This window comes from Pezoporus wallicus, unplaced genomic scaffold (assembly GCF_028554395.1).
Source record: "Pezoporus wallicus isolate ANWC-B61680 ecotype Strahan unplaced genomic scaffold, APGP_CSIRO_Pwel_v1 contig_16, whole genome shotgun sequence".
NCBI classification, from domain to species: Eukaryota; Metazoa; Chordata; class Aves; order Psittaciformes; family Psittacidae; genus Pezoporus; species Pezoporus wallicus.
In genome coordinates, this window is record NW_026641478.1 from 3,126,423 (window position 1) to 3,414,780 (window position 288,358).

Here is a 288,358-nt window from a genome sequence, read left to right on the forward strand (position 1 = left end):
TAGTCAATTCATGCTACTTAAAGATGTGTTCTGCTAAATATAAATGATAATTCAGAAAATTCTATTTTGTGTCAATGAAATGAACAATTTTTTAATGTCCTATTTTGTGCATAAACGGAAAGGAAATCAGAAGAATGGATGCTGAGACTCCCACATTCATCAGAACAAGCAAGATGGTCGAGCATCACCCATTTATTCTCTGCAGGAACTCTTTCTTCTTTGAGAAGAAAACTGCCTCTTTCATTTATGTAGGTAAGTTGATGCAGTTACTGTTAGATGTGACCAGGTTGCAACATCTAGCTTCAGGTGCAGCTCCTCCCACACACCCAGAAACATTTCTGTGACTAATTCAATCCTTTGCTTCTCATATGACCAGTCTGAATGGCTACAACTGCCTTTGAATTCCTCTAGAGTAATGCAGAAGTCAGTCAAAAAGGTCTCCTCACACCTGCTTTCCTTTAAGAAAACCCAAACCTCCTCACCAGTTTACCTCTTCATATTGTTTAGCAGCTTTCTCTTGTTTACAGTGGATAAGTAGCTGGTCAAGTATGTTCACTGGTGCTCTTAAAGCCACCAAAATAAAGTCCCTTGAGAAAGATACTAAATGCTTTTCAGCCTGCCAATTTGCTTCCAATTTCAGTCTAAAGCCCTGCTTGCTCCTCCCATGCATACAAACTCACTCCCAAGCACCATGTTGGCTCTCATGACCCAGTTGGTTTGCTAAAACATGAAACATGAAGCCAAGTATTATCTGCTGCAGAGCACCTTTACAATAAGGGAAAACAGTGCAACTGCATCAAATCAGATCCTTTCTCTCCTTGTACCTCCAACACTTACCCTCAAGTGCTGCCCTCCTCACTCAATCACTCCCTACCCTCCCTTCAGCCAGCTCCCAGGACACAATATGATCACTTCAGCACAATCCCATCATTTCAGTCCTATGGCTGCCAACTCCAACCTCATGTCTGAAGCACTCTGAACCATGCAAAGTGCCTACCTATCCTCAGAGGTCTTGTGACTGCTCTACAAGAGACCCAGATAAAACCCCAAGCAGATGCCAGGCAGTGTGGACACAGCCAGTATCTTCTGAGGGAGCCAGCAGGGCAAGCTCAAACACAAGATTCCCATCTGTCGGGTGCTGGAGTCAAGAACCACTTCAACAGAGCAGATGTCTTTACCAGGATGTATATCAATTCAAACGGGAAGCTCTTCAAGGACAAGATCATGCCTTCATTTATGCTTGCACAGCTCCCACTGCAATGCAGCACTAACTCTAGCTGTTCAGTTGTGCAAGAGAGATTGCAACTGTTAATGCTGTCAGCTTCACAGTAATTAGATTAAATTCACCACTCAAAACTGTACTTCACACGAAACACTACAACATCCACCAAGGCACATGTCATTATCCTTCAAGAATATTAGAGTTAGTGATGCCTTCAGATGCTCCTTAGTATCAGTATGTTAACACCTAGCGTTTCAGCAGTCTTGCTCTCCAAGAATGCCAGGACTCCACCATAACACACTGAGTTTAATGGGAGTGGGTTCATAACAGACCAAGCCCCTCTCTTATCTGAAAAACTGAAATGCTCTTTTGGTGAACATACACACCCTGTATCACTGACAGAAGTGTCATGTCAAAAAGGTAGTATTTTGTGAAACACAATGCACAGCCTGAATCTGAAACCCCAGCTACTATGAGTGAAGGTACAAGGCAGCTGCAATTTGGATACAAGAAGGTAGCAGCTGGATGCAGAACTGGGTACACTCTCTCTACTACAGTGGATTTTCCTAGCTTCAGCTTTTGTCTTCTGTGAGTAAAAGAATATCAAACCTAGCTTCCACCTCAGCCCAAAATATTTGGGGAATAAGGCCCAATGCCCAAAGCAATCCTCCTTTTCTTTATCTCTCCCATCTTCATAGACCTCTGAAGTACTAATTCCACAGCACTGAAGTCTCAGCTCTACCAGATACAGAAACTCATACTCTGCCCAAGCACCTAGTGACCTCCGTATTTAAGCAACTTGTAAATCTATGAAGATACATATGCTATAGTTTTTGCACTCCTCCAGCGCTTTCTCCTCACCTCCAGCCAAGATTTATCCAGTACAAAACCAACCAAAAATAAGGGATGTCCCAACAACACAGCTATTCTAGTTGCTTTCTTACTGAAGGATAAACTATTTTAGAATTGCTCTCCAAAGGGACCGTTACAGCAGACATTCCAAGTACAACTCACATGGCAAGCTGTTCTGAAGAGCCTAGCCTACCATCACTGTCCTAAACAGTTTTACTATCAAGGCAACACCGCAGAAGTCTCACAACAGCGTAAGTGCAAAAACAAAGGCAAACAGGGAAAAACAAGGAATAATAAACCTATGGCTAGAGCACAGATTTTGCATGGAGAAACAGGAGCTCCAACACAGCAGACACAAATCATCTCTGTGGCTTTAGGACAGGCACATTTTGTAGCTCCAGTCCCTCACTGGAGCAGTAACAGTTTAGACAAATCCCAAGCACAAGTGCACTAACATTTGTGGATTTGTTCTACACAAGAGTTTTTGAGATGCACAAAACCCAAAAATGAGGAAAAAACCAACTGTTTGTATTAAAAAAAAACCTACACAGATAAGGGGAAGGAGAGACATGCAACACTGACACATTATCAAAGAACTTTTGGGGGAGGAGCCAGGCAAGAGAAAGAAACAAGACATCATATAAGTCAGCTCTGGAGACATTCTAATAAACTATTAGAAAAACTTAAAGTAGGACAATTACATGATTACCTACTAAAACCAAGTAGTTATTTTGAGTCCTTTCATTACCTTTCACAGCTTTATAAAATCTGGTAAATTTGCTTAACTGGTCTTCTCACATTCTCAGAATATTATATGCCATTTATGTGCATTACTACACTTTGCTTAATTGGTCTTTTGAACTTCTAAGTGCTTCCAAACAATACGATATGAATTTACTTATACCTGAAGAAGTCTAAAAAATTTCCTCCTAGAGGTACTCCAAGTGTTCATTTGCTCAAAAAAATATTTTGCTGCTATTCCTACAGCCCTGTTTGACACATGTAGCTCATGTGCTACTAAACCTCATGAATAACTATGACCAAATCTCAATGCTTTCTAATAACCTGCCTATCAAGCTAGAACATCTCCTTTTAATTACCAGCAAAACAGTTGCTGTGATATACATTAATTTCTCTCTACTCCACAAAATCTAGCTCTTGTAAGCTTATATCGGTCCTTAAAGTTTTCTCAATGACTGTACACGATCTTGTATCAATAGGCTCTGGTCCCATTCTTTATTTCTTGACTTGGGACCCCTTTGCAATCTATGCAACAATAGGAGAGACACTATAGTATCCCAATTTAGGTATAACAGACCTGGAGAAACATTTAAGGCTAAGCTACTACACACTTGATCATTGTTTCACAGATACAGTGTATGTAAAACTCTAGCTTTGAAAAGATGATTAATATTTTTATTTGCTAGGTACCGGGTTTTTGGGCTAATTCTAACACTGCTAAGTAACAGATTGAGGGTGATCAAGGTCTTGCTATCTACAGCTTTGCGAAGGAAGACTTAAGAAAACTTAAAGCTGAAGATAAATAACTGGAAGTGGGAAGAAAGGAAATTTACACTGAAAAAATTATCTTTCTGGACTGATGTGACAAAAAGTCAGGTAAGAGAGATACCTCAGGTGTTACTTAGAATAATGTTTAACAAAAGTATCTTTTGTTCTATCCTGCTTTTCTAGAAAACTAACTTCAGATTTGGACACACAATTTAAAATACTGTGATTGCTGCATCGGTTTTGTGTTTCTTGAGGGGTGTACTTTTTTGCTGACAAAATCTAACAATGAACTTCTGCCTTCAATTGCACAATGTTTCCCTATAGCTGTAAGTTTTATTTGGAATTTCATCAGGGTTAACTGAGGGCAGAGTGCAGGTTGAATGCAGCTAATTCTGCTGATCTGTGAGGCAGAACAGGTCAAGGGGCCATCCCCTCTACACGGACAACTCAAATAGAAGCATGTGAATATGGCTGGTTAATGGCAAAACATACAAGGGCTTCGACCATGCTTGATGAACACAGTGGCTGATGAAGGTGTTAATTTTCTCAGCCACTGCCTCCCAAGGAAAAACCTATGCCAAAGTTTCCGTTATCTAATGAAAATGGTAATCAGCCTTTTCAAATATTCAGCAACTGTGAGCTGAAGCCCTGTCATGGTTTAAACCCAGTCAGCCATAAATCAGCCACACAGTCTCTTTCTCACTCCCCCCCTTTTCTTCCCCCTGCTCCCGGAGGGATGGGAAGGAGAATGGAAAGAATGTAACTCCCACAGGTTGAGATAAGAACAGTCCAGTAACTAAGGTATAACACAAATCACTGCTGCTACTACCAATAATAATAATGATAAGGAAAATAACAAGGGACGAGAGTATGATACCACCCACTGACTGAGCCCGACCAAGCAGTGAGTGCCCTTCTGGGTAACTCCCAGTTACATCCTGGGCATGATGTGCTGTGGTATGGAATACCTCTTTGGCTAGCTTGGGTCAGGTTTCCTGTCTCTGCTTCCTCCCGGCTTCCCCTCCTCCCTGGCAGAGCATGAGGCTCACAAAGTCTTTGGTCAGACTTGGTCCTTTGGGCAGTAACTAAAAACATCGGTGTTACCAGCGCTGTTCCCAGGCCGAAAGTCAAAACACAGCACTGCACCAGCTACTAAGAAGGAGAAAAAATGACTGCTATTGTTGAACCCAGGACAAGCCCTTAGTTAATTTAAACTACATTTTAATTATTTTGCTTTTGCACCCACTATCTGAGACCCTGTCTGGTATGATCTTTTCAACGTAGGGTGAGGTAAAGCACTGCTGTAGCTACAACACAACGAAAAGACTACAGGTCTGTTAAGATGATGTCCCAGCTCAGAAAAAATAAGCTTAGATTGAAGGTGCTTAACTATTTAGCATTTAAAAAATAAAAAAATCTAGGCATGAGACACATCCTACAGAAACACAAGAACAGGTGAAATAATGTAGTAAAATACAGCTAGCTATAAAACCACCCTCAAGGCTTATGGTTAAAGTTAGGGAATGTTAGCAGCTCCTGTGAAGAGAGGTCTCAATTTCCCTTAGTCCGTAGCTTTCTTTGTGGAGAGCCACAGCAAATCAGTCACTGGGTACCCAAACTCACATAGGAACAGCCCTTGAACTGCTTTTCCCTTCTGTAGCTGTTCCCGAGCTGTTTCTGGCAGTTCCTGGTGCCATTCACCCAGCTCTTTTGCAGCACATGCTGCTTCTCCCTACAGTTCAGTTTCCCCCTAAGAAACATCCAAGTTGGTTGGTTGTTTTTTTTTTTTAATAAAAGCACTATAAAAACTTAGTTTTCTCCTTTTTTCAAAGAAATATTTTCCTAGATTTCTTTTTCAAGGTAACTAGCACAATGCATGCTTCTGTAGCTTGCTCAGTTATGGCTATCAAGCCGCATTACAACACAACTAGCTAACAAAGCTGAGAGTTACTCTTTCAGCATTTTCTGATCTAATAGGAGAAAAGCTTTTCAAATCATGGAGACACAGTCAAAGGCACAGAAGGTGGAGAAGCTTTCAAACAGTCTTAATTTGCAATTCATAACACATGTAATAATCTTCAGATTCTTCAGCAAATATGCACATTATTTTTTGCTTTTTTTCCAACCACACTGCTTTAAAGCTTACTGTCAAAATTAATCCTGCCTGTAACTATGGCAAAATCTCTCCGATATACTAATTTTTCCAGGAAAGAACAGCACAATGCTATTGCTTAAAAGCATCATATGTCATCTTGTAGCTGCATTTCAGCTCTAACTTAAATTGCAACATAATTAAATATAGAAGCAGATGAGGTATAAATAACTTCAACTGAATCACTATAGCAGAAACATCTTCACCATTTCTCTCCATTTTATAGGATTTTGGTTTTAAAAATGTCAAGCTACCTTCCAATGTACCTAGCTGATCTGACATCTTCAGCCAGTTTGGGAATCTTTCTGACAGCCCTTGAACAAGTAAAATGAAAGTTAAGCAACTGAGAGAAATAGTCCAGAAACAAATCCAAAATATCTAGCAGAGGCTTTTGCTGAGATGCAAATATTTTATCTGTGCAATAAACATCGCTGTTAAACCACGTTTAGTTTCTGAAAAACCCTGGAGGAATCCCTCAATAACTGACATAGTTCACATTATTCCGAAGAAGAAGCAGCATACGGCTTGTGACAGCAGAAGATTTAAATATAGGTAAGGGTAGTAAGCTACACAGCACATGCTTTACATGGTTATCTCTTCTACCGATGGTGCTGGACAGGGAAAAAAGTCCCCAGAGCCTCTTCTAAGTACCTACTACCCTCATTTGTTTCTGCAAACTAGTTTTTGGTGTGTTATTTTACATATAAATAGTGAAGGAAAAGGTGGTCCTGGAAGTGCCTGAATTGTGTGCCCAGGTGGATGAAAAAAAAGTCACAAAAGCAATCAAAACTTTCTGGCATTTAAGGGAGGCTGCACATGAGTGGAAAAAGTCTTATTATTCTGAGCCAACACTAAAGCCTCTCTAATGTATGCTAAGGAGGAAGGTTACATTTTATCTCTTCCAAGAAACCTCAGGAGTGCAAATGACAATCTCCTACCCTCCTTTTGAGAGCTAGAAGCTTATTTGGACTGAGAGAGAACATGTAATAGCTAATCATAAAGCAGAGATGCTGACAGCTTGAGCAAACTCCAGAAATAAGCATACTCATGGCTCCTGTCCTGTGAGATGCTAGACACAGCCGAAGACAGATTCAGCAGAATCAAGTTGTCTCGCACCATGGTTTCCTCAATTATATGTGATCTTTTTCTTCTAGTTACAAACCATGTGAAATCGCTGAACTTTGACACTTCAAAAATTACTGAAAGTTATTTGGCAATCTTATGATCATGCTTCCCAGTCCTCTTTAGAGAAAACCCTTGATTATCGCTTCACTGGTATTCTTACTGCTCATCATCTCCTTTCTGGTTTATGTGCAACCTGGTGTAGTGGAAGGTGTCCCTGCCCATGGCACGGGGGTTGGAACTAAATGATCTTTAAGGTCCCTTCCAACCCAAACCATTCTGTTATTCTATGTGCTTTTATGATATTTTGTAACAAATGTAAACTTGGATCAGAAAGCGAAATTCATGGGAACCAAAAAATGCAAATTAATATTCCAGAATTAATAACAACGTTGTTTCTCAGCCTATACAATGCTGCAGATGTTAAAGAATGTCCGTTAGTCAGTGTTTCCTTAGATTTTGGGTTCTTTTCTCCGTAATAATCAGGTGTCTCAATCCACCCCTAAAAATACACTGTGTTTTTTTTTCTTAGTCCAATTTTTGCCTATTTAATTAACTGTAAGAAAAATGGTTTTGACATTTTCAGTCCAAGCAGCAATGTCATATTTTTTGACATACTACTGGTAGAATACACTATTCTGTATATGTAATTTTATGGTTTTTTTTAATTCTAGACCTTTAGTTCTACAGTGACTTACCTATGTCCATACTGAATTTTACTAAAGCCAAGCTTTAGCTTTAAATAAATACTTGATTTAAATAAACATAAAATATGCTAGATAAACTGAAAAATAAAAAAACCCAACCAAAACCAAAAAGTGCACAGTTCATACTTAAAAGCACTGACTTCAAAACCAGAAGCAGCAGTGTTTTTTAACAAATAGATCCGAGGCAAATTTATGCTTCCTTTAATAAATATTTGCAATATTAACTTAATATTTTTGAGATTAATCAATACTTTTATCAGCATGAATTTACCTGTGCTTATGACTAAAAGTGCAGCAATAGAAAAGTGAAAGAATACATTTACCTTTTTTATTTAATAATGAAGATAAAAATTCAAAGAAGAAAAGGTCGCTGTAACAATACAGTTCTTAAAAAAAAAAAAAATTATATTCCTGACTGCTCCATTGACCAATATTTGGCTAAAAACCCCAAGCTTTGATCTAATTTGGGAACTCTTAAAATTAGGAGTGATTATTAAATGCAGAGTGATTTTTACTTTATCAGCACAGGATGATGATTAACTTCTACATAGACGTTAATCTTTAATACATTAGAAATAGCTCTTGCACAACACAGTACATGTCCATGGTGCCTGGAGTTTACGTTCCACAAAGTATTTTGGTGTTTCTAATAAAGGCTTAAAGTACTGTATGCAATTAGGAACCCTAAAACAGAAGGTGGTAGGTACATGGTTGACCTCAAACCACTGTAAACTGAGAACATATGTAACTTCTTTTTTATATATCTATTGTAACACAGGAGTGATGGCCTAAGGAAATGCATGTCAGGAATTCTCATGTTGTGACTCAGTGCTCAGGGGACAAGACCAGTGCGTGGGGGACCAGCCTCAGCTCCAGCTAACCAGCAGATCCAGGATGCAGTTTGGATCTTTCCAGACTGGGAATCTGGGAGTGGCCAGCTGCCAAACATCTGCTTTCAAAGACAGGCAGAAGAAAAAATGTTCTGATGAGAAAGCAATTCCAATTTCTGAAGAAAAGGGATTTATTTTGGTATGGCTGGTTTCCAAAGACGTATCCTGACCCTGACAAACAGCTCTGACATGGCAGTGTTAACATTGCAAGGGGGGTTAGTTCCATGACACCCTTTGAGCAATGAGGTAGGTTTGGTCTTCAGACCGAGGAGAGTTCTGGGGTGCAGCACAGCTTTCCTCCTGCTCTGCAGTTATATGTCCAACCAAAAAAAAAAAAAAAAAAAAAAATGGATGTAAGAAGTGATGAGAGCCTGGACCTTGTGTCATAGGTAAAGAGTAAAGCAGAACCACGAACTGAAAAACTTTCCTGGTCTCTCCCGCATTGGAAATATCAACTAAGAATCTATTTTTTCTGACATTAAAAAAAAAATCCCTATGGATTTCTCCTTGTAAAATCAAGTCTGTCACTCACCTTTGATTTGAAGACTAGAATACCCCAATTTGTGCAGCTTATTTGTGCAAAACAGAGCAATTTTGCTCAATCTACATTAAAGCTACATAAAACTTGTACTGAGCAACTAAAATAGACTGATATTCTGCTGGGAACATGAGGCAATCTCAAATGACGTGCTGGTAAATAACTGTTGAACACTCAACTGTTCCTATCACACAGTCTGTTGCAAAGGTTTGCAAACCTCATCAGGTCACTATCAGTCTTAAATAATCACTGTGAGAGAGTCTTGATGAATGAAATGTCTCCTCTCTTTATATACCACACCAGGAGCTTGTACGTATATATAGGAATCCAGGAATGAGACTCATGACAATTTTTGTTCCAAATCAGTGGCAAGATTCTTGCTGAAAGAGTGAAGATATGGTACTCTGGATCCTAGTTGGATGCAGGAAAATTTGCTGAGCCATCTTGACATAACAGGACATGCTCCATGGCACAATTTCATCCTGAGGGACTGTCCTCCATCAATTCTGTATTTTGCTGTGCTGGTTTGGGTTTTTTTTAATACAGTGCTCACTCTTTGCGGCACTGTGTCAAAAAGAGTCAGACTCCATGATGCTCTCTCTGTGACAGAGTCACATGTCAGCTTATTTCTGAATTTAATATGTTTGCATCTAGGTAGGTTGGATATTTTAAACTCATTTTCAAGTGCAACTCAGCTGGTTACCTCTAAAGGTACATGATAAACTCCTCTTGAGAGAAAAGGCATGTTAACAACAGACATCAAATAAAATCAGCTGTTTCTGTAAAGCCTAATTCTAAAATAAAGTATAAATGGACAATATTGTGGACCATAAAGCGTTAATGTATTTTAACAGACTTCAATCTGTTAGGCGCATTTGCCTCAGCCCACAGTGCGCAAAGAATTTTGATCTTTGCATCTTAGCTCATACTTAAAAGTAAATCTGTGTATTTTAAATCTATTAAACAAGTTCATAATATTGAATGGATACAGGGCACCAAACTTGCTTCTGTCTCAAATTCAGCCTCTCCAAACTCATTGTTTCAAATTCAAAAATACCTGATAGCAATGAAAAATCATTAGTTTATCTACTCTATGTTGAGAATGAAAAGAGACCAAGCAGCCATTACCAATAAGCATAGTTGAAAACTTCAAAGGGAAACTGAAGTATGTACAGAAAGATTGCCCTGTCTTTACAGGTAATCCAGGTGTTAATGACCGCAAAGCTGAGAAAATCTGAAGACATGATAAAAAATTGTTTCAAAATATTCCACATCTGTCTCAAAGGAATATCAGAGAATTACAGATAAATGGAGATCTTTTCAGAGCTGCCAGACTTCTCCTCACAGAGAGTCATACCTGCCCTTAACATACGTTAACATGTTCTGCTGTATAAAGCAATTACTAAAAGTTAGGCTATAAAAAGCTGCCCTTTAAATTTAGTAAATGAGTAATCATTTTCCTCCTGAAACTCTATTTGATAAGCAGATGTATTTATTGGGAACCATCATCTCAAAACCGTTATCAGTTACTCTCAACTACACACAGACCAGTTTAACCATCCTGTCTGGAATGCAAGTGTTGCCAAGACCAGTTTTCACAGATGGCAATAAAAAGGGTAATGCACTCCTTACTACAGAGGCATAACTGAATTCATTTAAGCTGTGAAATTACTTGCAATGCTACTGGAAGGGCTTTCTCTTAAAAAAGAAATTACTTTCACTGAACTACATAGGGAATTCATTAACTCCAGCATTTCCTAGAATCTCTAATTTGCCAGTTTTGCTGGTTTGAAATATTATGTAAATAGATCAGATTTTCATCTACCTTTTCCATAACATCAGGGGAACATCGTCACGCTCCTGACTAGAGGTGCTTATTGCTAAGCCATGCAATTGCCTCTTAGGTCTACTCTGACCTGAAAAGCATCTCTCTAGAGCTATCTTGTTTCAGAAGTAGACTCAGCACTGGACCTCACATATACAGGTTTCACCAGCTCTCCCAGCTGCACACAATACATAACTCAAGTAGTATGTCTTTACTGTTTGCTCTTAAGGTACAAGGGATGACCACTGTGTCCACTGAGGTTCACTTCTTCATAACACTAATACTGCTGTGCCAAGAAAACGCTCTGTTCCTGTTCCCTGGCATCTGTTCAGAAATAAGGAGACAGCAGGCAAAAGATCAGCTAACTGCATCACCATCTTCTGTCCTTCCTGAAGATCATCTCAAACAGAAATCTCCATTTTTAGAGCCTCTCCTACCTGCAATGGCCAGGGTTCCTATCTAGTTCCTCTTACTGGTCTGCAAGTCCATCTGGAGGGAAACTACAGCGCTCTGGTGCTTAAAATGCATCAGAAAAAAAAAAAAAGTTCTTGTTGAAAATATGAATGAAAACACTTCTGAAGAGGTCAATTTCAGCAGAAGTAGAACTGTGCTGCTTGAAGAAAGCTGAATGTTTGAGAAGTCGGGCATTAATTCTCACCCAGCAAAACCAGCTGCAGCTGTTACGTGAGGAAGGGCCAACGGTCTGGTGAGCTCAAAGGAAAATGCCCTCTCTCCACTGCATTTAAGAATAACTTGTGTTTTGTATTTTAGGAATACAAAAGGCATCTGTGGATTTCAGTATTAAAAAAAAATAAACATCTTTTAAGTGAAGAAAAAAGAAAAAGCCAGTGTGGTAGATTTTTCTGCCTTTGTTTTCAAACACAGGGAGCAACCATACCGTATCTCATGCCATACCTAGCAACAGTCAACAGGGTGTGAGCATGTGCCTCTTTCCCACATCTAGGAAAATACACCTCATCTTTGCCTGGATTAGAGTGAACTGCCACTGTATTTCTCACTCAGAGAATCAGCATCAGAAAGCTGGGCACTGGTGAGATGCCAGAAAGGTAAACTATCCATCTTCTCATCTCTTCACCTCTTTCTGGAGGCCCACCTCACACTTAACATGTGTATTTTAGAATGAGCTGAAATTCTCACCCTATGTAACCTGTGTCCATGGGACAGACGTTCTCCTGTAGAGGACTCAAGCTTTCGATTGATTTTGATAAGCAGAATTTCAAATAGTGATTTGTCATTCTGCAATATAGATTTGTAAGCACCAGCCAGGGAAAGACATCCATTTACTAATGACTATTAGCACAAGTTTTGCATTAGAGATTAAATCTTTACCTAAAGTTCAAAGTAATAATAGGAACTAGTAGGGCTTTAATTTCTCCTAATCCCTTCAAAAATGTTTTCTTCAACTATAACAACGTCAAGTTAAATCCGAATGTGTTTTTAACATACATAATTGCTCATTTCCACATACCCATGCCTAAGACTAAATTAATTCATAACACATTCAACTTCATGCCTTCCCCATCCCCCACATTTCTGGTAAAATTCTCATCACTTCAGAGCTGGAAATGTCTTATGGAAAAAGACACCTCTCAACACCCCTAGCCCAGAAATCTGTATGGAAAAACTTGTTGACACATTTGACAATTCCAGTCATGCCCACTCCTCCATGGAAGAGCATCACCTTGGATTGTTTTCCCCCAATCAACAGCTATAGAATAAAAATGACATGTGTTTCCTGGAACAAAAGGCTGCTCATGTGAGCCAACAGTTAATGCCATAAGGCTCAGGTTTTAGATCACAATTCTGCCAGGCTTTTTGGACTGACATCTCCAAAATAGTTCAGTCACTGCTAAGAAACAAATACACTTCTCCTTGCATTTTGGCTCCTGTAAAAAACCAATATAATATATATATATATATATATATATATATATATATATATATAAATTTGCAATTCTTGTCTACAACAAATCTATCCAAATTATAAATTCCTGCAAAATACTGGTGAACATTCAGTAATAAATACGAGTGGTCATATCCACTGGATGCTAACTAGGCCCTGAAAGCACTTTTATCCAACATTCAGTAATTTATGCCTGTAAATACAGCTCATGGTAGATTTACAATATGCTAGAGTCCATAAATTCAGGAGTGGGAAGGAAAGACTGAGTTCAGATAACAAGCTAGGGAGGAGAAAGAAGGAAAGATGGGGACCAGAGAGGATTGACAGAAGGGAGGTAACTGCAGAGGGAGCTAAAAGAGTAACAGGGACTGCTGCCAAACACATGATATAAAGAAGGAGGTAAAAGCAAACGAGAGATTGATGAGGACCTGTATCAACCCAGGGACTGCCAATACAAAGACTGCTAAAACACACAGATCAGAGAAAGACCCAAGAAGTGAAAGTCTGAGTGAAAACGAGCACAGCAGCAGCAGCCTGCAAATGGGGAAAGAGCTGCAGCTGCAAATAAATGGCATTAGGCAAAGAGGAGCTGAGAACAGAACGCAGAATTTAGTCCCCACTATAATTCTCACTGCAGCATCCAAAATGTTTCTCTCAATAAATGTGTGAGAAAACACCTTTTGTTTCTTTTTTTCATTAGCACTGGAGGATGAGTCTTCTATTGTCATCAGTTGTCCAATTAGCTCAAAAGGGAAAGAGATTTGCAGTGGATACAGTGATGTCCTTGACAATTTCTGAGGTTAAAGACTGATGCTTTTTTCTTCACAAGACCCCACTCGTTCACATCAAAGAAGGACACGGTCTGACAACAAACCAGAGCTGCGGTGGAAGCCAGTCTGCCTGCTCCATTTATAAGAATGATTGTCATACACACCTGAAGAACAGAAACCCAAAAAGGAGGATGACTTTGCTTTTTCCAACTCACCCCAAAGTCAGAGGGCCACATAAAACTGCTAAATCTACTACAAAAAGTATTTGGAAGAAAGATCTAATACCAGGTTCCTGAGTACCTCAGTTTGAGGCAAAACAAGTAACAGCTTCTTTTTAGAATACTTTGCAGTTATTTGAAGTTGATACTTCATAGTAAAGTGAAACATGCCTGTTGGAAAGGGATAGGTGACATCCTAAATACCTTCCTAATAAAGCACATTCCAAACCAGCTACCAAATAAATAAATGAACATTTGTAAACATCTGGGTAAAAATGAGGATTTACAAAAAGCTTTCAAGTGGAAACAAGACCCAACTCTGGTGCTCTTCAGATTAACCATAGAGCCAAGAGGAAAAATACCACCAAAAGGAAAAAAGACAAGAGATTACACAGCTAGTGGGAAGTACTGGCATCCAAGAAGGTATTCAGACAGTTATTTACTCTGTAAAGTTGCAGTGCTGCATCTGTAAGCAAACTGGCAACTAACCATGTTTGGTGTAAGAAATACCATGATTCAACAAGTGGAAGGAACATATTTGTCAGAGTCACTGGTTAATTACTCAGGAGCCTGATTATCATTCAGGACACTAGAAGCTTCCCTTTACTCCAAGCTGCCACTAATCATTCCTCCAGCAGACCTCATGGAGAACATGAATTGCTTCCTCTTTTTCCCCTAGCTTTAACCTTCACTGCCAATCATCTCAGCTCTGAAATTTTGTTATATGCAGTTGCAAGTCCTCTAAACTTCCCAGCTTCTTTCAGCCCAGGGAAAGAATGAAGGGCCTGCTAAAAACCAGTACCTGCTCACCCTCTGCCACCGTGCACAGGGGCAGGGGCTTGTGAATTATTTGTGATGCCCAGTTTTGAGTCTGCTTGCTTGAAAAAAGGCACCTGGGAGCTGGGAAACAAAGGCATTATTAAGGAATGTAGAAGCCCTCTTTGTCTTAAAATTAAATTCCAAACAGTACCTTATATATATGAAAATATTTGATTGATGGTTACCAGAATGTCTATCATCAGGAGTTAAAACATACTTTAAAAATTAATTACCAGCAACTAACCTGTCAAAATAATCTTCTAATGGAGATGATGTTCCAAGACCCCAAACTGAATACACATTTTTGAAAGGATTAATTTTACATAGTTGCATAGAAAGCATACTCTGAGGCTCACGTTAAACACATTCAAACCTCATTATGTAGATAAAAAATAAGCATAGTGATCTACAACAGCAGCATTGTACTATATTAAGGTGCAGAAAAGTAACGGTCGGGAAACTTTCAAGGACAGATACTAAGTTTATCACTTGATACATGAACCATAACTGTATTAACAGTAAAAAAGAAAGTGTCCTCTGCTACTAATACTAGTACATTCATAAGGAAGACTAAATTAGAAATCGGTAATTATATCAATGTCATGAATATGTTTGCACATTTGAAAACTTCAGGTGCTAGAAAATGCTGCTGAACCAATTAAATGTTCCAGAGATTAAAGCGTGCTTATCTGGAGCATACCTTTTCTACCAGGCTCAAGTTTACTTTGCTCTTAACAGGCAACCTACCAGCTGTAGCACCAGCCATGCAATAACAAGCTTCCTTCAGCATCAATTTGTCTACACCAGCCACAAATGACTCACCTGTTCATGTCATGCTCCAGGAGTTACTTTGCTAAGCTTACAGCCTTCTACCGTACAGGGCAGTATCCATTCCCTCCATAGGAGGGGCCGGGTTTGAGGGGCGCTTTTGTTTGTTTAGGGCTTTTTATTACTCATACCTTCTTCCTGAAACATGATATGACTGCCTTGATCACCAAAGAAGTTAACTTTCACTTCTCACTGGCCATACACAGACATGACTGAAAAATAAGCATGTGCCAGGTTGTGTTTTAAAAAAGGACATGAAGGTCAATGCAAAGGAACTTTAAGCAAGTAAAAACATTAGAAAGCTCTTAACATTACATGGTCATCACGCATGTTCATTCTGACATAAAATTTCCTGTTTAAGTTTTTATTCAAGAAACTGCTGTTATCATAACATATATATATATATATACACATATACCTATATAAAAAGAAGAGATGGGAGCTAGCCTTGGTGGCATTTCTAAAATGTGAAACTTGGAACTAGCAATATAAACAGGCATAAAGTGAAAATGTTTATAATCCTGATAGCTATATCTGAAAAGATCAGTTCCTGGCAACATGCGATCAGAAGAATGAATGGCTTTTTTTCTTTCAAGTTTTAATTTGGGGCCAGTGAGCTTGCAGGAAGCAGTAGCAGTAAGAGGATTATTAGGTTTTTTTCCTTAGGTCAAAGTCATCATTCATCATGATTAATGGTACTGTATGCAGTATAGATTACTCTTGCAAAAGAAAAGATCATAACCCTGGATTGGGACAACTTCAAGGAGCTGAGAAAAACAGAAGAGCAAGAGATATGACATGAGAAAATAATAAGCAGCAGACTTGTACACACATACGGTAAAAAGATTGGAAAAGTCTCCTGCATATTTGAAAACCAATGCACCTGTTGACAAGCAGTAAGAGACCTTTTAGTTATCCGTGTTCCTTACTGCTCTGTGTAAAGATTTCTGTAGCAGATTCCCCACTGCCTTCATGTGGCAGCTCCTAACCCTAACTTCATCATGGTCATTCACAGGCATCAACTAAAGAACACACCCCTTTGAGCAATGTGCTCCCCTGGATGAACTCTCCCAGTGCGTTCAACAAATGAAACCACAAAATCTACGTGCCAAAAAAAAGAAATTGTGAGGTTTCCCTTGGTCTCTGCAGGGCACCAGATGACAGCAGCAGCAGGTACTGAATTCTGAATTAGAAACTTGTCACATCCTTATCGACCTGCTCACCAACAGAGCTGAAAGGTATTTTGACATTTTAATATGAACAGTAATAGTAGAAACAGGAAACTTAAAGATTATTATTTTTATGACACGGTAATAGCTAAAGACTGCTGTATTTGATAGGATGACACCTGAAGCAGTATAAAAACCAAAACGTGCAACAGACCAGTAAAGCAGTACAATCTTCGAACAACTATAGGAACGCACTGTGCAATCTGGGCCAAACAGCTTGTGTGACTTGGTTCCTTTGAAGAGCAGGGCTCTCTGGAGGGAGTCTGAAGTTGTTGATTGAATAGTCCCCTGAAACCGATCCAAAGCAATTAAGCTGGAATGAAAGCACAAAGCAGACCCTCCATAGTTTCATACAGGGCTCTTGTGGGTACATAAGAGCCACCCTTCCACGAGAAGTGATCCATTACAATTTATGTATGCTGCTCCCTGTAAAATGGCAGGGAGCCCACGTGGCAGCAGCATGCCCAAGTGAATTAACTGACCTCTGTAACAGGACACCATGAAGACAAACTGACCCAGTACAGGGTTGAAAGCATTTTCTATACGTTACATAGGTAACAGACTTAAATACTTCAAAGCTGATGGAAAGAAGAGTATCACACAGAAATAAAGCCTGAGCTTCCTATAAAGTGATCCTAAATTTAAACCTTATATGCTACCTGTCATTACTTGAAATTAATAATCCCACTCAAAAATATGGTGTAGATGCTAGCGTGCTTCAAGTCATTACGCAAAAGTCTCACATACATGGCAGAGTCGAGCTATTCACCAGCATGCTGTGTTTTACCTTAGTAGTTGTTAACCATTATGTACATGGCTGTGTAGGCACGTACGAGCTGGGTGCTGTGTTCTACAAGGATGGAACAATCTGTGAGACTCCACAGAGTATTTTGAGTTTCCCACAGAGCTACAGCAAGAATTTTCAAATCTGCAAAGTGACGGTCAAAGCCAGTGGAACTCTGCAGCAGTTTTTCAGGTGGTGGGATATTATGCATAGAAAATCTAATAGTACAATTGCAAAGCATAACAGCAGGAACTAGATAGCTAAAACCACTCCAATATTATAAGGTGGGTTGGCAAACACTGAATTAGCACTGTCGTGTTTCATTCTGATACTTGTCTTCAACTTCAGGTTCAGCATAACAGAAAAGCTCCTGATATTCCAACTTATGTTATTCTTGAAGATTTATTACTTGATAGATAATAAGCACCAGAGTATACAGACACATCCCTGGCTTGCCTGAGGCTGACACCTTCAGAAGTAACAGAATTCAGTTGAAGCACTACTCACTACTATTAATTGTCTTCTCAAGGTTTGACCTTTCCGTGGTAGTCATGTGAAAACTCATGGAAGTGTATCAAATAGGGTGTCAAATTTGAAAGATTTAGACTGAGATAAGAAATCAAATGGCACTACAACTAAGCTTCTGTTCAGCTTATCGTTGATACCGTTAAAAAGGATTGCTGAAGTTTTAACCTCTAATTTTCACTAAACTCAGAAAGTTCCCTTTCAAATTCCTATACAACAACTAGAAAGCATATGATATTAAGTAAAACAGATGAAGTGCAGCACAGTGAGTGAACATACAGAAACAAAATACTTAGGTTATATAAAGAAACATCAAGCCCATTAACCTAGCAGAGTCTGGGCTGGTCTCCACATTTCTCACAGTCCCAACTGTGATGCTGTACATTTTAAGGACATATCCATATTGAGCAGAAGGGGAGACCACAATAAACCTCAACATTCTGATGTGCTCTATATGATTTTTATACATTGCCGCCTTCTGTGATGATTTTGCAGACAGAAGGTCACTATGGAGGAAACATTCATTTTGTAAACTTCAGCCACCCCACTAAACTGCAGATATTATTTTTAGTTCTCCCTAGCACTAAGCAGACAGGGAATCCAAGGCGCAGTGCCAGCATGTAAACCCACTCCTTCTGAGCTGGCTTTAATCCTGTTGCCTTGCTCCCACTCTGCTCCCATGTCTAGGTCAGCAAATTTCCTCAAGGCTAAATCTGAATACATGCACACATATGCTGTGGATAATCCGGGTACGTTTCTTCATGAATAATTCAGATAACAGTGTAATGTGCTGCTCCTACTGAAAGGCCCCTTGATTTTCTCTTTTGGCAAGGTTTGCCCAAAAAAGTGCTGCTGAAAAGTAGCCAACATCTTGCCTCTATATATAATGTAGTTGGTGTACAAAGAAAAGTGGATCCTCTCTACAAACTCTTCTGTACTGCTCAAGCTTGCAGTCTTGCTGCACAGAAAATCAGGGGACTCTCATTGAGTACAACCACAAAGTCAGGCCAGAATTTTCTACAGAAGGGATGCTTGTTTAAAATCTTTCTCCATAAAAAACACAGTGGTGTATACAAGCCTAAAGTAAATGTTATGGGAAGAGCAGTATTTTCCATATAAAGCTCTCCTAACAGATGCTACGGGATTTGCACATTAAAGCAACATTTCAGCATCTTAAATTATGGTTCTGTTTTGTTTTAACGTGTAGTTAAAATAGCTTGTTTGGCAATTTGTATCCTAAACGGCTTAGACTGACACAAAAGTACCATGACACTGATGGCAGTTTGGTGTTCAGTATGGCAGCAGGTTGCACACATGACCTCTTCTCTTTTTAATCTGCACATTAGCAGGAATTCGTTTTTTTCACCGTAGACTCCCGAAGATGTAGTTTTGCACGCTGTGACAGAGCTGGGGCAGGCAGGAATCACAGAGCTCTGTGCGTGTACTGCAGCCTGCTGCGGACATCAACCTGAAGGTCATACACCAGCTTTTGGCACAGGGTTTAGCTGGAGTTTATGTGCTGCTTTGTTTCTGCCCTTCCAGCCAAGCAGTCCTAAAGAAAGCAACTGGTTCTCCTCTGGCAAATACGGCTCTGTTAAATATGTACTACTCCTATTTTTATTTAGAAATCCTAGTGGAACTTGAGATCAAGTTGTTAGGAATAAGCAAGCCAAAGCAAATACAAACTAACTATGAGAAGGCATATAAAAATACGTTTCAACGAGTTAGCATTGCACGTCCTAGTCCTTCACTGCTCTGTTACTGAATATTTACTCTAGTTCTGAAACACTCAAGAGCCCAGACCATTCCCAAAGTTCCTGGTACACTGGTCTTTTTCTCTCTATTATTTTCTTTTTTAATGAACATAACAGGAAACCCATATCGCCCTCAGAGAATGCATGAAATATATTTAGCATCAGCATTCTAAAAAAATAAATATTTATTAATGTTACTGGAAAAAAACAAAATTGTGAACAGTGTGGAAGGCAGTCACTGCTGTGCCCCAGAGGATAATATTCTGACTTTCCACAGTATGTTTTTTTTCAATGCATCATGGATCTCTGAACAGCACTGTGCAGATCTATACATTCTTGCCAAGAGTAAAGAAATAAAACATAACCCCAGTCATTTTAACAAAGAAAGTTGCTTGTTAAGGTTTATCAACATGCAAAAATGAATTTTACGACTGAAATACACCTCAAAGTTAGTTGTAATGGGAGGAAGAAAACCACAGAGCCAGGGATGGTTGAGTTAGGAAAAAGCCACATTTCTATGATACTGGGTTTATCTTATCTAATAGGTTCTACAAGTCTTGCATACAGGCTTTGAACAAGGATCTCTCTTGTGTTAGCATTTTAAATCAATTTAATCCTTCAGGAAAGTGCCACGTGTCCAATACTGTAGAATCCTACCCATCTTCACTGGTTCCAGAAATGCAGAACAAAAAAAAACCACCTTACCATTCTGCAATTCCAAATTTTCAGAAAAGATCATAAAAGCCTGTCTAACTCTGAAGAGATAAAACGATTAAGGACATTATGGATTCCATGACAAAGCAACCAAATTTAACTGAAGATGAAGACAACTCACTATTACAAGCAAGTTATAAATTGAGGAAACATGGTTTAGTAGATACAATTCCTCCTAAGCACTGAACAGAGTTTCTTAAGGGCAGTGCCTCAACCGAAATATTTTGCCTTTCTTACAAATAAACTAAACTGGAATACATCTAGGTAACTGCTTATTGGTTCATGACATCTTTCAGAGGCTCTGAACTGAAAAATTTTAAGATGCATTATACTACACATGAACTTACTATATGCCATATACTCCATCCAAACATTCTTCATGGCATGACAGACTCTGAAGAACATGCTGGAGGTTTTTGTTCAGTTGACTTAAGTAACTAAAACCACACGGAAAGACAGAAAAGCCACGTTTAAGCACTGTGGCTGAAGCCAACACTCAAAATTTCACCTTGGGATGGTGAAATGACACCTCAAGGCCCCGCTGCTGCCATGGTTTATCTTGCCCAGAGACTGCATGCTCAGGGAGCAGCAGAAATCCCAGCAGCATCATCCTCTCCAGAAGTGGACCAACTAAGGACCAACTAATTAACTTCTCATTGGAAGACCTAATTCCCTGCAGCAGGGATAGGGAGGACTAAGCAGGCAATTTCACTTAAGAGAGGGATGGATTTAATCAGGCTTCACTTCCAGCAGCAGGACATAAGGCTGTTCATTTCAAGTGGTATGGCAGAGGCAGAGTGGAGAGGCAAGAGGCAATAGAATACAGCTTCAGACTGTGGCAGGTTTTGTGCTGGTGAAGCACAACTCTGCTCAGAATGAAGACTAGCTGAATTTTTCATGATACACACTTAACTTGTATAAAAATGCAGAAATTAAGACTCTAATATGAGCTACAATGAGCCCTTTGGGGTGAATGCACATGTTTCTGTTTACTTGAGTGAGGGAAATGTTGTATCCTTTTCCCTGCAGTCCTAAATATATTACTAGAACTAATCCTCTACAGCACAAACAGGCTTACCCCTGACCAGTGCTGAGAGGAAGATTGAATTACCACAGTGCTTTCAGATCTACAAGACTGCCAAGAACATTTATTTTCCCACCTCACTGATCTACCAGTTGTCACCTAATTAATACACCTGAGGGAGACAAAAAACAACCCTTCAAGCAAACAAACAAAGAACAAAACCAACAAACTATGTCAATGGATGAAAACATGCATATCCAAAATGGATGCACGTTCTCTGGTACACAAAACAGATCACAAAAACGGAGGTCACTTAGTTACCCTAAAGTAAGCACTTCCAGGCATTGTGCTTTCACCCTGCCCTCTGACATCCAGTATTGTCTTTTTACACTTTGAAGACCTCTTCAGGGCAAATACAGCTGTTCATGACATGATCATACCCTATCTTTCATTAGTAATGTCCTGCTTTATCTTGGAACCCATGGTTTTGCATGGCCTTAGTGTACCTATTTGTGTCAGAACGTTAAGGTGGTAAGATATTATATTACGTTCTGTACAGACCAGAATAGCACAAATCCTGTATATGAATTAAGTCATTTCACTTTTTGCTTTGAGTTTGCTTTCCAGCTGCCCTCAAACACCACATTTAATACAAGACTTACAGTGGGTCTGACTTTTTACCCAGCCATCTCCTTGAGCACTCCAGAGGTGCCTCAGACATACAGAATGTGAAGTTAGATGATGCCACAGTTCACGTATGGGATAAATGATAAAAGCCACATGGAAATAAACTCTTCTTTTTTTCTTGTCTCTGAACTTGAAATAGTATCTGAAACCACAAAGGAAACTAAACCAGGTGGCAGAGGACAGCTGGTGCCATGAGAGGACCATGCCAACACTGCTGAGAATTCTGCATGACCTACAGCCTGGACAGCAAACTCCATGACCGGTCTGCGAAATTCATTGAAGCGTCTGGATTTTACCTTGGAGACTTCACCTTGGAGAAACTAAAGATGCTCAGGGAGTTCTAAGTAAATGGGGAAGATGGATGGAAGAGATGCAAGGAAGGCGAGCTGTGCACATCAAATGCTATACCAAACTCTAGCAAAAAGCAGAGACTGGTAGGAGTCAGCCACACTACTATTCTGCAGTGGCTACTTAGAAAATGAATCTTTTTTTTTAGCATTCATCTTAATAAACACTACCTTCAAGCATTTTGGTCCAACATTTTTACCATCTCTAATAATCAGACTCTCCCTGTTAACCAAGACATACATAAGCTAGCCAAACCTTTTGGAAGTCAGTTTTCTATCTAATTATTTTTAAAAAGAACTGCCTCTATATTTTAAAAACAGGACAAAACCACAGAAACACATAAGCAGAAGAGGAGCCCTGATTTGGTGTGCACAGATGCATACAAGCTCCTTTCTTTCAATAAAATAGTCTTATTATCTGGTCACTGTGTTACCTACAGCCACTCTCTGTGAGCTTATATCATTTCATATATTTATCATTCTATATTTTATTTTGCCTTTCTGCAAATACAGTCCTCTAGAAGAAGTCTCCTACACCCCAAATAATGGGGTGGTTTTCAGGAACTGCAAAAGGAAAAATGAATGAAGTCTTTCTACAAAAACAGCAGATAAGAGTATTTAAAACTATTCCTTTTCCTCTCCTAAACATTAACCAGGAACAAAGAGGCTCCATACCACCATCTACAAACACTTAACTTTAATATTTATACTATTTCTTCTGTTTGGGACACAAAAGAAAATTATTACAGACAAGATGTTCAAAACTGGAACTTAAGGATAGCTTTGCAAGCCTAAAACAAGATGCACTCTCATTTTCAGAAAGACGGGCTGAATCAATCACTAAGGAAAATGAAAATGAAACACAAAGCTCATTTTAGTTTCGTTTCCCAAACCTGTCAAAAATTGTTAAAGAGAAAAAGAGAATGCAAGACTTTTCATGTGAGGCCGTATAGCCCATGCCCACGTAGGCTGGAGATAATGAGGCTGCTCACCAAACAATTCTGCATTCATTGCAAGCCTTTAGCATCCACTCTTTGTTTTGAGTCATTGTTTCTCAGTCCATGAATGGATTTGACCCACACAAACAAATTTTCTTTTGGTCTCTCCAAGACTTGTTTTCTTGATAAATCTGGGGCAACCTGTCTTTCTCAGGGAAAACAGTGTTACCCCTTCCTTTGCAACCAGTGTGAGCTCAAGTCTATCCAGCAACCAAACTGTGAAACATTCCCACTTCCTGCAGAATCCTTCAAAACCCAGAGCCCATCTTTTTTATCACATATGTTGTATCTATTAAAAATGCAGCTTATCAGACAACTCAACCTGTGCAATATTTTAGCACAAATTGAAACGATGCTGTACATATATTTACTCACGCCAAAACTTTGCTGCTATTTAACTCATGCTCCTGACACATAAAAATGAAAGCACAGAAGAAATACGAATGTAAAGTTCATAAATATTCCTCTTCAAATGTTTCTAACTTACATTCTGCAATAAGAAGCCTTACAGAACGAGGTATTATTACAGTATAAAAGCCTCCTTTGAATAGCCAAAATGAAACATTTTGTACCGATGCCTTTTTTCTCAGAATAAACTTATGGCCTTGCTTTACTGAAATACATTATTTAACAGACAGTTATCACACTCTTGGAATAGACAAACGTTTTTGACTTTCAGCCCCTGCAGCAATGACAGAGCAGGGATCTGGGTTACAAACAGGCTGCCTCCAGGGCTCTTGTCTCTGAGATTCTCTGCTCCTCTAACTCTTATCACAGCTTTACATTGTCCGCAAAATACTCCTCTATTTGGTTGTGGTGGTCTAAACTTTCGGAAGGGGAAAGAGTTGACAAGGCATTTAGTTTTGCCATTAGATATAAGGAAGAAACTATTTACCGTGAGGGTGGTGAGACACTGGTACAGGTTGCCCAAAGAAGTTGTGGATTCACTGGGAGTATTCAAAGTCACGTTGGACAGGGCTTCAAGCAACCTGGTCTAGTGGAAGGTGTCCCTGCCTATGACAGGGGGCTGGAACTATATGATCTTTAAGGTCTCTTTCAACCCAAACCATTCTATGGTTCTATAATACGATTTTTGCTTTGCCTTGAAACAGCCTAGTCCTCTCAACACACGGCTGCAGCAGAATGCCACAGCTACAGATTATAAACACAAGAGCTAAACCCTACTCAGGTCTGAACACAAAACCACTTTTCTTTCACAGCCAGTTGGGCTTCGTTTTGAAACCACCTAACAATACACTTGGATCATTGCTTATCGGGTTTCTAAAAGAAATGCAAAACGCAGCAAGTAAGTTCTTGCTTAACTAGAGAAGACTTCACTAATACAAATCAATTACAGTATAATTAGATTTTGGATGCCAGTTCAGAACAAAAAACAAAAATAAATCCCCAAAACAGGTTTATTAATATTTCAATAAGAAAACTCACAATCTGAACTAGCATAATAATTAAACAAAAAGTGCAAAAAGAGAACAAACCATAACCCTCTCCCCCAGAGAGCAGGCAACCCAAGGCAATTGTCAAACAGCATTGATTTGTTTCACGCAATTAAAATCTGCTTACAGAATAAAAATCAGCATTTCATGGTAGAAAGGGCATTTCTTGGTGGCTGGGAGAAGGGTATGCCTGCTATGTTTATAAACTGTAACTTCTGGTTTAAATAAATAAATCTGTTCCTGGGGTTGTGAAGAAAATCTGCCAAAATAAGAAAACACAGTCATTTAATTTCTACAGACAGACTCCATGCATCCTACATGATTCTCCAGTGACAGCAATAAAAACTAACAAATCTCTGGCTGTTATTCAGAAGCTACTAGCCAGAACTAAACAGCAAACTACCCTTATCCACTTCAGCTGGCTGCTGCTATGAAAAGTTACAAGCAGCTGCAAACACAGTAATAACCGGGGAGCAGGGGGGAAAGTCAGAAACTTCTGTTCCTGTCCTCACCAGTCAGATGGCTCCAGATGTTTTCTCTCCTCTTGTAATTAAATGGCAAAAGAAAGAGACACCCCCCCCCCCAATAAAAGGAACTGAGCATCCACCCCCATACAGACAGCTGAGCTCTCTGAGACACCAAGCCGAAGTACTACTCCAGAACACAAGTCTAGCCACTGGCTCCTACTTTTCAGCTCTGCCTACAATTTGCAGGCTTTCAAATAAAGGTGTCTTGTACCCCCTCACATTCTCATTTTTTATTCAGTCACGACAAATAACTTTCAAAGATGTTATCTTCCCACCTGGCGTTAACAAAGCACATACTGCATGGGGTTTTACTGGTCATCTGCTAAAGAGATTTGCAGGGACTGTCAAAAAGTATTGTTTTTTTCTGCAAATAACAGCCCCTTTTGTGGTCACAGTGAATGCAAGTGTATTGCTGCTGGTGAACAAAGCAACGGGCCCAAAGCCAAAATTCTCATTCTCACCTACATTGTTTTTTGAACTACTGCACAAGCATTAATCTCTTGGAAGTCAATTATTACCCTTTCACTTTCATAGATTACATCCTCTATTAAAATCATGGCTAGCTGCCTTCCAACTTGACCAGAGGACATCTCACATACCCTTCCTTCATTCCAGAGTGACTCAGTGTGGCGCTGAGCTTAATATTGCCAAGAGGGGTAACACCATAACACCACAGCTTTGCAGTCATCTCTGGCTAGTCTGAAATCAGTATAACTTCTGGAATGGCTATCTGACCCTTCCCGTTCTTCACCACTCATTGCTGCCTTGTGCCTCCAACCTACCTGTCTTGATGTAACTGGTATTAGGGTTGCATAGCAAAGCGAACAAGGGAAGCAGATTGGGACTAATCCAGCAAAGGAGAGGGAAAAGCAAGTTTAACGCCAGTCAATTCCCTGATCCTGTTTGCTGTGTGGCTGCACAAACAGTTGTGCTGCCACGAGGACAAAGCTGAGAGGAAGGAACGAGCGAGAGGTTGAGGCTGGAAGAGAACAGGATCACTTCTCAGTAGTGGTGCCAACTGACATTGGCTGGAAATGGCTATGGCCTAAGATGGAAAATGAGGTTGTCTTAAAATAACAGCTGTGAAAAATACTTTCTATAATAATATGCACCACAAAGCTCACATAACCAATACAGAACAGAAGCACATATTTGAAGATCTTGAAAGTGTGTAACAACAGCAGCTATTTTATAATAAACAATGAAAAGATGCAGAAGACTGCCAGAGCTAGCAACCTGCAGCCCAATTTCAACCATTCAGGACTAGGCTTAAGCACAGATCAACAACTTCAGACCTGCACAGACCTAGCCAACAATTGATAACAAAACCCAGGAGAGGAATAAAAACATTCCACCTTCTTTTCTTTTTGATACCTTAAAACACCTGCCTGTTAGTCAGATATTTGTGAATCACATCTCTAGCTGTGCATCTACTACCCTTGTTGTAGTTTTCTTCCCTGGAAATCAAGTGTTGAGCAACCCTTGTGCAAGGGACTCACTCTTTATTAATGATAATGAGGTTAAAAAAAATCTTGACAGACAAAACTTAGACTATCTTGTCAGAACAAGATCAACGTTTATAACAGGGAACCTGTTCACACTGATCACTTTCATAATAAAGTTCTATCTACAGTATCAGCTTGGTTTAATTCCATGCACACAAGGACGTTTTCCTATACGAGGAAAGAAGGAATGACATGTGGATAAAAGGGTCAGCCACAAAAAGCCTCCCAAATGTAAACATATACAGAATTTTGCATATTCACAATAGGGACCCACTATCTTACAGCATGAGTTTGTCTCACAAACTCATGGTAACAGAGCAGACCTATCCCAGAAATAAATCTGATTCAGCAACTTCTGCCAACAGCAGGAGCTTTGGTTCACTTCAGTCCATATGGCCAAACTGAAAGGACATTCTGGCTCCTCCCTTGCCAGACACGATCCCCTCCATTTCATGCTCCTTCTGCATGCTCTTTCCTGGCAGAGCCCAATAGGGGTAGAAGCTGCCAACCAGTTAAGTGCCGTTACCTCCACTCAGGATACTGCCTACTCTATCTTTGATGATGGCTCAAGTCACAGCTATGTACACAATCTAAATCCTTCCTGTGTTATAATCTCTGGCAGTATGACGGCTCAAGTAAAAATTACTATACTGAGAACTTTTCAGTCACTTTCCTGATACTTCCTACCCTCTCCACTGAAGGAAAACAAACAACTGGAGTAGATCTAGTAAGTCAGCTAAGTTGTTTCAGCAAAATCCAGCACTTTTAACAAGATGCATTTTTCCTCCATACACGTCTGTGAAAACTGGGGAGAAGGTGTCTTAACTTACTCAACCAAATGGCTGTTACTGAAAGGTCTTTTTCTTGCTGTCACCGTGCTAAATCAATGATCAAACCTGCTCTTCAAACTGCCATAGCTCACATACTCTATACTGGGAGGAGAAAGGAGTCTGCTGCACATCTGATGCATGAGCCAAAGCCGGTTAGGCAGTCGGGAAAATACAGTCTTAGGTCTTTTTTTCCAGTTGGCACTTTATCAACAATGTCTCCACCCAAACCTAGGATTGTTTGTAGCACTACTAAGTGGGCCTGAGCAGGACCAGGTGTCCTTAGCATGACCTATGAGCAGGACACGGACCACTGGCCAAACCCGGCGGATTCCACACCACCAGGATCTGCGTGAAAGCACAAGCCTCCTCACCACTCTATTTCTTCCCAACACTTAACACCATCGTAAAGGCGGTTTACTATGAATTCTGCAGTCTGCTCACTGAGAAGACTGTGTGCTTGCTACCGAGCTGCTGCAAGATTTCAGACCTCCCCGCGGAACGACTAGGGATAAAGAGCGGGACTTCGTCTCCCAGTGCACCCGTGTTTCGCAGGGTCTGGTGTCCTAGGCCTGGCAGGGGTGGGCCCAACACCCCAAGGCAACTTGGGACCGTGTGCCCCCTCCTCCTTGCTCCAGCCCCCCGGCTGCCGTCCGAGCAGCCTGGCCCAACACAGTGCAGGTGCAACCTCGGTACAGCCACTCCGAGAGAGCCTCGCGGGCAGAGCTGGGCTGCAGCTGCCCGCAAGCGCTGCGCTGCCCTGCCGAGTCCGAACACTCCGACCCCTCCGCGGCTGCAGGCGAAAGGCAAGAGAAGGAAAGCGGGGGAACCCCGGTCAGCGCCCCCTCCCCGTGCCCCCGCCGCCACTCGCCTGGTTGGGGTCGGTGGCCCTGAAGACGTGGCAGGTCATGGGCGAGTCGGGGTTGTCCGGCTGCGCCTTGATCAGGTAGGCGAAGTAGGTGAGGTCGTGGCTGTTGTGAATGAAGCGGACGATGTGCTGCGCCTTGTGCTCGAAGATGAAGACGGCTGGAGCGGGGCTGGGGGGGCAGCCGGTGCCAGCGGGGCGGCCAGGGCTGGCGGGTCCGGCGGGCACGCAGCGCAGCGTAGGGGAACCCAGCAGCAGCAGCACCTCGCGGGCCGGCACGCCGCTGCCTAGCGCCCCGCTGGCCTCCTGCCGCTGCCCGCGGCGGCGGATCTCCGCCATCAGCCAGGGCAGCATGGGCTGCGTGGTCCGCCTGTCCAGGCAGGACGAGCCCACGTACCACAGCCTGAAGCGCTTCTCCCCTGGCGGCACAGGCTGCGGATCTGGATCGGGCTCCTGCTCCAGCGGGTGGGAGAGCGGCTCGCCCTCCCCTCGTTTCTGCATGGTGGGTTCCCGGGCTGGAGGATGCGCTGCTCTGCGGCCGCTTTCCCCAGGCGCCAGGTGCAGCCGGCGGGGCCTGCGCTCGGCCGGGGCCGCCGCTAGAAGTGCATCCCGCCCGGCGCGTCCCGACCGACCCCAAGGGCGGGGAAGGGCGGACGAATCACCCCCCTCCTCCTCCTCCTCAACGCCCCGGGGAGGAGCGGGCAGGCTACGCCCCCAGCGGGCTCCACGGCCCGGCTACCGCCAGCCGAGGGGTGGGATGGGACGGCACCGCTCCGGGCTCCAAAAATACAACGTGGCCTGCACTCCCCAGGCTGTTGCCGGTCCCGCCACTGCTGGCGGTTGGGGGGCTGGTCTCTCCTTGCGCCCCACGACGCTGACCGGAGGAGGAGGAGAAGGAAGGTCGCCGAGCGGCAGAGGGAAGGAGGTGGGGAAGCCACCGGAGCCGCCCCCCCGGCCCGTTTGTAACAGTTCCCCAGGGTTTTCTGAGTTGATTTTGATTTTGGTGAGGTGCCCGCCGCCTGGCTCTGATCCCGCCGCTACCTCTCCTCCCTTCGGCTTCTGCCCTGGGGGAGAACCAGCCGTGCCGCAGACGTGTGGAGGTACTGCTAGGGATGCAGTTGCAGCAGCGCCTTCCTGCCGAGTCACCGTCAAACCAGAGTTTAATTAAGCCTGATTTTTATTTTTTTTTTTTCCGGTTTCTTTTTCCTGCTTCAGTTTTCAGTTGCGGTTTGTGGTGGGTTTTTTTCCTCGCTATCGCGATAACATTTCTTGACAACGAAAAATCCGCCACCTACTGTAGATGCTAGTAACTAGTTTCCTCTACCTGAGAATACTTTCTGGGCAAGGCTTTTCCCGTTCGTACAACATCCGTAATCCATTTTGCAGTTGTCCGGTTTGGTGACTGTCCTTGTGTTTACATCTGTAGCAACAGCGGTGGTAATTCCCACTAATATGCTGTTATGTCAACCCTGATTTATCCTGGCATAGGGAAAGAAGAAAAAGGTCTGCAGTTTGAGCTGAGGAGCTATGCGGTGTAACAGGGCTACTTGCTAGATTTGGGCAGGGAGGGATCATATAGCACAGCAGCTATCAACCTTCAGTAGTCTGAACTGACATAAAACCTGTCATCAATATTTTAATAGTGTTACAAACAACTGTCCTCATTTCCTGAGCAAAGTGTTTTGCTCTTCTTTTTCCCAGTTCAATCATCTGGTCTGTGCATTTTGGTTACCAGTTGTAATCTTCAGTTTTTGTGTTCTGACTTGGAAAAGCCTCAAACACACCTCCTCCCACAGCATTCTATGATGATCCATTCTTAGAATGGGACAGCTAACACAGGATGTCTCACGTCAGCTTTAATATCTGCTACAACTGTACAAGTCAAAGTCAGAATGCAATTGCTTTCCCAAGCTGTTTTCAGCCACTTTTAACATCTGAACTGCATTGTTGTACAGTAGATTTTACAACTGGGGTAGTCAAAATAATAAAGGCCAGTTTGTTGGTTTTTTTTTTTTAATTACAAATCTAAAAGTTTCTCATTCCTCAGTCTGCACAGTGAGTATTAACCCTTTAGCTGGGAACGCTACTCGACATTTTGGGCCCTGGCACTGTAGCACTGGCACCAGTTTAATGCTGCAATGGACTGCTCGGTTTATGCCAGTTCAGTTCTGCGAGCTGCCTCTCATTGAACTGACAGCACTCATACAGATGCTGCTGCTGGCATGAAGGAAGAGGGTGAAGAGGGCAGTGAGACTGTTCACTGCTTTTGGGAACGGTTGGTTAGATGATTCATCCAGAGCATGAAGCTTAAATGCAGTCACTTGAGCACAAAGACTGATGTAAACTACCAGGGAAGTGAACTGAACACTGGGCTTGCACTAAAGCAGCAGTAAAACCACCTCAGACATTCTGTTGTGATGATTTTAGACGGGCTGATCATGAAATGGCTCTAACGAAGCAGCCTAAGGGGGAGGCTGCAATATCCTGAATTGCTTCAGCTACTTACAAATGCCCTCTCAGAGGCTATTAGATCATTTTGTATTATGTTTTATACCACCTACCAAAACCAGGTTGCAGACAACTACCTACGTTTTTAGGTGCTATGGCAATACAAATAATAAATAATAACTATGAAATGTGAAAGCATTCATGTGAACACATTTTTTAAAATACCAAAAAAGAGGCTGAAACTCATAGAATCATAAAGTGGTTTGGGTTGGAAGGGACCTTAAAGATCATATAGTTTCAACCCCCCTGCCATGGGCAGGAACACCTTCCACTAGACTAGGTTACTCAAAGCCCCATTAATTCTTTTAAGCAACCACAAACCCACTGATGTTCTCACATTGTTCAAATGGAAGCCTTCACTTGAAGATGCTACAGAGCTCTGTTTTCAGCTGCTAAGGATGCACTTCAACATTTGAAAATTATTTTGGTGGGTAGAACTGCAAGGAACAAAGTGTGTTAAATGAATCTGAAATTCTTACGTTGTCACTCTTGTGCCACTTACATAAAGCTGTTCAGTTTCTCCATCAGTTGGGTGATTTGTTTAATATGGTATGAGATCTGGTTATTTTGACCTCATTACTCTTTATACAAATTTCTTGTAAGACAAACTTAATCCATATGAACTCTACCACTAATATTTTAACCACCTTCAAAATCAAATTCTCAGATGTTAATCCAAAGTTACTCTTCTTGCTTCAGCTTTTTATGCCTCTCTGAACCAATTCTGCACAGTAATCCTTCTTAGCTGTTATCTTTATCCACTTACTTCATCATTTCTTTCTTATCCTTTAATCTGCCTACCACCTTTTATCCGCCGATCTCATTAATACTGCTTCATTAGAAACTCAGTCCTTCAGTTAGAGAACTTTTCTTCTTGATTGGTCCCCTTTTCTCACTTCTTTTCAGTTGCAAGATTTCATGCATCTTTAAGTTAAAACTTCCTAATTTCTCTCATATTGAGCACAGTATTCTTTTGCCTGTGACCTCTGACATGCTCCTCATGCTATTTCTCCCCTAATGTTGAAAACGATAATGGTAACAAAAATATCACCCTCTTAATTCTTTGCACAGTCTAGTTAGGAATTAGCCTGAATTATATAATCCTAACAGCTCAGTTAATGGGAAGCAGAAACTTTGGGATAGAGAAGGAAGCAACTTTCCATAGTCCTTATCCAGAAAGCTTTGACAATACATGTCTGTTCTTGATGAAAGAGTGGTTTCTCTCCAGGTCATCCCAAATAGAAGTATAAACGCAGAACCAATGCAGAGACATGACAGACAAAGCCTCTGATGAGAGGACACAATTATTTAAAAACATTTTTTTTTTTTTTTTTAATTCTAAGCCAAGCTTCTTAAAATAAATTGTAAAATTCAAAATGAAAACTATATTGGAAGATCTGAAGTACATAAAGTACTCTGCTCAATAATTACCACAGCATGTGCAGCAAATACATGCTCAGCTGATCAAATAAAACCGACAGCATTCCCAGTCAGGCTTTTTTGAGTTGTTGATAACCTTCCATTGATTTCTGTTGACTAAACAGCCATTAGATGCAAAATCTAATTGAAATAAGGTATATTATTGAAGTGACCAAGTGATAATTAGTTAGCTAAATATAAGTAAATGCCTCTGAACATTTTGGATTCGATATGTTTGTCAGTGGAGTACTACATGTAAAGATATTTTTTTCCCTCCTGTTTATTAAAGGAAGTATGTTTTGTTCATTAAGAGAATGCCTTAATGATGTATACTGATAATATATGCTGCACCATAGCAGCCATTTCATGTATCATATCTGGATCATCAGTTCATATTCAGTGTTAAAGGATTTAAACCTGCAATCCACAGTTCTCAGTAATTTCTTAAGGAGCAGAGAGACCTCAGCAACTCACAAGATCAGACTTTTAATGGCTAGTAATTATCCACCCCCTTAAGCTTTCTAACCACAATTTTAATTGCAGAAAAAAAATATTAAGTTATTAGAGGAGCTGTAGACTTGACTTTATGCATAACTTTAATTACCTTGGACTAGAGCACTTTATTTCAGTAATATGCCCTGTAGCTGGAATTGCTTCTCTTCCTATTGCTTTTCTAAGAATGCTGTCACTCAACTCTGGGATTTCAAGGTCCACTACTGTATTTGCATTAAATTTAACTAGTAAATTTTTATTTTACTCTCAGATTGTCTTTAGAAAACATTTTATAAAGCTATCCAGTCTTATTTGAAGACTAACAAATTAACTTTTGGAAATATAACTGAAGTATTAGAAAGGAAGCTCAGTAGACCGGGCATATTATCAAGGTTTTAAAGTTTAGCTGCTAGAGAATCTCTGGTGCCTCCTCTATTAAGTATGTTAAAACATCGCTAGAAAGAATGAAAACCATATCTTTTGCAGGATGTACAGAGGTCATTATAGTTTAAAATATAATTACAAAGGTTTGAGTAAGACATAAGCAGTCTTGTAGAGGCACACCAATAGCAGGAGACACTCACTGCAATTTGTCCACAATAAAAATGATGAAAAATTTGATGGGGGCTGGGTGGTTTGGGGCTTTTTTTCTTCCCAAATAGCACTAATCTTTTTTGATCATAATGACATTAGAATTTGTTCTGCCAAATAAGAACCACTCCAAAACGGATTTAGGTGAACTGGAGTAAGCAATCAAGAGAATAATCCCTAGCTAGAAATTTCATAAACATCTCTAGAATTTAAGGCAAACCACCACGTTTCACATCTCTGTTCAATGTACCATTATTCAATTTAATGTAGCACTGATTAAGATGCAAGAATTCAATGAATTTTCTGTTTCTCTTCAAAGCAGCACTTGATTGTGGAAAAATTCTTTTTTGCTCTTTTGACATTTAACAGTCATCCTTTCAAACTTTCTGGCACAGCAGACTTTTAATCCAGTAAAGAACAATGCTTTTTGTTTAAAAATAGGTTGTAATCTCCAGTCCTGTCAGTCCTGTTTTTTTAAGGTTTCTCCCCAAAAGAAGGACATCAGATCAGCTCACTAAAATACCTATTGCTGAGGTAATAGAGTCTGGTGGCTGTTAGCAGCTCAGGCCAGTTGCAAAGCTAGTTATTCCAGAAGATAAAAGAACTTCTTCCTCAAGAATTTCCACATTCCCAATTAGTTCTCCTTTTATATAAAGGAGACATTTACTTCCCTACTATTCCTTGACTACTGCAGTAACATACCAAAAAAAAGAAGAGTACCGCACCTGCTGGAGCCTACTTCTCTCTCTGACAGTGCCCACTATCTCCACCTCATTGTGGGGTTTGGAAAGGATTCTGGTCCCCTCCAACCCTCTAGCAGTGGAAATCATGACAGAAGTTTTGGTCATTGCCAAAGCTATATGGAACATCTTTATATTATTCCACAAATATATTATTACAAAGGATGAACCACAGGCTAGAAAGGTTAGCAGACAGTGTAGTGGAGTGCAGAAATAACATGGAAGAGAAATGCCTTGGAAAGCAAGAGTACTTCAAAGTAACAAACTGTATCTGTTCAAGAGGAATAGGAAAATAGAATCATGGAATAGTTAGGGTTGGAAAGGACCTTAAGATCATCTAGTTCCAACCCCCTGCCATGGGCAGGGACACCTCCCACTAAAATACTATTAGACTTCAACAGTGTATCACTATTAAAATGGTATTGCAACTTCACCACTCAGTACTGTACCTCTGGTAGGAGAAGGTACAGCTTACCATGAACAACAGGGCACTTGTCCCAACACAATACCAGGAATGGTGCCAGTGTAGCTGCCAGAAAAAAAAGAAAAAGAACAGATGGGAACCACATAATCCTCTGTCTCATTGTCCTTGACTCTTTTCTAGGTAAACCGACATCTGTTGTCTTGACTCTGTTGACTACTGAGCATCTCGTCTTTCAACATTGCCATCTGTAAGAAGCATCATACAGCACACCCGTGTTTTGTGCACCACACTCCTATTCTTCTACTCATTTTAAATGTATACTTTGGTGTCCTTCTCAAACTCCATGTCTGCTTGCAGCATCCAGTACTTGCCAGTTCAGAAACATCACTGGGAAAGAAGCTTGTCTTGCTTTCATTTGGCCACTCTCTCAGATGAGTATTTTCTTTTAAAACAACTGTAAATGGCCTAAGACACAGCAGTGATGACATTCTTGGGGAACAGAATAATTCTTTGCAACTTCAGTTGCAGAACACAGGAATATTATTTTTCAGATTCAGAGGTACTTCACAGGAGAATTAAGCTACTGGGCCACTTTCAGTGGCAGAGAAGTGTATTCTTAAGTGTGACATAACCACTGAAAACTAGGCTGCAAAACAAAATATGGAAGAAGGATTTTAGAGTGGTTAAATTGCATTAGAATCTTGGCTAGAGAAATTCAAATACTTGTTCTATGAACAAGATACAGCTCTAGAAAAACCTACTTGAGAGATACATAAATGGGAAAAAAAATGTAAATCAAGGATAGGCCCCAACAGAACTGTAACATGATACTATTTAAACAGCAAGTCATAATGCAGAAATGTTAGTATAATTAAGTAACTATTTTAAGATACAGTGAATATACAGTGTATGATACATATTGTTATCATTAAAGTGCTGAATGTTAAGAAATCTTTATGCTCTTTTTAATAATTAACATAGAAGTTAGAATCATAGAATAGTTAGGGTTGGAAAGGATCTACAGATCATCAAGTTCCAAACCCCCTGCCATGGGCAGGGACACCTCACACTAAACCATGCCCCCCAAGGCTCTGTCCAACCTGGCCTTGACCACCACCAGGGATGGAGCATTCACAGCTTCCCTGGGCAACCCATTCCAGTGCCTCACCACCCTAACAGTAAAGAACTTCTTCCTTGTATCTAAACTAAACTTCCCCTGTTTAAGTTTGAACCCATTACCCCTTGTCCTGTCACTACAGTCTCTAATGAAGAGTCCCTCCTCAGCATCCTTACAGGCCCCGTTCAGATATTGGAAGGCTGCTATGAGGTCTCCACACAGACTTCTCCAGGCTGAACAGCCCCAACTTCCTCAGCCTGTCTTCATACAGGAGGTGCTCCAGTCCCCTGATCATCCTCGTGGCCCTCCTCTGGACTTGTTCCCACAGTTCCATGTCCTTTTTATGTTGAGGACACCAGAACTGCACACAATACTCCAGGTGAGGTCTCAAGAATGCAGAGTAGAGTGGCAGGATCACTTCCTTCGACCTGCTGGTCACGCTCCTTTTGATGCAGCCCAGGATACGGTTGGCTTTCTGGGCTGCGGGCACACACTGAAGCCGGCTCATGTTTTCTCATCGACCAACACACCCAAGTCCTTCTCCACAGGGCTGCTCTGAATCTCTTCTCTGCCCAACCTGTAGCTGTGCCTGGGATTGCTCTGACCCAGGTGTAGGACCTTGCACTTGGCATGGTTAAACTTCATCATGGCATGGTTAAACCTCCTGAAGTTGGCATCAGCCCACCTCACAAGCATGTCAAGGTCCCTCTGGATGGCATTCCTTCCCTCCAGGGTATCAACCAAACCACACAGCTTGGTGTCATCAGCAAACTTGCTGAGGGTGCACTCAATCCCAGTGTCCATGTCACCGACAAAGATGTTGAAGCTCAAGACCAGTCCCAACACCAATCCCGGAGGGACACCACTCGTTACTGATCTCCAGCTGGACATTGAGTCATTGACCACAACTCTTTGCGTGCGGCCATCCAGCCAGTTCTTTATCCACCGAGTGGTCCACCTATCCAACTGATGTCTCTCCAATTTAGAGACAAGAATGTCACATGGGACAGTGTCGAACACTGGTCCAGGTAGATGACATCAACTGCTCTACCCTGTCCATCAGTTCCGTAGCCCCATCACAGAAGGCCACCAAATTGGTCAGGCAGGATTTCCCCTTAGTGAAGCCATGCTGGCTGTCACCAAGCACTTTGTTGATTTTCATGTGCCTTAGCATGCCTTCCAGGAGAATCTGCTCCAAGATTTTGCCAGGCACGGAGGTGAGACTGACTGGTCTGTAATTCCCTGGGTCATCCATTTTCCCCTTCTTGAAAATGGGGGCTATATTTCCCTTTTTCCAGTTGTCAGGAACTTCACCTGACTGCCATGATTTTTCAAGTTACAGTTTTTCTCTACAATGTAAGAACATGTAAGTTATGGCTACATGAATGTGTACAGTTCCAGATACAAGCCACCTGGGGTAGAAAACTGAAAGTCCTTATTCTATTGTCAGACACTCTCAGAGGATCACCCTTTATGAAGGCTGTATGAAGCACTGCCACCTGGTGACTGAAGCTATCAGAAATTCCTCTCCAAATGCTATACAGCACAGGAATTTAATATATGAAATTAAAAAACTACTTTCTTTTTTAATATGTATACTAAAACTTACTGTCCCAAAACTCAGTATGTGAAGATGATCAGAGGGCTGGAGCACCTCCCCTATGAAGACAAGGCTGGGAGACTTGGGCTTGGTCAGCCTCAAGAAGAGAAGGCTGAGGGGAGACCACAGAGCAGCCTTCCAGTGCCTAAAGGGACTGGCAAGAAAGCTGGAGATGGACTTTTTGCAAGGGCCTGTAGTGATAGGACAAGGGGGAATGACTTGAAACCGAAAGAGGTAAACTTAGATTAGATATTAAGAAGTTCTTCCATGTGAGGGTGGTGAGGCACTGGCACAGGTTGCCCACATAAGTTGTGGATGCCCCATGCCTGGCAGTGTTCAAGGCCAAGCTGGATGGGGCTTTGAGCAACCTGGTTTAGCAGAAGGCATCATGCCCATGGCAGGCAGTTTTAACTAGATGATTTTTAAGGCCCCTTCCAATTCAAATCATGAGTTTATAATTCTGATTCTGAAACCAACACTGAAATTCCCAGTTCACAAATCTAACAGTATTTGTAACGTAAACACTAACAGAGTATGGCACCTACACATACCGAACAGAAATGGTTCTGAAGCTAGGGAAGCTAGACTGTTCATTAGCCCTAAGAGGAAAATGTAGTAGAACGAACCCAGAGGGAACATTAAAATTAGCCTTCACAGAGAATATCAGGAATCTAAGCTTCCTTACTTTCTCAATGACACAATCTTATAAGTAATTAAAAGACATATCCCAGTAATTTCAGTTCAAATGGCAGGTGCTTTAACACCTTCCCTCAGAAAAGCCTTGGAAACAAGAGTTTGAAAGTCTTTCAATGCATCCAGGGCTAGGTATGGGGACCATCCCTTTAACATGCACGCTTCCTCATGCGACTCAAATACAAAAGTGTAACTAAATGAGCACATATGGACAGTGCTGTATGGTAGAAGCAAAATGTAAAGGAAAAGTTTGGCTAAAATTGCCCAGGGACAAGCAAAAGCAGTCATTTATCAGGTGACCAAGCCTTAGGAAGCATGTAGCAGCATACCATACAAGCTGAAACCACGTTGAGGCATTTGTTATGTCATGTACTGACCTGCACAGATTCAACTTGCTAGTTGAGTGAATGCCCAGTAAGCCAGCAGCCCAACCGATGCTTTACTAAAAATCTGTCTCAGAAACAAGCACTACCATGATCGACCACAGGGATAGGCCATAGGCTGCTGAATTTGAAGTCCCTCCCCCTGTTGCAAAGGTTTTTCAGAGCCAGGGCAGTTTTTGCTGCAGGTAGATTAAAAGACATTCGTACTTTGTGCATTGTTTTAGCACCCCCAAGGGCTAAGCAGAAGAACCCTGCATGCCTCCGCAATGGAGTTACAATTACCTTCTCATTACACCTACAGTTAAGATTGAGTGCAAAGGCTTGAAAAGAGGGTTAAAAAAAAAAAAAAAAAAAAAAAAGGCTTGCAGGTTATATGCCTTTTAAATGTTGCTAAAGAAAGACAGTACAATTTTGTGGAAGCAGGAACAGAAACATACTTTTACACTGTGGCCATGACTAGGCCAAAGCACGCAGAAGCTAAATATGTAAAACACTAGCACCCAGACATGACTACAGCCATTTTTTGCACTCTTCCTCTGGACTTTTATCCATTTTTCTACAAATCAGCTTTCTGCAAGTGGGCCAGTATGTTTGAAATGAATGCAAATAAGGCAGAATAGAAAAGGTCATGTGATGAAGATGACAGACTGCTGCTATCAGGAGGTTCCTTCATTATTCCCTCCCCTGGGTTTGTTTACTGTACAAGACCCCCCTCCACCTTCATTCCTCTTGCTCTGTTCCAGGTAAATGTTGAAAAGAAGTATTTTTTACTTATCTCCTAAAGACAGTGAAGGAAAGAAAAGCACTTGTATGCAGTTTCCTGCAAAATGTCATGAATTTCTTCTGTCCCGTCTTTTCCTGGTTCAGTACATTTTGTCACCTGTAATTGATATAAACACTCCTTGCAGCCTGCAGTTATTCTTTGGTACCCTAGCACAAAGAAAGACTGCAAATGTCTGAACTTCATCCTAATTTAGTGAGGAAAGAAGTTTAGTTATAGTTCAGTCCTGAACTTTACCCATTATAGTATTTATGAGACAAACTTTCATGCAGTCAGCTTAGAACAAAATACAGACCATCTTCACCTTTGTTACCTGTATGTTTAATGAGCTTACAAAAATATTAATGTTATACAACTTCATATCAATCAACAAGTAGAGTTCGAAACACACAAGGACTCCTGATTCTCTCTGAAGACGCCTGGTTTCTGCACATACAGAAAAACAATTTAGCAGTTTGTTTGAACATGTTAATATGGCTACCCTGAACACTTGTTAGGGTTTTAGTTTGGTTTTATTAATAAAGTACTTAATTCTTCCATTACTCAGTATGGCAATTTCAACTGATTGTGATCAGGACAAATCTCAGAAGTCTGAGTACATGTCCAACTTTTAATCACATCTCCTAGCTATCCATAAACGCCTCTGAAAATTCTCAGGCAGTAAACTGGTATAGCACACATGTCCAGGCATCTTCCAGCCACAGTTACAACATGCTGGAGTTCAGGGCCATTTCAAAAATATTCACTAATACATCTAGAACATTTGACTTGACAAAATATAAGATTCTTGAAAGGCTGCCAACTTTCTCCTCTTAGTGATGGATGAAGGTAAAATGGTAACTTGAAGTTTCCTCATTACCTTCTAGCATCTACTAAATTGCTGTAAGATACAATTAAATCTTCTCTTCCATCCAGTTCCTATGAAGGCACAAATAATTCCAGCTATATGAAGAACTTGAGTGCATTAGAACACATGCAAAGTATTTTTAAGGCTCCAGCTTTACTAAAAAAAAAAAAAGTATTCTTTTTCTGGAACTCTTGCATTAATGTAAACCAATTAATTCACTAAGCCAAAGCATGACAATGCTTTCCAGTTCTAGCAGCCTTGCACTCTGACTTCTGCAAATTAACAATAAAAAATAAATCAGCTGCTCACACTACTTTTCCATATACCTAGAGGCTTCTTTTAGCACTGTGTTCAGTCCTGAGCCCTTGAAGACAGGAAAGGAAAAACGCAAATGGGAAGCCTGTTCCCCAAGACCATTTTGTGACATTCCACTGAGAGGATTCCAGAAAAGAGCAACCTGTTCTCTCCAGCCACAAAGCAAACACCTCAGACTTCAGCAGCACAAAGAAAGTATCATCCAAACCAACAGCCACAGCCTTCACTATCTCCTGTTAAAGCCAACACTTTCTCACTGATTTGGGCTTTCAAGCAACTCAAAGTACTGTTTTTATGCACCATGCATAATGCCCAGACAGTGGTGGTGCATCTGTTGAAAAGACTGCAGTAACGCAGCATGCAGTGTGGTGCCATTTATTTTCATGACACAAAGACATGCATAACCTGTGCCAATGGGTTTCAGCCAGCTTCTAGAAAAAGTTAATAATAAAAGACAAAGAAAAAAAAAAGAAAGAAAGAAAAAAGTCTTTAGAAAGGTACATGTTCTCATTTAAGGGAGCCTGAAATCCCTTGAGGATCCGTCCTTGCAAAACTGGTTCTCAGTTTCTACCACTCTGCAGCATAAATTTCAGTCTGCTTATCAGTACGAATTGCCTCTCTTCATAGTTACCTGCTCTGCTCTACTACACCACACCACATCTCAAAATGTGAAAGAACTGTTTTTATGACATCCCACTATGTTTGCAATTTGTGTTTTGTATATGGGAAACAAGAGGAAAGAAAGGGGAAAAAAAAAAAAAAAAGGACTAGAACAACAATAACAAAAGAGCATTCAAACACATTGGATTTATCACTCCCCCTTTGGAAATGCCCCCGTTCTTCAGACTCAAAGTAAAAATGTTGTTGGTCAGGACATTCTCTGAGAACACCACAGCCCAATGGACTCCTGCCACACAACAGAAGAAGTCTTGCTGACTTTTAGCATGGTCCTTTCTCCAACATGCTTGGCTAACGCTCCAGCCTGAATTTTCATGTTTCCTCTTGACTTTTCCAGTTCAGAGCCTGAAGTGAGGCAACTATATCAATATTCTAACTTTATAATAAAGCAGACTGCTAATCAAAGCATCAAGCAGAGTGTCACAGATTAGAGCTGGATTAAATGCAAAGGCAAAAATATATTTAAATGCTTCTGAATTGAATTCACCTTTCTACCTTTATTTAAAATTAGCCTGTGAGCTTCATTTCAGAGAATAAATTTTGGGTCTCCAGAAAAGCTTACTGCATTAACTCAGTTTTTACAAGCACAGGTGATAGGAAATAAGTATTTGAAATAAATACGCTATTAAAGACAACTACTACAGTTATGAAAAAAAGACTGAAATCCAGATCTGCAAATACCTGCAACTATCTACTTGACATTGCTATTCTTCAACAGTAACTGTATGCTTGTTACATGTAACTTCATATACTCCTTATACTTAATATTACTGTTGAGTCAAAGCGCACCTCAATTTTATAGACAAGTGTTAACACTGCATTTACACTTCTCTCAGCATCTTCCCAGTCAACATTTTCTGGTGTCTTTCTGCATTCCAGAGTTCAATGTGTAGTTTCTTATTGTTGGATATTAGAAAGTCTACAGTGACGTTTCTCCATACACATCCTGATCTTTTGTCTACCAGAATGAACAAAGCTGAACACATTTTCACAAATACTGCAGAGTTGCTTCAAGTATTCAAAAGTGAAGAAATCTTCACAGCAATGCAAGGATGATGCTGAAAAATACCTGCTGAAGAGACAAGGATACATACCTTGCTGAACAATGGCACTTTATTCCCTGTGCAAAACGGAAAGTTTGCCTGATCTAAGTCTGTCCAAAATTTCAGTGCAAATAGAAGTTCTCTTCAAACTGTTTCAAGAACAGCTGCCATTTCCTTGAACTGTCTGAGGAAGTTCTAAAAAGCAAGAAGATAAATTTCAGTTGCTTGAAGAAAAGCACAAACTGTAGTTAAGACTAGCATGTTAGACAAAAATCACAATCCACATTTCTCACATTCCCTCTTTCCTCCAGTTAGAATTTGCAGCTTGAACTGGAAGTTTCTGCTTTACTTTTTGTGGGCTGGTTGGTGTTTTGATACATTTACTATTAAATCTACACAGGTGATGCCTCATTTGCATTGATTTGCCTATTAATAGGAAAATCGGCTAAGAAAAACAAAGTAGCTTGCTCACCACAAAAAAAAAACAACAAACCCAGAAAACCCAAAATAAACAACCAAACAAAACTGCACAAAAAAACAAGATGACCACCACCAAAAAACCTTTTCTTACAAATATTCCCTGCTGAAATAATCCAGGATTATCAAGTATAGAGTCCATTTCTTACAGCAGTTGAGCACCAAATTACTGAGTATTTTTCAACCAGAATTAGTATTTCACAACACCTAAGGATTCAGAATATCCTTCTCAAATTTCTGCCAGTCCAACTCCAAGGATTTGTTTGTAAACTTGTGCAAGATTCTAAGTTTTGTATTTGCCCTTTAAACAGGAATGACAAGTGCCATAATTATGCAAAAATCAAAGTTAGATAAGTTAATAGATGAAGGCATAGCAGTTAAAAGCCAGTGGTGACAAAGCAGACTGACCTCCATTCCTCATCATTAGCAAGTGTTAGACTTAACCCAAGTTTTAGATTGTGAGGTTGGGGAACAGTCCCCTAGATTTAAAATGTTCTATCCATTTTTCATAAGGTAGAGCGACAGCTGACAAGAAAGATCCAAGTGTCTATGTCTTCAGTTGTTAGCTTATTCATAAAAGAACAGATTAATTACTGCTAAATTAATATTTCTGAATAAGCGACATAAAACTAAATGCTATGAAATAAGTACTGAGCTTTAGTGTTTCAGATGGTTTAATGCTTCATCTTTGTAAGACAGTATTAGTAAATTATCAACACCACCATACACATGAAGATATATAGCTGCTCTTTCACAAGAACGTGACTGATTCAAACAACACTGATTACAGACCTTGAACTGGGGGATAGTCATTTCAAAAGTTTTGTCTGTTAGTTGTCCTGAAGGGTCTGCCACTGTTAGCGTCACTGTAACATAAGGATACTTCAGAGACCTGCATGTGTCAGAGCTCATTGCAACTCCCAGTTTCCATTTAATATCTACAAACTATAAAAAAAAAAATAAATGTAAAGAAAGATCTAACCTACCACTGCTATTCTGTCAGATGGATTTTTTCCAGACAATATAGAACATCTAGAGCTTAAATACAAATGGGAAACATACACATTCAGATATTACTGCAAATACAAAAAACATCCTTTTAATACTGACAAAAAAAGCAGTAAGTTCCTTCACTAAATCTATTTTCCTTATTCAAGTACTGTCAGTAGTCAAGTACATTCTAAATTCTAGTAAGAGGACCTTGAGCCATAGAGTTCACCTGGCTTGTATACCATGCATGTTTTTCTAGGTTTTTTTTCTTTGTTTTTTTTTGTCTGTTTGTTTTGTGGGGTTTTTTTCCTCTGTGTGGTTTGGTTTTTGTGGGGTTTTTTTTTTTTAGATGTTTCTAAATCAAGTGGCAACATGAGCAAAACCTCAGATAGTACACAAAAAATTTTATAACAGCACTAGTGGAGAAAAAAATTAAGGCATTTTGTAAGTTAATTTTAGATAAATCAAAGTACATTATAAAAACATTTCAGGCAGGTAAGTTACCATTTTTAACCTTTTATGATAGGCAGAACTTGCATAAAGTGAAGGGACCCTTCAGAAAAGCTTACTACTAAAATTCAGACAAAATATTTTTTTCCCTAATTCTGTACTCTTAACTGTTAGAAAAAAAGATTTTAAAGTGTAAATACACTCCAGTTTTTTCAAAAAGGGGGAAAAAAAGGAATGCTGTAATTTGATAGAAAGTTACCTTTAAAAAAAAATTAAACTTACTTAAGGAGACAAAGAATAAAACAATCAAATGCCGATGTTATCAACTCAAAAGAACAATTAAAATTAAAACAGATTTACACAAGCAGCCAAAACAATAGACTGCCATACTGACTGCCACTCACCTTCCCCAGTAGTACTATGAAAGCTAATTTTTAAAGAGGTATAAAAAGTAACTTTATTGTACAAGCAACAGTGTTAGAAAACTGGTCAGCATAGCCAACCTTTATTTTATAATAACCTCATTTATCTGGGTAGGCATTTAGCAACATATATGAACATAAATGTATATATGTGTATATATGTATGTATGAATGAAAGCTTTTAGCAGTCAAGATACTACCATGTCCTTGACAATACAATACACACAACAAAGCATTGACATATCTGTAAAGTTAATAGCTCAGCTGCACTGTGTCATTTAGTTACCTGCCCCACCGTGGCCATATTTCCTGCATCTTCTGACACACTAATGGATTTGCCATGCTCATTCCACACATGACGAATAACCTGAAGCGCATGTTTTGGCAGTGCACTGACTGCATTGCCCAAGGTGGTGACGAGTTCTTCTGCAGAGAGACTGTTTCTGGCTGCTGTGCTATAGGTATATCCAAAGAACACCACATCAATTTCACTCTCCACAAATTTAATAAAACATCTCACTTCATGCCAAATAGTCAATTTATTCCTGCCTTATGTGTCTATACATTTTACAATTATTAGATACCCTATCATATTTTTTTCCCCAGAATACTTTACTATTCTTACAGATACACATGCAAAAAAACATGAACTTAACATGCAGAAACCAAGCTTTGGAGGGCTTGCACAATATGCAACATTAAAACAAAAATGATCACAACCTCAAAGTGCTGCTGCAACTGAGAAAGGGAATGATTAGTGAAAACTGTGCACACAGAGCAGTTAAAAAATGTTATTACTTTAGAAACAAGGCACTTTCTAATTAAACATTTAGGAGAGGTAATTTAAGCATCAAAGGCAAGTAAGAACTTCTAGGTAATGGTATAATTGGTACTAATGGAAATCAAATGACACAATAAACCCTCAACTGAAAAGGTAGCACATCTAGAGGAAAACTGCCACTCAACTACCTCTACAGAAACAGGTTAAAAAAACATAAAAATCCCAGCCAAGATTTGATCACACAGATCCACTCCTCAAGAGGGATTAATAAAAGAGGAAAAGAGTTGGTCCTTCAAGTAGCATGGTCTAACATAATTTAAGGCTTTATATTTTATAGAAGGAAAAAAGTAGTATGTTGGATTTCTACTGGTATGGTTTCTTCAGTTATATTAACCTTACAAAGGCCTAGCTGACTTAGCTTACTCTTGTTTTGCCAGTAGTTCTAAAGCTTGCAAACGGGATCATAGAACAATTTTCTCTCTTTAACTTCTTTTTTTTTTAAAAAGTGAGACAATATATTAAGTAACTACATATTTTTAAGAATATAAGCTAAGGCCAGAAGTTCTTTCTTTGTGTACTGAGAATTACAAATGTTTGCCCTTTTCCCAAATCAGTTCTTTTATACCCATATTTGATGTCACTTCTTAATGCCACTATTAAGTTGGGGTGGAGGGGGAAAAAAAGAAAAAAAGAAAAGACATGAGGCAAAGTCAATTATTTTGTGCTTACCTAAACAGAAGTGAAACAATGTTAGCTATTTTTGCCAGGTCACCAACACCAACGTCAGTCCCAGATGTTTGAATTCTCTGGAAACAGAATGTTCAAACAATTACAATTAATAGTAAATTATACCTTAAGAGTTAATTATACCTTAATAAAAACCTCTTGTATATCCACACACACAAAAAAAAAAAAGACTTGGGGAATCTATCCTTTACAGCATATACAGCTAATATAATTGCTTGTAAGTGCTAGTATCCAAACTTACCTGACACAGTTCGGCTGTATTTACACCAGGGATCTTATGGTTCAGATGTTGAACTATTTGTTCACACTGCAAAGAAAGTTTGAAAACATTCTTAAATCATATTTTAATATACAAGACAAAGATAGCTTGAATACTTGGAGGCTACAAAATAAAAATAAAACTGGTTAATGCAAAGATCACAACAGAAGGTTGCTTTAAATGTGAACTCAAGAAAAAAAGTCGTTGAAATGACTGATATTAAAACTGTATCAGAAGTAAGAAAAGCAAATAAATTCAGTCAAGAATTCCAGTTACTGCCTCACTAACTATTCCTACTTAACACATCATTTGCATAGTAATTGAACAGGCATCCTGTACACCACAGTAAACAAGCTGAATGTTCTCTAAACAAACTAGCTTGATGTCTCATTTAGATGAAAGACAAAAATACATTTTTAAAAGTCTTTCATGATAAAAACATAAATGTAAAGCAATCCCATTGCTTTTAGCAGGACCGGTCCATTTCCTGAGTCACATAAATCTGAGCTAACACATACATAAGAACCCCTTTGTAACAGTCAAAAAAAACAGAAGAGGTTAAACAAAAGGTTTCTTTCCACATCCAATTTATTGCCCTACTTACCAGCTCTGCAAAAAAGTCTTGAGGTATTAAACTAATCTTATCTGCTGCACCACCACCATCTAAAAAACACAAGCAACAGCGATCAGAAACAAAAAGTGTTACAGCAATGAATCTAACCCCTCCCTGAAGAATTCCCGAGTCACGATGCATGCATTTACTTTTACAGCAAAGCTTTCTTTAAGGGAGTTTGTCATGAATTACGTTAACACAACCTGCTCAGCATCCCAAGTCAAGTCCAAGAAGAGAGACTCCTTAAGACTTCAGTCCTATGCAGTCGCACGGTTTGACAGCTCCGCCTAATTCCTCCGACCCCGTTGAGCAATACCTGCACCAACCCCATCAGTTTGCCCTCCGACACCCGCAGTGCAAGACCGCTGCTCTCCCTAAGGATACGCTGGTACGTCTACGCCACCTCCCGGCCGCCAGGCCCCGAGGCGGCCGGCGAGCAACCCAGGAAAGCCCTCCCCCGTCACTCAGAAGTTTTCGCCAGGACCTATTAGGAACGGGTGGCCCATGGCCCTGAGCGAGGCGGCTCCGCAGCTAAGCTTTCAAGAATAAAGGCTAGCAGTCCGGAACGCCCGCACACCCGCACACACGACGGGCCGCATTACCCTCCCCTCACACACCGCTTCAGCACCCCCGCCCACACACCAGGGCCCCCCTCACCCAGCGCTTCCAACGCCCGCACCACAGAGGAAACGGCAGCCATGACACCGCTCATTCACCAAAACCCAACCTCCGCCACACAACGCTGAGCACCCTGATTGGCTCCGGACACACCAGAGGTAGAGCCAGAGGCTTCGCCCTTATTGGCTGACGAGTAGGGAGCGTGCGCTTTCCTCCTCATATGCACCACCTCAGCGCTGGGTGGGTGTGAGTGCTGTCAGGTGGGGTGGCGTGGGTTTTGTCCTTCTCAACATTAACAAGTAAAACCAACGCTGACTTGTAAGAGATTACTGGGCCTGCAGCTGTGGGTTGTAAAACACTATCCGCGGGTGGTGACCCTGAGGGCCTCCCCTCAGGCAAGCTGTGCTCTATCGGTGCTTGGGAAGTGGTGCTAGTGGGAGAGTCCTCCGTGGGAGGCTTCTGGAAATGGCGGTTCAAATCACATCTGGTTTGTGCAACAAGTTATTTGCTGGGTTTCTGTTAACTGGTGCCAGGGTTTTCTTGGTGCCTGCTGTAGTCTTCTGTACATAGGCCACGTGCTGCTGTGCTGTGTGCACACTGCATGCTTGGTATATTGAACTTGTATGAATACATACAGGAACTGTACTTGGTACGGGTACATTATGGAACCAGCCTGTACACCTGCAAATAAACTCTGTGGTTCGTGGGTGATTTGTGTAGATCTTCACTTTTTTTATGGGAAAATAGTTTTTGCTTTTTTTTGTTTTGTTTTTTTTTTTTGTTTGGTTGGGGTTTTTTTGTTTGGGTTTTTTTTTTTTAGTAAAACCACAGCTAGAACCATGTTCAATAAGCTTTCTATACAGAACTTGGTTAAATTTAGTTTGGGGTGTTGCTACAGCCCTAAACCAGCGCTGATCCTTTCCTGTTTCACTTTCAAAAAAAAAGAGCAAATATTCTTATATTCTTAGATTTCTGTATTAATCAGTTTTACATTTGTTCTTTTTTCGGGTGTTTTTTTTTTTTTCTTGTTTTCTGGTTTTTTTTTTAAATGTTATAATCTCAGCACCTCCCATATGAAGAAAGGCTGAGAAAGTTGGGGCTGTTCAGCCTGGAGAAGAGAAGGCTGCGTGGAGACCTCATAGCAGCCTTCCAGTATCTGAAGGGGCCTACAGGGATGCTGGGGAGGGACTCTTCATTAGGGACAAGGGGTAATGGGTTCATACTTAAACAGGGGAAGCTTAGATTGGATATAAGGAAAAAGTTCTTTACTGAGAGGGTGGTGAGGTGCTGGAATGGGTTGCCCAAGGAAGTGGTAAATGTCCCATCCCTGGCAGTGCTCAGGGCCAGGTTGGACAGAGCCTTGGGGAACATGGTCTAGTGTGAGGTGTCCCTGCCCATGGCAGGGGGGTTGGAACTAGATGATCTTAAGGTCCTTTCCAACCCAAACCATTCTATGATGCTATGAGCTATTTTAAAACTGTGACTGAGAAGTAAAACAACTTTCCATGCAGTAGTGCTGGCTCATTCAAAATTGCGTATTTTCAATAAATGTTAATGAAAGAATTGTGAATGTGTTTCAAGAGAAAGGTAATATTATGCAACATGGTTCATGTTTATGAGCTTTATACATTTATGGCCTGTCTGATCTTGGCCTCTCCCTCTTAAAGTATCTAATTAAAGGTGCAAATGTTTTTGACTAGCATGTATTTTTATGACCTCATGGTTGTCAAAACACTAGCTAAGTACGTACTGGTAAGATCTGTCTCTGATAATAAAAACTTAAACTCTTTGTTCTTGGGTAACTATTACATATGTTGTTATCTAGAGAACTTTACATGTTATTTTGTATTACAGTTTCATCAAGTCTCCTAGAAGTGCCTTCAGCGCTATGACTAATATTTGTTATGTTACTTTTCATTCTTTCTCCAGGAAGTGAATTTGAATATCTTGGTGGTTTGGTAATTACAGAATTGTTTGCTCAAATTTGGAATTATTTTGGAATTATTTTCCTCAGCATGCAAACATGCTTTTAGTTCTTTTAATTTGGAACAGGAGGTGGCGAAGCACAGAATTTTGTCATGTCTGCCCACTCACAGAGGTAAATTGTGTATCTTTAGAAGATTCTGCCTTCTCTGTGTGTGCTCTGTGACAGGAGAAGGTAGATGCATACTGTGGTGGTGTTATGACAGTATAGGCTCATCTTTTAGCTAGTCAAGTACTGAAAACTTAAATTGAGGAGACACTTGGTATAGAAACTAGAAAACAAACCTCATGAGCTACAGGTGGACTGAATTGCTGAAGAGATACACACCAGTATTGTTGGTATGTCAATACTGAAGCTTCAGGCACAGGCATGTGACATGATCAGAGTCCTGCTAGGTGATACAAAGGGTAAAATACAGAGGGAATTTACTCCATTTCATAAACTCAGCAGTTACGGAATGGAGTGTAATTTGCATTGATACTCTGAAGAACTGCGCAGAGTTCTTCAAAAAGTTCTTCAGGCAGTGAGGAGAAAGTGTGTCTTGGTTAGCTGGGTTTTTCTGGTGCCTGGCCCTCAACTGTATGGTACCCTGACTCCCCGCCCTTCTGGCTGCCTGGCACCTTGGTGAACCCTTTTCTAAGTACCTAGAAACACTATTTCATAGAATCATAGAATGGTTAGAGTTGGAAGGGTCCTTAAAGGTCATTTAATATAAACCCCCTGCCATGGGCAGGCACACCTCCCACTAGACCAGTTTGCTCAAAGCCCCATCCAACCTGGCCTTGAACACTGCCAGGGATGGAATATTTACCACTTCTCTAGGCAACCTGTGCCAGTGCTTCACCACCCTCATAGCTAAGAACTTCTGTACCTAATCTAAATCTACCCTCTTCCGGTTGGTGGTAGGTTCCTTCATGTTCAGGTGTTCTGCATTAACTTGGAAGAAGGCATAACACAAAATCTACAATGTGTATATACATGTGTATTGCATTGTATGTGATACATATTACACATGGCTTGATCTTAGCCAGAAGGCCAAGAAATTGTATGTATATGCTCCTGAGGTGGGAAAACACAGAATCATAGTATCAGCTAGGTTGGAAAAGACCTTTACGATCATCAAGTCCAACCATTACCCAAGGACTGCCAAGACCACCACTAAACCATGTCACTGAGGACCTCATCTACATGTTTTTTGAACACTTCCAAGAACAGTGATTCCACCACTTCTCTGGGCAGCCTGTTCCAATGCCTGAGCACCCTGTCTGTGAAGAAAGTTTTCCTAATTTCCATTCTAAACCTCCCCTGGTGGCAGCATGAGGCCCTCACCTCTTGTCCTATCACTTGTTACTTGGGAGAAGAGACTGACCCCACCCCACTAGAACCTCCTTTCAGGTAGCTGTGGAGGGGTCCCTCTGAGCCTTCTCCAGACTAAACACCCCTAGTTCCCTCAGCCGTTCCTCATCATACTTGTGCTCCAGACCCTTCACCAGCTTTGCTACCCTTTGCAGCACCTTAATGTCTCTCTTGCAGTGAGGAGCCCAGAACTGAATATAGTATTCGAGGTGTGGCAGCACCAGTGCCCGCTTTAGAAGAGAAATGTTTTTTGTTTTTTTTTTTTTTATTATGAGATTCAACACGTTTCAGTAATTTTTTGGTAGATCGCACAAGGACCTCACCACCCGTGTCCTCGGCTGCTACACACACTCAAGTTTCCTCAGGCACCGTGGAGGCAGCTCACTGCCTCAGCTCTGGCCTGTCCCGTTCCCACGGGTATATCTTCCCGACACCGCCCGGGAACGTCTGTGATCCCGGTGCGCCGCTGAGGCCCGCTCCACATGTGCCCTGTGGGCCTGCCTCCCCTCCAGCCCCTATCCCCGCCGCAAATCCCTCGGCCGACAGCAGCGGCACTTGTGTTGGAGTGGCGGGGCGGTACGGTACGGTACAGCTCCCCCCCGTGGCTGTTCCGCGCCACGCAGACCCCGACGGTTGGGAGCAAGCGCATGGCGGGGCGGCCGAGGCACCACCCCGTGCCCCGTTGGGAGAGCCCATTGCTGGGGGGAGCCGGGAGGAGCGAGAAGGGAGAGTGGGAATCTTCCCGTTGTCGTTGCCTGGGACGGCGTTCGTCGCAGTGTGCGCCACCGCCAATCGCAGCTCCAGACTGGGGGGAGTTGTGCATTCTGGCGCTGGAGGGTGGGTTTCTTCTCTCTCCTATCCCCCCCTTTCCCGGCTTCGCGGTGGTGCGCTCACGGGTCAGGCCTGAGGCGTGGTGGCGTGAAGCGCTGTCAGAGCTGTGTTGCGAGGTTCAGCCTTGTGCCGGTACCGGGAGCTGCCACACCGCCATCGCCGCCGCCATGGAGCCCCATCGCTGGCTGCCCCTCGAGGCTAATCCCGACGTGAGTGCCCGGCTAGGGGGTGGTGAGGAGCTGCCGGGTGCGCGGGAGGGCGGGTTGCCTGCCTGTCTGCCTGCGTGCCGGCGGGAGGGAACGAGGATGGCGGAGGGGAGAGAGCTTGGGGCCGCTCCGCGCTCAGGGTCGTGGGGTGAGTGGTGGCTGGTGGGGGCAAGGAATGGGGAAAGTCTTAGCCAGCGGATGTCTTAACTCTCTTCTGTTTTCTGCTTGCTTTTCAGGTCACGAATCAGGTAAGCAGCTTTTATTTGAGGTAATCTTTAGTGTCTCCGCAGCTTTAGGCCCATCTCCTTTCGTTTTCATGTATTAAAGGCTCTTGCTTCTCCAACGAGAGTAACCCCTTCCTAGCGTGCTGGTATCTGCTATCAGTCTTCTAGTATTGGACCTCTGAATCCTCCAACTGCATAGTGTCATGTAACGATACTATATGAAAGAGAAAAACAGTAAAGAGAATAGATGTGGTCTGACTATTAATGTAATCTCTGATGTGTTTCAAAGTGGGTTTCAATTCATTAATGAATTATTAAAACGTTATTATATATTTATATATAGTGTATGCCAGCTCTGGACCTGTATGTGATGGCTTTGTACACTTGTATGGATCTACTTACATCACTGTACCATCACATCACAAACAATCTTGAGGGTTTTTCTTTTTTTTTTTGCCTAACAATAAAAAATAATGTAATTTTACTACATTTGTGCTTTGCCACCTCTTTACAACAATATCCACATGATTTGTTGTTACTGTTTTTTTTTAGCATAGTAGAATCCACACTAGAGAAAGGAAGCTTGTTCTAGTCCACAAGGTAGTGTAAGTACTGGATAAACTCTAGCTGAAAGGAAATCACACATCAACCCTGCCTCATGTTCTCAGTGGTAATCTTGAGTATCTTTAACAAGCATTAGAGGTCAGATGTTGGTCCCTGCAGGCCTGTTGAAAATGCTAAGAATGATGTTTAAGCCAAAAGACTCCAAAGCTTCCAGCAGTAAGATGACATTCTTAAAGTTATATTTTTGAAATATTTTGGAAATTAGGTATTTCTTTGTGTGCAGAATGTAACTTTTTTAATTGTTGTTGCTGTAATATACCAGTTGGGTCTGCAGTATGGTGAAGGGCCTTTTTGATGCTGGGTCATTTTGAACTTGGCTTTGTAGTTTCCTAGGACAAATAATATTATAGTTCTTGCAGTATTGCTGCTGTGGAGCAATCTGAGAAGTTTTTAATCCTGGTCCTGAATTAAAATTGACAGCCTTTACTGGGAGCTTTCCTAGAATGGGTGCTATGATTTCCTTAGGGTTTAGTTCTGTTTTGTTTTTTTTTTTTTTAATTCAGAGGCTAAATTCCAGTTTAGAAGAATAAAAATGTGAATAAACACTAGTAGAATTTCAAATTTTCCGACTTCTTATCACCTTCCAGATGTTGAGATGAGTTGATCATGGTACTAATGAAGTCCTGTCAGCTGCAAAGTAAAATTGAGGTGGAAAAACTAGTGACTTTTTTTAAATCTGAGTTATCTTGTATCCATACATGTTTATATTGTATGGAGAAAATCCTAGAATAATATTAAATGAACAATTCTGTGGTCAAAAATCTCTCTCTTTTGCCCACTGGCTTTGCACTGATAATGGATGATATATGTCAGTTACGGTTGATCATGGATAATAGGAACTTTTACTCCACAAGGATTTTTTTGTTAATATTTCTGTACAGAAAAGGCCACTTTAGACCAGTTGGACTTCCTCCTGCACTGTATTTTGCCAGTCTTAACAGGCAGTGGTTGTTGTTATTATTTAGATTGAGAGATGTATGTTTAAAAAGATGGGAGGGAGTGGTCAGTGTTGAATATGAATACACCTTGCATTATTTAGTCATTGTTTTTTTAATCTCATCAGTACAGTGGTAAACTGTGTAACAACAGGGCTGTTAGTCACTAGTTATTCATATCCTGGTTAAAACAACACTAATAGTAATTAAGATTCAGATGAAGTTGCAAAAGGGTTTTTAAAAAATCTTGTAGAATTAATTGCAAGGACAGACTTTTTTGTGGTGCTCTGTGCTGTGCTCTGTAAAATATGTAGAGTTCTTAAGGAGGAAAAAAACCCCAAACAATGTTGTGCCCCTAATATTTGCAATATATGTGTCTAGTAGTAGTTTAATACATGTATCTCTTTACACAGACATCTTGCTATGTTGGGTTTTTCCTATTCTTTAATTGTATTTTATTTGTCTAACTTGAGTATAGGGGCATACTACTTCTGTTAAATGCTAATGTTATTGGTAGGTGAGGTAGTGAACTCCTAAACCCCCAAAAACTCCATGCACCTATAAGATGGGTGGATTTTAAATATTAGATTCAAATGAGAGCTGTCATTGTGATTTAAAAAATTCTTAGCCTATTTTTTTTCTAATAATTTTATTCCATTATTTAATAGTAAGTAGAAAGTAAATGTACTAAATGCACGGTCTTTTGCTTTTCCTGTGTTCTTACCATACTGTGTACCCTCTAGTTTTGAAATGTATGTTGTAAATTTGAGACTCTTTCAACCTTTGTGGTAGAAATTCAGGTGATCCTGGAGAAGAACTGGTATTTTTCAGTTATACGATATGTGAATTTTTTACAAAATACCTTGAAAGTTTTTCTCTGTCTGAAAGTATTTATGTTCTAATACAGGTCTAGGAATTTCTAAATCCTAAGTGCATATTGGACCTTTCTTTATATGTATGTGTTAGAATTATTTAAAGGTTCAGAAACTAGCTGCTGAGGATAAACAGGAATGTTCTTTCTTAGCATGAAAGATTTCCAGTGGCACTGACTCACTCTGAATCCTGCAGCCAGGTGTCTGTAGTGATGTTTTTTAAGAGAGAAGTCAGCGTAGCTAAATGTGCTAATAGAGTGCTAATTTATCACAATACTTTCCTTTTTTTCTTCCCTTCACTTTCACAGTCTTACAGAATGAATTGTTAGTCCACTCCTGATACAGAAAGATTTGATGATTCATCATTTAAAAAGCTCTACTTTGTGTACAGTGAGGACAGAGAATGGTTTCTTCACTTTGACCTGGGTGGGGTTACATGACCAGTGCTACTCTTCTTCCTCAATCTCTTATGAGACTTTCCTTGCTCAGGGGAGAGAGAGGAAACAAGAAAATGGGTTTTGCCTGTCCCCTGGTGGTGTTTGGCTGTTTATCTTGTTCTCAGTTTCTTCTACCATGAAAAAAAGAAGTCAGATTGCATACAAATTTTTGGAGTTGAAAAATCAGACATAAACTGCTTGTTCTTCATCATGATGTCACTTTAGTCTAGCTTGCAACCCACAACTGATTCCCTAGCAAGCACAGATAAACAAAAAGGTGGTATTGGTGAATATCTTCCTTGTTCTTCCACCTTTCTTCATTCTTTCTCGCCTTTCTTCATGTCATGCTTTCCAGGAAATATCCTTAGTTCATAGCTCAGGTACAGTTTAACTCATGCCTTCGTAATATCCAGATAAAGGTAATTGACTGCTTTGGATTATGAAGCGTAAACACTGGCTTCAGGTAGTTCAGAGTTGAAGCATTGGGAGTAGGCTGTGGCTTGGGTTTCTGTTGCGAATACGGCTTACTTGTTGGTTCTTAGTTACCTCCCAGCATTCTCAGGCATGTGATCCTACTATTTTTATTTGTTTGTTTCAAGCCATTAAGGTACTGAGAGTCAGCTACAGAAAGAAATTAATTTTATTCCATGGATGCCACTGCCAGCTGTGACTTTAAAGTCACAGGAGCAGTAAAGATCACAAAACATAGAACAAACGGCAGAAACCAGATATGAATACAGTCAGTCTTTGCCCAGTTGGGAACACATTTTTTAATGCTGTCAGGCAGATACAGAGATTAATTATCCCAAGGAAACAAACTTTACTCTTCCTAAATAGTCTTTCCATTTTATGAACTCTGTAACACTATCACACAACTTTCCCAAAAAGAAAACCCTACTGATCAGAGTCATTGAAAAGGTAGTTCCCATAATTCCTGAAATCCTTTGGGTTGTAGCACTTCTAAATGAGCTACGGTATTGAAGTGAAAGGATGTTGAATATGAAGAAATGGAGATGGCCTTCTGAAAATGCTCATAAGCTTGCTTATTTTTTTTTTTAGTTGGGGGTGGGGGAGTGAAGCTTAACTGTTCTGTTGTAAGCAGAGTGAAAATAGCAGAGATAGTGTGTATGCTTGGAAAACAGCCCGTTGTTATGAGTGTAGCCTCAGAAAGTGGAAGACCAAGACTCTGTCTCTTTCTGTAAAGAGAGTACACCAGGAAGCCTTCCACAGAGCCAGCAAAGGGAAGTGTTGAGACTATGGCACAGCATAGCAAAGAAGCACAAGGACAAATATGATGGGATTTTAGACATCCCTTAAGAGATCACTTGTTGAATGGCTTCTTCTAGTTTAAAATATCTCAGTCTATCTTGACCTCTTACTGAGTTTGTGGAGGTAGATCTGTTGCAAAGAGAAAACTAATTTATTTTTGTGTTTAGAGCATTATTTATATAAATAGTTGAATGATTGACCTACATCCATCTTTGTATGGATCCTCAGTGATTGAAAGATAAGAGAATCATGTGTTTAATTACTCTGCTTGAGCTTGCCACTTCTGTCCTTTTATTATGCTCTTTTTTTTTTGCTCAGTTTCTTATTTCTGTTTCAGTGGCATAAAATAGAAATTGTAACAAGGAAACACTGTCTTAAAGGCTGCTTAAGTGAATAGGGTACTACTGTTTGGAAAACAAGTGTTAGTGGTTCATGTGATAGGTTATGTTGTTGCACTGAAGATGCTGTTTGCTGCTTGTGTTTTCCTTTAGCTTAAAGGACCAGCAAAATTGGTAGAATCCAGTTGGTTTAGTATACTGTAGAAATAATCTGCATGACAGAATGTTCCGGAGAATAGATTGATCTGGCTCATACCTATTATGAATGATTGTTTTAAGTCATAGAAACAGGTCTGTAAATGTTTTCCACAGCATAATGTGGTGTCCTGTTTTGAACCAGTGGCTCAGTAGCTGCGTGTCAGAACTCTTGTTTGGAGCATTCACAAGCATCATGCTCATTTGGAGCATTCTAAAGCTCTCTCTCACTGGGGCAATTTTTGAGTAAGCCTGGCTCAGATGATTCAATATACATGTGCCATGGCATACTAAGTATTAAGTTTTGAAACTGCTTGATGGATACGTTAAAGTATATACCTTTCATTGTGACGATAAGGAGCACTAACTGTAAGTTAGTGTTGCTCTTGTAGACATCATGAAGAAACTAATACAATTGGAAGGATAAGAGTTTTGTGAATGTAAGGTTTCTCACATTTTTTTTTAATGAAGTTGAAAGTCTTTTGTCCTTCATTGCAAATTAAAGAAAATTGTGATGCTAAATATGCTGCATTCCTTGAACTTTATTATGAGGTCCTGAAGTACAGTGCTTGAAAATATTAAAGAATTTGTAATAAATCTTGAATTTCCAAAGTAAGTTTATTATAATGAGCATCTTTTGTTTGAGCAAGACCATATTGCAGCCGCTTTTAAGTGAGGAGGAGTTGGTATAAGAAGAATAGTGCACCTTATGTAATTTACAGCCATATTACTTGCTTCTGGTATGCTTTTTGATCTGCTGTATAGAACAAAGTTTCTACAGCTACTGCTTCTTATCACATAAGTAATTTTGAGTTAATGGTATGAAAAATGCCTTCTCTAAAATATATTGAAAGACTAATCTCTTAATTTTAAATCTGTGAATGCAGTAATGAAAGAATTAAGAAATATTTCTGTATAATGCCCAAACAGTAAAGGAATTTAACTTCTGAAACAAGCAGGTTTTTGTAATATACCTCTAGAAATGATGTATTGTGCAGTTATATTTGTAATATAGATTAGTTTAATAAGAAGTGGATACTTAAAAGCATGAATACAACCATCTATTTGTGGATTTGTATACATTTGTATAAATGTTTTTCTGTTGTTTTTTTTCTTGGTGATAATTTCATTAGACATATTTTATGCAGTGTTTTACTACTTTCTAGTGAAAAAATGAGCTTCAGTTTAACAAAATGCCAGAAAATCTTATGCTTTAATGGAACACAAAATTTTGATCTTCTTAATCGGCTTATTTAGATGTAGTCTCTCTGGTTTTTAAACCCATAGGCGTATTTTGTTTTTGCAGAAGAGAGTCTTAACTGTGGTTTTGCTGTGATACAGTGATGCTCTAATCCACTGAGCCCAAGTACAATAAAATGTAGATTCTGTTGGTGTCTTGGTTTGCATTTAGAAGAGGATTGCAACACTTGGTTCTTCCCACAGAAGCTCTTTGACTTTTGCATCTGAGTGTCTGGAACTGTTTGTGCATTTTGCCAGTTTTATGTTTACATGGTCCCAACTGGTATACAAGTACCACAGTAAAATGTGGGAAACTTGACTATAATGCTTTAGTATTTAGACTGTGGCATTCTTGAAATACTTGTGTATGCCATCCAACTTTAATTGCAGTTAGATTTCAAAGGCCATTTTGTTTCAGTGTTTGTCCTCAATTTTTTACATGCAAGTGACAAGGAGGAAAAGATCATTGCTACTTTAGACAATATTTAAATTGTGCATGTAACTTCTACTTACAAATTACTTCAGAAGTTTTCTGTTAAAATAAAGCACATCTTACTTCTTCTTACCCTACTCACCCTTTCCACATCTCCCTCAACCCTGTAAATCATATATTCCTTCTGGCTGTGTAACAGTTGGCAGAAGTACTGTTTTGAACTGCTGAAGTCAAGTCCCCTGGGTCAAGATGTTGCTAGGCTGCCTGTGTGTTTCTATCCTACTTTTGAGGCTCATTTAAAAATAAGTAATTAGGCATGATTTTTTTTTTTAATTAAATAAATTTAATGAACCCTAAAGGTAGGTAGTATGTATCAGAATAGAATCATATTTTAATGATAACCACTCTCGGCTTTTTTCAGTGCCTAACAGTAGGTTAAAGTAGTCATACTGAACTTGAAAACAGCATGGGTTTTCATAGGTAGCATGCCTAAATGTGCTTATTGTAATGTTTTTCCTGTTAACTATCATTTAGACATACAGATTTGCAGTTTGCAGAGATTTAGAATAGACTCAGGTAGGCTGAAAGAGACCTCCGGAATTCTGTAGTCCAGCCATCTTCTGTTGGAAACAGGTTGCTCAGAAACTTGGCCAGTCCTGAATTCCTGAAAGGATGAAACTCCACAGCCTTCTGGGCAACTTGTGGTAGTGTTTAACCATGATCATTATTTTTTAAATTTATTTTTGAACACTTTCTTTATCAGGTTCCAATTTCCTATGTTCCAACCTCTGTCCATTGTTTCTCATTGTTCTATTGTTGTACTGTGTATTGCTGAGATGAGTTTGTTGCTATCTTCTCTGCACTCTTCCTTAACTAGCTGAAAAGAGTAATAATCAGGTTAGAAGGAAGGGCCTTCTGGAATACTGGGGAGGGGGAAGGAGAAGTTCATGACCAGTGCAGAGAAGGGGTGTGTGTGTAAGGTAATTTCAAAAAGTGACTTTGTGTGGGAAGAAAAAACACCAACAAAAACCTGGTGAAAAAAACTGAAGTATTTTTCAGAAAGGTATTTTCATAAAAGACACCAGAAAGTATTGCAGCAATCAGTAAAAACCAAGTTCTGAAAAAGTTAATAAGCTAGATACAGATGTGTGGTGGTGTTTGCTGCTACTGTTCTTCCTGTGGCCTTGTAAGACTCCTGTGATGTAGCCAAGCGTATTTTTTTTTTTTTTTTTTTGTTAAGGTAAGTGTTCAAAGTCATAAATTGAGAAAAGGCAGCAATGTGATGAGCAGCAGCTGAAAAGCTAACACTTGTTCAGATCCAGAGAAATACAAAGTGACTATTTTATGTTAACTGAGTATGTAGTATTAGTAAGCTAAGAGAAAGTAAACAGCTGAAAGCAAGTGAGCCGTCAAATACGGTATAAAGTACCCTAACTGCTCTGTCCAGCAGGTATATGTAGAACAAAATCAGTGGGTAATTGTAAATAACTGGAATGCCAAGCAGCAGAGGTCCCTCTCTGTGAATGACAGTATTTGAGAAGCATACAGAACTGCCTGCTGTCCTAAAACAGGAATGCTTTTGTCAGTGGGGAAGGGGTTGCTTCACCTCATGGTGCATAACTGGCTCCTTTTTGTACTGGCATCTTTCTCTGCCCTAGAAAAGAGCTAGAAAAAGACTGAGGGAGGAAAAAAAGGAGGTTTAATTTAGTTATTACAAAGATATTTGTGTAACTTGCAAAAATTAAAGTTGTTGTTTGTGACATCTCTTTTTCTGACCTTCTTGTATCTCATCTGATATGGATTTTTGTCCCCTTAAACGACTTTCCCTGGTTCCTAACAACTTGTTTTTATTCCCACAAAATTTCTTCTCCCTGACCTTGCTAAATACAGCCTTGCCTTGCTTTTATCCATGCAGAACACAGTTGGAAAAGATTACTTATCTTGCTGTGTCATTGATTGAGCTCTTTTTTTAATTGCGTGCCTCCACATTAAAAATAAATTCCAGATATTTGTTTCAAGGGTTGTTCCCATCCTGCCATCTATATTCATCTGCTGTCAGTCTCTTTTACACAGAGGCATATGCTGCCAGCTTCTATCATCTACTTACTAAATTTTCTGAAGGATGCATCTCATTTTTTCCCTAGGCCTGAATTAACCCCTTGTGATACACAGAGATTTCTTCTTTGCCTGTTTTGGGTCTCTCCTTAGTTGTTGGGTTTTGGTTTTGTTTTGTTGGTGTTTTTGTTTTTTGTTGTTTTTTTTGTTGTTGTTGTTGTTTTTAAATGATGATTCCATAATTATAATTAAAAAGTGCTAACAAACTACTAAGCCTACTATTGTTAGGCTTCCTGTGTATTAGAATCACTGTTAGTCAAACTAAGTCTGTGCTCTTGCTGTTCCATCACTTCTAGTCATCACTCTCATATACCAAAATCGATAATTTCTTAGATTGTGAAATTTCTAGAGGTATGGTACTGTGAGAAATGAAAGGCACCCTATATCTGTTGTTATGTTGAATATCTAATTGAGAAGTTTGAGTAGCTGTTCTTGGGTTTAGGGAGCATTTTGTTATATTGAGGTTTGTGGGTTTTATTTGTTTATTTTGCTTGGTTGGTTGGGTTTTTTTTCCCTAGTGGTGTGGAACAGGTCAGGAAAGCCAAAAACACTTATCTGTCTGGTAGCTGAATGTGATCCTTGTAGCATTTTCTCTTCTCGTTATGGGGTCTTTTTCTAGGTGCTTTTATTTTGTTGGGGTTTTGTGCCCTTATTTCATGTAATCTTGCAAAATAATGTTGTGTTTTTTTTTTTTTAGTTGCCATACTTTTCCCTCAGTTTAGAATAACAGCAATAAAAATGATTGAAAGATTAGTGATTGGCTTCATAAAAAAAAGTACTGGAAGTGTAATTTATATTTTAATTCACCCATACATGTATTCCCTCCCCCTTCAGATATTTTTTTGTTTCTCACAATGTAGTAATCCACAACCTAGAGAGTTAGTTAAAAATATACTGTCTTCTCTGTCATCAGCTTGTAAATACTTAAGAGTATTAAAAGTTTCCCTTTTTCCTCATTTTCATTAAAAGATAATAATTTGGCCTTTTTCACAATCTTGACAATACTTAAAGGTGGTACAGAACCAAAAGAGCTTGGGGTATTGCATAATGAATCTTCGGAATGTATTTTCTTACTGTACTTCAAAACTGTTACCTTTGTTTTTAAACTAGTCAAAAAGGGGAGGTTAAAATTTAAATCGCTTTTACTTGCTCTTAGTTTTGATTTCATGTCTTGCAGTATAAAATGGAAAGGGAATAATGGGTTGTGTAATCTTTGTGTCATGTCTGTCCCATCCTCTGTCCCCCATCCCCAACAGCGGCTGCAAACTGCAGCTACGTTCTTCTAATAAACTTAAGCGTATGTATATTTTCTGTGGTTTTGCCCCTTGTAGAAGATATTCCTAAGTGTTACTAGCAAAAATCTTCTTTGCTCTCTATAAAATACCTTTTTCCATGCATTTGGCTTCTATATAAACTCTCCTTTATATTTCTAAATAGTCATCCCCTTGCCTATGTCTCTTGAAAGACAACCACCTTGCCTTTTGCCCAGAACAAGTTAAAACTGGTATTTGAAGGGATCTCATGTTAGACCAAGACGCTTGTGTTTTTTTGCATGTTCGCCATGTTGTGTGTTAATAAAGTATTCCTATTGGATATTTCTGACAGGTATATCTATGTAGGTATGAATCTACCCAAACACGGCGTAACTGTTACTGAATTCTTGTGTGGATGTGTAAACCTGCTCTCTAGCTGGATTATGGAAAGAAGAGAGAGTCATCTATGCCTTTCATTTAGGCTTTTCTTACATAATTCTTAAGCATCTTTATTGCAAATGTATCAATAAATAGATTTCCTCAAATAGCATTTGGCAGGAAGTATGATGAAGCTTTTAAAGTAATCTTTCACCTGTAAGAAATATAATGGGCAAATTTCTCTGGTCTTCTACAGCATCATTATTGGGAACTGCAGAGTTAAGTTTTGTTAAGAGCTGGCTAAAGAAGTGCATTAGGAGTTCATTGGCTTTCCACTAGAGAGACTAGAAGAATATACTTGCTGTATGATTTTTTTTTTCAGACATTTAAATTTGTAGCTGTTTATCAACAGACTTTCTTTATTTTAAACTTGAGAGCCCCAGATGACTAAGATTTTCTTATAGATTTCCTGTGTTATTCCCAACAGAAATACAGAAAGTTGTGGGAGCACTGTGTATTGTCCAAAAAGTTAATGTTTCACATCTTTAAGTTTTACCAGTAGAAGTAGTGTTTCAAAATAGGATTTGTGTATGCCACAGTGGACAATTAGCATTTTCTCACAATTATGAGTAGTCAGTGTGTGTATAGTAGCACTAGTTTGTAAATTCAGTTAGGTGGCTCTTGACTCTGATAACACAAACATTTCAAATTATTTTAGATCACATATTGGTGTACCACAAAACAGTTGAAGAATTAATAAATCTTCTTGGAGTAAAAGAAGAATATCTAACTAAAAACTGAGCACCCAATTCTAGGCTAAGGTTGTCAAAGCTTATTATGTACTATGGTATGGGGGGGGGGGGGTTTGGTTGTTTTGTTGTTTTTGTTTTTTTTTTTCCCTTAAGTGGCTTAATGTTAGGTAAAACTGTAGAATCACAGAATGGTTTGGGTTGGAAAGGACCTTAAGATCATCTAGTTCCACTTCCCCTGCCGTGGGCAGGAATGCCTTACCCTAGACCAAAGGTCAACCAAGGCTCTGTCCAGCCCAGCTTTGAGTGCTGCAAGGGATGGAGCATTTACCACTTTTTTGCACAACCTGTTCCACTGCGTCACCACCCTCACAATAAAGAACTTCTTCCTTATATCAAACCTGAACTTCCCCTGCTTAAGCTAAAACCCATTACCCCTTGTTCTGTTGCTACAACCCCTGATGAAGAGTCCCTCTCAGGTATCTTTGTAGGCATAGCTATAGTATAGGAAACATAATCGGACAGCTTTTGTCTTAGACGCCATTCAGAAGTTCTAACAAGGCAAATGACAATTACTTGAAGATTCGAGATCATTGTATGGTACTTAACCTTTGTCTACTTCAAAATGTGTTGCTCTATCACAGTTTGAAAGGATTGTTGTTTTTTTTTTTTCTTTTTTGAAAGAACATCTTAAAAGGTGCACCTACTAAAATACATATCTTGTGTCTCTCTGCTCAAAAGGCCAGAGAAGATCATAATTTTTTTGAGTTGCTGAAAACTAGCATTTATAAATAAACCATGGGGATTTTGTGTGGCTTTTTTGCACTACAGTTTATTCAGTTGTGTTTATTAAAATTTGAACCTTGTTTATTCTCCTTAAATTTTTGAAAGTATGGGTTGTTGCAGTGTATTACATATTATAAATACTCTGTTATGCTTCTAAAAAGATAAGTATATGAGGCTACTCATTTAATATTATCCTATTTTTTTCTTTTGCAGTTTCTCAAACAGTTAGGTATACATCCTGACTGGCAATTTGTAGATGTTTATGGTATGGAACCAGAACTGCTTAGTATGGTGCCAAGACCTGTCTGTGCAGTGCTACTTCTCTTTCCAATAACAGAAAAGGTAAATGTTTGTTTACTAATCAGCTAATCACTTCTGTTGTAAATGAAATGGACATGAACAGTTCAAATCTTATACTTTTGGTATCATAATAGAATCAAGATGAGACTCAAACTTTATTCAAGAGACTTCTTAATTAAAAACAACAAAATGCTTCCTTTAGAACCTTCTTTTGATAATCTTGCATGTATGTTTCCAATTTCTTTTCAAGTTGGAGTGGGAAAAGCTGATATAGAAGCACAGAGAAATGTGTTTCAGGTTTCTATTACAGTCAGTTGAAGACTATTTTTTGCTAAATATGCACTGTGAAATGGCTCAGTTTGGCTACTTATAGCAGAAAGCTACAATAGCATAGGGAAAATAAGAGGGAGGATGTAACTAGCTATATCAAATGCAACTGTGTTTTGAGGTTTTGTACTGTTGCACTGACCAAACGTCAATTCACTTTCAGTTCAGTCATCATTACCAATATGGCTTTTGCTTCTTGGGCACATGGGGCATATTTCTAAGATGAAAGAGAATTCTCCCCTCCCTTTCTCCTCTATGTTAAATTTTGAAATACTTGATTTAGGTAGATCAAGTCTGTTTATTTTGTCTTCTCGTATGCTTCTGCAAAGAGAAGACATCCATCTTGCGTATCTTCTTCAAGTATTACATAGGTTGAAATACATGATTTATATTGAAATTCCAGTTTATAAAACTCTTAACATGATTGTAATAAGGTCTTCCAAAGAAGTGAAACTGCTCAAACTTCTTCCTTTGAATATATATCTCAGAAAGACTTTATGGCTTATAAGGACAAAGCAGTTAGCCATTAAAGCTTAACTTCTGTAACAGACCCCATTTAAATAGGGAGAAGAGTGACTCTTGCTCTTTACGTCCTGTGAGGTTTTGCATTCTCAGTTTCTCCAAAACAGCAGGCAGTCCCTTTCAGGCTTGATTTCAGCCACCTTGATAGTTTTAAATTTAAGCAAACTCTTAACTGTCCTCACCTGTGCTCAGGAAATTTAATTTCTGTCACCTTTAAGGTGGTGGTTTGTGTGCTGTGGTTTCTGTCTGGCTTCTTGAGGTACAGGTCTGAGGTCCTTCTGTGGCTGTCATTTTTCTCTTGCTTTGCTGCCTTGCAAACTTTCTTGGATCATACCATGGGATCATCATCCCACTGGAAAGAGCAACCATCCTCTTGTTCCAGAGGGTGTATCTGATTTCATCAAGAGGCGTATGTCAAAGAGAAACAGAAAACCAACATATGCTCTGTTGTGTTGGTCAGTCAAATTTGACCACCAGCCAAATTTTTGAGGTTTTCTCCAGCAAGAGAATCTAGCAGAGACATAAAGGACATGTGTCTCTATCAACTGTGCAGCCTGAGTGTGTGAAGGCCAGATCTTTAATGTGAAGTCCCAGTGTTCTGAAGCTTTTGTTGTTCAGTATGAATTCCACAAGACACTATCTAGGGCATTATTTTATTTATGGAGTATTTTTTCCCTCCTCAGTCTCTCTTTCAATATAACCAGTATATTCTGCTCTTATTTAATTATTATTTGTTTTTCTTGGCTGTATCTACTTTTATAAAAGTGTGTCTCAATTAATTTTGTTGCCCTTATGAATACTTTTCTATCATGTCTTTGTTGGTCTGTCTAGAAGTTCATTTTTTTCCATGATTCTTATAAATCAATTTGCTTAAACTTGCATTTAGGGCAAAATACTCTTCTTAGCATACGGATGGTCTTAGGGTTACTGTGTAGTTTAAAGGTCAATGACTTTCTTAGTCTATATTGTAGGTGAATGCTGTGAGTGTTGAGCATTTTGGGCGTTGTCCAATATATGCATGTATGATGGGATAGTTTGGGTTAGGAGGGACCTCTTGAGGTGATCTGCTCCAATCCTTGCTCAAAAATGTATTTTCAGTATTCTCAACATTTACATATTTATTTTTTGCTGTGGGGTTTATTTTTGTTGGTAGGGAGTAAATGGCAGCTATATTGTGTATATTGTTTACAGTCTCTAAACTTTGGTTTAATTTCATAGACATCAGAATTTTTTTTCTCAGTTAAGGCTGTTTAATTTGTAGTTAAGTGCTGTCAAATTAAAATGCTTTGTAAGTGCTCTTACTATTCCTTAGACCTTTCAGGCCAGCTGCAAGCATGGAATCATGACACTGGAAAAATTTCTTGCTTCTCTTTGTCACTGATGGTACACAAAGTCTGAGAAAAAAATTCTCATGGGTTTTCAGGGGGAGTTCCTTGATAACAATTCGAATTCATGGTTAGCTTTTGTCATGCTTCTGTAAAAATCATATCTGCTTCAATATTTTTATTGTCTCCAGAAGTACCTAGTAAAAGGTAAAGGAGGAAGAAAGAACAACCCTGGCTGGAATATTTGCAGTTTTCTTTTTTCTTTTTTTTTTTTTCCCCCTGTTTGAGATGAAAATCTTTTAAATAATAACAAAAAACGAGCAAGCAAAAAAAACCAAAACTGCCCCTCTCCCAAGAACCACAAATCAACAGAACCATAATCAACAAAAAACCCCACAAAACCAACACACTGTTGTACAGTAGAACAGATTTAAGTCAATTATGATCTTTACAAAACAAGTACTTTATATTGTTCAAAGTAAATTCTTTTACTAAGAACAGAAACATTCACTTTATGAATGTGGCTTTCAAGGGGCCTGTTTTGGGGCCTTGAGCTTTACATAAATTTTATTTTATATTCCTGGAAAAAATGAAATGTAAAAATGGAATTTGTAAGAGTGCTTCATGCTGATTAAACACCTGAAGTATTATGGTTTGCTAGTACTTTGAGACCTCTGTCCTTAAAAGCTTTTTGTTGGATTGAAGAGAGGCAGTGACAAGTGCTCAGATCAAAGAAATAGTTTGAACTTTTTTGAAATTATGCTAGAGAACAAGTGTTAAAAATGATATTTCAAGTGTGACTTGGTTTTGGCTAGTGACAAGGCACTGGTTTGAGAAACAGTATAGAGCTGTTCAGTTGAGTAAGTTTACATAAACTTGTTAACCTGTAACTTGAAACACTTAACATGTGGTCTGAGTTTTGGTTTTATTAGTTAGCTGGTGCTTTGTTTAATTTATTTTTGCTTGAATAATGTAGCCAGTATCTATTTGCACTATTTGTGAAATGTCTGTAACTCTCCTTCTAGTATGAAACCTTCAGAACAGAAGAAGAAGAGAGAATAAAAGCTAAGGGCCAAGATGTCAAATCATCAGTGTATTTCATGAAGCAGACCATTAACAACGCTTGTGGAACAATTGGGCTAATTCATGCTATTGCAAACAATAGAGATAAAATGAATTTTGGTAAGTTTGAGTTGGGGATTGTTAGTTGGTTGGGATTTTTTTTCTCGGCTGGCTTTTCCCTTTTTTTTTCTGTTACCTGTGGGGGGGCATGGAAGGAAGGATACATTTTGTACTGTTTTATCTGACTATAACCATTCAAAAAGGACAATCTCTGTTTAAGGAGCATTTCTCCCTATAATTATAAAACCAGTATTTCATGCTAATCCACAAACTAAAGCACTCAAAAAATTGCAAACTGCAGCTGGTAGCAATTCCTCATGCAGTCAGCCTTCAGGGTCTTAAAGATACAATGTAATTCTGTCTTGTCTTCTTTTGTTGGATATAAGCATTCTGTAAACTTTGAATGAAGTTGGAGTTAAAGCATGACTCATAATTATGTCCTTCTCTTTTTTTTTTTTTTTAAGAAACCAATTCTTCACTGAAAAAGTTCCTAGAAGATTCATTATCTATGACTCCTGAAGAGAGGGCCAAATATCTAGAAACTTACGAAGTTAGTATCATGTGTTTTTACTTTTATTTAAAATGGTGTAAGAACTACTTGCATTAGCAGATACTGTCCTTAGGACTTGATCCAGTGAAGCACTCTAACAATTCGTTTTTACATGTGAGCTTCTGATCAGTTGCTACAAAGCAAGCCCTGCTTTGGTAGTTTATAGTGTTCCTGCCTGCCCGTAGCTCAGTCAGCAGAATGGATTTTGTCAATGTTCCTCATCTATATTAATTCATTGGCTTAGTTTAAAATTACTTTGAAATGGATGAGAAATGTATGCATAACCTTTTGGAGGTTCAGGATGCAGTTTAATGGTCCTTCTGCTGCCTCCCTTCATTTGTACCTTCTAGTCATTTCCCTTTGGCTATAGCTATTTGGGGCACACAAAGAGCTGATGTGGCTGAAATACAATCTCTTTCCCCCACCACCCTAGTTAGATGATCTAGCTGGTAGTGTGGTTAGCCAGATCATTAGTGCTGTTTGAAAGGATGTGGCAGAAATATCTGGTCAGTAGTGGAAGGGGAGAATGCTGGTGTTGCTGCTGATGGTAATGATGATCCTCTCTCAAAATGAAAATCTTAATGATTTTCTAGTCTGAGTTCCATTTAAGCTTACTGTGAAGCGCTCAGGAATATGGATGTTACCATGTGGTTGAGTGAAGTAATAACAAAAAACAGAAACAACAGAGGTTTGGTGACATCTTCTGTAGAAATGTTGGGACACAAGATGTCTAATCAAAGCATCTGTCTCAAGTATTTTGTTTGCTCAAGAAGTAATACATACCAAAACCACTTGCCTATAATAATTTCTGTGTGTAAAAGTGCCATTACAAACTGTATTTGATTTGAATAGGCTGTAATGAAAATGAAATATTAGTCTTCTGAGATCCTTGGAAGTTGAGTTTCTTTGTTTATTAAATTATTATTTATTATAAGAACTGAAAAAAAATAGTTACATCTATGGTATTTGATCAAATGAAGGGTGTACGGTGATTCTTAAACCACTGAAAGTTTCTCATTTAAAGTCTGATTGAAATATATTTTAATTTTAGGCTATTCGTGTCACTCATGAATCCAGTGCCCATGAAGGTCAGACTGAGGTATTCATTTTTTAAAGAAATCTTTGTTAATAACCACTTTAAGTTCAATATAATTGAAATGAAAATAATCTTGTATTAAAGGTTTACACTGAAATGGAGCTCATTGCTTAGTTTGCAGTATTGTGTCATTAGTCAAAAAGGAGGGCACAAAATCAAATGGCATAGTTGGGGGAGAAACCAAACTTTAAGCTTGCTTATATGTTTTGTTTGTTTTTTTTGGTTTGGGGTTTGTGTGTTTTGGGATATTTCTTAAGATTTTACCTAACATGGATGAGCTTTTCAGCCTTCATTTCAAACAGCCAGTAATATTATTTTTAATGAAAGCTGAGGTTTTGGTATGGCAAATCTGTAGGTAGGACTAAGATCCATAGTAACCATACAAGGGGAACAAATATTTTCTGAGGGTCTGAAAAGTTTTTCTTAAGGAAAAGAGATAGTACAATACTTGGTGTGCCACTGTGTGTGTGCTGTTTGTATACAAATACTAATTCAGATAAATTCTCGCTAATACATATCTTTATAAGCTTTTATCCTCCAACAGACCTGGGGGATAAAAACCCCCAAGCCCCACAACACAACAAAAAAAAAAAATCCCAGAAACAATGAAAAAAAAAGTAGAATAAATATAAACTTTACAGTCAGTATTGTTCTGCTTCAGTCATGCTAAGGCAGGTTTCCATCTTTCTGGTTCAGATTTCAGTATTTGTTCCAAAAAAAGAAAACTTACTAGATTTTGTTTGCAGTGCTTTGTTTGACAAAGAGAGGAGCCCTCCTCTGTTTGCCTGAGACTCCAGTGGCTCATCTGCTTTCTTTTTTTTTTTTTGTGTAGTACAGTAAGTGAGATTTTCTTTTTTCATGTGTCTTGTGCAGCGTTTTCTAAACAATGCAGGAAAAAGCAAAGCAATCCTTTCTGTTCAGTCTTGCCGCACCATCATGAAATGAAAAATTGTTTTAACCATTTCTGTTACAAATACTCCACTTTGTGTGTGATGTTTTCTTTAAAAAAAAACACCACTCTTCTTAACTCTTTCTCCAAATTAATCAAAGGTTCTTCATTTCAAGAAGAAACTTCAGAAGAAATTCTTACTTCTCTTCCTTTTCTAAGGGAGAGACTCAAGAAGAAAATCTGGTCTGTTTTCTCTATAAATGAGTCCTTTTCTAGCTATTCTTAGCAAGCTCATTAAGAGGGAGGCAATGGAGATTATTCCCACAAGTTGCTGAAGACTGAATCTCTTCCTGAGATCTTTGTGAACAGGAAAAGCTTCTTTAGTTATTTTGATGTACTGTGACATTCATCCATGGAATGGTTTGTGTATGGGTTCCTTTGGCAGAAATTATGGAATGACTGGGAAGAGAAATGCAAGGACTTTGTAGTTCTTTAGAGTCTTCATAAAGATTCAGGAAGCATCTAAGTGGTGAAGGGACAGGTAACTTCTTGAACTTCCACAAATTAATTTGTTTCCTGATCAAGATAACCACAATGCAAAAGACTAATAATTGTGTGGAAAGGTGAAGACTTTTTTTTTTTTTTTCATGATAAAAATTTACAAGATTGTTTTAGCAACCATGTCTAAACACAAATATTGAATAGGTAGTTTTCCTGCCAGGCATTTATTATTCCATTTTGCATAGTTGAATCTGAAAGTAATTCAATATGGATATTCCTTAGACTGGTAAAATAACTTTTTCCTGTCTTTCTGTTTCCAAATTTCAAATAGTACAACCACTGAATACATGTCCTAGGAATAGTTCTGAGCGATGAAAACAAGGAGGGAAGAAACAAACAAGTTATCTCACTGGAATATCTAATTGCATGAAGATTCCGTCCTACCACACTGTGGTTAAATTGACATCGAGGCCTCCCCTTTCATCTGTATAGGAGGAATTGCTTTACTTTAGAGTTCTTCTTAAGCAAAACAATCTGAAATGTGAATATGCTGGGAAGTGTATTTGACTCCTAGTCTTGTTCTTTCTAATGGTGCACTTTAAATGTTGCTGTACACTTCGTCATGTAGTGGTAGAGGGATTGATGAACAGCATGCCCTTGAAGATGCTGAGGTCAGCACATGCAGGTCATGCAAAGATGTTAACTTGTCCTGCAGGGTAAGTTGATAATTTCTAGTACTTTTGGTGCGAGAGATAAGAGAATCCCATTCCTCCTGCATACTCATTCCTGCTAGGGTTACTTTCCTGAGAATTCTGATTTCCTGTCAGACCTGGAAAAGAAAGTGTTTGACCTTCTATGACTCTGTTGGGTTTTTGTCCTCTCCCTTCATCTGTGACTCCTCTCCCCCCAGAGCAGCAGGGCATTTTGCATAGAAATCTTTCCTTTTCTGTTTTTTTTTTTATGTAGTTGCTTAATGATAGTAAGTGCTGTATCTATGTGAGCAAAAAGTCCTCTTACAGAATTAAAGATTAAGAAAATGTTCAGCCTACTCTTTTAGGATGATTAACTTGGCTTGTGGGCTTCCTAAGGATAGCCTGCTGTGTGGATAGTTCTGTCCCTTGGGTAGGTATTGCATAGTCCTGTCCACTCGAAATCTTCTGAAAATGTTGCTTAAGCTCAACTGTTAGAGTAACTTCCAAAAGCGGAATGTATGGCAGTCAGCTTTGCTGATTTGGCTAAGAAACTTTAACTGCTTTCAAGAATTTATTTTTTCTTTCCAACATGCAAAACACGCCATCAGACCACCAAGGTAAAAGTAAAATCTTGTGGAATTTTGGGATGTAGAAGGTTTAGAAATAGCAAAGAATGCAGAGAGTTCTGATACCTTTTTTTCTTCTTGGCTGTCATTCTCAGATATCTGAGGGTTCAGCCTTCAGTGCTTCTAAGTAAAGCCCTTATTGGTTGATTGCTCCTGGCAGTCTCGCTAAGTCGTCTCTTTTTTTTTTTTTTTTTAATCATCTCAGGGATACTTGATTTGTGTAATATGGTAGTGGATTTTCTGCTTTTGTTCTGTTCCATGTGTGTGAGTATTTCAAACCTCAAAATAAAGCAGGTTTATCTAGAAATAAAAGGTTAGAGGTAATACAGTAAAGCAATGCTATCTTTCTGGTATCTCTGTATTTCATCTTTTCGTCTTGTCTGGTTTGTAGGATTTGTTTCTATTTTAGGATAATCTGTAATAAGTTTTTTAATTATGTTTTGAAAAAGAGTTATATTTAAAAATATTTAACAGGGTATTTATGTAACTTTAATATTTGTGGACTGCTAGATTCTACATTTCAGTTAGTGATTGCTGGAAGAGAAGAGCTACAGTGATCAGTTTGCTTCTGGGATTTATCGTTAATATACAGTCTATTTAGATGGAGCATTAAGATGAATTGCTAAGAAAAGGGGTTAAAGCAGAGAGCTGTAGAGTGTCCTGCCTTGATGGGTGCTTTAACAGCCTTCCTAAATTTTATAGCTGCAATTAACTTACCTAGTTTCAAAAAGCAAAACAGCTCACACCCCACAAAAAAATCCCAACCCAAATCCCCTTTTATGGGCCATCTACAGACTGGATTTAACTGAGTATTTTGGGGAGATTTTTTTTGTAGTAAATTATGTGAGGTTTTTAATGAAGTTTACTGAATTTTTATTAAATTACTTAAATATTTTCTTAAAAATAGAGAAAGTTTGGGTTTTTTTTCACCCAAAGAGACTGAATTTTAGGAACAGTTAAGCAGTTTTAATTTTGCTAATTCATTTCAGGTTTGCAAATTAAAAGGATTATAAATTTGGGCTTCTGCTACAGGCAGATTTTGGGCCAGGTTTGTTTAAGTTTGTATGTTAAGACTTACAGATTCTGTGGCTCCGTTTAAAATTAGTTTCATATCAAGCGATAAGATCTGGGAATAATTCCACTGAAGTGTGGTGTTAGTTTCAAGGGTGGGTTGATGCTGGTCCTATGCTTGATTATCATAATGAGGGCAATTAATCTAAGACTCTTGTAGCAGTCTTTCTGTTAAATTTCATGCTGCTAAAGCGTACGCTTTCTCAAGTGACAGGTATTTCATATCCAAAGTTGCCAAAAAAAGGGTCTAGATCTTTACAATAAAGCTTTGTGGATCCAGCTTGCTCTCCTTACCGTGTGATAGCTCATGAAAGGCAGCTATTGCTAAGACTAGAATAGTTGTCAGCTCCTCAAGGCCCTCTTTATTTCGTAGCACTGTTTCATGTAGGTTCATGTTTTTGGTGTTTGTTTGTTTTTTTTTGTTTTTTGTTTTTAATTTTTACTTTATTTTATTTCTATCTTAGGTTGCTTTCTATCAGAACAATCATAGTAACTGTTCTCAAGTAACAGATCAAAAAATCTGAGGGTTGAGTTTTCTGAAAACAGGAAAAATATCATTACATGAGAGACTTTTAGGCCTAGAGTTTTTTGCAAAGCAGGTAGCCCTTTTGAATTTGAAGTTGTGGAAGAAACTTATTTTGCATCCTGCCTACCAATTTTCATTAATTATAAAAAGTTACTGTATTTCTTGAAAGAGTTGGAAAGGAAGAAAATGCAAAGGCACAGTTGTTATAGAAATAAAGCAGAAATTGGTAGAAATTGTTTAACTCAGTTAAGCACTGATATGCTTTGATATCTTGAGGGAAGTTATTCCAGTTAGAAAATATTATCTGTACTGATTCTTGAAATAAATGACCTTTTTAGTATGTGACTATAATAATGTGAGTAGCAAGAGTTTTGCTCTGCTCTTGTATTACTGACATCTGTATTCACTGCTTTGCAACTATGCTTTATTATAGCTCAATTCTACAGTAAGGAAAATGGAGAGCTATACCGTATTAGTCTTTAAAAAAGTACTTTATTGGCCTTTAGTCAAGGAATTAGATCTAGAGAATAACCTGTATTCAATTTCTGCATTTCTAATGGCTTTGACATGCGTAAGTCTTGCTCAAGTACAATCCTGGTAATAGTATCTGAAGTTTTAGCCAGGTGTATGTGTGTGTCTGTGGTTGTTGAAATCATTCTGAATTGTCACACTATCTACACCACTATCTACACACTATCTACACTGCTTCTGTCTTCCATCAGCTTCCCAACCAGCTTCCTGAAACTGTTCATCTTGTATGCTTGTAGGAGCTATTGGTGGCGCAGAACTGTTAGGAGCACACTCCTGCAAAGAGAGGGGAAGGCTTAGCAGACTATAGTTAGATCAGCTTTTGCTTCTGTGCACAGCAAATACTCAAAATAGTTGTGGTGCTAAGTAATTGGCAGGCTGTTTGTACAACATCAAGATACTGCTAACTGCTGACAAATGGCTTTCTGTATCACTTTTTGTTATAAAGTTCAAATGATAGAGTGAACTTTTTATTATATCTTGTGGTACTTGCGGCATATGGAACCGCTTTTGTGTTAGTGGTTAAAATTTTTTTGGACGGGAGTTTTAGCATGGTTTATGCATTACTGCTTAGCAGAATATGATTTATGGTCTTTGGGAAGTTGATTTCTTTTAAATGTTACAACACAGCTCAAAATAATGTTTCAATCAAGCAAATAAATATAAATGAAATGGCCACTTGAAATACCTGTGTTAAATGTTGGTTAGAGGAATAATAAGAGTTTGATTGTGTTCATGGCCTAAATTTGCAGGAGAAAATTAGGAGTTCTCAAATTCCTGGTTTTCCTTTCTTGTCCTTAGAGGCTATTGAGACTGTGCAACTAAAGGAAGTTTAACCTACAGTATTTCAGTTACTGGTTACTATGGAAGAGAGAACTGCAATATAAAGTAAATCGACTATTTCAGGGAGCACAGAGAATACTGCCTTGGGTTCTGTAACTCCTGTTTGTTTTTTTTTTGTTTATTTGGTTTGGGTTGTTTGGGATCTTTTTTTAATACACTTCATACGTCTATTTACCAACTGACAGCTTTGACTACTAGAACTAAATGTTGAGCTAAATGAGGCTCAGAACTGAGCAGACTGAGGTGCTGCATCTGAGCTGCCACTTAAATTGAAATAACATTCTTGCACCTCATTAGACCTCTGTCAAAAATATTCATGGTGGAAAAATTAGCCTTTGAAAATCAAAATTGGTGTTTGACAGTATAAAAGTCACAAGAAAGAACTGGTCTCAGATGTTCACAAAAACGTGAAGTACTTGTGCGCATCAGTATGTTTACTTAGATAAACTTTTTGTTCACAAGTATTATCAGGAATATTATTAACATGGATTGAACTTGGCAGCCACTAAAAAAGCTACCACAGCTTGATTCCTTCCTTAACTCAAACCATAACTGCAAACTCTAGTCTGTAAACTTGTTTAGTGTGTCTTGAGAACTGTAATCTTCCTTGGAATGCACCAAGTTAGACTTTGATCACAGTAACAGTCGTTAACATTGGCAAGAACTTAGAGTCAGTGCACTCTGTTCTCAACTGCTATAAAACTTGAACTTTCAAAGATCTCTGCTTCCCTGGGGCATTACAATTTATTGTTAGAGAAGAAGCATAAAGGAGCTTCCTTTTCACTCCTGCCAAGAACATATGGTGGGATTTTTTTTTTTTCTAAAACATCCCATATTCATCAGTGTTTCTTCTGAATAACCCATAGTCTTGTAAAGAAACATTTGCATCTCGGAAGAATATCAAATCAGTTATATAACTGTTTCTGATTTTTGTTTAGCTTAGCATTACAGAACAAGAATGTAATCTGTCCTCTAAAGGCAATGAAGTTGCCTAAAAATGTTAGCTTTAGCTTTTTCTCTTTTACAGCCTACACATTAGAAGTATAAAAATGGACTTACTAGAATTATGTGAAGCGTTTTGGAAATGATACTAGATTAGTTTTTAACTCATTGCATTACTATGTTATTTAACGCATCAGGGTTTGATACATGCATCAATCTGATTTATAAGCAGTTTTACTGAGCAAATAACTAATAAGGTATTAATACAGTGTTTCTCTGAATTGTTATTCTGGGTCTTATGCTTTACTGTAAAATCTGTATGAAGTAACTCTGATTCCTAGGATGCAATGTAACTATAGAGGATATTCGCACCCATAAAGCAGCCCATGAATTTAAATAACAAGTATATAAGAAATAAAAAGTGAAAGGAACAAAACGTTTCTGCAGTTTTGCATCCAACATCTCTACCAACCAACTGCCATAAGTTTTGGGTTTGGTTTGTGGGGTTTTGGTTGTTTGTTTTTTTTTTTTGGTTGTTTTTTTTTTGTTGTTGTTTTTTTAGGTGTTTTTTGTTTTTGTTGTTTTGCATCTCTCCAGTCTGTAACACCTCTAGTGCTGTGTTTGCACTATTTGTGTAAGAGACTGCAGGCAGCAGGCTGTAACCATCTGTTTGCTGACAGGAATTTTAGCAGGCTGAGTGTGACAGGCGATGGTTGACTTCACACTCAACCCCCTTTCCTCAGGCAGAAGAGAATCTGATTTGGCTCTCTGTTTTATTCTTTAACCAACCACTAATTTGGGAGAATAAAAATTATAAGAACTTAGAATCCTTAGGACTGCCCCAACATTTTAGCACTATGGCTGGAGGTAGACAGTGGGCTAAAACTACTTGGAGCATTGATGTTCCATCAACAGACTTTGCTCAAGGAAGCATTCTAAAAATATACACTCAGAGTGATTTTGAGTTGGAAAGGACCTTAACATCATCTAGTTCCAACCCACTTGCCATGGACAGGGACGCCTCCCACTAAATTGGATATGCAACAGTGCTGTTCATTTATTCAAGGAAAACAAACCTTGCAGAGGGAAAACTGTTTAGAAAAAATCCAGTTAATTTAGGTTTTGGAGAGCTCCCTAACTTTTGGAACTTTTTTTTTTTTTTTTTTGTAATTTCACTAATCTTTGATCACAGAAGTCACCATTGTGATAATCTAGCTTGACTTTTGCCTAACATAGCCCATAGAACTGAAGTTTAGGTCTTCATAGAGAGAGAAGTTATCACGAATTTTGATAAGATTTCTTTTTTCCCCCCTTTTTTTTTTTTTTTGGGTACTCTGATCTCACCATTTTTCTCATCCTAAGCTCTGTCTTTACCCATTATGTCTAGCAAAGTAATAATCTTGGGATACTGTCCGTTCTTAATCATGGTTTAAACTGACATGGAGAATACTGTAAAGCTTTTCTTTTTACCAGCTGCTGAAACACTGATCAGACTTAATGGTGCAGCAGTTGAATGGCTAGCAGATGTAGCCCAGTTCAGTTTAAAAACTGTAGTCTCTGTTTCAATACATATTAATGCTGATAATTGTATTGTTGACAAAAGAAGTTGCTGTGTGAGGAGTGGAGTTTATGAACCTTAACTTCCTAAGAATGTGCATGTTGTGCAGACTTTTGTTGCATGTAAGGAAGTTCTGGGTAGGAACAAGGCTTTTCTTGCAGTTGAAATGTCTCATTGGTGTGAATTCTGGGGTGTTGGAGATGAGCTCCTGAAGCAGCTTCGGCCTCTGTGGAATACTTCCTTTATCTGGCTGCTTATCTTTGTAGAAGAGCTTGAAGGAACTTAGTGTGTCTCAAGATTTCACCACCACCACCACCACCAAAACAGGCTTCAAATGCTGTTAAAAGATTAAAACACTTGTGAAGGAAGGAGGGAATTTTCTCAGACCATTTGATGCGTAGATTTAAGTTGCCTGTGAAAAAAACTGCTAAGGGTAATGACTTCTAAGGAAGAAAAACACTGTTACACTTCGAACTGTAATACAGACCCTTTAAAACACTATTGAATTCAATAATGAGCAATTACTTCAGCACAACAAAAAAAGCCTCAAAAGGTGGCGGGGAAAAATGATACATATCAAGTACATTCTCTCTGATTATAATCTTAATAACTTACTGCTTATTTGTCTGGAAAAGTTGCACTTTTTATTGTCACTTCAATCCTCCCCCATCTCTGCTACAGGGCTTACTGTATGGGAAGTGTATAATGAGGCCACAAACACTTTGTTGGGAGGAGTTACTGCACACTCGTGGATGACTCAACTGACCAGCTGCAGAATATGTGGCAGGGCCTCTAGTCCCAGTACTGGGCATATGAAACAAAGGCATACCTAAAAGTATTGTATCTCCTTCCTGTTTCCCAAGTTTCCAGTGGTGTTGGTGTACAGTTAAAGCTCATTTGATCTCTGTCCCATTCCAACTGGCATTTCTTTCTACACAGTGACACAAGCTCAAAATGGAGAAAAGAAGAAAGCAGCAGTCCCAGCATAGTTTGTCAGCTGATAGACAGGAAAGCTTCCTTCGAAGAAAGAACATGGGCTTGAACTTTCCATTGAAAAAAGTTCTGAACTTGAGCTTCCAGATAGATGAATTTTTGTAACCACTAGCAAGTTAATCTAATGAATATTTCATCTTTGGAAAAAATGGCCATGCAGTACCAGACACCGCTTTGTCCTGTCAGGTGTTCAATGCATTAGACGTGGACTAAGGTACTTCGCTGTATTGGGTTCCCCAGACAAGATAAGCAGACAGATCACTGTTTTTAGAACCTGACGGGTTTTGGCATGAGCCAAATCATGAGCTACTCGGCACAATCAAACTTCTGCACTTTTAGATATGCTGAAAAGTACAGCTCTTGCTGCCTATCAAACTTTATAGGTGTTTCTTTTATATCTTAGACTTAAATGGCTCTAGGCCTTAATAATAGCTACATATAGGATTGAGTTTTAGATTGGGGCAGATAATAATTGCTTGAACATATTTTTGGACCTACTCCATGAATCTTTTAGCTTGTTTATAAAGTATTTTTTGCATTACAAACCATAAACGTAATGTGCTTGCTGGTTTATAGGACAATAATACTTGACTCTATTTCAGGGATTTTGTTTTACCACTTCAGATACTTGACCTGCTGCAATTTTCAGCACAGAAATAAGTTCCTCTGATCTTTTCTTCTTGTGAAGTTAGTCCAATTCTCTCTTCTCTGCAGTTTCTAGTTGTTAATAAGTCTTGCTTAAATAATTCTCAAGTCTCTCATGATTTGTCTTCCACATTTTTAACTAAATGTGAAATGTATGACTGTATCCTTTATTTGGAGATGTGTATTCAACATTAATTTCATATTAATATTGGCATGTAATTATGTTTTTTATTTAATATTCAGTTAAAAACTTCAATTGACACAGCTTAATTCATACTTATTATTAAAGCAATGCATGGAATTTTATGGCTATTGATTGCAACCTTGTTAATTAGACATTATCAAGTATTAACTCTGCTTTTCCAGAATTCCTATATACAGTCTGTTTAAATTTCACTCATACAAATATGTATGAGTGAGCAAAAGTGTATTTTCAGTGTGGAGGAAATTTATATTTGTCTTGAATTCACTAGGGGACTTACTAATACAGGAAATAAAAGATAAAGAATTTAATAAATTGAATTTAAAATGGGGACAAATACTGACCTAGAAATACTAAAATATTAGTTGCCTGAAACTGCATTTTAGATTATAAATTCAGTTTTGAGAACTTAAAGTATTTCTGGTCTCATTACATTCACACAGGAGGTGTTTTTAATATATTCTCATTATTTTAGCAATATTAGCCAGAAAACAAGTAAGTGCAATCATTAAGAATGGTAAAAGAATTGTGATAAAAATGGTAACAAAGGTAAAAAAGGCTTTACAAAAATATCTTCCAATATTCTGGTCATCCCTGTACCATCAAAGAAATATTAAATTTGATAATATTCAAAGTCTTATTAATGGCTTTGTAATAATTACATCAGGAAGGTTTTTAAAGACCAGAAGTATACAGTTTAACGGCTTCCAGTCAATGGAATGCATCAAAGCCAGAGTAAATTCCTAATCTCAACAAGTTTTTTAGTTTCAGTATTATAACTATTTCTAAGTAAACAGCTACTATATTGCAGATTCCAGGAAGACCAACAATCTGGTCTGTTCTGACAGCAGCAGCTTACAAAATCGTAAAATATAACGTAGTCTGTCCTGCCTTTTATTGTGAACTGTCTAGTTTGCAAAGCTCTTAAATTTCTGCCCCACAGCAAGTTCTGATTTTAAGCAGCAGTGTTTTACCAGTCATCTTTTGGAATTTTCTTAGGCAAGTTGAGAATAAATTGGTTTTAAAGCCATCTGATACATTATCTGAATGTAAAATGTCTCATTTTAAATTGGTTCTTCAAGTGCAGAATTCGAAAAAAAAAAATAAAAATCAGTAGTACAGAAACTGTAATAGCCATTAAACTCTTGAAGCATCTCTGACTCATAGACGTATTGTCATTGCTAAATTCCTCTTTCTTTTATATAGTTACATTTTGGGGTTGGAGGTTTTCTGATTTCGGCCTTTTTTTATGTGGAGCTGCTGAGATTTAGGGATGGATCAGAATGCTTGAAAGTCGGAAGCTAATTGGAAAAATAACAACTGTGGCAAACCTGTGGAAAACTCTATCCTCTGGACAGGTTATGAGACTTGGTAACTTTCCGTGCTTGTTTCTGACCTCTACAGTTTCTACTGTATTTGATGCTTGCTATTCATGAAGAATTTCCATCCCTGTCTTTGTCTTTAAGGTCAACAATATGGGAGCAGAAAGAACCAGTTTCCTACTGGGGGGGGGGGGGGGGAATGAATGAGAAAGAAGATAAATAATACAATGAAAGTAAATGCTTTTGACTGGTACTTATGCATTGATTAAAGATTGAAAATACTTTTTTCCAGAGAATCTATCTAATGCTCAATTTTTGCAGTCTACTAGAATCATTCCATTGAATGCATAATGTGGGGCATACCTTAAGGAACTGCAATTTCTGTTCTGCTTGCATAACTTTAATGGATTCACAAGCAGCTGGCAGATCTTAGTAAGTATGTTTGCTAGTGCAGTTCTGCAGGGATTACTTTGAAGAACTATACTGTTGAACAGCTTATATCAGTGACATGGAGGAAAACATAAAAAATGTACTCCCAAACCTACAGGCAGTGTAAAATGAGCAAGAGATAGTAAAGCACAAGACATGAACACCGGACAGCCTGGGTTCTGAGACCAGATAAAAGCAGTGTAATTAGCACAAAAGATAAAGTTTATTTCATGACACAAGGTGAGGGCTTCTCTGAAAAACTAAAGATTACATTGGGGGGTTTTATATGTGCGGACAGAGGAAATGAATGGTGGATGATAAGCTGAAGAAGAGCCCCTGGTTTGCCATCATGGCCAGATGAACTAATGTAATCCGTTGATCCATGTTCATATCATCATTAATCAGGACTAAAAAGGTTGCCTTTTCATTTAGCACTGATGTATTTAGTAAACTGTATGAATATGTTATTTACTGTCTCTGTAGCTATAGACAGGATTGATTTGAATTTTGGTTTATTTCAGTAGTAAAAAAAAAAAAAAAAAGTTTGAACGTTTGTTTTTTGTTCTGTGAGTACGTTCTGATCCAAACAAAACATCAACTTGATTGGTCCTGTGGCCTGTGTGGGACAGAAGATCAAAACTAAATCATCACAATGGTCCTTTCTGGTCTTAATATATTTACTGTAACTTTGTCAGCTGCAGCTGAGAGTCATTTTTAATACTTCTGTGGTCTTTCTTCTAATAGTAACAATTTGAATGGTTTAACATAGTCCTACTGCTTCCACGGATACTAAAGGGATCCTGAGTGTTAATGGCAATACTGCCACTGGCCTGCTATTTTAGAAGAATAGGTGAAAAACTTAGGAAGTTGCATACCTCACCACGGTAAGCTTCCCTTTTCCTTTGCTTTCCTTTTATGTTAGACATGGAACAGTAAAGAAAATCTGGGTTCTGTTACAGTAGTTGCTCGGTTCATTTTAAATCCCAGAGTAGCGCCACATGATTTTACTAAATTATCAAAGAACTGTTGCTCATGGTTTTTGTAGCTGTAGACAAAACTGATCACACGCTATTCTCAACTATTCCTTCCATGAGATGATACTTAAATCCCCTCCCTCCACACTTTCCAACAGTCTGTCTCTTGAATGAGTCAATTAATTCATGTTCATATTATAAAGTTCACTGGGTGTGAATAACCTCTAGCTTATCTGGTGATAAACTTCAGATTTGGACCATGTCTTTGGTTATTTTCATTGTTCTTTTATCTTCTCATTCAAACTCCACACATTCTTGATTATTATCTATGTGATTTAATCAGTTAAAGGACAGTACAATAAGCAGTGGATACCTTTGCAGTTGCCTTTTTAGATATGTTACTTCAAGTTTAAGTGGGCTAAGTATGTTCTTTTTTAATGTTTATGTAGTCGTCATCGTCCTCGCTGTCTTCACCACCATCCTCATCGCAGCCTCAGGTTAGCCACAGCAGAACGAAGGCTTCACCATTGTGTCACTCTGCATCCCTCTCCTGGGCCAAACGTAATCATGTAGGTCCTGCAAAGGCTACCAGTCCGTCAATCCGTCTTCGTCGTTGGCGGCCCTTGATACGCCTTCCATCTGTTGGGCTTCATTCTGTTGTAAGTGTAGTCCATCTTCAGTCTTTTCTTACTCTGACACGACTGGCCTTCAGCCATGTAACTTCAATCTTCAAGGCATCATTTTTTGTTGGGGTCTTTTCTCAACCATTCTTAGGCTTTCTTTCTTCCTTTTTCTTTTTTTCTTTATTTTTTTTTCCTTTCCCCCATGTCAGACAGCAAAAGTACATCACTCCATGCTTTGCTGTCCAGGTATTTTTTTATTCAGTACATGTGCCAAATCATTTTCAAAGCACAGATGAAATTTGCCTTTCATGAAGTGGCTTTTTTAATTTTTGCCATGGGCTCTACATCCAGCCTCTTCTTTTCACCTCATCTTCATGATCTTTCATTTGGATGTGCTAAACCAAGGAGCTTCTAATTCTTTGTCACATGATATTATTTCTTCTGTGTTTGAGACCTGGTTCATGTTCTCATATCCTAAACCTAGTCTCCTTTTCTTTCATTCTAAGTCTTGCTTAATGGTCCCTATATATTTCAGTAAAGATGAAATGTTTCATGTAAGTCCACAGGGCTGGCTTATTTTGTCACTTGGCGTCTGTTCCTTTATCCAGTTTGTAGGCATACATTCTAGTTGAAGATGAAGACGTCCTAATAAGAAAAGCTTGTCATCAAATAGCATACTTAGACTTTTTTCCTTCTTCACTCACAGGGCACAAATGTATCTTGAAAACATAGAAAAACATTATATGCACACAACAGCCAATATTTCTAAACTGTCCTATGACCACCATCAGAAACACTAAACTGAAAGAGTGGTTTAGTGTGAACTTCATCCTGCTTTTAAGGAGTGATCTCACTTCTAGTACACTCACAAAAAAAAAAATAAATCTTGATACATAGAAGTGGATAGTCTTAAATAAAGTTGGGACAGTGTTTTTCTTTTTATCATTCTTTGGCAATGACGATATTTTACTTGTGTTACTATAAATTCTTATTTGAGGTATGTGGATTTTTTACTGAGGTGAAATAACTATTCTGACTGTGGTCCAACTATTTTCCTTTTTCATACAGAGCTGTCTTTCCAGGTGTGGAAATCTTTCTTAATGTTTTACTGCTATTAAAAATTAGTCCAAATGCTTCCATTCCTTTATAGCTTTTATATTTTTATCCTTATAAGTATCTTAATATGAGACCTTTCCCGGACTCCTTTCTCTTTATGTGAATAATAATTGCTATTATTAAATATCTAGCTCTCTTGTAATCTTTAGAACTAAGGAATGTTCTAGATGTTACCATTTGGAGCTATTTAAATACACTGAGGAGGCATGGAGTTTAGCACTGAGTTAAGTTCTCCTGAACTCATGCTTCCTACCCCTCATTTAGTATTTATGCCATTAACATTGGCAAACTCTGACATTTTACAGTGGGGTTGTTTTTGTTTAGCAGAACTTGGAAAATTCTCTGTCACTTCTGTAATTTGACGCTGTGATCTTGTTTGAATTTGACCTATATAAGTTTGTTGTTAACAAAAGACTTACTGAGGAGGACTTAAGCTTGCATGTGCCTGCCTAGAACAAAAACATTAATTGACCACGAGTTTACTTCAGTGCTAAATAGATCATGACTTATCCAAGGACGGCCATTACAGCATAATCTGCTGTGAGTATACCAGAAAGCCACTGTTAGTAAGTTGAGGGTTTTATTCAGAAAATTTCTAGAATAACTCCTTGTCCATTAGCAGCAAGCATTTGCTTTGAAAATGTTCAAAAAATTAATTAAAAAATAAGTGGCCTTAGGTACAACTCTTACCTGGCAAAACTGAACCTTACTGCTAAAAATAGTTTTAAATATTACTTGTTAACTCCCCTGAGATCTTTAGTTTCTCCATCTGACAGATGAGATTATAATTCAAAGTCCTATATGCAAAGACTTATCACTTAGTCTGATACAATATAGTCTGATATTTATTGCTAACTAAAATGTTGGGGTTTTTTGTTGTTCACTTTTGTATAACATACCTTTCCAAGAACATTCAAGAACACACAAGCTATATGTAAATTAGTTTAATATGCAGAAAATCACACAGTATTTTTGGCATTAAAGCTCTCTCAGTTGGCTTGCTAATAAACGCTACCTTGTCTTTCAAGTTTTGTCCTGTCAATGCCTGTCAACAAGTATTATTAGTATACCACTGATCGTTCTGTGTACAAAAGATGTGCAAAGAGGCTGAAATAGTCTCGGCATTGTATGAAAATGTTCTAGTATCGCTTTTATTAAGAAATCTATGCACTTAAATTTAAAGGAGGTGGAGAAACATCCTGTATATTTTGTTTAAAATACAGTTGAATTTTCTTGCAATTCTAAATACATTTCTACTGCTTAAACATTGAGAAATAGAAAATAAATTGTTTCAAAACTAAAAGCAAAAGTTTTAGTTATGGGAGACAGTATTTATGCTCCTTAAGTAAACGTACTGTGCCCACTTGAAAACTTCCTTTGACCTTTGTTGGGGAGTTGAGTTTGTCTGGACACTAGATGCCCACCAAGCTGCTCTGTCACTCCTCTCCTCAGCAGGACAGTAAAGAGACTATAAGATGGAAAAAAAACTTGGGAGTCAAGATAAAGGTAGTTTAATACAGCAAAAGCAAAGGTCACATGTGGAAGCAAAGGAAAACAAAAGATTTATTCTTCACTTCCCATCAGCAGCTAATGTCCAGCCATTTCCTGGAAAGTAGGGCTTCAGTACACTTTGTGATTGTATTATGATAAAGACTGCCCCCTTCCTCTCCCTGCCTTCTGTTCGCTTTTATTGCTGAGCAGATATCATACACTATGGAATATCCCTTTGGTCAGTTTGGGTAAGCTGTCCTGCCTGTGTCTTTCCACCCCTCCCAAGATCTTTCCCAAGCCCAGGCTGCTGGGTGAGATGGGGGAATGTTGTAGATACAGCTTGATGCTGTGTGAGTACTGCTAAGTAGTAGTCAACAGTGGTGTGTTATCAACACCTTTCTTGCTACCCATTCAAAGCACAGAGAGAGCTCTTGTGGGGAAAAGCATCTTCATCTCAGCCAGACCCCATACAACTTTTTTATATAATGGGGAAGAAGAGAAAACAAAAAAAACCCAACAACAAAACAAACTGATAAATTGCAGTACAGTAGATGTAGCAAAATTTTAAACTACAGATAACAATGTGCTTGATTACTAATGTTGAATTTTCCTCAGTCCTTGTAATGATCTCTTATTCTTCCAGCTCTTCTCCTCTTTTAGTGTCTCTGCTTGCCTTTGGATCATTTTGCAGGCTTTTATATGTCAAGCTGTTCTCCCAATTCTTTTTCCTTTCCTGTGCTTCTCAAATTGGAAAACATGCTCTTTGTTTTCTCCCATTTACTTTCTCTCAGACTAAAGTTCCCACTCTTTAAAAAACAAAACAGGAATACCTATTTAGAGCAGCATACTCCTAAATAATCCCTTCTTGCTTATGGATCTAGATGGAGAGTTGTGTTTTTATAAACATTCTGTATGCTGATACTCTGGTCATCGATAGAGCCCATCTCTAAATTTCAGTTTCTTGCTTGACATCCTCTCACTCAAAATCAGATGCTACTATCCTGCATCTTGGAATTGTAATTCATATGACACTCACATATTTCTAGCTGTAGCTGGGGACACAGAGTTAGTATAACTTGAGACAGCTTGTCTACAATGACAGCACAATAGAAAAATACATAAGGCAATGTTTAGCAGAGGATCTTCTTGTCCGTTCTTGGGTCTGTACTCAAGACAGTCCCTCAGCATCTTTCCTATAGAAATTCTTTTTCATTATTCTGGACAAAGGATACCTTGGACTACATTAAGCTATGTTCAAGTGTGAAACGCTCTGCAGTATAGAACAGAGATGTTGCTGTTCTCTGAGAATGAGCCAGAAATCATCTTGCTGAAACCTGTGTTCATCATTCCAGTGGTCTTTGTTTTAATAGAAGTGTTTTAACCAGGATTCAAATGCTTTTACAGGCCTCCACAGTACATTTGTCCAAGCATGTTCTATGGTTCACAATGGAAATTAGAGATGCTTAATCTACCCAATAGCAGTTGCATAACTTTTTCCCCTTTGAAATTTACTAAATCTAAACCTAACATTCTGTTGTATAAACTTCATTTTTTGAATACGTTTTCCTTTGACTTCTTGCAACTCCTTGTGAGTGGAATTGTATAGTTAATCCCCTAAGTGGTTTTTTGGTTTTTTAGATTTCAGTTACTTTTCTCATGATCTTTCAGTTGGATGCATCTGAAACTTTTTATTCCTCAGGGTTCTGCAAAATTGTCTTTTCCCTATTGGTCATTACCGCTCTTCTTCCAGAACCCAACAGACTCTTGATGCCAATTTCTTGACTTAACATAGGTGGTGCTTTCTCCCTTCCAAGTCACTACGTGTAATGCAAAGCATTCTACTAAACTGGTTCTTGCTTCACTCCTTTCTCTCAAGAGCAAGTGTAAGGAAACAGTAAAAATACAAGATTTAGTTGCAAGAAGTAATCTGAAATCTGTCATATAACATTGAACCTGGTTTTATAATCCCATCTTCCAAAAACAAATTTCAAGCAGGATGCAGTGAGGACTTATTCAGTGTGTCCAAGAGAATAAGACAGTTCTTCTTTTCCAATTCTCTGTTTGTTTTGGAGAAAAGAAACCAGTAGCAAATCAGATTTGATGAACAGTTCTGTTCAAAGTTAGCAACATTTGAAAACCAAAAGATTTGAAATGGATGAAAATTTAATAGACTTTTAGATTGGGATAATGGTCTAAGTGCGTTAGCAAGATAAACTGTGTAGGTAATGGAATGTACTTTATTAGACCAGCTGATACGATTGAGCAAACAGTGGTATAGGAGGGTACCACTAAGTTTCTGCAGCTCAGTGCAACAACAGGAAAGAGTAGTGTTGTAGTTTGTGATGAGAGAGCAGCTTGCAGTGGTGAAGGGTAAAATTAAGGCATTTCTTAGTACAACAAGAGGAAGTAGGAAGGGTTATTTGTACAGTAAAAACTTTGGGAAGTGCCATTTTAAAAATTACTGATTGGAAATCTGGTAGTGAAGAATAAAGGAAGCAATGTAGAGGTGCTTTTGTGATAGCATGAACTAATGGGTATTGACCTGAGATAAGTCAACTGAAATTTACTTCTCACAGCAGTAAACAGTTATTTAATTTGAATGTCCAGATTGGTAGAGAAGGCAGTCAAATCCTGTGAAAAACTGGGGCTTGGTAATTTAGATGCTTTTATTGTGGTATCCAAAATTAGTGGACACAATAACCTTGGCTGTTAGTTTTGTATGTGAGACTGGGAATATGCTATATTATTACCATTGAGCATTATCTTAATACCTTGATACCACAAATTACAGCTGAGATGTTCTCAGAACCATCACGTGAGCACTAAACTTTTTGCATTTTTCCTCTTCAAATCAGTTTCAAGTGTACTGATCATTATTACTTTTTTTTTTTTCTACTAACCCTACTATTAAAATTTGTTTCTTATGCTAAGGTTGAAAGGATAACATAAATGTATGTAAGCTCCCAAAGATATCTGGTATTTGTCCTCATTCTGTCTTTTCTGGATGGGAAAGAAATAGAAATTTTCTTCACTGTGTGCCCCAGCTCTTCAGAATACTAGAAAATGAGTCTTGAATCCCATAGCTTAGTTCCAAATCCTGATTAGACAATTATTTAGACTCCTGTCTTTCTCTTCCCTTGTTTGGATGTGCGGTCATTTAAATATGCTATTTCCTTTTGCACATTGTGTGATCTTCTAAAAGAAAAAAAAATCTAAAGAACAGGTCATTCCAACACCTGACTGATGTTCATGTAACTGTGGCCTTTGACAAGAAGGACAATCAAGAGAAAATACTCTGTAATTGTTCTGAAAATACTACCTAGTGATGAACATGCAAGCAGACTTCTTAAAGCTAATTTTAAGCATGCACACAGACTGTTTATTAGGAGCTGAAAACTTAGCCAAAGGTGTAGCTTTTCAAGGAGGCCACAAAAGACATCTCTCCAAAGCTGCCATTCCCACTTTCTAGACTTTGAAATTTAAAGTCTTCTGTTTCAGGTGTTAGAATTTCTAGAGCTTCCCAGTGAAGTAGGAATTGGCCTGACTAGGCTTCTTTTCATGTGTGTGTTTGTGTGTGCATGTGCGTCCACACATGTGCAATGGATGTCCTTTTTTTGATTGTTTTTCCCCTAAGGAGTGGTGTGGGGATTTTGAATCAGATTCATCACAGGGAAAAAGTTTTTATTTGTAATACTATTTTTAACATTTTATAACAAAATTTTAGGTCATCTTGACTATTCAGACCCTATTGTTTCTCTGTGCTTATGGTTATGCAAATAATTGTCAAAAATTATTGAAATCCAAATTGTCAAGCAACATAATAGATCTGCTTTGTACATTGTATGAAAAGAAGTCACAAGGAAAAGAGACTGTCTGCATTACACCATGTGGTAGAAGCTTTAAAAGTGGCATGGCACTTTTGTTCTCTGAGGTTGGGGAATTAAAAACGTAAAACCACATTTCTCGCGGGTTGTGGCAATGGCACCATGAGAGCACGTTATTTAGATTAGGCATAAACAAAAGCTCAGCAGGATTCTATAGGAGTCTGTCTCCAAGTAAATTCTATGAAAAGTTAATCATGCTTTTTTTGATGGCTTCCCTATCCATCTTCTAGCTGTATGTAGGCTTGACATTCCAAGCATGCCAAGTATTCCTCCCTATAGAAAAGGTGTTTATTAGAAACTGGCAAAGAACACAATCCAGTCTTCAGAAATGTTCCAAAGGGCAACTGTATTTTATTATAAATATGATCAAAACCAAATCCTGAACGCAGAATTATAGAATCATAGAATGGTTAGGGTTGGAAAGGGCCTTAAGATTATCTAATTCCATCCCCCCTGCCATGGGCAGGAATGCCTCACCCTAGACCATGTTGTCCAAAGCTTTCCGACCTGGCCTTGAACTCTGCCAGGGATGGAGCATTTACCCCATCTTGAAATCTTCTGAAACAGTGGTATTTTGAGCTCTTCTAGTTAATGACAGTTTGAGCCCAGGTAGCATATGTTCAAAGCTTTTAGATGCTAAGCCATTTCCTTCCTAAAGTGAGACTAACTAGCAGTGGTCTGTCCCCTAACCCTGAAATTCCTTGAGCCCAGTTGTTATGTTTAATTGATAAGTGACCAGCCATGAGGTCATATTTACAAAGGGAATTAGGTGGCAATGTGGGATGTGGCAAGGACTCTCAGTTATGCTTGACTGCACACTTCTGTAGCACCACACTTTAGATGCCTTGTAAAAACTTGGTTGATTGATGGGAATAACAACAAGGTACCACTGATTGTCAGCTACTTTCATGTGATTTTCAGGAAGTTATGGAAAACTTTGGTCCTTGGAAGTTTACAGCTAGGGTAGGCAAACTCTTGAGGCTGCTTGATCTACTTGTTTGTTTTCTAAGCCCTGGTTCTATTTGGCCTTCTGCAATACAAAATTCTCAAAGGCAATTCACTTATGCCATAAGGCAAAGACTCCTTGGAGTTTTGGTGGAAAGGTCCTCTTATTCTGTTGATAGCTGCCTTCTCCACGGAGGCCAGAATGCACTTTCTCTGCTCTGGACCCTCTGAAACAAAGATAAACCAGGGTATTTACACTTGTCACGCTTTAACTGGTCATGGAGATGTATCTCAAATGAGGGTGATGGGAGGTTTTGTGGATTTTTTTGTTTCATTCTTCTTTCTCATTTTTGAGCTTGCTACATAGAATTTCAGTAAGATCGTGGCTTACTGTAATGCTCTGTTCTTTGGCGTTCTTCGTGTATTGAAGGGCTTATGGTGACTTTTTGTCTTTTGCTATATTGTGTTCTGGTTGTTTGCTATGTATCTTCAGTTTAGACCATCTTTTAAAGTCTTTTCTCATGACCATATGAACAAAGGAATCTTTTAATCCGGTCTTGAAAGCATGATATGACTGTAAGGTTCTACAACTCATTTTAATCTGTTTCTGGCAAATTCTTAGGTTTTGGGGTGCTTCAGGAAATTCACATAAGGCTAACAGTAATTACAAGATGGAAGAAAATTGCATGAAATATATTGTCACAGGAGTCAGATTCTTGATGATTTAAGAAAAACTGAGGTGCTTTTCCCATTCCCTCAAACATTATCTTCTTAAATTGTGGTTTGAGGCTCAGCTGCAGACTGGAAAGATTGATGAGGAAATAAACCATCAATTTCTGTTGAACACAGCAGTGGTGATGTGTTTCTTCTGAAGAAGCTTTTGCTTGCTGTAATTAGCAACACAATACTGGGCTGGATAGCTCTTTATCAAGTGTAACCATTCTTTGTCATGTCACTGCACTTGTGTCTGTTCTTGGTATGATGGCTGTAATGCCACTTTGAAATTTCAGTCTAGGAATCTCTAGTTATTTTCCTTCCTGTGCACCTAATATTAGCAAACTTCTTCTTTTGACTACCTGTGAAGAGGGAACAGTAACTGTACTGTATGTGGCTTACCACATGAGGAATAGTTTGACCAAGTAAATATTTTGGGGTTTAAAATACTACTGGTTCATAGTTCAGCCCTGCATCACTTTGTTATGGGAGATGATTTAATGAAGGAGATGCTATTTATATGAAAATCTATTTTTAATATTAATGTATTTGAGTTGATAATACTTCTAATTCAGTAATGAAAAATAAAGCTTTTATGTAGAGCTATAATTGGAAATACTTGCAGATACTTTAGCTGTGCATTGCAGAAAGCTTCTTTATATTCCAAAATGTTCTGCAGTGTGACTTCTGCCATTCTGTGTAGATCCAGAATGTGCTTCTCACTTGTTGTTTGTCTTGCCCAGGTGTTCTGCATATTGTGAAGATCACATTAATCTTATTATGATAACAGTTTTAGTGAAAGCAATTTATTTTTATTTTGTTTTGTCTTGCAGGCACCGAGTATAGATGAAAAAGTAGATCTTCATTTTATTGCATTAGTTAATGTAGGTGGTCATCTCTATGAATTGGGTAAGAACACTTTTTATCTGCTTTCTCCATTTGTTTGAAACAAATACAAGTAGTAATGTTAACTAGCAATGTTTGAGAGAGATTGCTTGATCTAAGGTAGAGCTTTGGTTCTTTTCAGGCACATCATAGGGTCTGGGCTGGGAGGGGAGGTTCTGTCAAACTGTTGCAGCCTTCCTCCCATTGCTTTTTCAGGTTCTCCTTCTCTCAACTCCCTGTTATTAAGATAAAATGGTACAGAATACTAGACTGCCTCTGAGTTTCCTTTATGATTTACAAGGACAAAGAGAGAATTGACAAACACTCAAAAGTTTCAAAGAGGAAAATCTTATTATATTTCTGTCCCCAGATTGCTTGTGGCATTAATAAATGAATTGTATGCCACTTCAGAAGCATTACCTATATAATTAAATAGCATGATGCTGTTTAAACTAAAAGGATGTAGTCATAGAATCATAGAATGGTTAAGATTGCAAAGGACATTAAGATCATCAAGTTCCAACCCCCCTGTCAACCCCCTCACACTAGACCGTGTTGCTCAAGGCTCCGTCCAACCTGGCCTTGAGCACTGCCAGGGATGGAGCATTTACCACTTCTTTGGGCAACCTGTGCCAGTGCCTTATCACCCTGGTGTCCTCAACATAAAAAGGACATGGAACTGTTAGAACAAGTCCAGAGGAGGGCCCTGAGGATGATCAGGGGTCTGGAGCACGTCCCGTATGAAGACAGGCTGAGAAAGTTGGGGCTGTTCAGCCTGGAGAAGAGAAGGCTGTGTGGAGACCTCATAGCAGCCTTCCAGTATCTGAAGGGGGCCTATAGGGATGCTGGAGAGGGACTCTTCATTAGGGACTAATTAATTATATAATAAATAATATTAATTATACGGTACTCCAAGTGGAGTCTCACGAGCAGAGTACTAGTCAGGATACTAGCAGATACAAATAACTCTGCAATTCATTTGTTGATTTTTCTTCAACCTTTTTGTGGTTACTAGACAAGTTAACTGTAAAACAGTAGTCTCTGTTTTCTGAATTCCAGCTATTTTTTACCCCTCTTGAGATTGTGTAGCGCCAAGTTCTGTCCAGATATTCTCTAATGACTCCAATCTTAAACATGTTGCTGGGCAACTAGGTTTTGCTGCAGGCTCTTCAAAAACTATCAAGTAGATCAGGATTTGAAAACTGCAAGTCATTGGTCTTTCCTAATGCAATTTTTCAGTGTTTTCTGCTGAGAACATTTTCATCTTTTGAAAATCAGAATTAATTAAGCAATGCCCTTATCAGGTGACAGCTATTCATAACCTGGGGTATAAGCTGTATGTAAGAAGTGTTTATGTTAGTATTAAGGTGATCTAAAGAGTACTATCAGTGGTAAATCATGAACAACAGGCACACATTTCTGTAGTTTTATGAGGCTGGCTGTCAGCAAATTAGATCAAATAAGGAGGAAACTACTGTAGGAAGCGATATAAATATTTTATTACTCTGAATTTCAAGGTGTGATGGATGGCTCAGTCTTCTTTTAGTTGTGTGCTTCTATTATGAGTCTTTGATTTCCACATTACTCTTCTATTGTGTGTTAATTTACTTAAAAAGCACAGTACAAACTATGAGTATCATGTTTAACTATTTTCCAGACAAATGATAAAACCCACTTTTTTTTCCTCTTATTAAATTAAAAGAAAAAAAAAAGAATCATTTAACTCCTCTGTAATGTAGTGGCATGACAATACTATAATTTCCTTTTGTTCTTAAAATAACTTCTGTATGTACCAGCAGAAGAAAGCAAAAAATACTTGAAAGTAGGAAAATGAGGGAAGGGTTTTAAATTGATTCAGCAGCTTCAGTCACTGTGGCCAACATGTGGGCTTTGGCAGGCAGAAAATGCTAAGAAAGCACATGGATGCAAAATGCTTATGTGTTTGCCATAGAAAACAAGTTATTTATAGTCACATGAAATTAAAATGCTGTTCTGCCAAAATACATGTTTAAAAAAAAAAAAAAAAGAAAACTTGTAATAGCAAAGGGGCATTCAGTTCTGTTTTCCTGGCATGTTCTGAGGGCTTTGCATGGTTGTAGCTTCAATCATGGCTGTTACAATAATGAACAGCCTCTTGTTCATGTAAATCCAAAAGTCTTCCAACATGGATCTATTCTTAGTTATGAAAAAAGTAATTTGGAAGTGCTGTCAACTTCGGTGGAATCTTTGGGCAGGGAAGAGTCTTTAGAGAGGAGGACAGAGCCAGAAGGGAATTTGGTCTAGCAAATACTTAGGGTATCCTGACAGATGTTCACAAAATGTTAGCTCTTCACAAGTAACCTGAAACATTTCTGTGAATTTTTAAAATGCTGAGAATAACATTGTTACATTGCAAATGGCAGAAAATATAAATCATTATGGTAACCATTTTTAAATTATGTGAAAGTCCTTAATACCTAAAGTTAATTGAGTTTGTTTGCTTATTTCTTTTAAATGAGAGTAACATTTCAGTTATGCCAGACTTGTCAAATTGATGGGTCTGGTATTCTGTTCTGTCATGGAGTGCCTGATCACAGCTGTCAGAGATCACAGATGTACAGCTGTCTGTCTGGGTATATCCATTAAGTGTAGCTGAAATGGTTCTTCTTTACTTGAAAGCAAAGTGCTAGGCCACCACTAAAACAATTGCAACTTACAGCCTTAGAGTTTTCAAATGAAATATTAAAAAGTTGGTTTGATTGGATTGTGTTTTTCTAATGTAGCAGACTGATGATACATAATAACACATGTTGAGGCAGTCAGCAGTGGAGGGAGAGATCAGGGAACAGCTAGCGGCATGTGCGATTCTCTTATGAAAAATGAGGTAGCATTTTTATAAGTGAAGAACAAAAAATCTGTCCAAATAGTTTTAACTGGAAGAATTCAGCTTTTCTAATTTTATAAATGTGTTGTTCAGTCTTGCTTTGTCTTTCAACAGATGGGCGCAAGCCATTTCCAATAAACCATGGGGAAACTAGCGACGATTCTTTTTTAGAGGTAGGAATAGAAAACCTTGAATGCTGTAATGCAGAATTCTTGTTAATTTCCACAAAAATTATTTTTAAAAATTATAAAAATATTTGTATGGCGTGGTTGTACATTATGGTTGAATGAGGAATACAGAGAGTGGGATGGTGAGACAAAATTAGGTTTACTCAGTTTTAAACCAGTTATTTCAGAACGCTGATGTTGTAACTGTGGATGACAGAGTATCATAACATGATAAGAAGAAATGTCAGAAGAGTTGACTATGACAGAAGACCAGACTGACTTTCCTTCTGTGCTGAGACTTTCATATACCCCGATCCTTTCAAACTGTATGTGAGATGAAGTCAGCGGAATGAAAATTTTGGATAATTTTTCATTCTCTTTAGTTATAGTTCAGTAGGTGCCGTGCTAGACAGAAGTTAATTTCCTTTGTGACACTTTCTAACAATCATTCTTCTCCAGTTTCATGACTTCTTTTGGATGATTCTTTGAGTCCGGAGTTACTGAGTTGAGAAGTTAATTGGAAAGGAATATACTGAATTGGGAGGATGAACTGTCATCCCCACAGAATGATGCAAAGTTTAAGCTGAGAGAAGGCAGCGCATAGATCTGACTTCTATGGTATCCAGACCGGATTAGCTTTACAAAAGGAAGAAACCAGAGAAACTAAAAACCAACTAAGCAAAACTTTTTATAGTTTAGTAGCATAGACCAATGTCTGTAAAGCTTGCATACAGTTTGTGCTTTTTGGGGCAGGGGGAGAAGCTGAATAAAGCCTTCCTTTTTACATATGTGGCTTTTTTCTGTTTCACTGATAACATGTGTTCTCCAGATTGCACCCTAAAGCTAGATGAAGGAATTACTTACAATCTTTCAGTTACCCCCCACAGCTTAGATTCATCTTGAGACAAAGGGAACGTTTCTGAATACAGCAGTACTAGTAAAGGCAAACTTCTGAGATGCATTTAGAAAGGCAGACAAGCAACACATCTGTGACACAAATATTCAGCCACAAAAAGTCATTGTTGCTAAGGTTCTGCATAAAATGTTTGCTCTTATGTTGCCCATGTGAGCGCTGTAAATAATCTTGAATAATAGTAACACGTCAGAAGTGCAGTTTATGTATATTTGCTACACTGTTTAGTAATCCTTTATGGAAAAGCCCATTTTGAGCATAGATTGTATGAAGCATATCTTTATAATTTAGTTGGGGGGGGGGGGGGGGGGGGGTTGATAAGTATGATTTATAGTGGTTTTTGTTTTGTTTTTTTCTGTTTTTTACTTTTTTCCTAGGATGCAATAGAAGTTTGCAAGAAATTCATGGAACGTGACCCAGAAGAATTAAGATTTAATGCAATTGCACTGTCTGCAGCTTAAAAGCCTTTCCCAGTGGGGCTAATGCAATGCATTGTAACAATAAAACCGTTGCCATATGTTAATAGTACAAATTTTGATACTTCCCTAACATGTTGATTAATTGTTGCATACATGGAATAAACTTTGCATTTGTCCTTGCTATTTCTTGCTGCTTGTTCCTAAAGCAACTTTGGGTATTTATATACACGCATGCATTTTGTGCAAGACTTCTGTGTGGTGGATTTTCCCCCCCTTCCACCCTCTTAAAAGTTTTGGGAATTACCGTCTGTTATATTTTATCATAGTAATGATGAGCTAGTTCAGAGCAGGATTATCTTTTGTATCATTCACAGATAACATTCTGAGTGGAGTATGTGGTATGTTAATGGGTAAAAACTTGAAATGTGAGGTTATCTCCATCTTCTAATTATAATGATGAAAGAATATTATAAATAACTTTTACAGGTTACTTAAAGGCATTTTTTCACTGCATTATTTATAAATAAATATGTGGAGGAAAAAAGGCAGAAAAAGGACTGTTTCTTCTTACTGTTGGTGAGCACTGACATAATTTTAAACTTACCTTAATCTGCATTTTGAATAAAACTTCATTTTGTTTCTCAAGTCTGATCATGTTAATAAACTGTCAAAAAGCTTTAGTTAAACCAGTGTTTGCTGTTTATATATATGGAAACTCAACATGGATCTTTTGCCCCAGAAAAGCCACACTAGTAATTAATGCTAATTCAAATGGTAGGACTGTGGAGGGCATACCCAGGTAAATACAGCAATATATTTACCTTACTTAATTGAAATAAATAAATGATAGAAAAATAATGATTGTTCTAGTTAAGTTTGGTGTAACAAGAACAGAAACAAGCTATAGATTTTAAGATAGCCATGATGGTCATATACCTTTTTTTCCCTTTAGGAATGTCTATAGTAAGTTTGTCAGGTGGCATTACTGAATGCTATGTGATACCCTTCCCCTGTGCCATCCCTCACACCCCACCTACTGGATCTTAAGGTACTGTTGACCAATTTCTACACTTGAATTAATAACAACTTGGTTCGGGTTTGGTTTTGGCTAAGCAATCTTATGCTATAGGATTCTTGTCAAGGTTGGTTTTGGCTAATGTGCATGTTTTTTACATTTAAAAAAAAAGAGAATTAAATCCTGATTTGTTGCTTTGAAATTAAATAATCCAGGTTTGCTTCCACTCAAGACTGCTGCCAAAGGAAACTGAACTCTCCGTGTCCCAGAGGGTGCTTTCATTCTCTACCAATTGTCATTGCAGGAAAAATGAATGGGGTTATGCCAGAACAATCTGGCAGAGTTTTCCTTCTTTATAGAAAGAGGCCTGGGAGTCTGTCTTATCACTTAAGAACATCTTTTGTACTCTAAAGAAAAAGTCGGAGTGTCTGTCTAAAGCATGTCACCTGGAGAGTCCACTAACAACAAGAGTCTGTTTCCTATATGTGAGTTGGTTGGAAAAGTGAGGGGGAAGAACACCACTAACAAGCTTCTTATTTTTGAGCACTTTTTCACCCCAATAAAATACAATATCTTTAAGATGTGCTTTATATTGCAATGCTCATTAGTAAAGCCCTGAATCTTGCTTCTAAATAAAAATCAAAGGCTTTAGTAACCAAAGCAGATGCATTGCTTTACTGCTAATATCAGAAAAATCAAATAAAAGTTGTCATAATTTAATTGGGATATTGCATATTTTATACTAAAGGTGACTCGGAAGACTACATTTAAAGTAAGCTATAGTTAATATAGATAAGGTGCTTTTAGGGGAGAGAGGTGAGTAAGGAAAGGGAGGAAGAAGAAATGCAGTTTTAAACTATTAAACTAGCTACAAGAGTTGTCTGCTTCAGCGAAATATTCAAACCGTGTATGCTCTTCAATGCTCAGGAGATTTTGGTGGGTTTAGGTAATAAAGGGAGGGACTCTTGTGCAATTATTTATTGCCAAATCACCTTAGAACTAGACTTTTAATTGAGTGTGAGGACTGATTAAATGATTGATGACAAAGGAAATCAGGGTTAGAATAGTCAGCTTGGGGTAGGATTTTTTCATGGTCACAATGCAAAAATACATTTTGAATCTTAAGTAAAAACTTACAAATAAGAATTCTTAGCAATTTTGGCAATATGATAGTTTTGCTCAGTGGTTTTTACATAGTCTTCAAATCAGTTGTCCTGCAGGGTAAGGTTTCCTTTTTTTTTTTTACCTTCAGTGTTAATTTCCAGTTTGTTAACATGTAAGATGGTACTTTTTAATGAACATTGCTTTTGGAAAAGTTCTCAAAAGTTTGAGATGACAAAGGAAGAGAAACACACCAGCTTTTATGCTGCACGTTCCCTCACTAGATTGAGATTTTGAAAGACTGCATTGCAGAAATACTACCTTGCCAAACACATATGGTGCAATGCTTCCAGTGTTTGCAAGGCCATGCTTTGCCACAGGCATTGGTGACCATCTTGAGGAGCACAGGAAATAAAGGGATCTACAAGATGCTGGAAAACCTTTGGCATTGACAGAACCCATGTAACTTTGTATAAGGAGTGAGATGTAATCCAACAAGGTCCTGAACAGGGGCTCAAAACCACGTGGGGCTTTTGGCTCCGCAATGCCCATTCCGACGTTGCCCGATCTGTACAGTCTGTGCTTATTAGCTCAAGCTCTGTGGGAAAACAACACGGTAATTTCAAACTTGTGCAGCAGCCCTGCCAGAGCCTCACCACCTTTGTGTGGAGCGTGGTTTGGCTGCAGGCATGCAGCACCAGTGGCTGCCAGGAAATCCCCTTCAGCTCCTGCAGTCCAGGCTGGCTATACACATCTCATGGAAATGGTGCATTTAGGAGTGAAGAAATGATGCATGCTCAGTGCTTATATTAATTGTAGTTGAGTGGAGCTGGTGTGCTATTAAGCACTGATGATTGTTCAAGCTCTTTTAAGTATATTGGTGTAAGTTTCCCATGTTATTACATGCATTTCGTTGAGAAACTGTAAGAATTTAATAAGCAGTGCAGTGCCCTTTCAGTCATGGCTGCATGATTCAGCTAAGGAAAGAAAAGGGTTTTCTGTCACTGAAATGTAAGTTTTAGAAAATAAACATACCTAACAGCCTACATTTAGAAAATAAATATGGTCGTAAACCTTCCTTGGTAGAAAATGTTATTGTATCCAGTATTTGTAGAACTCTCTATGAAAAGAATATGATGTCACCTGGAGAGTCCACTAACAACAAGAGTTTGTTGCCTGACTGGTCCCTAGGAGCACACAAATTCAAAGGTTTTATTTTTGCCAAGTAAAACAATCTTGTTTGCTACTTTTGACACCAACAGTTAGCAGTCATACCTGCTGTATGTAGGCTTTTTCTGATCTAGGAGTCTGGTGACTTACCTTGCTAGTGCAAAGGAATATTGAGCTGTTTTGGTTGGTAGCCTTACATAGGTAAGTTATCTGTGACAGTTGATTTAAAATTCACTTTGAGGAAGGAATTTGCATGTTGGAACTTTTTTTTATTTTGTTAATAACTTTGACTTGAAAGCTGCTGTGGTCCATGTAGCTTGCTAAAATGAGGACTTGATCGAATTACTTGACAAAAATTATTTGATCTAAAATGTTACACGCTTGATACATAGGAAAAGTGATTGGCCATTAAGCAGAAAAAATAAAAGTGTCCCTGCCCATAGCAGGGTATTTGGAACTAGATGATCTTTAAGGTCCCTTCCAACCCAAACCATTCTATGAAAACAACCAGAAATAAGTGAGAACTTGGAAGCTGTTTTCTTTTTAAACGTGGCCACTTTTGAAACTTGTTTCATGGAGTTCTGTTCTCAAATCTAAAATTTGATGGTATTCATAATTTCTCCTACGTAGGGGCAAGCACTGTATTTTTATATGAACTGAAAGGCAGTCCTTAAAAGTCTGTGAAATGCTGCAGTAGTTCTCAGAAAACTGTTCAGTAATGATGGCTAACATAAACTGATGTCAGCCAGCAGCACATACATGCTTTATTTAGACTGGAGCTTTAGCCTTTGCAGGCATGAATATTAAATAATGAGACGAGAGGGTTATTTTCTGATGTTCAGGCCTCCCACTTGAGAAAAATGCAGATTCTTCATTTGTGTTTGGTCTCGTGGCTGATCTGGCTTGGAACAGGAAAAAGGAGCAGGGAAAAAATCCAAATTATAGCTTTGATGATTGTTTCATTCATCATGGACTCTAATAGCATAGATGTCTCATCTCATACCACTGTGAGGAGCTAACTGCATCATTTCTGTGCATTTGTAACTTCAGTAAATGTCAGCATCTCCTGTGAAACTCATTGCAGCCACAGTCACTGAAATAAGTTGCTCCCAGTCAGTTTTCCTTCCTGTGTGTACCACCAGTAACACTTAATTTCCATGTACTGCGGAAACTGATGGCAAATAGCTTCTTGGTACGTTAAACTGATCTCCTAAAATCTTCTTACCTGTTCTAAGAAGGTTGCTTACAGAGCAGAAATAAGATGTGCTCTCAAGCAAACATCTCAGGAGAAGCTAATTTTGTGCAGTACAAGTATTATCTTTTCTCAGTAGTCCTTAAAAATTACATACGTTCTGCTGTGGAACCCATGCAAAAGATGTGTGCAGCAACCCAGTTTTGCTTACAGAAAAGAAGTGGAAAGAAGAGTATTATCAAGAGTTCAAGTAGGAAAAAAGCATCTTAAATAAAATGTTAAAATGGAATCAGGTGCTTAAAAAAAGAACCAAAACCAAACTGGTGCTATGCATTCCATATTATTCCAGAAAATGGCTCTTTTTCCTGATGTTTCATTAATTTTTCTGCTTAGCATGAGTCTGCTCCAGTATGGGAAGAAAGGCTTTTGTTGTGCCTAGTCAACACACCTGCTCCCTCCAGCTCGTGCCTACCTCAGGCGTAGCATGATGCCAGCTTGCCCAATGTTTGTGGTTACCAGAGGGCTCAGAGCCCAGCAGAGCATCCACCCAGGCTCAGGAGTCGGGCATGGCCTTACCAAGACAGAGCTTTAGCTCTGAGCCCAGCACAGGATGGCGTGAGGAGTGGTCACAGAGAAGCCACTGCAGTGTATGGGGGGCAGGGACACGAGTGGAATAAAGGAACGGGCACTAGTGGGGGCACTGTGAGGAAAACCAGAGTTCACGCAAGCAGTGCTGAGGGCAGGGGGGCAGGATGGAAGCTGAACAGTGGGCTCCAGCCCTGCCCCAGGCATCCCAGCTTTGGTCGTTCTGTGTGACAAGAGCTCAAAACGAAGCGTGGGTCCTTCACGTCTCCAGAAGCACCGGGAAGGGCTCCTAATTTCGTCCCCCAACGCTGCAGAAGAGTGCGGAGCCGCGTCCCCCCTCACGGATCCCGGCCGCAAGGGCAGACCCGCCGGTGAGGAGGGAGCCGGGCGTTCGCTGCCCAGGTGGCGGGAGGTGCCGCCCTGCAGGGTAGGCCCGGCCGGGCGGCAGGTGTCGGGGCCCGGGTTGGAGGTAGCCGGCCCTGAAAGGTGCGATTGTCCCCAGCTATTCCTGGTATGCGTCGGGGCGGGAGCCGCTAGGGGCGGCCTCCACAGGGCGGGAGGGCGAGGGGCGCCGCTGCCCGGCGGGGCAGAGGAGCCGCCGCCGCCGCGGGGGGCGTGGGGCGGTGCAGCTCCTCCCGGGCGTCCGGCTGCCCCTGGCTCCCTCGGATTCCTGCGGTGGCTGAGCGGCGGCGAGGTCCCGGGAGGGGGAGCTCCGCGGGGAGGAGGCGGAGGGGAAGGAGGAGGAGGAGACGGCGCGGGGAGCGTTAAAAGGAGGCAGCTGAATGACAGCGGCTACTCCCCGCGCCCCCGCCCCGCTAAGCACCGGCCACTTCATCACTGACCCCCTTTTCACTGCGCTTCCGTGCCCCGCTCGCTGCCCGCCATGGAGGGGAGAGAAGACGCGGAGTGCGACTGCCGGGCGGCGTTCGCCGAGGCTCGGCGATGGGTAGAGGTGAGGCGTCTGTCGGTCGCGTCGGGAGGCATCCCCTGCCCGCGGGTAGCCCCAGTTCCCCCATACTGAGGTCTGGGGTCCCGTCGTGCCCCTGGCATGGGCGGGTTCGGGGGCTGGGACAGGGGCACGCCGACACGGGGCTGCCCCCGTCGTCGGACAGGAGCTGCGGGGACTCGGCTCCCAAAGTTCGCTCCTTTGTCGGCGGCTGCTGCTGGGTGCTATTTTTAGAAGGTATCGTGGAGATCTCTCCCTGCAGTATCGCCGAGGCCCCCCTCCCCAAAATCCAAATTAAAGGCCAGTGTGGCAGCCTTCCTGTCATTAAGGCTTATGATTTCTTGCTATCTTATAAATTACTTCTCCAGCGCTTGCTCTGAGATAGTCTGAATTAAAGTCTGAATCGTCTTCTTCCCGTCTCGAAAGAGTTCGGGCAGAGAGTAACCTGAAATTACAGTCATTTGCTCCTCTCCTGTTTTTAAGCATGTCTGACTGCACATAGCCCTTGATGTAAACATCTATGTTTCTGTGTCGTTACGTAGTCACACAGGTGCGGTACGAGCTAATGCATGGGGAAAGAGGTTGCTCCTGGATATATCTGTGAGCCTATGTGTGAGCATGGCCAGGGCAGTGTGTGGCTGGCTGGGTGAGAAATGCCAGTGGCCTCGAAGGCGTTCTGTGGAGCGTTGGAAGTATTGGGCAGCCTCATTTAGCGTCTTTGCTCTTAAAATGCGCTTTAGCCTGCTGGGTTTTATGAATTTTGACACATGAAGCTTATTTCTTTGCACCCATTCACTTGAGATGAAACTTCTCTTGTCAGAAATGCTATCCCAGTAACTTTGAAAGCAGTGAATATTAAGAGAAGGGTGTTCGCTACTTTTTACCCCCTATCTTTGTAAGCTTGTCAATACCCAAGTCTAGGCTTGTTTCCTCTGTAAAACAATGACATCTAGTGCTTAAAATCCATTGAGAATTCTGAACCGAGAGCACTGTAGGCAAGGGTTATCACAAGTGACTTCCACAAGTGCCAGTTTTTGCAAGTGCTATCCGTGATTGTGGGTAATTAAAGCAGTCCTGGCTTCCCCAAGTGTCAATTTTGTAAGAGTAGCTGTGAGTTTAGGTAATTCAAGCATTCCCCTCTTGTGTATGCATTTGTTGTATTGCTTTCTTTAAACTGACAAAGACTACTTTAAATAGTTTCATTAAGGTGTTGTAATGTCATCTTTGAAAATCCTATTTTAAGGGTTTGGGGATTTGTTTTAGTTATTTTTCATTTGATGCTGTCTGTTTGTACCATTCCTACAAAAGGTTTCCTGTTTGCCTCACAGTAGCACATGGGAGCCCTAGCAATGCGATGTAAGTGTAATGTGTGCCCTATATGCATAGGGGGAAAAAAATACACACTCAGCTTCCCCCCTTCCCCATCTAATTTTTGTGGCTATTCTTTTTCTGACACATGCAAGCTGCTCTCATTTTAAAGTAACTTTTAAACTTACCCCTTGCAGAAATGTTTTACTGTAAATGAAACAACTTTAAAACCTGAAGGTATTGATAAACAGGATGTTAAGAATGCCGTAATGCTGAAGGAAATGTAAATATTTATTTCCTCATGAAATGAGGTTTGTGTTTCAGAGAGCCCACTGTGTTTCTGTACTCTTCAAATCCAGATGGTTGGTCTTGGCTTTTTAATCCACTTTTGTTGTTTGAGAAGAGTAAAGATGCTTTTGGAGTAATGAGACATCTCCCAAGGTTTTGTGAGTCTTGGTGAAACACAGTGGTGTATACATGATTGATGTGAATCCTAATGATTAAGCAATTAGTTTTGAAAAGGATGTAGACTTCCAAATATTTATGAACTTGAAGTTCTTATGTTTTAGTAAGGTTTTGTGTGTCAGTTTCCCCCTAACATTAGAGGAAGATGAAAGCATACAAACACTAGCTACTATGTATTTAAAAGAACAAGCAAAAATCTCCATATAAACTGTTACTAGTTCCCTTTGCTAATGCAGTCTGTTAGCGTCTTTCTGTATTTCAGTACAGAGATTTTGGGGCTCTGAGATTAGAAATCAGGTCTTCTGAGGCTTTTTCAAACCTTGAGGCTGAGGGCCTTTTGTAATGGGAATGAGCGGCTGTATTTGTCAGATCTTGGGGGGGAGCCCACCCCAAAACATCAAACATTTTCACCTCATTTGTTGTTAAAGCTTTTGTGGAGAGAAAATTGTGTCCTGGTCAGGTCTCTCTTCCACTTGTTCCCAGCTGGAGTCTGCACGTTGTATGACTACCACTGGCTGGTGGGAGCTCAGTCATTTGATCCTAGTGCTTATGCTGCAAAAAAGAAAAAAAAACGACCAACCAAAAGAAACCCAAAACAAAAACCAAACTTGATTAAGAGTAACAATAAAAAATTGCATCTGATCTCTGGTGCTAGTTACTGAAAGACTTTGTTCTTTAATTTACATTCATATTGAGGTGCAGTTTATGATAATGCAGGCAAGGCAGGTCTGTAGTCTTCACAGTGCAAAAAACTCTTCAAGTGTGGTCCCCAACTTCTTGTATTTTCTGTGAACTGGGAGGGGAGATCATATTGCTTGTCCCGATATGGGTTACTCCAGCTGGTTGGTCACCCTGGGAGAACTGGCTATTGAGGACATTTACTTCTTTTGGGGGAAAAGGTAGTTATTTTCTGTGAAATTCAAGCTCTTCTCATGTGTCCCTTACCCAGAACACAGCACTCGTTAGTGGTGTTGGGTTCTTGCATCTGGGACTTTTGGAGTCTCCCGAGCTCTGCCTGTAACAACTGGTGTTGGTCAAATTCATGTGCAGCTCAGGCTTAGCACCTCAGATGGGCAGATGGGGCCTGCTGAGACTGGAATAAAACTCTGAAACACCATAACTTGGAAACAGTTTCTCTAAGGTAGAGCTGTGTTTGCCAAAGCTAGAAATAGCTGGGTTAAAATTGTTTTACTGTGTTCTGTTCCATATTATAACTTAAGCAAGCCAAAAGCTGTTCCTCCAAACCAAAGCATTCTTCCCCCAGCTATTAAATATCCCAGACTGCCGAGTCTGTTTTCCTGCTTCAAGATGTGGGAGGGCAGTCTGCCTCTTCCTCTCTTCAGTCCACCACAAAGTTCATCCTTGTGGATGAAGGGGAGACATGGTTCCTCTGCCCCCAAACACCCTTCATAGTTTTAGGGGTGATGCCCCTCTAAGAGTTCAAGAGGCAAGAAGAGTGAGTGCTTTTTTCCTTGTAAGATGTTTTGGCTTTTGATTCCTGTTCTGTGTCTTAAATGAACCCTAATCTTCAGGTAAATGTCTATGGCTTGAAATTGTTTGCTAAAGGAACTTGAAACCTGACCCACAAAGTCTGTAAATCTTTAGAGTGCCCCGAGGCAAATAATGCTTGAATTACTTATTCCCGCCTCCCCTCCAAGCAGTAGTCAAAGGTACAGATCCTGTCTGAGGGGAGGGTGGGCTGTGAGCGTGTGCCTGAATGAATTTTTGGAATGAGCAGCAGAGCTGTAGGAAAACACATGGAGCAACCTTGACAAATTCACTGAAGTGAGAAGAAGTAGGTGTTTGACCAAGTAACTCTTAATACTGCAAGCTATTACGAGGCCTCTTGGGATCTGAATTTTCTTCCCCTTATAACTGATCTAGAGTTGTTAAAGTCAGATGTTCTGAGAGTGACTCATTTAATCTGATACTGTCACTGTGAGTGTTGGTTTAAGAGTCACAAGCAGGACCCTGTAGTCATGGGGCTGTTCCTCACACAGGGATGCTGCAGCAAAGTCTGTTCTGTTTTTTCTCGTGTGAACACTACCCAGTGTTGATGGAGAGGGGTGTTTCACCATTAGGATTTCTGTAGCAAGATAAGGTTTTTTATCATTTTCAGTAGGCAACAATAGAGAGAGAGCCCAGCGTGTCTGGACAGTAACTAAAGATAGCTCTCCTGCTTTTATTTACCATGACCATGAAATAGGTAGTGAAATATCCCAATTTATCTGAATGCTGTTGTGTGTGCTAACAACTTCATTCATTACTGCATTACAGAGTGCTTTTCAGAGCCCAAAGCTACCTTCCTTTGTGATTTAAAAGTATCCATTACATTTTGGATGTTGGAAAGTATTTTTTTTTTTTTTTTTTTTCCAGGAAGGAACAGATGTCTGTGTATAGACACTGCTCCCCTTCACCCCGCTCCATCACCGGCTCAGAACATTAAAAAAGCAGATTTGCAGAGTGGCTTGGTAGAAAGAGTCAGCTTGAGGATAACACTTGAGAGCCACGACTACTTACCAAAATCTTTTGGTTTGGACCCACAGTATAGCAATCATATCCAGTGAATGGTCTCTGACATGTGGTCACCAAATGTTTCTATTTGTTGAAACTGTTCAAAGTCTGCATTTCTACTGTATATTTTTATGGCTTCTGCAGATGCAGCAAGAAGTCTAGCAGTGATGTTTTCCCTGTATTTGCATAGACAACTTACCTCAGTGATTTTGTTTTGTTTTTTCCCCAAGCATGAATCTAATGCATACAGTCTGGTGTGGCAGATGGGAGGAATAACTGTAGAGATAGAAAACTCATCTTGCTGTTTAAGTCTTCTTCTCACAGGACCCTTTATTTCAGTTGAACTAATCATTATGAATTTTTTTTTCTCAGTTCTGGGTAAGGAATTCTGGGATAGTGCTCAGAGAGCCAATCAATGTCCTGGATGGTGTCAGAATGAAAAATGTGTGAATGAAAAGGCAAAAATCTATATATCGTGTTGCCTAAACCATGTCTAATACTGAGTAATTCTGTCAAGTCATAAAACCTGGGTGGGCTGGTTTCTGGAGAACTTCTTACAGCACAGCTGCCAAAGTCCTGGCTTGTGTCTACATAAGGGATTATTTAACCCTTCTTTAGGTGGATGCATCAATATTTCATTATTATGTGTAGATTATTGGCAGCAAGCTCTTGCATAGAGTAAATCCAGGTATGCCCAATTAATATATAAATATGAATTGGTACATAAATAATACATGCTGTTCAGTAAATACTGGGGGAATGCAAATCCTAGAAACAATGTTCTCTACTGCCTGCAGACTATGAAAGGGCTCTGGCAAAATGTCATATAACAGGGCTAGCAATAATGTTTTAGAAGGAGAAGGTGACAGTAATATTGTTTCATCTGGCTGAACATTATTCTGTTACCTTGTCTCCTTCCTTCTGGACCTCAGGAAAGGTATCCATGGTGTATTTGGTGATGTGTTTGGGGGAAAAATTGGACCAATTCTTGCTTGGGAGCAAAATCCATTTCCTGGTTTCTGTAATATGGGTTTCTCTATTATCAAGCAAAGTTTGTATCTGGATTTCTTAGACATCCTCAAAGTCTATCTTCACACAGTCCTGTGCAATGGGCATGCATAGCTTTGAGCTGAGTTCACAGTGCAGCTTCCTTTGTGGATGGTTTCTCTTTGTAGTTTTGAGTGTTGTTTTAAAATTTCATATGAAAGCAGCATCTGCAGGCACTTTAAGAGGAAGAATTAACTTCTTGACTATAGAAACAGGTATTTCTTCTATAATGGGGAAATGCATTGCAGCTTAAGGGGACCTACAAACGATTCTGACTGGACATTTGTTTTCTTCTGTTCTGTATTCTGTGGTTGCCAGCTACAGTTAGTCGTGGTGTTACTTTTGTTCTTTTCCTCCTGGCTTTCTGTTTCTTTGAACTGTGTCCTGATCCTTTCTCCAGTTTTGTGAAGTAATGCATTTTCTTTTTGTGCACAATGTTTGGAGAGGAGGTGGGGTGATAATTTCTACATTTAGCATGCTCTCCCTCTACTATGGACTCCCTTTTAGCACCTTTCTTTGTCAAATACCTTTTTGGGGGTCCAAATTTTGAAGTTTTCAGTGAATGCTTGGCTGTATTACATTAAATGGTGACCTTGCTGAGCTTTGGAAAACACTTGGGTTTTACTGTGTTATAAGAACCAAATACATTCCAGCTGTTTCATGTACTTACCACTCCTCCTCTTTAAAGTTCTTTTATCCACTCCTTGAGGTGTTTGTTGATTTTTTTTTAATTTTTTTAAGAAGTTTCCTTTTTCTTTTTTAAAGGAAAACAAAACAACCAAGACTTTTTTTCTGCTTAACAGGACTAACATAACTCTTAACTATCTTTTGTTTTTAAATGGGATTTCCATGTTCAGTAACTTAATGAAAACCAGCACATGCTGTCAGACACAGTGTACTAGAAATGCTTCTGCTGGTCTAAGGTGTACTTGACGTGCCTAACATGTTATCCAGATTATTTTAGGAGAAGTGTTTTGGTTTTGCTGGTTTTCATATTTGAATACTGTCAATCCAAGTGAAAATCTAACTCTAAAGGAATATATCGAATAAGCTACTTTAAAATGGGCTCTTTGGTTCTTCATGCTGTGAGCTTCTGCAAGCAGCTGTAAATTTAGCAGTTAAGAATAGTGCTAAATTTTTATTTTTTTTCAATGAAAAGAAAGATGTATGGATCTGACTCACAGTGTGTTAGCTTCCAGTTTGGTATTTAGCTGTAAAACTTTCATTTGTGTTACACTGAATGGAGAAACTTAATTTCAGTGGTGTTTTGCATTTGTGGCACAGAACATCTGGGATTAGAAGGACTGCTTTGGGTTTTCTGCCAGTGCTGGGCGTGTTAGTACTTTTCTTTTTTTTTGTACCAGCTCATGCGAAAGTCCAAACTTTTGTTTCTGGACATGATTCAGCTTTCAGTCATTACTATTGGAAAATAAACCTCAATACTAACCTTGGGAAATAGTTAACTGCTATGTTGATAATGATTTTGACTATTTTAGCCATGTAACACAGCTTTAAAGGAATATCTGGGTTGGGATCAATTCAGCTAGTGAAAACTGTTGGTTGGGCCAAGCTGTCCTCCTAGGGTAGGTTCCAAAACAACATGATTTTTGTTAGTGCTGGGATGTTATCATAGAAGGATGTCATTGAAACTCCCATGCCTGGCGTGTTCTTCTGACTCCTTTTCTGGTGGCAGCATCATTTGTCTGACCCTCCTGTGATTTGGCTTAGGTAGTTCATCCAATGATGGAAACAGCCTCTTTTGTGTTATTTGGTACTTGATTGGCTCCTGGGAAGCAAGATGAGCATCAGCATTCATGCCAAGGAAGAGGTGTTGGCAGAGTTGGCTGTTGGGTTGCAGCTGAGCTAGTGGGATGGAGAGGCAGATACCTGACTTTAGACAAGCCATCTCTTTCCCTGGAGGCTTCTCAAGTCACCTGATCCTCCTCATTGCCTCTCTCTCTTCTTTACATGACTCCGAGCCATTTGATAGATGCCTGGGGTCGAGGTATAAACTAGACACCTGAATTAGAGAGGCTGGCTTCCAGCCATAAATAACTTATTCAGGATGAATTTCATAAGGCTTTTAAAGACAGTTGAAGCTGTTTTAAATAGAAACTCTGCCAGGAGTCTCTGGGCCAAAACATTTGAAAGTATGTGATATGCTTATACTCTGACTTCTGCTATGGCGGAAGCAACCTTGGGTCTCACTGGAGTTTTGTTGGTTGAGAGATGGTCATTCAGAGCTGTTGGGCCATCTGGCCTAGCAGTTCTGTTGTGATCATCACCTGCCTTTCAAGGGGAAGATCTAATCCCAGATCTGATCTCCAGTGTTATTTGCAGATTCTTCCCTGGAAGTATTTTACTGTCCCTGCTATTTGTTACATTTCCTTCAGGAAAGAATTTGAAAACTGTAGCTTGTGGAGCTTGATCTGAGACTTTCTATGTGGTCAAATGACCATGTCAGCTAGTAAATCACAATGTGATAAAGAACAGAAGCAAACGAAGCCAGAGGTCAAAGTGGTTGTGGAGAAGAGAAAGAAAAATTAAGATCCGGGTTTGACACTGCAGGGGTGGAGGGCTCTGTAGCAGCAGTTGTTACACTACCTTGAAATGGTTCCTTGGATACGATTTCAGGTTAGTTGAAGCTGGGAACAAAGCTATGCATTACTGCATTTCCAATCTAGGGGAAAAACCTTCCTTGTTTTGCCATAATGTACTTGTCTAAAAGGTGCCACTGTCAAAGCGTACCTTTTTGACGAACCTGAAGATGTAACCCAAAGCCAGACTTTGACTGCAAGTTCTTCTTGCAAACAGAAGGGGCTGTAAGCAAGTGACATTGACTGTCTTGGCTAGCTACAAAGGTTGTTTCATTTTTATTCTTTTTAAATGTTGGGTGAGCATTCTTATTGTGAGTACTCAGCATTCATGGACTGGTTTGGGTTGGAAGGGATCTTAAATCATCTGGTTCCAACCCCACTGCCATGGGCTGGGACATCTTCCACTAGACCAGGCTGCTCAAAGCCCCATCCAGCCTGGCCTTAAACATTGCCAGGGATGGAGCAGCCACAGCTTCTCTGGGCAACCTGTGCAGTGTCTCACCACCCTCACAGTGAAGAATTTTTTTCCTAATATCAAACCTAAATTGACCAGTTTAATAACATTTCCCCTTGTCCTGTCACTGCATGCCCCTGTCAAAAACCCCTTTTCAGGTTTCTTGTTGGCCCTTTTAGGCCAACAAGTAGGAAGCTGCTCTACTGTCTCCTGGAGCCTTCTTTTCTCCAGGCTGAATAAGCCCAGCTCTCCCAGCCTGTCTCCGTAGCAGAGGTGCTCCAGCCATTGGACTCAATTGAGCAGGTCCACATCCCTTGTGTGTTGGGGCGGTTTGCATCAATTTGCTCTTATTTGGGTTGAATGAAAATGGGCTGAGGATGAAGGCATGAGCTCCAGGTACAGATAGATATCTTTCACAGACATTTGCCTGACACTGTGGAAGGGAAAAAAACCCTGATGTAATAAACATTGACTTGATGATTATTCCAGAGGATATTGCCTCACAACTATGGGTGTTACATGTCGACAAAGGTTTTCAAAGGCAAATCCTCATTAAGATGCACAGACTGGGTTCCTCACTAATGACGTAGCTTGCATGCTTCTGATAAAATCCAAAAGCCCTCTCTGATGCTGTAGTAGGTCTTGCCGACACTGGCTGTAATCTCATTTGAGAGCAGTGTTAAAGACTCTGGGAAGTTCTGTGTATCAAAGTGTCAATGGATGCAGTGGGGAGCCATGTACTGTGGAGAAATGACAGAGGGGCTTGGAAAGGGAAGGGGAGAAATGTGCACCCAGGGGTATTTGTAAATAACTACTTTTTCCTTCTTTCTGGAGCAAATTTCTTACCTTGTAAATATTTGAATTACAAAATTTTGTAGAACGAGCTGGCTTTTTAAATCTGGGGGTTTTGCATTTTGGTCATTTGAAAGTTGGGGGAATACAGTCTTACTGTTCTAAATTTCTGAATATGCTTTTACAAGTTTTAATTTTTTCACTTATATATTTTTTAAAATCAGCATCTTATCTGCTTTACCTGCCATGGGCCATGGAAGCCTACTGTTAGACCTGGCTGAAAAATGTGTGTACTGGGGATTATTTATATATACATATATTTTTAATGTGGCAACTAAAATCTTGTGTCATTCCATTTTCCGGTGAAATTTTTGCTCTTTCCTTGTGAAAACTGTCTCCCCTTGAAAATTACAGTAAAAGGTGAATGTGCTTTTCATAAAAGTGTTTGGATATACTCTAGTTAAGAAGAACAATACCATTAAATTATGTGTGGTTCTCAACATAATGGTTAATTTTGTCAATACAAAATACTTAACATGCATGTTTTGGCAACAAGATGGGGCCTTTGCATGCGGGCAAAGCTCTTGCAAGAACCATATCTAGTGGTAACAAAGCATAAGGTTGGAGCAGTGTTTTCCAGCATCTCAGCAGACATGGTTGGGAGGCTGGCAGCAATTCAGTTTCCTGTCTGGTGCATACATCTGTTAGATGCGATTGAGCCATGCAGATTTCCAGTGGTGACTCATCTGATTGTTTTCACTTTCCCCTGTGATCAGTGGAGGAGGTAGGATAGAGGAAGGAGTCTCTCAGGCAGTAGAAGACATCTCCACTGTCACGCTACCTTTCGGATACAAGGGAGTGAAATATGGAAAGAATATTGGTGTGTCTCTGCTGTTTTTAAAGGTATGCCAGCCTTCCTCACCTCAGTCTTACTGTTCTCGTTTCCTTAGAGAGTTATCCCTGTAGCTAAGCCATGTCTTGCCTTTATTCTTGTGCTCTTGTACAGTCTGGGAATGGGTGCACCTGGTGCAGGCTCTGTTTAATAGACATTGCTCCTGGGGGTGGGAGGGGGAGATGGAGAAGAGATCTGGATCCTTCTCATCCCAACCTCAGCACACGCTTCTCCACTCAAGTAAAGAAGAATACATGTCTTTGTTTCTTCTTGAGGTAGCAGATATATGTTCCCCTTTGGGCAGGGGCACTGTTCTGTAGACTTCTAGCAGAGGTAAATGTTTCATGCATCAGATTTACTGTTTTTTTTTTTTTTGTTATCATCTACCAATGCATAAATTGTTGCTTAGATTGTACATAGTGGTTTTAATTTTTGGCAGAGATGCAGGCTAAGACCTTTAAGTGCTTTGACTGTGTCAGCCTACCTGATGTAGGCTGGGAATTAGAAGCAGTGTGGCTGTTGACACAGAAATCCATGTGAGTCAGTTTAAGTCTGGCAGGAATAGCCACAGTGTTGTGCAAAATAAATATCCTTTGAGATTAGGATGCTATGTGTTTATTGCAGCTAGACACAGCTCATCGTTTTCTTCCTCTAAAGAGCCTGAATAGCGCTCAGCTTTTTATTTTGTGGGAGAAGATTTAAAGTATGAAACTTGCTTCTATGCAACTTCTTTTGTCTGTTGGGAACATTGCTTCCCAGAGTACTACTAATAGTACATAGGTTCTTCAAGTATTGTAAATACATAATAGCTGTTCATCTTTGTAAAGGTTGGTAGTCTTTATAGAATACATCAGCATTACCATGAGAAGTGTCTCTTGAAGATGCTTCTCTTGGGAAAGCTGCTTCAAATCCTCTTGTGCCTAGATGAAGGTATGTGAATTTCCTATGCCCCTTTTTTCTTGTATTAGGTGTGTAATACCATGATATAAGAGCTAAAGTATCTGTGTAAATGTTAGCATTACATATCCCCTCCCCTCTACTTTTATATTAATTTTAATCCTGTTATCTGAAAGGGAAATCCATGTTGTGTTTGGGACCAGTCTGATGGGGCAGCATGGTGCACTGAGGATCTTAGCATACAGAAAGGAACTCTGGGGATCGAGTGTTATTGTAACGTCAGCAATCAGGTACCAAGTATTGTTGCACATGACACATGTGGTGGTGTCACGTTCCTCAACTTAGTGAGGGAAGCTTTGGCCATCCTCTCGAGTTCCACGAGTAGCTCCCTTTTACTGGTTCAGTTTAAATTATGGTGTCTTTTTTTTTTTTTTTTTTAAGCATGCATTTTTATGGCCGTGATGGTTTTCTGCTGAGAAAAATCTGGCTTTAAAACCTGATCTTTAAAATCCATTTTTGGGAGTGCTCAGGAGTAGGCATGAGTCTTTAGTGTGAATGAGAAGTTTGATTGTTTCCTGGATATAACTGCCAGGACACTTTCTACTTTACACTGAATTTGAGCAGGGTCTACTGCAGCAACTCACTGGCCATTAAAATATCACCTCTGCTGCTGGTATTTCATTCATACATAGAATTAAACTTGCATGATTTTGAACATAGTGCACTTACGACATAATGTACTTCTTTCTATTTAACTTTTTGGCATAATTAGCCACAGCACGCCATGAAAACAGAGTTTTGGTGAAACACTACAATGAAGTGCAGTCTTTAATGACCCCTGGAACATCATATAAGCACTGTTAAATCACAGCTGTCAGGCTGGAGTTGCAAAAAGGATCTCAGAGGCAGTGGCTCTTTTCAGGGAAAGAGATCTCCAGCAGTGAGAAAATTAGAATAACCCTGTTTTAGACTTCGAGTCCCTTGCTTCTATTTATATGTAGTGTCAGTGGGGGCTTGTTAATGATGCCTGTTGCAGATACCACTTGTACAGGCTTAAGTGATGAGGAAACTGCTGCACGAAGCAAACAAGCAGCTCGTACTCCTTCTGCACAGACTCATTACTCTAGCCAAGTTACTCACATACATGCAGTCTGGAAATACTAGAGGTCTTTGATCTTTAAAACTTAATGTTTGAAAATGTAAATGATGCACTTCTTTGATCTGCTTCTTAAATGGTAATTGTGAAAATTACATTAGGCAGCTTTCCATTTAAAGGTTTGTATTTTTCATTTCACACTACGTTAATTTTAAGCCATGTGTCCTTGCTGTTTTTTCATCATTGAATTCTGGTGAGGGGGAGATCCTTATGTTTATACATGGCCTAATTATCAGCAGTGTGTCTATTTAGCTATTAGGTCTTAACATGCAATTCCTTTAACGCTGACACCAGGCATTGTCAGTTTTGCCTGTCTGCCCGTATATTCATGGTGAGTGTAATAGGAATCATTAAGGCTGAGCAGTAGGAAACAGAGTTGGAGCTTTGTGTGCCCAGGGTGAGAGGCTCTGAGTTCTTCACTTCAGGTGTCAGGAAGTGCTTGGGCACATGCCTCACTGGGATCTGGTGATGTGTGCTCCCAAGCATCTGCTGATAGCAAAGCAGCAGAAACTTTGTATCTGGGTCCTCCTTTTGTGCTACTGGACTACTTGCTGTTGCCTTTCCAAATTACTGTCATCTTTTAATCAAAAAAAACTACTGGGTAATTAAGGGCTCCTAAAATGTCGATGAAGCTCATGCAAAATTCAGTCTTTTCCTTACATCACCTTTTCAGTATGTAGTGGATTTGGCTATCTTGTTTACCATAAATGATGATAAAGACTTCTCTGCCTTTGTCTTGTTTCCTTATTAAAGGGGCCTTTGAAGTCTGAGGGCCGCACCAAACTGCTAACTGGTAACTCACAAGGTTATTCAAAATCTTATCCGTGTGTAATATGTTCTTTCAAGCTCCTGTTGGTTTAATGCCAAGTAAGAATCAGCTGCTAAAGTGAAAAGAGGTTGTTAATTGCCCCCTTAGTAAAATAACTTTGTATACTTTTCAATTATTAACATTTGTTTAACTACACAGAAATTAAGCTTTAGGAGGAGAAGGTTCAAGGTAGTTAGTGCTGTATGTCTGCCACAACATCTTTAAGATGCACTCATGGCTGGGGGAGGTTTTCTGTGGGTTTTTTGTTTTGTTTTGAGGTTTTTTTAGGAGCAGGTAAAGATTCTTAGTTCCAGATCAAAAACCAGTCTATGAAGTGGGATTTTCTGTTTTGAATATCATCATGCAGACCTTCTGCTGCAGCTCAAGCTACAGTTCCAAAATTTGTCTTGCTTCCTATCTCCTGTGGATTTCCTTTAGTGATGTTTGTATTAAGTTCAGCATCATGCTGAATTACCATATTGCTGCTTTTTGCTAATTTCCATTTGTATGTGTGCTGGTGGATTTGAGCATTCATCTCCAGTAATTTGCATAGGATGCTGAACAGGCTGATTGCCTTAGTGACACCCATCAGAGTTTGGAAATTGCGCAGCTGAGGCAAACAGGAACATCTCAACTCAGAGCTGCTTCAGCAGCCTGCATGTGTATTTGAACTTTTTTTCTTTAAGCATGAGAAAGAGAGAAGATATTTCCACCCAGGGATAAAAACAGTTGCCAGGGAAAAGGAACTTGAAATATGTTCTCCAAAGTTATGGAAATGATTTAGCTTGGATTTCAGTGCTTTGGTGTGATACCTTCCTTTTTAAAATTTCTTTTAGGTGGATATGGACTTATAAGACTTCCAGATAACTGTTAAAAATGAAAATGGGTTCCCAATTACTTTTTTTAAGTTAGGATTCAGAGGCTTAAATTTTATTGTCTTCAGTGTGGAGGAGTCTAGATCACTCTTTCTTAAAAATTCTCTTCCCCAGTATGTTTCTTTGGCTTCTGCATCCTTTTGAATGTATCTGTTAGAACTATAAAAAAAAAAAGTAGTCATACATGTGAATTAAAATTATCTAATTTAAATGTTTGGACTGGGGAAGAAGAGGTTCACAAGAGCCCTCTGTCCTCTCCTGGTGTGAGGACAGACCCCCACCAGAGAGAAGCTGGCCAGGAGCGGGACAATGTGGCAGGACCATTCACCACCACCTGTGAATCTTCAGCCCCTCTTGTTAGTCAGGTCTCAGTTGTGTCAGTGTGATCGCTGCTTGTTTTTTTTTCCCTTGAAGGCTCATATGAAGGTCCTATGCCTCAGAGTCACGGCTGATTAAACAGTAAAGTACCATATTAAAGCTGTTACTTAAAAATATCACGTGAGGCTGAACTCTTGTTGTTTTGTGTTTGTTTTTTACTGTTTCTTCATAGTGATTAAACTCAATTAAAGTCAAGTCAGAGCAAGTCACTAATTAAAGTATGGAATTTTTGAAGTCCAGATTTTTTTCTCAGACTTGAAGAACTTGAAACAAGTGTAGTCTGTAGGAACCTAAGAGCAGATAACTTGTATTTCCTGGTGAATAATGTTGTGAGCTTTAAACCTCTCTCACTGCTCCTTTAAGGGTAGCCCAGATCTAAGTAAAATAAAAGACCTTAAACTTCAGACCAAAGCTCTGACTTTGAATTAATTGCTGGGGATGAAAAGAGAAGTGATAGGTGTGTTCTGTTTCTTGGATTTAAAAACGAAACAAATACAAGGTACTGTCTGCAGCTCCATTCAGAGCAGTTTGCTGTCGGGAGAGCTTCTTTCCTAGAGCCTTTTCATAATCCTTCTGGAACTCCCCACTTATCCCCATATAATTTCACTTTTAGCCTCCTTTGGGGAGTCTTATAACCTCTTGAAAGTTTAAGGCTTTTCCAGAGATCAGAGCTGCCCCTGCTGTTATGGAGCATGCCAGCCAAGGACTTGCTATTTCCCATAAAACTCAACAGGAATCTGGTACTGCAAACCTCTTCCCTCTTCAAGGTGTGAGGCTGCTGTTAAATACAGGAATCACTTGTAAAAAGAAAAATAGATATTTAAATGGCATTATGCTTAATTATATTCTTCTTTGCTTACCCTTCTATTGATACTATCTCAAGCTAAACTTGCTCCTCAGGGCCTTTGTTGCCAGCAGAAATGTAGGCAACTAGTTTGAAACCCTGAGAAACTGAAAAGGCCAAGCTTTAGGCTTAAAACAAAAAAAGTTGTTCTTCTCTTCCTGTAGGTGTATATAAGGCTTCTTTATCAATTTTATGACAAATGGTATATGTTGTGTTTTGGCATTAGATCTTGAAGTTGTGTTTAAGTTAAATGCTAGTAGTAGTATAAAATGGGCTTAGACATGCCTTTCTCTGTTTTGGTGTTCTAGAGCTAATCATTTACAAATAGCTGAGCTAAGGGACACAAATTAATGACATTCCAGTATCTTAAAATAGCCCTCGCTGTCATACTGAAAAAATGTGTATTCAGCCTTCAGATGTTACGAATTTCACAAATGTTTCATTTATATGAAAAAATAGGATCAAGACACAGAAAGGAGTTGAGTTCTGTGTCAGTTCTTTTCTGTTAATCTGAACATCTGAATTTCTGTTAATCTGTGTGTTTCTGAGTAGCACAGAAGTCTTTACAATGTTTAAAAATTACTTCAATGTGAAGGGCTACAAAAAATTTGCTGCTGTAGTATTTTTCACATGTAGTTTGTAGGGATTTTTTTTTTTTGTCATCAGAAATGCCAGTATCACAGGTTTGCTCACAAAACCTTCATTAAACAGCAAAATATTTACCACTTAATCCAGTTTCTCTTTGTGAAAAGTTTTCAGATTTGATTAAAATAACAATGTCTTCCATTGCAGTGTAACTTTCCAAGGAATCAGAAGGTATTTTGCAGGAATTCTCAGCCTGGCATTACAGTGTTTATAAGGGAAATCTTTCATTCCAGAATGAGCTGGTTTTGAAAAATGCTAAGTATTTTTTTCAGAACTGTTCTATTGTACCTATTTTTTGTTTTGGTAAAGTGTTTTGGGTAGTTATGTCCTTCATGTAGACAAGAATATTAACAAACTTTAATTTTAGTTTGCTTCTTCAAGGCCATTGAATGAAAGATGGGCCATTCACTTTATTAACCCCAAATCTGTCCTTGGATCTGTACTGATAAAGTTAATGCAAAGACTCAGTCACTTTTCATAGGCGTATCTTTTGACAGACTCACATATCTGTTTGAATTTGGCACATATTAAAAGTGTACGTGGCCTTGACTACTTCAGATCTTGTCCAAACAAAACCTCTGATCTACCAGCTTTTGGCTTTAATATTTGGGATTTTTTTGAGGTTCCTGTCCCCACTGCCATTACCATGAAATATTTGGTCACTGGGCCTTGGGGCTGTCTCAGCTTGCTGGCTTTCCGTGAATTCCCCCAAATTCAGTGGTAGCATTGCACAGGGCTGCTGGAAGCAGCAGAGGAACTGTGAAATTACCCAGACTCGTGCCTTCTCCAGTGCTGGGTATTGGTGAAGGCAGAAGACCAAGGTGTGGCGAAAGTCATGTCCTCACTGCGGACCTGAGGCAGGTTGTGCAAGGGCTGTGCTGGACACTCTGTCAGAGCATGCTGGAGGGGATAGGGCAGACAACAGCACTAGCCATTTTCATCTTTCCAGTCCCCTATTTTCAAATGCAAACACAAACAGCGTATCTCTCGGGGCTTTCCATTTTTGTCCTGTGTTTCTTCTAGTCTTACTCTAGCAGCAAGGCTGTGTGTGGGTTTGCATCTTTTTCCTTGAGGTGGCAAAAACTTTTTTATTTGTTTTTCTTTTTAATGTGTGTTTCTAAAATTATGCCTTGAGCAGGTGAATTCATGTAGCACCTGTGACCAAAGCTGTGTAATGAAGTCCAGACCTGCTTGTACTTTGAACATGCCCTTCCAAAAAATGTTTGTTATTTTTCTTCTGTGGTTTCTGGAGGTTCTTCAAAGAAAACACTGCAATAGCTGTAGCTGTTCTTTCCACTGGTACCTGCCCCATTCCCATGTAACTGTCGTTGGAGGTGCCCAGGAGGACCCTGTTGTCCTTCAGTGCTTGTAGGTCAGTCACTTCTATTACAGCACAACAATCCTCCCTCAAGGAAAGGGAGATGAGGTTTTGTTGTTGTTTGACACAGTCACGTAATCTGTGTGGAAATGCAGAAAGTGCTAATGATGCATAGGTCCTCAGCACTGCCATCTTGCACTCTGCCATCTCTCTGTGCTCGTCTCCAGTGGTTTTAAGGCAGCAGGCCACTAGAGGAGCACAGCTGGATCACCAGGAGCCTCACTAAGCATTGTAATGCTAATAACCATGCACATAAAGACCAGTCAGTTCCTTCCTCCCCATCTGCAGCAAATGATTAGAAGAAACAGGCTGTACAGAGGAATTTATTTTTGGAACAGAATTCATTAGAGAGCATAAATCAGATGCAACCAGTACCTTAGCTTTTAAATTCTAATCAATCGTAGTTCCCTACGCAACTTTTACTGTAGCATTAGAGTTTGGGTTATATGTGATAATGTAAGTGCCACTTAAATTGTGTCTCTTCAGAGTTAACAATTATCCTGAGTAATTATAGTTACTTGAGGGGGTAGTACTTGTGTCTGTCCTGCTACCATGAGTACACAGTTCTTCTTTTTTGTCCTTTTAACTATGTCAGGTCATAGCAGGCATTATAGGTTTGAATTTCTGACTTGATGCTTGGAGCATACATCCTAAAATAAACTGATTTATGCGTAGGCATTTTTTGTGTCTAGATTATTATGTTTTTTGAGCAGTTGCTGTGAAGCACCTCATTTCCAAAACAACACCAAAACTCCCCTCCCGAAACTTACTTTGTTCTGTCTTATGCCCTAAATCCTGCAGATGCATACATGCTTAACTAAGAATTTTCTCTTGGTTTGGTATTCAGATGATGAGACATGAATGAGTAATATGCCCTTTCATGTGGAATTTGCATATATGGCTCAAAGGAGCTTAGAGGTCATGTAGTTCATGACTGTTCTCTTGTAAAACTGGATATTCTTATACCTAGACCATTCCTGGCATTTTTATTCTTTTAACCTCTTAAAAACAGGCAAACTGGTCAATGATACATAACTTTCATTTCATGGTTAGTTTTTCTTCCCTGATACCCAACAATCCTTTTTTTTTTTTTTTTTCAGCAAGTTAAACCAACTAATAACTTTTTCATAGCAAAACTCTAAAGTTTTCCCTCTCAATCTCACCTGTTCTCTATAATAAGTAGTCCTCATGCTCTTAAGTTGCTTCTCTGTCTTGTCTTGAAGTGCAATGCATGCAATAGCACTTACCAAACTGAGTAGGACAGCTACTGCAGCAATGTAACCTGGTAAATAACCACTTAAGATGGTGGCATTGCATAAAAGGGTGTGGGGATGACTGACTACAAACTGAGGTCAAGTCTGTTGTAAATAAAAAAGTTAATATTGTTTTGAGATGTACAGGGATATCCTATTTTTGTGTTCAGTTGCCCTGTTTTAAGAATAATATTTTAAAACTATGCTGGATTTTTTTCTTGATGAACTTTGAACCAGTGCTCTGATTTAGGACTAGAATAGTGAATTCTCATCTACCCCCATAATGCTCATGCAGCATCTCATCTTGGGTTCATAAATAATCTGGTTGTAGTCTGTCACCTAATTCCGTAAAGAACACGCTAGAGTGTCCTGGAATTTGAAATAACTTTTCTTGGGTCCAGTTTAGTACCTTGTTGTGTTAGTAATCTGATGTTGTGTCTTAGAAACCTGCTTTTTACATGTGTGGTCTTCCTACTGTCATGTAACGGTCTTATAACTCCTTGACTAGACTGTATTTTCACAGTCTGTGTGTCTTTAAATAAAATAGCAAGTCTTTTTGCCAATTGCATAACTTAAGTCCATCAATAGCCCACTTACTGTTTTGCTTCTTGTGGATCAGACCAGTTAATTTGCCAAAGGAGGGAAGGAAAAAAACACAACCAAACAATATTTATATGTGACTTTTCAAACAGAAGTGTTATCTCCCTTCCAAGCAGCTATGGCTTGTGGTGGTGAGGAATCAGCAATATTTAATCCCCTTCAAAAAATCAAGTTGTGGAAAACAGTCATAATGTCCTTCTAACTCCTACTCTCCTTTCTTACTGTGTCGTCGCATCCCTGAAGAGTATCTTTACTTTTACTGTTTCACTCAACGAGACCTTTGCAGCGCTTTGAGTTGAAGATAATTGCTAGTGGCTCAGAGCATGCTCTAGCACACAGAACAACTTTAATTAAGCAAATTCTTCCAGGCTTTGCCACCTTAAGTACTTTTTTTCTGCTCTCAGTGGTTTTTTCCAAGTCCCAGGCTTCTCTGGGGAATCTGACAGCTGTCTAACCAAACATCAGAGGAGTCATGTCATTAACTATTTATTCCCCTTCATCATACCTGATCTATCCTCTTTTTTCTTCTAGCATGGCCAGAGAATGTCTTCTACATTTTACTTTTAGTTACTTTTCACTTTAACTTGCCTGATTCTCTGTATTATGCTAGTTGTGTCAATTTTGTTCACTTACTTTTTTTTCCAATTGCTTTCTCAGAGTTCCTGTCTAATCATATTCCTGTTTGGTTTAGGCTATTCAGTTTCTCATCATATTTTTGAAAGAATACAAAGTTAAGCTAACTGTAGCACTCCAGTGATTTGATTGAACACCTGCCAGATTCAATAATAGCCTTTAAAACAATGGAGTTTTGAGCCCACTTGGAAGGTATCACAGGGTAGTCTTGATACACAGCAGACTGAGGCTTCCTCTTTCCATCATGCAAAACTGTTGTCTTTAACGATAAAAATTCTGAGTGGGAAACTGAGGCGCCCTGACATGACTTATTTGAAGTAGTTCTGTATTTTAAAGTATCGACTGCAATGTTAAAACCTACAGGACAGTCATGGTAGTCTGTATAACCCATGGCTTGACATCCTTGCTGACAGCTGAGATACTCATTACTGCAGTTGCAGTAACATTTTGGGGCACCCTTTGTGGTGTTTGCAGTGGAAGGCAAAAGAAACATGAGGATGGTTATTAGAATGGTGTGTGTAAGCTGGCAGGTTGTCCCCTGAACATCTGTGTGATGCAGTAAGGTGCTGTGCTGAGTTTTAGTGACTGGTTGTTCTGTAGTTATAGTGAGGGTTCTTTAAGATTCAGTAGTTTATTCATATTAGGCTGCATTTTCTGCTTTTACTCCAGTAGGAGTGTTATGGCAAACTTCAATATGTTTGTTACAGCAGAAGCAAAACAAAACCAACCTATTTTCACCTTCATGCATATAATTGTTATGTGCAGACAATAAAAAAAAAACAAACCCAAAACTATATTTCTGGGGAAGAACACAGTTATTGGTGAAAACAGACTTGTAATGAAGAAAATATTGCCAAATAACTGAGCAACACTATTTCCTGCCTGTAGCCCTAAAACAGATAGGTCCTTGGCATAAAGCTGAACTTGCAGGTTTGAGATTAGGGTGTTTCTTCTTAGTTAAACATGAGAATAAAAAGAACATTTGGTGCTATAACACTTATTGGGAACTCTGCTGCTGTCCTATTCCTTCCAAAAGTGTTATCCAACTTGGAGATGCAGTCTTAAATTCATACTATAGATAAATATTTGATCAAATACTTTATTATCTCCCAAGCAATGCGAAATCAGACAGTCTGGCACAAATAATGCAAGCTGTAGGTGCAGTTTCATTTCGAAGTATATCAGGCATCATGATGGGAAAGGAAGAGCAAATGTTCTTTGAGCATTTGTGATAAGTACAGTAAAGGCCCATGCCTTACTTCTCAAGTTCCAGGAGGGAAAGAGAAGTTTGGAAGTAGAGCATCATGATGGAAACCTCCTTGTGTCTTCTCTTGTCCTCTAGGTGCACTTGTCACTTAAAATGTGGTGTTCTGCTGCTTTCAAAATCTTGACAACCGATACAGTCATAATCATTCAAATTTACACTTTATGAATGCCAATTTCAGGATACCAAGAGTGTGATTACTAACTAGTACTGTCAAAATTCATTATGGAGTTCTGGACTCGTACATAATTGAGAGCTTGCTAATCTATTATAGAATATTTTTGTAGTGAAAATGCAACTTCAGCTGGAAAGAACACAAACAAAAAACCTCAGAGTGGTGCCTAAAACTAGTTGTTCGAATAGTTTCAGGTTAGTTATAGTCTGTATATTGGTGTGCTTGGTGGTTCTGCTGGTATCTGTCATAAAAAGCCTAAACCAATACGGTTTTAGAAAGAATGATGCTGGGACAGTTTGGTGTCATACAAAGAGTCCAGATGATAAAAGAACAGGGTATGTGTGTTTATGTAGTAGTAAAAAATGCAGCTTATAATAAATAAGAGGAACATGAAGGGAAAAGAAAATCTTGTGCACTTCTTGTGCTTTATGATGTAAAATAAGTGATTTTTTTTTTTTTTTTCCCATCATTTCTTTACCTTGTATAATTTCAGATATAGAAAATTCTTATTGAGCTGAAGGCAGGATCTTAAAGGAAAAAAAGAATTGTCAAAATAAATTCCACTTTGTAACAGCAGAGGTCAGAATGTATCAGGAGATATGGGAGAAGGAGATTGCAGTGGCACCCAGATTCTGTGTGAATTCTCACCCTCTATCGAAGTGGGCTGTAAGGCTGAGGCACCACTCTTGAGGAACATTGGCTTCCATAAAATATGGGAGTTTTTAATAGCATATTCATGGTTACATGCCTTAGTTAAAAGGGCATTGTATGGATGTAATGCTTTAGAATGAAAACAAGTTAGACTTGTGTCCAGCTTTTTCTGGATACACTTTTCCCTATCTTGCTGTATATTACAAACAAAAAAATCTGTGAGCAAGCAAATGGTAAAAAAAAAAAGAGAAAAATCATAGTATATGGGGCAGGAGAAAGTGGTGGGTGATATTTTTTTTCTCTTTTTCTAACAATTTCTGATGCAAGAGAACTCTGAAAGCATGTGTTGCTCTCCCTGTCTGTGTGGTTTTTACCAGTTAATAATAGAGAAGCCTAAAACTCCTCTAAATATGAAAGCACTGGTATCCTCTCTCCCCACCTTGCGAACGTGCTGACTTATCTGGTGCAGATCACTGTCAGACTGAGGATGCTGGGTGAGATGGACAATCAGTTTAACTCATTGGCTAATTCCTTTGTTAGTCTGTAAACATTGTGCAAGTGATGTTGGAATGCTTCAAGCTGAAGTTACATCCAGCTTTTTGTTCTAGAAGAAAATACTTAAGAGGATGTGTATCCAATAAAATGCATAATTTTGTGATGCCCCCAAACAAAATTAAATCTTGCATCTTAAATAACATCAATGATCCAAAGTACCATTCCTTTCTTTCTGGAATTTCAAATATAAAAAAAAAACAAACCCAAAGACATCATTCTGCTTTGATAAAGCAGTGACCTAATGTTGAAAGCACTTCCCAATTTTGTTTTTGTTATGGTAGGAAAAATGTCTTCAGCTGCAAATAAAATGGTAAGAATTTTCATGTGGAGGTGATAATCATGTACCAGATCAAGCAGCAGAAATTGGCATAACCTCATGCAATATGTATGGAGGAAAATGTTTAAACTGGGGGCAGTCTATGCTTTGTCTCAGTTGCTAGGCAAAATTTCAGACATTCTTGAAGCCTTCATGCCCTGGAAGGCTGTTGGTCATAGAAAACATTGTGGCTCAAACCTGAAATGCTTGAGGCATCTTGCCTACAGTAGAAGAAAATCTCAGTCTTCCAAGACACAGATATTTTGCTTATGAAAAACTGTATGGATTAGTGATAATATCTCTCCATTTCATGCATTGTTATTTTTAAAGACAAAAGAAAGCTAAGCTAGAGACAAAAATTGCCCAAGGTACAAGCATCTGTTTATAATCCAAAAAGTGCATCTTTTCTGTCTTTGCAAGGTAGAAGCATAATCATATTGAATGAATGGAACATAATAATCTTCCCAGGCTGTTTTTATACCTCGGGGCAGAACATTTTGTGGTGCAGTTTGTGTGCTTGCATATCAGTGCTTTTTTTGTGTGCATTTTGCAGGGCTTTTTTAATCACTCTGGCTGTATCATTATGGGAGATTATGTGAAAATATGTGAACCAGCCCTCTATGGGCTGGAACCACTCTGTTTTTTCTACGTAGGACTTAAGATCAGTGTTTCCTTTTTGAGAAAGGTTCTATCAGCCACATGCAGATAAATTCTTTAATATACCATTTTCCTTTATTTTCCCAGAGAAAAAGAAATTCTTTTTTTCAGCAACATGGAAAAAATTGAGGTATTGAAGATTCACATTTTACATGCTAAATGGGTTGAATATGGAAACGATGAGGTAAATTTCTGCCTCTCCCTTGCAGGGTATGAAATTGTTTACAAGGAGTCATGAACGTTTCTGCAAGGATGTCATAATAAATATAAGCAAATTATAATTGTCTTCTGTAATAAGGGGGGAGATTGGCTGCTCTTGACTAGTAATTAAATCCTACCTCTGGGCAGTGTACACAACAATCTTGTTTAGCTGCTGACAGTCAATCTTGTCTTGGGCTCTTAACACACCCAGTTGAGGAAGCAAGAACTCTGTCAAACCAGTCTGGTTCCTTGGATAATTAAATAAAGCTGCATTTTGCAGAGGAGCAATAAAATGGCTGGAGGAAGTGTCATGCTAGAGGTGGCTGAGTTGGGTTATGTCAACGTGAAGCCTGGATCAGAAGTGGAGCGGCAAGTGATGGTGTTGAAGAGCAAGGAGAAAGCATTGGAAGAGTCTGGAAGAGCAGCGGTTGTCACTTGTGGCTTCCCTTCTGGACTACAATCTCTCCTCTATGTTCTTCATCTTAATTCTTTAATTGAATTGTGGCAGTCATCCTTGCACAGGGCCACCTATGACTTTGAGAACTGCTAATGCTGCTTCTATCTTTGGTTTTGCAAACCAAGAAGAATAATCCCATGGAGAGTAGGAGTTTGCTAGTGGTATATTTGGCTTAACAAATACTCAAATTACTAGACCAATGAGTTCAGATAAGAAAGCCAAATACCAGGGCGTAAGGAAGAACCTTTTTATGTCATCTTTAAGTAGGGTGAAATCCTAATTTTAAGGTGGATGGTAGCCTGATCCCTGATTTGTGCTAGCACTGACATTTTATTTTTGTAAAGGCAAATATATCTTAAATAGTGAAGGACTTGGATCTTCTGGGAAAATGATATATATGGCCATGAATAATGGGTGAGTAGTGTAGCCTGCAGTTTAGGATGAAACCATGTCTGCTGTGAGATGATGGAAGGGTCTTGGATGAGGTATAGCTGGAATAGGATACCCTGAAAAGTGAAAAGCCTTGTGATCACACACAAGAACATGTTCATTTTTTGGAGTTCTCAAAGCATAAAGACACGGTAACTTGCTATGTGTTCATCAAATATTCCTTTATCTTAGATTCCTTTAAAAGGACAGCATTCATATTTTATAACTCCTCAGAAACCTAATCAGAGGCAAAGAATTGGTTGGCAAAGCTTACTAAGCCTGAGCTTCCTCATTCCTTTGCCCAGACTGATATTCACCTCTTCTAGATGTGCTTCTGTCATCTTTTCAAATGCACGTGATCCTTTTGCAGCTCCCTTGGACTTCAATTTCCTCTGTAGCCATCCTTCCTCTTCCGACTGCAATTATTTAATTTATTTGCCAGAGGCAATTTCTTTCATCTACTGTCAAGGAGGGGGACTGCATATAAGCACAGAGCCTCTGGTCATATGTCGTACCCAGTGTATCTCATTAGATGGTGCTGTGAAGCACTGACAATGTCCTGTGCTGTCCAGCACTATAATGTAGGAGCTCATTACCTGAATGCAATGTATGGCTATGAGCCTTAGGAAATTAAGCCTTCAGAAGTCTCACTTCCAGCTTAGTAACTTGGTGCATGCATAGTACATTTCAAATATCCCAATATAATTATTTTTATGTGTTTATATTCCTTTAAATTTAGGATTTAAAAAAAATAAAAAAAAGACCCAGAAACAAAGCCAAAACACAAAAAACAAACCACAACCCCCCCAAAATACCAATTTTCTTGACTTTACAGTTCTGTGTAGCTTCTCCTTCTGTTTACTCACTATCACCTCTTGAAAATGAAATGTTATTTAAAAAGCCCCCAACTATTGAACACAAAAGCATTCAAGTGCTTTACACTCTTGCTTTTATTTTGATTGACCAGGTCATATCAGTGGAGCTCTCTTAAGCTAATCCTTCCCTCTGAATTATTCTAACTTCAGGAAAGGAATAATATTTCTGCAGCTGAAATCAACATTTATTTCAGTTAATTCTGCCTGATGGTTTATTTCTACATAACTGTTGCTAGATATGATTGAAATTTCTAAATGTTGTTTAAGCACTACAGTTAATGCCAAATGCCATAGTGGTGTTGTAACTGTTTTTTCTGGACTCTGTACATGATGTTAATTGCCTTTATGGTGTCTTTTGACCCTGTTAAGTGTTCGTTTTCACACAATTTCTTTGCTCTCTGTCCATCTGTTGCCTTGTTAATGAGCAAAGTAAACCTGGTGAAATGGGTTGGAAATCTGTGGGTGTAGAACGAGATATAAAAGTTAGGGGACGTGAGGACAGGAGAGAGGATGCAGTGAGAAGACTGTTGGTTACCCAAACCTTTATGTGTGCACACATGAGTGTATGCATGAGGAAAGGGGGGTTGGTGAAGGTTTTCAGCTGAAGCTGACTCAAACCATGTCTCAGTACGTATGCTGCTCAAAGTACTGCTTCCAGTAATGGTTGAAAAGTTTGAGAAGATTGACAAATCTCCAGTAACAATAAGAAATTACTTCCACACATGAATAACCTCACTAAATATGCAAAAGCAATTGTAATTGAAGCAGTTCCTTTTTGTGTGCATATTCTTTTATCTGATGCCTTTTTCATTCTCCTACTGAATGTAGTTCCAGGACCTTGTGGTTAGATTCCTGGCTCCCTCATGGCACCAGCACTGCCTTTTGGAGAACCTTGGATATTTAAAATAAATGTAAAATCAAAGTGTTAAATACACCCAGGATCAAAGCAGTCACTTTGTAAGAGATTGCTGTAATCTAGGGCAGAAGTGTGCTCTGGTTTTGGCCATTTCATTTCATATCTCTGCATTTCTCTGCCACTTACAGAAATAATCCCAACAGGGACCCACGTGCAAACAGCAGCAGAATTTAAGCGTATTTTTCTTCATTGGTGTAAGCAGAGATTATGTTTTCCTTAAGGTCCTTCCTCTAAAAATAAATACTAGTGAACTGACAGTCTGTATTGAAACTTGCAACATTATACTCTCTGACCTGAAATGACAGTAGTAGTAAAACTGAGCTATAAACTTAGGAAATACAAACACGAGAAGGCTTTTTATAGTTTGCATTTATCTTTTGTTCTAAATGAACAAGAACAAACTATTTAAATATTCAATTACAGTGAAGTGGAGACATTACTTAAAATACTAAATATAATAGATTAAAATGTTAGACAAATGTGATTTTGTCTCCTCTACAGCAAAAATGGCCAAGTTTGTATTTGCTTTAATCCTATCTTTACATTTGCCCTAGAAAAATGTGATTTTAGTATCACTAACACTTTATCTGTTAATATTTCAAGCAATGCCTCCATTTTAAGTGAAGCTTGAAAAAAAAAAACACCTGTGTTTTAGCTAGTTCCCCTGAACTGAAAGTCCTGCAGTTGTCATAAACTTTGTATTCCTCATGTAGCAAAAGCAATGGTATAAACAGATTTTGCATGGAGGTTTTCAGGGTGAGATTGTGGTAGCTGTCTGAACTTAAAGTTCTTTGTGAAGGCACATGGCCATCCATCCCATTGGGCACATACTGCCTGTTGTGGTGCTGCATCACTGGATCTTTGGGTGTACTAAGCCTTTCAAGAATCTGCACTAAGTCCAAATGTTATTTTCTTGTCTCCAGTGTGCTGTTGTGCCCTTCTCTGGTGACTGGAACACCTGGCTCAATTGCTGTGGTCATTTTGTGGTGGGAGAGAGGTAGTGGGATGTATAGAGGAGTTATATGAGGATGAGGGTTTTAATTTTTTTCAGTGGGCTTGTTCAGCTTGGAGAAGAGAAGGTTCCAGGGAGACCTTAGAGCAGCCTTCCAGTTCCTGAAGGTGCCTACAAGAAATCTGTAGAGGGACTTTTTACCAGGGCATGTAGTGATAGAATAAGGGGGAATGGCTTTAAACTGAAAGAGGGGAGATTTAGATTAGATATTAGGAAGAAATTCTTTACTATGAGGGGGGGGGTGAGACACTGGAACAGGTTGTCCAGAGAAGTTGTGGCTGCCACATCCCTGGAAGTGTTCAAGGCCAGGCTGGATGGGGCTTTGAGCCGTCTGGTCTAGTGTGAGGTGTCCCTGCCCATGGCAGGGGGGTTGCAGCTAGATAATCTTTAATGTCCCTTCCAACCCAAACCATCCTATGAATGTTCTATGAATTTTTAGCACTATAATAAAGCACAAAATAGCGTGGGTGGTTGCAGGACACTTCCTAAAAGTAGGCCCTTCACATGAGCATGAAAAAGAGAGTGGGAAAGAAGGCTCTGGTGCCATTTCTGGGTAGCAGGAAGATCATGGTTTTCTCCTGTGACTGCATTGTTCAGCCAGCCCTATAAAACCTTCCATCTGTGGTGTTTAGGTCTCCTCCCAAGATTGTGGGTTTTTTTTTTGTGTTTGTTTTTTTGTGTGTTTTTGGTTGGTTGGTTGGTTGGTTTTTTTGGGTGTGAGGGTGATGTTGTTTTTTGTTGGGTTTTTTGTTTGTTTGTTTTTTGTTTTGGTTTGGTTTTTTTCCTTTTAAGCTGTGTTGTAGCTGAGACTTTTCTAGTCTTTTTATTTCAACATCCCAAGGGAGATGTTGAACATACTGTTTTTTCTGCCCAGAGCAAGCTTTTTGTATGCCTCAGGTGGACACTATGTAGGTGTCCAGCTGAGACATAGCTATGCAGGGATTAGTTTATCCTTTGATCACTTTTCCACAGCTCGGAAAGGTGTTAACATTAGTCAGGTAGCAACCAATGAGTGTTAAAGAGGTAGATATTAGAGGTTTCAGAAAAGAGACAAAGAAATTCTGTATGGAGTGACTGACTTTCACAGTGGGCAATTTCAAAATTTGGCTAGCGTGAGAGCTCGTATGTTATGAAACATGATCATTAAAAGATATCTGAGAACTGAAACTGGTGTCTCTGCTCACCACTTCTTTTATCTCAGTCAATTGCTTTTTTAGAGACTGTTCTTTCATGATTCTTGTTCCCAGAGTTTTTTGCCTATTTATGGAATTCAGTTGTTGCTTTCTGGCTGTATCAGGGGTGAACTGAATGTTTGGGGTTTTCTCATGACTACTTTATCTTTCTCTTTAATTAGGAACGTTTATGGGCAAGAGGCTTAATACCACCCTTCTTTTATGACCAGCCACTGAGCTAGTATGGAGCTCAGCTGGAAAATTTTAAAATAATATTATTATTCTATTGTCTTGGGAAGGTGCATAAATATCTACTTTTATTTAACTGAAGTTAATTGCAAATGCACGTGAGAAAGTAAATGCATGGCCAAAGTTAGGTTAAACATTAAAGCATGCATGACTCAAGATGGCAGCTGTTGAAGCTGTGTGCACTTAAACTGTTTATGGAATTAAGAGTTTTTAATAAATTGGAATAGTTCCTGAATAAACTTATATATAAAACCTATATTTATATATAACAACAATAATTGTCAATGATTCCTAGCCGTTCAAAATTTGCTTTGCTTTTGCAAGTTTTATGTCCTACTGAAACATTTAGCTTCATCTAGTTTATGCTGCCTATCTCTGCATATACAGTAGGGCTTTTTTGTCACACAAAATAATGTATATTGTTTTTCTTAGTTTGATACCTGTGAATACAGTCAGCAGTATAATCAACAGTAACGTTATTCATCTGGCTGTATTGTGGGATGGCCTTGTTTGTGTAGGAGGAAAAAAGCTTGACTGAATTGATTGATCCCAAAAGTGTATCCTTGCTCTTTCTGCAGTATTGTCCCCCTAAGTCAGGGATTCTCTTAGATATTGGAAGAAAAACTTCAGTCTTTCAGACTGTGTCCCTATATGCAATTTGACAGAAGAGCTGAAACAAACAGGGCATAAATAGCTGATGTATAGAGATCTGTTTCTAGCACCTACCACACCAGTAATCATGTCCTTTCTTGTTTGTCCTTTATTCAGTGTTTTCTTCATCTTTTGTAAGAATGTAGTTGTATGTTAATTCTGGAGTTTTGGCATGTCTGCCCAGAAGGCATACCACAGTAAGACCCCATCATTATGTTGATGACAGAAAATAGCAGTCAGGCTTTTTCAATAATCAACTATTTCCTTTCATAAATGTCTGTTCTGGTTTGTTATGAAAGGCAGTTTTGGCTGAAGAATGAAAAATTTCCACATTCTCTGAAATGAAATGATGTCCAGGGATTTGGGGTAGGGGGTTAAACGGGAGAGTATAGCTTTGCATTGAGCAATAGAGTGGGAGTTATTCCAACTGAAAAACACTATTGTTATGGATATAAAGGGCAACATTCACAGCAGAAGTGATCAATGGCAGAAACATCCATCTCCTTCAGCCCTCTTACTTTAGCTGTGCACACAGCTAATAAGCAGAATTCTTGGTAGATACTTTTCTTATTTCCAGCCACCCCAGCTCTTTTCCTCAGTAGAGTTGTGACCGTCTTGGATTTTAGTGATGAGGTGCGAGGGCTTGAAATTGGGAGCTTCCTTCTGTAGAAATCTGGGCGTTGCTTTTGACTCCTGTGAAGCTGTTTGGCTGGGGCATGTCATAAGCTGGTTGCTGGACAGCTGACCGGGAAAGCCTTTGTAGGTACCAGCTTCTCGATCACGTGTTGACCTCTCAGGAGTTTGTTGGACCATGAATTAAATTGTGATCAGAAGGGAAGATAGCAAGATTGTGATCTTGGCTGCTTCAAACCTGGTGTCCCTCCTGCTACCAGATGTGAAATGCCAGGAATGTTCTCCCTGGGTGGAAGATGGGAATGCCCACACTTTTTTTTTTGTTGTTTTTTTTTTTGTCCTGGGGCTCAAAATTCAGGGATACCGATCCTGCTTGCCTCAGAAATGAGTCACTCTTTTCTACTGCTTGACCTTGAGAAATCGAGTGATCGCTGTGGTTGCTGCAACATCAGAGGCTTTCGACCCAACTGGCTGATTTTGCCATTTGTGTATTCAAATTGAGTGCAGCAACCCTCTGAATATGGTTCCTACCAACTGCCCTTTTGGGAGGCATTTGGATCAATTGATGTGACTAGAGCAAATTGTGACAATGTTAGGGGGGTTTGGTTTGGTTTTTGTTTTGTTTGTTGTTTGTTTGTTTTTGTTGTTTTTTTTTTTTTAAGAAGAAACTCGGAGAGAAAGAACTAGTAGGGAGGAGAAAACTGGATGGGAAGTCTGCAAAGGGCACAAGCTCCTCACTTTAAAACTTAAATGGCAGCATTTTTGACAGCTACTGCATATGCCATTCAAGAAGCTCGTATCCTACATGGCATTTAAACAGGAGTACAAATAGCCATGAAACAGGGAGGCAGAACTTTGGGTAGTGTGTCTGAAATGTCCCACAAAGCAGCTACTCATTGTCACAGTGCAGAAGAACCACCAGTTTCTGCAGCAGCTCAGGAGAGATGAAAAATCCCTTCTGCTTTGGTATTTGGTCTTCTGTTGTGACAGACTCTAAATGATAAAATCTCTCAAGCTGAGGTAGAGTATGTACTGACAGTTGTATATAAAATGCAGTGGACTCTAAATACCTTATGAAAATGAATCTGCTTCCAGGCCTTGCCAACTGTACAGATACCAGAGCATTGGGATTTTTTTGAACACTTTCACGTTTGCAGCGTCTGTAGCCAATATATCTCCTGGTGCGTCTTACAGTAACAGTACTGTTGGGGAGTGATATATTGGGTGAGGGCAGTTAAAGCCAAACAAGTGCTAGGAATGGAGATATATAATGCTGGAATTGTGTAAAGATGGAGCCATTTGCAATGTAGTCTGATTCAGATTTTGGGTAATTGGTGCAATAAAGGAAGGCCATTAGCAATGTAGCAGTTCAGACATTAGTGTGTACATGAGGAGATCTGCTGAGGCAGGCACTGTGACACAAACTGGCAGGCATAGTCAAAATTCTGTAGTGGGAATGGTACTGTAGTGTTAGTTTCGTATCGTTGTCCCAGTTCCTTACAGCACCTGAGAAGCCCTCTGCAGCATGGTAAACTTGGCTTTTCAAGCTGTAGGCTGAGCTGGGGACCTGAAGTTCATGAATCAGTGTAGTATCCTTGAGGTTGCTGTCTAATTGCTTGCCCTGTGTGATCCTTGCATGAGCCTGCATTAAGCCTGTTGATGTCATGTGTGGTTTCTTGAATATTCCAGCCCAAACCTATGGCCTTACATCAGGAAGCTGCAGCCTTCACGCTGGTACAGCTGGTCTTTGTCTCAAATTTGTGTGTGGGGTTCTTGCATGGTTTGAGATCATGTAGCCTATGTGGAGCTGTGGCAGAGGAGCTCTGAATGAGATGGAGAGAGCAGTGCTGGCCAGCATGAACTGTAGAGCCAGCTGGATGGCAAGTACCTGGCTCCTCTGCAGCAAGACATTGTTCGGGTCACAGGCTGGTCATGATGCAGTGTTGCCTCCTTGTTTCTGAGCAGCTAATGCTTTTGGGGTGGAGAATAAGTTAACCAGTGTGCCTGTATACACGGTGTGAGTCTTGCATTGGATGGGGAGAGTCTAGTTTAGGTATTTTTACCACAGCAAAATAAAACTGAGAGACCTGCCAGTCCCTTGCAGTTTGAGTTGCATGTTCTGGTATTTATAGGAAACCCACTTGAAGAACCTACTGTCCTGTGGTAGTGTTGCTTTTCTGCTGAAGCCATTCAAACCCATGTGGACCATGGAAGTAACTTGATGTAAACTCCCTTAGTATTTTTTATTAACACTGAAAAATCTTTCAGCTGTGACTAGCTTTTAAGGCAAAGAAGGCCTATTATGATTAGTTGTATTTGGCCTCTAGTAGGACAAGTCAAAGAAATGTACTCAGTGTTAATTTTGGTACTGAGGCATATAATCAGTGTATTCTTCTGCACCATGTGCTTTTAGTTCAGTCCTTTATTTTGATGTCATGCCATCTTCAGAGTGGTTGACCTTTGGTTATTTCTTTTTGATTTGCCTCTTTCTACAGGAATCGCAGCAAACCTGAAATTAAACTAGCCCTCTGTAAGCATTTTTTTTAAATGTCTAAATTTAAGTGAAGACTGGATTTGAATATTGTTTGAAGTAAATTGCTTGGACTTCGCAATTGCAAGTTACCAAAGTATTAGGGGACGCTGTCTTACAAAAATAAAATCAAACTGGTTTATAGCAGCAATTTGTGATATAGCCTTTAATTATGTCATAGCTCTCTATCAAAAAACAAGCAAAATACTTTCAGCTGAATGAAGGAGAGGAAAGAGGCATAGTTTGAAATGAGATGTTGTTCATACATAAATAAAACCTGATTTTTCAAGCTAATTCCTTTATTATTTGGCACATAGCCTAAGTGGTTTGAAAAATTGTCCAAAATCAAGTATGCCTTTTACATAAGAGTACCACACCCAGTATAACCAGTTTCAATGAATAAACAGTGACTCACAAATAGTAGACATTGTTTGAAGATGTAATATCTCTGGTTGGGATTTACTTTGTCTTAGTCAGGTTCTTAAAAGTCAGGGAACTCTCAGCCAGTCTATGGCTTCCCATTTTGATGGGTTTTTTTTGATACCTAGATCTTATGCAGGCTGTAATAGTTACAGCTGAGCTTGATGCCTCACAGTGAGTATGAGCTGGATGAAAGTGCATGCTGAAAGAAGTCCTCCCTCTCTGTACAAAAGGAGGTTTTAAAATTGAGTGCTTACTTTTATGACCTCAAGAAATTCAAGGTGTTGTGCAACTTGAGAAGTGTTTCAGTTTCAAGCAACCAGTGTTAAATTGTTCCTTGAGAATACTTCTTAACTACTTAATTATTAGTTATCCTTTAAAAGTCAATATTAATGAAACCTAACTTGGCAGTACCGATGCTTTTATTTTAGTGTCAACAAACCACATAGTCACCAAAATCTGTGGGTCACAAGATTGGTTTTCCAGCTCCATCCTTTATATCAAATCAGTGGCTGCACAAATAACTTAGTCCAAATGCTTCCAGTGTGATGTCCTCTAATTTTATTTTAAGAGGTCTGCAAATGTAATAGTAGCATTTACAACCTTGTAGTCCAGTTGGGTTCTCTTGTGGTTCAAGGATGGCTTGTAGTTACTTGAGGTCATGTGCTGAAAGACTTTGTAGCAGTCAAAAAGGTTCCACACAGGCACATGCTTCTTGACTTCTTGAGAATAATTTCTGAGGAGTGACCTCCTTAGCTACATGCTGCAGTTCTAGGCTTTTTTTGGGGGGGAGGATGGGCCCAACTCTGTAGGTACAGGAAACATCTTGCTATCTGTTGAATGCATGACTTACAAGTAAACTGTCTGTATAAACCTAAATGCTTGGACTGTGTAGTCCTGCAGGTATCAGCACCAACTCCAGAATGAGAATGACTTTTCGACTCTCAGAATTGATTGGGGTTTGAAATGTTGCCATAAAACTAGACCCCAGTCCTACAGCTTCTATTACAGTACAATTCTGCTGTATGACATGCAGACTTCAAGCTTTTAGCTTGTAGAATGAAGGGTTTAATTTATAACCCATATCCCCTATTACCTAGGAAACACAAATATTTATGTTAAAACTTTCAGAGCTGTTATGTTACATTGACTAGTTTCCTCAAAATTACTATCACTGAATATATGAATTTAAAAGCAAAAGGCCATATTTTGAAATGAGGGTAATTTTCAGATGCTGTATTTTTAAGTGATTCTTGAAAATCATATTGCTGAGATGCAACATCTACTCTTCTGTTAGAGTGTTGTTACAGGAATATTGTATAAAACACAGTTCTCCCAGGGGGATCAGTATCAGCCTTTGTTGTTGTTTAACAGTGATTTGTTTTCTTTTCTCTCCCTGAATTTTGATTTATTTTTTTTCTCACCTTGAGTTGGTGTACTATCCTTTTTTTCTCTGTTTGTTAAATCCTAGAAAAAAAAAAAAGCCCAAACCTTAAACCCAACAGAAGATTTTTGTAACATCTAATTTTGTCCTCAATAGGGAGATGGCAGTTACAGCTTTTGAATTAAAAGATAACCTACCTTAAAACTATGAAGTTACAGTATTTCTACTGTTAGTATACATGCCTTTTGCAATTTGAAAAGAATAACAAGATGGTAATGTAATAGCTCCTTAAAGAGCTACATCCTCTCCTTTTGCTCTTTTACCAGGCACAGCTCATTTGTTTCGCTACTAATTTCTTTAATTACTGTGGTAATCAGTAGCTTTGGTCTGGATGCATGCAGGTTCCACAGCACCTTAAATTGTGTGCCTGTAGTCCTGGGCAGTGTCGGGGATGGTTAAGATCCCCAAAGAGAGGTTTGTAATTAGTTGGTGACTGAACCCAATGACCTCTAAGTTTGAATAAATGCTCTTCCTAGTGTTTGGTTTCTATGCCCAACTGGGATAAACCCCTCTTTTGGACTGTTTTAGGAATATTGGCCCTTTTTCTAACTTGTCTGTGGGTTACTAATCTGGGTGTTTAGAATAAAACTGCCAAATTTGGTCCCTTCAAGAGACATGGGTAATGTAGTAGGAAGAATCCAAGTGAGTTTAGACGTGTGCGGGGTGCTGTGTTGGTGGTCTCGTTTGAGATGGAGTTAATGCCATGAGCAAAATTTTTTTTCGTGTTGGAGAACGACTTTGCTGAATACATGTAGGCAATGCTTTTGACATTGGGTACCATGTCTTTTATAAGACATTATTCTTGTTCACTGCTTTTCACTTTGAATAGTCCCATTAGCGTAGTCCTAGCGCTTGCCAAGTAATGGGAATTGGTGTGCACGTGGTAATACAGACTTGCCCGAGTGGTTTCTTAGTCACATTGCCTTAGGTGCAAGTGGCAGGAATAAAACCCAAACCAAGCCAAACCAAAAAAAAAACCCAAACAACCCTATTAAAATACTTTTGTGCTGGATATGCGTATACGTGCTGTAACATGAAGTAGGAGATAAAAGACTCTTCTCTCTTTTTCACTTATGCTTCAAATTTATTTTATGTTTTTCAGTTTGGCTTCTATTGCTTTAGGAAATGACAAGTATTCCCACAGCATGTAGCTGAAGATTGATTTACACAGGGGGAAACTACTTGAAGATGTTTGATCTGACTTTTTTTGAGGCATAAAGAACTATGTTTTGAATACTTTTTTCTTTTGAAATTAGTATGAGAAAATAACAGTATGAACTAAGTGTTGAATTGAAAAGTTTTGTTGGTTTGTTTTTTGGTTTTTTTTTTGTTTGTTTTCAGTACTTAGATTCTCTGGCTACTCCTGATCTTGTGTGCATGTCCAATTAACTCTCAATTCTTATTTTTATAGACAGTTACTGGGAAAAGCTTTGGAACCAAAGACTTTCGAGCAGCTCTGGAAAATGGAGTCCTGCTGTGCGAGTGAGTATTGACTTACCTATATAAAAATCCTTCAGGCTAGCATGAGTTGTCAGCTTTCAATCCTGGCCTCAGACGAAGTACCCAAAGTATTTTGTAATAAGTAATTTATTTTTTCTTTTAATACCGGTTGTTTACCCTGGGAAGGAAGAACAGCTTTCACATGTTCTCTTTCTAGATACACATGTTCCATGTGTTGTCCCACACACTCCTTTATGTGTTACTGTGAGGATTGTGCTGATCCCCTGTCCAGTTGATTGGTTTTATTGGTCATAATTCTCATTGTATCACTGGGCTTTATGATAGTCTTGTGCAAGGTGGTGTGGCTATGCCTGGGATCAAAGCACTCACCTCTACATACCCACTGGTGTTGTTTTGGTTTAGGTTTTTCTCCTCAATCTCCACTCCCTTGAAATAAAAAATTGTAAACACTTGTGTTCTGGATCTAAAATTCTGAAAACTACCTATTCCTACCAGAGGTCTTTTTACACTTAAAGAAATTCTTTTTTTTCTTTACATTTCTGATTTGAACCTTACAAAACTGTAAGTTTAAGATAACAATCAGGCATATGTTTGTTACTTAATAATATTGCTCTTATGGTTCCATCCAAGTATCTCAATAATGTAGAATGTATTAAATGTCATTTGGCATACTTTATAAAAGCATACTTCAAAACCAATGCAAAAAGCAAACCGAACACTCTAGGATGATAAAAGTAAAGGGACTGGGTCTCAGCATAACATAGAAAATATGTCACGTGTGTGAACATGCAGTCCAGGTTTCAGTACTTTCTGGACGGACTTACCCATTGCTTTCAGCAGCAAACTCTGACTTCATCTGTTTTTTGAGTGCTTTCTCTGAAATGCTTCCTTGAGCTTATATGTTATAGGCTTGGCAGTAATGGGACTTGTCTGGTTTCGTTGCTAGATTGAGTCAGAGGTGTAGTATGTCCACTTGCCAGGTCTCTTCCATATATTTGTAACTGGTTTTGTACTTACTGGAACTGGTTTCCAGGACTGAAAGTGGTGCTAATCCCTTAGTATTTTAAGGAATGGCAGTTGTAAATGTCATTTAGAACACTAGTGTGAGAGAAATCTTGTTAGAGAACTACCTGGGTCATTTAAAAAAATCTCAAATCTCAGAGCAGCTCTTAAAAGAAAAAATTCAGACTTTTCTTTTTTTACTATTAAAATAACCGAAGCAAATGCAAAAGGGCAACATTAGTGCATTTTCCCTACTGTGAATATAATTGTGTTTTCCTGTCCTTGACTTTTTTTTTCCTTTGGGCCCTTTGTCCACCTAGTCTGTCTTGCTAGTTGCCTTTCCTAGTTACTCAAGTCCCTATATCACAATGATAATTTTGGATGATGTTGCAGAAATGGATGCTGTATTTCCGTTACTTGTGTAATGAAATGTTAACTAGACTGGATGTGGTAATAAAAATAACTTATACTTTTAATAAAAATGTATTTCTTCAGGTATGTATTTAGTGGGACGTGTGTATTGTATTCAGCTATAATTTTTAAACAGAGTCTTTAAGAACTGGCAACGGACTGATACATTCTAATCCCCTGATAACTTCATTGTTGACACTTATTTGGCAAAGGAATAAAAGCCTCCATCTGCCAAATGCAAATCAGTTAAATTTATCTGTAATTAATAGCCATATGCAAGAAAAACATCCTGTAATTCCTTCAGCTGAGCAGCTTGCCTTAGGAGACACACAACTTTCTTTAAAGAAATGGTGCCTCATTATGTTGCACTAAATCATATAGCTGTCCTCCTGTGTCATAATTTTAAATTTGATGTACCTGAAGTACAAGGAGAAGTGATTTTCATAGAAATTCTGGGGAAACAGAAAAGAACAAGATGGGAAAGATTTTCAGATGTCCAATTTTCACCAAAGGCAATAGAGTACAACATCATTGCGGCAACTAGACATGACATTGTCCATTTTTCCTTGGTTCACCTGTGATATGACTAATTTAGTGTCCATGGCTATATTATCTCTGGAGGTGGTGTATTTTATTTAAACAGCAAATATGCATTTTGAAGATTAAAAAAGGGGGGGGACACACCCTCCCACATAATTTTTTGTTTTAATTTCACCTGAACAGATCACTCTTTTTTTTAATAAATTATTAAATATATTGTGCTTACTAAATAACTCAGTCAATGAAGTTGAAAAATCTCAGGACCTGTAGCCATTATTCTTCTTTTGCAGATATTTCTATCCTCCATTCCAGTGTATCTAGGTAAACTCTGTTCTTTGTGTTTGCTTTCCAAATACATTTGCTGCTTGAGCAAAAAATGTTTTTTTCCCATGTAAAGTTACACACGTTAGGTCCTGGGTCTGCATTGATGTGGGCAGATCACAAAACCTTTCTGAACCTTTGTGGGCTAAAGGATCTAGCCAGACGAGCAACAACAAGAAGAGCGAGCAAGTCTAAAATCCTTAAAGGTATGCAGGAAGACAAAGTCTCCAGGGTGTCCTGAGGTCCCTGTTCTCTGCTGATGCTCTGGTCTAACATGTAATTTGAGGAACCACAGTATTTCCCTACCTGCATGACTGAAAACCTGGGTATAAAGGTGCAACAAATCCTATGCCTCATCCTCATCTCAGGACAAGGTGTGCATTTGGACTTCTGTATTCAAAAGTGAGTCTGTCCTCTCTTCTCAGATTAGGTATGGAGATTATATAAAGTAAGAATGATATGAGGCACAACCTTTTCTGGCTGAGACCGAAAATGATTTGCATGTGTAAATTGTATATGCCCAAAATGATTGTTGCACACAGACTGGGCTTGATAGCATTATGAAAACTGAATTGATTTCTTATATGTACATGAATATCAGTGCTTTCACACTGAGCTCTGAAAATTAGTATTCTGATACATTTTTGACATCACCTGCATCAGAACTTTTATGTGAAGTAAATGTTTAAATTGGAACTATGAGTCTGATTAGCATCACCACCCATGCAGTAGAAACACAGATCCATTTCTGCCTACACCTACCCAGGCATTTTCTTTTCTGTTTCACTTTGCCACTCTGGGGTTTTTGTGTGTATGTGGCATATCCCATTTTTGCTTCTGCAGTCTGCCGTTCCTTGTCACTTTTTGGAAAACTGATTTTAAAAAAGAAAAACAACAAACACAAACCCATAACTAGGGGGTATTAATAGGTTCAGATTTATTTGGTTCAAATCATGTAACTTACGACTATATGCAAAGTATTTCTTAATAAGCATTTTATGCTCATGCTCAAATAAAGTTGATTTATGTGACAGAAAATCATATGACTTCTTTTTTTAGTTTGATTAACAAGATCAAACCTGGCATTGTTAAGAAGATCAATCGCCTGTCAACTCCAATAGCTGGCTTGGTAAGTAATGGCATCAAATATAATATCTGGGGTATGGCACCATCATTTTAATGAGCGCTCTCTTGCTTATTGTTCTTATATGGTCTTGTTACAAAAGCCTACTAAGTTTTCAAAGTTTTAGCTTCATTTCCATTTTTGTTTAAAACTGTATCATTAATATGTTGTCTTAGACTGCAGATTCTGTGATTTGGGTCTGTAACTTTAATTACCTTGTTGCTGCGTGAAGCTGCATCATCCCCAGATGTATGAAGCACTGATGGCTCCGGTGCACAAGCCTATCTAGCGTTACTTGTCTCTCTTTAAAGACTTGTCTCTCTTGTTTATGTTCATAAGCCACTTCAGGTGTCTCTTTATTAGGAAATGGTCAGATTAGGAAATGTTCTGTGTAACTGAAGTATTTTTAGAATGTGCTTCTCCCCACCCACAGCAAAGCTTAGGTTGCATTAAAATAACTCTGATGATGCAACAATCTCACTTCAGGCTTCATTTGAGGGAATTGCCAGTGTTTTGGCTATAAACCACATTGATGGGGGAGAGGGAGGAGATACATATAACCATTTTCACAGGAAATTTAGATTTCCAGTGTGCTGTTTGGCAAACTTGCTGGCTAGAGGCTGTAGGAGAAATTTTGTAACCATTTAGCATCAGAAACCTTTTTGTGCAAAAATAATGCAACGAATTTTTGTATTTCTCCCCCCACCACATCCGAAAGCCTTTTTGTCTATTCATGTCACTAGGATATCTAGGCCATTTAGTCTTTTCCTGAGAACTACTGGTCCCATCTTAAAAGACCCAAGGTGAACAGGGACATACATGATTTCTGTAACAAACGGAGGATCTCGCTTTATGGTAAACATGCAGTCTTAACATTAGGGAAAGTTACCTAATGTCTTAATATGAGTAGAATGCAAAGCATTGCTGGATACTTTTATTGTTGGTTCAATCCATTAGAACATAAAAACCCGTCTGTTTTTGCTGGTCAACTTCTCATTAGAGAATAAGTGTAATCAACTAAGCTGGAGGTTGGGTTAACTTGCCATATATCATTGCACAAGCTGAGAATGTGTATTTCCACATCAAATGAATGTAGAAAGTGTTAGTTTCTTTTGTCCCAGAAAAGCTGAGGGTATTAGGCTTGTGAATAATGAGTGCTGCACATTCTTTTCCTGTGAGGTATTGTAGAAATAATTCAAATGAAACCAAAATCATTCTGGGAGGACAGCACAGTTTATTCTATAAGCAGTTTGGTTGCCTAAGTGGCTTCTGAAGTAGCCATTTGATCCAATCCAGAAAGCCCTAGGCTAGATTTCATTTCTGTGGTGACATAAGTGTTGTCTTGAATCATAACTGCAAGAACTCTGTGGTTTAATGCCTTTTTTTGGTTGTTTCCACATGCAGAAGTTTGGAGTATTCATTAGGTGTGTCGTTTATATCTTACTTGTAGTGTATTACTGTTCCTTCAAGTTGTTTCTCGTCTTCACAAGTCTTCAAAAATAAAGGGGAAGAGAGGTGAATTATTCTCATAAACCAAGATCATCCAGTAATATTGTTGTTAAAATACCACTTGAATATGGTAATTGAGAATGCTGATGTTTTGTGTTAACCTGTGAAAAAGGTTTCTGATAAGTACTTCAGATTCAGAAGATCATGATTATGAGGGCCATAATGGGAGGGTTTCAGAGGATGGTGTTTACAATGGCAGTATTGTGAGGGAAAATGCATTTTCCCAGACTTGAGAGGAACAGGCTCAGCTACCCCAGATTTGAAAAGCCCAGCTTTCATCCTGGCACGTAAAACTCAAACTAAAAATGATCGGGTTTTGCATTTATAGAAAAGCAAGCATTGATACTTGACAAGCTTGGGATACTGCAGCTGATGAACCAAAGGATTTTGAGATGGAAAGATCTTGAGAAGGACTTATCTGGGAGGCTTGCTTGCCGTGTTATGGAAATATTTTCATTGCTTGTAAGTTGCTTCTCCCACGGATCTGTTTCTAGAGTGTTTTGTGTGGCTTCATGTGTATACTTTTGTGGCTCTCGCTTCTGCTGATTTCAGTGTCTTTCAGTATTGCAGTAATTATTGCTCATCACCAAGCCTTTATAAGACTTAGAAATAACTGTTGGTAGGGGGGATTCTTTTTCTTTTCTTCCCCTCCCCCCCTACCCCCAAGGATGAACAGATGCTGCAATTTGAATTTGGGTCTTGCAAATCCTGTAATCAGAACATCATGATTTTGCTTAAAGTTCTTGGGGCGTGGTGGAAATAAAATGATTGTTTACCAGAAGTAAACCCAAAGAAAACCTGGTTCTCAATAAATACGGACTCTTCAGCTTGAGTCCCAGCGTATGAGATGGTTAGACAATTTGGATATAATCACATGAGGGGGAGGACTTCGTGGTCTGACAACATCTTTTCCAACAAGGCTCTGCTGAGCATTCGTGGAGGTGCATCTCTGGCTGCAGTGCAGTTTTTTCCCCAGAAACCTCGTGTTTCCAGCTCAGTTGGCTGAACACAAAAAATCATAAACTGTGATGGAAGTTATAAGACATCACAAGACAGTGGGAAGATGAATGAGTTTTGTATACTACATGCAAGCTCACCATATCTGTCAGAATAATATATTGCTTATTTCTCAGGAGGAGTAACTTTATGTTCTGTAGCAAGGCAAACTTTTAGTTATAGTAAGTTTCCAGCTGAGCCCAGGTGGTGAAGCAAATTTGGAGTTAGAATCAGTATCTCCTTTGGAGAGTGGTAGCTGATGGGAGTCTTGCCTTGCAGCGTACCAATTTGGTCTTCTAAGGCCATCTATCTTTCCTTGCATCTCCGGTAAGGTGAAAGTGCAGTGCTTTGCTCTGTGGCTGGGAAACATTACATCAGAGGCCTGAGGGGTGAGGTCAAACCACAGGACAGAGTAGAAAGCCATTGGGTTTTTCGAATTGTAAGTTAAATACCATTAGTGATAATTATTTTTTTTAAGTCGGTACTTGATTTCAAACAAGCAGAGATGTTGCTAACTCTGTCTCTATGTGAGTGCTGGATGAATATTAGCACCAAATGTCATATACATCAAGTTCTTCAGCTTTGCCAGAGAGGGATTTTTTTTGTGTGAACTTTTGGTTCCCTTTCACACAAGAGAATAAAACTGCACATTTCTAGGCAGTCCCAGGTTTGAACATAGGCATCTGAAATACAGTAGAATGGGATGTTGTTTTGTTTTGTTCTAGTGGGGAATTAAGGTTTCTTTAGGATAAAGGAACAGTTTTCCAGGCAGGATTTTTCAAACACTTTATTTTTCTGGTTCACCAAGGCTCAACATGCCCTTCTGAAAAGTGCTATTCAAGCATCTTTCCCTCTCTTTAATGCAATCTAATGTAACATCGCTACATTCTATAATTTACTTATTTAATGTATCAGAATGTATTGGTTCCACTTACATCGAGACAGTGAAGGAGAGCTACTTTGTTACAGAGGTCATTGGTGTGTGCCTCCTAAATGGGGAAAGTAGGGAATAATAAAGGTAAGAAGGGAGACATGGAAGAAAGCTATACTAAAATGAAAAGGGAGATAAAGACAGGGCTGGGTAAGATTAAAAATGTTGCCATTAAAAATATTTTTCTAAGCCTTTGTGCCTAACACTTTGCAAACTGTGGAACCGCCCTGGTACTTCCTTACCTCTTGTCATCAAGTGAAGCTGGCAGAAGTTTCCTTTTCTGTGGGAAAGTTTTCTTGACAGGTTTGTTTGTTTTTTTTGTTGTTTTGTTTTTTTTTTGATGCAGGAGAATTTTGACATTTTGACTTTCTTATAGGACACTTATAAAACAATTTTTCAGGTAAAATCCACACTTGCAAAGTGAAGATTTTATGTTTTATTTAGGACTTAACTTCAAAGTTCCTTTTCTAGGTTGCTTGGAATCAAATTAGATGTGTTTTCCACTTAAATTTTAAAACATGACAATATTAATATGAGAGGTTTTGTTTTAATTAAAAAAAAAGAATTATTTTCAAAGTATATTTAATTGTGAAGTTCATTTCTTCATGCTGAAAATCCTGACTATATATTTTCTCCTGCTGTTCACCTCCTTCTGCTTAGTGTAGCCATGATATTGGTTCATGCTTTGTTTTCTTCCATTTTGTATTTTTTAAATTATTTGAATTTTTAAGTATTAATCTTCTGCTCTGTGAATTTGACTAGTGTAGGCTACATTAGTAATATTAACAGTAGCTCTTGGAAAAAGAGAGTATCTCCTTTCTATCCCTCATGAAAAATGAGGAAGCACAAATACACAAATACATGGACTAATTTACATAAAAGCTACAGTTGCTTGCTTTGCTGTGAAACACCAGAAGACAAAGGCTCAAACCTGGATGGAATTGTTAATAGTGCAGCAACTAACAGTGTGCAGAAATGCTGATTAAAAAATAGCCTCATAAATGCTGGTCAAGAGCTGACTAGTGGGCCGATAACCATTTGACATATTCTGTTTGCTAGTCTGATGTTCTCTTTTTGTAGCAATGAGGGAGTAATACTAAATGATGTAAACCTTCTGAAGGTTTTGAAGAGTACCAGAACACATGAAAGATGGGAACAGACTTTTTAGCAGGGTCTGTTGCGATAGGGCAAGAGGTGATGATTTTACACTAAAAGAGGGGAGATTCAGGATGGATGTAATGGGGACTATGTTTTTTTTACGTAATGGATTTTAGTGAAATTTTGTTAGTGCAATAAAAAATGCAATTGGAAATTAGCACGTGACTTTCTGTTGTAAAATTCAGAAGTTTCAGTTGATGTTACTTCATATTTCTAAGCAGATTTTCCTTCAAATTTGGGAACACAATGGGCACGCAAACTGTGGAATGAAAATCCTGATTAAAAAAAAACAAAAAAAAACAGAAAAACCCCAAACAATGTTATGACTTTTTTTGGTCTTTGCAAAGTTATGGAGCATTTCAGAAACTCGATCATTATGGCTAAAATATTAAGAAAAGTCTTGCCTTTTATATAAAAAGTTTTAAAAATGTTACGTCTTGGAGTACTTTGCAAAGAGTGCTTTGACATGGTTTCAGCTCTACAGTTGAAAATAACAGAGCATGGGTAGAGGGAGTTTTAGTGGCTTTTCCAAGGTCAGTCGGTAAGTTGGAGTATGGTAGGGGTTGACTCTCTGTCCAGTGCACTCACAAACTATACCGCAAAAAAAAAAAAAAAAATCAGACTTTTCTGGTTTTTTTTATGAGGACCTAAAGCTATAAATGAGCAAATGTCAGGAGCAATGCAAGTCCTGATAGGAATGTATGTGGAACTATAAATCACTTCTAATACCCTTTCTGCTGTCTTATGGGAAAGAGGAATGTGGCTCATATGGAAATACCCCTATTAGACAATTAAGAAAAGAGGATTGTGTGCTAGAAAGGAAGTATGGTTATTAATAGTTAGAGATGACATTGTTCTGTAGTCTTTCAGTGCCTGATAGTGGGAGTATGTAATCTCAGCAGTGATTTACTGATGTTTTGTGGCCTTCTGCTTGACAACATATGGTACATTTCAGCCTTAGCTCTCAATTTCCTTTAATTGTTTTCTGTTGCTGCCTAACCACTTTGAAATGTAGGGTGTGGGGAAAGAGGAGGTTGATGCAAACTCTTTGTGACATTTTTAGTAGCTGCTCAGGACTTCAATCAGGCAGAATGAAACCCAGACACTGGATTGAACTTGACAGGTTTTGGGTGGGAGATGATGAAATTAAATGTATGGAGGAGACACAAGTGGGAAGAAATTATGTCGGTACAGACCCCAAGAAATGAAGGTTCAGCTGCTTGCCCTGGTCTCTTGTCAGGGGACAGTCAGTGCTGTGCCTGTTGGTTCATCTCTGTAAATCAAAAGTAGTATTTTGGGGAGGCTTTAAATGAGAGAATTTCTTCCAGACTGGTGCTTCCAGCATGTTACTGGGATGAGATGTCAAAATGTTAATTAATTAATTTAAAAATGCTTATAAACTAACTGTAAAGCAATAGGACGGGCAGCGAGAACTTTCTAAAGTGGAAATTTTTCATCTCTCCTCTTGCTATGAAGCAAAGCTATGAGAAAGTATGACCTTTTTTGCCTCAACTTGCCAGCACTTAACAAAATACGTAAATATGGTTGCCAAACAAACTGCAAAAAGTTTCCATTTCTCAACTCAATCAGCTGTTGTCTGTATGCTATTTTTATTTCCTTAAATAACTGATGACTCTTTCTGTGTTTGTAAAGAAACATTCCTTCTTAACTGGGAAAGAAATGCCAACCCCGTAGAACAGGTACACACCTTAAATCATACTTGTGACATTTATAATCTCTTTGCTCCTGCCTTTGCCAAGGAAGTGCAGTTTTGAGATTTCTTGCGGCAGTTGGTCTTTATCTGTGTTAAATCTTCCTGAGCTGGACGCTACAGTGACTGGTTTGTCAGATATTCATTGGTGTGTGGTGCTTAAATTTTGTGGCAATTTCCAAAGAAAGTAGATGTTAATTGCAGCAGTGATAACTTTTTCTGTGCTTTGAGTGCTGGAGCTGTACAGCTGTGTTACTGGCTCTTCTGTTTGGTATCAAATCCTTATACAACATCTTTTAACAGCCGTCTGAGCACCTCCATGCCTGCATGCCTGTGTTGAATCACCCTCCTCCAGTGATGTGTGTAAAAAAGCAATTAAATACAATGCCAATACCAAATGCGGGGCGCTGAGCTGCTGCTTTCTCCGGGGCATGAGGGCAGGGAGCAACATGAGTTAGCCTGGAACTAATGCAGGAGCTCAGATGGGCATCAAGGCAGACCATCTCTGAACCTGTTCATTGATCTGGGTGTGCTGGCAGAGTTTCCCTTCAGCACAGGATAAGCCTGTATTAGGGCAGCAGAGATTAAATACAGCAGAAGGACCAGAGCAAAGATTAAATACAATAGTATTAGGCTACTCTGCTTGAGATGCAAAACATTTCTGGCTCTTGAAGGAAGCATAGTTAGAAGAAACATACCAATTCTCTTTTAGGAAGACTGAAATACTAAATCATAGTCTAAAAATCAGGGACTATGTGACTTGAGGACCTGAGGCAACTTGCTCTGTTTCAAGCCCTGTTTGTGGAGGGACTGAATTTCATCTGTATCAAATTGTTGACCTGTGTGTGCAAAACAGAAAAACTTGTATATATAGGGGCAGGAGGAGAGGGTGGAAGGTGCCAAAACTTTGTGTTTCAAGAACAAGAGTTCTTTACTTCTTTCATTACTCATTAGGCTTCAGGGGAGTTTCACCTTTAAGTGGATTACTGTCATTCCAGTTCTGTGTAGTGGGGTGACTTGGCACTAGAGTATTTAACATGGTTTGCTTGTAAAGTCTGTTTTGTATAAACTATTTGAGGTGAAAAGCAGATCACTTGATTTTTTTTTTTTTTTTTTTTCTTGACTTTGACTAGAATCCAACTAACTGGTGGGAAAGTTAAGGCTTGTCTGAACACAGAAATAGCCTGGGATGGTTATTCCATATTGGCTTTCCAAGCCTGTATGTTCTTTGCAGTAAGAATGCCTGCAAGGAGTGACCTAAAGTAGCTTTGTCCGGCCCAAAATGGGATGAAGCTGTGAAGGACAGAGAGCTCTCCTGACCTGCAAGGCTTGTCAGCCCAGGGTGCCCATGTGCTGTACTTTTGCTCTTGTCTTTTCCAGCTGGCCTTATTTGGTAGCACCAACATCCCAGAAACACACCTGTGGTTTACAACCTGATACTCACTCTTAACAGTAAAAGCCTTATTTGGTACATATTGTTGCTGTAATATACATGGCTATAATGTCATAGCAAAGGTTATGCTATAGCTGGGTAAAAGACAGAGGCCTGAGAGGAATTTCAAGTCGTTGAGGACAGTTGGTCCCTTGCTCTGTTGAACACCTTGAAAGCTGTCAACTTGGAAGTCTTGTTTCAAAAATACCCCGTTAATTCCTGTTGTGTGTTTCCCTTAATCCCATCACTCCTGTTGGAAGGAAACTGTTGAGCTCAGTGCTGCAAGAGGTTGCAGGCAATGAGATGAGCTGAGCAGAGAGGTCTTCTGCTGGCCACTACATATGGTGGTGGGCAGTGCCAGGAGCTGAGGAACAAACGCTGGGGAAGATCCTTCAGTACACACACTGGCCTTACAGAGGTCTGTAACTGGCTGTTGTCATTGCAGGTAGAATTGGGGTTTGGGGGGTGGATGGCCCTTTTTGTTCGAAACCAGAATAGTTCTTATCTAATGCTGCTTCAGAACGTGTTTTCCATAATGGCTGAACTCTGACACTCATGAATTGCAGTGGTGAAGGGGAATATTCCTCCTTCTGGCTGATTTAAAGTTTCAATACTGGAAGCACTAAGATAATGAGAACGTTTATGCAAAAAGTTTCATTCCTGCATTCTGGCAGGAGGAGCACCTGTTTTTTGAGAGGAAATCTGGAAGTGAATCGTTAAAACAGTTGGTGTCTGTAATCATGTGTAGAGCTGGGGCAGGAAATCCCTGTGTCAAGGATCACAGTAATTTATTATTTCACCTAATGTGGAAAAACAGCGAAGGGCACACAGAGGGGAGTGGCAATGCAATTAGCACCGTTTCTGATCTTTGGCCAACATGGTGCTCTGTGCACTCTGTTATAGGTGGGATAACTGACTGAAGCCTGGAGGTCAGTCTTAAGTCAAATTATCCCTGCAGGGTGATTGCTTTAATTATTATTTTTAGTTTGGGGCCCAAAAAGAGAGGGAAGAAAAGAGTGGTTTAGCTTTTCCACCTACTCCTTGCTCTCCTTTCAGTTCAAGGTCCAATGCATTAGAAGCCTTTGGAGAACTGTAGGAGCAGGGACATCACAGTCTACAGATGGCATGAGTAGGTGATGGGCACTAAGCATCCCAGTGTGCAAGGCCAAGGTGGTAACTGTGAGTTCCTGGCTTCCAGGCCTGTGGTCACACCACAAGGCTGGCTCAGCCCCATACTTTGCTCTTGCCCTCACCCCTTCTGCCCCCACCTACACCCACAGCCAGTGCTAATAACCGAAACATACCTCCGAGGAAGAGCAAGTTACCCAACTTGTTCAACGAGCTCCTGCTTTAGGTTTCTTCCCTTACCCCACCTCCAAATATAAACAACGCTTAGCTGCACAGTGATGCCACTGCAAAAGGCAGCGCTGAGGTATGCATTTAACCAATTTGAGCCAGCCTTAGTGGTCAGTATAGTGATGCATCTATCCTACTTTTTTAAAAAATACCTCTTTTTATAATGAAAATAGGCCCTTATTTAGGTGCTAATAAAGATTTGTCATGAATGCCGAACTGAAGGAGACGCAGTGTAAACTCTCAAGAGGACTCCAAATGTCTCCATAAATGTAGAACTAAGAAAAATGCCTCTTAAATGTGATCTATTCAGATGATTTTCAGAATTCTATAGCTGAAAAAATGCATCATTTTCTCTTCCTAAAATGTCAGAAATGCATTATTGTGTTTTGGGTTTTTTTTGCTGGTTTGTTGTTGTTGTTGTTTGTTTTGTGGGGTTTTTTTGGGTTTGTTTGGTTGGTTTTGGGTTGGTTTTTGGTTTTTTTGTTGTTGTTGTTTGTTTGGTTTTTTGTTTTCTTTTTGGTTTTTTTTGTTTTCTTTTTTTCCTCTGGGAGCCTGGAAAATGAAAACATCTTCTGGCACAAAGTCACGGTCTGGGTGATGCTGTAATACTTCCATGTGAATATGCCTCATGGCCCTGTGAGCATAGGGTGTAATTATGAAATTCAGTTCCTGTTCTTCCCCTTGATACTTTGAAAATGAAAAAAAACCCCACCAAAACCAACCCCCTAAAAATCTCACCCCCACCAAAGAAAACCAAACCCAAGTCAAAAAAATGGACAACAAACCCAAACTAACCAAACAAGCCCCAAGAAAACCCTAGCCAGATCCAAAACAAAACAGAGCTTTGTATTGCAGTAAAAGTAAGGTTTTGAACTGAAACAGTGGGTGTTTGCATAGAAGTAGGAGACACCTGGGGGACTGTCTTCATCTGTTGGCTGATGCAGCCAGGAAAAACAGAAAAACACCATGTTAATTAAATTGTTTTTCTCCCAGGTGCCAAGTGAGTTGAAAGATGTGCCATAACTTGTATGCCTACGAGATCTATCTGTGTTTCAGTGCATATGTGAGGCTTCAGAGAAACAGTTAACCAGGGAGAAGACAGGCTTACCACACAGCATGACTGCACCTTAAAGAAAGAAATGTATTTACATGCTTGTTTAAATTAATATTCCTGCCCCACCCAGATAATAATGATAATAAGGGATTTATTTTTTAATTAAATTGCGTCTCAAATATAGAAGCTGAATTTACTGTGATCTTGCGTTGCACGTAAGTAGTCAAAATAAGATGGTATTTACACATACTTACATGGAGACCTCTCTTAATTGCCTTTCACTTTATGCTCTTTCACTTTAGAGATTTGAGGTTTTTTTTTTGTATTTTACACACTTTATGTCTTCTTAGGTTAGTGGGTGGTTGGTTTTTTCATACTTAATGCCAACTCTTTCTCCATCTTTTTTGTATCTCTACTTTTGTATTTTCCCTCACTTCCCTGTTGCTCATGCAGGTTTTTTTCCTGGTTTAGAAGTTCTTGCTCTATTTTCTGTTTTTTATGGGCATTGAGGTGTATTTCCCACCACTGCTGCCACCTCACCAGCAATGTATATTTGTCTTCCTTGTCATAGTGCTGTTCAACTTTGTCTCAAGTTCTTGCCATGGTGGCATATATTAGGAGTTGATTCCAGCTGCAAACATGGCACTAATGCCAGTGGCAATACCTCAAATTTTATTTCATTTTTTTAAATTACTTTTAAAGGAAGATATCTGTACTCTCACGTTTTTCCCACAATGACTGGCTTCTTTCTTCTTTGCAGTCTGGAGGATAGTAATGGGAATGAGGAGCCCTGTTGTGGCACCCCTGCTGGAGGTGCAGAGCTCTGGTGCAGCCCCCCTGCTCCTTGTCTGGGAGCAGGAGCAGCACTTAGGCCTGGCAAGGAAGGACAGGGAAGACTCAGCTTTTTGCTCTCATCATGTCCATAAGGCTGTGTTCATGAAGAGTGAGAAGGCACTCTTTCTGCTTTGCTACAATATGGGAGAGAAGGAGGGAATGGACCACAGTCTCACTTTCAGTATGGGCATGTTATCTTGGCTCCTGCTCAACACTGGTTAGAGGGATGCTTTAGCAACAGGCAGAGGGAATGGTTTGTGGCTGGTGATGCACCATGGGGACCAGAAAGGCAGGTGCATGCCTGAAAACATGCGGTATCATGTCATTCCCTGGATCAGTGGTATTTAAATGCCTGCTCGTGGATGACCTGCTTCCCACTGCTGGCTCCGTCTCTCTTGTATTACGACTTCGCAGAGTTTTTGGGTGCGGTTTACTTTGAAGTTTGAGACAAAAATGAAATGCTGAAAGGTAATAGCTATACCTACTCAGCATTTTGTGCTGTGCATTTAATGTAAGTCTACTGCGTGTGGGAAACTCAAGTTGTGCTGGGAGCATCTGAAATGCTCTGCCGTTTCATCATGCACACCATCTGGGGAAAAAGAAACGGGCCCCCTCCACCCCCCAGCCTCCCTACCCTGTCTCACCAAACACTTAGAAGTAGTAATAACATACCAGAAATAAATTGCTACTGAATTTTGTGGTTAAGACTTAAGACTTTACTTTTGTTGTGATTTAAACTCTAATTCTATGATGCTAATTCCAACTTCAGGTGCTTATGGAAATGCACTACTGGAGCTCTGTATTAAAAGCATGGAGTTAATTTTTGTCCATATAGTGCCTGTCAGTTCAGATTTCTTTTTTTTAATGGTCATAAACCTCATGTTTTCTATATAAACGTATTTGATCTGCCTGACCATGGAGCCTTGCCTTTGGACTGGGCATCTCTTCTCTCCCTTTCTGGTTTTGCTTCCCTTGTGCTGGTAGATGGCAGCAGTATTGCCTCTCATGCCCCATTTTATGGGTATAACGGAACCAAGTTCTCCAGTTCTCATTTTATAGGTCCCTTGTCTTCTCTCATCGTCATACTCCTCTCTCTGCAACTACTAATTTGAATCTTGCTTGAACTTAAATGGCCTGCCCTCATTTACAGACATCTGGAAGACCTCAGTGGTAGAAGGCAGTTGTGGACATGAGTCTTTTTTTTTTTTTTTACCTCAAGCATGCCGCTTCAGTGACTTGCAGTCACGAGGAAGTAGATCTGTTGTGTTGTGCTTCTCCAGACTTATGAGTTCTGAATGCTTAAGAATATTTTTGTGGAGTATGATGAGATTGATTGGAGTATATGCTTTGAAGCTCAAGTTGTAACTTCAATTAGTCTTATTTAAAGTACAGTTATATTGGTAAAAGGAATAGCATAATGGGTTCTATATTTGAATGCATTAATCACTGAACAATGTTCCTGTTCACATCTCTAATGTTAAATCTAATTGCAAGGTTGATAGCTTGTCTTTTTTTCCCCTGCTTATTTCTGTGGTGCTATTTAAAATTAATTTTAAGGTTCATTATTCTGGTAGAGTTTAAAACTGCTATTAGCTATTTTGAGACTTGTGGCTTCAGTGATTTACAATGATTAGGGAAGAATAACTTGGCGAGGACAGTATTTACAAGTGCCGATTTGTTGAAATGATACCTTTTTGTGTCAATTTGCTAACCTGAGTAATAACTTTTTGGGTGCCATCTCATGGTCTCTGGGTGTCAGTTCCAGGCCCTGACCGGATGAGAACTGGCATTGGGGCAGTCCCACCTGAGATGGTAGGTGTGATCAAACTGCTGGCTTGGGAGCTGGGGGAGGCACATTTTGAGCCATGTTTTATCCTGCACACAAAGGCTGTGAATAGCTGTGTTCTGCCTCCCATGTTGTCTTTCCCTGGCCTTTGGGAAGTTTCTGGTCTCTGACCTGTTTCTGAAGGTTTTGGCTCATGTGTTCTCAGAAGCTGTAAGTGTTATTTATCAAGAGATTGATGTTTGATAGGTTTAATTGCTGCGCCACCTTCAAAATTAATTCTCTTGTGTGCCAACAGTTCAGTGGTTGTGCAGCCAAGCAGCCACTGATGAGCAACTCCTTTGTTTTCCTACTGCTTGGGGTGTAGGCAGCATCCATTCCTCTAAACCTCTAACTCTTCTTCCTTGTTTACCTGCACAATGTGCACATTTTCTGCAGTTCAGTTGATGTAACTCATCGCTTTGGGTGTTGACTGTGAGTTTGGGTGGTTGGTGAGAACAATTAGGGCATGTTGCCTTGATCAGTGTCAGTGTTCATTGCCTTGCAACTACTTTTTCCTTCTGCTCTGCAGAAGTTTCTTGGATTTCCCGGACCCCTGTACACTGACCTGAGAGGCGCCTGTCGCTGTTTACCAAGCAGCTCCCCTTCTTGCATGGGACTGTAGTCTGTGGCCACTTCCATACAGAAGAAGCGATGTCTTTTCAAGTCTTTGGGGTTTTGGTACTAATCATAGAATCGTAGGATGCCTTGGATTGGAAGGGACCTTAGATATCATCTGGTTCCCACCCCGCTGTCAGAGTCAGGGACACCTTCCACTAGACCAGGTTGCTCAAAACCCAGTCCAACCTGGTCTTGAATACTGCCAGGGTTGGGGCAACCACAGCTTCTCTGGGCAACCTGTGCCAGTCGCTCACCAGCTCTCAAATATTAATTGAATAAAACTGCCACATATAATCAGATTTCCCTATGCTGTATGGAAAGGAAAAGTAAATGTCCCTCCTGAGTTTACACCCCCCATCATGAATCTCCTTGGGCCACTTGTGCAGGCAGCCCCCTGGGCACTTGCAGAGGCTAATGCACAGGCAGAGGTGAGGTTGCCTGTCCTCCATCCTTCCAAGCCACTTTGTCTCATTTGCCACCACATCATGTTCCCCCTTGTTGTCATGTCATCCCCCTGAAGCAGAACAGCTCCCACCATGGCATGTCGCACATCAGGCTTTGAGGCAGAACCTTCCCAGTGTGAGACACTTGGGATCTTTTGGCTGTGTTAACACAGAGCCTGCAGCCTGCACAGGGAATACCTTGTTCAAACGTTTTCCTTGAATGAAGCCATGTTTACAGACTGATAAGAAATACTAGAATCCTGGGGACCCTCAAAACAGAAGGTTGTGGGTATTCTTGGGTTTCTTTTACTTTTTAAAGCCTGTATTAGAAGCAGTGGTTGTTTTCTTTATGTTTTTTGTTTTTAAAGAAATTTTAAATGATGGTATAATTGTTACAGGCAGTGATTATGTGTCAAAAAGAAAAAAAAAAGTTTAAGGTGTGTTAAATTGCTGAAGTAGAGCTTATCCATACTGTGGAACTCTGTTACCAGTACCTTGATTTAGGAACCCTGCAAATGACAGGGCTGTGGGTAGCTTCTGAATTAAGTAACTTTGTGTACCTTTTCCTGTGGCTTACAGCTGAAGGGAGCAAGTGCGCAAGAGGGCACATTCTTTTGTTGTTGATAGCATTCCGCCTTAACGAGAAGGAATTTCTTGCCTAATGCCTATTGTTTATGGAGTGGAAAGAGATCACAAGTTGTATAATCTTTCTCTATCGTTTGATTTATTTATTTTTAACCTTGCTCTTGCAGCTGGGTTGATCTGCAGCAGGTGCAATGAGTGGTGCTGTAACACGTTAATACCCTGCACCTATACTCTGTAATATTGGTGTGAGTTGGGGGGGGGGGGCATAAAGAGGGGAGGAACACAAAGGAGAGGAAAAACCCCTGATGTAAGGAAGCAGCAGCACCGAATACAGTTTGGTTTCTGTCTCTTTGGAGCTTTGCTCAGCAACCAAACCCAGACTCCAGGTGCAGTATTCCCTCAGCGGTCTGTGAGCATAGAAGCAGTGCGTCCCTCCTCTTCTTCCTCCCCTGCCAAGAGTTTCTGGGTGGTGAATGTCAGTAGCTGGAGTTATTTTTAAAGGCAAGAGGTGAGGCTTGTCGTGCAAAGCGAGGAAGAGGGCGTTTGTTTGCTGAACAGAGCTGACATCAAAGTGGAGATTGCTGCCTACTGGCTCACTGCTGCCTTATGCCAGGTAATCTTTAACATACCCCTCAGTCACTGAGATCTCAACCCAGCCTGCCTATGTGCATGAGGAACAACCTGTGTTTATGATCCCAAAGATTGTTTTTTCAGTATTATTTACGTGAACTGGACTTTGACATTCAGAGGCTGTCGCTAATCATCTTGCAAAACCTGCTTAGTGCTTTTAACTAAGCAACTGCTTTCTACTTCTCTTTGCAGGATAATATAAATGTTTTTCTGAAAGCGTGTGAAAATATTGGACTGAAAGAAGCTCAGCTTTTTCATCCAGGAGATCTTCAGGATTTGTCCAATCGAGTTACAGTCAAGTGAGTTTTGTGGTTTGTTTTCTCCCTCCCCTTCTCCCTCCAAGATGTTTCACGGTCTTTTTTTTATTGATTTATTTATTTTTAATGTTTGCCTATGGAAAATTCTTTTAATCTGGTACAAGCAGTTCTGAATACTGTGGAGAGGGTTTAAGCCTTGTTGAGACTGGTAGATACGATTTGCACAAATTTAATTTTAAAACATGAGTATTATACCTTACAAGCAAAATAATTAATGAATATTTACAGGATTTAATATATGAGAGAGAAACTGTTCGGGTTATTTTAAACTTGGAGCAAAATTAACTGTTAAATGGTATCGCAAGCATCGCTTCCCTTTATGCTTTGAGATTACTGATGTAAAATCTGAAAGGCTGAGGTGGTACTTCTGATACTTATCTGAATGGCTCCGAGGCTGAGGTACAGTGTTCCTCAAGGACCGCGGGTCTCACCACTCCAACTATTAATCAGGTGTTTGTTACTGAATGTCACATCTCCTGTCAATGGGGGTGTAGAAATCAAGTACTGAATTGCACAAAGGGAAATTGTCATGTTTACAGAGAAAAGAGTTTTCCGGTGAAATAGCAGTGGTTTGGTTCAGAAATATAATTGATGGATTCTCAAATCTCAGGACTGCTGTGTCTCCTATTAGGAGTCTTAGTAGTTTCTGAGAGATTAAGGTGCATTTTTACTGTATAGACACTTAACAGGTGTTTTAAGATAAATGTGTCATGGAAAAATATTGTCCTGGGGCATCTTGCTTTGTTACAGTATTAGCTGTTTTTATTGTGTTAGTACAAAGGGTGGATTTATTGTCTCAAAAAAAAAAAAGAGAAGCTTCAGTGATTTTTGCTGAAAACCTATCAGGTTAAATGTTAAGAATTGATTCCTATCTTACATTGCTGGTTTTATAAAAGAAGAATAGGCAGTAATCCTTCTGTAAATACAAGGGAAAAAAAATACTGTGAAATGACACAGTTGCTTTAATTGGAAAGAAATCTCTATGTAGGTGGATCTGGCAGTAGCATGTTGACATACTCTCTGCCTGGTTTCAGAATGAAAGTTCATACCGTTTTGAGGTCTGATACTTGAGATGGCAATGCATTTTCCAATCTTTGACTCATACCCGAAACGTATTTAGGGACTTGGCACCTTTCCAGGATGCTGGTATTCTTGCTGCTGGTTCCTACATCATGCCAAAAGCTGGAGGGTTGGTAGCTTCTAGCATGCTTCAATTATCCACAAAACCCTCACTACAGTTATTTTTGTGGAGGTTTGCTTTCAAGAGTATCACCAGGAAGGGTTAGAGGCAGTCAGGAGCTGGTCTTCAGCAATGTCAGTAGTGACAAGCTGAAACCCTGGGGAGGTCGAGTTAGCAAACTGTTGTGCAAGGTATGTTGTCCAACTTGTCCCTACTTTAACAGCAGCTTCCAAGTGAGGTCAGCCATGAAATTAATCCAGTGGGTCTGTAACCAGGTTTTGTTGGTGATGTGTTTTGTTTAGTTTTGTTTTATCCTTTCAGCTCTGCTGGTTCCCCTCCCAGCTCTGGGAACAGAGAGTAAGGCTGGAATTTGAAGTTGCCATAAGGCAGTGGGGGTTTTACATCATAGGTACTTGGCAACAGGTTAGTTGGTGATTTTCAGAAAAGTAGGTTTAACCATTGAGCTCTTCTTACTGAGAGCAATGAAAGGGGTCTGGGTTAGAGCTGGGAAGCTGCCAGCTGCTGGTGGTATAGCCATGCTCTTTTAATGCATTTCAGTATAAGTTTGATTTTTCCAAACTGTTATATGCCAGTCCCACAGTGTGTGTAAAATACTTAAAATAATTCAAAACTTCTGTATCTGAGCGTGCTGTAAAGTGGTAACCTAAACTATACCAGCACATTTTGATGTGTTTAGGAGTTTGGAGGGGGATGGGAAGTTTTAGTCCAACAAATGAAGGAAATAAGTTATACGAAGAGAGCTCTCCCCATTGAAAAGTTTATTATGAGTCATTTGATTACCCAGAGGGCAATCTAGTCTTCAGAGGGTTTCCAGAGAGAGTCATATGTGTGTCAGGACAGAAATGCTATCTGATCAGGAGCTTTATCTGATGTTTTGTTGTTGTTTTTTTTTTGTTATTTAATAGAAATAAATAACTTCATATATTTGAGCTGAATTACCAATTTCGTCAAAACTTGTAGGATGCCAGACCTCAGAAAAGGGATACTATTTCATGTCTTGCTTTCATATTATCCTCTGTTAACCTTAGTTTCAGCATTAGAAGTAAATAATTTCTTTTCCCAAAGAGGGGAAACCTTTTTTATATGCTGATTTTTATAAAAGATTACATTTTATTTTTGGCTAACATTCCTAAGCAAATCCATTTTGCTGCTGTCACCCGAGGCTAATTGCCCACATCTTAAACCATCTGCGATAGGTTGTGCAGGATAACATTTACGTGTGCCTGAAGTGGTGTGTATTTTGACACCTCAGCAGTATTGCTGTGTTCTGCAGTTGCACCACCATTAGAGCATGCTTATCTACCCAAAATAGGTTAACTAAACTGTTGCTGAAACAGTCAGCTTTTCAGGCTGAGAACAGCATGCTGGTGGGATACACATATGTACTGCCAGGCATAAGAAGATACCTGATTTGCCTTGCATGTGAAAAGGAGATAAGAGGAAGGTACTATTAAAAGGGTGGGTCTGCTTATGTAGCTAAAGGCAGTCATGAGAGTTGTCATTTTATGTCAGAGCAAAACCAATTTCTGATGCTGGCTGGGAGGTTGCATCTCCATCCCTGCCATGCTGGGCCTTCTGTAGACTTCTCTAATTGTTCTGATGCCTCTGGTGCTGGAAAGGTCCTGGAGGAGGATCGCCTGCCCACTGAGGATGATGTGCTCTGTGGAGAGGTGTTCCCTCTGTTCTTCCTGCCTCTGCTGCCTGGCAGTTACGTGTGGTACCTCCTTCTCCTTACCTTGTGGGAAATCATATGCCCTAAGGCTGTTGGCATCTTGTGCTGTGGTCCTGTCCACCTGGGCAGGCTCCCTTCCCAGAAGGAAAAGTAAGTTCTCCTTGTACCTTTAACTGTACCTTTGCTGATAAGTGCTCGGTCTTTCTATCTCATCAACACCACCACAATGCCTTTCAGAGATACTGAACTTTGTATTTGTGTGTTGGGTGATGTTCTTTTGTCACCTGAGTTAAGGTGAAGACTCTCTGTTCCTCATGGCTTGCCAGAAGCTGTGCTAAGAAAATAATCTTCCTATCTGGTAAGGAGGTTACAACTTTCACTTGTATTTTGTTTTCTATTGCAAGTGAGATGATGCATAGGGATAATGAGAAAGTCCTCTGTAATTACAACTAGTATCTGGGACAGGAGAGGCAAGAATCCTCTTAAATATCCAGACTCTCAGTTCCAAGTGATTATGTGATTATCCTTTTTGCAAAGAAAAAGCTCCTTAAATTTTCATTGTTTAGAAGGTTGTGTGAAGAGGGCTGGTTAAAATTACTGGTTGCTCTTCAAAGCCTTGCAAACTTTATGCTTTGCCAGATCAGCAATGAGATTAGTAGTCAGGTAATGTGGAAAAAATATACTGGCATGGATGGTTTCTTTTCTGCCAATGAAAACGGGAGTGTGCAGTAATGCCTGAGATTTATAGTTCAGTCTTTCTGTAAATCTGCAGAAGTTATTGCTCAATGGTATAGTACAGCAATGTGTCATGTGTTCCAATAAAGATTATCCAGATGGATTTATTCCTCGCATACCATGTTTGGCAGTCATGTGCACATCATACTGTTTTGTGGCTAGTTATTTGTGTATATGCCTATGCATTTTTCTTCCATTCTTTCAGTATATTTTATTTTATTTTATTTTTATTTAGCCTAGGATTTTATTATTTTTAATTGGAGGAGGTGTTATTTTAAAACCCAGCAGCTTGAGAGGGTTTTTTAAATTTACACCAATGAGAGATTCACTTCATTTGGTTATTTTTTAGTCCTGTCAAAGTAAGAATTCAATATGAGCTCAGTGACTCTCAGTTGTCAGTTACTATTTAAAAATGCAAGTACTTCCCTACCCATCTCTTTAGAGGTGACACACCCAGCTGTTCCCAGCTGTGGAATGGTTCTTTGTAAAATCGACTTGTGGAGTTGAAAGGGCGAGTTTGCTTAGGCAGATGCCAAACTTCAGTTCTGGTGGAATTTGTTATCCCAGTCATCAGTTTTAAAGGAGGCAGCCTGAAGAGTCAGACTGAGAGTGTGTCTTGTCTTTCAAGCAAATTAGTTCTTCTGTCTGAAAAAAAAAAAAAATCTGGAAAATGAAGTATCCACTCCACAAGTCTCATTAATACTACTAATAAATCCAACAAACTTTTTTAAAGCCACCACAAGCCCTTGAGCCCTAATGTTGAAGTTTGGTTTACAGTAGCAATTTTATTTCTCAATAAAATAGCAGCTTAAAATATTTGGCTCCTGTTAATATTTTTACTACAGGGTTATATATAGAATGAGGCTCAAACTATCTCCCAAGGTAGCCAGAAGTATCTCTGTGCCTTGCAAAACTTGGGATTTGGATAAGGCCTTCAACTTCTTGCTGCTTTGTACTTTTCCAAATATTTGTTATCAATCCTGTTCACTAAATGAAGTGTAAATTGTATAAAGCGAACAGAAAACCCTGTCATACAAGTCTTGCTGAAGTTGAAATTAAGTGCATACATGAGATGAAGTAACTGAGCTCTGACCTATGGCCCTGGCATTTCTAACTTTTGAATAGTTTAAGCTTACCAATTTGATGTTTCTTTAGCACAATTATGTTTCATTATTTCCTAAAGAAAAAAGCAACTTTTGAAAAATTTGAATGCCATGCTTTGTGTTGCATAAAGCTCTATGTAACTAAAGCCAACTAGAGACACGTAACAACTGTTATCTGTCATGTTCATCCTTGTGTTCATGCATTTCAGCTGATTTGGTTTTTATTTTTGTGGGGTTTTTTCTTTTTCTTTTTTTTTTTGAGACAGGGTGTCTATTTCACTTCAGAGAATACTTTCTGAATTATAAAATACTGCAAAGAAGTTTAAAGATCAGATGCTTTTAAGATAAACCCTGAGAAAATGAAATAGTTGCTGTGGGATGCGGCTGTAAGAACATATTCTGCATCTCTTCATCCATCTGGAGTAGGATGCATTTAATGGTATTTTCTTCTGATTAAACAAGAATGACCAATTGTACCCATTATACCAACATTAACAATTTTAAGCATATATGCAAAATCACTACCAGCCATACTGCAACTCTTGTCCCTTACTGCACAACTCTCTTCATTTTAGGGGCTGTCAAAAGGGAAACCTTCTAGGACTGACTAATTAAGTGAAACACAAAGCATCGTCTAGTACCCACCTTCTTAATCCCATAATTCAGGTTACAATAGCTTCGGTGCCAATTTACAGTGACAGAGGTGCCTTACTTGTCTTTTTGGGTGCAACCACTAAATGTGCAGATATAATAGGGTTCCTGAAAATAGCAGTGAATCAGTAGCAGAGAGTGGTTGAATGCAGGTGTAGCTTCTTCCAGTGCTACATTCAATCCATTAGTAGATTCCTGTTTTGCATGTGGAAAGTAACTGCATGCTATTTAGTAAATCTTAGGCTCTAATTAGAAAAGGGGGTTGTTTTGTTGTTGGTTTTGGTTTTTGTTCTGTTTTGTTTAATAAGTTGATGTTTCTCGTTACTTTAATGTTCTTCCTGTCTAGTCTTGGGGAATCTGCCAAATTTCCTGATTCCTGTTATTTCCTACTCAGGATACTTTCTTCTGCAGGGTTAACAAAGGCGAAGTGAAATTTCTGTTCTACGGGATGAATACTACAACTGTTGGATAGAAGAGATGATCTTTTGAGTGGGTGGTTGTTTTCAGTGCTCTTAAAGCTCTCCAAAAATAAACATTTCTAATTGTGAAAGCAGTAATACATGTCAGTCTTTGGAAGAATTTTTTTAGGGTTGCTCTGCCAGTGACACTCAACTCTTTTATCTGACAAGTGACTTAGCTGGAAGCTTGAGGTATAATTATGAGCAACTCTCTTGGGACTTGTATCCCATTTTGTCCTTCAGGAAGAACTGCCATATTTTGCTCAAGGGAGACAGGGTCAAATACCCTGAAAATGGATACTTACAGGAGAGAGAGATAACACAAGCCAGTTTGTGGACAGGTAGCTCAGAGCTGGTGTTAGCTGTTGATAATACTGAATTCATACTTGGGCCACCTTCTATATTTAATACATTTGCAGAGTTATGCTTTGAGCAATTAGCCTAGTGGAAGGTATCCATTTATGATATTTATGATCTTTAAGATCACTTACAACCCAAACCATTCTATGATCTTTCTTCTGTTTCTATTTTTTTTTTTTTGCTTAAGAGTTTCATGTTTACAATAAGAGTGCATGATGGAGCTGAACCTGAATTTGCTGTGCTTTTTCCAAGAAAAATACATTTTTAATAAGTTGAAGAACCTACTTCTAATTTGGCTTTAAAAAAAAACCAAACAAACCAAAACCCAAAACGCCCAACACGGAGCCACCCTTTCCTGCCTTTTTTTTTTCTGTAGAACAGAAAGTTGTGTACTGGATAGAAGCCAAGTGCTTCAGGACAAGAAATACAGTAGTATTTAGCCCAAAACTTATACCTGTCTAAGGTCTCCAGCCTATACCTATGTGACTGAAGAGTCAATCACCACAAAGGCTTGAGCATAAAGGTTAAGAAACTATCTTTGAATTCAAGTTGAGATGAAAGAAATAAGACTGTTTGGTGGGTCTTGAGAACTGAAATGCAAGCCACTTAACCAAAATTTAATTAGAACAATGAATGCTGCTTCCACTTATATCCAGGGAAATAACATTTCTTACACATGTGGTTGTAATAGGCTTTTATTGTGGTAACTGAGTTTCCTGGTGACACTTTCCTTGAAATGGAAAATTGCAGCACCCTCACTTTAGAATGACTTTAGAAATGTTCCTATGACTACATAAGTGTGGAAATTCTCTCTTTTGTTTTTTGTTTTTTCCTTTCCCTTTTTTTCCCCTATGGACATATTCATAGAAATGGGTAATACTTACCAGGCATAGCCATATTCTAACCATTAAAAATGCTCTATTTATTCTGTTTATGATATAACTAATTTAAGGATAATTCATTTCGCATGTTTTACTTGTTAATACTGATGACAATTATGCAGAGGTAAAGAAAATGAAAATAGAGCATTTTTTTTCAGACTTGTGGAACTTGTGCTTAGTGTAAAATATTCATGCTCATGTCCTTAATTTGGATAAGCTTTAAATCATTCCAGTAAAACCATTGTAAGCAATAAATTATGTTCCAGACTTTGGACGATACCTGCTAGAAACTTACTTCCAACTCTTCAGTGTAAAGTCTATAAAGTGTTGGGTGTGGTGCTGTTTAATCCTTCTACTTTCTGAAGTTTGTGATCATTACAAGAAATGTTGGGATTGTTATTTATTTTTTTTCTATTGAGTGATTTAAGTTACATTTCCTTTATGGGGTTATTCCTTTGCTGGTGTTTGATTTACCATTTATTCATTTTGTGAAGATGTTTCTGCTTTAAGAATAAAAAACTTCTGGAATTGTATACTAGTACCTGCAAGTGTACATGAGTAGTATGAAGTAATTTGGAAAAAAAACTCATGTAGTGTCTGTTAGTTGCACTGAGAGCAATTCAGGCATCTCCAGTGTCACAGATCCATAGCTTTATGTTAGAATTCAAGCAGTTAAGGTGCAAAACTGAATTATTTGCTGAAAGAGGTTACAGCAGCTTTCTGCTGAAAGGTTTGTTTGGTTTGTTCAAAGTCCTCATTTTTGATCCTACTACATTTTCAAACTATCGCTGGAATAACATTATTACTAAAAGCCTTTACAATATTTTATTTTAGTGTTCTTTTCCTTTGTGCTAAGAGAAGTGTCTCTAACCTTCTAGGAGTCCCATGGGAATCCAGCTAAATCTTAGGCACCTGCATGCGTTTTAAGCATGCACAGCAATCCCCTAGCATCCCAGCATTAGATGCAGTTTATAAAGCAGTGCAGTAGAAAAGGGAAGGCAATTTGCATGACTAACAGCAAGTTACAAAAGAAAAACTGCATATTTTTTTTTTTAGTAACTTTCTATTTTCTTCTATACAAAAAAAAAAGGGGGGTGGTAACTGAGGTTGGAAGTTGAAGAAAGAAGAATAAAAGAATAAGGTTGTATTACGTTAATATCAATTGTACAGAAACATGTATGCAAGTTCACTGTTGTATTATTTTTCACTCCACTTAACATGTAAATTGTTGAAGTTCAGTAAGCTTTTCTGTGGGCAGACAACTCAATAGGAAGAGCTCCTATATTTAAATACTGGGGAAAGCTGACTTCTTGAAGTTTTCCATGGATACAGGACTTTGTCATTTAACTGTGCTCTGTAAATAGAGAAGTTAAAGCTGGACAGTGGAACCTACTTCATCTGAAACTGTAGTTTTGGCCATTTCTATTCCTGAGCTTTGATTGTTACATTGCTTTCAGAGCTTTCAATTCTAATTGCTACTACTGCTTAATCAGAATGCTCATAGTATCCTTCAAAATGGCATTAACTAGTTTCTTACTGTGGATACTGCAGAATGTAATTGATAATGCATTAACAAATTCAAATGTCTTTATAAAGTGCATATCCATGTCAAGAGGGTTGCAGGGTCTTTTTCATCTTGTTACTGAAACCAGTTAAATGAAACAATGTCTTGCCGTCAAAGACAAGAAATGGTGGGGTAGGGAGAATGAAGCCTGCTAGATAGCTGCCAAGCTTAACCCCACAAAAAAGACTTGCTCTTTTCATGTGTCTTTTAAATGATGGAGATCTGTTGTCTTTAAGAAGCAAAAGGGAAAAAAAACACCAAAAACCAAACCAAACCAAAACAAACAAAAAAAAACAAACAGAAGAAAACCTAAGCTGAGAACTCCTCCCTAGGCTGAAGAAGCTGGATGATCAAGCTTAGGATCTCTTAGCCCTGACCATCCCCATGACCTCTACCAGTTTATGAGCATCTTTCCTGTACTGGGGGATACCAAACTGGAGACGGCAGCATCATGGACATGGCGTAATGAGCACTGGGGAAAGAGGGCATGATCAGGTCCATCAGCCTTCTGGCCATACTCTATTTTGTACAGCCCTGGGTGCTGTTGACCTGTTGCTGGGGTTGCTGCTGACTCATGTTCAGCCCAGTTGGACCTCCAAGTCCAGCTCCCCACCCTGCTCTGCCATTGCAGAAGTTAAGTCCATCCAGGGGTTGGGATAGGATTAGGACTTTGTCTCGTTGAATGTCATGAGGTTCCTGTAGAGCCAGTACTCTGGCAGCCCTGCCCTCTGCCTTATCGACTGCACCCTTGCTGTGCTCCCGTCTGTGTCGGGGGGGAGAGTGGTATCAGAAACTGACTCAGAAAGAAAAATTCTGGAGGTTTCTGCAGTCAGTTGCTGGGACTGGAGTGAGAAGGCTGACTAATGTGGATGATATTTCCTCTTTTCTTTCCCTTATGGAAAAAACATCCTGCAAATGTACACATGTACACACCTTTGAACCCAGTACATACAGATATACATCAACTGACGTGGATTCCAGTGCGTTATATGATAAAATATTTAACTGGGGCGGGGAAAGGGAGGTCATGTTCAAAATACTTCTGCTTTTGCAAAGGCTATTAAATTACAGCCATTTGTGCCCTGTGAATAAATGCTGAAATATGCTTGTCAGGTTGATGGTGCAGTAATACATTCTTTTTAACTCTGACCTGATATTTGTGAGATGCTCTCAGCTGTGGTGGTTTTCTGGGGTGAGTGATATTATTTGGCAAAGCGCTAGCTAAAGACGCCTGAGTTAACAGAAGGCACAGTATATTTATATTTGGTTTGACTTGGAGTCATGGTGTATTTTCATCACAGATCTGTGCAGCTAGGGAATTACTGTACAACTCCACAAACTAATCCTAATCTGTCCAAATTTATCAGTGTTAATTACTCTAGTAAAAAGCTTGTAATAGTAGCTTGTAGGTTAATTTTTCAGGAAGTGTTCTTTTTTTATGTATAAAATCAGGAAACCTTGGATTACTTAAGTAAGAACAGGAAAATCAGAACAACTTTAATTTTGTGCATAAAATTCTGAGGTCTGGAACACCTAATGCTGCTCAGACCTGAGGTAATGGGGCTAGGAGTTTTCTGAGAGATTTGTGAAGGCACCTATTTGGCGTCAGTGCCAGTACAAAGAAAAAAGAAAACAACCAACAACAACAGCAAAACAAACAAATCCCCCCAAATATCCACCCAGAAACAAATCCCAAGCATTGTTAAGAAGTGTTAGGAAATGGAAAAACAATGGTACATCATTGTGCTGCTATGGTTAATCTGGAATTGGGTGGTGGTATAAATACTTTCTGAAGTTTTGGACTTTGATCACTTTTCCTTTCTTCACTCTCTCACTTCTCCTCCCCAGATTCCCCCAAAATTAAATCTGTGGAACTGGAATATCTTTATCTTCATGGCACTTCTCTGACCAAAGGCAGGAATAGCTTCTGTTGCACATTTAGTTAAATATGCTAGGAGTCATAAGCGTTGAGAGAGATGATGGATGAAGAGGAGAGATGAACAAAGCAGTAAGCTTAAAGCAAGTAAACAGTACCCGCGCTCCCCAGCAGGTGTCATGGATGAAGTGGGTCAACTAGTTACTGTGTCCCATGTTCCATGAGTGATCAATGAACCAAATGAAGGGGCAGTTGGCTTCCTTGTCAACAGATGCTGTAGGTGATAAAAGTTTACTTGAGTCTAAGGAGAAGTTCACAGAAGGGAGATCTCTTAAGAATTACTTAATATGGGAAAACCACATCTAGCTTGGGAAGTCCCTGAGGGAGAATCATCTATTGCCTGCTCTAATTTTACCTTTCCTTAGGCAGCCACTTGGGTTTGCACGGGAGGATGGGATCCTGGGCTAGATAGAGTTCTGATCTTGCCCCTTTTGGCTGCTCTTCTGTGTGGTTTTGAAAAGGTCATATCCAGTGAAAGCTGCTTTTAAATATGACAACCTCCTCTAAGAAGCAAAAAAAAAAAGGAACAAGTCAAATGTAAATTTTATAGAAGCAATTCATTTGATTTGCTAAATCAATCAATCTATCATTGTTAAGCTTTAGCAGGTGTGGAACATTGTATGCAGAGGTATCTGAAAAGATGAATAAAATAGTGGTAAGTTTCTTAATATAGACCAGTATCTGACTACTATTATGAGTGACCAGGTTTTGCAATAACAAGTACAATACTATCATGAATTTTTAGAAATTTAACATTTTATTTAACATTATTCAAAGCCTTTTGAAATTTTAGGAGAAGCTTCATAAGAATAAATAAAAGTGGCTGGAATTCTCTTGAAATTATTTGTCACATCTATTTGAATATACTATATTCAGCATCATTACTTAAAATCTACATTCTAAAAAGATCAGTTAATTTAAGAGGTTTTGTTACTGTTTGTGGCATGGGTGATGTAACTGCAAGATCACACATCAGATGGTTACGCAGAAGGCACACCCACTCAGATTGAATAAGTGCAGAATAAGATGCATCAGTAATGATACTCCTCTGCTGTGCTTGTCCTGCAAAATGCTCTTTCTCTTGTGCAGAACATGTTATTCTTTGAAATCTGAGCTTGCCTCTTGTACTGAACGTTGAGTGCAGTTGAGAAATCATACAAAATTCACTTAGGACTGATACACTAGTATTTGCCATTTCATTGTGATGTTTTCATTCCTTCAAGAGGAAAAAAAATATCTTGGAAAAGGATACTTTCCTTTTATAAACAACATTTTCTTTCTGAAGCATTTTTCTCTTTGAGCTGCGACCAAGTTCCTTAGTTTAATTCAGTCTTCTCAAATACTGCCTGTGAATGCATCCAGCTGTTTAATAACCAATACAAAAATCTCCAGTAATCCAGGTGGTATGGTCAGTTTAGGGTGGTGATTGTCACCAAAATGATGTGATTGCATTTGTTGATTACTACTTCTATTTTATGTTTGGTATTCTTTTATTGAGCAGATAAGATTTCAAATCTATAAATCCAGGGACAGAGGGCATCCAACAGTGTGAATGTGTGTGTCTGAGCCTGGGTACCACCTGAGCAATGAGTGTGCAGTGGGTGTTCTCAGCTGTGCACCATGCCACCAGCACAGGAGGACACATCAGCCCATCACTTGGCTTGCCAGCACTGCTTTGGAAGACTGTGCAGGTTCAGACTTAAAATAAACTAAGGCAGCTATCAGATGTCTACCAAAGTTGCTTGATAAACTTCCTTTCTTTAATGGACAGCATGAGTTTTTATCAGGAGGAAAACCAGAGTGAAGCACTGGTGCTTATTGGTTTTCTCAGAAAGTGTATTTACACAATAGGACTCTGCAGTGAAGCAGCAGAGAAGGAGAGAAGCTGGGTAAGGTGCGCCCTCAGTAAATTTGCAGAAGACACCAAGTTGAGTGGGAGTATTTATCTGCTGGAGGTTATGACGGTTCTGCAGAGGGATCTGGACAGGCTGGATTGATGGGCCGAGGCCAATTTTATGAGGTTTTATGAGGTCCTGCACTTGGGCCACAACAACCCCTTGTAATGCTACAGGCTTGGGAAAGAGTGTCTGGAAAGCTGCTCTAGAAAAAGGACCTGGGGTTGCTGATTGATGGCTGCTGAACGTAAACCCGATTGTGCCCAGGCAGCCAAGACGGCCAACAGCATCCTGGCCTGTATCAGAAATAGCATAGCCAGCAGGGCCAGGGCAGTGATCATTCCCCTGTACTCTGCACTGGTGAGGCTGCACCTCGAATCCTGTGTTCAGTTCTGGGCTCCTCACTACAAGAGAGACATTGAGGTGCTGGAGTGGGTCCAGAAAAGGTCAGCAAAGCTGGTGAAGGGTCTGGAGAATAGGTCTGATGAGGAATTGCTGAGGAAACTGGGGGTGTTTAGTCTGGAGAAGGCTCAGGGGGGACCTTATTGCACTCTACAGCTACCTGAAAGGAGGTTGTAGTGAGGTGGGGGTCAGTCTTTTCTCCCATGTAATAGGACAAGAAGAAATGACCTCATGTAGTGCCAGGGGAGGTTTAGATTGACAGTTAGGAGAAACTTCTTCCCTGAAAGCGTTGTCAGGCATTGGAACAGGCTGCTCCAAGGGATAGGTGGAGTGACCATCCCTGGAGTTATCTTAAAAGATGTGTAGTTGTGGTGCTTAGGGGCATGGTTTAGTGGTGGACTTGGTGGTACAGTTGGACTCTAGGATCTTCAATGTCTTTTCCAACTTAAATGATTCTGTTACTCTATGAAAGTTTCTTTCTTGGCTTAATTCTGTTTCAGGATAGGTGGGGAAACAGTGAATGCTGGAAATTTCTTCTTGTCTCTTGTTGCCCAGGAATGTGTTTTTGTGGCTTCCATCATGTAAAAATGATGTATTGCTGTCTGATCAGTCAGAGAGAGAAAGGCAGGCTCACTTTTATCTCCTGGAGAAGGAATCTTTTTGATGGACATGTACCAAAGACACGCATACCGTTCTTACAGAAAGAGCTTTTGTTTGCGGAACTTTTGTCAGGAATGCAAATATGTTCAAGCTCCTAGAAACTGTTTGGTCAAGCTTAATTGCATGTAGGTTTTGGCATGCAGCACTTAGTGGAACATGTTCTTGTTGTTTGTGCATCTGTAGTCACAGGAAAGACTAGGCTCCTTATAAGCGGAAATAAGAAGCAGTGAAAACAGTGGAAGAAAACTACTAAACAGTGTTTTTTTTTCTCCCCATGAGAATACTCCAACTAAATACTTCAGGTTATTTCAGCTCTTGGCAATGTGACTTCTTTGTTAATACTATATTATATTTAATGCTTGATTATGAAAACTCCCTTCAGTTTCAAAGCAAGTGTAGTAAGATTACTTTTTACCTGTATAATATTCTAGAATCTGCTTTTACTTTAAATGAAGAGGGGTAGCATCTTTTCAGTTTCTAGTTCCTTGGCTGTAGGTTGTCTGTGTGCCACCACTGTTGGCATTCAGAATAACCTTCAGATAACTCTCCAGCTAATTTCAGATACATGGTGAAGATGCTTTCTTGCTGTTTTCATTCTCCATTGCTCAGATGTCTCTGCCAGGCAACTCACAAAACAAACAGCACTGAGTTAGCCTCCGAGAGTGCACACTTCGAAGCAGAGGGCAAGTGACCATTATAAGAGGTTAGTATTTAATGATATTACAAGAGGTGGCTGTAGAGGTTTCCATGCATTTGCTCATTAAAAGTGTGTAATGCCCTGATCCTCGCATACAAAAATAGAGGGCAATCATTAGAAAAAAAAATTACCTTGTACTTTCCTTGGTGGTGGAAGATGTAGCAGAAATGAGTTTATAGCTAGGATTTGAAAGAGCGTGGCTCTTTAAGTGCTGGTCAACACATTAAGATACAAGGGCAGATACACGAGTATAAAACAAACTGGGTATAGATGGTCAACTTAAAAGCCTTGTAGGAGAGGGCAGAAAAATAATTTGGCTCATTAAACAAAGCAATTTGCAGTCCATTGCTCTATGCAAGCCAAAATTAGCAAAAATAAAAGCCTTTTCGAAGAAAGCAGAATTTCAAAACAGTTTTTATTTTTGTAAGTTGCTCTGGAATCATGAGTGTGTTAGTGAACATATTTTTGAAGGGAACTTGTATGTCCCTCAGAATGAGTGTATTTGAGATTTTACACATTGTAAATCAGCACAGCATGAATTTAAATGTGCACTTATGTATTTTAAAAGGCCTGTTTACTTCAAATCCAAGCTGTTGGTTTCTATCTGAACAGCATTCATCAATGCTAAAATTTCAATGTCACTGCTTAAAAAGAGAAGTGATTTGGGAGTGCTTTTAATACGAGTTTTTTGGCTTGGCAAAGAATGATAACTCTGCGCTTTTAATTTATTATTCTTTTCTTTTTGAAGTGTTGCCTGATTTTTGTTGTTCATATGTCTATTCACCTGTGTGCCTATTCTGTGTCTGTTTAGGGGTTTTCCTTGAAGGGCTTAAGTAATAACTATGTTACTTTTAAGAATAATTGTAGTTCAAATAATTACATACTTGACATTCTGTCCAAAGTTCATGCAACGGTTCTGGATTTTCTTCCCTAGGAAAAGCTTCCACAGATTCTTTCTTACCTGAAAAAAATTTGGGGTGCATACTTCTGCAGGTACTCAACATGTTGTTTTCCAAGTGAAGAGCTTTTAATGTGGTGTAGCAAAAGACTTCACATGCATTTTCGTTCTCTTTAAGCAATAAATGTCTGACTACTGCAGTGGTTCTGAATCAGTGTCTTCCAATAAATTAGCATCAAACAGATGGCTAGTTTGTTATATCACAAGCTGGTTTTGATAGCACTGATTTATGTTAGTAAAGATGAGGCTTGCTTGAGGATAACTTGCACAGAAGTATAGGCTATTTTCAAGTATCTTAGAAAACTTGTACACTGTATTACTCTGTCGTAAATGTATTTCCTTGATGATGAAGACTTGTATGTTTTTGTACCTTCACTTGCTAAAAGAATAAATCTATAACAGAGACCTTTATTAAATTAATTTTTAATATGTATACTCTAGCAGGTCAATTGTACCACTAACTGCACCTATACTGAAATGTAGATAGGATAAGAGCACTCCAGTGTATTTTTTTCATGTCCTTCTCCCCCTATCTAATGCTATGCAGCAAGAAAGTGAAAGCATATTGCAAAAACCTTTGAATATTATGATAATGTGGTCAATAGTTTGCCATCTGGCAACCAAACATCATGATAATGCTCAAGGTATGCTATTTGTGAGTCAAGGGGTAAAGGTATTTCTATTGCATTCTTTTCTCCTGTACTTTATGATGGTTGCCTTCCTGTCAAAGAGAGCTGAGTTTTGCTGCAGTTTAACAACCTATTCCTAAGCCATCTACAGAGACTGATTTATCCTATCCATTGGAGGATGCTACTGGTTATGCCTCCACTGTATTGGGTTAATTTCTTCTTGTAGTTCTACTAACCTGGAGGTGAAAAGGAGGGGGGGGAGAACTTGGAAATTACTCTGAGTCTCACTGTTGCAATGTGCATGTTGGTGATGATACGTCTGAGATGGCTTCCTGTATGATTTTTTCCCAGTTATAATTTGTCTCAGGTAGTGCTAAACTAGAATTAATTGTAATCAAGAAGGGAAACATGCAACTAGCTTTTATCACACTGCCTTTGCATTTCACATCCTGTCTAGATTATCAGTCTCAACTGGGAGATGATAAGGTCTTAGCTTTTAACTGAGTTGTAAAAAAGTGACTACAGTGACAACGCTGCTGTTCTTGGGATTTCTGAATCAAATAGTGCTAAAAACTTGAGATCAAAATGTCAGCTTCCATAGATAGACACTTCCAAGGTAGCAGGTCTGGATTTAGCAGTTGCTAATGTAACATGCATCCTGTCCCCTATGCAGCTGAGCCTTGTAGAAAACTGGTGCCATTCGCATACTTTGCTGTTTGACCATTAGTTTGCTTTAATATTTGCAATGATTAAATGTAATAATAATTGCCAGTCACTGGGTTTTCAAGAGACCATCAGTCTTCAGTAGCTATGGATTCCCAGGTGAGAGTCTCAAAGTTTCTGTTCACCACTTCCAGAGCCCAAGGGTTACATCTGTATTATCCTGGCGCTGTGGTTTGATTGACATCTGGGAAGGATAGCTTACAACCACCATGTGTGTTTTAAGGAGTCTTTTTTGCCAGTGCTTCATCTGGCTAGACAGCTGGTGAAATTCTGCAGATGGCTCACTGTAGTTTCTAAGAGTTGGTGCGCATAGTATCTTCTTTCTCATGAGAGGGAAAGTTCCTAATTTAGCATTTACTCATGCACTCATTAAAGATTTTTGGGAATACTGCCATGGCCTCACTTGGAGCAGAATTGGATCATTTTGTTCCATTCCCTCCTTACCACCAGACTTAGTTGTAATAGCTTGTTGGAGCATTTTGGTGGTGTCTTAATTGGTGTATTAAGCTATTTTTTTCCCACAGTCATCAGTTTTATGTTACGAATTACATACTTCATGAGTACCGGTGGAAGAGAGGTGTGAGATCATCTATAGTTCCCTGGCTAGGATTGTTTTCCCATATCATTAATTTTGTTCAAGTTTTTATTCTCAGATTCCTCTAACTTTACAACAGAAACCCCTGAGTAATAGCACGTTTGGTTTCAGTAGGTTGGGATGCTGTAAATGTAAAGTCTCCAACTTCAGAGGTATATGGTCAGAGTAGCTTATTCTTTCTCCCCTTCTCTCTCCACTCCAGCCCTTTTGCCTCCCACATAGGTTTTCTAACATTCTGGCAAAGGAAGTAGCTGGACTTTTACCCATTCTCTCACTTTGCAATAAAGAAGCATTCATTTTTCCAACATTAAAAGCTTGGACAGAAAACCTGGTCTAAAAAGCTTGATGTTTTGAGCAAATGTTTAAAAATACCCTCTGACTTGGCTGCTATAAGTAGTCTTAAAGCACTCTTGCCTAGCGGGGTGAAGAAATTATCTTTCCCAAAATAAAGTAAAAAAAAAAAGCTAATACTTATCCAATAGTATCCCCAAAATAAGGTAATAAAGAAAGTTAATACTTATCCAGTAGTATTGATAGCAGCTAATTGAATTTAGTAATTTCAGATGTTACAGAAATCAGTCCGAAGCCCTAAGGAACCTGGGTAAGAATAGTTCCATCTTTAAGGAGCTCCCTTACACATGGATGTTGCAGGAGCTGAGAATGAGAGGTAAAAGTTGTGGCAAATATGGAAAATAATACCTGCTTCTTTTACATCTTGTCTGTTTCCCAAGACAAAAGGTTACATTTTTTGCTAAGAGTAATACACTTTGTGATTTTGCTAGATTTCTGTATCTTGTTTTTATTTTAAATTGTGCTGCTGTTTCACAGCATATCTTCTGGGATAGCTGGTTCAAGGGAATACATTCCCTTTCAGTATTCTTATAAGGATGAATTGATTAGCATCTGACGTAGCATTCATTGAAGTGCTGTTTCCTGGCTCTAAATATGTCTTCACAACCGAAGGGCAGATCAAGAAAGCATAGGAAATAATAAAGTTTGGTTTTATCTGTGTACTTTATTTTTTTGGGCATATATGCATCAACCTAAGTTAATAGAGAACTGACTTCAGCAGAGAAAAGTCAGATTCAGTCTGTTTCATACATTTGTGCTCTGTGTGATGAGTGATGGTGTTGTGCTCTGTGTTGCTAGGGTAACCCAAAGAAACAGAGAAAATACGGCAAAATTTCAAAAAGGAAGCATTCTGATTTCTTCGGTGCTTCTTACTTGCTTGTGAAATATTTTGCCAAAATATTATTGAGAAAACCCAGTAGTCCTTTAAAGGTTTTATTCCAGATGTAGACACTAAACTAAATGATGCAGTCATACAGTAGTGATTTATTTCTACTTAAGGCCAAATGCCAATATCACTGTAACTTGCTTCCAAAATCTTTATCATGGAATAAACTGTACTTGCCTTGTGCCTCCATTTTGTCATCTTTGCTCTTTCGATCTCTCTAAATAAATCTAAATTCTTTCCAAAATCCTAGCTCTGTGTTGCTTTCCCAAAAGCTGTGCTTTTAGTAATCCCTCCTCTAAACTGCTAAAACATTTATTCTTTGATAATATGACAGAAGTTGAGAATGAGAAGAGGGGCTGGGGTAGACAGCGCCACAGTTCTCTGTCCCTCCTGTACAGTAGTTTAGCCAGCACTAAGCTGGTATTGCTCTAGGGGAAAAAATGAGCCATCAGAAATCTGTGACTCCCAGTTGTTGCATATCCCATGTACCCCCAAAATGCAGGGTTCCTGTCTCCTCTTAGGAGGATATATCCATCCTTGTGTATACCTGGCATTTATGGGTCTTAGCTCCCCTGAAGAGGTGATGAGTGAGTGGACTGAAGTGTGGATTCCTTCCCACTCACAGCGTATGGATAGGGCATCTGTAGTTTCTGCTATTTATTCTGAGTCACCTCTGCACTGAGTTGTTTTCTGCATATTCTTACGACAGCAACCAAGCAGATACATTTTTGGACTGGTGAAACTCTGTGTTGGCACAGGTGTGAACATAGTGATACCCAGTATAAGTTACAGTCAGTCACCTTTCTTTATCAGAAGATATGTTCATTGCCAAATATTGATATGAATTACACAGTATAGACTTGATGTTTTTTTAATCTGTTCTTTTGCATACACCAAGAAACTAAATAAAACTCACTATTGAGTGTTATAAGCTGTGGTAAACTGTGGTTTTGCTTATACACAAGGCACTTGTACATCACCACCTGTTTGCTTGGCACAAAAATAACACAGGATTACATTTACCAAATCTTTCCCCAGGCACAGACCAAGGGAGGAGATTGAATGCAGGAGGTATTGCTGGTTTTATTGTTGGTTTTGGTTTTCTTCCTGTCTGATTTTAGAGGCTATAAAAATGTCTCTGTCTCTGTGAGCAAGCAAAGTGGTATGACCTGCCAAATCCTAGCTCTTCCTGAGGCACCACCTCTTAATGCTTTATCCAAATTGAACAATTGTATTAATCATGGGGGTCGAGGACAAGAGAGTGCACACAGGCAGTTGCTATGGAGTAGTTGGTAGATGGAAAATTTTTACCCTGACTTACATTGCAGTAACTTGTTTATCCGTACCCAGACATGGTTCATAGAGGTGTCTGAATGATGCTTAAAGGGAATAAATGAGTCAGTATCAAGGGCTATTCTACCAAATTACCTCTGCTACCTGCCTGTAGGAAGAGTGGGAGTAAAAAGGACAATAATTTGGGGAACATTTGATTTAATAATGGCAAAGAGCTGTCAGGCAATAGAAAGTGAATTTCAGTGCTGTCTTGAAAAAATGCTGTGAGTTGCCATGGTTGCTGCAGCTTAGCTAAAGCAAATAGATACTTTATACAGAATAGTTTTTGCAAAGTGCTGTTCTGCTAGTTGACAGCTGCACCTTCCTGTGCTTTTATATATGTTTCTAAATATTTACAGGATTGCACTTAATTGCATATTTTGATACTTATTTTTCCAAGTGACTCCCCAGATATACCAACTATTCCTTTTGGAAAGAATGTTATCATGACTGTGTGTTCTCCATATGGGTGTCTCTTTAAATTGATCTATAAAATATACACAGTATGGTCTAGTTTGGGGTGGAGGGAAATGAGGGTAAAGTATATTCAAAACTAAATGCAAACGAAGTTAACATAGATGATGATCCTGGTGATCAACAGGACGAGCTCAAGTCTGTTATTCTTGGGAGGGGGGAGTGTAACATCTGAAAATTTTGAGAAGCTACAAGGAAGGAAAAAAGTAGAAGTGATAACACTTAAGTGTAGCCATGGTGCAAGGGTCAACTGAATTATGTACAGGTAAAAAACGTGGGGGGGAGGGGGGTGCACCAGGGAGATAAAAGGAGGAGAGATTCAGCAAAGTAAAATGCTCCGAGGTCTAAAGACTTGTCAGCAACTTCTTTGGAAGTTAGAAAAATCTATAGGGTGTGTAAATGGTGATATCTGTCAATGTGTTTAAATTGCTGTCTATTTTGAAGTGGGGTTTTCATTTTGTTTCCTTGAGAGGCAATTAATTTCACCCCTGAAATTCAGATGTTCTCCTGAATGAGAACAAACTGATTCCTTTGAGAACTCTTAACACTTTGTATGACTTGACTGGCACAAAGCTTTAGGATATAGAATTCTTACTATTTATTTTTGCATAGGTACTAGTCTAGACCTGGAATTTAAAGCAGCAGACTGGAGAAAAAAAAAGAAATCTATATTTGCCCTGGAAAAAACAACAAACCAACCAACACAATAGAGGAAATACCCAGTTTAATTACCGGTAATTAGTGAAGCTGCTGACTTTTAGGGCTTTTTAGGAATGGAGAAAGAAAACAACACTAGAAGGGACCAGTTAACAAGGCTACTCTATTTATAATAAATACTTTAATATAGTGTAATATTTGAGCAGGAAGCTGCAGGATCCTATCAGTTTCCTCCAGCTCTGCAAGTTGCTGCAGAAGCAATGCTCCGTCTCTCTTCCCTTGCCCACCCCTGAGATAAGAGCCAAGGAGTGTTCAGGTTATCACCCAGGCTACTCCCCAGGTTTGCTCTTCTGGGTTGGTTTTGTGGGGGTTTATTTTTTATTTGACAGGTGTGTCTTCTGCCCTACACTGTCCTGAATATTTGTTTTCTCTTTAGGAGAACCTGCAGATTAGACTGGGATATTAGGAAGCTGACAGAGATGGACCACCCAGGGAGGGGTCAGAAAAGAGTGTGAGGAAATGGATAATGTGTTTCATGACTTGTTGGGGCTGATACACATTTCTAGAAGCGCTTGTTTTTGTTTTGATAAGGGATTTAAGAATAGTGTGGAAGCCTAATAGGTGAGATCAGCAAGGAAGCTCGATGCTCAAGAGGCATTATAAGAGGACAGGCTCTGAAGTGATGGATGGGGACTCTTCCCCACGGAGGGTGTTGGCCAGCTGTGTTCCTTCTCTGCCTTTTTGCTCTTGGGCATCTCTTCTCCATCCCCCAGCTCTTCATAAGAAGGTGAGGGTGTGGGGTGGGGACAGGCTGCTTGGTCGTTAGGGCCCACAGACCTTTTTGCTGTTAAGCCAGGGTTTTCTTGTTAGGGCATGGAGAAATGCTGTCTGCTATCGTCTTGTATATAAATGTCATTGGGTCCATGTGCTTTTCATAATCAAATAGAATAGTGAGTTTCCAAACGCTGTTCTTGAACACTGTGGCCATAACCTGACCGTTTTATTTCCCATAATCTCAGCAGTGAGCTGTAGCTAGTGGGGTTGAGTATCAGTTTGCTAAGAATACAAGTGCTGGAGGAATGTCCTCATGTTTCTGTACCCATGCAGCAGCCCCATCTTCCACTGGAGCTTTTCTGTTCTCAGCAGCAGGTGGGAATTCAGTGAAATCCGATAACAGCAATATTAATAGCAGCTGAGTAGGTGGCCAAAGAGGTTGAAATTTAGCTCAAGCCTGCTGCTAGTTGAACAGCCAGCATTCGTCTCCCGCGCAGCATACCTCGGTGGGGGTGGAGAATCCTTCAAACCCTCTGACGTCCTCCTTAGAAGTGTAAGTGAAGCTGGTCAGAGTTGGGCTAGAGGACCTGGAGCTCAGCGAGGAGCTCAGGAGCAGGCTTGTTCTGCAGCCTGCTCATTCTCGCCAGCTCCCAGGCTGGAGAGTGGCTCTTCCAAGCCTTTCAAAGGGCAGAAGTGCTGCCTTCATGCATGCAAGTGCAAAGGGAGAGCATGCATGCTTCTTTTTAAGCAGGAGTCTGTTCAGGTCCCGTGTTCGTGAGATCTGTAACAGAGGAAGGGATGGAAAACAGATAGCTTTGGCAGCTGTTGGGATTTCTGGAGTATTCATCACCAAGGGAAGGGTTTGGCACTGGGCAGGGTGCATTTGTCACTGGCACATTCCTTTCTATCAGCGGGAGTGTCTCAGTCCATTCTTTCTCCCCATAAATGGGTTTAGATTTGTTTTATCTCTTGGCTATGACTACATGGCCTTTTCTTAGCTGATAACTCTCATTTGGGGGATAAGGATGCTCTGATGTAGTGGTTTTTTTTGGTGGCATGTTTTTTTGTTTAGATTTTTTTATTATATATTAATATTTATATTTTAAATGTGTTTGGATATGAGAAATAGACCCTCAGAAAGCCATGTTTTCTGAATGGGGTGCTATAAAATCATCTTCCAGAGTTTTGCTCAGGCTTCTGGTATCTTGGATTTGGTCTTGAGCATTATGTTGATGTTCTCCCTGGAAAATAACCAAATGAAGTGTCAAAGTAGATTTGACATCATGAGTTGCTAGTTGCTGGGATTTAGTATGTATTAGGATGCAGGGGGAACCAAACTGTATGATGTGTTAAAGAAACAAAATCCAAACTACTGAGTTTGTTTGTTACAAGTTTTGAAATAAGTTGAACTTAAAGGTAGCGACTTGAAAGGTATTGTGCTTTTGTAAAGGGGCACTGGAGAGGTGTCTAGAGGTGTCTGTGTGTCAGTATCGCCAATGGGTTTATTAAAATAATCCTAGCAAGCTTTCCTTACTCCTCGGAGCTGAGGATCAGCAGATGAATGAATGGGAAGCACAGCTCACCTCTGGCTGGGGTTCCATCACACAGGGACTCCTCGACCAAGCCTCCTGCGTGCTCCTCTGCAGCAGTGTGTTGTCTCTGCTCTGGTGCTCATGTAGTCTCTTGTACAAGTGTGCTCTAAAACATACAAGCAAATTAATTTGGGGTTTGGAAAAATCCAAACAAAGAAATAGGCACAGCCCTCTGGTCTTTATGGGCAATGTGGAACCACAGTGTAATTAGGAGTTATGTTGGCATAACCACGGGGGCAGCAAAGTGGAGTGACTGGAAGGAAAAGGGAGACCAGGAAATCCTCAAGCTAGAGCTGCTGCCAGAGCCTTTGTAATGGCCTTGGTGACTAATTCTGCTATTTAACCTTGAGCAAACAGTGGAGCTGAGAACAAATTCCTTGAGCTGTGGCTCAGCCTGCTGATCTGCCATGTCACTTTGCTTTCTTCTGTTGAAGTGGTCCTTGTTAGAGAAACATCCGTTGGTCCGTGCTGGTTGGCCATAAGTCATGTCTGTGAATATGTGTTGTGTCCAAAGGCAGAGGAAGTATTTGTCTCTAAGCATATCACCTACTAACAAGTGAGAGCTATTTCTGTCCCATTTGTCTTTTTTCTGTTTCTGAAGGATTAATGTAGATTATATGATTTATACAGAAGGTATTATTCCTCCACAGGTGGTTATTTCACATCTTTTTGCATGAGTGTTCAACTTGGATTTGTGTAGTTGTGCTTCACAACTACTATAATATCCCCCACATGTTGTTATCTCATGGCCTTTAGACTTTCATGCTGCATTTCAGAGATACCTTCCAGGGTGGCTAATCTTGAAGTTGTACATAAACTGTTATTGTGAAACTACTGCCAACAATTAAGGCTCATGCAATGTGAGTTAAAGTTGTACTTTTAAAATTTTGAGACCTCTGTGTTAGCTGGGATTCGGCATTGGGGTTAGGTTAGGTAAAGTGGAAGAATGGCATTGCTTTTCTTCCAAGCTTAAGAATGAATATTAAAATGCTGAGACTGGCAGGAGAAAATGAAGGATTTATAATCAAATTGTTTCGGCAAGATCTTAACCACTGTCCTTATCAGCTTCCTTTGCTTAGTTCAGATATTTCTAGTGAAGTGGCATTGTTAGTGAAAGGTGATATAAAAACCTCTGGGAAGACAGAGAAGGTAATGTTTGAAATGACACAAAGTGATTTAATAAGTGGCGTTGCATTGTCATTTGGAGAGGAACCCATTTCTTTCAGCTGATTGTTTTAAGATGCAGCCTTGGCTGTGCCCTGCTGAGCAAAGCAGCAACCTGCTTATAATTTTCAGCATAATGGCATTCATCTATTCAAGCCAGAAATTAGATTACACAGAATAATATTTTCATAAAGTCTGCACCAGCTGAGCTCTCTGATGGTTTTCGATAAAAATATCAAAAAAAGCAGACTTCTTTCATAGTTGCCTAATGTAGGATTTGTGTTTATTTGCATTGATGAAGATAGTTAAGCCAGTGGGTTACCCCTTCAGTTACTATAATAGGTGTTGTAGGCAAATGTCTCTACAGCCAGTGCTGTGTTAGCACTTCAGTGCTAGGGGCATATTCAAAATAAGGTTATAATTGTCCAGGAGTGTTTAAAAACTACATTGCTGAAGTTCTGGGATGCCATTTCCCAACTGACTTCTTCAGATACAGTGTGAGAAACTGAGTGTTTCAGCCCTGTGTATTTAAAGCCAGACTTGTGAAGGGGAGCGGAGGTGAGAGCAGGGGCTTGCTGTTGGGTAGCAACAGGTTGTCAGTGAAGGCAGGATCACACCTCCTCCCACAGCAGCAAAGAACTTGCTATGTTTGAGGTTGGTGACTCTGTTTTGTCCCTTGCTATGATCTACGGTTGTTCAGAGCTGTATGTAAGACCCCAGTTGAATTCTTTGCATAGTTCTGCACAGTATTTACATTTTTATAACTTTATAAAGGGGAACTTCTAAAATTATATACCTGTTGTTTTACACAGATTCTAGGTCAGTATGTTCATCCAGAATCCTCCTTCTTTTCCTTGGTTAAGTGCTGTTGTAAAATTAATATATGCATAAAAAAATGAGGAACTGATTGTTCTAAGTTAGCAGGATGTTCTTGTTTTGTTCTGCTTGGACTACACTATCATTACAGGTTGCTTAAAAGGTTTAGAGACCAATAGGTGTAGCTCAGAGAAGGATGCAAGTGAAGAAACTTTGTTCACAGAGTAAGCATTTTGTCTGTTTGTTTCTGTTAGCTGAGCAAACATGTGAATGGAGCACTGTCTGTCATTCAAGTGTGTGAAGTATCTCTGCCTGCATTTTGGGTCTCAACTGTGCTCACTGATTTACCTGACTGAAGTTTTGCACTGTTTATAGTCCAAGTGCACAGGGTAAATGGTTGACCTAAATGATCTCAGGGAACTCATAGAAAGCAGAAGCGCCCATAATGTTCAGTGACGTAGCTTTGCTCTACGTGAAGGTCAGAAACCTCTTGGATACAGGCTCCAGCTGATTAAAGGTGGAGTTTTTCACTCCTAGAACTGTTGAAGTTTGGAAGCAAGCTTAATGGTATCTTTCGCAAGGGCCTCTGCTTTTATAATTGCAAATAACAGCAGAAATTGTGCTAGTAGAAGGCTTTTAAACCTTGAATCTAAAGAATGTAAACCTTTTAAAATGCTCTCTGTTGGGTTTGGGAAGTGTAATGTTGATACACACCAGCACAAGAATAATCTTCCATCCTTTGCTTAGGAAACCAACATGTCTCTAGGCATCACTTGGTGTGACCTGCAGCATGGGCATGGATGAAGAAATCCTTGTACTGAAGAAAAGGAAGAGGAAATTTTTTTCTTCCAAAATAGTCTCAAGTGAAGAAGGAGCAACAATGTTTTTCAGAAATGTTTATTATGAATATTAATATTATGATTATTTAATTAGAACAAAATTGTAGATATTACACATTAAAAGAGAAGTTCCTTCCTATCCATGAGAAAGATGTTACTGAGTACAAAGGCAGCAGCATCTCTGGTGTGTGATATTAAAGGAAGTTGCATTGAAGACTTGCAGGTCAGATCCAGCTCAGGACTTTTTGTTCCTGGCAGCCTGATGCCTTTATGGTGTCTAGGCAGGCAAGGAAGTTATAGCTGCACTGAGTGGGAGTGGGTGCTTTCAAACTAGGAGGAAAGAGGAGCAGGGACAGTCTGTGTCCGTGCGTCCCTGCTGGTTGTCATGTTGCATCAATTACTGTATTTCTGTAAAGAGTGCCACCCTGTGCTGACTGGCCACTGTCATCATTTTGTTAAATCGTAACTATCCCCTAAATGGCTTATTCTACCTTTCCCCTGCAAGCTTTCACTAGCTTATTTCCTAAACAGGCAGAAACAGGAGAGATGTGCCAATACATCACTGGTCTGACCTGTTGCAGGTCTGCGTCGGTCTTCCTGACACAGTTAGTTCTCCACTTTTTTGTTTGAATCCCTTCACCGTGCTGCAGATGAAGCTTGCTGCTGAACCAGCCCCAAACCAACAGTGTCTGGGGCAGGTGAAAAGTTGTTTTGGTATATTTAAGCCATTTGCCCTGCCATAACTGCTGGCAGTGTAAGCCAGTGTAAGTGTTGTTCAGCTTCTGTCTGCAGTCGAGCCCTGAATATTTACACACGGGGACTGAGTCTGTGGTACCCCACCTTTGGGAGGCTCCCAGCCAAAAAGGTTATTTTTAATATGAACAGTACGAGAACATGACCACTGTGAGTGTGTTGGTGTGCTTCTGAGGTGTGCCACAAATTGTCTATGTGTATAAAAAGAAGTTTACTGATGTTGGTGGTAGTATACTAAATTTTCTTTTTGACAAACACACATTTTGCGTTAAAAGCAAATGAAACTCCTCCTTCCAGCAGTACAACCTCTCTTTCTAGATGTCCCAGTTTCAGTTGCTCATATTTTTTTGTCTGAAAAATTCTCTCTAGGCTGAAACATCCTCCGTGTCTGAGGCAAATATTTTAGAAAATATAATCCAATCAGGGAAAAACTAACAATTGCGTCTGCTTTCATATGGAACTGAAGATCTTCCTGGCCAATACAGCCTGTATTTCCCAAAGTCATTAGCTTGTTTCCACTTATTTTTTTGTTGGTAACTAAAAACTTCAGCTAATTAAAAAAGCCTAGAGCCTTTTCAAGTACCTCTCAAGTCAGAAACTACGATAGATCAGCTAGTTTCTGGGTTAACATGTAACAACTGAAATAGTACAGAGTTTATAGCTAGGAATTCAAAGCAAAATAATTTTCTTTTGGAATAACCATAGTTGCATATTTTATAATGGCCTCTTACTTGGCTTGAAAACTTTTAAATCTTGAATAATAGTTAAATTTCAAGTCAAATATTTAAAAAAGTTTTTGTTTTGTTTTGTTTTTCTTGCTTCCTGCCCTGCTTCAGACCGGAGGAGACCAACAGAAGAGTGAAAAATGTAAGATATGTACCTCAGTGCTTTCTGAAGCAAGTTCATGCTGACTGTGACTAAATATTTTTAAAACACTTCTTTTTATTGCACTATCATGTTAACCTTCAGCTGTTCATTTATCTGATACAATTTACTGCTATCTTAGGATTGTCTTTATGCTGTTTACTTTCCCAAATAAATGTAATAATTGGAAACAAGACCTATACCTGCTTGCTTGAGATGCAGGAGATGCATCATAACACTCTTTAATTGGTTTTGATGGAGATCTAAGCTAATACTGTAACCAAGATTTTACAACTCACTGTGCAAAAAATCTTTTAACAGCATGTTGAGATTCTTTTATACTGGCATATGGTACAAGAGGGAAGTAATTAAGCTTATATTTGGTTTTTTTTGTTTATTTGGTTTTAGGTTTTGATTACATTATACTGGCTTGGGAGAAAAGCTCAAAGTAACCCTCATTATAATGGTCCATACCTCAATCTTAAAGCATTTGAGAAGTTACTAGGGCAAGCGTTGACTAAGGTAAGGAATTGAAAATAAATAAATAAATAGCACGAATTTTAAAGTTTGGTATGCATTACAGCATCCACTCTCAACAATTTCTTGGGGGTTTAGTTTTAGTCTTAGTTTTGACAACATAGCCCTTTGATTTGGCTTGCTCTCAAAGTCCATGTGAAAAGAAGAACTTTAGCTTGCACTGCTTCTTCTGCTGTCCATATAATCCCACGATTCAGAATCCACATGATCTGATTGATGTACTAGGTTGTGAAGAAGCCACTCTTGCTTCCCTTTGGCTAAGATAAGAGAAATCTAAGACCTTGTGCTGAATCTTCTATTCAAGCTGTTGTTTTTAGGGCTTTGAAAGAGTCATTGTTAAAGTTTGTGCACTCAAAATGCATTTTTAAAATTTTAAGTGAAAACTCAATAATAGCATTTGCATCTTAAATTCTTGTAAAAGACCTTTCAAAACTTACTCTTACAGGCACTTGAAGAGTCTAGCCACCTGAACAGAAGTGGCAGGGATAGCGGGTACGGTGATATTTGGTACGTTGACCGGGGAGAGCCCTTTCCATCTTCAGCTAGCCATAAAAGAGACGATTCCTTCGATAGCTTGGACTCTCTTGGTTCAAGATCTTCCACAAGCTTTTCATCAGATATAACCTTGAAAGGTGGCAGTGAAGGTATGTTTTCCTCTCTTAAAACTTTTGCTGATGTATGTATTTAAAATGTGGGAGAAGACAGTGTATGTACCTAGTATTTCAGGCACTTAAATTGGCTTGAAAGGCAACTTTAGTTTTGCAACTGCTGCAGTTGCATCCTGCTTCAGCAAATATTGACCTTTAACAGTTGTTAGAAACAAAACAATGATTGCATAACTTCTCCTAGGAAGGGTTGCTGGGACTGTTGCTCTCACTGCCATGTTAGTGTGTGTGAACGTGCAGGATATTTACCCGCAGTTCAGGAAGGGAACTTGTAGTATAGTGTGAAGTTATAAAAATAGTGAGCTTTTGGATTTATTACATGTGAATGACACAAAATCATTGGTCTGAAGCCACACAGAAGAATTCTGATCTGAGGAAAGCATGTTAGACATGCTGTATGTGTGAAGTACCTGGGCTTCTACTGGGCGTTATTCTGGTGAGATGAGCATGTTGCCATGCTATTTGGTGGTAGCTTGTCTTTGTTAGTAAATTTGAGTGTCAAGTATGTTTAATTAAACTTTTGTGCTGCTTTATGTCTAGAGGTTAGCACTTTGTTTCCTGCAGGGAGCAGTGATAGTGAAAGAATGGAACAAATGTAGCAGGGGCTACATTCAGCTTAATGGACCTTATCACAGCTTTGCCACAAACCTCTAGAAATACCTCTCCTATTGTCCTGTCAGTAAATTTACAGTCAAGACATCCTAAATGTGGAGTTAAATAGATTTTAGGTTTTAGTCAATGTTCTAGCCAGAAACTGGTGTCTAGAGAATAATGTTTGTGCCTTCCCTTTTTACTCCTTTCTTCTAAGGTTGTGACAGTGACACAGACTCAGAACTGCCTTTCAAAATGCATGACTCCCATAAAGATGACAGGTCTTACCGTAGGATTTCTGTGATTGAACCGAAGCCTACCACTGATTTCAATCGCTTCTTACCCAACAAAAACAAGCAGACGGCCTATGTGCCAGCACCTTTAAGGAAGAAGAGGACGGAGAAGAATGAGGACAACAGGAGGAGCTGGGCAAGTCCTGTCTTCACTGACTCGGATGGAACATTTTCAAGGTACTGGTGTGCTGTCTTAGTAAAGCAGACTTTAAGATTTTTAAAATAAGTGATTTATTTATTAGATAAAGAAAAGCTAGTGTTGCTGAAATACAAAGTAAAGTGTTAAGAGTTTTCATGTTTTAACGGGAGATGTTTTGGTGTGGTGGTATGGTTGGTGTTTTGTTCGTTTGGTTTGGTTTGTGGTGTTTTTTTTCTTACTGAAGTAGTTTTCTGACATTTAAGTAATGTTTTGAGGCTGATCAGAATCTAGATAGAGGGGATTTTAATGCTTTTAAATGCAAGTTCATGAGAGGTAGTTTTGGTTTCTCATTAAAGTCTTCCAAAATACACTGATGAACTTCAGTTGTCCGGCTTCTTGGTACATAGAGATGAGATTAGTGGGCAGTTTTGGGTTTCATCATTGCCTTCGTGACTTCACTGTCTTCATTCTGTTCCTGTTTTGATCAACCTCAGTGGACATGAAAGGAATCCTGTAGCCTCCTGCCAAAGTAGCAGAGCAGAGTGTGGGCTCACAGATCCAGCTTCCCTCCAGATGATCTATGAGTATGACAGTGGCTCTGATTCAGAAGATGAAAGAAGGCTGCCCGACCTGGTTATGGATGACTTAGCAAATCGTAGATTTCTAGTCAAAAAGAGCCCTGTAAGCTCTGCTACACCTGGACATCATTTCATGTTGCGCAATGACTCTCCTAAATCTTGCTCGCAAGAAAGTTATCCAGTTGGTCCACTAGCTGCAATGCTTGAACCACTGAGGTCAGAGATACTAATCCAAGATCCAGTAACTGTTGCATTATCTAAATTGCAGTCCATAATAACTCCATAAAGTTAGCCTTCTAATTGGCATTTTAACAGAGCTGATAATTTGTTATGGCTTTTCTGTCAAATTTCATATTTTTGTCAGAGGCAATAGGATGCTGATGTAACCATTTTTTTTAATTTTTTTTTAATATATCTTACTGTTTCTGGTGCTGCAGTGGAACTGAAAACTAATTTGCTTCATTCATGAGGTTGAACTCCTGGGCCAAAAAGCATGTCTCTTTGCATTCTTTATGTCAAGTTGCTCCTGAAATATCTTAACTGATTGGGTATTTTGCGCAGTAACCAGAGGAGGCAGAGGCAGTTGGCTACTAAAGAGGAAAACAAACCAAGAGCTAACATTCCTTCAGAATTATCTGGGTATTTTGATGAGGACGAGGATGAAGAAATAGGCATCCCAAACATCGAGAAAGATGATCTCTATTTTCGCAAGCTAAGTTCTTCAGCAGCAAACACAGTTGTTGCTTTTGACAAATTTCTTCCTAAGTTTTGGACTCCAGAAGAGGAATTGCTATGGAAAAAAATCAGAAAGTCCTCTTTCAAACCCTGGTATAAAGAGATTCAAGGGTTCAGGTGCGTTTTCATGCATGCCCCTGTTTCTCTCCTGTGTGCAAAACCTATAAATAAAGTGTAGCTGTATGACTTGATTTTTATTTTTAATTTTTATTGCCGGTGTAGCAGCAGGATTTGTTTTCTCCTTTACTTTTCTTCCTTCTTTTCTTTTTTTGAGAATAATTGAAACATTATTTTCATTACTGTTGCACAGTTGCCACTGTGCAATTTACTCATGAGTACACTTTATGTTTATTTTTCTTTCCCTCTGCTCATTCTTTGTGCTGGTACACAGTAGAAAGAAATCAGATTCTGAGGAGGATTTTGCTTACAAACAAAGCTCTGCCATTGTTGCTAGTCACCCAAGACCAAGTTTTGACTGGAACAGCAGTTGCAGAAGAGATCAGAACTATAAGCCAACTGCTGACTATGTGGGAAGCTCATTGTCACAGATTGCAGAAGGAAAAATCTTGGAAGCTCCTGATCAGCCCAGGTTGATATTGCTGCATGAACTGCACTCTTGCTGCATCAAAAAGAAATGGCTGGATATGCAACAGCTGAATGCAATTAAACCACGTCCTGTGATGTTGTGCTTTTGGGGTTATTACTTTTTTTTTTTTAATGTATCCATAAGTTGCTGGTCTTCTTGAAGATGTAAATGCAAAAGTGTAACATGCTGCATAGGGTTACTGGCTTTGTGTGTGAGCATGTAAGCGTGCTGTGTCTGAGCAGGTTAGTATGCCATGATACCTTTACGTTGGTTGACATGTGCTGTGCTACAGTTAGTGGTGGTGAATGCCAAGTGGTTTAGATGTACTGCTTGGGATGCTGCAAATCTAAACCGAATGTATATCAGGTACATTGTGATCTGCTTTTCTCTTGCTACTTAATGATATTTTCACTTCCCTCCTTTTGTTTTATATGCTTCAGTCAGTTTTCATTACTTCAGGCTCTGCAAAAATACTCTGACTACTTGTCTTCTGAAACGAAGACCAAAATAGATCCTACTTCTGGCCCTAGGCTCATAAAATGTAGAAAGAATATTTCCTTTATACCAGGAAGCAATCAAGGAGATGGGGAAAACAGGTATCTGTATCCAGATTTGGAAAACGATGACTTTTTCATCCGGAAAACTGGGGCTTTCCATGTGAATCAAGTTGTTCTCCAAGACCCCCGATATTTAAAAAACTTCTCTGAGCAGGAGCCTCCCATAGAGGGTGAGATAATTCTGCAACCCAGAGAGGGCCAACCTGTGATTCCAGATTTGGAGAAGGATGACATGATTCTCCGTAAAATCCTGTCTCAGAGGAAAGAGGTGCCTTTATCAGGTGCTCCAGACAAGTATCACCCAGCACTCTTTCCTGATCCATGGAGTCTTCCGGAGGAGATACGGTCCAAATTCCTGTGTTTACTTGAAAAAGACGCTACACCAGAGGAAAGGAAGAGCAATGGCAGAGTGCTGTCACCATCTTCCCGCCATAAGAAGGATGATATGATGACCCGCAAGTTAGAATCTTGGAAGGTGGGAAGCAACGCCCAGCCAGTAAATTTCATCCCTGGTCCGTGCAGTGAAGAAGACTGGAAGAAGTGGGAAGCAATCAGGGAGGCCAGCAAAGTTAGACACAAGAAACGGCAGATGGTGGAGAGGTCAGGTTGTGTCCTGCACGGATTATGCTTGAATGCAGCTGAACCCTTTCCGTTCAGAAAAGCATCGTCTTGTGCTGAGCCGTTCATAGAGTGCCGGTCTGCTATTTGTTCGTGGTGTCCTGGACAAGCTTGTTATTTGCTTTGAATAGAAGCTCCTGACTGCAATACCATATTTTCAACAAAAAATTAACACCGTTTCCTAGTTGTAGGCTGCTATTTTAGAGAAAATATGTTAGTGTTCCTTCAGGCTTAAAGTTCTGCATAAGTTTCTTTCCATGGTTGAACATGAATAGTGATTATTCAAAAGACTGTGGAGGCTAGAAATATTTTCCTTTTTCTCCCCCATATAACTGATAAAAACACTTCTGAAAGACATGAATGCTTTGACAACAAATTCTGGAAATGGGCATTCTGATATTCTTGCTTGCACCTAAATTGAAAATGCTTGTAAACTGTTTTGCCACAGTTCTGAGATAATTAGATGAGATGAAAAAAAATATCAGTAGTGTTTTGCCCACTCTAAGTCAAGGTGCATGCAAATTGTGTGTCCATGTAATATTAAATTCCACTGTTACGTATTTTGTTCTTCAAGTGTTTCTCCCCTGCTCTCATACAGTCCTGAACAATACTTTCCCCTAATCCTTTCCTGATATACACAAAATTTCTCTGACTGAATACTGGTTTTAACTACTTCCTAGCTCTCTTTTGAATTTTGTACTTACTGGGGGAGAGTGGGATTTTGCCTATTTGCTTAGCTCTGAAAATACGGCATTGCAAGTTGCAGTTCTTCCAGCTGTGCATCATTACTTTGTGACTAAGACACTTTCATGTTCCAGTTGATATTTAATGTTGCTGTGTTTTGTTTTTAAGCTTAATACTGTTAAAAAAGTGTGAGCTTCATAGAGGAATATTTCTGAAGTGCTTGAAAATATACTGCTTTTTAAGAATTCATTCAATAGAATAAAATACTCACATTCAAGACTACTGAAAATCTGCTTGAATCACACCGGATTAATTTGGTTTTCCATTTAATATGCTAAACTTCTAAATAGGACCTTTTATTCTCATCTATTCCAAGTATTAGTTTCATTTAGTATCGGAAATGGTCGAAGTAACAAGAAAAAAGCCCCTGTAAGCCTTGCTGGGACTCAAGTTAGTTCTAATTTTCATTTTGCTGCTCAGCAGCCTTGGAGTAAGTGGTGCAGAATTAATACAAGGCTCTATCAGTGCAGTATTGCTAAATCGGAACAGTTGAGAACTTGTAGGCAACCTTGTTCTGTCAGTTTTCTGTCTGACTTAAACATCATGCAAGTCCCAATCTGTCATTTGACTAGTTTCAGATCGCTGATGTGCTGTTCCATGCTGACTGGTCCCCAGGCTTTCAGTTTCCCCTTCACTAAGTGAGAGTGCTGGTGTGCTTGTGGTGTTAATGTTATGAATATCAAGATACTGAATCTTTTCTTTTTTGGTTTCTGATTTCTCAGACTTTTTCAAAAGCTTTCTGATGAGCAAGGGTAAGTTTTCTACAAGCTTGAAAGATCATAATGCTACGTTTGCCTCTAGATTTTCGTGCATGCACAGTAGCTAAAAACTCATGCTGGAAAAAACTTGTGCATGCTGCTTTGTTGTTCTGTGCTAGGCAATTTATGTGACAAATGTAAGAGACTAAAAGCTATGTCAGAAGCTCTCTGGCATCTAGGGTATCAAAGTTTGGATTATCAGGCACTTTGAAAATCAGCTCTAGTATTTTATTTCTGCTGAAGTACTTACAATCATAGAATCATAAAATAGGGTTGGAAAGGACCTTAAGATCATCTAGTTTCAACCCCCCTGCCATGGGCAGGGACACCTTACGCTAAATCATATCACCCAAGGCCTCATCCAACCTGGTCTTGAACACTGCCAGGGATGGAGCATTCACAATCTCCCTGGGCAACCTATTCCAGTGCCTCACCACCCTCACAGGAAAGAATTTCCTCCTTCTATCCAATCTAAACTTCCCCTGTTTAAGTTTTAACCCGTTACCCCTTGTCCTATCACTACAGTCCCTAATGAAGAGTCCCTCCTCAGCATCCTTATAGGCCCCCTTCAAATACTGGAAGGCTGCTATGAGGTCTCCATGCAGCCTTCTCTTCTCCAGGCTGAACAGCCCCAACTTTCTCAGCCTGTCTTCATTCAGGAGGTGCTCCAGTCACCTGATCATCCTTATGGTTCTCCTCTGGATTTATTTCAACTGTTCCATGTCCTTTTTATGTTGAGGACACCAGAACTGTACATAATACAATGAGGTCTCACAAGAGCAGAGTAGAGGGGCAGGATCACCTCCTACTTGGTGTTCTCTGTTTATATCAGGCTTTAGAACATTCAGAAATGTAAAGGAAGATTAGTAAATATTTTATTTCAAAGGCTGTACAGGTATAATCTGAAAATAATTAATGACATGGTATTTATCATGTTGTTGCTGAATGTTCTTTGGTTATTTTATATACTTAAGGTTATTGAATCCTCAGTGGTAAACTTACTGGTTAGTGCCATGTGAACTTAGACTTTGTGACGTACTGTGTCTCAAAGGGAATATTTTTCCACTTACTGTGTCATGGCATGTTAAGTATTTGGTTCTGCATGTTTTATTTATTTATTTTTTTTAGTGTACATTTATTTATCTACTTATTTAATTTTACCCTGAGGCAAAACCTGGTAAATGACTAAACACTTCTAGAAGAAGCAAGAAACATTTTGGAAGAAGTTAGGTGTTAGGGGAAGGAGACACAGAAGGCTCAAGTCACTAGTTAGATTTTTGAAGTTAAAGCTAGAATTGAAACTAACATCCTGTTCCTTGGTATGAAAGGGCATATTGTATTTAGGACTAGATTGTCCTATTTTGTTACAGGCAGAGGTAGAAACTCAAGAGAAAGAAAAGGAAACCCTAGACATGTAATGTAAGTTTTCTTGAACTCCTGGGGAACAATTTTGATACTTATGTACTGTTCAGTTACCCAAAACTGTTTCTAGATGTGATACAACTTAAGAAATAAAATAAATAAATAAAAAAAAAGAACTGTACAAGAAAAGAGTTTCTGCAATAGTGACCAGGAGATCTGTCTTAAATTTGGCATTCTTCCCATTCAAAAAATAAACAAGCAAACAGGTATAATGAGTTAATGCTCTGTCCTCTGTTTCTAGAGGCTGAAGTCCAAAGTCTTATGTTACCAGTGAAAGTGAGCAGGGCCCCTTGGGAGGAGGTGAGAGTATGATTTGTTAGTTCAGAGCTCTCTTGGAATGAAATAGTTTAGAGGAAGGCCCTGTACTGAATCAGTTTTGGTTTTAAGCTGATTTTCTGTTGTATCACAAACATGATACACTTTGAAGCCCTCTTAAATCTTGGTTACACCCCTTCATAATTCAGTTTTTGTTTGGATAAATGAAAAAAAAGAAAAAAGTAATCCCTGTAAGCCTAGCTTCCTTTTAGATTGCAGCACTGAACCTTATGATGAAACACCTGCATTTTGCTTGGTGTCTCGGAGGCTTGTGGTTGAGCAGGAGTCTTGTCCTATGCCTAAATTAAAAGTCCTTCTGTTTATCGTTGCAGTTGAAAGGCAAAAGTAGCATTTGAAAGGCTGGGGGGGAAGGCATGAAAGGTGAGCTTTGAGGAATTTTGATTAAGAGGAGCTAGTGAGTAGGAGTTCATGGGCAGAAACTTGTAGCCATGTTGAAGGAATTAGTGAGAAGATGGTGGTGTTAGCCATCCTGGCTTGGATGGAAAGCATGATGGACGCTTGGGGATGAGTAACATAGGCTAGTGACATGCATAAACTGAGTATTTAGCAATTAATTACTTTTTTCTTTTTAGAAACATGCTTTAATGACTGATTTTATGGTTAACCTAAGGAAGGAATGGGAGGTGACGCAAGAGCTGTTACTGGAGAAAGCAGTGAAAGGACAGTGATTTGGACTCTGGGAACAGGGATGCCTCTTATATCAAAGAAAAGAGTAAGGTCAATAAAGAGAGAAAAATTTTAAACAAAGGAATCAGTTAGGTACAAAAAGCTCGATGTGAATGATCAGCGTGGAGCTGCTACAGAGCTGCTTATTCCCTTAACCTTATTTTATTTGCTCAAATATGAAACTAGTGACTCAAGTTCTGGCCCTAGAGCACGTCCCAGCCTTGCTCATTCAGTTGCCTATGTTTCCTGCTCTGTTCGAAATAACACTCAAGAGCTCAGTTGTACTAATATCAACCCCTCTCTTTCTCGAAGGTTTCACTGCGTAAATGATGGCTAAAATGTGATAAAGCCCAGTATGCTTTTTCTTTCTAGGAGCAAATCTTTGAATGATGTTAGTGCAGAGGAGCTGCAGTCATTGCGCAAAATCCGTTACGAAGAGCTACAAAGGATCAAAGAACAGTTGCAAGAACAAGATCTAAAATGGCAAGAAGTAAGACCTCCTTTTTACCCCTTTTCATGTGTCCTGCTGAAAGGCTGGGTGCTGCCTACCTTCAGTGTCTCTAGAAAACAGGCTTTGACATGTGTGCATCAATTTATGGGGCTGTCTTCTGAAACAATCTGTCTTATGTAACTGCTAGGGATGTCTGTTTAATGCAGAATTGAACATATTTTTAAATATCATAAGTATCTGATTAATGCTTCAGGTTAAGACTTGTATGCATTCTAATAAAGCCTTTAGGCTTGATTTCTCTGGACATAAAAGTTAGGGCTTCATGTGTTATCTGAAATATGTGAATACTTTTTTTATGAAATGATTTGAATGTCTGAACATTTGATCCTCTGGGAGAAGGAAGGGAAATAATTTCCCTGTGCAAATTTGTAAGGCTTCTATCCCTTAATAATTCTGTCTTAAATCCAGCTTGTATCCTGATGTGGTAGCTTTGCACAGCATCATAATGGTTTCCAAAGACTTTTTTGTTAAAATCTCTGCTTGACAACAAGAAGCTGGAATTAAGACCAGAACACCAAGGAAAAATCATAGAGTAGTTAGGGTTGGAAAGGACCTTAAGATCATCTAGTTCCAACCCCCCTGCCATGGGCAGGGACACCTCACACACTAAACCGTGTCACCCAAGGCTCTGTCCAGCCTTGCCTTGAACGCTGCCAGGGGTGGAACATTCACAACTTCTCTGGGCAACCCATTCCAGTGCCTCACCACACAGAAGTTCGCTGTTGTTTGTTTAAAGCACCTCAGCCATCTTGTCTCTAATATTCAGTACTACTTTTAACTCAGCTCTGGTATTTCATGTAGAATATTGCTAGTTCACATTGTGGTTTTACAGAAATGAAGAAAGTATAGAAGTATATGTTTTCAATTTAGAATTTAAAGTGTGTTTGTTCTCAAGCTAATGTATCAGTTTGACACAGTAGTGATTTGGGGGCGGGGAGGCAGGGGAACTCATCCCAAACTCCAGATCTTAAAACAAGGAAATATAGATGGTATTTGCATTTGTTTTCCACTATGTGTTGCTGAGTGAAATATTCTAGAATAAAATAGAAAGTGTTGGGTTCTAATGTGGGGAGAGGGCAAAACATGTACTTTTCCAGTTGCAGTACAGTAATTACAATTATTAACTTTAACAGGCAGTGAGCAAGTCTGTAACCCTAGGTGAAATACAAGAGCCCCTTTATCATTTAGTAGGGGAAGGTACATGAAAATATTGCTGCAATGCAGGCATGCAAATAAAATCAGGCCAGTAGGTAGTGTGATGTAGGTTTAAGAGGTGTTGAGAAAATCTGGTTGTATATGTTCATATTATTCTTACAGGATTTAGCAAAATGGAAGAATCGTAGAAAGAGCTTCACTTCTGAATTGCAAAAAAAGAAGGAAGAAAGAGAAGAAATAGAAAGGAGAGCCTCTGAGGTGTCTGAGAGGAGTACAAAGTCACTGAAAGAAATACAGCAGGAGAGGTAATGACCCTAATGGAAGTATTATGTTGAAGAACTTAATTCTGAGAATTTCTATTCCCTTGAATTCTTGAGCAGCTTTTACTGGCAAGTTGCAATTGATTCTGCAGACATCTCAACAATTTTAGTTGCAAAACATAATGTAGAAATCTAGGCAATCGAAGGACAGAATATGGTCCGCTAATGCATTGTTTTTACAAAAAATTACACAGTTTTGATCTATAAATGGTGTTTTATTCTATTATCCCTAGATAAATGTATTGAGAAGTTAGTATTTGCACCCACTTTGAGGAGATTAAAAACATAGCACTGAACTGCCTTTTTTATTCCTGGATCAACTTAACTATTTCTCTTTCCTCTATCACTGCATTTGCTATTCTTTTAACCACTGTGGATAAATACAGCCAGAATTTTAATGTATATCACAGAGCTGTAAATTTTTGCTTGATTTCCCTTCTGTCCCCGGTTGCTCCTCTGGGTGTTTACAGAACAAGATTCTCTCCAAAGAGTCAGAAGTGTAAACTGAGTAGCACAGTATCTCTTCTACTGGTAACAGTCTTTCAAATGTATGTAAGACTGAGATGAAGGGAATATGGACACAGCATGTATTCATAAAATAAATTTAAGAATAGTTTGCATTTTTTTTGGGGGGGGGGGGGGGGGCGGGTGTTAATTATTTGTGAGTACAGAAATTAGTCTCTTGAATAAAATATGGATGCTAGTTGTATTGAATGCCCAAAATCATCAGAATCTTAAAAACATTTGAGTAAATATTCTCTGTGGTGGTTGTCCTTTTATGACAAAAGGAATGAATAGCATAAAAAAAACCCAAACAACTGAACTTCAGGACACCACCTTCTTTGTTATCTGAAGTTCAGTAATTAGCGTTTTCATAGAGCAAACACACCGGCAGAGCTATACAATTCAGGTAGTGTTATGGGACTACCTTCTTCTCATTTTTCCTCAATAAAATCTTGGTTTTTGAGGATATGTAACTTGAATAGCTACATCATTTTCTTGGTAAAGAGAAATCTGTCATGGTGGCAACTTGATAATGTGATGGTAGTATGCCTGAGTGTTATCAGAGTGTTGAAATGGGGAAGAAGGGAAAAAAGGTAGATTTAAAAATATATTAAAATACTATGAATTAAATGATGCCATTCATTTTTACCTATTGGAGACGTGTCTCCTGGTTTGTGCTTTGCTTTGAACATTCAGTAGTTGAAAGACTTAGGGGGCTGCCGGTTTGTCAAGTCCCTTTTGGTATTTTAATGTGCTCTGTCCCCATAGGGAGGACAGAGATCTAGATTCCTACAGGCAGCGAAAACACGAACACAGATGGACGTATTCACCGAATGATGATGTATTTAGTGAAGAAAAAGCACCTTCCACACAGTCACCAGCAAAAGACTATCTTTTGGAAGAAGATACCACCAACAGTTCTAAGGACAACAAAAGCACAAATGCCACACAACAGCACAAGGAGAACCTCCTGGAGAGCTCGGCCACTCGTGAAGCTCCTACTCCACCAAAGAGCCTGGCAGAGGAGCACAGCTCAGGTCTTTTGTTTACCCGCTACTCAGCGAATGCTCAAACTGGGTCAGCTCAGGTTTCAGCTTCTCTCCCGAGAAGTTACCAGAAAACCGATACCTCTAGGTTAACATCTGTGGTTACACCAAGACCTTTTGGTGTCCACTCAAGAGGAATCTCGTCACTTCCACGGTCATTCACGGTAAAATTCTGCTTCATTCCTGCAGTTTGGAGTCTTGGGTAGCTGGGGGAAGAGTAGAGTTTTAACATTTTATTTATTTATTTATTTTTAAATCATCTGCTGCTTGATGAAGTCTGTGTTAATAGAGCAGGCAATTCTGTTGTGGCTTTAGATGTTTACTTGTGTTTCTGTACTTTAAAGGCACTCCTAGAATAGTGTGCCGGCCAAGCCGGAGCAGGAACTCACTCTCCATGTGAGGACACTTCTCAGGGGGAGTCAGGCCCCCCTATAACACTGCCCTGACAAAGTGTCCCCATTCTCCTCTCCGTCCCTCTGGGAGTAGGGGGAGGGAAAGAAGGGGGGGAGTGAGTGAACGAGTTACCTGGCTGGGCTTAAACCACGACAGGCTGATAAATACATTTGGTAGAATAATAATTTTATTACTTTTAGTAAGTCTCCTTCATGTTGCTTATCAAAAGCCTGTCTTTGTCAGATGTAATTGTCTGAAACTAAGTTAACGTAATTAAGTGCTAAAGACAAATTATTCAGGTGATTTAAGTTTCTCTTGCTCTGCTGATTTCTGGTGAAACTGAAATTTTATGCTGCCTTAAAATTTACCTGCTCAGGAAAGCACTGAAACACAGAAATTGATATCCACCCTCTCCACTCACCCTGATTAACTGTGTTGATTTTCATAACTTTCTCCTAAATCCCCATTTGTCTCAATTTTTAAAAATGGTAAGAATGCAAATAATTCTAAGAAGGTGATATTAACATTTTTGTCTTAAAAAGTCTAGACTATTCTGCAAGCAGTTCAAGAGAAAAAATACGTTTTTCTTTAAAGTAGGTAATTAATAATGGGTACAGTCACCATAATTTGCCTGAAAGGGAGTTTTTTGACAAATATATATAGATTGATGAAAGACTAAGGTTAGTTTTTTATTTTTAAGCATATATTTACTAAACTGTTATTTTTGTCCTAGATGGATGATACCCAGAAATACAATGGAGAAGTAGAAAAATCTAAGAGAACTCAAACTTTGTTCACTAGCAGTTCGTTTTCAGAACCAGATTCTGCACACCCTCTCTCCGCTGGTGCATTCAAACACAGAGGTGAGGAGGAGGAGGAGGAAAAGGAAGGTGTTCAATCAACACCATCTCCTAGTTCAGCATTACCTGTAAAATCCCAAGACCAAGATGCTGGAAGCAGTATTCTTAAACCAGACTATTGCTATCCTCCTGATTCTCTTTCACTTGCATCTTCTGCAGAAAATGTGAGTCTGCCAGAGCCTGAGGATTCAAAATCTCAGGTAAGTGTGGAAATAATGTGATTACATAGTGTAACTGAATGCTACAGTAGAGTGAAAGAAAAAATAAATAAAATTACAGCTAATGCAAGTATTTTTTGGTAGTGAGAAAGCAGCTCTGAGATCTACTACTTCATTTGATTTAGTTCAGGGGAAATAGAATATTTGGAAAGCAAATAATTGGTTCGCTTGCAGCATTTTTTTACCTACCCTTTATATGTCCTGTGCTTAATTTTATTTCTCATTCTAATTCAAAATAGTTACTCTAAACACTGTGATGCTTACAAAGTTTTTCTTATTCTCAAAAATAGCACATTGTATGCACGAGCAGGTATGTCAGATGAATGATCTGAGCTGCTGTAGCATTCATTTGCACTTTTAAACTGGTGGTGGAAAATAACTATCAGCTTTGTAAAGGCCAGCCTTAAACGTTACTATCATGCTATCCTTTTTTTCCACTGTGGCCTGAGATCCCATCCTTTTCTTTTTGTTATTTTGTTATTCACTTGAATCCGATTAATGTTCACATTAATAAATTTTAAAGCAAATCACCATCTCTTTGTGTATGTGCTGATCCAGGAGTTGGGTCTTTCAGCATTTTTTTTTTAAATATATATCTTCCAGTGCTGCTGCTTCCACTTGATTGCATGTTTCACATGTGAAAAAAATGGAGCAATAGCTTTAATTGTTGATGCCTTTCTGTAATATGTAATGAGGTGGTTCAAACTCCTTGACAGATTCGAGATGAATTCTTTGCATTCCTAATGCTGCTGTAAAAGTTAATTGTGCCAGTTGCTTGGGTGAGAATGCTAAGACCTTAAATGCTGATTTATGAAATCACTTCTCATACCAGCTTTTTATAAATTCAGGCACTGAACCATTCTTCTTCCTAATCACTTGTGGAAAAGGAACACGTTTCAGTTTAATACTCCTGATACCCTTGGGCAGTGCAATGAAATTGTCATAATTTTTTCCAGCTCTGATTGTTTTATAAGGAAGGATATCATGATCTTTTTTTGTCTGTGTTATTACAAAAGCAGGCAGAGAAATTGCTGTTCTATGTGAAAACATAGATTAAATATGCGTTCTTTGTATCACTTTAAGGGAGCCAAATGAGAACAACATGTACTAGGTCCACTTCTTTGGTTTTTTTTTTATTTTCATTAGTCACAAGATTATAAACCTTTCTGCACGTGAGTTATGTATTTTGGTTTTGTTTTAAAATAAAAAAAAAAAAATTTAAAAAAAAGCTTGTGTTGTGCTTCAAACAAGCCATAACTTAAGGAATACAAGCTCCATTTGGCATGTTTGTAAATCGTTGTCAGAGTTGAGGGATTAATATAGTTCAAAGTCATCAGGGCAATAACACCAGGTTTGTGGAGTTTTGAAGGCAACCTGTTCAAATGATGAAGTTCAGTGCACAAATTTGTATTACTTCTCTCACAAGAGGTAGGTTTAAAGAAACCCACCAGGTTGGGATGTTGGAAATAAAAACAACAGCAACAGTAATTTCCAGGAGCACACTCAAATTCAGAAGCTTCAAATACGCACCAGCCCTGTGTAAAAACCTAACCTGTCTATTAGTAGATTCACATTTGTGACTAATGTACTGTTACCCCCCTAAGGACTTGGGTTGTATGGGAGCTTTTGCAAGCTAATAGCTGTGTTTTGAAGAAAGGACTTATTTTCTACCCTGGGCTGTAATAGAGAGTTCTGTGCCAGGAGCATTCCTGTAACACAAGGCGAAACCTCAGGATGTTGCCTTGTAATGTTGTTGTCTTCCACACCCAGCACTGCTGAAGCGTACTTTGCCTAGCTACATTTTGCAGTGCTTCCTGTAGCTGCCTGCTGCATCTTACTTTAATTTAAATCAGGAAGGCTGGTTCACTAGGCAGCTAAAATGCAGTTGTGTATTTAATGCATGCACATAAGTATGTGGAGTCTCCTCTATGCATAGTTGGAATATACGTATTTTAATGGTGTTTGACAGAAAAAAGTCTACAGTTTTTTTCCCCCTTTTATAACAATGTCAGCTCCATGATAATGAAGTGATTTTATACCTTTAATGAAGGTATTCTAATTGTTCTTAAAGGAGTTTGCATTAAAATGTTTGTGTTCATAATATAGTGTGGAATTAAAAACAAGCGTTCCAAAATGTTTTCCCAAACAAATATTTCTGTAGTTTAAAATGGTAATGTGAAGTTTTGATCCTGATTTTAAAAGCATCTTGAAAGTCCACTAGAATTAAAGATCTGGATTCTAGCTAATTCTGGGATTAGTTTTATTATCTGAGGCCTCCATTATGAAATCCGTAGCAAAATAGTAGTGTTTTACACAAAATTAAAAAGATGAATGTTCACCTAAGTAAATCTAGTTGCAGCATTGAACCTGAAAGAAACTGATAATGCTCATTGTAGGATGCACAAAAAATAAAGATGAATTTCTGTTATCTGACTTTTTCATATCTGACTTATGAGCTCTCACAGTACATTCCACAGATTTACAAGACTGTCTATCCATAAAGACCCATTTAGTGGTTTAATGTCCTCAAACTCCTTACATTTTGTACCATTATGTTGCAAAACATTTAAAATAAGAGAAATGCACAGCTAAATATATGTGTAGAGAAAATATGAATGTAAACTGAAAATATAGCCGTTTGAATAAAAAACAAATGAGTTAGTTAACTGACATCAACACTCCTTCCTTTGTCTATGATGGTAATAATAGATGATTAAAGTGCACATTATGACCAGCCTCACCTATTTAGAGGATAAACTTTCCCTCATTTAGATTCCTGTGATACCAGATACTGTAGTGTCATGTTTTATTTTTCAGGAGCAGTACAGTGAAATGAGAATCAGTATAAACCAGAGACCTGGCCACAGTCGCAGCTTTGGGTTTACTACAAATTGGAGTTCTTCAGGGGTCTTCGTACAGACAGTTGAAGAAGGTAAATATGTATTAACTGCACAAATTTTTGTTCTTGTGTTTAGTTTTCAGAGCCTTCTAAATTAAGGCATTTGCTGTCAACAATGCTGCAAATATTTTTAAATATTGGGTGAAGAACTGAAAAAGCAATATTTAGTTTATTCATGTATTTCTGTGAATCCTCATCTCTTGAAATGGGTGGAATGCACAGATATCTAAAAGGCATTTTCCTAGTCAAGGACATTTCTATAACCACTGAAAAGGTATAAATATGGTCACTCAAATATTCACCAAGACCCTTACAGTACAGTAGTAAGGGGCACCTACAGACTTCTAACATCCAGATTGTTCCTTTCATAGAATCATAGAATGGTTAGGGTTGGAAAAGATCTTAAGATCATCTAGTTCCAACCCCCCTGCCATGGGCAGAGACGCCTCACACTAAACCATGCCACCCAAGGCTCTGTCCATCCTGGCCTTGAACACTGCCAGGGATGGAGCATTTACCACTTATTTGGGCAGCCCTCACAGTAAAGAACTTCTTCCTTATATCTAATTTGAACTTCCCCCATTTAAGTTTAAACCCATTACCCTTTGTCCTATCTCTGCAGTCCCTAATGAAGAGTCCCTCCCCAGCATCCTTATAGGCCCCCTTCAGATACTGAAAGGCTGCTATGAGGTCTCCATGCAGCCTTCTCTTCTCCAGGCTGAACAGCCCCAGCTTTCTCAGCCTGCCTTCATATGGGAAGTGCTCCAGTCCATTTATCATCTCTGTGGCCCTCCTGTGGACGTCCTTCAACAGCTCCATGTCCTCCTTGAGGACACCAGAACTGCAGTCAGTACTCCAAGTGGGGTCTCATAAGAGCAGAGTAGTGCTGGTCATGCTTCTTTTGATTAGGTCCAGTATACTATACATTATATTTCAGTGAAGTTCAAAAGATTCACTTCATATGGTTTGTAAACACATGCAGAGCAAACTTAGGGGTTAGAATTTTTATTTCAGTTTTCCCTTTCTTAGTCATGTTAAATTTTGGAGACAATTAATAATTTTAAGCAGTTTCAACTTCTAAATTCATTTCTGGTGCAGATTTTTTTTTTCCAGATGTGTTGATACTGAGGAAAAGCAAACATTTTTGTCTTGAAACATACATAAAGTTTATTTCTAAGGTTTAGTAGTCTTTTGCAGAAAACAAGCTCAAGTTTTCCTAATTAAAAACCAAAATACAACAAAACACACAAATACCCAAGCAAATCACATATAATGCTTGTTTTCTAACAGTGATCTTTCCTGTTGCCAGTAATACTTCAAGAATATTGAATTGTGCCCTTTCTTCCAGCTAACACAAGATCATCCTGAGAAGGAAGAAATAACTGGAAACCTCTCATTTAGTTAGCCCTTCATTATGCTTTCCAGAAAGGAAAAAATACCATTTAACAGCACTTCCTGAGCAGCCTTGATTTCCCCTTTTCCCCCATTTCAAAGACAGCTTATAGACCTCTCCACTATAACTGGATACTTCTCATAATTAGATTATAACCTCTTACATACACTTTGCATGAAGAGTAACTTTCCATTTGCTTTTCCTGTTGCTAGGCTTCTGGTTTAATTTTGTTACTTCGAGGCAGAGAACTGTCTCTTTGCACTGCCTGAGGGTAGTGAGTGTTCCTGCTGGTCATTCACAAAGGTCCATGTGGGCTCCATCCCCTATTCCGAAGGCAAGGAGAAGATGAAGGCCTTGTGGCTGTTATTTTGGTCATGCTTCATTACAGTTCTCACAAGGAAGGGTATGAAGCATAGATTGAATGGAGAATGGCCTGTCTCTTGGTATTCTCATTTATAGCTTGTGTTTAATACTTTTTTTCATCAACTGGCTCAAGTTGTATCTCTATTCATAAGCTGCAGCTTCCTTTAAAGGATGGCCCATTGAAAGATCTGTCAGCTATGTGCTTATGAATGTTTCATTTCATATTTTTAAGGATAAGTTATAGGATAATTCAGATGGGAAGGGGCCTTGGGAGACCACCTAGAGCAAACCCTGGCTCAAAAGTGTCAAAACTGAATTTGGACCGAGTTGCCTAGGGCCTTACCCAAGGGTTTGAGACCCTTGAAGGATGGAAACTGCATTGTTGGATGGAAACTGTCTGCATTGCATAATTATTCTCTTGGAGAAAATTTTCTATGCATATCCAGTCAGACCGACCTTTGTTTATAACCACTGTGCAGTGTTCTCCTCCCATAAATTTCAATAGTGAAGGCTTTCCCTTCTCAGTGACCTCCTGGTAGATAATGGGGGGGACTGCTGTAGGTCCTTCTGCAGCCTCTCTTTTCTGGGCTGAACAAGCCTATACCCCTCAGCTTCTCCTCACAGGGCAAGTGCTCCAGACTTGACCATCCCAACAGCCTTCCAGTTTATTGATGTCCCTCTTACAGTGAGGAGCCAAAACTAGACACAGTATTGTCAAAGTGGCATAACAAATGCTGACTGAATGCCCAGTTCTCCACCCTCTCCATTTTGGCGTGGTTTGCAAGCTTGGCAAGGGTGTGTTTTATCACCTACTGTTATTGGTGAACAGAGGAGAGGTAGAGAGGACAGGTCCCAGGATACATCCTGGGAGCTTCACTTGTAACCAGCCTCCAGGCCAAGTATAAACCCTTAACTGCTCCCCATAGAGCCTGACAGCCCAGCAAGGTCTTCACCCATCTGGTTGTTCTGCCCTGTAGACAATACCATCCCAACTTTGATGCCAGGATACTGTGGAAGATCACATCAACCACCTCATTAAAGACAAGGTGGATGGTATCCACCATTCTCCCTTCATTCACAGATCTAGTTGTTTCATCATTGAAGACAATTGGGTTGTTCAAGCATGATTTAGGCTTGGCAACTCTACACCAGCTCTTCCCAGTAACCTCTCTTGTGAGCCCAGTAATAGCTTCCAGGAAGACTTTCTCTGTTTGCTTCGACATACTTGTCATCCTAACTAGCTATATGATTTTCTTCAGGCAATAACCTACATTTATCTTTTTACTACTATGACTGTATTCTACATATGCTCTTCCTTCAAAAAAATATTAAGGAAACTACTTGGCAAGCAAATTAATGTCTTATAAGTGTTCTCAAAAAGCTTAATAAGAGTTAAGCTTGTAACACGTTACAGTGAGACCCATTTGCTACATACAAAAGAAGGCTGTTCTCTTTTTTTGTTTTACAGGTATTTTCAACCTAATGCTAAAAATTAGGTAATAATTAATCTAGACATTGTTCTGACAACTTCCCCAGTGCTGTATAATCTTTATTGTTTTAGTCCTTTCCCTTCTACCCACCCTATTTACAGTCATTTTTTGAGGTTGTGTTGATGTAGGAGTGCACATGTCTGCAATCAGACACTTGCAGGCATGCAGTACAAAGTAAATTTGGCCCACTTCCTTCAAGTTTTAATTTTTTTGTATGACTGAACTAGTATTTATCTCTTGTAATAACAAGTCAGGATAGGTTAGCGATAACTAAATATGTATGGAAAATGAGTGAGTATTTGGTTGGTTTTCACTGGGGAGTAGTAAGAAAGAAAAACCTTTCACCTTTATCTTCAGGGAAACATATAAAAAATAACAGTATTTGTTTTATGTAATATAAACTGAATCCTCTACAGCAGTATAAAGAAATTATCAGTCTCCTGTACTCTTAGACGAGGTGGACAGGGAAAGACAACTAGCAACAAACATGTTTTGGCACCTGAATTGCCAGCTTTGTATAGCCTCTGTAGGCTTCTCTGGAAATGAATTGGAACAGAAGCCCAATATAGGCACCCTGGTTGGCACTCTTGAGAAGCCCTTTTATTCATAGACTGCAGAGGGAATAGAGGAAGGGCAGCTGGCAAAGTCACATGCCAAAAATTGAGCTGTTTAAGTTGTTCTGGTTGTGCTGGGTCTACACATGTAATCTAGAGACTGCTGCTATTCATTCAAATCTGTATGGTTGGGATGTGGTCTGGATACGTCTTTGTGGTGATGCTATAGGAGAAACCATGTAATCTTAAATTCCCTTCCTTTCCTAAAACTGAGCTGAAATATGCTGTTCTCACCTGTGAGCTAGTTTTCATTCCTGTCAGATTACTGAGTAAAGTGAGCACAGTCTTCTTTTGGCTCCTAGAGCTCACTCTGTCACACCACAAAGCAGGGAAATTAGCAGTTCTGATGTCTCCCCTTGAGCCTGAAGCATTCTCTGTACTATGTGCAGTCTACATGTGGTCAAACTATTAAAGATCTTAGATTTTTATATTGGACACAATTCCAAATGTTATATGATGATTTTGAAAACAGTAGCTTCAGTGGCAGCATCAGTAGTATGCTTAATAGTACCTTCCACTGATAGATTAGAAAACCCATTAATTCTTCAACATCTTCTTGGCTCTAAGGAGATTCATATTCTTTCCAGTTTAACTATCACCCATGTTTTCATCCTCCAAATGAAATCCTATCTTTTCTTTTATAATATTGTTTAAAAGTAATTCCTATGTTTTGAAAATTTTACTGGTAACTGCTAGTGAGGTTTTAGCCTGTACTTTAAGAGGAATAGAACATGGAACTGTGCTCTTTGAACACAATAGTTAGAGTTCACTAGAAAAACAATACTAATGGATCACTGTTTGGTGCAGTATTAGGAAGCACAGTTTTTCTTCATTCCTTAAATTCCTTGGGTGCTAAGAATATTAAAAGCTATCTGAATCCTTAGTAGATATCCAGACTTATAGCAGCATTTTACTAGTGAGTCAGGAAGCATATGATGTCTAAGTTCTTCCATCACGCTTGTCCACATCTGTTTCTGATAATGTAATATGGCATTGTTCTTAGTGTATTTAAAAAGGATATCTGGATTTCACTACTGACTCTGGAAAATGCTTCCACTGTGTAATTCAAATTTGTTTTACTTTATTAACGTGAGGATTTATTGTGCAATCTTCAAATTAATTTCACTTGGCTTTTTTCCATTTTCTATTCTGCTAAGGGGGTAATTGTTAATGGAAGAACTATTCAGATGTATTTCATAAAATCTTACTTGGGGAAGTTCAAGTTTCTCAGCTCATCCATTTTCTGAATTAAATAGGAAAAAAAAGTTTATTAACTGGTCCTGTATGTTCTCTGTCCTTAGGCTAGTGAGATCGCCTGGCAGTGTGTAGTAGATAAAGAAGAGTATAAAGTGCAGCCTATCTTGCAAAATATCAGTAGAATTCAAAGTTCAATCTGCCATAAAATTCACTCCTAATAGTCAAAATAAGTAGAATCCAGAGAAGTCCAGGGCAGCACACAGCAATGTTGTGAGTCCAATTACCAGAAAATTCAGAACTAGCAAACTGTTTCAGCAAAACAACAAAGCAGCATGCTCTTGTCAATAAAGCCCTGAAAATGTAAATAAGAACATGAGAAAACCAGCTTTTACGGGGGTTAAGGAGGAGGTTGGGGTTAAGTTTTACTGGTTTTGTTTTTTGGGGGGGGTTGTTTGTTTTGGTTTGTTTGTTTGTTTGTTTGTAGGTTTTTTGGGGGGGTTAGGGTTTTTTGTTTTGTTTTTTGTTTGTTTGTTTTGTTATCGTGGGTTGATTGTTTGTTTTGACAAATAAGAGGATTACCCAAACATTGGCTGAATTTCAGCTAATCATTGGCTACAGACACTAGCACTGCCTCTCTAATTCACTGCTGGCCAGAGGCTGCTTATTAAGTGGGCTAACCAGAGTGTGAACATTTACAAGTCCAAAAGACTGATGTTCTTCTTTCAGAAGTTTCAGGTTGAAACACTATTTTGATACCAAGTTTACTGATCTTATCAGTAGGAGATTTTTCTAGTGTAGATTTTTTTCTAGTGCAGTAGATTTTTCAAAGACTTTCTGAATATCCAGCAATAAGCATTTATTTGAACTATTTCTCTACCCACCCAACCTCCAGTCACAACTGTGTTAAAAAAACAGATGTGAATGGAGACCTGATTTTTTTTTTCTTTTATTTTCTGTAGCTAGCCCTGCATCAGTTTGTCAGCTGCATGTAGATGATGAAATTATTGCTATCAATGGCATAAAGGTTTCATGTATGGACTATAGACAGTGGGAAGAAGCCATCAACAGAGCACTAGAAACTGGAAACCTTCTCATGGATGTCAGACGATATGGAAAGAATGGTGAGTTGTTTCATCGGGTGGATACAGTGTGCTCTTTAAGGCAAATAAGCTCTCTGTGCTGTACCTGACAGCTGAGAGTCCTTATTAGCCTTACAGTAGTAATACGTATCTAAGCTAAGTAGTTTGCTAGCATGTCTGTTGCATTTTAACACCACTTGGCTTTTTTTTTTAACTACTCGTGCATTAGAAATATCTTGACAAGCAAGTCTACAAAGCACTGAACTACTGACCTCTCTTGTGCTCTGACCTGTTTGAGAGGATGCACAGGTAAAAAAGTGTGCAACCACCATACAAGGGGGAATATAACATTTTCTTTCCTGACACATTACAAAAATGAAGAGGAAGTCTGGTCTCTAGAGGATAGTAATTTTTAGAGCCTTTCTCCCTCAGTCAGCAGCTCCCTTTTTGCAGGGAAAGAGGATCTTGTGTTCATTTCTTCAGGGAGTGTTTCAGGTAGTGGATGAGGTTGTGGTTGATGTATTGTGCTATGATTTTGGCCATTGACCCAAATATTGTGATGCTGTAATCTCTCCAGGATTGTGCTACCTGTTCTGGCTAGTGAGGGTTTCCATCCTGGCTAAAGGCCTTGTAGCATCCTTAGACTTGCCATGAGTTTAATCAGGATACCCTTTCAAAGTCCCAGAATAGTTTTTCTAGAGTTGAAAGTGCAATCAGTGGTTTCTTTCAAAGTATAAATACAGAACATTCTTTTAGGGGGAAGCTAGGTAGAATAACCTACCAGCAAGTGGGGAGAAAAATAGTGGTGTGAAGAAAAGACAAGAAACAATATACTTCTACAGGCCCTAGCATAAATGAAGAGTGAGATTTGTGGAGAAGAACTCACTGAAGAAACCTTAGGTAGCGGGAGGGAAGAATTTACGGAATCTGAGATACGATTATAATTTGCCTTTGCCTCATCAGTTTTGGTAGTTTAGTTTAGCTTCCTGACGAGCACAGGCATGAAAATGACACTTCCCTGGATAGAGTATGAGTTGTACTTGTATGAATTGTACCTTGAGTGAGTAAAGCTGGAAGAATTTTCTCAATCCTTACTAATGCTAATGAGATAGTTTCCAATGAATACTAATTGCTGTGTAATGTTGAGCTGCTGTTGTGCTTGTTAGCAAAATGTGGTAAACTTTTACCTGGCTTATGACTAACACTTGCATTTTTGGGGAAGGCGGTCTGCTCATAAAAGCCCTTTTTCCTGTCTTCACAAATTCCACCTGATTTGTGTCTCTTCCTCTTCTGTTATGTGTGTGTTCTCTGTGTGTTATTTTAATGTATTTTCACTAACTCTTGTTCTGTTCTTTGACATTACTGTCTACATTAATTTCTTGATCATCCACATACCAAAAAGACTGGGGCAAAGACCTGCCTTCCCTGCCACATGTAAGGCATAAAATCCTCAATCTCACCAGTATGGCTACCAACATTATAGGTGCATCTGAAAATAAATGGATTGATGCAACTTCTGGAGAGCACGTCTCAAATGTTTCCACCATATCAACAAAAAGAGATTTATCCAGCAGCCTTCAAAGTTCTGTGAGTATGTTTTTGAAGGGTCGTGGGATTTGCAGTTAGGAATAAAGTAAAATGTAATGCCTTGATAGGGAGAGGTTGGAGAAAAGACCTTGGGAATCTTAGTTTTACTTGTATTGTTTAAGGAACATATAGGATACTGCAAATATGGAGGTGTAGCTATGTACATCTTAAGGTAAATAAGATGTTTTAAAGACTTGCTACTGCCCATTCATGAGTGGATACTAAGTGATAAATGTTAAAATATGTGCAGACTGGGTTTTAACTAAAATGTATACAGTGCTTGTTCTTTAGAAAAGACTTTCATCTCCATTATTAGCATAAATGAAAGTTGCAGCCCCCGATTACTTGCAAATAGCACCCTGCCTGCTATGAAATAGAAAGATCTCAGCTTCTGGCATTTTCTTACAAACTAATGTTTTTTGTTTCAGCCAGCTGGTTATTGATCCCCTCATATGCCTGCAGTAATTTTACCATATAATACATTTAGGAAGTTTTAGATAGTTTTGTATCTTTCCTGTGGAAAGTGTTCTGAAGTGTTTCATGATAGAGAGTTCCTGTCAGAGGAGATGTGTAACTGGATAAACTTCTACAAATCTAATGAACCTAAGCTCTTTTTTATTACTATGTTTTTCAGGATACAGAAACAAAATTGATAAATGGGATGCAAGGAGATCTTGGCTCTAATGAACAAAGAGGTAAACCACCGTTGCTTTTCATCTGCTAATTGGATGGGTTTGCAACAAGCACAGACACAAAACCTGTAGTCATCAAAAGCTTTGTACAGTGGGTGAGGCAAGACCTTAAAGAACTGAAAGCTAGACAGGTATTAGAGAATCTCATTGCATTCAAACTGGATGTAGTTTGCTTCCATGATGTGTTAGGCAGTTGGAAAACTTGGAAAACTGACAACAAAGGAGTGACAACTTCTCTCCCTTCCCCCCCCCCCCCCCCACTTGTGCATTAGTGGTTTTAAATTTAGTGTGTGACAAGGGTGAAAGAGAAGAAGGCACAGAATTTGTTATGATTAGTACTGCATTGTGTGGATAACGAGTCAGTATGAGTATTGATTCATTTCACTGCGCAGAGTCTAAAGAGTATTCAACTTCTTGTTTTTCTTTTTCCCCCCTATTTCAATTGTGAGGTTTTGGGGCTAGTGGTTATTTTGCTATGATAATTTTACTTTTATTCCTGGAGAATAATATTGATGATTCTAGTATGAATAACAATTACTTATGATGCTATGAACAGTTACAGCCTTACTTGATGACAGTGAGAGAAACCAGGTACATATACTTTCTAGTAGAACAATAATCCTTAAATGGATACTTTGCATTTCATTTTACCTTGAATGAGCATGGCAGTTTATAAAAGAATTCCCCCAAGAAATCATTTGCCCCCTGGAGATGCCTTTCTGATGCCCTTAAATGGCGATTTGTCTCTTAAATGCAGTTTGGCATCTCAATGGAGGAGGCTTAAATTAGACAGAGAGAATCTGAGTCCAAGTTTGTCACTTGTGCTGTTCTTACAGTTGGACATTGTTAGTGATAAAATGAAATACTAATCAGTATATGGTATAACCTACTAAAAACTGTATTTGTTATTATGAAAGGTGAGGTTTCCTTTGTGTTTCAGGGGCTTCTTATTTTTCTGAAGTTTTTTGTGAAGATGTTGCTGTTGATTGGAGGTCTAACAAAAGTTTCTGATCCAGTGGTGATAGTAATTAAAAATAATAAAAATGACAACCTCATTGACTTATTTATATTATTTGTATCTTTCAAATAGCATCTGAACCTATTTCTTTGAAAAACTTAAAAAGGCGGTCACAATTTTTTGAACAAGGTAAACCAAAGAGCTAACATTTCCTGTACTTCCACGAAATTATTCCTGCTGCACACTCTTGCTAACAAGGCTGGTGCTGGGTACTGTACCTCTTCAGCATTGTTTGTTGCAGTTACAACAAAGCAACATAATTAATTTCCTTTCTTTTCCCAGGGTCATCAGGTTATTCTTACAATTCATGGGTCTACCTTTGTGGTAATGGGTCTTTCTGTGTTCTCTTACATCTATAGCTGTTTAATTTTTTTCTGTGTTATTCATACATATTTTTTTTTTCACTGGGTAGGAGTAAGAAAGAGAGCACTCTTTGTTCAGGTTTGCTACTACCTACAAAACAAGAATAACATTTACTATTCCAGCAGAGGCTTAGCACATATCTCAGAGCTGTTGATAAAATACTTAACTCTGGATTTGAGTTTATCTTGAGTTGCAGCTCTGTGCTTTCATCTAAATTGCTGGAAAAAGACAGCTGCTGGCTTTCCACTGTGTGATGTCACAAGATCCCAAGAAAAGCAACATACATTTTGAACTGCATATGCTAGCTTTTAAAGGCAAAAAAATAAGGCACTCGATTTTGGTTTTGTAGGTTGCTTTTTGGTGTTTTGCATGTCACAACTCACTTCCACTAATGTTGTATGTCTAATGCTGTCTTCAGACTATGTATGCCTTGCTGTTTTGCTGTATCCTGAAAGAGCAAAATTCTGGCCCACTGGAAATTCAGTGTGAATTTTGCCAGTGATTTTAGTGGGACCAGGACTTTGCTTTCAGTGGTGATGGCTTCTGGTTTTTCCAGAAGTGATATGTGAAGTGCCACAGCATATATCTGTGTTTGTGGTTCTGTTTGCTTTGAAATACTTCTGCTGCATTGTATCTGCAATATGGTGGTATTTTGATGTTGGTTTTTTCCTTTTTGATTGGTTTCTTTTTGTTGTTTATTTTTTTGTTTGTTTTTTTTCTTAAGGCTGGCTAGAAAGTATGAAATTTTTATTTTCATAAATTTCATAGCAATATTTGACATATTTCTCTTGTGCTTGAGGAGGAAGAGAAGGGTGAATTTCTGCAGTGTGCACTTAGCGCAGTTTTGTTCATTTTAAACTTTTGACATTTTAGTTTCACAATGGTATAAAATACTGTTCTTTCTAAAGAAAGCCTGTACAGGCCAGCATAAGCTTACAGGGGTGAGAGAAGTAGAGAGCAAAGATAGCATCGCCTAATACAATTGCAGGAGATAAAGTCTGTTTGTCCATCACAATATTAGTGATGATGCTTAGGAAATGATTGTACTTAAATCTGTGTTTTTTCACATTTTCTTAACTTTAATGTATTAGTATAATATACATCTCTAATAATCATCTTGGTACAAGCTAAGACCACATATGATATCCTCAAATAGTGTAAAGTTTGTGGTGAATGGTGACAAGCTTACCAGATTCAAATGTGGTTTTGGGAGTAGGGAAGAGGACAGTTGGAAAAGGAAAATGCATGGGTTTGTGGTAGAGAAGTGGCCTGTGGATGTTCATAACTCTTGATTCATGTCAAGGGCAATAGGTGAGTAGCTGCTTTACCTTGAAGCAGTGTTATGGGTATCACTCATGCTAAACAGTTTGGTTTCACAGTAATAATAGGAGAGGTGTAGCAAAGAACCTCTGTATAGCCACAGTGGGAGATGTACTGTTTATTCAAGCAATTGCTGATGGCACTTGTAAGCATGTAAAGCTTTTAAGCACTTGTGCTAGTTGAAAGTCCCTAGTGAATTCTGACCTCAAGTGAGTTCAGTAGAGCAAAATGCAAGCATGGCTTACTAAGGAAGCAAAAATTAGTATGAAGCTCAGACTTTCCCCATTTACACAAGTCTTGCAGTAGTGAGTATGTATGGTTCTAATGATTTTTGGTTTTTGCCTTCCAAATCTCGCAGGAGGCCCAGAACCTGCAATGCCTGATGTAAGTACTATTTACAAATTACTAATAAGTACTGTAAGCCTGGTCTTTCAGGAAGCCCACTGCTTTCTATTGCTTTTTATACTAAAAACTGTGATCAAATCTGGAGTATTGTCTATGATCTCGTAATGTGTAACGGAATGGTTGCTTAATGGTTGCTAATTTAGGTCCATGTCACAATAAAGCTGTAGTGTTTGTAATAGCTTTTATTTCTCACTTTAAAAAATATGTTTTAAAATGTAGAGCGTTTGTTACATGGAAGAAGATTAATGCTGTTTAATTTCTGTGCTGTATTAGCTTCCAGTCCCATCCATTAGTGCTCCTAGTCGTCGGGTTTGGGATCAAGAGGAAGAACGAAAACGACAGGAAAAATGGCAAAAGGAGCAGGACCGTTTACTGCAGGTATAATTAATCCTTATGATCATAGGCTGGCAATCCTTTGCGTGCAGGAACTGTTAAGGAAGTAGAATAACACATGACTTTTACATTTCTTCTTACCAATGGCCCAAGAGAACTTTCAGATGCATTTGTTGAGCTGCACGATTACACGCACTAGCAATTATTCAGCAAAAAGAGGACAATGCATTAATGAACTTCGTGAAGTCAAACCCAGACTTTGTGTTCACTAGAGCTAGAAGTGCTTAATCATTACAAGGGTGGTATGCTCTTACTGGTAGCAAAATGTAAAGGATAAGCAAAGACCTAAGGGGTAGTAGTCTTCACTTTTCAATATGAGTTTTATTGTTTCCCCTCAAGAAAATTGTCTCTAGAATGAGTTTTACCTTCAATTAGCAATACTGCCTTATATTCAGAGATGAAGAGAAGGCAGCTAATGCCATGATTAGATGCCTGCTAGCATCCTGAGGTTTAGCAATTGGCTGATTAGTTGGAATCAGCCTGGTTCCTAGGGCCTCTCAGAGTCAGGAAGCTGAACCTGCTAACCCAAAATCACCTTGGTAAGCGATTGCTGGAGATGGAGGAAGTGTTGTAGAGGACAGGACAATGTTTGTCATCTTAGGATAGCAAAACCACAGCAAAGACCTTACCTCAGTAAAGCATAAGCCCATTCAACCACATTCACCAAGGCACAACTCTGCAAATTAAGTTTGTTATTTGAAGTCCCACCGAGAGACATCAGTGGGCATCATGTACTCTGCACAAGCCCTCTTTAAATTTGGTACATGCAGCAGAAAACTGGGATGTGAAAGTGCAGTGTAGCAACTCTTGCTTTTTGCATGCTTTATCTTTGGCATTCCTTTTAGCATATAAACTCTGCACGGCAAGAAGTGTGCCTTCCAAAACATATCTGTTGTCTCTTATGGTTTGGGTTGATGGCTTTAAAGAATGTAAACCTTGGCTCCCCTTTCTTGAGAGCAGTCTCAGCTCTTTGCATTCACTCTGCATTCTCCCTTTTTAGTCCTGAAGTAGTAAATTTGACCAGAGTAATAACATTCTTTCTCTTCCCCATGACCCATGCAATCATTTTTTAAGTATCAGAGAAAATGAAGTCTTTGTTTTCTTATTTCTAATATCTTGGAAGGAATACTTTTGACATCATTAAATATTTTGCCTTTTCCAAGATCTAAGTGGTGATTGACAAAACCACCAAAACATTTATTGTGTACCTTAAGTAATGCTTTAAGACATTACATTGATTTCATACCAGATCCAATCATAGGACAAATTTGGACATCCAGAAGTTGTTTTTTGTTTAGATAATATTCCAAAAGACCAAGAGTTCTTGCTCAAACCAAATTATTGTCTCATATTTCACCTAGTGATCACTTTATACTGTATTAATGTGCATGATTCCAAGTGAAATATAATCACTCCATCTTTCAAGAAATACCTTAGCTGATTTTTGTTTAAATGGGAACTAAGCTGTGACAGGAAATAAGACAAACCTGAGGTCAGTTGTTATGAGATATAGCATGTAAAAAGCCTGGATTCTCTGCAATCAGTTTCAGAACTCCTTTGGATTATATTTGAGCCAGGATTTCATTGGCTTTGTAGAGCTCAAGCATATTTTCACCACACTAGTCTGTTAAAAGCTATATTAAATGCCGGTAGTACATTTCAATGCAAATAAAGAATACCATGTTTCTTATCTGCATGTTTAACTTCAATCTAACCTAACAGGAGAAATACAAACAGGAACAAGAAAAACTGAGAGAAGAATGGCTACGAGCTAAGCAAGAAGCAGAAAAAGAGAGCTCAAAGTATTTTGATGAGGTAGGCTATGAATATGGCTTCACCCTTGTAAAATAAATTGTTGTCTGTGAATTCATAGAAAGAGGTTGGTAAAATTGGGAAGTAAAGAGTAAATGGGATGTTTTGAGACCTGCTGAATTTGACTTCTTTATGATTGTTTAGGTAACTAACACCAGAAATATGTTAGCAAAAAGTTACAGCATGTGTTAATTATTGTGACCAGAATGAAATGGCCACCTTTGCTGTATATTTACCTCCTGATGTTATTTGTTGGAATTCTGCTTCAATACTTCTTTATGAGGTGTGTTTGTAGATGCCTGGCTTGTTACTGGCAACCAGTTCATCCTATCTCCGATAAATTTACATATCAAATCAACTTCAGATTTGCCATCATGTGTTTCAAAACACTGAATGCATGTAGTCACTGTAGATGCTGACTTTTGTGGCTCTTTCTTATGTGAAGATGAACAGGTTTTCTCTGAGTGTGGGAGGTATCTGAGATACCTCCTCTTTATTGCTATGCAAGTGCTGCTTCAGGCACCCTAGCTAGATCAGTTGCGTTTATACAGTCATGAATAAGTAGACTGTAATTTAAGGCTTAGGATTTCAATAAGAAAGCTCTTTAAGCTGTTAGAGGACTTTGTTGTGCAAGAATGTAAACCATTTTTGTATTTTTTTCTATCATTAGAGGTTTTCATGGACCTGTAAACAGTATTTGTCCCCTGCAACTAAACCATCTTTTGAGCACTGAAAGACATTTTCTCTTCTTTGAGAGAAGAGTCAGAGTGGTAGGTCTGAGGATTTTACATTCAAATGGTAGGAGAATGGAGGAGAAATGTGAAATTCATTGGTTTGATATACACTTGCAGTGTGTATCTTTCTGTGTGCAGTTAGGTAGGTCTCAGGTTTCTAAGTCAAAACAGTAGGGAGAAATTCTGGATATCATGGAAGTTTTGTTTTCCATGGGTATTTAAGTGGAAATGGGATAGCTTGAAATGTGATACTTTAGAAAGGAGAATATTTCACATAGCAGTGGCCATGCTGCCCATGGTGCTTGCTAAGGCTGCTGTGTGGAATGGAAGCTCTTGCATTAGGAGAATGTGCTAGCAGGCACTCAAAACATGAAACCAAAGTATGCCCTTTGGGTCTTGCAATGCAAGTGTTTGGGATGCTTTTTTCACAGTCATCCCTCAAAGAATAAATGAACTTTTCTGAGTGAGCAACCTGTTTAAATAACAGCTCCCTTCCCTAAAAACATTAGGGTGGTTTTTGTGTTGTGTTTTTTTCCTCTGCTACAGGAGCAGTCTGTTCTAACCTTAAACACGTCTGTCCCTGCTCGAGCTCCATCTGTGTCCAGCTGGAGAGCAAGCCCTGAAGCAAATACTCCTGAGGAGCCAGAAGGAGATGGAGGAAGCAAGGTAGCAGCATGCCTATTGGGTGAGGAAGATGGAAGGAGGAGGCATCAGGAGGAACGGAGGATCCAGGAAGAAGCAGCCCTGCGTTTTGAGCAAGAAAGGGAACTCGAAGAGCTGGAGCTTGAGAGACAACGTAAAGAGAGAGAACAGCAATATGCTGAGGAGCATAGGCAGCAGTCAGAGATGGAGGAGCAGAGACGTCAGGCTGAAAGGCAGGAGATGTCAGTGGATGTGCCTCAGTACCAAAGGTGTGCACTTCTAATGGGACATGCTCTATTCCTTCTGCATTAAAAATTCAAATAGATTTCTAATGGGAGTGTGTATGTCCTGAATATATAGGGGTATTCATGTAAGATGTGTAATGTAATCAGCCGGTGCAAAATACCACAGGATAGCCTTTCTTTCTAAAGGTGGAAGGATCAGGCAGAAGACACAGTCTTTCCCCATGAATCAAGTGCTCTATTAACCCACTTCTGCTTATTTTTTAAATAGGAAGCATAAATAAAGTAATTGCAGCCAAGTGAAAGATGACCTGAAGCACTTACTGTTACGATTTTTCTAAAAACCCTGCATAAGTCTTTTAAATTGGGAGCCAGCAGCTAAACATACAGGGCTTTCAGAAGAAATACCAAGTTAACTCTTTTCCATAAAATGCATGTCTGATTTTTTCCAGACTTCTCTCTCATTTTACTTTGGCAGTGCAACAATAAAGACTAATTGCACTGCTGGGTTAAATTGTCAATAAGGGATATGGTATATGAGTGAACTGATGCTTGCTTAGATATTGTAGCTTCTTAGAAATACCAACTGCGGATTTATTTATTCTAGAACATTGAAAAGATTCTTTCATTACCTTCTTCAGCAGCTTGGTTTTAAAAAAAAAATCCAGAACACTAGAATTAAAAAAAAAAACAAATCACAAAAAAATTAAAAAACCCCAAAACAACAACCCCCCAACTATTAGTTTACATGTTCATGTCCTTGCCTAGAAGTTTTCAGACTATTGCAGGCATCATGGGAGATTAATTTGTCTGAAACAGATTAAACCAGTAAATTTTCCTTATTTCTTGTGCATTTAGCTTACTGCCTTGTGTATTACTAGCTTTGCTGTTTATCGTGAGGATTTTCCCCTGTTCTCATATAAGTAATAAGAGATGACTGAAGATAACTTATGGTATCAAGTTAAGTCTTCGGAGAAGAAAATATGATTATAAAATTGAATATACTTACAGGGAAGATTGAGACCTAGAGTTACTTTAGCTCATTGTAAATGACTGCTGCTTGGGATCCCTGCTGAGCAAAGCAGAGGCACAGTTGTTACAATAGCTAAAGAAGTTCTTCTTGGCAGCTGTGCCAGCATATCTGTACAATTTTGGCTTGCCCCAGTTGCAAGATAATAGGACTTTGTGCAGTAACTTACTAAGCTGCTGTAGTATCTGCATATCTAAATCCTTGATACATGCCTTAGTCCCAGTGGATTTTGCTGCTTCTGAGCTTGTTGCCAAAGGATGCGTTTTGCTAAGCAAGGATGGCTTTGCTTTATAGTAAAGTAGCAAGGTCAGTGAAGCTGGGATTTAAAATATCTGATGTTAAATGTCTGCTTTATGATTATATCTGAAGATACTACTTGAGATCCAAAATGTTACATAAATATCTGTGAAGGCATGATACTTGCTGCAAAGAGCACTAAGGTTGGGAACAGGCAGATGGAAGAGCTTTGTCTGTGGAAGTTAGTGTTTCTCTAGGGGTTACAAACTGCACTTATATACAAATACACATGTAACTCTTAGAGAAATGCTGGGTTTGGACAAAGCTCACCTCCTGGCTTTGAAACAGGTGAGACAATCATTGTAGACTGATACTAGTCATTTTTACAGGGTCTGTAAAAGTCTTTTTTTTTTTTTTTTTTGCCTATATTTTCATGTTACTAACACATCCAAATTTTCTCTACATATGCTTACTATTTGCTCAATTTCTAGAAAATGTTTTTTGTTTAATACACATTTTCTTCTATCTATTTTGGTTCTAGACATTACGAGCGCTATGAAGTATCTAAAACAATAGAGGATCGAGCTGGCCATCCTGTCATTGACAGGTAATAAGAAATTGAATCAATAGGCAGCTTGAAGTATCTTCAGCAATAAACATTAACCTTTTTGGCACGCTCATGTTTGGATTCCTTGTCACTTACAAAAATGTAGTTTCAGGCAATTTTTATGACAACTTTTTTTTTTTCCCCTGCCTTCTTTTGTTGTGCTTCTGACAAAATAGAAGCTCCCTAGAGCTTTAAATGCATAGAGTTTTGTTTTCCTTTTTTCCTTTAAAGATCTGTTTCAAATGTTTTTAATAAGAGATATTTATATCTATGCATGTCTTTATATGAATGTAATGTATGCTTTTTCTTTCTACAGGCATTATGAGCGTTATGAAGTTTCTAAAACCATTGAGGAGCAACCTGGACAGTCTTTTGCCGACAGGTAGGTGTGATATTGTATCTCAATGTAACTGTAATATCACTGTTTCTGTGTCAGAAAGCTTTGAAACTTCCAGTAAACTTTAACCATGGCAGCTAAGTGTGTTCCTTATATTGCTGCTGTGTTTTGCAGTTTTTATGACATGCTTTCCTACTGAGAAAATAAGCAACCAAACTTCTGGCAAATTATATGTTGTGCTGTAAACAACAGTTAGTCAGTAGGATTTTACTGGGAGAAGCAGAACTGTAAGGAAGTAAATATGTGGGTGGTACTAGACTTATATGGCTGGAAAACTATTTCAGATAATATGGTGGTTGTGTCGTAATGTGCTATACAAACTAAGGTGCAGCCATCCCAATCAGGATTACACAAGTTAAGAGAGAGTAAACAGGGAGGGAAGCGAGAGGCAGCAGCAGCATATTTATCAGGAAGATAGTAGATATACCTCTTGTTAAGTTACATTCTATTATCTTAGCTTATTTTCTGTTTTGTTTTGCTTGGGATTTTTTTTTTTGTTTGGGATTTTATCATTGTTTGAGGGGGTGGTTGTTCTGTTTTTATTTCAATAGACCGTATTAGCCACTGCAGATGTGGGCACTTTGAATAGACAGCTTTTTCTTGTCCCTTTTAATCACTGGGCTATGGCTAAAAAATGCTGAAGTCACCTAAATCCATAACATTTATATCAAGCCTTTGTCTTAGAGGGCATCCCACAGTAGTTCTGAAAGGTCACCTCTGCTGTGTATTTCATCAGTTCCTATAGCTTGACTGAGCATATTATTTTTTTATATTAAGAGGAACACCAAAACTTAAAGGGTACAGCCAATAGATCTGTTACTAGAGGAAGATCTAAATCCAGATTTAGATCTAAATTTAGTGCAGGAAATTCAGAAGGTTCCTGCACTAAATATTACATTTTGGGTATATGCGTGAGGTGGGCATTTGGGTGGTGTACTGACCCGCTCTTTGGAGCTCATGTTTGCTACAAGCATCAGTGAAATCGTTGCTTTTTCTCAAACAGATAATAAAATAGGTCTGCAATATAGGGCAGAGAGTCAACTCAGGGGATCAAGAAATGTGACACAGTTTATACGTCCTTTACCTGTAGACAAAGGACAATACCCCCTCCAAACACAGTTGTGCAGGCACTGCTGTACCTGTAAACACATGAATGTAGTAGCTTTGGGTTGTGACCCAGGAAAGGATTTCTGATCCTTTCTGAGGTATTTTAAAACTGGCTGTGTTACTTGAGGCTGATCATACAGCACAGAGGTGTTGCTGAAGCTCCTGCTCTGTACTGGCAGCAAACCAGCTCTTTGACATTTGTCTTCCTGTATATTGAATGACATTTACTGGCTAAAACGCGTTAAAAAATTATGCTGCTGGGTGTAGTCAGTGAATAATAGATTTCCTGAGAACAATCTGCATGCGTTTGAGAAGGTGTTTTGCTTAGAGTCCAGTAACGGTGCTTTAATTTTTTTTTTATGACATTCAATCAATTATAAAACTGCTTTGAAAGATACCATATCTTTGACTGCCTGAATGTAGTCTTCAGAAATTTTCCACAAGGAAGGACCTGTTTTTTTTTTACCACAATGACTAGTCCCTTTTACCTGAAACACTGGTAACTTTCAGTACATACTTTTGGTGGTTGCCTACAGGCATCTAAGTATTAACATATTTTTCCCCCTTAATATCCTGTTGGTCTTAGTTTGGGTATTTTTACCTCTTGTTCTAAGTACAGCATAAATTGCTGATGGGAGGGATCGTGAAAAAGGTGCTATATATCTGTGCTCTGCAATAAGATCGTTGTCCATGATAAGGTCTCCTAGTTGAGAGAGAAGCATGAATGTTTTCTATATCCTTAGGAATAAGTCCAAGTCAACTTCAGAACTGAATGAATTTGACACAGTCAGAAATGGTAAGTACTGCTCAATTTCTGTTATTTTTTAAAATGCATTTTTTGTCAAAAGCTGTATTGCACATAATAATGGTAAGAAAATTAATTGTCAAAGTGTTTTATGACAGCTGCCTTGTAATTCAAATTCATACCATGGCACAATTTGATGAACTTTCAACAGCAAGAGGAAATTCATACAGTCAACATATAAGGACAAATATAATTAACTGCTCCCTTGAAGACCATAGCAGTGATTACAAACAGATCTTGGATGCCTATATTTTAGGTGACTGATATTTATATGAGGTTAAACCAGTCGTGTAGGTATATTGTTGCAGATGTATGTGGTTTTGATATGGTGACTCTGTCAATAAAAAAAGCTATGCATACCAAGATGCTTATGTATATGATACAACTGTTTGCTCTTTTAACTTTGGTTAGCGTAGGAGTAGCACAGCTTGCAGTCAGCTCTCGATACTGTCACAGTGGTTTGTTTCTTGGACTCCAGTTCCTTGCTGTCTTTCTTAAGTTGACTTCAGTTACCTTAACATGTTTTTAGAGGAACATGTGCAAAGCAAACCAACCTGATTTATAAATATATTGCAGTAGAAAATGCCTGAAAGCTAGTCCTTTGTCTAAAATACAGTCTAATACAGTAGTCACAAGTAATCATAGAAAAGTAAACAGTGTATTAGACGATGTGTTGCAGATGGACAGCATTGCTTTCTCACACATTAAAGCTTGGTCATTAAAACTAAGGAGCAAGTAGACTTCCACAATATTTTATAACGGTAATCTGTAGCAATAAACACAGGAACAAATAGAGCAGTTTTTAAAGGGATTGAGATTTCAATTGAATGATGCATTGCTGAGTAATTTTCTTAATTAGTCTTACTGTAAATAATAGTTTCTGCATCTAGGAAATAAAGAAAAAACTGTTGCCTTCTAACACGTCAACGCATGTTGGAGAAGGATGGCTTGTTTGTTTCCCCTTCCAAAATTTCAAAGGTCATCTCTACCATAAATCTTGTTTCAACTGACTTGTTAACACAGCATCCAAATAATCGAGAAACTCTCTGTAAGGTTTCCTTCTCTCCACCCCTTTACATATATATTTATATAAGGCAAGATAAAGCAATGTGTATAGTGCCTTGAATAAGGAAGGAATGCTTGAAAACTTATAGGAAAAAAAGAACATGAATTCTTAAAGGGAAAAAAAGCATCCCACAATTCAACTATATATTTTATAAATGCTTTAGTTCATATTGGAGAAAAAGTCCAAATTGTGGCACTGAAAGAGATCATGCATTTTTAAAAATGAGTGTGTGTATATATATGTACATACAAATGTATATGCATATACACTTGAAGTGAAGGAAAATACCTACTTGTATTTAAGTTAAACATTATGTAAATGACCCATTAATGCAACATGAATAAAAGAATTTTAGTAATAATGATGTGTTGCCATGTTTCATACTGGTCACCCAGCTGTAAAAGGGAAATGGAGAAACTTGTGAGTGTGGTGATTGACTGCTTTTGGAGTTCTAACCAGAGTACTGAATGTGTGATAACTGCTTTTGTGCCTTAAGGTGTCTAGCTGCAACTTGTGCCTGCTGTCCACACAGGTACACAGAGCAAGTATTCGGAGAGGTCCTGGAACATGGGTGAGTCACAGAAGAAGTCTCAGAAGGAGCACAACCTGTCTGCAGCAGAGCTGGAGAGACAACAAATCCTCCAGGAAATGAGAAAGAAAACATCTCTACACACCGACAGCAGCTGGATTAGGCAGCGCAGTTCCAGTATACATAAGGAGCCCATTAGTCTGTACAGCAGTAGCATGAGGAGGTAGGAGTTGCATTAGAAAATAAGACTCTTATAAAATATTTTTGTTTGGTTATTCTAAACTTCAGCTTGTATTACAGAGCACAGAAAAAAATCAGGTGTGTGAAATGCTGTAAAATAAACTGCACAGCAACACAGGTAGAAGAAAGCAGCTGTATTGCAGCTGGGATTAAATGTGGGTTTTTGCAAGTGATATGGTTTAGTGGTAGACTTGGCAGTCCTGGGGTAATGGTTGTACTTAACGATTTTAAGGGCCTTTTCCAACAGAGTTGAATCTGTGATTCTGTAAGCAAGGAATGCAGATGTGACCTCTAAATAACTCAGCTGCTTATTTCTTGGTTGCTGTACCAGCAATGGAAATCAATAGTATGCCTTGTCATTGACAGATGTGCTTAAGAATTTCAGCATGACAATTTCTTGTGGAAATTATTATTATGGCTAAGGAGTATCCTCTTTTTCGTTGTTGTTGTTTGGGTTTATTTTACATACAAATATGTCAGTCTGGAGTTTGTTTCTTGCTTTAAGTAATGTATGAATGTTGGATTTGTCACTTAGAAAACAGCAGTTATCAGTCAGTAGAGTGTTTGGCAATTGGGCCAGCACCTTGTACCTAGACGATGCTATCCAGCCTGGGTGGATTGTTATGTTCGATCTGGTATCCCTTGGAGAAAACAAAAACAAACCTGTTATCTGAGGTCCGTTGCTATACAACGGATTTTGATACAGTTCACCCTGGTAAGGCTGCAGTGAAGCATGTTTAGCTTTTATTAAGTGGTTAAGTGCCACCTCACTTTCACCTCTCCTGTTTTTTTTCCCATGAGACTAGGGCTGTACACAAAGGGTAACTTGCTTCTCAAGCATTCTAAGTCAGTATGTGAACAATATTCCTTGGTGATCAGACAAGCATATTCATGCTAGAAAATCTTAAAAATGCTAGGATAATGATTAAAAAAAAAAATAATCAGAATATAGCTCTTCTGCTCCAGCTGTACTGCCATTTACATCTGTATGTGTACCTCTGTTATAGAGGGGAATCTTTGGATAATCTTGATTCTTCAAGAACAAGCTCATGGAGGCACCACTCATGGCTGAACCAGTCTGTCTCCTCTTCATCTCTATCCTCTAACCAAGATTTCGGTCGCCCGGTGTCCACTTCAAACCGAGCCTACATGTGCACTCCTTCTTCCAGCAAAGCACCTCCAGTGGCCACCTCTCAGAGAGTCCCCTCTGTGTCCCAGGCAGCCCCCCAGGCTCAGCCTCCTCTCTCTGCTTCCCAGCCAGGTTCCCAAACACGCAGCAGGTGAGTGGGTGCCCTTCTGCTGGGAAGGTATAAATGTTGGGCTGCAATAGTGAGCAGACTTGGTGTATATGATGACCTACAGCAGTGATCTTGCCCATAACATTGATTAACAAGTCTGAAAATTACCTGAGTTTTCTGGCCGGGCAGGATGGTGAAATATGGGCTGGTATTACCTCCCTGCTCCGGTCATTCAGAAAATTTCCCAGGTTTGTCATCACTGTTTGGCATTGGTTAAAAAAAATAAAGGAATTGAATAATAAATCTGCAGCCTCCAAGCTGTATGTTGGTTACCAAAATGATTGTCTACTCCAGATGGCATTTCTGACATTTTATTTTCTTAGGTTTGTTCTAACAAAAGATTCCTGAAACCCATGCTTTTTTATGGCCCTCATCTTGGTCTCTCCTCCTCCCTTTCTGGCATGTGGTCAATATCATCTCAAGGAGCACTCAGGAATGCTCATAACCCGTGACCCCAGAGAATTAGAGAGTAGGATGTTGTTTTTAATCTAGGAGGAGAAAGCAAGAATTGCAACATATTTTGAAACAAAAATGGAATTCAATTCCATTCCCACCATTGTGGTAGGGTAAATAACTGTTGGTTTATGTACTTGAAACATTTTAAAAATACCTTGAGATAAGACTGTGGAGACTCATCCCCACACAATTATGTGTATTACATGTAACAGCGGTCAGAACACTGATTTACTAGCTCTTACATTCTCAGGCAGTTTGTGATAAATTGACTTTTTTTTTTTGTCTTTTTAAAGCTAGGCTCCTACATGCTTTATAATTGTAAGAAAACTACCTTCTTAACCATGTTTACTTATCTTGTTCTTACTTCTATTTGGTAATTTCTCAGTAGATCTTTGGAATCTGACCTCTGTATGGCTTATGTTCAAAGAGTTAACATAATAGTATATGTATGGGACTAGCCTTCTGTTATCTAACAAGGTGCAGATGGTGGGACTTGGCAGGGGTGCTTGCAAAAACGTAGCCTTCAGGATAATTCCCCACAAATAATAAATAAGGCAGGAGCACAAAACTTGTGTTCTTGCTTTCCAAACTTAAGGATATGCTTCTTATGTTTATTTGTAGAAGGTATTGTAAGAAGGTATTGTATACAGGGAATATTCCCAAGAATGTGACAGAATTTCTTTGTTCATTCCTATGTAATTTTAATCTAAATTATGACACTTCAGCTTTCCTTAGCTTTCAGGCCTGCTGTAAATAATATTAATTTTCATTAAGTCCACTTTTTTTTACCAGTGTGTGTTTATTTTTGATCTCAGAAAGTTTTTGATAACTTTTCTTTATCTTTTAAAACTTTTCAAGCTGTTTTTAAGGATTTTCATTCTATATTTAGGTCAGTCAGTGGGAAGAAAATCTGTTCATACTGTAATAACGTTCTGGGCAAAGGAGCAGCCATGATCATTGAGTCTCTTGGTCTTTGTTATCATTTACATTGCTTTAAGGTGAGAGCTGGGAGTCACATCGTGAAGAACAGGATCTAATCAGGAGCGCGCATGGCTACTCGGTGTTACGCTCACAGGGGCTCTACTAATCACTTGCTTTGCCTTCTACTCTTGGCAGCATCGTGCATGCATATTTCCATGAGGCAGTCCTATCCACAGGCATTTAGCACTCAACTCTAGAAGTATTTCTTAAATGCCAGAGCTAACAAGTAGGACTTTGACAAGTAAAAGGGGCGTGTTGACAGTGGGATCGGTCTTTCTTTTTTGAATAGGCAGCAAAAAATCAGAAGTGGCTGAAGCAGTTCTCCTGGAGAAACCAGGTCCTTATTAATAAATGAAAATAAATAAATAAATTCTTAGCCTACACCAACCCTGGCAATTGAATCATTTAAGGAGACCCATTGTTTCTAAGGTAATCCTAGCAAACGGTGTTCCCATGGTCAAGGGCATGTTGGCAGCATTAACCTGGCAGGAAAAAACTCGGCACCAAACCAGAAGCAGTGTTTAGTGCTACTCAACACTCATCAGAATCTGCGGCCCTGAGAGAGTTACATTATTTTTAGTCAGCTTGGGATATACACAGAGCTGAAAGAATAAATGCCTGACTGCAGAAGATGTTAAAATACTTCTAGTTCCCTTGCCTTAGCACCAGATGAGGAATTAGTCCCTGATTTGGAGGTGCTGTGGGACCCTTACTTCTTTCCATGGCTTTAAGAAAGAGACTTCTATGTCTGGTTCAGAACACTTCAATAAACTAACTGTCCTTCTTTAGTCAGCTGAGTGTGTTGCTTCATAAATTCAGTGAGGAGTGTGTTATGTTTTGGGTTACATTCCTTCCAGAGGTGGTTTGTGTTCACAGCAAATACATATTCAGCCACCATAGTTAAACAGTTGAATGTTACCATGAAATCTATCCAAGCCCCTTATTTATCTGTTTACTCAAGAAGAATGAAATCAGCCCCTTCCCTCTAAATAAGAACTTGTTTCCAAGATGCAAACCCAGGAAATTGGGCATGCCTGAGTATTTGCTGCTTTGAGTGCCAAAGGGCTGAGGGCACTAGCAATGGAGAATGCCACATGGAAATCTGCAAGTAGCACACCCAGGTGTTCTGTGCCAAAATTGCTGTTGCCATCTAGAGAAAAAAATCTTTTTTCGTGTCAAGCCAGTTTTAGTTTTCAGAGAAACTCAAGTTCAAATTAGATTTAATGCACTAATCTCTAAAAAATTGTCTGTTGTTTGTTTGCTTAGTTGGTGTATCTCTGCTATTTGTTGTCCAGTTGTCACCTTAAAATATATTCTCAGGGTTGGCTGCATTTTAACCTACTAATTGTTATACATTTGCTTCTAGTGATTGTGGGTTTATGATTCAAGCTGCTTTGAGCTTAATCCAAGCTGCTTTTGAACGGCATTTTTGTTTCTTGATATTTTGTAAGGAATTGCTAATTATTCATCTGTCATGTAGTGTGTTGCCTGTGGATGTGACCTCGGGGGATCCCGCTCTGGAGCTGAAGTTAGGATCCGAAATGACAAACTCTTCTGCAATGACTGCTATATCAGATTTAAAAGTAAGGCAATCAAACCGCAGTGTGCATGGTCGTAACTGTTCTCTGTGCTGTTACAACCCCAAGCATTCGCGCAGCCGAGCCGCTCAATAGCTTTCATGTTTAGCTTTAAGTAGGTATGTTAATTGAATACGGTTCAGCAAGGTTTGATTGCCAGTTTCTGTCTTTTGTAGGGTAGTCATTCCTAACTTGTAAGTTGTTGGTAGCTGATTTTACCACCTTGTTATTGAGCAGCTCCACCCAGACAGCCTAGTCATCCTGCTTTCCTCCTAGATCTGATAAAGTGGTGTCAGGGAGTTGTCAGTTGTGGAGCAGGCTTGTCTTGATAAGTCTTCTTGAAAAATTGTGTATATTTTTTAAAAAGTAATCTGAATATGTATTTAACTGAGTCCTGTTGCATACCTGGAAAGCTATTAGTTTATCCTGTGCAGGTGGCACAAATGCTGGTTTCTTTTCACGATGCTATTATTATTGGAATTATAGGTCTGTGATTGGTTATTTATTTAGGTTCAAGTTCAGGAGGAATTGGTTTACTTACAGATCTTAATTAAAAGGTGCAGTATAAATTTTTTCCTTTATTATGGTTTGCAGAATTCTGATTTATTGGAGCATGATGTGAAGGCTTTGAATAATGGTGCTGAGGGTTTATTTCTGCTGTCAAAGATGATGGTAGGCAACCTCCTGATTTTGACAAGTCTCAGGAGTTTTATATGACTGTTTATGTAGCAAATACAGAATTCTCTAGAATTATGAAATTCAGCAAAGGAAAAGCATTTCTGAATTACTTCCTGAGAAATAATGTCTGTGTTTCTTCATGAGCCCGGCACATTTTTCTCATGGTGGACCAGAAGGCAGTGAAGGGAACAGGATACTCCTGCTATAGCACTTGAGCAGGACTTGGGCACCTGCTGGCTGAGAAGCTAAACTTGAGAAAACGGAGAAGCTCTGCATCTGATGCTGTTGCTGTTTTCAGGCTCTTTGGTTTCCAGGAAGAGGAAAAGCTGCCTGTGTCACAGAAGTGATTCTGTGGTTCACAAGCTAAAATCAGAAAACTCCACACCTCTCCTTGACACTAACTTTGCATTGACATAGGTTAATGTTAGGTGCAGGGATGCCACTGTGCTCAAGGAAAGGAGGAAGAGAATCACTCCCATCTGGGAGTGATCCAGAGCACTGGGTCATATCTCACTGAGATAATGTTCAGAGAATTTATCTCCTTGGTGATGACAAGACTGCACCAAAGTGACCATGTTCCTATTTGAAGCACCCAAACGTGTGGGAGACTCAGTCTGGAGCCTGCTCATGTTATTTTATCCTTTTCTTTTCCTTTGAGGGCCAAAGTACTGGAAGAGTTGGAAAAGTACTGAGGGGAAAACAAAAAAGAAAAAAGTATCTTTTTTTTATTATTCTCTGCCAAAGCAACATTCAGAAATTTGGTGATGGCAGTAACCAAAAGTTTTATCATTAATAAATTGTTATTTAGTTTCTCTTTGACATTACAGCCCATAAAATCACAGCAGTATGTTTCAGAAGCAGAGCTGATCTGTGAGGAAACAGTTCTATTCCCTTCCCTTCAGACTGCATCTACTCAGGCCAGTGAGCACCTGAAAACATAGTCATATGAGATATAAGCAAATCGGGAATTGTGAGAACCTGTAGGTACAGAATAAAGTATTTAAATTAGTGATTAGCTATTTGAATAATACAAAAACCAGCTATGTTATTACTGCAATGAAAATATATTGGCAGCATAGCACTGGTCTGTGATGCAGATTACTTTGCAATTGGCATTTGACAATCAGCCTAGCTTAATTATCTGTTAGTTTGGAATGTGAACATATTAGCTAAAAGTTTTGAAAAACTTTAGGATTGATATTTTTCACAGTGTAATTTTATGGTGTGATATTTTTGCACATTTTTATGTTAATTTTGTGGTTTAAATTTGGAACATTGTAGCGAAACACCAGTTTATTGGCAGATGCCCACAAATACCTGCAGAGAGGATAAAAAAGTTCTTTTAAAAATATTGTTACAGTTATGTAGCAAATTTTAATTCTTGCAGGGTTAATTTAGAAAAACTGTCACCCTGTATCTATGCTAATGCTAAAAATAATTCTTAAAAACTTGGTAAGGTGCATGTTCTGTGGAATATTACTTGGCCTGAAATACTTGCAGTGCTATAATTGGATTAAATTTAAATTTGTATTGTTCATTAAATTTGGATTGCTAGATTTGGAATGTATACCTTACTTTGTGTTACTGTTTTCAGTAGATACTGGAAGTACCATTATCTGACTGTTTCTAACCTGGACATTTTAATTCTTGTCATTAAGATTCTTCAGCAGTGAGACTTTAATTACAATTTCTGCTGTCTCTCTCAAACAGCTGGACAACCAACCTCCATGTGAAGCAAATGAAGATATGAAACCACTGTTGCAGATAAAAGAAGAGGTGATTGCTGCTGATGTAGATCTATAAATATATACATTGTGTGTATGTGTGTGTTTTCTAAGAGTAGCACTTGCTTGTCTAGTCTCCATAGCAATGCATTGTATTCTCTATATAACTATTTTTATTTATAAGGAAGTAATTGCAGTAAGGAAATATCTGGGAAAACGCTTTCACTTTTTCAGCTTCAAATACTGAGAGCACAAGAGAAAATAAATATATTTTCATTAATAACTGCAAAATATTTTTGAGGCTTATAATCAACTAGTTGGCTTTCCAATGGTATATGAAGAGGGTATTTTGTTTCTGAGCTCTTGAAATGAGCATTAGAGAAATAGCTTAATATAAATATATATTTGCAATTGCTGTCTTTATTTTTGACATATACTGAAAGTGAATTCTCTAGGTTAATATGAAGCTGCATTTAAATGACACAAATGTGTTTGCTTTCCATATGCTGGTTTCTAAAATTACGTGCTTTTTTGGAACTTAAACACAAAGAATAATCTGTTTGCTCAGTGGTGTTGGCATAATATTCTGTGGAATCCATTTAAAGGGAAGAGTTCTCTTTTCCCAGTTGAAAAATGTAACTATCACTTTTCCATCCACAAACAGAGTGGAGAATGGTTGTTGAATTACAGTATATTTGTAAATAAAATTTCTGATGTTGCATTTATGAGATTTTTTTTGTTCTTTCTATTTAGCTAAATGTGTCTAAGGTGATTTGCTGAAATACAAAATTGTTTGAATTTCATCTTAAGACAATATTTTTTATGAGAGGATTAGAATGGCCACCTAAATATGTGCAAGAACATGTGCTTTCCTCTCTTTCCTATACCGTTGGCATCAAACTCTGTTTATAGTTCTCCTGTCAAGCTCCTCATGCTTTTTCCCTTTAGCATTTAATACAAGTGTTGAGAAAATTCTTTGTCCTGTATGCTCACCCCTGAAGCACAACTCTTGGAAGAGTTGATTATAAGTTGATTTCTGCTGTGTCTAGAAATGAGGTGCTGAAAATATTTTGGGTTGGGCCTGCTCCTTCTGCAAATGCAGCTGGAATATGTGCTATGTGTTTTTCAGCAATGGCTCCCAAATTGCTTTGGTCAGTGGCTTCCCCAAATCCTTTCATGCCCAGTTATATACCCTTCCTTGGAAGCGGCAAAGAAAACATGGGATGTAGATGAGAGAAATTTGTGGGAGAATTTTGTGGATGAAACAGGAATAGGACAGTGTAGGAGGGGGAGGAGATGTAGGGAGCGTGGTGGCACTCTGTGTTTCAGCTGGTACATGGCACCAAGAGGAGCCATGATGAGGGTGCCAAAGGACCTTAAAGTGCTCTTTCCTCTCAGGAGATCTCGGGACATATAGGAGCGCTAGCAGACTGTGGGTAGAGGTTGTGATTGTGACAGCTGGGAGCAGCAAGGGAAGATCATGCTGTTACTTCATGTAGTGAGGAAACTTCGCCTGTGTGGGCCTCCTGTAACTTGTGCTTGTAACTCTGCGGATCCTGTTTCGCTTTGATTTATTGATCTTTCCGCTGAACATATGGGTTCTGCTTTGCACCAAGGAACTCCCTGCTAATAAATGCTGAATTACGAAGTACCAAACCTTCCCCCCCACACCCCATTTTTGTTTAAAAAAAAAAAAAGTCTAAAATGCCTCATCAATCCAAAGTTGACAAGCTCCTTCTTCAGCCACTGGCTGTGACTTGATCACTTGCTGTTTTGTGACTTGGCCTTGGCTTTTGGTATTCATAGAATCATAGAATAGTATGGGTTAGGAGGGGCCATCTAAGCTCATCGAATTCAACCCTGAATTCAGTTCAAAGCTCATCTAGTCCAACCCTCAGTTCACTTAAAGCGTCTCCTGAAAAGTTTCCGGTATTGTGGTAAGTAATGACATGGTACATCTCAGGTGAGAACTCTGTGATATGAAGACCTCAAATACAGACTATGGAGGGATATTCACACTACCTGCTCACACAGTTCTCTGGGAGGCTGGCTTCCTCTCTGCTGCTTGTGGAACAAGATTGCCCCAAATAAATTATGGGTACCCACAAATCCCCATCACCAGCCCTGAAACAGACACAAAATTTCTTTGTCACACGTTAAAGTTTCTCAGCCTCAAAGGCATCAATGGATTTATCCTAGCCAATGCATGATTCCCCCTGTCCTGCGGTTGTATTATGCAGCAAAGCTGAGGGAAAACGCAGGAATGGCCATGTTGTTGCATTTTGAGCCCAGTCATGTTGCCCTGTCCCTGGGAATCATTTGGGTGCAGAAATCACTTTAGGGTGAAGAATGGAGGGAGAAAAGAAAACTCGGCAACCTGCACTTTGCAATGCTGCTAGAGCTGTCTGACTGGAGTCCTGCAGCCTGGAATGACATGCTCTGAACCAGGCTGGCTTTTCCTAAATGGTGTCAGGTGTTTCCATGCAGGCTCCAATTTCATTTTCCCATAAAATGTCTCTGGAAAAACTAGATTATTTCATTAGCTTGTACCATATTGCTTGCCTGTGAGCAAGCAGTGAGTAGAATTTCACATTTAATGGTCTCAAAGAGCCGAAACTGAAACTCTTGCAGAGCTGAAGCTGAGTTTCTCCCTCACGTTAAAAGCCTGGTTTAACAAGGCTCCTTTAAACCACGCATTTGCTGATTCAAGTTGGCAAATGTGAGCAATAAAATCTCCTTCCTCCTCTCCATCCCCTGGATAGGAGTAGGCAAAGAAACCCACTTTACAAATGTGATATATGTGTATTTTGATTGTTGCTGAACTATTTGTTATCAGCAAAACCGATAATCTGCTTGCAACACAAGATGGCAGTGTGTAAGTGCAGCTTGTGCAATAAAAAGCCTTTTTCATGATTGTATACAAAAAAGGGTCACGTTTGCTAAATTATACTGAAGTTACAAAGTAATGAGAGCTGTAGAGAGAACTTTCTCTTAATCTTGGGCCTTTCCCCCCATCTGGCATGGTGGAGGCGTGATGTCTAACTGAATCTGAGCAATCTCATTGGATTTTGTTTGCTGTTTTATTAATCAACTGCTATTTAAAACAGTATTAAGCAGGAGTAGAGATGAAGAGAACATTTACCATACAGAAAAAATAACCTGGATGATTTCTAGTAGAGGGTTTTGCTGTATTTTGTTGGTTTCTTTTTTAAGATGCTGTTCAAGGAAGAATCAATTACCCTCTCTCAGTTCATCACCTTCGAGCACTCTGTTTTAAGCTTAAAACCCTTAAATGCAGGTGTCTACAAGTGAGCTAGGCCTCTGCATTGCTATTAAAACCTGAATGAATTTAGAGCTGTGCTCTGTCCTGTATTATGGTGTGTCTGGTGCTACTTGGGATGTTGTCAGCTGTCCAGGGCATCTGGACAGGAGATGGGGGGTTGTGGTGCAAATGTGGGAGATACTCATGCAGCTGCCAGCACATGTCTCATGGGAGGCTTTAGAGCTTCTGAATGGGAAGCAGAGATTTATGAGCCAGTACAGAATCAAGCTCAACTGCCTACAGACAGTGGAACAAAGGTGTGATTTCATGGGCCAGTGAGTAGGTGTCTGCTGTCAGGTGAGGTATTTGTCCAAGCTTTACTGACCCTCGCTTGCACATAGGCACTTGTGTTTTTATACGCCTATGTTTAATTATCTTAATGCTGAATGAATTCTTCCCAAAATATCTGAAAAAGCTTTGATTCAGCTAAATCCTTCATCTATCCTATCTTGAGGCTTGTAGGCTGCCAGCTAATTGCTTCCAATGCATGTTTGTATATAACTTTGGAACTGAGTGGTCTATGGATAGTGGCTGTGACATGGGCAGTGTTTATAAATAAAGTGGCACTTCAAAAATAGAAAATGTTTTCTTCCAGTATGAATTCACTGTGGGTTTTCTCTAAGAGGTAAAAATTGAAAGGATTGAGCATCTCGAAGTGAAACTCGAGGGATTGCACATGCTCTTAATTCTGTTAAGATTTCTTTAAGAAACTTTTTACAGAAGATTTATCAGAAACTTCAAGCTCAATTACCCATGCACTCTTCTCTTCAGGCAAGCTGCAGCACTGCAGGCAATGCTGGTTAGTGTCAAGATTTATGTTGGAGCCCAGTGTCTGAATTCGGAGCTCATGCTGATGCCAGAAATGGGCAGAGCCAGTCTCATTATTTTCGGGAGAGTACCTCACAGATGAACCCTGTGGAAGGTCCAAGTGATTAAGTTCAAAACTTCCCTTAGGTAGCAGCTGTTGTAACATGGACCACCTTGTCGCTTTACAGAGGATAAAAGGGTTTAAAGTGTGACAACTTGAGCTTGTGAAAACTAGTGCGCTTGCAGCAGTGTTTTAAATTCCAACCAGTCATTTATAATGGATTAGCAAAACCTATGCTGTGGCTGTAATGGAAGGCTATTAGCAGCAGGCATAATTGCATGACAGAGCAGCTTCCTGCTGGAAGCTCTTCAACATTTTCATTTCAGCTTCATGCTTCCTGGGAGCTGGGGGCACCAACATAAAACAACACAGGTGGATGATGTAGAGCACTTGCTCACAAAAGGAAAATTCTAGGATGAGCAGTGGGGTATCAGTTTATTAAAGCTTGAAGAATTCTTTTAATTGGTTCAACCTACTGGAAACAAACTTGACAATTAAAGAGCTGCTTTAAGCAGCGAACACTCAAAAGACGTGTGTCGTGCAATGGGAATTAATAGCTTCTATGGGCTTGCCTTAACAGTCAACATTGTACAAAGAATCAAAGCACTTAACAAAACAAAAAAAGTACATGAAAGGGTGTGTGTACACACAGATTCTCTTTATTAGCTGTAATAGAAGAAAGAAAGAAAAAGCTAGGGCTGCTGGACAGTTCAATAAACACAATGTAGTAAGAACAGGCTTGTGGTCAGCACAGCGTGTGCCATCTTAAATGGCCTTTTACAAGTACCTGTGGTCTAGCAAGTGTTTCTGATTCCCTGAAGGGGAATTTTCTTTTTCCCCAGACAGTCAACCAGATGGGCTATTTATTGGTGTGTCAATTGCACATGGCCCTTCCAGGATGGAAATTCAGAGATTTCAGGGTCAGATCAGGCTACTGCAATCATTTGACCTGCCCATATCCCTACGAAGATCAGAACCTCTCACCCAATAATTCCTGTATTGAGCACGGAACTTTGGTGTGAACAACAGTGTTCTGTGTTGGAAAGGAGCCCTGTGCGGATCTGAAGTATGCAAATGATGGAGAATCAACCACCTGTCAACATAAATTTTTCCAGTGATTAATTAACACTCTTTAAAATGTTAATTTTATTTTTAGCTATTTTAATGAGCTTTCTGGCTTATTAGAATTTTATTTTCATTCATTTAACTTGATTAACTTCATTTTTTTCTTTTTTCTCCCTTACATTGTACATGTGACTTTGATGCAGTCCCTGTTTTCTTTTAAGTTTTCTTTCTTATACCTGTACATAAGGCTTATTTCTTATATCAATCAAAAAATGCAAGATTACTCCACTGGGAGGACCCTGAGACTCTCTTGGGAACATATCTAGAATGAAGGGGAAATAATATTTAAGAGCATTAAAAAAAATCTGAAGCTCTATAAGAATTTATTTGCATAATGCATAGGTTCAAATAAAAGCTTATGTCCACAAGGGAATTTTGCTGCATAAAATTTTCTGTCATAATTAGTGAGGCATTGAATTGCTTTTGTGGGAGTGACCAGGCCTGAATTCCTGTGTGGTTCTGCTAATTTTCCTGTGCTGGGGAAGCACCTGTAAGAGATTCCCATACTGACACGTCTCAGTTGACAATGATACAAAGGCGCATTCCATTTTTATTTCTCAGCATGAAGTGTCAGCTTCAAAGTACAATTAGTTCCTGCTATGTTTGACAGGTATTCATTGGGGGGGGGAAGGTGTCCGACTTGCAGTCTTTCATCAATCTCTGCTTCTGCAAAAGTAACAGTTGCTGTCTTTTGATGCCCATGTAAACACGGCTCCTGCAGAGAAACATTAGCTCTATTTGCATGTGTGTCATGCTCCATGTCACAAGCTATGCCAGTCAGCATGTTTTATGCAAAATTCATGTTTCAAATGAACATGCATTTGTATCAGCAATTTGAATCCTTACAAGTACTTCTGGACCTCAGCAAGTAAAAAAGTTGACAAACTGCTTCTTTGCCCTTTGGTATTCAGGTAACTGAATAGGTTTGGCTTTTGACTGGTGGATTCAGTGTTCCTTGGAGTTTTCTGATGCCTATGATAGTTCATGGCATGTCTAACACCTGCAAACCTTGCAATTTCGTGTTTCCATCAGTACTGTGTCAACTCATCAATAGAAGAAAGGCAATTCTGGACTGAAGGTCATCTCTGTTAATGTACACAGGTATTTAGGCTGTCCAGAACATTCTGTGTTATACCTGCCACCTTGATTTTGCCATCACCTGATCTTTTTCGTTTCTTCTGCTGCTTTTAGTGATGTAGTCCTAAATGGACAACAAAAAATAAGCATATAAACACCAGTTTGGTGTTGGAGAGATGGGTAGATGCTAAACAAGAGGGGATATAAAGGCTACACAGTCTGTTTACCCTTATTACACTAATGCTTTCTTCAATTATGGCCTATAGCACTTTGAAGATATGCAGTGTTATAGCGTATTCTTGGTATCATACACACTTAATATTCTCTTAAATCCTGTTTCTCTGCAATGTCTTGGACTCAAAGCCAAGAAACCTGCGTATTCAGAAACACTGTTTACTTAATCTTTTAATCCTAATCACTTTGCCAGATCATGAATGGTTCATAAGACTAATTGTGTACAAAGTACTAACTGAAGGTGCTAATTTCATTAAGCTTGTCAAACCAGCATCCCTTCACCTAGCAGTAGAGAAGATTTGAATTATTTCCTGCAGTGTCTCAAGGCTATGACCTTGGAACCATGTGCATGCATAAAAGTATCAATAGACAAGGGCAAAAATGTTACTGGGTGAGTCTCCCAAGAAGCAGATATTTACACTGACTGATTTTCATAGTCAAAGTATTATTTTTTTTCTCTCGTAAGTCATGCTTCACTGTTATTTTTCCATGATGACAACAATGATTATACTGTTCAGCAAATATATTTATCTTCTGATCAGGCTTCATGATGAGGCAGCGAAACAGTTGCACTTATAATGCTTTTCTCATGGATGTAGATCAACTACAGCTCTCTGATTCCCACAGAGGCTGATTGGTTTTAAGCAGAGTACTCAACAAAAGTGAGCCTGGGTGTTGTCTGCATGCCTCTTGCCTCCCATGATGGAACATGTTGCTGTTTGCAACAATACTGCTGTTCTCTAGCCTGGGAAAAAGATTTCCCCATTCAACCCATGGGTACATTCTGCTGTTCAGCAAACTTCAGTGGCCTGCATGAAACAAGAGCCTGCACCACTGGAGATTTACTGCATTACTGGCCAGCCAGAACAGGAATGTGACTTGGATCAGTAAGGCACATTAGTAAGGCTGGGAAGTGATAACCTTGCCTGAGCTAAATACAAAAGGCTACACTGCTGGAGAGTGTTAGAAAAACTGGCTCGGTTGTTGTGAGCAGAACTGCACTGGTTTGCCTCAGCTGGGGATATACGCATGGTGCAGATGAAATTACAACTACCTTGTAATTCTCATCTCTACTTTAAGTTTTGGTATAGGTGCCGTAGAGGTTTTACATAGGCATACGAGTATCACTTGGGGAGAGAGGAGTTGGGAGCTTAAGACAGTACATGAAGATTCAAGAGTGATGGAATCAATATGCTGTGATTTTGTGAAGATGCCGAGTGCTCACCTGTTTTGTTGGATTATAAATCTCTTGTGATGTTCTTGAAGCCTGTGATTCAAACTGCCTAATTAAATGGTAATTTTTATAGACCAGATGATCTTTTTTCTCCTTAAAGCAAGAAAACAGAGCAAAACAGTGCAAGAAAAAGTTAACTTCTGTTGGTATTTCTTCAGCTCATGAAGTGTGAGGAGCCTTTGCTAGGTGATTGCTTCACCAAAAGATACGCCAAGGTTGAATTTTTTCTTAAATTATAATTGTAAACAAATCTCCCATAATCTGCTGGTCCTGGGCTCTTGAGTTATGGGTTTGTGGTCTCCCACTACTTTTAAAAGGCATCTGTGGGCAGTATTTTCTACTTTTTCTTGTGAGATGTTTATGCCATGGATCCATGATCATTATTTTCCACGAGGGCTTAAGTTTAAAATTTTCTAGACATATTTGTAGCACCCATCAGCTGCTAATGAGCTTCAGTATTCAACTAACCAACCTGTGAAGAGAATGCTTAGAAGCATGATAAATGTTTCTGCTCAATCTTAGATCTAAGTTTGGCCGAGATCTGAACTTTTTCCTCTTTGGCACTCTGTTTCTCTGTGTGGAGAGCACTCACTGTGGGGATGGGGAGGTTGAACTGCAATATATAATTTCCAGCAGTGGTAGAAGGTTTTAAGTCTCAAATATCTTGCCAGACAAGTCCCTCTCTACTGCCTTGAGTCAGATGAGGAGTCATGTTTGTTTCTTTCCTGTGCCCAGATATTAAACCTCAAATCCCTGAGACCTGATTAAACACTTAGAAGCCATAATGGGTAGAAATGGCTTTCATCTATCAGCTTTTAAATACAAGACCGAGCAGACGCGTGCTGGGAAGCTCTTCCATCCTGCTTTCACTGGCATTGGACTATGGACTCTCTTCTTTCTGCCAGTACAGGATTTGCCCTGTGGCTTGCATTGGGTAGAATTTAATCAATTTACGTAGTCACTTTTCTGGGCAGAACAGTGTTTTCTGTGCGTTTTCTTCACTGGTGGTTCTGGTCAAGAGGGTTGGATGCACTCTGACAGCATGGCTGCTGGTTTTATCTTCTCTGTGCTCATATTCCAGCATTAAAGTCAGATTGTTGCATTCCTGACAGATGAAACAGGAGGAAACATGATGTTCAGTCTCTATCAACCTCTGCCTGTAATGTCAGTAATTAACTGCAATGTTTTGCTTGCCAAGCAGCAAGCAAGGTTCTTGCAGTCACGCTGGAGAGCGCAATGTGGCACTGTCCTCACTCTCCTACTGCACTGTCAGGTTGGTTCAGTATCTGCTGACGGTAGTGTTGCTGGCAGAAGGACTGATGTCTCTTTGACAGCTAGCCCATGCATGACTTGATGCTTAAATTATTATTTCTTTCCTTCAGACCTACTTCAGCAGCACTTTATAGATTCAGCTGGGGGTTGGGTTCCTTTTCTGCAGTCAGTACTCTGAAGGGAACTCTTTTCCATTGACCTTGTAATTAAGACAAGTTGTAAGTTTTATAAATTACCTGTTTTAAATGTAAAATGTTTAGGGAATTTCCTGATTTCCATCAGCTGTACATGTCTCTGCCACCATGCAATGGAAGTTGCTCATTTTCAGCAGAAGCCACCTCTGCTCCCAGGGACTCCCAGGGAGCAGTACATTTTGACCCTTTGCCTAAATCAGTTATTGGAGGAACAGTATAAATTTAAAGTAAAGGAAGTACAAACATGAGCTGTTTATCAGGGGAGATAATTCATTTCCTGTATTCCATCCCCAGGAAAAGCAGAAATACGTATGAAGCTGTATGAAGAGTTGCCTTCTGTTTTCAGGTGGTACTGTGATGAGTGTGTTGGTTTAGGTGAGGCTGTGATGAGTTTGATGGTATATGCTGACTGCAGGAATTTGAATGAAGGAAGATCACAGCAGGAAAAGGCTGGACCCAGAACAGAGGAAGGCACCTTTCAACTTCACTGGCTGCAGTCATTAAAAACTATTTTCCTTATCATACCTTGAGCTGTGCCTTTGATCATTAAAGAACAAAATTGGAACATAAAGGGTAATGACATGATGCAAAACAATATTTTGCCCTTTTCTGACAGTTGCATTTTAATTCCTCTTTCCAAGAGGTTATAACCAGTATGGTGAGAACCTCACTCATCTAGGGAGGAGGACTGTGTGAGGAAATACAGCTTGCATAACAGGGTGGGCAACTGGATGTGAAACTATTTACATCAACAGAAGGTATCATGGATTAGATTTATTGGGTTTTTTTTTAGGCTGTGATAAACCCCTCCTTTTGTGTGTCAATCAAAGATACTTTTTCTACAAGCCTTTCTCTGAAGAATTTAGCTGGGGCTGACTCAGGTGTGGTTCATCCACTGGCAGTGATCAGCAGTGAAAGAGGTGAATTTTGGAGATTTTTATCTGAAAAGTACTGAGCGGTTATTTCATGTTTCATGAAAACAGTGTTGGCTTTATACTATCTGTAATTGACACTTTCCTGTCTAGATGGTTATTTTCTCTGAGGTTTCATATCCAATCTCTTTGTAGGCTTGACTTTGCTTCCCTTGTGCCATTTGAGGCAATGCCTCTGGCTTTGCAGACCCGTACATGATTAAAGAGTTAGATATGCCTTTTAATTAATTTTTAATTAAAATGCAGGAAGTGGAGAAGAGAAAAGGAGACGATACTAAAAAAGCTGAAATCTTTGTTCTGCTTTGAGTTGGCTTCAGCTGTTCTTTGGTCCCCAGGAAAGTGTTAGAATGAATCCTCCTTGGGGCTATCACAAGTCAAATGAAACATGTGATTGGTAAAAGCCAGTATGGGTTCACCAGGGCAAATCAAGCATGAAGGCCTGACCACCCTCTGTGGTAAAGTAACCTACTCAGTTGATATGGAGTGTCTACCCAGATTCCTCCAAAGCTTTTGATACGGTTTCCCACAGCCTCCTCTTAGAGAATTTGATGCGTTATGGCCTTGACAATTTGTCTGTGGAGTGAGTGGTGATGAATAGCTCCTTTTCAATCAGGAGACCTGTCACAAGTGGAGTCCCCCAGGGATCAATATTGGGCCAAACGCTGTTTAATATCTTCATAAATGATCAGGATGATGAGATCAAGTGTACCCTGACCAAGTTTGCCAATGATGCCAAACTGAGTAGGGGAGTGGATGCTTTGGAGGGGAGAGCCACTCTGCAGGATGACCTGGGCAGGCTGGAAGAGTGGGCTGACAAGAACCTTGTGAAGTTCAGCAAGAGCAAGTGTAGTGTCTTGTTCCTGGTAAATCATATTCCAAGAGTGCAGCAGAGCCTGGGGTTTACCCGGCTGGGGAGAAGCTCTGTGGAAAGGAGCCTAGAGACTTGGTGGACAACGTGCTCAGTATGAGTGAACAGTGTGCAGCTGGGGCAAAGAATGACAACAGGATGCTGGGTTGCATCAACAAGGGCATCACCAGCAGGGATAAGGAAGTCATTATCCCACTCTACTCAGTGCTGGTCAGGGTGCACCTAAAACACTGCATTCAGTCTTGGTCCTCACTATACCAAAAAAGATGTAGACAGGCTGGAGAATGTCCAGAGAGTGTCCAAAGAGATGATCCAAGGACTGGGAAGCCTGCTGTATGAGGAAAGGCTGAGAGAACTGGGTTCATGCTTGAGGAAAGAAGGCTCAGGGAAAACCTTATCACCATGTTCCAGTATTTAAAGGGTAGCTGCAAGAAGATGGGGAGTCCCTTTTTACAAGGAACTACCTGGAAAAGATGAGGGGTAATGGGTACAAGTTACTCCTGGGGAGATTCAGGTTGGACACTTCAGGAAATTATTTTTACGATTAGAGCAATCAGCCATTGGCAAAATCTTCCCAGAGAAGTGGTGGACTCCCCAATATTGGCTACTTTTAAGATTCAGCTGGAAGGGTGTTGGGCCATCTTGTCTAGACCACGCTTTTGCCAAGCAATGTTGGACCAGATGATCCTTGAGGTCCCTTTCAATCTGGTATTCAATGATTCCATGACTCATTTAAGAAAAGGTCATGGTTTTTTCCATAAATGCCATTTAAATATATTTAGCGAATGAGTTTAAAGATTTTTATTTAAAATGACACTATGCTTAATTGCCTTTTTATGCTGAGAAACTTTATTGGAGTTAATGAACTGATTTCATAGCTCAGTATAATATTCAATTAGGTGAACATACCAGTTTCTATTTTATTTGTTACCAATCTGATTTGTTAAGATTGAGTTTTGTTTTGTTTTTAGATTGAATTCAGATAATCATCAATTTTATTTCCTTTGCATACACTTAGAACCATAATAAACGGAAGAGAAGCAGACTAAGTCTTCTAAATTATATTCAAAATGCAAGCTGTTATAGATCTTAAGTGGTTGTTATAATACAAGCACATACCATATAAGGCAGACTCTTGCATTAGTTTCTTTTAATCATTCAAAATGCTGCATGCGTGGTCCCATTGCTTCTAGATTTGTTTGGCCTAGCAAAGGGTTGAAAGAGAACATGATAGTTCATGTATAAATGTGTTCAGGAGATGGAAGGAGGTAAAAAAAAAGACAAGTTCTTTTCAAGTTAACAGGAAATGCTGGCATGAGCTCAAAGTTGTACACTGGTCGTAAATTTAGACTGGAAATTAGCTTCTGATCATTTGAAGAATGAGGTTAGAGCTAGTCTTCCAAACAGGACAGTAGAGACAAGATGGGCTTTCAAAGATATATGGAGGAGTGTGTATGGCAGAAAACAGAGCAGTTCCTGAGCAGAGAAAAAAATAATCTTTCAGCCCAAATCCCTTTGTGTCTGATATGTTTGCATCTTGCAGAGAGGACGAAAGAAATGTTGATTTGAACATGTATTTTGCCTTAATATGATTTTCTGTGGGGTAAGGGGTCAGGGAATAGCTAGGACCAGAATTAATTTCTGAACTCCCTTGGTGATTTCTGAAGCATGGTATTTTGGCTACAGTGATTGGCATGAGGACTGTGTGTTGGTCCTTCTAGTGGTGGTTGGTTTCGTAGGTCCCAGGCCTATGTGCTTTGATCATTCTCAGGACTGACTGGATTGTCACTCTTTGGAGTGGGACAGAGCCCTTTTCAGGCAGGACTGCTAGGGTTTTGCTAAAATGTGGGACATGTTAGGATAAAAAGGGAGCTTTACAAGGCAAATACCCTGTTGCTGGCAGGATTAAGGACAGCGGCAATGATCTTGAACTTTCCTGATCTCTTTCTATAGCATGTTATAAAAATTCAGCTTCTGTCTGAATTTGGATGTTAGTTACCTATGCATTAGGTCTTTTTCACTCTGTATAACTACAGGTGGGTGCTTATCATATTCTTATCTAGTTGGGACCAACATCATGCATTCAGTTTTCTCACAGCTCACCCTCCCTGCTACAGTTTGCTGGCCTTTATGTAACACAGATGTGTCCTGTGCTGATCTGAGTTTCCGAAGAACATTCACTCATTATTCCTCTTCATTACCTGAGGTCACAGGAACACCCCTCCAAAATATGTATTGAATATATTCTCAGATTCAATATATTCTGTTTTCCAGGTCATTAAAGATCTTGCCCCAAAATAGTCTGAAAAGAATATTGAGGCATACATTATTAATTAGCCCCTTATTAAAGTTCTTCCAGTATTTCAGTTCATAACACAGAAAGCCAATATAAATCAGTTTTTCAGATGTGATTGTAAGATGCAGTACTTACTTAGAGTTTTATTAAAGAGTGATACCTTATGAAGCCTATATTCCCTCTATCTGCCTTCTAATAGTCACTTCTATCTCTGTGTACATCAGGAAATATTTTCTTCCCAAGATGTAGTCAAGTGGTAAATTACATAGGAGCTTTAAGTTAGTAAACTCTGTATATGTGCGCAAATATACCCTTTTATCTTTTTCCTGCGCTATGTTAGTGAAATGCCTGGACCAAATACTCAGCTTCCTTCTTGACACCTTTGAAAGTGAAGAGCATTGACTGTATCTCAATTTTAGGGAATTAACCCAGTAATTCAAATGTACTTATTTGCTACATTAGCGTTAATTGACAACGAACATATATTAAAAATATTTGTTCTTTGATTTTATCACTTGCTTTTCAAATTAGGCAGCAAAAATAATTCAGAGCTTGCTTTGTCTGCGAGATTCAATCTCAAATATTATTTCTTGGAAACAATTTCAGGGAATGCTTAAATACTGTTTCCTAAAAAAAGCCACCCTTGCTTCGTGCACATCACGGAGAAGTCAGAGCTCTGTATTAAAAACAAAAGAAAGTTTTTCTATTCTCTATTGTCCCACATTAAAGGACAGTGGCTACTTGTAAAAATAAGACTACTTTCATTTTCTTCATATGTAGTAAGACCATCTATTGTAGAAACTGATGAATGTGTATTTGTCAGAAAGGATCTGATCTTTCATTAGTTTCAATACAGAGTAACTTCGGAAGGACATGCTCGATGATTTTCCAAGAGCTCTCAACTTTAGCAGCTTGAGGTAAAACAGGAAATCAATCCAAATTAGTCAATTCCTTTGGAAGTTAGAAAAAAAGCCTGGAAAAAGTGAGAATTTCTCCCTACAGTAGCTAATCTTTTAAAAAAACTTTTGCTCTTCTTACTTCCAAGCATGAAGCAAGCTATGAATTGAAAGAAAAATTAACAATTTTCATTTTTCAGCTATTAATCACAGAGCATGTTGGCTACTTGAAATGGTTTTTCCTTTCATTTTTAAAAAGTTGGTAAGTACTAAGTGTACTAATAGACAGTGATTTTTATTAGTTATCATGGGCACACATTCTGTAGAATTTTCTTCCAGAAATACTTTTAAATTTGTGTCTTGGTTTCAGCTAGGGTAGATTTAATTTTCTTCCCAGTACCTGGTACAGCACCAGGTTGTGGATTTAGTATGATAATAATGTTGATAACACACTGATGTTTTGGTTGTTGCTGATAGGGCTTGCTCTAAGTCAAGGACTTTCAGTCTCTCATGCTCTGCCAGTGAGCAGGGGCACAAGAGGCCAGGAGGGAGCAGAAACATGACACTTGACCCAAACTAGCCAAAGGGGTATTCCATACCATAGAACATCATGTTCAGTATATGAATGGGGGGAAGTTGGCTGGGGAGGCCCTGATCGTTGCTCAGGGAAGGGCTTGGCTTTGGTCAGTGGGTGGTGAGCAATTGTACCGTGCATCACTTGGACTTGTTGGGTTTATTCCTCTCTCCACAAGTTTTACCTTTCTCTGATTCTCCTCCCCATCCCAGTAGGGGAGGAGGGGAAGTGAGCAAGCGGCTAAGGGGTACTGTTGCCAGCTGGGGTTAAACCACAACAATTTGCCATGACCTAAATGATATGTTAAGTAGTTTCCTATGTCTTAATGCAGTAAATAAATAGTGCTGTGTTTTATGTTATTTTACGAATAGCATGTTAAGTCATTCCTGAACTTTGGTCTAATTTTGCAAGTGGACTTGGTAGAGGCTTAATTCACTAAGAATGTATATAAATGCTATTATTAATATTATTTTAATTCATCAAAAAAAAAGTTCTTGGCAATTTAAAGTCATTGTGTGGTAAGGGTTCTCCATTGTTAGTCTTTTTCTTAGCACTGTCTAGCACATGGTACTGGGAATCTCCCTCAAGGTAAAGACAATAAAAACAAATCTACTGGCTAATGGGACACTTCTGTTTATTTGGCTGGTTAACTTTCAGGCAAAGTAAACATCTGTGCTGCCCAAATTTATCACTTAGCATCTCACTAAGTACTGTGGAGGGATTACACCTGTGGAAAGAACAGTTCACTCTTTAAAATGTGTAACTGCTCTGCAGATAACATTAGGGATTAGTACCATCAGATGTTACCAGGCTTTTTTTTATTCTGCAGCTATTCATAGGAAAAGATGACAACTGCGCTCAGGTATGGACTCCCACTGTTAATGTCTACGAGCTATGTAGAGTGCCTTTCTCAAAATATTCATTGCTTAAGTGACCCAATGCTATTCTTCATAGAGTAGTAGAGGCTAAACCCACTTGACAGTCTTTCTGGAGAAGAAATGCCTCACTCCAGTAAAATATTTAGTGAGTAATGAAAGAATACTATAAAGATGCTCTAGACTAAATACCTAGCTTGGCCTCTCTACTGGTGGAAATCTTCTGCTACCTATTTGGAAAGTGGGTTACGGATGTTGAGCATAGATTCATGCAGGTTGTGCTGAACAGAGACTTAGAAAATTGGAGTCATGATGTCTTCATGGGTGTAAGGGGGAAACTCTCAGAGGGACTGGAATGGAGAAATCTACGATGTCTTAATTGCCAAAAAAGAAGACAACATCTATTGTTCATTGCCATCTGTCTTTTCTCAACTAATCTATTCACAACTGCATGTTTGCAGGGTTTATCTGCCTGTTGTAGAGACCCTGATGCCTCTTTGCTGTGCAAATCCAGACATTCCTGGATACAACTGGCACTGCCAACATCCCCTTGCATGGTTAACCATGAAAAAAAACACAAAGTTCTGCCAGCACACGGCCACTTAATCCAGCCAACCTATGTCACATCCACTTAACGCTGCCCATTTCTTTTCATGTAAAGATGAGTTCCAACAATAACTTGAAGGAAGCATATCCTCTTATGGCTGATATGCTCCCAAACAGTTGACTGCTTACTCTTGAAAGCAACTGTCTCTGCTTGCAAAGCCATTACCTCATTAGTAAGTAAAGCTCACCATATCTTTGCTGATCACTTCCTTGAAATGATTTTGTGGGTTGTTGTGCTGTCTAATTCCAGAGTTTGATAGTTCATTTGTTTTATTCCTCTACTTAAATGTTTCATTAAATGCTCATTGTCAGAAAGACCTCTGTAGATCTCACAAGTAACAAAATAATAATCATCCAACAAATAAATTTTTTGACATGCGATAATACATCACAATGCATCATTGTCTGATGGGAAGAGAGAGGAAAATGTGTTCATAATTGAGAAAATTCCTTGTTGCCAATTTTGCTTTGGAAAAGTCTGTTTTAATTTTACCTCAAATGTGACACAAGCAAATCACTGCATGACATGTTCATATAAGGAGTGCAGATAAAGAGATGGTGAAACTTAATTCAGGGTATTCAAAAACTAGGAGAAGAGCTTCTCTCTTTTCCTGTTCCAGGCAAAAAGAGAGGGAAAGGAAAAACCAAAACCAAAGGATTGTTTATATGGATTAAAATTGCTGCTTGTGCTGAAACTGTGTGCAATTTTATGTAAAAAATCAGGCTCCTCATGGCGTTTGCTTAAGGACTCTAACTCGCATGGTAAAAAGCATCTACCTCATGCTGCTTCTTCTTCCATTTGCACCCTATTTGGTCGTCTCCCTGCTGCCAGCTCTTTTGCTTAGGTGTTAAGGAGTGCAACATAGAAAGGTCCTGTTGGGGGTTATTGAGCAAAGGTGTGCACGTGCCTGAAAAGAGGAAGGACAGCATAAAGCCAGACCCAAGTCCAAAGAGACAGTCCCACAAAAGCCTAGAGAGTGTTCTTATGGGTGAAGAAAGAGGGCTGGAGCTGCAAGTAAACATCACATTCAGAAACCTGAAATGGAGGGAAATAACTTTAATAGAAAATTACAAATTATTTAAACCAAATTTCCAAAGGGCTTTCAGTGAAACTTCAAGCAGAAACATTTTAGGTCTACATCAATGGGCAAAAATGGAGAGAGACAAATCCCAAAAGAGTGTGTAGACTCAGAGGTGCGGTATGAGGGAACCCACAGCGTGCTAATAACCCCTGAGTTTTTTTCATCCAGCACAAGCACTCTGGCCACAGAGCCACTAAATATTCATGGAGGATGCTGGGTCTTGCAATTTTTTTAGAGGTCAAGACACTATTTTCCCTTAGAAAGGAACAACTGCTGAGAAAACAAACTTTCCCATGGTCAGGAACTGCTTTCTGATGATCCAGGCTGTGGCTTATTGAAGTCTGACTCCTTATGTGTTCAGGGAAACTGCTTTTTCTGATCTTATTTGCTAATAAGCAGCAAAGCAGTAAAGAAATACCAGATGTTAACATTGACTTCTCCCAACTGGCTCTGAATCCACTTTAAATTTTATCTGCCTGCCTTCAATGGGAAAACAATGGTTTTCTTTCTGATTTTTTAACTCTCTTTTCGAATCCAGAGGCAGGTCTGGTTGGTCTCTGCTCCTTGCTGTTCCCTATGGAAAAATCCAGAAACTTCTAGACGAAATATAAAGGTGTATCTTTTCTATGTAATGTCAGCAGACAAACCCCAGGAAACCGCATTTATGTTGTGGCTGTTTATTTTAGCATGGCCGTTACTCTTCCTCTGTGACATCAGTGCACCATCAAACATAATTTTTGCTTCTAAATATTTTGCTTGCTAAATATTTTCACCTGAAGAAGTACGCCACTTTCAATTCACACATCTTCCAGGGTGAGTGAAGTAGAAGATGTTCCCCATTGTCTTGGGAAATTCTTTTGAATCCTATTTTTTTCTGCTTTCCTATGAGTAAAATGCTTCTGTGACTGTCTTTGTCAGGTTTTTGTGGGCTAACATCTGCTTAACCTGGCAAAGATGTGGAAATCTCAAAATAACTATATTCCTGGGGGTTCTGTGAAAATGCTAAGTGAATAGAAAAGGCCCTAATCAGTGCCCACATTGATGCTTTTGATAAATAAGAGATGGTTCCAGGCTCGGCTGCTACATTCCTTGGCTAACATGTGTCAGCTGGGTGGCTCTCAGCCATCCCAGGCTCTTCATGGAGGTATCACAGGGGTTGTGAGGAGGCAGAGGTGTGGTAGTGGAGACGTTTTGCAGACAGAGGCCACAAACCCATAGGCAGCCAGCGGTTCGACCCTTCTGCTGCTCATGGAAGCAGCTATTGTTGAACAGAAATGGAAATAGCTTTGCCGTGTACTGAAAAGTCTTGTCACGATTGTTTATGCTTTGCTGCTCACTTCAGTTCAACACCACCACTCCTCCCCCCCCAATATTTTTTCCCTGCCTTTCACCAGAGTTCATGTTTAAATCTGGGAACATTGTTTCCGCATTCTTCACCTTAAACAGTCTTGAAGTGAGATGAGATAAGGTGGAAAGCAAATGAAATCCGTTTCAAATAGTGTCTGGAAAGTATCAGTGACTAGCTGGCTAATGTCACAGCACGGCTGAAGTCAGACAGAAAGGATAGAAAGGATGTTTAATTGTAGATGTGAATATTTATTTAAATAGGTGTTCAAGACAGTGTTCCAAATTTTAACATGACCTTAACCTTTGATAAAAGTACCTGTATATATATCCTACATATATAACGTGCGTGCTAACAAAGTAGGTGCATGACCCAGTGTAACTCAGGAGGGTCCAAAAGCAGAAAAAGTGGAAAACACATGATTTTTTTACCCCCAGATTCAAACCCCAGCACTCCAACTCAGGGCTTGATGAAGTTGGTCCATAGTAGTGGCAGCTGTTGTCTGACTACAGAAGATGTTCTCAAGTTAGCGGGTCTCAAACTGTCTGGGGCTCCATGTTGCAAACCCAACACTTTAAACAATACCTATGTAGCAGTCAGATGTTTGTAGAAATGAAATAAAATGAAGGTCATAATGAAGAGCTCCACTGAGCAGCTACCGACCTTCCCATGTAGGCACCCAGAGACTGTGCCAATGAAGGTAGGAGCCAAATATTAAACATTTTTAGATGCATCAGTTCTGCACAGAAACTAGTTTGCACTTAAGTACTATATTAATGGTTTCAGTTGATTTAACTCTAATTTATTGCAATTTCTTTGTGTCTTCTGCCTCTGCCACTGCTGGATCTATCCTTTTTCTGGGATTAGCTCATTGGTTTTGCTCACATTTTTCTTACAAGCATAGAATTTGATTTCTCCTTTGTTATTCTGGAGATGCTGTGCATAACATACCCACCTTAAGCCATTTCAGCTAAGATTAAAAAGTAACTCTACAGCAAGCTATGTTGGAGTGAGGATGAGGACAATGATCTTATAATGGCAATCATTCAAAGCCCCACAAGAATACACAAGGCTTTCTTGCAGGGACATGAGATAGCACTGAAATATCAAAGCTGGGTTTAGCGTTTTGAATATTTCTACTATCTTTCTTATTCCTGAGGAATGAAACTGAAAGTTCAGCAGCCATCAAACCTGAACTTTGTGTACATGCTAATAAATCCTGTCACCAGAAAAACCAATGGGCATCTTGCCATTTACCTTTGAAGAAAATATGGAAGTACCCTGCTAACATGGCCTTTATGTACCATGTATTTCCTAGGAGGCTTTGTGCTTTCTGATCTTTCACGGGGCAATTCTGGCATGAACTGCTTGTAGGAGGCCCACCAGCAAAGCAGAAAGCTGCCTTACAAAGAAATAGAAACACAGGGAGTCCCCCAGAATCTGGGACTAAATACAACGTGCAAATGTCGTCAGGCAATCCTCAGAAGGTTTCACAGATGAGAGAGTTAAGTAGCACATCTAGTGACTGATAGCTCAGTGTTTTCACTCTTGCTTTTAGCTCTGACGTTTTTATCTCTTACATGAGGCAGAGGGAAAGAACAACTGGCACATATCTGCATGGGTAACACAGGGTAGTTGATGTTCACCATTAAAATTGTTAGTTTGGCTTTGGGAAAAGAACTAGACTCTGGCTGCAACCACCCTTTTTTTTGGTACTCAGAGGATGAGATACCTTTAATAACAGGCTTTACAATCTAAGGATGGGAGTAGATAACTTTCAGAACAAAATCATTTAAGCTAGGCAAAGTACAAGGATCCTAATATCACTGGTTACTTTTGAAAACACAAACCTCTCACCTTTAGAAAAACTGGCTAGAAACACATTGTAGAAGTGAAGACCACTGATCCTGGCACGTGAGGAAGTGGGGTTCCCATCCCTATCACTGATTGATGTGATCAACAAGAGACCAAAGCCATGAAGGGACCTGCTGCTATTTTCTTCCTTTAACAGTTCTCTCCACCTCTGTAGGCAAGACAGAGATGCTGGGGACCACAAACTAATCCCAGGGCAATCGCTCCCTCTGCAGGAAAAAGGCTGGAGGGATCTACTCCTTGGGGCTGGTTGAGAAAGTAATGCAGTATGTACCAGTACTTGACCAAAGCAGAAGATACTGGGGGATCACAACATGATTACAATGACATGACGAACATATGTTTTACATGCAGGTGGTCCATGTAACCTCAGAAGTTGCTGGAGGTGAGGTCTGAAGCCTCTGTGAAAAGCAAGTCTGTCTAAAGGGGAATGGCAGAGAGATGACTGCTATACCCCAAAAGCACACTAGCAAGAGAGCTCCTTATTACAACACACCTTAGAGCTGTTCTGCTCTCTTAGCTCAACCACACAGGTCTCTGCAGTTTGGTGTATGGCATCTTATCTGTGCTACGAAAACAATGTTTAGGCCATTTCAATTGCTGATGACTTTAGCTGTTAAGATGGGGTGATCTGTATTTTTACTGAACTCAGACATTGTGTCTAGCTGTTAATCTCTGAATGTGGTCTCACACTTCCCTCCCCTGATGTGCTAAAAATAATTCAAAGCTGGCCAAGTCCTTCAATTTTAAGTTAACTGCTAAACTTAAGCATGTTTCTGTTTTTAATAGAGATTCTCTGAGCAGGAATCTGTGCTTTTTATATTATCTATGTAAAAATAATTCATGGGTGTTTTATGGTCCACATGATATCAAAGTGACATTTGCTATGGAATTTTAACTGCAGCATGGAGCAAGAGCTCTGCTTCTCCTCAGTTTAGTTAATAAACGTTTTATGAACTTAGGAATGTACGTCTAGAGGAGATGCTAAAAGTTCAAACATACCAATGAAACCAGTTTTAAAAATCCCTAAATACGTATTTGCCTAATTTGTTATTTAAATACTGTGCATACAGACATCCAAGATGTAAATGGGCTCAGACTACAGATTTGTTTCCAGTCTTCTGACCTTGTCAGAAATTATGGATTTTTCTGTATGAATCCCTGAATAGTAGCTGTTTCTTCTATGCTCATGAAAGTAGACTAAATATATGTAGTAGTGTTTTCTGGCCTTGATTATTTAAATCAGTTTTAAAAAAACCCACCCCAAAACAGTACAGAATCTTGACCCCCAAACGTTTATGTCTATCAAATTATTTTTGCAGTAAGGATTGTATGTTTTATCAGTCTCTGAAAATGATACATCCTGCGTGATTATACACATTAACTCACAGCTGGCTTTCATGAGGATAAATGTGCTTTTTTCTCTGAATAAAAATAGGGAGTCATTTAACTGGCTTATCTGATCTTCTCCATAAGCTGGAAAGAAAGCTGGGGACTGAAGTTTGGGATATTATGAAAGTATTCCCATCATTTACAGTAAGAACATTTTAGCTACTCATTTTAGGTTAAGAGCTGAAGCTCCCTATAGAGCCAGGGGAAGAGTTAACTCCAGAGAGTAATTTGGACCAGTAAGATTACATATCCTTTTTCCTCCCTATTTAGATGCCTTTCAGATGCTTTCCTTCCTTCATTGATTGCATGAGGAGCAAAGAGTCTCCAGCTAGGCCTTTAAAGTTAAATGACATAATGTAAGGAGCCATTTCTGAGGGAAAGTAGACTATTAGTTTTGGTATCACTGCACTCCTGAGTCACTGGTGCAGGTTGCTACTGCTTCCTCTTCCACCTGGAAAAAAAAAGGAAACTAAAAAAGGAAAAAAAAAGTACAAATACAAAAAAAGTCTTTAAAAAGCTTTTAAAATTACATTTTTTAAATATATGTATGTATGTATTTAGTTATGCATGCATGGAAGTAATTCCATAGAAAAATTAAGACTGGAGGGAAAATGAGTCCTGACGTTTCAGGTAATCCATAACATGGAATTCTTTTCATAAACTAATCAGACTCCATCTCACAATGAATATGGGAGGAATGGCTTTTCTTCTTGGAGAAATTTCTTTCAATACATACTTGAAGGAAATGAAAACTTAAGAAGCATCTTTTCTGTTGCTGTTTCATTTCCTCCTTTGGTACAGAGCATTGAAAAAAGCCTCCAGCAGTCACAGTCATGGCAAAGCCCAGCAGTAAAGTGAGGAGCATCACTGGGTGTTACTGCTTGTGCTTAGGAAACTTGATAAATGGATGAAGGGCATTAAGGAATTTGCTCTCTTTATGAGAATGCAGAGGGCACTGCTTACAGTGGTATTTTGTACTTGTACTGTGCTCTTAGCTTTCCACTATAAAGTACTCATCATGGTGCTAAGCACCATGATCTTAATTGATGCTTTGGCTCTAAACTCCTGAATGCCTTGTTTGTCTCATCTCCCATCTCTTTCCTGATTTCTCCTGTCATGATCTTAGGTGCTGAGTTTTGAAATACAACACTTGTACTGAGATCGCAGACCAAAGGTAGCTGTGTACATTACTTTGGCAATGCTTTAGAACAGGCATTAGCTAACATCTTTGGGATGGGACTGGAAAAATTTCCTTTTTTTTTAACTTTTTTATTGTGACGTGTTAACCAAAATCCAGATGACTTATTAGTAATCTTGTAATATTATCCATCAATAGCCTAAATCCTCATGTTTGGAACAAGCAAATCAATGTGGTATTGAATATTGTTTATATTTAAATATTGTGTTGGATTATCAGCAAAAGAAGCCTGAAAAAATATTCTCCAGCAAAACTAGCAGTTGCCATAAAGCTTTTAGAAAGATCCTGGAAGTTAACCTTTTTTGTTGCATTTTTAGATGGATATATCCTGGAGAATTTGATAATTAATGAATAAGCTACTAATCATTGCTAAACACACGTTAGATTATATGTTGTAATAAGCTCCCTAAAAGTCACAGTCTTTTTGCTGATTTGAGTAAGACTGAGATCAACATCTTACCTCAGTAAGACTGAAGATATTCAACAGCTCATCTGGACAGCCTTTTTTCTTCCTTTGCTTCCTTTCGCTCATTTTAGACATCAAGGTTACCTGCATTTTTGTTTAATATCAGTTTTGTTTTCAGACCCTCTGTTTGAGGAAGCTTAGGTTGCCAGCAGTGCTGGGGAATATGTTATTTGCTTAAAACAGTCTATTTCCATAGATGTCTTGAAGCAAAGCCAACAATGCAGTTCTGTAAAAGCTTGTTTTTACAAACTCTAAATTCTGAGGAAGAAAATCTGAGTTGAAAAGGTTCCTTTAAATCTCTTCCTTAAACAATCTCTGTCTCTTTTTCAACAAACCTGATTTTTTAGTGATGACTTCTTGTTTAGGAAATGGCTGTCTATGTGCGAGCTTTCTGACTGCTGCAGGGGAATAACGGGATGTCTCTCTGCCGTCCGCTGCAGAGCTGTTCTTGAGAAACCTCACAGTAAAGCAGAATCTTTTTCCCTGTCCTGCTTTTCCATGCTGATATTGAATCAGTTTGTCTCTGTGGTTTTCTCCAGCCTTAGTGATGGTGTGCTTATTTTCCCCAGGTTTTTTATTTGATTTACAACTGCAGGGTTTAATTTGTGCCTTAGGGTGAGGGGGAATGTTCATATACCATTTCCAAGGGAACAGGCTTCCCAGGGACATGGTGGAGTCATCATCCCTGGAGGTATTTAAAAGACCTGTAGACAAGACCCTTAGTGACATGTTTCATTGGTGGACTTGGCAGTGCTGGGGAATGGTTGGACTCAATGATCTTAAAGGTCTTTTCCAATCTAAATGATTCTACAATTCTACAATTCTGCTGAAGGACACTAAGACAAAGTAGTGGGCTTAAATCTGGACCATGAGTGCCTATCCCTCCTTTGGAAACTTCAACATCAGTATACTGAAGAAGATTTCAAACTGCTGCTCGCTGCAATTCTCAGCTTACATCCATGATTTCTGACATGGGTAGGTATGACATCAAAATTCTAATAAGCAACCCCCTGTGTTTAGATTTCTTCTGTGTAAATCTGGACTTTCATCCTACAGTTCTAAATGGACATTCAGCAATTCATATCTGTTATGTTAGTTAGTTCCAAGTAATTGCCACAGGTTCGTATCTGCTAGCCACAGAGGTGGAGGAAATGGGTGGCATGGATACACAGAAAACAGCTATCCTGATACACAGAATCCTGTAGAGTATATACTGGCTTCTTATTATAGTATTTTTTTAAGACATGGAGTGCACTGGCAGTTTTTCTGAGCATCAGCTGCAAGACATGTAACCCATATTTGGCCTTCTGAATCTCCCTTTGATTGTTGTGCATGGAACATAATAAATTTAACATTATAGCACTAACCCTGAGGATAATTCAAGAGCCTCTTCAGTTCATATGTAAAACTCATGCTGATGTTAGGCTTCGTATACTTTTATCTTGTAAATAATATGTTTGGATGGTTCGGGTTTCTGATGTGACCTTGGCTATTACTGAAATTAGTATACAGGATACTTTAAACTGCTCTTATAATGGATACACTGTAATTTCTGGGTTGTAATTCGTGCCACTGACCATTCTGCAGCAAGTAAAACCACAAAAATAATGTGTGGAGGACACGAACCACTGCCTGCAGTGAGCTGAAGATGTGTGAGAAAGGGTCTTCACAGGCTGCCAGACAACAGCCTAGTGCTAAAAATGTGATGTCCTGCCATGCTAGCTTGTCTATTGCTTTGTTTCGCTTCTTAATATAACATATTGGGGGTGTTTTCCTTTTGCTCTGCAGGATGCCATTCCTGGCATGTGGTCAAAAGCCAGGAAAGGTGGGGAAAGCAAAATGATCATTGTGCACCTTTTCCTCCTGCAGAACTCAAAAGCGCTTGGAAAAGCTGCTGTCAGAGTAGAGGAAGCTCATTTGTTAAATGTCTTTGTGTCTCAGCTGCCATCATAACTACTAAAAACACCAGTGTTATGGCCCTGAGGTGACAAGCAAGAAAAGTTTGAATGGTATTTTATGAAATGATTTATTTTCACGAAGTTGAGTTCATCTCATGATCTTTCTAAGGATGAATGACAGCAGTCATGATAGTTCTCTGAATTAGAGTAACCAGAAGAATTATTTTCTAACTTTGTACTGCAAAACCTAGATTGATAGACTGTTTACTGCTTTTGATATATTTTGTTCAGTATATAGCCATTTCATTTCTTAACTTGCTTATGGTTATTAGTATGGCATTTAAACCAATCACAATAGACGTAATAAATTAGATGCTAATGCCTGTGAGTTCATTGACATATGAGTAACATGTGTGTAAACTTGCTGTGATCATAATGTGTCGGTCTACATTAAACTGTGGGCAGGAAAGTATTGAGGAGAGATTTGGGATGCTTCAAAATTTGTCTGTGGTTAATTTTATTTTATGTTTACATTAATCCATTTTTAAAATAGTTTTCTTCCAAAGCCGGTGGTAGAGTAGGGGGAGGTCCATGCAATCTCAAAACTGATGCTAAAGAAACCTTTTTTTTTCCTTTCCTTTCAGGGTTTGCATTGCAAAACATCACTGTCTGCTGAGATTAAAAAAAAAAAAAAAAAGAGCTTGGGTACCCAGTTATTTATTCTTCTTGGCTCAGCCTTTTGATCTCATCTGTCTTTCCCAAAGTGCTTCAGTAGGCACATTTGAGACTGGGATCTTTTCTCCATTTACGTAATTTAGTATGTATAGACACAGCAGAACACAGTTTAGTCTTTTTTGCATTTTTTTTCATTTTGTTTTTTGTTTTTTTTTTGTTAGAGAAGTAACATAATGAAATTCTAAGTTGCTTCACTAAAATAAAAGGAAATGAGTGGATTTGAGTGAATGACAGATGACTGGGATTAGCCTGAAACCACAGTTTAAAAGAGTGACAGGGGAAGATTAAAAGATATAAACGAAAGTAAATGCCAACAACCCATAGAACTGAGCACACGAGATAATGTAGAATGAAGGAGGTTTGGAGGGGAAAGCAATTCAGACAAGATGAGAGTGAAAGAGGAGCTGCCACAGGATTTCGGTGTTTTCTCCAATATTTAAAAAAAAAAAAGGGAAATTAAGATTTTGATAATACTTCACTGGGAAAGAGAAAAAACAACTAGGCCCCTCTCTGACAGAGGAATGAGGAAAGTGAGGTCTTTGCAATAAAAATGAGAGTTCAGAGGGCTAAATGTTTTTTCAGAATCAAACAGAATTATAGCCAGAATTGTTTGAGAATGCTGGCCTAGGTGTACTTCATGTCTGAGGCACTGGAGGCAACCCAGACCTAACTTCTCATACTGTTAAGTAGTGCAGTGACTAGTGTTCATAAAGCTTCTCCTTCCTCTGTTTCATTGAGCAGTCTGAGTATTTCATAAATCAAAAAGAAAGATTCTGTATATACTTTTGGTAACACACTTGTGAAGACAAAATATTCCACCAACACAAGCGGGACGATTGCTAAAATGGGATGCAAAGCAACAACAAGTGACAGATTTGAGGGAAAAATTTATCCTTCAGCACAGCTCCTTCCTTTCTGCCTAGGCCTGAGAGCACACTCTGGTTAGAAATAGAATTAACACTTTTTGGGTAATTATTGACAAATCGTGGAGATGATGAACCACCTATTGACACACTGCTTCAGGCAGTTCTCTCAAAAGGCCTTTGGGCGTAGCCTGGAGCCAGGGGCATCTCTGCTATCACAGCACAGTGACTGGACATAATTTATAAGAATTATAGCATTGTATCTCCCAGACCATATTCATCTCATGCCTGAAGCAAAATTCATTCAATGATCTCCAGTGCAGATAATAACTGTTATAGAAATAGTTTTGTGCTTCCTTCTTACTCAGTGGAGAGAAAGGGGCACAGTTCATCTCATCCTAGGGTAGATATCTAAAACAGAACAGTGGATCATTTTCTAAAAATGCCAGTCTTTGGCTACACAGAGAGATTTCAGTGATTTAAACATCCAGTTATGTAAGATGAATTGTTCACCAAGAGCTAAATCTAAGTAAGATGTCTTCCTGGCCTGCTTGTCTCTGCATTGATAAGGCACTGAGACCTCCACATTGCTTCAGGGTTCCTTGATGTGCACTGGGACGTGGGCTCAGGACAGAGATCTCTGTTCATCTGAGCAATTTCCTAGTCATTAAGCCTCCCACACAGAGAAAGACAAGCCCTTCAGGGACAGTTCAGTTCACTGTGAAGTGACTAACCTCGTCCTAGGAATCACCTTTGGGTTCACCTCTCTCTTTTTTTTTTGACTGTTTGAAGAGCCTTTATCAACTTAGATTAGATATCTTTCTGAAAAGATTTATCTTACTGAGCTTCAGCCAAGTGCACTGCATTTGGAGTGGAACTGAGTTTGTATTTAAACTCCTGCTTTAAATCAAAATGTGTTTTCCTGAATCAGGGCCACAGCAGAAAGATATTTTTTTTCTTCTTTAACTTTCTCAAAGTAGAATGCATAATACAATTTGTAGAGGTCATTTCTGTCTATCTCAGAGAGGGGGACTTTTATCTTCAGAAAGCATATTTTAAAACCAAATTTGAATATATATTTAAAAAAAAAACAAACACAAAAATGTAAAGCTTTGTTATTTTCCTTATTTTAATCCTTGAAGTAACTCTTATCATGGAGGTGACTAGTAATATCCTTTACTCCATCAGGGAAATGCCATGAGAGTAACTTATTTTTACCTCTGGAAATTCCCACCTAAAATATCCCTAAGGCACTCTTCTGCTAACACTAATTGACCTCTCGATTTCTGTGCTTTGAACATGTCCATTTTTTGTCTTCCAGCTATTGCTATCTCTCAAGGAAAAGTAACCTAATATTATTCATCACCAGTTTAGTTATGTAATCACAAACTATTTTTCATTCCTTTTAACTTCTTCAATTTTTGTGTAAGTTCAGTAATTTAACAACGGATAAATGGTCATAGGTTTGATTTTGTACTGTGCTCCCCAGCAGCACCAGAGCAGGGCTAGACCCTTCCAACCTAATAAAGCACAATAAACTAGCAAGACATGCCAAGTAACTCACAGATCCTAATTCAGCTTATTGTGCTTGAAAACTCCACTGGAACACCACTAATAAGGTCCAACTTCATCGTGATTATGTACAGCAGATGGACACATACATTTATTTATTGCCTATTTAAAAAAAAAATCACTTCAGAGGTTTTAGACTGGAATGCCTTTCAGTAAGTTACTTTTAGTAACATTAGAATCACTGTGTGATGTTAAGCATGAAAGTGAGTGCATTCTTTGGTTTTGGCATACTGAATACTTTGTTTAGAATTGCAGTGTTAGAGGTAGCTTTAATCTTCAATGATTAAATTCCTTCTGAACCTCTCCACAAAATAATTTCAAGTAAAAAAATGATTTGTTAGATGCACAGAAGTACTGGAGTGGATGAGAAAAAAAGTCATGTTGCTCTCATACTCTTGACCAGTATGGTTACCAATCAACTAAAATGATTTTTTGGTTTTAGTATTACCAATACTTGATTTTGTAGTTGACTATTGGAGGAAGGAGAAAAGGTGGGGGGGAGTGCTCCAGGAGCCAGAGCAGAGATTCCCTTACAGCTTGCGGAGAGTCCACTCTGGGCAGGCTTATCCTGAAGGACTGAATCCCTTGAAGAGGACCCATGCTTGGGCAGTTTTTAAAGGACTGTATCCCAGGGAAAGGATCCCGGCTGAAGCAGGGCAAAAGTGTGAGGAGAAAGGAGCAACAGAGGCGAGCTGTTATGGACTGACCTCAAACCTCATTCTCCATTGCCTTGAGATGTTCAGGGAGGAGGAAAAGGTAGGGAAGCTGAAATGAATAAATGAAATTTAGCCTGGGAAAAATGGGGGTGAAGAGGAAAGTGCTGTTTTAATTTTATCTTTGATTCTCATCATCTAATTCTATTTGAATTGGCAATAAATTAAATTAATTTTGCCCAAGTCAAGTATGTTTTGGCCATGATGGTAATTGGTAAATGATCTCCCTGTCTTTATCTCAACACATGAGCTTTTTCATCTTATTTTCTCCCTGTCTTATTGAGGAGGAGGAGTGGAAGAACTGCTGGGTGGGCAGCTGACTGCCAGTCAAGGTCAACCCACTACAACTATACTGCCTGCAAAGTCATATTGAGAGCCAAGAGAGCACACACATGATCAGGTCCTTACCTGATGAGACTTGGCAAGGGTTGCTAGATTTCAACAAAGTGATTCTGCTGGCAGAGATCCCAAACTGTGATTTTTACGTCCATGTTGTGGAAACAGAAATGTTTGGATTTCTTTGGAACAAACTCCATGTAAAAGTAGTGAGAATCAGGAGGTGCAAGTTTGGGGTTCTTTTAGGTTGCAGCAGTAGTTTTGTAGCGGAAGGCTACACCTGTTCTTGTCTGCAAAGCAAAGAATCTCAGCTCTAGCCTGTGGCCTGTTGGATAGTAAAGGCCCGTGCCATTCTTCTGAATAAAACCTGGAATTTGCTCTTTTCTAGTTGAGCTCAGCATCAACATAGTATTATACAACTCTTCCAAATGAAGTGCAAACACACAAGTAAGGAGCAATAATAAATTCTTTATTGTTCAGCAAGAACATCTCTCCCTCCCACCTGCCTTGTTTGAGATTTAAGAGACCATAAATAGTAACTGTTTGTTCCCAGGCATTATAATTTTGTCATTGCTAGATTTCTTTTTTTTTGCTGGGTTTCTGTATGTTGTAGCTTTCTTTTTAATTTCTTTTTGTTTTTCAATAGGGACCTCTGAAAGTATCTGAAAAGAAACAAAATAAGTAGTAGCTTGAAAGAAAATATAGTAAATATAGCAGGAAAAAATAGTAGCAAATATATATTTTATATGTATTATAGTAGGAAATATAGTAGGAAAGGAAGTGGAAAACTGGCCAGTCAAATGCAGAATGCATGCCAGCTATCATTCATTTTAAAAGACTACTACTACTACAGAAAAAGCAGCAAAAAAAGTGAAAAATCACCCCCTCTTGCTCTGCAGAATCACTGACCTTGTGTGCTGCTTTTAAGAGATATGAAGACTCAGGGATGAATTTGCAGGAGAACAAGAACAGTAATTGCACTTTGCATGGGAAAAGCTGCATTTCTTGTTTCACCTCTGGAAGATGTATCACCAATTAAACTTACTCTGCACACACAGGAGAAGGTCGTGGGAAGTCCAGGTTCACCTGAAACTGAGCTTCAGTCACCAGTTTGTTTCTGAAACTTTTGACTATTGCCTGTATGATCTTCCTGGGGTGCTTGCCCAAGTGTCACAAGAGCAGCAGCTTTGGTAAGCGAGAACCTGATACTTTTTTTGACATCAAGGGAATAAAAAAACAGTCACGGCTAGATTGCGATCAGAGCTGGCACATCGCATAGCAGTGGTACGAGATATCCAGATCTTGACCATGTCCTCAGTTTACTAAGAACCACAGAAAGACCTGCCAGAGACTTCATGGTCCAAATAACAGAAATTGATCTGGTCTACTGAACTGAGAATGAAATGTGTGCTTTCAGCTTTTGAGGCCCTTATATTTTCCTAAGAGCCGTTTAATTCTTCCATATGTTAAAGCTGTTTCTAGCTGTATGGGTGTTCCCCCAAACTGTTTCACAGTCAAGTAGAGATGCAAAATGTAAATAGACCCTACTAAATAGTGGGCTGAGGAAGAGCTTGGCTTAGTTACTGTTTGTTTGTACGTTAAGTGACTAAACCAGAGGAGATGTTTGCAACTGTTTGGACTGAGACTATCTTCATTTGGGGATGCAGCCTGGTGATGATATGGATCGTAAATGTTGCAAATGTTACTGATTTCTGGAGTGGGATCACTGACCAAATACCTTTTATTTTATGTAAATAGCTTTTAAAAAGTATAATTAACGCAAATCTATGTAAATTAAAGTGAAAGTTTAGCCCAAGGTGTAAGAATTCCTTTGCATCCTTTTGATTAATTGATTGAATTACCCTCTCAGTTACACTGCAGTAACTCAGGTTTCCCTTCAGTAACTTCAGCCAGATGATTTTCTCTGGCATGGGTGGAGCTCCTGTGTGAAAAACAGGCTCAGGCTCTGAGCCCCTGCTTTTACACATCAATTCAAACCACAACTCTAATTTACCATGATGAAGCAAAATCAAATCCACCAGAGATTAACTCTAGATAATGCTCTGCCTTTTTGTTGTTGTTGCTGTTGCTAAGGAGACAAAAGAGCTTCGTGATTTTTTTTTAATGAACAGTAAGAGATGTTTCAATAAATGCAAATTCTGAATAATTGAACTCAATCAGGGTCTCATTGTAATAGCTTTTGCGTATGAATATACAATCCACATACAGAGAACTTAGAACTATTAGCTCAGGGAGAACCTTAAAATTGCATTTCAGCATTGTAAGATAGGAGAACACAATTCCGAAATGACCTCAAATGATTATAAATAGTAATTAAAACCTCTAAGCAAAGAGATTTTTATTTTTTTTTAATTCACTGTGTAAGGGTATTTATCTGAATGTTATTAAAATTATATTTGAATGCTTTTGTATATTCTGGGTCTACAAACTCACCCAATCACTATATTTTGGCCAAATGGAGATTAAGTTAATAGACCTTATTGTTATTCCAGGCAGAAAAGCATAGAGGGAGGGGATTCATGCAGAAGTAGTTCTTTCCAAGAGAATTTAGGCAGGTTTTTCAAGCCTAGCAACTGAGGCATTTTCACCAGCACTATATTAATGCCAGTTCTGTGATAGTCACACAACTGACTGTAACTTGTTTCAAACAAATGAAAGATTTCTGTGGTTTCAGTTGTACAGTAGCAAATCTTATGTATATATGACATGTATTTTCAGTTTGGGATCTGAAATCGTATTACTATTTCTTAATAATTTTGTATGTGACAAAAGCAAGATTACATCACTCACTGAAAAAAATGTTTTAGCTGGGTTTAAGAAAAAATTATTCTTTCTCAAAAATCTAGACACATTGCCTGGAAAAGAGTTATGTAGAAAAAGATGGGAAGAACGATAGGAATTCAGTCCTCTGGGAATATCTTTCTGCCTCTCCAATATAACTACATACTTTTCTATTCAAAGTGAATATTGCTATAAGAATTATCACTGGGTTTTAATACTTGTTTGGAAGAGCACACAGATATAAGCCTGACTGCCAGGTGCTATCTAAATAAGTGTGAAAACGCAGTTCATACTCATGCACATTTAGAGCAAAGCTGCTAAAAAACCTGCGGTGGGAAGGTGTCATAGTTATAATTCTGACACTGAGAACTACTTGATTTTCCAGCCAGGGGCCTCAGTAAAAACACGGCTGAAGTAATGAATAGATGTATTGCCTGTTCAGTTCAGTTCAGTCAGGGGTGAGAAAATTACCCAAGGAACAGATCTCTGGGCTGGTCCAACTGCCTTCTGCTGCCCTCCATGCCCAATGCTGAATTGCCTGGTGGGCAGGATTAGCAGCTGGTGAAGACCAGCAGGTATGCAGTAAAAAATAGGTTTTGCTAGGAGGCCAGAAACAATATGGTAGACTCCAGATCCAAAGATTGTTTGTTCCTGCTTGCATTCATTAGCATGATTGTCATCAAATTTATTATCCAGTGCATGTACAGGTTAAATCACTCTTGCCTTATCAAGAGAGTTGTGTGAACTAGACATGGGTGAAGGTAAAGAGGATTCTGGCATATATTTTATGTATTAATTGTATATAACTGAAATACGTACTGGCGTCCTTTTCCTCCCTTCTTGTAGCTGATAGGACATCACTGCATTGTGTTGCCAATATTTAAAATGTTTTCAGGAAAAAAAAATGTGTCTTCTCAGTAAATTCTCAGTTAGTACATGCTTTTGGTTACAGACCCACAAAACTTCATGGAATGTAAAGGACGCCTTTCGTTCCATAAGCCCTAGTTAGGTTGTGGTGGTACTGAATCCTCTGATAAACATTTGCTTTTGTGGCTGGAATTCATCCCCCTGGGTGCACAGATTGTAGAACTGAAAACTTGACTGTGAGTTATACATCCTGCTGGCTCCTTCTACTTTCTGTTCAGGGAACAGATTGTTTAAGAGGGCAGTTCATAAGACCTGTGTTAAATATTCCCAGAAAACATTCCATGTCATCCTAAGAAAACTATCAATCAGAGGGCTTTTGGAAGAGGCCTTGTTTTTCTTTATAAAATACAGAGGGTGACCATTTAGAAAATGATGTTTGCCATTCAGGCATTTGAAAGTGAAAAATCTGTGTATCAGCATGCATGGACATTTCTATGTTTTGTCTACCCAACAGCATAAAGATCAAGTGTAAAATAAGTGTTCAAGGGCAGAACTGTAGCTCTTTCAGCTAGGAATTGTCATCCACAAATCTCCCAAAATTAAATCTGGATGCAAACCTTTCAGTTTAAGCAAGACATTCATTTGTTAACTCATTTTAAATATTTTTTTTTCACTTTTTGTTTTTCTTTTTTTTTTCCCTGTCATTTGAGACTGCACTGAAAAGGGGGTAACATTTTTAGCAGTAAGGAAACAAGAACAACTGGATGATAGTCATTCTCCTGCCCTTACTTTTTCTTTTCAGATATCACTACAGAATACATTCAGAGAAGGCGCAAACAATGTGATAGATGTTTCCCCTGTTGTGTTGAAGCTTGCTCACACAACCTCCTGGGAGTTCTTTATTAAAACTCTTTTAATAGATGGAAGCAATTAATTTCCATGCATCTGGTAAACCTCTGCATTTGCTCCAGGCCAGATATGATGTGTGATTCATAAAAATGTTTTTGAAAAACAACTTTTTTTTCTTTCAGACTGAATTAATTTGCCTTAAAAAATAGGAATACACAAACAACAGGGATTCCACTAGTTAATTGTATGCATTAACCATTATAACATAGCTCTGTCTTTAAGTAATAATTGAAGTTGTGCTGCACAATCAAATATTGTTAATGTGTTCTCATTAGCCATATAGCTGTAGTTGATTTTGTTTCATTGATGGGTGACTGTGAGAATATGCTGCATTAGCTGAAAAAAAAATGGTGACATGCAGGATCTATGGAAGAATACAAATATGCATCGATCAAATTTAGATTCACAGAGTTGAATATTGTGCAAAACAAAGCCTATGCTGAGGAATTAAAATGAGATTGAAAGAAATTCCAAAGTCAGAGTGAGATTACCAAATGAGTTTTAGCCCACTCTAGTTTTCTTTGCAGTGTGTGCAGAAAAAATAATTGGAAAATTTCAAAAGGATTTTTTTTTTTTCCAAAATGATATTTAAAGGTTTCTTTCAGTGAGATGCAGAGTATGGAAGCTTGTCATGTGTGAAAAATTAGAGAGAAAAAGGAATTTACTTTTTGATAAGATACGAACAAAACAAAGGCATTTCCCATTTTTTACTGTTTCAAACTCTGCTTGTTTCCAGAGTAAATGTCCTACAAGCTGCGCTCTATTCTGGTTTGCTGGTGGAGGCCAGATGCCATCCTGTCCAATCTGTCATTGTTATATTGTCTCTTGGTGTTTCCTGCACTTGCCTTCAGGTGGTGCTTGCTGAGGCCTGTAATTTCCAAGCAGACACCAGTCCTACCTGTAGTCAGGGTGAGTAAAGGTAAGCAGATTGGTCATTATTTGAAAACATCATTTTATCTGGGCCCCAATAGCTGCTCTTCTGCCACCCTGCCATGCAGAAGGGCATGATGGCATATGTCCTCTTGCAGAACTGTCCCACTCCAAGCTGAGCACTCAAAAGCCTGGTTTCTCTTGGAAATACAGTTCAAGAGGGATTTAAGCTCTCTTGGAGTAGTAAAGTTGTTACTCAATACGGTCAGCCTTCTGCAGTCTTCTCCAACCCTAGCTATGCCCTGTGTACTTGGCTCCCACCACTTATGCTATGACAGAGCCAGTCTGTTGAAGGCCAAGAGTCTTCTCCTCCAGAAAACCATCTGACAAAGAGACAAAGTCCTCTATTTCTTATTGTATCATGATAATCCCTGAACACTGTTTCTTCAGCAGAATGGTGCTCAGCATGGGACACTCATAGTCTGCCACCTGCCTCTGTATTGGGGTATCTGCAAGAACACAAAGCCTCCATCCTTAATATTTTGGGAGAGGTGAGGATGTATGTACAAAAACTGTTGGAAATGTACATACTCTTTTCAGAGGAAAAACTGGCAGAGGACAGGGGGATCTCATGCAATAGATAGTACTCAGATGCTCAAAGCATCTGAAATTTCAGTTGGCTGTGGTATATCTCACCGAAGTGGTATTTTTCTAGCACAAAAATAAGTAAATAGGATGTGGCATGAGAACATGAGGGAGAATTGAAACAGGTAGAGACTGCTGAGATAGTGTTGAAGGGATGTGTTTGATTAAAGGATCCAAATCTGATGCAATTTAATCAAATTTCTGTAAGAAGGGTCCTGACTGAAGTTAGGTGAGTTCAAAAGGATTCATAATTACAGGAATGGTTGTTCCCTTTATTCAGCACAGTCACAGACCTCAGAAAAGTTCTGCACAGACGTAACACAGGGGCTTCATCAAAGTCAATTGCTCTAGGCTGTCTGTTGCACTAACAGTTCTGAAAGCCAATATGTTTGCAATTGCTAGGTCACCAAGGAGAAGGAGGTCTCTATGCCCTCAGGAGAGGTGAAGTGCTCTGTTTTGTCTTTCAGGTTTTCCTCTAATGTAGATGATTCTCTTTCAGCCAGTTGTCTGAGTGTCTGGACAAGTTATTTCAAGTAATATTCTATCATCTCTTAATCTCTATATTATCTGTATCTGTGTCTCTTTTTTTGGGATTGGTGGTGGGGCATTGTCCTTTCTCACTTTGGGTCACATGCTGTTAGCAGAATGCAGGTGCAAGAGTCACTTACGTGCTTCTTCAAAGTCCGCAGAGATCAATTTTATTAGTGGCCACTATTAGTGGCTGTGTTGACCTGGCTCCCTCTCAGGCACTGAACTTCAGAGTAATCCTACGCAATGCAGAATACAGAGTTCCCTCTGTCTAGGAGCTCATGTAGCTTTTAACTTGTTCACCATTTCTGGTACCGAAATGAACACTGCAGTTTTTATGTAGTTTGTAAAATCCAGGCACTGTTTTGGATAGTGATCCTTTGTACATCATGAGCAGCACTTTTACCTTGGTATTTTCAATGCACTTTTATATTTAGGATTCACTTGGCATTTTATAATATTGCCATGTTAACTAGAAGAGGACTGTATTCTCATTCATACTGAGAAAATACAACTACAGTTTCTGAGGCAAGATCTTTTGGCTTAACTTTAATAATATTCTGTTATTTCCCTCCCCCCCTAAAATCTGAAGCACAAATATCAAAGTTAAGCCTGATATTTATTGTTGTCCTTCTTGCTGATTATTAAGTTTCCTTTCTCCACCATTTGTACATCCCATCTCCCAGTAATATATTTTTGGGTTTAGTAGGAATGTTGAATCATGTGCCTTACAGAACTTTTGTTACTGTATGATTTGGGTGAAAAGAAATTAAAACATTCTGTAAGAAATTGTCCATTTTTAGGGGTTGTGGGTAGAGCTCAGTCTAATAGCAAACTTTAATTCCTAATTAATTTTAAAATCATTATAAAATGCTCACTGATATATATATATACTATTGATGCTGAGGTCTTTGCTCCTTTTTATACACATTTACAATACAGTAGACATTATTTCTACAGACAATCTAACAAAGAAAATCATGTGAAAAGGTTAAAAAAAGGATATGTATATACGCTCAAACTTAGAGAAAAAAAATAGACGAATTGATTTTGTTTAAAAAAGAAGTTTATGTATTCCTCAAGCTTGTAATTGTGATCAAAATACACAGGCCTGGTTTATCTGAGATAAACAGGAAATTAACTAGACGTGAGACCTTGTAAAAGGGCGAGGGGGTATTTTTCCAAATAATTTATTCAGACACTCATGGTCATTCCCACACAGATTTCCCTCATTCCCAGACCCACCAACCAGCACAAAGACACACGTCTGAGTGGTCTGCTGGGGGTTACTTTTGTGTGACAGGGAAAAGGGACACCAGCAGTTGAGGGTCATGGTTTAAGCGACTGAGTCAAATCTAGTCTTTCCTGCACAGTTTGATCCATTTCTGCCAGCCAAAAGGGCAGAAAGAGTCCTAAAAGCATAATATGCATAACAGAAAGTCCCTCCAACAGAGGCACCAGCTGACAGATTTAAGACAGGCAGACAAGAAGGGCTGTTGCAACAAGTCTCAAAGGTGTTCAGGCTACACTTGAAAACACTGCAGAAATTTGGAGGATGGAAATATTGTTAAGACATTCTAGGCCACCCATTTGCTTGGTTGACTGGCCACTGTCACAAACGTAAGCGTGACTGCTCGCCTCCCCACTCTGTAGGGATTTAGTGCACTCAGGCTACTCTGTCTTCCTTTGACAAAAGGTTTTATACAGACAGTGCCAGACATTAATTACAGTAATTTGTTGTCAGCCTTGACTCCTAAGGAAATAAGGCTTATACACTTGCATTGTCTATTTGGGTGGGCATCTGTCCTCCTTAACAACTTCTGAGTTGATGGGTAGTTTCAAACACAATGAAATGAAGGATTAAGGGGATGGAAAATAAAAGATGTCCTTGTGGGTGTCTACTAGCAATCACCCAGGCAGGAGGATAGCACTGATGAGTTATTCTATAACCAATTAGGAGAAACCTCTGGATAGGTAGCCCTTGTCCTTAGGGGAGATTTCAATTTCCCACATCTCAGCTGGGAATACCATACTGGTTATTGGCAACAATTTCTTTACACAAGTACTCTGTGAGCCAACTAGCAAAGGTGCCCTCCTAGACCTGCTTTTTGTGAATCAAGAAGGACTCATGGGAGAGGTGGTGGTAGGACGCTGTCTTGACCACAGTAATCCCAAAGACTCAAAATTCTGGGTGTGATGAGAAAGAAGTTCAGCACAAATGCTTCCCTGGGCAGCAAGAGGGCAAACGTCAAGCTACTCACGGAGCTTATTTCAATGTCCCCTGGGAATGTGCTTTTGATGATTTAGGGGTCCATGAGAGACGGTCACTTTTAAAGAACCACTTCTGTGTCAATGGAAGTCGAGCAAGTGCAGCAGAAGAGCAGCTTGGAGCGCCTCCTGGAACTGGTGCAGGAAAAGAAATGGTCTCTAGAAGCAAGGTCAAACTTCTCAGGAAGACTACTGAGCTGTGGCTCACACATGGAAGGAGACATCACAAAAGGCCAAAGCTCAACTAGAGATCAAACTGGCCAGTGTTCTGTCAGACAACAACAAAAGGCTTTTTGAAATGTGCTCATAGCAAGAGGAAGCCTAAAGAAAGTCTGTCCTGGGTTCAGCAGTAGCAGTCATTTTTTCTTCTTCTTAGTACCTGGTGCAGTGCTGTGCTTTTGACTTTCAGCCTGATAACACTCAAATGTTTGGTCTGGCCAAGAACTTTCCGAGTCTCATGCTCTGCCAGGGAGGAGGGGAAGCTGGGAGGAAGCAGAGACAGAACACCTGACCCAAACTAGCTAAAGAGGTGGGGCATGTGAGAGAGAGACTGTGTGCCTGACTGGGTTTAAACCACGACAAAGTCTCAGACCGATACTTGGTGGTGACGCTCAGTCAAACCTGGAGATGAAGAAAAGTCAGAGGCATTTCATAGAATCATAGAATCATAGAATAGTTAGGGTTGGAAAGGACCTTAAGATATCTAGTTCCAACCCCCCTGCCATGGGCATGGACACCTCACACTAAACCATGCCCCCAAAGGCTTCGTCCAACCTGGTCTTGAACACCACCAGGGATGAAGCATTCACAGCCTCCCTGAGCAACCCATTCCAGTGCCTCACCACCCTAACAGGAAAGAATTTCTTCCTTATATCCAACCTAAACTTCCCCTGTTTAGGTTTTAATCTGTTACCCCTTGTCCTATCACTACAGTCCTTAATGAAGAGTCCCTCTCCAGCATCCCTATAGGCCCCCTTCAGATACTGGAAGGCTGCTATGAGGTCTCCCCTCAGCCTTCTCTTCTCCAGGCTGAGCAGCCCCAACTTCCTCAGCCTGTCTTCATTCAGGAGGTGCTCCAGTCCCCTGATCATCCTCGTGGCCCTTCTCTGGACTTGTTCCAACAGTTCCATGTCCTTTTTATGTCGAGGATAAACATAAACATAGAACTGCACACAATACTCCAGGTGAGGTCTCAGGAGAGCAGAGTAGAGGGGCAGGATCTCCTCCTTCGACCTGCTGGTCACGCTCCTTTTGATGCAGCCCAGGATACAGTTGGCTTTCTGGGCTACAAGCACACAGTGCCAGCTCATGTTCATTTTCTCATCGACCAGCATTTAATGCTTTCGCTTTGCCTTAGTCTTCAGTGTGATTGTTAGACCATGGGCTGCCTGGTCCCATGAGTCCCATGGCTGCAGGAGCAATGAATTTCCGTTGGTGGATACTGCAGTTGTAAGGAAGCAGTCCTTGGAGCCTGATGGGATTCATTCCAGATTCCTGAAGGAGTTTGCCAGCATCACAGCAGGATCCCTCTCGATCATACACCAAAGGTCTTGGGATCCTGGGGAAGTCCCTGCTGACTGGAAGCTAGCCAACCCTCTTCCAGGTTATCGGAAAGGCATGAGGGGAGACCCAGGAAATGGCAAAATCCCTAGACTATCCTCAGTTTCTGTCACAGTAACGAAGATCACCTGGGTGCTACTGAATGCCTGTGACACTTTGGAAAGTTGTGGAAGAACCAAGGTTGGTGCTATGCCGTGCTCCTTCTCCCATGCTTTTTGCAGATCCAGTAACCCTGGAGCTGTAGGCTTTGTGGATCTCTGAACCCTAACCCTAAGCCTATCCCTAATTTAAGCTGCCACAGTAAATATGTTGCCTAAAACCACAGCACAATGCCTTGGACAGTTGGGAAAGTTGTGGAAGAAGCAATGTTGGTGCTGTGCAGTACTCCCCTTGCAAGAATTTTACAGGCCCTATGTCCCTGAAGCTGTATTCTTTGTGGATCTCTGAACCCTAAACCTAACCTTAATTTAAGCCATCACCATGGAGATGAGGCTTACATCCTCCATCACCATGGCTGGTCCAGATGAAAAAGTTGTGGAAGAAGTAAGGCTGGTGCTGTGGCGTGCTTCCCTTGGCATTCCTTTTGCAGCCCATGTCCCTGGAGCTGTATTCTTTGTGGATCTCTGAACCCTAACCCTAAGCCTACCCCTAATTTAAGCTGCCACAGTAAATATGTTGCCTACAACCACAGCACAATACCTTGGATAGTTGGGAAAGTTGTGGAAGAAGCAATGTTGGTGTGTAATACACCCCTTGGCATGCCTTTCGCAGCCCCAGTGTCCCTAGAGGTGTAGGCTTTGTGTATCTCTGAACCCTAGTTCTAAGCCAAACCCTAATTTAAGCCACCACCATGGACATGAGGCCTACATCCCCCAGCACCATGGCTGGCCCAGATGAAAAAGTAGTGGAAGGTGCAACGTTGTTGCTGTGCCGTGCTTCTTTTGGCATGCCTTTTGCAGCCCCAGATTTGCTGGAGCTGTAGGCTTTGTGGATCTCTGAATCTTAACCCAAAAACAAAGCCTAATTTAAGCCTCACCTTCAAAATGTGGCCAGCGTTCACAGCACAATGCCTGGGACAGTTGGGAAAGTCTTGGAAGAAGCAATATTTGTGCTGTGCAATGCTCACCATGGCTTGCCTTTTACATCCCCAGTGTCCCTGGGGCTGTAGTCTTTGTGAATCACAGAACCCTAAATCTAAGGAGAACCCAAAGCCTAACCCTAATTTAAACTGCCACCATAGACATGAGGCCTACATATCCCCAGCACCATGGCTGGTCCAAATGTAAAAGGTATGGAAGGACTAATGTTGATGTTATGTAATACTCCGGTTGGCAGCTCCAGTGTCCCTGGTGGTGTAGGTTTTGTGGATCTCTGAACCCTAACCTTAAGCTTAACCCTAGTTTAAGCCACCGCATTGAAGATGAGCCCTAGATATCACAGCACCATGGCTGGCTTAACAAAGAAGGTGTGGAAGCAGTAATGTTGGTGCTGTGCCATGCTTCCCTTGGCATTCCTTTTGCAGCCCCAGTGTTGATGGAGTTTTAGGCTTTGAGGATCTCTGAAACCTAACTCTAAGCCTAACCCTAATTTAAGTCACCATGGAGATGAGGCCTACATCCCCCAGCACCATGGCTGGCACAGATGAAGAAGATGTGGAAGGAACAATGCTGGTGATGTACCATGATTCCCTTGGCATTCCTTTTGGAGCCTCAGTGTCGGTGGAGCTGTAGGCTTTGTAGATCTCTGAAGTCTAACCCTAAGCCTAACCCTAATTTCAGCCCCACCATAGAGATGTGGCCAACATCCACAGGACAATGTTTGGAATAGCTGGGAAAGTTGTGGAAGAAGCAGTGTTGGTGCTGGGCAGTCCTACCCTTATCATGCTTTTTGCAGCCCCAGTGCCCCTGGAGATGCAGGCTTTGTGGGTCTCTGAACTTTAACACTACACCTATGCCTGATTTCAGCCATCACCATGGAGATGAGGCCTACATCCCCCAGCACCAAGGTAGGTGCAGATGAAGAAGTTCTTGAAGCAGTAATGTTGGTGCTGTGCCGTGCTTCCCTTATCATGCCTTTTGCAGCCCTGGTGTCCCTGGAGCTGTAGGCTTTGTGTATCTCTGAATCCTAAGCCTAACCCTAATTTAAGAGACTCTATGGAGATGAGGATTACATCCAAAGCACTATGGCTGGCCCAGATGAAAAAGGTGTGGGAGGTATTATGTTGGTGTTGTGCTGTGCTCTGCTTCCCTTGGCATGCCTTTTGCAGGCCCAGTGTCCCTGGAGTTGTAGGCTTTACGTATCTCTGAACCCCAAGTCATTTCAAGGACAATGTAGTCATCAGGCACATTTCAGAAAGGAAATGTCTTGTTGAACTAATTTGGTGTCCTTCTCTGATAAGGTCACTTGCTTAGTGGATGTCAGAGAATCAGAGGATGTGGTTTTTCTGGATTTTTAGAAGGCTTCTGGTACTGTCCCTCACATTATCCTTCTGGACCAGTTGTCCTGCTGTGAAAAGAACAAGTACCTGGTGTGCTGGGTGAAGAACTGGCTGCACAGGAGCTCTCCAAGGGTTATAGTGAATGGATCTACATCAGGCTGGCAGCCAGCCTCCAGTGGTGTTCCTCAGGGATCAATTCAAGGGCCAGTTCTGCTCCATATTTTACTAAATTCTCAGGATCCAGGAGTTGAACTCATGCTGTCATTTAAGCCCAGGCTGTAACACAGAACCACACAGCCGCTCGCTCACTCCTCCCCTTTTTATTTGCCTGCTCCTGGAGTGATGGGGAGGAGAACTGAAAGAATGTAACTCCCACGTGATGAGATAAGAACAGTCCAGTAATTAAGGTATAACACAAACCACTACTGCTACCACCAATAATAATAACGATAAGGGAAATAATAAGGGAAGAGAATACAACCACTCACCACCCACTGACCGATACACAGACCGATCCAAGAAGCGATCTGTGCCTTCTGGGTGACTCCCCCTGTTTATATACTGGGCATGATGTGCTGTGGTATGGAATACCCATTTGTCTAGTTTAGGTCAGGTGTCCTGTCTCTGCTTCCTCCTGGCTTCTTGTGCTCCTCCTCACTGGCAGAGCATGAGACTAAAAATTCCCTGATCGGGGTAAGCATTAGTTAGCAACCACTAGAACATCGGTGTGTTATCAGCATTGATGTTGGACTAAAGTTGAAAACAGCACTGCACCAGCTACTAAGTAGGAGAAAAAAATAACTGTTACAGCTGAACCCAGGACACTGAATCTCAATCATATCACCATGTTCTTTCTTGGCAATGATAAACACATGATAAGCCATGATGAGATTCTTTTGCCTCAGAATCTTTCTTTCTTCAGCTTAACTAAAACACAGCAAGATTTTGTCAATATTTCCCCATTTTGGGTCTTGTCATAGGTGTACTCAGCCTTCCAACTAAGATAAAGAGAAATAAGAATAGCACACACAAACTGTGGTGTAACCTTATTGCCACCTTCCTGTTGCTAGCAGTCAGGTCTGCTGAAAAGTCGTCTGTACAGTGGTTTTATCATATCAGAGACCTGATGGTCTTGATGTGAATAATGACAGATTCCTGAGTTTTAACCAGTCTATTGTTGTCAGTCATTTCCTTGGTTATTAATACATAATTTTATTTTAACCTTTGTTCTATATTGAGTCTTCTTGGATGGGTTTCATTTTTATTGAGATGATAATATGTTTTCCACAGGAAACTTCTTTCTGGGAGTGGAATGATGGTCCCCTTGTCCTAGGCCTATTGCAATGTAAACACAAACCTTTTTTTTTTTTTTTGGTGAAGATTTCTCCATTTTTAAAAAGTGGTTGGAGAGCTTAAACTATTAATCAGAATTTTAAGTCAGTCCCAGGAGAATTATACAGTAGTCACAAATTATAGAATCATAGAATCATAGAATCATTAGGGTTGGAAAGGACCTTAAGATCAGCTAGTTCCAACCCCCCTGCCGTGGGCACGGACAACTTACGCTAAATCATATCACCCAAGGCCTCTTCCAACCTGGCCTTGAACAGCACCAGGGATGGAGCATTCACAACCTCCATGGGCAACCTATTCCAGTGCCTCACCACCCTAACAGGAAAGGATTTCCTTCATATATCCAATCTAAACTTCCCCTGTTTAAGTTTTAACCCATTACCCCTTGTCCTGTCACTACAGTCCCTAATGAAGAGTCCCTCTCCAGCATCCCTATAGGCTCCCTTCAGATACTGGAAGGCTGCTGTGAGGTCTCCACGCAGCCTTCTCTTCTCCAGGCTGAAGAGCTCCAACTTCCTCAGCCTGTCTTCATACAGGAGGTGCTCCAGTCCCCTGATCATCCTCGTGGCCCTTCTCTGGACTTGTTCCAACAGTTCCATGTCCTTTTTATGTTGAGGACACCAGAACTGCACACAATACTCCAGGTGAGGTCTCACAAGAGCAGAGTAGAGGGGCAGGATCACCTCCACCCTAATATAATAAAAACATCTGTAATGTATTGGAGAGCTCCAGCTGTAGTTTGGAATGCTATTGGTACTTCTACCCTTTTTGACCTGTCTTTTCCTTTAAGCTTGTCAGTCCAAGTAAATGTAGTAAGTATCTTGTAATGTTAGTGATTAAACATAAAGAGGTCAGGTAATCTCTTCTCTTGAATGGATTAAACAGCATGTACCTCTGACTTTAGAATTCCAAAGCAGTTAACACCTTGCTTTTTATAGGTGTATAATAAAATGCCGAAGCAGAAAATAACAGTGAGGGACGCCAAAGCAATTACCTTTTCTGCAAGCTAATAAAGCCACTGACAAATAGAATACATTAGCAACTGGATTGTTAATTACTTTAAATTCTCTTAAGATGTTTAATAAAACAGCATTTTTCCATAGCATCACTGTTTGGCAGATGTTCTTGTGTTTTCAAAATGAGCTGTTGATTCAGTGTTCATGTAATATTGCTTACTGGGGCTCCCTTGTTCTGGATCATTAGGGAGGAACAAGAACAGTTTATCTTGTTGTACAGGTTTGTATGTTATCATGGTGTGATAATCATACATCTTATTCAGTAGCTACTCTAATATGGACCATATGTAAATAATGTCCCATGCATTGTGCAATGTTCTGGGTTTATATTTGCAATTAGGGTTCTGAAAAGAATTTTCACTTTAATATTTTGAAAACACTCCTGCTATGAATTCACTGATTTATTCACATATCAATCAGAGCAAACAGTGAGTCGGTGTAAACTGGCATGCCTCTGTGTTCACATCAGTTGTGGGTCTTGTTATTTCAACGGAGGTGTGCCAAAGAGATTGTGGATAAAATGAAAGTGGAGAAGACAAAGAATGGAAAGCTAAAGTAATTAAAACTTTTAAAGGACTTTGATCATCCCCATCATTGCTACTTCGCACATCCCACCAGTAGTTCTATATGCAGTTCCACTCAACTGCACAGAAAAATTATTCAAAAAGATGAAAATAAGGAAAGAAAATTAGAAACTATAATCGAAACCACATTGAGTTACACCAGCTGTGTCTGTTCTCTTCAGCTTAATTTATATGCAAAACATTGGAAAAGCATAAAGTCACCAAACTACAAAGCAAACGAAGACTCTATTATTTACCAAGGAAAGCTGGATGCAATATTTTTGATGAATAAAACTCTGTTGAAAAGCTGTAGCTTCAGCAAAACAGAAGTAGTTATTGGAGATGTATGAATTCTGCAAAGATTTTAATGAGAAAGTATTTGATAAAAGATAAAAAGCAAACCAAGTAGTTAGATGGAGAGTGGTACTTATATTTGTGGCAGGAAAAGTTGAATATGTATGTACGTAACTGGATGACTAGACAAAAAAATGGCAAATAAAATTCAATGTAGGTAAATGTAAAGCAGTGTATATGGGAAAACTCCAATCTTATCATTGCCTAAAGTGATAGGTTGTGAAGTGGCCATTATTGCTGTGGAGAAAAACCCTGGGGATACGATAGACAGAAGAAAACATCATCTCAGTAACACTCAAATAGCAGGTCAAATACTAGGAATCCTTTGGCAGGGAAGAAAAACAACGAAAAAAACATCATCTTGCTGTACAAACCTGTTTTTCCACAGGTGATATACACTGACTGGAGTTCTTGCCCTTCTGTCATTTGAAAGATATATTATGATTGGAAAAGGTTGAGAGAAGAAGAGTGAGAATAATTAAAGTTTGGAGAGTGCCAGTACAGCTTGGCAGAGGTCTGCAGACCTGTGAGTGGCACTGGAAGGGTAAAAGACTGCTCCCTCTTCCTAGTGTGAGAGCAAAGCACCATGCAGGTACAAAGCAAATAAAAAACGGACAAGGGAGAACGTAGGCCCCCTCAAGAAGCTATCAGGAGAACTGGCTACGCAGGATTTGGAGAAGGCTGAGGTTCTGAATGACTTCTTTGCCTCGGTCTTCACTGGCAAAGGCTCTGACCGCACCACCCAAGTCTTGGAAGGCAGATGCAGGGACTGTGAGAATGAAGATCTTGGGCCCACTGTAGGAGAAGAACTGGTTTGAGACCATCTTAAAAATCTGAACGTGCACAAGTCCATGGGTCCTGATGAGATCCATCCGCGGGTGCTGAAGGAGCTGGCAAATGAAGTTGCGAAGCCACTGGCCATTGTATTTGAGAAATCATGGCAGTCAGGTGAAGCTCCCGATGACTGGAAAAAGGGAAATATAACCCTCATTTTCAAGAAGGGGAAAATGGATGACCCAGGGAATTACAGACCAGTCAGTCTCACCTCTGTGCCTGGCAAAATCTTGGAGCAGATTCTCCTGGAAGGCATGCTAAGGCACATGAAAATCAACAAGGTGCTTGGTGACAGCCAGCATGGCTTCACTAAGGGGAAATCCTGCCTGACCAATTTGGTGGCCTTCTATGATGGGGCTATGGAACTGATGGACAGGGGTAGAGCAGTTGATGTCATCTACCTGATGTCATCTACCTGGACTTGTGCAAAGCATTCAACATTGTCCCACACAACATCCTTGTCTCTAAATTGGAGCGACATCAATTTGATGGATGGACCACTCGGTGGATAAAGAACTGGCTGGATGGCCGCACACAAAGAGTTGTGGTCAATAGCTCAATGTCCAGCTGGAGATCAGTAACGAGTGGTGTCCCTCAGGGATCGGTGTTGGGACCGGTCTTGTTCAACATCTTTGTCGCTGACATGGACAGTGGGATTGAGTGCGCCCTCAGCAAGTTTGCCGATGACACCAAGCTGTGTGGTTCGGTTGATACGCTGGAGGGAAGGAATGCCATCCAGAGGGACCTTGACAAGCTTGTGAGGTGGGCTGATGCCAACCTCATGTGGTTTAAGCATGACAAGTGCATGGTCCTACACCTGGGTCGGAGCAATCCCAGGCACAGCTATAGGTTGGGCAGAGAAGAGATTCAGAGCAGCCCTGTGGAGAAGGACTTGGGGGTGTTGGTTGATGAGAAAATGAACATGAGCTGAATTCAGTGTGCGCTTGCAGCCAAGAAAGCCAACCATATCCTGGGCTGTATCAAAAGGAGCGTGACCAGCAGGTTGAAGGAGGTGATCCTGCCCCTCTACTCTGCTCTTGTCAGACCTCACTTGGAGTATTGTGTGCAGTTCTGGTGTCCTCAACATAAAAAGGACATGGAACTGTTGGAACAAGTCCAGAGAAGGGCCACGAGAATGATCAGGGGACTGGAGCACCTCCTGTATGAAGACAGGCTGAGGAAGTTGGGGCTGTTCAGCCTGGAGAAGAGAAGGCTGTGTGGAGACCTCATAGCAGCCTTCCAGTATCTGAAGGGAGCCTATAGGGATGCTGGGGAGGTACTCTTCATTAGGGACTGTAGTGACAGGGCAATGGGTAACGGGTTAAAACTTAAACAGGGGAAGTTTAGATTGGATATAAGGAAGAAATTCTTTCCTGTTAGGGTGGTGAGGCACTGGAATGGGTTGCCCATGGAGGTTGTGAATGCTCCATCCCTGGTGGTGTTCAAGACCAGGTTGGACGAAGCCTTGGGGGGCATGGTTTAGTGTGAGGTGTCCTTGCCCATGGCAGGGGGGTTGGAACTAGCTGATCTTAAGGTCCTTTCCAACCCTAACTATTCTATGATTCCATGATTCTAAAATGTAACTAGTGGTAGCCAGATTTAAAGCAACTCTTTAATGGAATAGGTAGTGGACCTGTAAAGCTTCTTGCAAGAGGACTCAACCCTGTGTGACTGTGCATCAGGTGATCTTTGCACAGATAAATGTCCACCTAGCCATCTTTATGAACAGCTGCTGTGACTATCCAGATTACAGCAAATCGCAGATTATGGCAAATCCTTCTATCTGTTTTTTGTTGGATCCTTTATTTTGCAGACCTCAAATCCCATTTATGATTGATTACCTATTTCAATTATTTGTACTTTTACAATGGAGTAACTTGTCTTTGTTCATATTTGATACCTTCTGTTTTCACAGTAAAATGTCATCCCCACCAGTTGTATTTTCAAGTCTGTCTGAGTTGTTCATATATGGGGTTATTGCTTTTGAGCAGAGTCAGGAGGTCAGGATGGCTGGCTTCTGTCTCTTATCTGCATTTACCACTTGCCTATTTGGAGATAGGTGTAAGAATTATCCTCACAGTGGGAGAACAGAAGTATGCTGTGCCCTCAGGTTTCTTCCTGTTTTAAGATACACTCACTGCTTCTAGTGGAAGAGGATTTTATTTAAAGCTCATGCAGAAGGTCTGTGGAAAATGCTTCTCCTGCAATATACAGGAGGTGTGAGCCCCTCTGGAGCCATAAGATGCTATGACCTGCTGCCTCAGGAACATGGTGTGTCCCCTGAATCAATCCTGGGCAGTGAGAGGGGGTCACACATCTCTGCTCAGCTCCCTTCCTGCAGGTTCCAGGAGCCCACATGTGTTGGATAATCCTGATCAGTGATAACCTCCAATGGTGAATGGCTGTGGGTCCTGGGTGGTTGCTTGAGTTTCCTGGAACTGTGTGTCTCTTCATCTTTCACAATGCCAGAATCCTGCTTCTGTGAGAGAGATATTTCTAGGGCCTGCTGTGCTTTAACCCATTTTCCTCCCATGAAACAGTGTGGAAATAGTTGCCTCTCACCCATTATAGGAGCTGTAATGAGCTTCCCACATAAATGCTTGACACTACTATAATCATTCAACATATGAAAGCTGGATTTGATCCAGTGATCCAAAATAGAACCAGATAAATGGCATGCCCTTTTACGATTATCAAAGCCACAGGGATACAACTGACACCTTTCTGTTTTCCTTTCTTCCTTTTTCTGCCTTTGTCAGTAAGCTATAAACCTCTTGCTGAGCTGTAAAAAAAAACCCAGAAAAGGCTGAAATGAAACAGGTACCGAAGCTGTAGAGCAATTTAAAAAGTGCCCTTGGTTTCAAAAGCCAATCCATTACAAATTCCATGTGGGGTTTTTTTCTTTTTTTTTCACTCCATTCATGGGAAACCACACAAAAAAATTTACTGGGAAACCACATAAAAAGTCTACTGCAAACCCACAAAATAAGTGTTCATTAACTGCTGGAATTTCTTTAAGCTAATGGATCTTCCTGGCTAACTGGGTTTCATAGCTTGCTGACCTTCGTTCTGCAAGGGGAAATTCAATATAGTCAATACTTAAGGACAAGAGCTTGAAAGAAGTCTATCTCTGAATAAAATAGTAGGATGAACTGGATACAGATCTTGCAGCTGAAGATGTACTGAAATAACAACCCGATTAAATAGCTGTTTTCTGCATCCTGAACACCTTAAATGATCACACTGAACTGTTCAAAGGACCACACTCATTATTCCTCCTGTTGTGTCCTAGGTCTTCCAGTGAAGTATGAATTTTATTCTAAGAGAGCATCCAACACGTTATAGACTTTGTTTTCTTTTCGTTTTTTAATAAATATAAACTTTTCCCTGGGTTTCACTGCTTGTTTTTTTTTGTTGTTTGTTTTTTTTTTTCTTTTTTTTTTTTTCTTTTTCTGTGCTGAAAATTCCTCTACACTGACTGTCCAAAGCTGTGAATGACTTGCCAGGTGTTTGTAATACTGGGAGAAGCTGACTGCACATTTGTCACAGCCAACATATCTCAAGTTTGGGAGCACATTGTTGAAAAAGCATCACAGAGAAATCAAAACTTAAATCTTCTGGAATTTCTTTAGAAAGATGGCTACTTGCATGAATCTTAAAACAGTAGCCAAGCCTGAATTACGCTGTTCACAACTCCAACCCAATATTTACCAAATACACATGTTTCTTCAATTATTTACACAAAACACCTTGGGAGTTTCATGACATACCAAGCAGTATCTCAGCTGTGAGTAAAAGATTCATAATTACTTATCAGTGGTGACAAAGAAGTCTAAAAGGCTTCTATTTGATGAGTTTTGAAATGTTTGGCAAGCACAGAGAAAGTATGTACATGAGCTGTAGTCTTTAAGCATTTTGATTTTGGTTTTGTTGGATATAATTCTTCATATAACTGCAGTGTAGTGATGTTCGATGCTAGTGATCTGCTGAAGAGGCCTCTTAAGAAGCTGGTTATAATTCTTCTATGAGATCAAAGATTAAGATAAAGTGATGGCCTTGCTTCTGATCCGGAGAAAGTCCTGCAGCTCATCTCTAAGCTACAAGTAGTTACATTACCAAAACGCATACACATATTGCCAAGGAGTGAACGTTTTGCCTGTGAAATGAATCGGGCTGAAATGCACTAACTCAGAGTCTTCAGACAAATTCTCTGCAGAAACATCTAGGTTTCTTCCTCTTAGGACTGATAATAGATGGGAAGTAAGACACTTGATTCATCAGTGAGTTATATTCTGGTCCCAAAATGGGATTTTATGTCCAGGAGTGCTTTAAGGTCACGGTATAGTACATAGGGGAAGTCTGGTGGGAATCAAAATGGAGACCATTCTGTAGGTGACTCTAAAAGCAACAAATAAAGAAAACGAAACAAGAACTAAGTCTGGAACTGGTGTATTGTGAATACATCTGAGATGTTTTCATGCATACAAGCCTTATTCTTTCATAAGTAATACGGAAGTCACTCATTAAACAGCCAGTGGGGCAAGGGATACAGCATAGTCCTCATGGTCTTTGTGCTCCACCTCTGGTGTAATGAATCTTGAAATTAGTTGTGCACAAAGCTAAAAATAACATTGACTGATTAGAGCATGGGAACAAATAACACGTTCTTGAAAGTTTTTTCCCTCTGTGTACTCACTGGCAGCTAGAAGAGACTACTGAATAAGGTAATCTCAGGAAGACATAGGAAGTAGACCTCAATCTCCCTTTCCTTGGGTATATGACTTAACTAGTGAGATCTCTGTAGAAATCCGGAGTAGAGGCTGAGGAGAGAAGGCAGCAACAGCAGTATTTTAAAAGAAAAATTCGTGCATATAAATATCTCAAAGGCAGGTGCCAGGAGCATGGTGCCAGACTCTTTTCAGTGGTGCCCAGCAACAGGACAAGGAGCAGCGGCCATAAACTAAACCACAAGATGTTTCACCTCAACATGAGGAAGAACTGCCTTACATTGAGGGCAGAAAAGCACTGGAGCAGGCTGCCCAGGGCAGTTGTGAAGTCCCCTTCTCTGGCGACATTCAAAACCTGCCTAGGCACGTTCTTGTGTAACCTGCTCTAGGTGGCCCTGCCTTGGCAGGGGTGTTGAACTAGATGATCTCTAGAGGTCCCTAATGATTCTGTGGTTATGTGAAAATTATTGCCGCTGTGTAATACATCCATGGATTTATGATAGGGTTTTTTTCCAGTGTACACTTACTGAAGAGAAATCATTACTAGATACTAGTAGAGGAGCACTTAATTTCTAGACCCTGAGTGATTCTGGACATAATCTGCCAAACCTCAGGGAGTGTGAAACATGGGCAGGCAAAAGCTCAACTGCTGAGCAACTGTCACTTTGGAAGAAATGATGCATCCAAGACTAGGTAGCAGCTAAATGCAGACTTGAGAACTGAGGGAGCCTAAACTCTGAGTAAGTTCTAGCTGCTTTTACTTTTAAATTAAGTTCATATCATGGCAAATGATAGCTATTCACATCCTCAGAAAGCCCCTACTGTGAAATGGCTACTTTCCTGGACAGTACTGGTGAACAAAAAATCTTTGCTACTAGAGGAATGACTGCTTGAAACTGAACTTCAGCTAAACCTGCATTCTCCGTGCATCTGGCATCAGAGCTTGTGACATGTACTTACCCCTTTGTTCTAATTATCTCTTTCTATCTACCTACCTACCTATTGTATTTATTCTATCTTATCTATCCTATTGTCTATTGTACCTGTCTATCCCATCTATGCCACGAATTACCATCCCTGTTATTGTCCACAGGTGGATTTCTTTGACTTTTTACCAATTTATTTTTCAGAACACAAAATAAAAATTACCAGTAAAAGCTAATTTCAAATGGCTCTCCCTCTCTTCCTGCAAATCTGAGTGAGATTTTGGGGGGCTAAAAGGAAAGATTTTTACAACTTTATTTCTGTGTAGCACACAGTCCATACACTTAACATGAACAAAGGAAGAACTTCTTTTTTTAGAGATTTTTGTTAAAATATTGGCAGCACATTACCTGAGAGCATGCATCTTTCCTTCACCTTTGCAATATATTTTTAAAAACAATAGTTATTACTGCAACACATATGTGTAAACCAAATTTATTTGCTATATTTAACTATAAAGTTTTCCCTGCAGGGAGGATCAGATTAACAAGTTGAAATATGTTATTTATAAGCACTTTGTTACTGAGGAGAAAAGGTCTTGTAAGCCAAAGCCAAATATTAGTGTTGTTCCTATATACAATCAAATATTCATCCTGACTGAAAAACTTACAGGCAATGTGTTCTGCCACCAAAGAATCTACTTATTAATTGAAGTTTTATTGGGAGAATTCAGTCCTAAAGGATGAAGCACTGTGGTGCAGAAAAGGGCATTGTGATAGATAGATAAAAGGGAATCAGTATATATGGTTTCATCAAAGAAAAGAAAGGAAGCTTGATTGCTTTACTTGTTGGAACAGTATCAATTTATTTAGGAGTATTGTTACCGGAATAGCATTTTAGTTTATTTCAGGCTGACTGGAGTTGTTTCAAAGGCTCGGAATTTCTTTTCATCACTTTTACATAGTTCCAGCTCATACTCAGGCGGCTGTTCTTGCTTTGTGCTTATTCCAGATGCTGTCTTACTTTCTTGTTTTGCTGGGATAGCTTTCATAAGCCTTTCTCATTGAAGCATTATTTTTTTCCTCAAACAAATGGAATGCCCCAGTATGTTTTCTGACAGCTATATAAGACAAAAATCTCTCCCTGATGCATTTGTACACACAGTCCATGAGACAATTTTTCTCTCAGTAGAATAGTTAGGGTCATGATTACAAAAGAGCTGAAAGGTTAACCTAGATTCCATACTACTACAATTATATTGCTTACAAGGAGGAGACAGTTTTAATGTACTAGTACATATGGAGACAAACAAGCATGCTTTTGTAAATAATGAAGAGGTTAAATACTGCTGCCCAACTTGTATTTCTGTAAATTCTTTAGGTCATTGTTTGCTTGACTAACGATACTGCTACAAAGAAAGTGAGAAAAGAAAATCTTTTTTTCCAATTTCAGTTCTGTAAATAAGTTAAGAAAATGGTTTTCAGCTATATGCTTAATAGCAAAACCAGCAAAAAACTGTGCACACAGCCAAAACTCCCACTTGAGCAAATATTTTCAAGGTGCCAGAACATGGCACATGGACCACAAAACCCTGGTTTTGTGTGGTTGGGTGGTTTTGTTCTTGTTTAAACAGCAGTCACCTTTCCACTAGCACCTACATTCTTTCTTAATACTTTTTTTCTCTACCAAAAAATATTTATTTCAAACAGCGGCTACTCTTTAAATATCGATTCCAGAGCCATTCCTGTTTCTGTAGAGTAGTCTTACCTTCTCCCTTGGGGAGAATCAGGTCCATCTGTCCTGTCACTTTAAATGCTGTGTGCACACAGCTTTAAATGCACACAAATGCTTTAATGCTTTAAATGCACACAAAATATGTGTGCAAATCCATTGCAGTTTGCTTGCAATTCCACTGTCAAAATGATAGCTGCCATACAAACAAAGAAGCTTGCTAACCCTCTAGCAAAAAAAAAAGTTTTCTATCTAGTCAAAAAAAAGAGTTATAACGAAAGCAATAAAAAATATTCAACCAAATTTTCCAATTTCTTTTCTTTTCTTCCATACTATGTTTAGCTGGCAATGTCCTCAATGTCAATGTACAGAGGTTCCTAGCTGCAAAGATTAATCGAGCTGAGACATCATTACTGATTGATCATCCCTGATGGAGAAGATGTAGAGGAACAGGAGAAAGCAGTTTTCAGCACCATGCAGGAGAGTGAAAAGAAAAGCAAGGGACTTGAACTTTCAGTGACAGATCAGAGGCAACAGAATTCAGAGGCAAGTAAGAAAAGATCAGACCAAAAGGAAAGGCTGTTGACTCTGTGCCTGTGTGTATATATGGATAGATAGAGAGGTAGATGTGTTTTGAATGGGCATGTTGAATGTGGGAAGTGTGCATGTTGAAAGAGGCCAAAGAGTAGTAGGGAACAGCCAGTAAAGTGGCTGAAGCTAAGTGCTTGACTGAGCATGTACTATAGGGACAGGAGGAAAAGGTCAGTTGTGAAAGCCAATTTACCTGAAAGCACTGCTTGCTAGTTGTTGGTCCCCCCCACCCTCCCTTCCTTTTTTCTCCCTGCCTTTTTCTGCAATCTGTGTGACCTGCCTTTTTGAAGTCATATATCTGTGTGCCTTACATTAATATCCATGTCTTGTTCTTCTGTGCGACATTACCTTTTAAGTGCCTTAGCATTTGTACTTCTCCTAGAAAGATTTAGTACCAAGAAATCATGGTATTAGATAACCTTGAGAAACTGCCAGTTCTCTTATTTACCATTTTGTGTCTGACAAAATATCATGGTAGTAATGCTGAAGCTCCAGTACTTGTATTTTGACTCTTCTTTTTCGCTTGTTCTTTACTTTCTTTTCTCAGTTAAAATATGACGGTATTTGTTTCTGTCCTAGAATCAGATCACTCCTGGTTTTTACCAGGTACATCCCATGTCCGTGGCCTTTATGCACCATGTTGATCCTGTCATACACTTCCTAAACCTCCCTTTCTGCTTTTTGAACTGTCTCGCCTTGCTTTTAATACAGCAAACGTATCTAAAATGTCCTGGCTCCTCATGATAAAGAGAAGCAGATGTACCTCTGCTCTGGCAACAGTCTTCTTGCGGAGGTGCTGACAGCATGTTTTCTCCCAGCTAGGGGAACTGCGGATTGCAGAGGAGCTGTATAGCACTAGAGAAGTAAACTCAGGATGAGAAAAAGACCTATACTTGTGACAAAGGGCATCAGAAATATAAGGAAGTAGATAGGAATACAGCCATTCAGAACATTCAGATCAAATGTGCTGCCACACCTTAAAGCAGGCAAGTTGTCACATGCCCTGAATATAAGAACAGCATCTCAACACAGCAATGCTTTACAGCGCTCCTTGTCCAAAAGCTGGGAAGCTGCAACTCAGTGTGCTTGGAGAGGGTTGCTTTTCTAAACACCCAGACCAACAGCTGTGTATGGCAAAGCATCAGAGAAATGTGTGCTTTTCCTTTTACTCTTGCCATCGTGACTTATGGAGAAGACCCTGTCCCTCAGGAGATCAAAGCAGTGCTTGCTACCAGACACCTTGATTATATACAACAAGGCAACGGGAGAGCTTGGAAAACCTGTTTTCTTCATGTGCAGAGATGCTTTCAATTGGTGACTGAGAGACTGTTGAATGCTGGAGACATTTTACAGGCCTGAACGCTACCAAAATTTGAAAGGCTCATAATAAATTGAAAATAATTGTTCTGATTTCACCTGTTTTCTCTCTATGTAGAAACCAATGCATAGAAACCAAATATTTGTTAAACTTGAGAAGACAGCCATCAAGGCAGAACTCTGAAGTTCTGAAATAAAGACAGAAGATCTGCTGGAAATAATTGCTTGTCTTTATTATACTATTTCTTCAGTGAGGAATATTTCAAATGTAAGTCACTAGTCCTGTACTTTTTTTTCTCAAAGGAGTTAACATTTCTTTTGTAGATAAAGACTGGTAGAAAGCAGTCTTGATACCCTTTGAAGCCTGTATATGTAACAAGAAACTGCAGTACTTCATGCTCCATAAATTTTACAGTTTTCATCCGATTTCAGACCAAATGAAGCCAGAGCCACATTTAAGAGACTCTAAATCTGATTAACAATCACTGTTGCTCATACATTATTCATGGAGCTGTCATTACATGTGCCAATTACAGGCATTAATACACAGTTTCATATGTTCTTCTCAATTGGCAATTGATTTTAAAATATAAACCTTAATTTTGCATTTTAGGAGGTGAAATGAAAAAAAAAAAAGAGAATCTGTCACTATCTGTAATCTCTGAGTTCTTCCCAGCAGAGGTCATCCTGAAGTCTACTTTAGCCTGCTGAGAAGGGCACCAATGGAGTTTCTGTAGCAAATACAAATTATGTCATATATCCCAGGACTTAATAGATAAATCCTTTGATTGTCAGTTGAGATTCTCAGTTTAACACTATGAAGATGCCAAGGTCATTCAAAATAGCATTAGGATTTGGTTTATCATGTGGGGTATTTTGTATAGCATTTTCATTAGTTGTGATAAAAAAATTTTCATTAATAAAACCATATGCAAAGCTATATATTTGAATATAGGAATTTAAAATAACATTTTGTCTCATTTTTGCATACAATACTGCTATGTAACTGAGGATCAGTTTTTGTTTATGCTGATCGCAAAGTAAGTGCCAGAGTTGACAGAAGGGAAAGGATACTGAAAACTCATTTGCAATCTCACTTTTTAAAGATAAAAGTCCTCATGATGCCCCTCAAACTCTCTTTTGCCACAGACTGAAAGGAAATAATTCAGTAGTCTGCCAGAAGTTCCCTTTCCCACATCTTCTTAGGCCAGAAAAAGAGAAGGCACTTTATGCCAATTTAAGTGCAACAAAGACTAGCCACCAGTTTTGTTAATGGGTATGTTCTATTTAGAAATAAACTTTCTACTTGTCTGTTTGTGGTGAGATTCTTGTCTTATTAACAGAACATCCCTAGTGACACAGGAGTTTCTTAATTGCTTTCCACTAACTGGAAAATATTAATAGTTCATATCAACTGCTAATGTGACAGTTCACATTGTTGTGCTGTTAGACTGGCAAAGCCATTTACAGTTGATCTCCAAAACTGGCATTTAAATAATGGAAAAGTAGCTGTATTCCCAATGCATGAAAGAGAAGCAAACGTTTTATGAAGGTGCATTGGTAGGAATTGTCTCATTGCATGCATAGAGAGCTGATGGATTTGACAGCTCCAAGAGAATATTCTGTTCCAGTGTCGTGTGCTGTTTCTTCCTGAGCTGCTGAAGTGCCAGTAGAGAATTTCTGCATCATGTTGTTACTGCTGTGTGAACAAGAAAAGGTTTTGGAAATTAAAGGAGAGATTCAGGCAGGCCAGAAGGCACTTTTCTGGAGGTATCTCATCCAACGACCCTGCTCAAATCTGAGTCCAGGTTTGCTTAGAGCCACATCCAGTTGGCTGTTTAGTATTTCTAGGAATGGAGATCCCACAGCCTCTCAAGGTAACCTGTTCTAGTATCTGACTATTTTCATAATAACAAAACCTTCTTTTTAGCTATTCAGATTTTTCGGTGTTTCAATGTGTGCTTGTTGCCTCTTATTCTATAGCTGTACATCTCCACGAAAAATCTGGCTCCACTTTCTCTACACTTTCCCATCTGGTGTTGTTCATAGCAGTAAGACCATCCCATTAACATCCTTCTCTTCTCCAGGCTGAATGGGCCCGGACCTCACATGGTCTCCTGTTACGCAACCCCAGACCTACTCGGGGGCCTCCACTGCACTTGCTCTAATATATCAGTATCTTCTACTGTGGGGCCCCAAACTGGACACAGCACTACAGAGGTGGTGTCACAAGTGCTGAATAGAATCTCTTACTTAAACCTGCTGGCTTAACTTCTGCTAGTGTAGTCTGGGACACCTTGTGCTGTGAAGATGAAATGGTGGCTCATATTCAAACCCTCAGAATCATTGGATCCTTTCCTGCAAAGCAGCTCTCTGGGCAGCTGGGCCCCTGCATGCTGCGCTGCATGGGATTTTCCCATCCCATGTGCAGGACTCCACATTTACCTTTTTGTTGAACATCAGGAGGCTCCTGTCAGCTTAAGCATTGAGCAGGGTCATGTTAAATTTGAACAGACTCAATGTGTTTAAGAAGAGACTTAAGAAGGTGGCTCCAACAAATTTTGCTTAAGTTGTTGAAGACTCTTATTGGGTGTAAATGGCAAGCCTCAGGGAATTTCACAATGCTTTTAGTTTCCCTAAACTTCATTTGAAACCTCTATTCTCTTTCTTTCAGGAATTGCATAATATGTGCATGCAAATGCAACCATGTACTTTCAAATGCATATAGATGCATAATACCACAGATTTCTCTACTTTCCCCTGAGATCCATTAAAACACACTAGCAAAAAAAGATCCTTTCAAAGTATAAAGAATTATATCCATTCTGAAAAGGGTTGTAGAGAACATAAAAGTAAGTTAGTATAAGGTCTGTTAGTCTTGACAGTATCCTCTTGATTACAGTGTCATAAATGCAATGCTCAAAAATTCAAAATTCACCGTGTTGTTGATCCATTAGGTACTCAGTTACTCTGCTGTGTATTTTTTGGAACAAAGAAAGTTTAACATTGCTTGTAACAGGGCCTAGTGAGACTTTTCAAAACCTGGAGAATGACTCAGATGAGGAATTAAAGTATTAATAGTGCTTTTTTTGCAACAATAACTACCGCAAGATGGAGATACACACTACACACTGAAAGGATCACTAGA

General features: G+C 39.3%; 3 protein-coding genes across 5 annotated transcripts; 2 read left to right on the top strand and 1 right to left on the bottom strand.

The window, feature by feature from the left end:
- Positions 1–41,314: 41,314 nt before the first annotated feature.
- On the bottom strand, positions 41,315–47,731 carry COMMD6 (COMM domain containing 6). The gene is made up of 7 exons (XM_057424044.1): positions 47,644–47,731; positions 46,978–47,036; positions 46,356–46,421; positions 46,097–46,173; positions 44,873–45,041; positions 43,517–43,669; positions 41,315–42,442 (listed from the first exon to the last, which is right to left on the bottom strand). Exons 1-7 carry the CDS (start codon positions 47,696–47,698, stop codon positions 42,392–42,394), a joined length of 630 nt encoding a protein of 209 aa, XP_057280027.1. The 5' UTR covers positions 47,699–47,731; the 3' UTR covers positions 41,315–42,391.
- A 16,310-nt stretch (positions 47,732–64,041) lies between these two features.
- On the top strand, positions 64,042–96,517 carry UCHL3 (ubiquitin C-terminal hydrolase L3). Its single transcript, XM_057424043.1, has 7 exons — positions 64,042–64,170; positions 67,328–67,484; positions 67,889–67,974; positions 69,026–69,073; positions 91,418–91,493; positions 94,447–94,505; positions 95,790–96,517. The coding sequence occupies exons 1-7, from the start codon at positions 64,096–64,098 to the stop codon at positions 95,871–95,873; spliced, it is 585 nt and encodes a 194-aa protein (XP_057280026.1). The 5' UTR covers positions 64,042–64,095; the 3' UTR covers positions 95,874–96,517.
- Positions 96,518–101,712: 5,195 nt separating this feature from the next.
- On the top strand, positions 101,713–229,793 carry LMO7 (LIM domain 7). Of its 3 annotated transcripts, XM_057424038.1 has the most exons (35): positions 101,713–101,846; positions 137,395–137,465; positions 140,778–140,847; positions 156,116–156,222; positions 183,835–183,865; positions 184,271–184,384; positions 184,845–185,043; positions 185,873–186,125; positions 186,582–186,881; positions 187,227–187,517; positions 187,792–187,989; positions 188,427–189,143; positions 190,628–190,657; positions 193,460–193,577; positions 194,916–195,058; positions 196,346–196,787; positions 197,750–198,076; positions 200,912–201,026; positions 207,010–207,171; positions 208,613–208,716; positions 209,351–209,411; positions 210,499–210,555; positions 210,709–210,750; positions 212,468–212,493; positions 212,788–212,892; positions 214,630–214,722; positions 216,000–216,364; positions 218,146–218,211; positions 218,528–218,593; positions 220,459–220,511; positions 222,119–222,338; positions 223,363–223,635; positions 224,999–225,107; positions 226,571–226,673; positions 229,056–229,793. In XM_057424038.1, the coding sequence occupies exons 1-35, from the start codon at positions 101,778–101,780 to the stop codon at positions 229,076–229,078; spliced, it is 5,523 nt and encodes a 1,840-aa protein (XP_057280021.1). In that variant the 5' UTR covers positions 101,713–101,777; the 3' UTR covers positions 229,079–229,793. The 3 variants fall into 3 exon arrangements, with proteins under 3 accessions (XP_057280021.1, XP_057280022.1, XP_057280023.1); XM_057424039.1 differs by lacking the exons at positions 186,582–186,881; positions 210,709–210,750 and having other exon boundaries at positions 208,532–208,716; XM_057424040.1 differs by lacking the exons at positions 186,582–186,881; positions 187,227–187,517; positions 187,792–187,989; positions 188,427–189,143; positions 210,709–210,750 and having other exon boundaries at positions 208,532–208,716.
- Positions 229,794–288,358: the final 58,565 nt, after the last annotated feature.

Coding starts and splice junctions, on each gene's coding strand:
- UCHL3 (XM_057424043.1), top strand. CDS start 64,096: ATGGAACCAGAACTGCTTAGTATGGTGCCAAGACCTGTCTGTGCAGTG. Junction 69,074..91,417: donor CCCATGAAGGTCAGACTGAG/GTATTCATTTTT, acceptor TTTGTCTTGCAG/GCACCGAGTATAGATGAAAA. Junction 91,494..94,446: donor TGGTCATCTCTATGAATTGG/GTAAGAACACTT, acceptor GTCTTTCAACAG/ATGGGCGCAAGCCATTTCCA.
- COMMD6 (XM_057424044.1), bottom strand. CDS start 47,698: ATGAGCGGTGTCATGGCTGCCGTTTCCTCTGTGGTGCGGGCGTTGGAA. Junction 47,037..47,643: donor GCGGGCGTTGGAAGCGCTGG/GTGAGGGGGGCC, acceptor TGTGTTTTTTAG/ATGGTGGTGGTGCAGCAGAT. Junction 46,422..46,977: donor AAGACTTTTTTGCAGAGCTG/GTAAGTAGGGCA, acceptor CTTTCTTTGCAG/TGTGAACAAATAGTTCAACA.
- LMO7 (XM_057424038.1), top strand. CDS start 101,778: ATGGAGGGGAGAGAAGACGCGGAGTGCGACTGCCGGGCGGCGTTCGCC. Junction 140,848..156,115: donor CAACTCCAATAGCTGGCTTG/GTAAGTAATGGC, acceptor TTCTCTTTGCAG/GATAATATAAATGTTTTTCT. Junction 216,365..218,145: donor GATGTGCCTCAGTACCAAAG/GTGTGCACTTCT, acceptor TTTTGGTTCTAG/ACATTACGAGCGCTATGAAG.